We start from the raw sequence: 288,358 nt of genomic DNA, 5'->3' as shown, positions 1-288,358 counted from the left end.
TAGTTCTTAGCATCACTTCTATCCCCCTTCTTATATATTGGAACTATGATAGATTCCTCCCATTAGGGTGGGACGCCGAGGCAGACTGCTGCATTAAACACAGTCGTTAATAACGGGCCCCAGATCTCTGGCTCTTTTTTATAGACATCAATGGGAACCCCGTCTGGCCCCTGGGCCTTGCCTGCCTTGCTGGCAGAGATACTGTTCACAACCTCAATGATGGAGATATCTAAGGGAATGGCAGACCAGTCGTTTCGGACTACATCCAAATTTATGTTAGACTCAAAAATCATTGAAAAATGGGAGACCCAGCTTTCCACGCTGACGTTAGCGGTCAGCTCTGGCATTTCCTCGTTTTTAAGGAATGGACTGTTAACAGTAGCCCAGAATAGGGAAGAGTCTGAGGTTTCAGCAGCTTGTTCTAACTTATCCCATGCCTCTAATCTTAATTCGGCCTTCCTGTTATTAATTGAAGACCGATAACTGGCTCTTAGTTCCCTTACCAAATTTATGTCTCTAGGTTTAGCAGCAAGCGCCTCCTTGAGACCCTTAAGTGCATTGGTGCTAGCATGATCGAACCATCCTCTAGACCTGCATGATTTTCCCTTTAGATACACTGTAAATTTGGCATCTATGGTAGTGTTAATATTTGTAAACTTAGGGATGATTACATCCGATACTTCGTTGTTCTCTAAAATAGCAATAATATCGTTTAAACAGCTATTAATAATGGAGTTGGACAAGATATCTGCTTTACCCCCTTTCCACCTAATTCTAGTGCCATTGGGACGATGGGGTTCAATATTAACAATAATATTAGGTTTAGGGCCCCTTTTCGCCTTCCATAGTACAGCTTCCATAGTTAAACAATTATGATCACTGATAAGGTTTTCCACTATCAGAGGGGCTGTACACCACTGGTTAAGGCTGGATGAAATGCAAATAAAATCAATCACAGTGTTTGCATTCTGGCCCGTAAAAGTGGGGATAGTTTCACCAGAGTCCCCTGTCAAATTCTCCAATGGTTCCATATCATAGGTCACCAGGATTTTATTAAGTGATTCTCCATATATATTGTGGGGAAAATGACAAACACCTTCCCCGCAACAATTAACAAAACCACATGCCCTTTGAACCAGAGGTGGGCAGACAACAGTGTTAAAATCCCCTAACCAAATAAAATCAAACATAACATTGTTACCCATTACTATGTCCGCCAAAGCGGATTCTAAAGCAGAAGCCACCTCATGTCTGGTGTTATCAAACACATTATTATAAAAATTGATTAAAAGGATATTTCTACCCAGCTCCTCAGAAAGCCATAAAACCTGGGAGTGGACCCCGATGGTTACGTGTTCCTTTACAATAAGTGGCACCTCTACAGAAATCAGAGTCAGAAGCCCACCCTTTGCTCTGCCTGAAGTAGATGCCACAGCCGGCAAGTGGTAAGAAACAAAACCAGAATAATTAATGGGTACCAAACTCCAGGTTTCCTGAAAACAAATGATACTAAAATTATTAATAAAATCAGACCATCCTAGACAAGTATCCTTTTGTGAGAGACCAGCAACATTCCAACATGCAATAGTGCACCGGCCTCTATTGTCTAATGCGGTAGGCGTAATTTGGTCAGTCGTGTCCGCAACGCCATTGGCTGGCCTTACAATTCTGCTGTCCACTAAGACATCATTTAGTTTAACATTAGAGTCTATTATACAGATGGTGTCAGCTAGTTCGTGAGCCCCCTTGATCGGGCTACAATTTCCACTTCCCAAGGAAACAATAGCAGGTTCTGAAACCACCAAAGGTAACCCCAGTCAGTCATTACAGTCAAGGCCACTCAGGGGCTGGAATCTGTTAAACAAAGAGATACTAGGGCCATCGCACATGTTCAGGCCGCTAGACCTCGCTTGAAAACACTCAACGTCAGGTTGAATTTTGAAATCCCTGTAAAAAAACCCCAAAGGGCGCAGGGATATTCCTCCATCCGGGGCCGGAAGAGAAGCAGCTTTAATCAGCACTGTAGATGTAAGTTGGGGGTTTCGAAAGTTGATGACTACACAATCCCCTCCACAAGTCTTGGGTGATTTCCCCACCCAGTTCGTTCTTCTAGTGCTTAGAATATCCCCCGAAAGTGCAACTGGAAAACCGCACTGCCTATGGAGCCAATCCACGGTTCTGTTCTTTAAAGATGAATGTGATTCAACAAACCCGTGGTTGCTTCCAGAGGTATTAAAAGGGGGGACATTTGTTAAAACTGCTACAAATGGTGCACAGGACGGTGGTAGATCCGGCTGGGGTCTGCTAGAACTATTATGACTTAAATTGGGGTCCATATTTTCCCTCGATACTAGATTAAGAGTGGATTTAGCCTGAGCCGGCAGCTGCGGAAGGGAGTTAGGTATGACCGGTACAGCAGGGGTAACTACCCGAACGTTCTCAGAACTAACATTATTACGATCAATCATCATTGTGTCAGATATGTGGTGGTTGGAGGACACCGCAGCAGATGCTTTCTCTTTATCAACTACAGATACTGCCTTAATGGTACTTACTGAACTTATGAGGGTATCCACTAAACCACCCAGTCTAGCTACTTCATTAGTGATTGTAGCGAGTTTGGTCAGTAGGGGTTTAACAAGGAGGTCAAGCTTGGCCTCTAGAGCGTTCAGCAAAAAGTCTAGTTGCCCCTTATCCAAACTGATCGTGGGCCCTTCCTGTGACTTAGTTAGATCATGCTGGATATTAGACGTTAAGGGGTCAATTCTTTTCACAGGGCGTTTCCCCCCTCGTTTAGGCTGGTTGGTTTTACTATTAGTTCTACAAGAACGTAATGATCTTTGTGTCCTAGGGGCCTGCGCATTTGGGGTTGGGTCTAGAGACAGATCCACACCTGATGCTGATTCAACTGTGGGCGTGATAGTATCTGTGGTCTCACTTACAGAATCGTTAAGATCACCCAAAATGGGGCTGTTTAATAAATTCGTAAGGACACTGACATTTACGGGGGAGGATGGCTGAGAAGCTGACTCAGTGGGAGGACAATGGCTTACACTAGGTGGCCCCGATCGACCTAGGGACTTTCTCCTTTCCTGGTTAATTTTGTCCACCATTTTTACTAAATAATTATCCATAGTGGACGACGCAGCCGCTGGTTTAGCTTTGGGCATTATAAATATCGGCTGTTGCACAATCAATATGAATATACACAAACTGACACACTAATTGACTGCGTACATATGTTAACCAGCGAATAATCAAAGTTAGTAGCCCGCTCCTACCCGCTCCTGTCCCGGACTGTCACAGACTGTCCGCCCTTTGTTCGGGCTTCGTCCTGGGCGTCCCGCGCGCGTCCCGCGCCGCATTAGGCGGAGATATTAATAGGGGGCAGGAACCAATTGGCGGGAGGGCGGACCTCGGTGCAGCTGTGAACGCGCACGGACTCCTGGGTGAGTGAGTCCCGTGCAAAGACCTTCCGTGAGCACAGCGATGGTAATGGCAGCAGGCTTAGCCCCTCCTCGGTAACAGCAGCAGCAGAGAACACTCCTGTCCCCAATAGCGAAGCGGGACCCGCGCCAGCGGGTTCCGCGAGGTTTTTTAAAGGTCAATGACGGGAGGGCGGACCTCGGTGCAGCTGTGAACGCGCACGGACTCCTGGGTGAGTGAGTCCCGTGCAAAGACCTTCCGTGAGCACAGCGATGGTAATGGCAGCAGGCTTAGCCCCTCCTCGGTAACAGCAGCAGCAGAGAACACTCCTGTCCCCAATAGCGAAGCTTCCACACAAAATACAGTTCATCTGCATTTAAAAACTACTAACAGACAAATTATTGCTCTCCAGCGGATCATTAATCATCAGCGTTATTGGGACATTTGTTATTGTCTTATTATTGTTCTACTCAGCATCAGCCATGATAATGATAAAAACTGTTTAAATGAAGCGCACACGAAGTACGTGTCCTGCTGGGCCTGCGCATATTTTTAAAACAAAAATAAATAGAGTCTCACACATTCTCTTACCTACTACTCCATTAGTCAAACTTTGTGTCACAGCCTGATGTGATAAGCAGCTGCGGGGTACAGGAAAGGTGATTAGGAATAAACAAACTTTTTTTCTCCTGGCTGCATATAAAACGAATTATCCACGCTGCCGCAGCAGACTGCCCCAGGCCACAATTGGGTCCTCACGAGAGTGCGTAGTGGTGAAGCGCGTGACGCGTCACCGCTACGCGCTCATCGCGAGGGCCGGGCAAAAATGTAGTCCAGGGCCATCATTGGTAGCGCTGGCGCGCGCTGTCCAAGATTGACGGCCCTGGAGCAGGCTGGGATGATCAACGTCATGGTGCGGTGGCAATGGTTGCAATGCAGCAGCAGGCGCTGACGCACTGGCGCACTCAGCACTACAACCAGGTAGGTGAGGTGCGCGCAGTGCGCAGCGCGCTGCTTGCACAGTGCACTCTTTAAAACTGGGCCGCCCGGCCGCGCGCGCCGTTGCGGCCGCGGCGGACTTATAATTTATTTTATGACACACTGTGTCTCTAAATATAGTGCCGCCTGGGGCGGTCCGCCCCCACCGCCCCCCCGTAGCTACGCGCCTGTGGAATGTATCTGGGCTGAATGCTACTCGTAAGTGCCAACTTGTGTGGGAAGAGTTGAAAATGTACCGCCTTCAATTTGTTTTGTTAACGGCATCTCATATCGCATTTAAGGACCGGACATTGCTTAACCAATTAGAATATAATACTGTTGTTTGCTCATCTCAAACAGTGTCAATAAGAGCAGTAGCAATTTTAGCTAGTACATTTTTGCAGTATAAAATTGAGCGGGTTATGGCCGATGCGAGGGGAAGGTGGGCAATTGCTTAACTAGTGGTTTATGGGATTGAATATGTCTTAGTAGCGATATATGGGCCTTATATAGACAACCCTGCAGTTTTTAATACGCGTATGCTTAATTTACTTGAATTCCAGGGAACACTAATAGTCATGGGAGATTTCAATTGTATTATGGATCAGAGGTTAGGTACAACCTCTTGACGATTAGTTGCTGGGATGTCGAAAGTGCAGAATTCAATTTTAGAATTGGCAAGGCTCCATGATTTTCAAGATGCTTGGAGAGCTCTTTATCCAAATTCCACGGGCTTTACATTTTATTCTTGCCCACATAGGCAATACTTGAGGTTGGATATGGAGTGGGTTAGTAATGTGGTGTTGAACACAACAAAGTACAATACAATACTATTAACAGTCCAAGCGTCAATGGTTACTAAGATAGGCCGTCCTTTTTCTTCTCCACTCTATTTACTATCTGAAGATGAATATATCCTATATATGGGGAAACTCTTGGCTGAATTTATGAGTTTTAATCTTGGCACGGCCTCTTCTTATATGATCTGGGATGCTATGAAGGCCTACTTCAGAGTTATTACTCAGCAATTTATAGTATCTAAGAATAAAGCTAAAGAGGCTGTTGCCAAGGTGGCCCTGGTTACTTTAACTGGCTTGGAACTATCTCACGCTCAAGCAGTTAGAAAACAGAATTAGGATCAATGTTCAATTTATTAGAAATTAGCAAAAGCAAAGGAGAAGGCATTAGGGATCATTAAGGAAAAGGCGGCAGTCATCTTTAATAAATTCCGTTCTGAACAATATGAATACAGCGAAAAAGTCGGGAGAATATTGGCCTATAAAATAGCTGATAAAAAAGCTAAAAGTAGGATTGCTGAGATTAAGGGGGCGAATAATGTGATTCACACTAGACCTGGGGCGATTTTGGAAGAATTCGCTCTCTTTTATAAAGATCTATATGCTCCTTCAAATGTGGCCGACCAAGGGGAGATCTCTGGCTATCTAGATAAAGCTCAAATAGCATCATTAACAGCCTAGAAGGCTGCCCAATTAGAGCAGGAGATATCGTTAGAGGATATATGGTCTGCCTTGGCGTCTCTCCCGACGGGGCAGGCTACGGGGGATGATAAGATCCCAATCGAATTCTATAAAGTTTTTAAAAATATTCTAAATCCACTGTTTGTAAGAGTTATTAAGGAAATAGGAGAAACAGGTTTGGTGCCTTCTTCTTGGGATAACACAAACATGGTTTTTTTCTTAAAGAAAAACAAGTCATCTGCATCTTGTGGTTCTTACCGCCCGATCTCTCTTATTAATACTGATGCCAAATGGTTTGCGAACATTTTGGCTAGCCATCTCTCTCCCTTTATAGAAAAGTTGGGTTCGGAGCAGCAACATGGCTTTATTAGGGGAAGGGACACGAAAGTTGGTTTCGGTGCAACAACATGGCTTTATTAGGGGAAGGGATACGATTACTCATATTAATACAGCCATTATGGCATTTGATTAAGCAGAGCAAACTAACGTTAAAGTAGGAATTATACTTTTGGATGCAGAAAAGCATTCGATCGGGTAACATGGGTGTATTTATGGCTTACCCTTGCCGCTATGGGAATCCCTGATTGATATTTGACATGGGGAAGAGTGCTTTATCGCTCACCCCAGGCTAAATTGAGCTATGAGGTTTTACCGTCTAGGGTGTTTCGTATAAATAGGGGTACAAGGGGTGCCCTTTATCCCCCCTGTTATTTGCTTTGTATCTGGAACCTTTTATTCGAATACTTATGATGCATGAAGGTATCTGGCCACTATTCTCTGGACTTAATGAGTTAAAACGTAATGCTTATGTGGATGACATTGCAATCTTCTTGACAGACCCAGCCCGGTCTGTAGAATTAATTATTCAAGAGGCTAATAGCTTTGGTGCCTTCTCTGGATACAAATTGAATATTGATAAGACCCAGATTTTGTTGAATTATACACCAGAAACCCCCATAATGGGAAATCGTTCAGAAACAACATACCTTGGCGTTCAACTTACTCCTCAGATACAAAGCATCATTAAATTAAACTATGAAGCGCTATTGAATGATATGGCTAAGAAGCTTAAAAATGGCATAAACTTCCAATTAGTATTATCGGACTATGCAATATTGTCAAAATGACGATTCTTCCCAGATTTCTTTATTTATTTAGATCTTTGAAACTTCCGAATTTGTTTTTTAAGAAACTAGATGGTATAGTAGGTAGTTTTATTTGGGGGTACAGGCGGGCAAGACAGGCTATTACATTTTTAAAATATCCATTCAGCCAAGGTGGTTTAGCACTTCCTGACTTTAAATTATACTATTGGGCTTCATTTACAAGCCGATTTTGTAGCGTCTTTTCCAATAAGGACCAAGATTTCAGCCATAGGCTTTTACTAAATCAAGGCTCTAGTAGAGTTCTCTAGCGAATACAGGACCCCAATTACTTTAAGAGGGTAGGATTTAAGACCCTGAGGAGTATAGCTATGATCTGGCAAGACAGATCTATCACGTATTCTGTGCCGACTTATTTTACTAAGTTCCCGCTTTGGAATAATCTATTCCTTCCAGATCTATTTCGAGACAGAATAGCTAAACTTTGGGTCAATTTTGGGATAGATAAACTGGAAGATCTATATGATCTAGAGGGTTTTCGTACCTTTCAACACCTGAAAGACTCCTTTTCTATACCATGCCAGCATTACTTAAAGTATCTTCAACTCAGGGATTATTTTATGAGGTCACAAGGATTTAGGGAGGTGGAACCTCATCAATTACTGATCTTTTTACATGAACCTGGCGGGGCAAATTAATTGGTGCTGCGTATCAAATATTCAGTCAGGGAAGACTGGATCCTATGGATCTCCTAGCTGAGAAATGGAGCGCAACTCTTGCGGCGGAGATATCTGGTACAACCCTTGTGGCAGCACTATCTACAGCAAAAGAGGCAGTATGGTCTGTTAATTTAAGGCTTCAACAATTTAAAACTATAACTATGCTGTATTATACACCTGATAAGGTAGTCAGGTGGGGGCAAATGGCCACTCATCATTTTAAGCAATAGGACGGGGTGTCCTAAATGTGGGTAATATGGAGTAAACATTGTTCATATGTTTGCCGAGTGCCCTATGTTAGTGGCCTTTCGGCAAGCGGTTCTGAATGTATTAAGAAATAGACTTGGGTTGGAAGTGGTCTTTACTACAACCGAGATAATGCTGGGCTATAGAGACAATGCAGACAGAGCGAAGAGAGCTCTGTTAACTATAGCTATAGTCTCTGCAAGACTAGTTATGGCCCGGGCATGGATTTCTCAGAAGCTATGTAATGTAATGGAGTGGTGGGGTATCTTTACGGAAATGTTTTAGCGTGAAAAAACTCCGGGTCAGAGGTCTTAAGGCACTACGGAAGTTTAATGTTGTTTGGCATGATATGATTCAGGAATAATGGTGTTAAATATTTTTATGGTCTGTCTGTTCACTGCCTATTATTTAGTCAATTTTCTTTTATTTGGTTGCCGTAGTGCTGTTGTACGATTATTATCCCCCTAGAAAAATGAAATGTAAATGAAAAAGTATGTAACAGGTTATCACTATTGTATGGATATTTTGAGTTTGAATCCTTTGCAAAATAAAAACTATACCAAAAAAAAAGGAATTTTGGAGGGGAAGGTTTTGGTGTTTGCACAAAGGTGGCGGTGCTTTTGAGCATAGCTCTGACACCTGTTATGCACAACATTGCCTTGCTTGAGGGCTTGCCTGAAGAACCTATGGATTATGGCTTAGATGAGGATGAGGTCCTTCTCATCGCCCCCATACGGGCAAGACACTGAACGAACTGTAGAAGGTGAGATTCGTGCAAAGGGCCTTTAATGAATACACAATAACAAATGATGTGCTAACAATTAATAGGCCTGGGCTAAAATTCCGTTCCGCTCGCATAAATTGCGATAATTTGACATTTTCGCGTTCCGCGGAGAGCGCGAAAATGTCAAAATTTCCGCAATACGCATTTTACCGGAAATTTTTTGCTTGCTCGCGCTGGAAAATAATACATTCTCGCGTGCGTGCGATCGCCTTACCTGAATCCCCGCGTTCGCCGACAAGTTTTCCCGATCTGGTCGCGTTCTCCACGAGATGTTGGATTGTTGGTAGCCATTTGCGCTGTCTCGCGACAGTTCGCGCCTGCAGTAACGTCATTCGTCGCGCGATCACGTCTTTCTTCTTGCGATCATGCACCGCGAGACAAGTGAAAACAAGATGGCCGCGTCCGCGAACAACCTCATGGGTAAGTTGGCGAGCCGCGACCACGCAGAAAATACCGCGAACGGGTGCGAAAACAACTTCCGCATCTTCGCGATATTTCCGCATGTTTGCGGAGATTTTTAACATTTTCGCGATAATTTGCGAAAGTGAATTTCGCAAATTCCGCCCACCCCTAAACAATTCCTCTTTATTAAAAGGTCCACCAAATAACTGAAAGCAAAACAACATGGGAGGATCACAGCAGCTTCCCCATTCTTGAAGATACATTTTTTTTTATCGAGCAACAATAAACATGGCATGGGCAGCAGAAAGTTACAATCCTTTTTCACTGCTTTGGTCGGACTGATCCTACCTGTCGCCCAGTGCACGTCACCACTCCCACTCCTGCTGTGTACATCCTAGAACCTTCTGAAGTCCCAGTTTTGTTGTGTCACTTGATTTGTAGGTTTGCTGGCATTGGCAGAAACGTTATGCTGCCCCTTCCTCCGCACATTGCTCTTGATAATGCTTCTACAGCCAACGACGTGTCTTTGCACCACGTGTCATCGAGTCAGTACCTGTTTGAAAAGTTATTTTAAAATACCCCACCCTGAAAGATAGTCCACAAGAGGCCTTGTGCTTTTTCTTGTGAACATCTAGCATTGCACCCTCACATTTTCGGAAATGCAGGGACAATTCTGCTGCTCCTACTCCTTGGCTTGCCCTTCCATCTGGGATTCTACTACATGTCCTTGGCTGCAGTATAAGGCATTGTGAAGATACACTAACTGTGGCAGGAGGCATTGTCGTTGCCTCCAAAGTACTGACCTTGTTTATTGTTTCAGTATATTCCCCCTCTGCCTGTGTCTGCTTTGCCATGCTTGTTTGACTGCCCGAGTGAGCTGTGCTCTCCTAGGACTCACCTGTGGCGCTTTGAGGTATTGCCTTTCGTAGGTGACAGGGAAGTCTCCTAATAGATAATTATTGCAGTACTACTGGTGGAAGCAGAAATTGGAACATCTTTGTGTGATCTCAGACCAGCAACCCTTAATCACGATTGGGGTCCACGTAGTGTGCCCAAGGCCGCACTGGCTCTTCCAGCCATCAGGCGTTCCCCGGGAGGCTGTAAGGATAGAATCCTGTTTTGTTTGTTACTGGGGGCCGATTTTGTAGCAGTGTTGCAGTTTGAAAGCACCCCCTGCAGAATTCCTTGCATATCCAGTAGCTTTCATTCAACAATAAAAGATTCACGTTAACTAATGTGGAGAAGTGTGGCTCAATGATTAGAGCGGCAGACCCTGATGCAGAGGTCTAGCCTGGGACCAGGGTTCAATTCCCTGCCAGGGCGGGTCCTGGGCTCAAAAATTCCACAGACAAGATAATTCTCGCCTCGGTGCCTATTCCAATCATGGAGTCCCACTCTGCAACTCTGGGCAATAGCTGGCTTAATCCCCACAATGCTAAGGATGCCTGGCCTCCACCTTGGGGGTGCCCAGGAGTGGACGCCTCACAGGGAAAGCCAGGACGGGTTCCACAGCGGTATTCGTACAAGCGCCTTGAGACCCTTGCAGGTGAGAAGTGTGCTATACAAGTATCAATTTACAACTCTGGTGATTAATGTACCTGCCGGAAAGAGATCAGAGTTTTTCTAGTGGCAGTTTTGACTCCTCTAAGGTAGCGCAGAGGGTTAACATGCCTGCTGCAAAGGACGTCTACCACCAGAAAACAGAACTGTTTTTTTATGTGCATAGCTCAGTGGGTTACTGCTTTTGTCACAGATACCCTTTTGTTACTGTGCAGTTCATAAGTTACATTCATAATCTAGCACAGTGATCTATGAAGTGTCATCAAAGAACTGCATGCAAACTACATGGTACAGGTTAGAAAGTTATGTTTTTTTTCGGAGTCTTTCATTATCCTAATGTTACTGAAAAGGGTTTCATTGGGTTGAAATACATTCTTATTAGTAAAGTCAATCCCAACCACTGTGTTACATTCTGAATCCTGGGCTTGGGCTTCTCCAGACCAAGCACTCTTAAAAAATGCCTAACAGTATGGATGACATGAATCCTACACCTTGTAGTCCCCTTTGTCTTATGCAATATTTTCTATTCACTGATTTATGAATGTATGGTTCACTGTGTCTGAATTTGTGTGTGATGTAAAGTGCTCTGGCACCCTACACTGGTATGAGAGGCGCTATAAAACAAATGAAATACATGTGAGAGAGGGGTTATGGAGAGATGAGGGGCGGGGGCGTGGCTTGGCGCGCGAACAAGATGGCCGCAAGCTAGAGGAGCTCCGGCGCATCGGTGCCTGCACCCTGTAAAATATCCTGTCAGGGGCCCCCATAGCGGCCGAAAATGGTGGCGGAGACGGCTCGCTCACCCCCCACTGCAGCGGTCTGCTGAGCGGAGCGCGGCGTTGCTGGGCGGCGGCTCGGGATCGAGTGAGAAGGGAGACCGGCGGCTGGTGAGGGGCGCTGGAGCCCTGCTGCCGGCCGCACACGCTACTGTGCGCCGCGGCTTGCCACGTGACCCCTAGGCCGTGACCGTCGGAGCGCTGGATGAGGCGGCCTGGTGACAAGGCGGAGCTTGGACCTCGGGAGCACACTGAGGGCATATCGGAGGTCCGTGCTGGGAGCACACGCAGAGGAGCGGCGCCGTTCGGCAGGTCAGTGGCCGGAGGTGCGGACGCAGGAAGCGACTGATTCCCGCATGAGGGGCCTCTTTCCTGGCCGCTGCTTGGACGGGACGCGTCCGGAGCCTTAGCGGCGGTGGGCCCTGTGATCCGGGACCCGCCGGGGCCCGGCAGCTCGGAGAAGGAGGCGGAGGGGGCGCGCCCCCCTGCAGCGGCGATCGCGGGGCTGCCCCGGAGCAGAGACAGCGGACGGAGGAGGCGGCACGACCCCGGTGGGACCTGCAGATTGGGAGCCTCGGCCCTTGAGGAGGTGGAAGGTGAGGGGTCACGACGCCCGACGCTTGGCGCGCTGCGAGACACCCGCTGACGGTGGGCATTATCTGGCTCCCAACGTTGTGGCACCTGGCCTATGACGGCAACCGCTGAGCCGGGACGGGAGGCCGCCTGGAGTGCGGTGGGGCCCTGACACAGCGGCTGGTTCTGAAGAGGATGGGCCTGCTGCGACTAGACCGGGCCCATCTACTGGCGGACTGGACTGCGGGCGGATGCCCACTGCACAACAGTTGGTTATGGGCCGGCTGCGCAATGCCCAGAAAGACGGCCGGGCCCCGGTGACAGGACTGGGCCCTGCCGCGGCGCCTGGAGACCCCGAGGCGGCCCTGCCCACTGCTCTACTAGCCGCCAAGCTGGACTCGGTACTGGCGGCTGTGGAGCGGATCGGCTCCTCGCTTGAACAGACTAGGTCGTCGCTGGAAGCCCGCATCGACAAGGTCACGGTCGACTTCACGCTGCTCCACGCGGACCACCGCAAGTTGGCAGACAAGGTAGAGCAGCAGGAGCAAACCCTCCAGGAGGTGCGCCCAGTTGTGTCTACTCATACAGCCGCCCTCCAGGATCTCATTGACCGCGTCCATGCCTTGGAGGACCGCGCGGATGATGCAGAAGGGCGCTCTCGGCGCAACAACGTGCACGTGATGGGCCTGCCGGAGGGCGAGGAGGGGAGACAGCCGGAACAATATGTGGAAGTGTGGCTACGCAACCTGATCGGATCGGAGAAACTCTCCCCACACTTCGTGGTGGAACGTGCCCACAGGGTCCCTACACAGAGGCCCGCCCCGGGGTCCCAACCGCGGCCCTTCCTCTTCAAACTCCTCAATAATCGGGACAGGGACGTGGTGCTCCGCGAGACCCGGGGGATGGGCGACATCACTGTTGGCGGTGGACAGGTGCATTTCTTCCCGGACTACACTGCCCTGGTGCAGAGGCGCCGCAGCAACTTCCTGGCGGTAAAGCGTCGCCTGCGAGAACTAGGAATGTCATATGCTCTTCTGTTCCCCTCCCGCCTACGGGTGGCCACCACGGATGGTGTCCGCTTCTTCGACACGCCATCTGAGGTCTGGGATTGGCTGGAGGACACGGGGCGCAGTGATGGCCGGCGGCCGCGGAGTCAGGAGGCTGCCACACCGCGCGGCAGGAGATCTCGCCAAAGGCAGGGAAGGAGGCGGCGGCACGCTGAGGGACGGGGGCTGGGGGTGGCCCCCAGCCCGGAGAAGAGCAGACTGGAGCGCCAGGATGCGCTGGCGGCGGTGGCCACTCTCGGGTCGCCGGACGGCGGGAGTGGAGACGCTGCCCAAGAGCGGGGTGAAGTACTGTCCAGCGGCTCATCCTCCCCATCAACTGTGATCTCTGACGACCAGCTGTTGCCGCTGGTCACTCCGCAGACATCGGACCAAGTGATGTGAGATGAACGAAACTCGAAACTTTGAGAGATCTGGGGTCGCGGCTGGGAGTGCTCCTTGGGTATGGGTCCTGCAGCCCTCAGACGAACACTTTGTGGCTCCTGACCGCGCAGCGGGCGGAGACATGAGCTGCGGATGGGAGCACGCCTGCTGCTGGAATACTGGGGACTGCTGGGCCAGGTGAGCTGCGGTGATGGCTGGACTTCCGCCCCCCTGCGATAGGGCGGCTGCCCGAGCTAGGGTTCATCTGCCTTTGTGGGTGGCGTGGTGGGGGGGGGATCCCACACTTTCCGGGCCGGCGCTGCGCTCTGATTCTGGGGGTCCCTTCACGTCACACATACACAGGCATCCCTGCAGATGAGCACCCGCGCGGACTGAATCTCACTTGCCTGCCCCCTAGCCACAATTGGGCTTAGCTCTACTTAGCGAGCATTGTTACATGGTTTGGACGATTACCCGTAGAGGGGTTCGCCCTGTCAGTTCAGTTGGCCTGTTTGGCCCGGTTTTTCGCACGGCTTCATGGTGGTGCGTAGTTACGTTGAGGTGTTTATGTTGCAGCTTTCTACATAGTCAGGTGAAGGCCCGCCACCCCTCGCCCCGGTCGGGCGTCCCTGCTCCCCTGCCACAGTATTACCCTTAGTTCTTTCCGCATGGCTGTTACGAATGTGATTACATGGAATGTCAGGGGCATGCATACACCGGCGCGGCGATACTCAGTCTATGCATACATGCAGCGACACGCGGTGGCAATCGCTCTCCTGCAGGAGACGCACATGACGGCCGGGGAACTGGGTAGGCTGCGTGCGCGCTGGAGGGGACAAGTCTATGGCACCACGTGTTCGGCGCACGCTAGAGGCACGCTGATATGGATAAGGGCAGGTACCCTGTTTGTCTGTCTGCAGGCGCTGGTGGATCCTGGTGGGAGGTACACCTTAGTTCATGGGAAACTAGATGGCCAGCAGGTGCTACTGGGGTCTCTTTATGCGCCAAATGTGGAGCAGCCAGCCTATCTGGCCAGCCTGTCGTCGGTGCTGGAACCGTTTGTTGGCCTCCCCTGGCTTTTGGGGGGGGACTTTAATTCCGTGCTGGATGTGCACATGGACCGGTCCTTTCCGCCCCTGTGGGGCACGCAAGTGGGGTCGAACGCCAGGGCCCTCGCCGCATGGCTGTCTCACTGGACGCTCACCGACCTGTGGCGGAATGCCCATCCGGGCGACCGAGTGTACTCCTACTATTCCGCGGTCCATGGCCTCCATGTTCGGTTGGATAGGGTGGTGGGCACCCATTCGGTGCTTCCGTGGGTGACCCGGGCGGAATACATGGGTCGGACACACTCAGACCACAATCCACTTATTCTGGGGCTTCGCTGGAGGCCCGATAGGCCCCCGGTGCCGACGTGGCGTCTTCAGACAGCGGCGCTGGAGGACCCGGAATTTCGGGCCTCCCTGGGCACTGCAATCGAACAGTATTTTGAACTCAATGAGGGCTCCACGGATAGTGAGCTGATAGAGTGGGACGTGCATAAGGTGTACATCAGGGGCCATTGCATAGGTGCGACCTGGAATATTCGGAAGCAGTTGGCGGGGGCTCTCGCCTCCTTGGAATCTCGCCTCCTCTCATGGGAGGTGCGTGGGGAGGGGGGGGGCTCGGACGCGAGCCATCTATCTGACCTCCGGGCGCAACATGCCGATCTCCTTGAGCGGCTCCGTTGCCTTAACTATGCGGCGCACTCGGCCCGGGTACACGCCACGTCAGACAGGGCGGGGAGGCTCCTGGCCTGGCTTATCCGGCAGGATGTGACCCGTATCCCCGTGGGCGCGATCGCGGGGCCGGACGGAGTGCTGGTTCACACGCAGTGGGAAATCCACCGGGCGTTCACGGCACATTACACCTCTCTGTACCGGTCAACGGGCAGGAGGAATGCGTGTGATCTGGATGCGTTCCTGGAAGCGGTGGAATTACCGGTGGTTCCGGAGGAATACCATGAGAGCCTGGAATGCCCCCCCACGATGGAGGAGATAGGGGACGCTATTTCCTCTTTAGCCTCAGGAAAAGCGCCGGGACCGGACGGACTCCCGGCGGAATACTACAAAACTCACCGTGAGTCCCTTATTCCTAAGCTTCATAGTCTCTACTTGGCTGCCCTAGAGGAAGGCACATTACCAGCGTCGCTGAAGGAGGCCTATCTGATCTCCCTGCTTAAGCCGGGGCGAGACGCCACGCAGCTGGGGTCCTATCGCCCGCTCGCCCTAATCAACACGGACTATAAAATACTGGCGAAGGTGCTGGCGGAGAGATTGGCGCCGGTGGTGCTTACGCTCGTGCACGGCGACCAAAATGGTTTCGTGCCCAAGCGCAGCACTTCGCTTAATTTGCGGCGTTTTTTTCGGGTGATGGGGGAGAGCACCCGACCATGGCCCAGGGCGGGCTGTTTGGTCCTGGACCTCGAGAAAGCCTTTGATTGCTTGGAATGGGGATTCCTCGTGTCGGCACTGTCGAGGTTCGGATTGGGGCTGGGCTTCCTGCAACTTGCGGCTCTGCTGTACAAAGGACCCACGGTGCGGGTGCGCACGGGCCCATATGTCTCGGATCCCATCGTAATTGGCCGGGGCACTAGGCAGGGGTGTCCGTTGTCGCCCCTCCTGTTCGCGCTTGCAATGGAGCCGTTGGCGGCGACGCTCCGCGGAGAACTTGCGGATGGCATCCCGCTGGGGGACGCAACCCATCAGGTGTCCCTTTATGCGGATGACCTCCTAGTATATGTTAGGGACGTATCTTCCATCCCTGAGGTGCTGGATCGCATTCTACACACCTTTGAACGGCTTTCTGGCCTCCGAGTGAACGCGGCCAAATCCTGTCTGTACGCCTTTGGGGGCGACGTCCAGGACCCCGGCTACTGCCTCGGAGGAGTGCGGGTACAGTGGCAGCCGGACACCTTTCGCTATCTGGGTGTCCAGATCTATCGCCGCCCGGCGGACCTGGTGGAGGGGAATCTAGGACGCGCGGTGACCGCGCTCCGGACCCAGATGGCGTTTTGGAGCACGCTTACCCTTTCGGTGACTGGCCGAATCGCGCTCGTTAAAATGGTGGTACTGCCTCGTCTGCTGTACTATTTTGCCAACTTGCCGGTATACCTACCAGTGTCCTTCTTTGCGCCCCTCACGCGCTCCCTCCGCGACTTCATCTGGGGAACGGCACGCCACAGAGTTGCGCTGCCGAAATTGTGCCTTCCCGTGGGTGGGGGCGGGCTTGGGATGCCCTGCCTGGAGCATTACTATCTGGCCGCACAGCTGCAGTGGGTGGCTCGCTGGCTGGCTGACAGGTGCCGAGAGGATACGGCGACGGCGGAGAATCCGCCGCTGTCATTGACCGAGCTCCTCAAGATTTTTCACCCGACGACGGGAGCGCTGAAGCCTGAACCGTTGCTGTTAGTGGTGGCTTGTAAAAGCTACCGCAGAAGCCTCCGGCTGACGAGGGCCACGCTCCCATACGCCCCGGCCATCCCACTGGAGGGTTCCCCTTGTGGGCGCGACACGTTGGGAGCAGCGGAGTTGCGGGACTGGCATGCGGTTGATATTCACACCATGGAGGATCTATACCATGACGGGGGCCTCTTGCCGTTTGCGACCCTTGCAGAAGAGACGGGGCTGGCGCAGGGCCAGTTTCTCCGTCACCGGGCCCTGATTGAGACCCTGGTGGGTCACTGGGGGGACCTGCAGGTGGAACCGGAGCAACATTTAGTGCTGCAGTATCTCCATGTTATGGGCCGAGGAGGACACCTGATCAAGTGGTTCGCTGGGGCCTTGCGGATTCACGCGGCGCCGAGTCTGGGGACACTGCGCGAGAAGTGGGAGGGGGATCTTGCCCGCCCTATGGTAGACAGGGAATGGGAGGGAGCGCTGAGGGGGCCACAGAGGGTGCCCCGAAATATGAGATTCCGTCAAATACAGTTTTTTGTCCTACACAGGGCCTACCTCACACCGGGTGCCATCAATAAGTATTTTTGCAGAACAGACGCGTGCTGCCCCCGTTGTGCGGCGCTTGGCACCGACCTGATCCACATGCTGTGGGGCTGCCCCACACTGCAGATATACTGGCAGGCGATACATGGGGAACTCCGCAGGTGTACGGGCCGGGAGATTCCACCGGAGTGGCCCACATACCTGCTGCATCTCTTTCCCCGACCGCCACCGGCTAAGATGGCCTGTCGTTTCCTTGATCTGGGGATAATAGTGGCTAAGCGGCTCATCACCAAGCGCTGGAAGGCAGATACCGCACCGCATGTGCGAGCGTGGCGTAGCTCTTTTATGGTGTGGGCAAAAGCAGAAGAGGTGGCGCTTTGGCGGGAAGAGACACTGGGCCTTAGGACGACGCCCGTCGCTGCCCAGTGGGGGGAAATGAGGCAGCTCCTGTCACAACCGGAGGGGGTGGCCCCGGGGGAGGACACTGCTGCGCTGTAGGAGCCGCGTTAGGCGATGGGGCACTGTTCCTTGACTGGGACTCCGCGCTGGTGGGTGCGACTGGCTGGCTGGCGAAGATAGTGCAAGCCGCGGATAGGATATCAGTGCCTAACCCCCCCTTTTTGAGTGGTGGGGGCCAGGGAGGGTGGAGCCTGACGGGAGAGGGGTCAGCGAAGTGGGGGCCGGCTAGACTAGAAGACGCAAGCTGCTGTTGTACATTGTTTTAGTTGTTAGATTGTTGGAAGGGCGGCTGCCCAGCTACAGAATGGGGAGTTTAGCACTGTTTGTATAATTATTCGGGGATGCACTGAGAATAGCGATTTACTTATGACCCGACAGGTTATACCTTGGGACACAGCCGGTTACGGCACACCTAATGTAACGCACCATGTTTGTATCAGTTATACATTGATGCCTGACTACAAGATTTATGTAACAATGCTATTTGATGAAGTATGATGTATTGTGTGGTTTTACCTGCAACGAAAACTCTAATAAACATTTTTCGAAATAAATGGAGAGATGAGGGGCACCGTTGGAGGGTGATAGTAAGGAAATCATTGAAGAGCCCCAACAAAGATTATTGAATCCTGGTGCACTCTAAGGTCATCATTTACTGATTTCAAAACTAATAACATTGAATATATAAGGAAAATGTGTTGTAGAATTCGACATTTTCCCCAAATCTTCTTGGGGAGGGGGGAGGGGGGGGGACAACCCCAAACCCTCCTTGTAGTGGTCAGGATTGCGCGCTGCACTCACTATGCATCAGGCAGGGGCTGGTCTGACAAAATTTGCCAGGGCTCCTTTGGGTTCCCAGTCCGGCACTGAGCGTGCCTATGAAACCAGTTGCTGTGTATATTTTAAAAGCTTGGCCTGAAGTTGGACTGCTCCTTCTCTGTTACTATCCTTAACTGAGTTTGCCATTTCGAATAAGCCCCAACCCCTCCTCCAGTGCTTTTCCCCCACTTGCCCTTACCATCCCTCACAAAATTAGAATCACATAGAAAAAATAGAATACTGCAGTTGAATTTCAAGTTACCACTGTTAACAAAAAAGCCTCCGTTCCAACACATAGAGAAATCGTACAGTGCTGAATTTTTCACCCCGACACCCCCCTTCGCCTCCCCTCCCCTCCCAAAACCACCAACCCCCACCCCAAACAACCCCCTCTCCCCCACCCCACCCCACTTGCAGTTTCCAAGGGTACTTCAACTCCCAGAGTGCCTCTGGAAACAGACACAGTTACAGGCTCACCACTCTGCGAAACTCCAAAATGAGGAAGAGTCAAGATATGAGTACTGCCTTCCGTTGCCCCCAGCATTTCACTCACCCCATTCTCAGCAAGAGTTGCGTTTTCGGTGCACCCCTGTGTTGTGTCATCCGTATATATCGAGAAGGACGGCGCGCACTGAGTGTCTGAAACATTGCCACCATTGAGAGCCCGCGCTTCAGCCTCCACCTGATGTTTCTTTCTGTTAATTCTCGGCTTAAACATTGCCGGTACAGCCTGGGTCGCGGCTTTGAATGATCCAATACCGACAGCCGCTGGCACCTGATCTGATGCCCCCGATACGAGAGCTGCAGAAGATTGATCGTGCCTCCGGGTGTCTTCACTGCCGCGCGGTGTTTTACTTTGCAGAGCAGCAGTAGCAAGTCGAGTTTTGACCGGAGTCCCAGTCAGAGATGCAGCCACCTTTGGTCTCAATGAGCGAGCTGCAGCCTTGGACGCCATAGCCCGAGCTCCGTACTTTCCGTACCCGAGCACCTGAAGATAGCTGCCGTTGGAGACCAAGTAGCACAGCCGGTAAGGGGACACAGGTAGTAATAATATCCGCCAAAGCATCAGTATTTTATTCCGATTCGTTTCGTTCGCCTAAGCAGATCTAGGCTGGTCACAACATCCCTTTAACAGAGTCAAGGAGAGGAGCAACCTGCTCAACCGGCAATCAGCATGGCCACCATCTTGCTTCCAAATTGGTAATCTGTACTCTTAATATAAGAGGTTTGAATAACCCAAATAAGAGACAGGTCTTGGCCAAGGTAATCCAGGTGCTATCTTGGGATCTCCTCTGTCTGCAAGAGACACATATTTCCTGGTCAAAAAGGGGCTGGCTTAAGGCGCTGGGCATGGATCTGCTCGCATGCTCACGGCAGTCGGCCAATACTAGGGGTGTTGCTATTCTCTGTAAGAAGGGAGTAGTAACATCCAGGAAATGCAAGGAGGACAAGTGGGGACGGTGGGCCATTATAGAAGCCATTTTTAATAACAAAAAGGCGTTTACTATCTGTACTCTGTATGGTCCAAATTTGGATGACCCAGAACTTTTTGATAAGATCAATTTAGAATTGTCTCTTTGGCCTAAACCTCTTATAATTTGTGGGGATTTAAATATACATCTGGATGGGGATTTTGATGTCACCTCTAGCCAGGCTTATCACGGCAGGAAGTCACGAGTTTATAAAAGTTTCCATAGATTGGTTTTGGATCAAGGACTTTCTGATGTCTGGAGTAGGCTAAATGCCGGCCAGGCAGGCTATACGTTTTTCTCAGCTCCCCATAAAAAACTGGTTCGATTGGATTTTGTTTCTTACACTATGCTGGGTGAGGTGTCCATATTTACTCTGCCGAGGTTTATTTCTGACCACAACCCCTTAGTTCTAGAGATTGAGTTTGAAAGGCTTACCCCACATGTTTTTAACTGGACCTTTGATAGGAAATTGTTGCTAGATTTGGAGTATTGTAATCATATCAGGGAATGGCTGTCCGTTTTTTTAGAGACTAATAGGAAGTCTGCCCCAGAAGGGGTGGTCTGGGATGCGTTTAAGGCGGGACTCAGGGGGGAGACCCTTGAGCTTTGCGGCGCAAAAACGCAAAACTATGAAGAAGATCAGGGAAAAGCGCATCCTGGACCTCAGCACTGTGGAATGTGAGTTGGATAAAAAAATAAAAGAGGGAGTGGATCTGACTCTGGTATTGCGAAAGCTTGCGATTAAAAGATCCTCAGTCTATCAGCAGTTTGCGGATGAGGTTGCCGCTAAATTTCAGTTACATAAGATGGTATGAGTATGGTGAGCAGGCTGGCAGAGTTCTTGCTAATCGGTTGCGTCAAAAAGAGATACAAAGCAAAATTATTAAAATTAAAGATATTCAGGGAATAGTTCAGGAATCTCCTCAAGGGGTGCGGAAAGCCTTTAAGGCCTTCTATGAGGATTTGTATTCTAATGAGGAAACGGATAAGGCGGATAGCTATTTAGCAGGGATTGCGACCTCTTCTCTATCAGAAGCACAGAAATATATTTTATCAGAGACGATTACATGGGAAGAAGTGGAGGCGGCTCTCCTCTCACTTCCGCGTGGTAAGGCGATGGGGCCTGATAAGATCCACTTGGAGTTTTATATTACATCCAGGGTGGAACTAGGAGTAGAGTTATTGTCTCTATATCAGCAGGCCTTTGAAGGTATCCCCCCGGATTCGTGGTCTAAAACAACGATAGTGGTCTTCAAGATGAAGGGGAAGGATGGGATGCAGCTAGGGTCATACCGACCTACATTTTTAATTAATTGCGATAGCAAGATCTATTCAAAATTACTTGCTAGGAGAATTGCCAAAGTCATAATTCCAATAGTCTCAATACGTCAGCATGGTTTTATTGCTGGCAGAGGCACTACTGACCACATAAGACGTGTCATTTCTTTATTCGATTGGGCACCGGCGACAGACTCTCAGATGGGGTGGCCCTGTTGGATGCCGAGAAGGCATTCAACAGGGTCTCCTGGGATTATTTATGGTCGGTACTTATTTGGAAGGGATTCCCTCTTGATTTCTTGAAGGCTGTTCAGGCTCTATATAGGAAACCAGCTGCTACTATCCGGGTCTCGGGGTGGAATCGGAGGAGCTTAGGGTGTTCAGGGGTACCCGAAAGGGCTGCCCCTGCTCACCTTTCCTCTTTGCTCTCTATATTGAGCCGTTAATTTCTAAACTGGAATACGACTCATTGAATATTCCAGTAAAACCTCAGCTACATGATGTCAAAGTATTGGCATATGCTGACGATCTAGCAGTTCTTACAAGGGATGTGACCAGGGGCCTAGGAAGAATAGAGATTTTGACCAAGGAATTTGCTGGGTTCTTAGGCTATAAACTGAACTTATCTAAAACTCAGATCTTACATTCAGAGAGGGGTCGTCCGTCTGATGTCAAAATAGTTCCTGAGGCAGTTTATTTGGGTATAAATATCTCCGCGAGAGTACAAAGATATCCCTGCTTTAAATGCCGATCCTATTATCACAGCCTCCAATAAAACTTTGGAGAAATTAGACCATCTGCATCTGTCCCTTTTTGGAAGAAGCAATGTCATAAAAATGCTAATCTTCCCGAAATTTTTATATCTGTTTCGAGCTATTCCGCTACTGTTTCCTAATTCTTTATTTTTGAGATTAGAAAGGATGTGCTCTCGGTTTTTATGGAGTTATAAAAGGTCGAGAAGAGCCTTGAAGTAGCTCTACCTACCTAGAATTCGTGGGGGGTGGTCTATTCCTAATTTTCGTCTTTATTGCTGTATATCTTTGCTTCAGCACATGGGTGTTTTATTTTTTGGAGAAAGAGCTGCTCAGGACCCTGCGATTTCCCCTTCTATTTATGAATTATTTTTGGGTCTAGAAGTTCGGTACTTATTTGTTAGGATTATAGAACCGAATTACTACAGGAAAACCAGATTTTTGCGTACTCTGTTTGGAAAAAGATGTGTGTTGTTCAAGATAAGGGATCTCAATCGATATACTCCTATTGGTTTGATTGGGGCTTTTTCCACAATTTTTCAGGATTCTGTCGCTCGAAAGTGGCGTGCGGCCGGTATTAGGACTATTGGGGATCTCTGTGAACACAGCCAAATTATGTTGTATGCTTTATTGAGGGAGAAATTCGATCTTGACAGGGGTGACTTTTTTAAATATCTACAGCTGCGGAGCTTCTTAGATAAAGCTACTATAAGGGGCACCTGCTCATTTGAGGGAATATGTATTCTTGAGATAATAAGGGGCAGATGTAAGCTGGCGCAACTGTATTGTGAAGTTACTCGGGGCCAGTACGATGACCTTTTAATTCAGGAACAAAAATGGGAAAACAGGTTAGGGATCTCGAATATAGATCTACAGGAGTCCTTGGAAATGGCTAATTCCATACTACTGACTGGAAGCCTCAAGAGCCAGTGTTATATGGCGATTTTCGATCTGTATTATACTCCTGCTAAGATCGCAAGATGGAAGACTGGAAGGGGGGATATATGCACTCGGTGTGGGGTGGTAGCAGCGGATGCTGCACATATGTTTTTTCTATGTCCGTCCCTAGCCCCCTTCCTGTATGACTTACAGCATTGTTTGAATTTTTCTCTAGAAATACCAGTAGACCTCAATGTGGGTCTTGTTCTGTTTGGCACTGAATTTGATATAACAATTAGCAAACGGGCAGTATCACAGAAGGGTTTTTTATTTATATGTATAGCTGTGATGCGTCTTTGTATAACTTCGTTGTGGTTGAGCCCGGATCCACCTCTTTTCTCTGTATGGAGGGCTAGGATTCTCGCTCTGTATAATATGGAAATGGCTCTTTATAAATTGAAAGGCCATATGAGAAAGATATTTGGTGAGCAATTATGGGCCCCAATAACAGGATGGCTGTGATCAAAGGCTATAGTTAAATAACTGCACTTTAATGATTTTTTTTTTTGTTCGTTCACCCTTTCTCTGTTTGTTTTTGTTTTGTTTTTGTATTGCAGAATGATTTGTTTGTAATATGATAATAATGAAATCTGTAATTTGCTGAATAAAATTAAAATAAATAAATAATAATACTATTCTTAACTAATGTGCCGGAGAGAAAATAAATGTGATCAAACTCAAGAAAGCCATTTTACAATACTAAGATTTTGTAATTTCGGCAAGAGTCGTCACTTGAGCCCCCTGCCTCTACCTCTAGGAAAGATTAAGTGCAGCTTTGTAGGTGGTCAAACAATGCATACTAATTTCTGACATTCATTGTTTCAGTACCCACAAGTCCTATGGACGTGTTTCTGCACTTATACTCTTCTTGAGTAAACACAGCAGACAAGCAGTTTAACATTATTCCTTTGGACATTATGTGTATTCACATTTTGCATTATGATTTCTTCCCTGAAAAGAAAGTTAGTGATGGCTGAGGCCTTCTAAATTCGAACTCCAAAGAAGGAGGTTTTATATTCCCATTAATTTTATGTGAAATGGGCAGATACATTAGAAAACTTGAACAGTTTCTACAGCCAAACAATTGAAGGGCACAGTCTGTCTCAGCAGTACGCCTTCCCATTTATCTGGTTAACTCAACCAAATGGGTGCGAATAAGAATAGCAGGCATTCTGTTCTACTCACATGGGTGTTTCAGTTCCACTCTGGAGCATGACGGAAGTTGCAGAAACGTCTGTGATGTTCCATGGCACAACAGGGGCTAACATCCTTGTGGCATTTCTGCTTCCTCATGTTTCAGCCATTCCTTTTAGTCGAAAGCATTATTCGAATGCCCCTCTTCAAAACATTATGGACCTTGTGGTTCTTGCACATGCTTCCCTCAATAGTATTGAATGAAACATAACTAAATTCACAATTTCACCCATACCATCTACACTTGAATGCTTCAGGTCTATACAACTTGCAGGCTGTTCTTGTGATCTATGTGTGCACCACTGTCTCATTTCACGTTTTTCAAAAATTGGGGTTGTGGTTGGCAAAAGTATGCACCCTGGGCAAGCAGAAGACACAATCCTAGTCCGGGTAAGCTAGATAGACACTAAAAGATAACCTGTGCTCACCCTCTGGTAGCTTGGCACAGAGCAGTCAAGCTTATGTAAAGAGGCAATGAGTAAAGTATTTGTGCAGCAAACACATACAGTAACACAATGAATACACCACTAAACAACTCCACACAGGTTTTTAAAAATAGGTTAATATAGTATAAACAAAACAAGACCAAATGACAAAATCCAATGTATGGAAGTTGAGATATTGAATTTTAAAAGAATTTATGCTGTAATGCGCTTCAAAGCAAATCGCGCTAATAAGGTTACTTTAGGTCATGCTTGACCAGGGCAAAGTCAAAGTTCGGGCCGACCTGGTGGAAGCACAGGCCGGCTACAAGACCTGGCGAAAAAAGTACTTTTCCTGGATGCCAGATGCGTCAATCTTCTCCATGCAGTGAAGTTAATGTGTCAGTTCCGAAGTCAGGTGCCGGAGTCGAGTGGCATCAAGCTATGCGCTGAATTCTGCAACGTAGTTGAGGGGATGCATCAATCTCAACAAGCTGCAGAAGTAGCGATACGCTGTCCAATGAGTCAATCTCTGGAGGCAAAGCATTGGTTCTGATGCGATGCGCCAATTTTACTTCCACTACACGCAGACAGGAGACGCATTAAAATCCATGTTGCAACTATCTGGGACACTTCCAGTGAGTCAGGCACTAGAGCAGGGGCAGTGACTTTGATTTCCCTGAGTCTCAAGCAACAGGAGGCAAACCAGCAATCCCTTGGAGATCACTTGGAGTGAATGCAGAGTCCAGCTCTCCTTCAGCTGAATCTGAGAGGAGCAGGGCAACAGAAGAGAAAAGCAGGCCTTCTAAAGCTGTAGTCCAAAGATGAGTCTTTTAAGCAGCACACCAGTCCTTCTAAAAGAGGGTCAATTCAAGATCCAGAAGTGTATGATTTGATGGAGTCAGTACTTATATACAAAAGTGCCTTTGATGTGGGGTTGACTTCAAAGCAGCTTTCTGAAGTGCACAAGTATCCCTTTCGACCCAGTCCTATCTGCCAGGCTATCTGTGGGGGGTAAGAACTCCTTCATGTGGGGACAGGACTCTGTCTATTCAAGTGAAGGGTTAGCCCCTCCCTTCCATCCTGCCCAGGCAATGTCATCAGAATGCAGATGTAGGCAGATGGGGCCTCAGACACGCCTATCCTTACTGTATTGTGGCTGTCTAGAGGGAATGCACAAAGTGTAGCTGTCACCTAGGCCTGGGAGGAGCTCACGGAGTTCCACTCTGTGGAATTCAGTGGAGTAGCAGAAAAACTCAGCCAAATTCCGTGAAGCTCCGCACGCAGGCGGAGTTACCAGCTCCTAAAGTGGCACTTCCCAAGGCAACTGGGAATTATTTGAGAAGCTCAGCAATCAGCATGGTAATAAGCGAAGGCTGATTAGAGACAGCGCGGGGCTGGTGAGGTGGTGAAAATGCTTGACAACTAGAGATTTGTTGTCCGCTGCCATACATTGAGAGTCCATGACTCCAGGTTTTGGGTGCAAGCTGCAAATACTTCATCACACCTATAAAAGTCAGAGATGCACCGCCCCACAAGATAAGCTTTCAATCTGAATCTGGTAACACACCTGCCTGGTTTAATTCACACTGCAAATTTGGCAAGTGCAAATGGAAGAGCATGGCAAACACAAGTAGATACATTGATAACCTGTCACATTTTTCATTATATTAGCCTAACAGTCTGCAATCACCAATTTATCAGCCTCAAGCATTGAATGTAAAATCTTATTTGTTTTCACTCAAGTGCATTATTTTGATAATGCTTGTAAGGTAGCACAAATTCCCCGTACACCGAGGATTTCTTAACATTCACTTAAACAGTAAATGTTTTCTGCCACGCACCTCGATGAGTATGTTACTTTACTGGAAATCCGGACTACAGCTCACCTCATGCACATTAAAAAACGCACTATGGGGATGGACACGTAGGTAGCCTTCTACTCTCACAACAAGTAAACCCATACTTTCCCTCTATTCAAGGCGAAAGCGCTGCCTCACCCCTTTTTAAAATGTGCATAAGATCTGTAACAGTGCCTCATTTATTTAAGGCGAGAGATGATCAGTACTGTCTTGACTTCCGTGATGTCTAGTCCGTGCCATTGAGCTCAGACTTAAGGTCAACGATATGCAGAGTGGTAATCTTCTGCTTACATTCAGAGACAGCAGCCACCATTTCTCAGATGTGTGGGCAGGATGAGAGCAGAGGAACAAAGTCAAATGGCAGCATCTCAGTGCCCATGCATCTACTACATTGCCAACTAGCTAGAACTTAGGAATCGAGTGGGAGGTATAGGAGAATAACGTAACAGGTCTTGTCTAGAAGAGCAGAGTACACATGCATCTGAGTATGTCTCTCTCCCCATCCCTTTTATAATCAGGAGACGCAAGATATATTGCATTTTGTGGGATGGAAGCCGGTAAGCTCTAGTATGGGTGGAGGTTTCGCTGAACTTCACGCTCCAAGTGGAGCGCGGAGTGACAGAAACTCTGCGAACTCCGCCCATGGAGCAGAGTTTACCACCCAGGCCTACTGTCACTCAGCTCAGACCTGTTTCAGAAACAGGCTACAAAGCACACAGAGTTATAAGCACAGAGAAATGTCCACTTTCTAAAAGTGGCATTTATAAAATAGTAACGCCAAATCTAACTTTACCAGTAAGGAGGATTTGTAATTACCATTCCAAAAATATGAAACATGAAAAAGCTACTCTTCTCTGATCAGGTATTACAGCTTAAAAGTGTTAAGGAATTCCCAATTCTAACCTATGAGAGGATAAGGTTTCACTGTAGTGAAAAACTAGATGGGCTGTTTGTCACTACCAGGACATGCAAACCATCACAGTACATGCCCTACCATTGATAACACAGCCACCTGCCCTTAGGGCTACCTATGGCCTACCTTAGGGGTGATTTATGTGTAATAAAAGGGGAGTTTCAAGCTTGGCAAGTAGTTTTAAATGCTAAGTCAAAGTGGCAGTAAACTGCACACACAGGTCCTGCAGTGGCAGGCCTGAGACTGGTTTGAAAGGCTATTTCTGTGGGTGACACAATCAGTGCTGCAGGCCCACTGGTAGCATTTAATTTACAGCCGCTGGGTGTATGGTATACCACCTTAAAAGGGACTAACAAGTAAATCAAATATGCCATACAGGTGTTATACAATTATACTATGTTTAGAGGAAAGAGCACATGCACTTTCGCACTGGTCAGCAGTGGTAAAGTGTAAACATTCCTAAAGCTAACAAAAAGAAGGTCAGAAAATAAGGAGGTAGGCAAAACGTTTAGGGCGCCCCTTCAGAGAGGGCCATTTTCCAACAACGTTACTTTTGGAAAAGGGATGAGCCATGATGAGCCCCCACCTCTAGACAGCATAGTAACAGAGAAGAAGATCTCAGGGGCAGTAGTACAGATGTCCCGTGGGTGCAGTAGGCGTTTGCACCATATTTTGAACCTCTTGGGCACTGCCATATTACAGAAGGGCTGCAGTCCTTGGGCAGTCCTTTATGTACTCATGATCATGGGCGTGCATATTTTGTGACTGTGTGATATTAAAAGGGTGCTCTCTTACTTGGCCCTATGCACATGAGGGTAGACCGTGGACACTATTGGAGCGGAGCTAGCCGAGCTGTGAGATGGCGGCGTATTGAGCGAGCTCCTCTCGGATGCCCAAATAAACGATAATAATCCTGCACAGATGGCATCTAAACCCACCTGAACGAGGGGCTGTACGAATGCAAACCACTCGTGTCCCCTTTCAACGATTGGAATGATCTGTTGCGCCCGGAATCGCCGAGATAAAGAGAATCACAGCTGCGGCCCTGCATGGGAAACCGAAACCAGGACATCGGGCTAAACTACGGCGCAGAGCCAAGACGTAGGGCACGCACACTGGCGAGAATTCGCTATCGGGTCGGAGCTCGGAAACCCACTACTGTTCTGCGGACTGGAGCACCTCACCTAAGCAGCGGAACAGCAAACAGTCTCCCGATCGCGGATGAGGCAGCTGGCAGTGCCCTGATCATAGCTGGGCAATTTCGCTGCACCGATAACCCTCCATGTAGCGGCAACGGAACTGAGCGCACGCAGGGAGCAACCCATCAAACCTGCATACAGCGAGAGCCCAACGATCCAAACCCGAGGTGAGAGGACATTCTGATTTTGTATGGGCTATTAACATCCGGCAGCACAGAGGGCCATTCAGAGTACATGGCGTGGTAAATAGTGGAACGGAGGAGTGCACTAGCGAGGCTCAGCCACAGCATTGCTCGCACTATTTGGAGTCCCATAAGCTTTGCAAATTGTAGATCACAGCACCCAGTCGAGGTTTCAACTACTGAGACAGATACGCCACACAATTGCGAGAGCTCACTGGGATACAGCTATGGTGCAGGCCAAACTTGATGGGCTGTAACGACTGAAACAGGGCGGCGAACCGTGGTGCGCTGCCACAGTTTGTGTGTTGAGGACTCACAAGCTGCTGCTGCTGGGGGTGATAAGACTATCTGACAGGAAGTGAACTCAGGTGGATACAGCAGCCTACTGAAGAACACTCCACGTCAAGAGGGGTCAGAGGCTGAATATCGAGTGCCGGCGCTCCATTTGTAAGTACACAGCTGCAAGGGAGTATCCACAGAGCAACTTGGGATCAGACGGTGCTACAGATGGCCCAACTCCCACCAGTTGGCCACAACATGCTATAACGCCTAGCGCCGCAGGCACCAGACTACTGCTAACGTACGAAGGGGTGGCAGTGTGACCTATTCAAAGCCAAGTGGTTCCATCTGAATTCACCATCTGGGTTTGTTAGAGACCCAGGACACTGAAGGAAACCCAGGCCAGCGTAACAGATAATCCTAAGGCATCTAGATAGTAAGTGGCAGTCAACAATGAAGGCAAAATACTAAGTAATTACCGCCTGGACCCAGTGGCACAGGAATAACGCCGGTCATACATTGTGGAAGAATAACTAGACCCTGTCAACACTGTAACCATGGGCAAACCAGATAAAAACCAGCCCAAAATAAATTTTGATCACTCTAAAAAAACAATGGATCAACATGCAGAAGACCGACAGACGACCACACAAGAAGCGGCATCTAATGGTGGAGTCACAAATGAGGATGTCCAAACTATGTTCACCACAATACAAGCAGCGCTGTCATACATTGATGGTAAGATTGATTCACTTACTAACAGAGTGGATCGCATGTCTGAACGACTAGACCGCCACACAGAGAGGATAGATATGACAGAACGTCGTATTTCTGACGCGAAAGATGCGCACACTCAAATGGAAATGAAGCAGGGAAAGTTGGACAAGCAATTGGCGGCGTTAACTGCTAAAACTGAAGATTTGGAAGCGAGATCCAGAAGAAGAAATCTACGCCTGATGGGAATAGCAGAAACAAGAAATGCAGGTCCCATGGAAAAATATGTGAAACAACTGCTTATTTCCCTACTGGGTAGAGACACCTTCTCCGAAGTTTTCATAATTGAAAGAGCTCATAGAACCCTAGCTCCACGGCTGGCACCGGGTGCCAGACCAAGACCTATAATAGCCAAATTACTGAACTATAGAGACCGCGACGCGGCCCTGCGTAAAGCTCGGAAGCTATGAGGGCATGGAGATAGCAATTTATCCAGATTTCATGCAAGCAGTTCAGGAAGCGAGGAAGAAATTGGGACCGGTGAAGCAGAAACTTAGAGACTTACAAATTGAGTATGCGATGCTGTATCCAGCTAGATTACGAGTGACAGACGAAGGGGCAACCAAAATATATAACGAACCAAAAGACATCATGAAATATTTGCAGTCTGAAAAATCACACGGTCCACGCAGGAGATCACCAAGAGAGAAGCAAATGGACCAAGACGCATTGTCTGATGTGGAATGATGACTATCTTCTCAGAAGTACTCCGATGAACCAAGGAATCCTTGAAACAGAATAGACATCTAGAGTGCACACAGTGCTGTGCTCGAGAAGAAAGCAAACACCCTCAAACAACATCGTAGAGGGTTACAGGGCTTGACAGCTTCTGCCCACTTGTGTACACCACACCAGTTAACTTCTTTTCGTTGTTTTGTAGGGTGGGCGGGGGATATGGGGGATGTTACAGTTACTTGGGAATGTCTCCGTTGTGAAAGGAATGGCGGAGTGGGAGGGGGTGGGTTAGGGGAAAATCAATCAGCGGCAGAAAAACAGACAGCTATTTTCACGTTCTGAAAAGCACTCTCAGACATCAGCGTGCACATAGACGACACTATACAATATATGGTTAATAATCCAAAACAGGTTCGCACATTATCACTCCTGACCTGGAACATTAGGGGACTTCAAAACCCACAGAAAATGAGTAAAGTAATGGCCTACTTAGATAGACACAAGATAGATGTGGCCTGTATCCAAGAAACTCATCTGACAGATTATTGGGAGAGTAACATAGGAACCAGATGGGCAACTAATCTTATGGCATCTTCCTACTCCAATTATGCCAGAGGAGTAATGATATTGATAGAAAAGAACACTTCCTTTACACTATTAATGCTATCAAAGACGATCATGGGCATTATGTTATTGTGCAAGGCAACTTCGGAGGCACTGTTCTCACGATCATCACAGTATAGGGACCGAATTATGATGATCCCAATTTCTATGCGCAAATATGGGCTAAATTACGAGATTTACAACCCACAGCTATTATATGGGGAGGAGATTTCAATACATGTCTCGACCTGACCCTTGATAGATCGACTGGCAATGACAGATATGGTATGCAATCGTCCAAGATCTTATGGGAGGGTATGGAGGAATGGACAATGGTGGACATATGGAGATCGAGACACCCAGGGAGCAAAGAAGGAACATGCACGTCAATAACACACAATACATGGTCTAGAATAGATTATTGGCTGACTACTCAGGAAGTCAGCACATGGACAAATGAAGTGGAACATTTACCTAAAACACTGTCAGAGCACGCCCCAGTACGCCTCACCTTGGCTATCCCCATGCATACCCCGCGACAATTCACATGGCGACTACAACAATCTGCACTCTTAGATCAGGTATATCGTAGCGAGCTACACCAAGCAATTGTAGACTATTTTGATCAAAATGTGGGATTGGTGAGCAGCACACGGACGTTATGGGAGGCATTTAAGGTCATCATAAAGGGGCACTGCATTAGTAAACATGCAGGAATACTTAGAGATATCCAACAGCAACTAACAATGGCAGAAGTAGAAATCAAACGCCTCGAGTCAGAATATGCGGCTACACAAAATATCACATTGCTGGCAGACATTAGGCAAAAGATAGACACATTCCACAAACTCGCAGATGATGATATTAAATATATATCGCGCAGATACACAGCACGGAATTATGGAGAGGGAGGCCATCCAGGGGGAGCGCTATCCTATAAAATTAAACCAGCACATACAACAACGTATATAACACAGATCACAAACGCACAAAATAAACCAGTATATGATACCCCTTCTATATTAGATCGCTTCACAAACTATTACACGCAACTCTATACGACACAGTCAACAGTCTCTCCACCCAAAATCTGTAGTTACTTGGATGACATTGCATTAGCGTGGCTATCGGACGAACACAGTAAGTATTTTTGTCATCACATCACAAAAGATGAGATAACAGGCTATTAACTCTTTTCCCAATAATAAGGCCCCTGGCCTGGATGGTCTCCCAGGTAAATTTTACAAAACATTCCGAGACCTGCTGATACCTCACCTGGCTGAAATGTACAAAGAGGCCTATGAGGAGGGAATGGTTCCGCTGTCACTAAGGGAAGCCTTGTTGATAGCTCTCCCCAAACCGGATAAAGATTTAACAATCTGCGACTCATATCGGCACCTATCCTTAATAAACATTGATGTGAAAATTCTGGCAAAAATAATAGCAAACAGAATGCAGCCATCACTGGGTAATTTAGTACTACCGGACCAAGCAGGCTTTATACTGACTAGGTCCACTACACAAAACATACGTACAATCTTTGCACTGTATCATCATTTGGATCTGGATATGCCAGCAGCTGCTGCACTGCTAGATGCGGCGAAAGCGTTTGATTCGGTGGAATGGGTATTTATGCTAACTGTTCTGCGCAGGATGGGATTTCCTGAGCCATTGCTACGCTGGATAACACTGCTATACAAGGAACCCAAAGCTAGAGTTAGAAAAAAACGGGTCCACCTCCAACACTTTTGACATAAGCCAGGGAACGAGACAGGGATACCCGCTCTCACCAATTTTATTTGCACTGACTCTAGAAACCCTAGCCTGCAAAATCCGCCAAAAATACTCTAACTCAGCTTTACAATTAGGTTTGTGACCTATAGGCATCTCATTATATGCAGATGATATGGTGGTATATACACGCTGCCCTGACACCAACCTAAAACCCACTCATTAGAGAATACATATGCTTTGAGAATTATTCAGGTCTCCGAATAAATTGGAATAAGTCTGTAGTAATACCTCTTACAGGGAGTACTGCACAACCAAATCTGGAATACCCGTTGAAATGGCACACAGATCCGATTAAATATCTTGGAATATGGATTCACCATAACCCTGAAATATTGATTAGAGAGAACTATGGGAGGGCGCTGTCAAAACTTGAAGCACAGGTGGATAAATGGATTGAGATGCCACTCTCACTAGCTGATAGAATCGCATTGCAAAAGATGATAGTGCTGCCTAGATTCCTATATTTGTTCTGGAATAACCCGATATGGCTCACACAGACGATCTTCTCCAAATTGAGGTCAGCTTTACAACGCTTGACGTGGGCAGGGAAGAAGGCCAGGGTAAGTTGGAAAATCTTAACAAAACCATATCACCTAGGGGGCTTTGGAGCTCCAGACCTTCAACTATATTTTTACTGTGCGCAAACGCAACACGCACATTATTGGTTACACCCACATGCACACATCCCACATATAGCAGTGGAACATGACAGCATACATCCAACTCCACTGACAACCTATATCATGGACCCGAAAAGTTTCACACCGAGAAAAACGATCCAAACAGTATACTGCACTTCCCGGGCATTGCATGCATTAGCTTACCATGCACAAAAGCTCCCATTATATGCACCGGCAATGCCTCTAGCTCATCATCCCAAAATTTCAGTCACCCAGGAAAAGAAAATGCTTACATTACAAGACGAAATGGGATTGGTAGACATGAGCAAGTTGTTCCCACATAACCGATTCATCTCACGAGATGACCCGTCTCTATGTGCACATCAGGCGCCATTAAAGTTGTTTTCCAGAAGAGCCACCACAACTGACTGCATTGCAAATTTTATTAACAGCACCTACATGCCAAAGCCTAGTAACGAGACTGTATAATGAATCACAGGATGAACAGAAATGTGGATTTAACAAATCATTACAAAGGTGGGAATCAATAACAGGCACCACAATAGATGAACAAGACTGAGGCTACAGCTGTGCTCAACTACATCTACTCACCTCAAATTGCAATCTACGCATAATTCATTTTAAATTTCTACACCAAATATATTACACCCCGGTCAAATTACACAAATATGGCCTAAGAACAGACGACAGTTGCACACGATGTAATGCACTCAAGGCCGACTTCTTACACATGGCCTGGGCTTGTCCCCACCATACAAGTACTAGCAAGAAATTACCGATACGCTAACGATTATGCTAGCAGAACAAATCCCAAACACACCATTGGTTTGCCTACTGGGAATCCGCAAACTTAGATTAGCCAGGAGACGGAAATTTTTGTCAGTGGGACTATTACTTGCTAAGCGGCACATAGCCATGCATTGGGGAAGTAAAAGACCCCCCAGACTTAAATTCTGGCTTACTGACATGACCTATTGTAGAGAGGCACTGGAGGCCTATGCAGAGGAAATACCACAGGCTTCTAGGCCTCAGAATTTCTGGGACCCGTTGGTGCAATACCTACATACAATACCGGTAGGACCTTGAATCGACATAGAGTGTACTCAGGTGGTATAATGGTAAGAAGTACTTGATGAGACGGGGGGTGCCTGGACGGCGAAGTTGATTGTACAATAGAAAACACCAGATCGGGAGTATAAATAACAAAGAACTGCATTGTAATAACAAACTTAACAGATCCTTATGAAGTTCGTATGATGCGCAGCTGATGTCTGTATTAGAACACAAGCTTAGATGATAAGATTTGTAACTAAACTGTGGAATGATAATTTATGTGTGTAATGTATTGCTGCTGATAGGCGAGAAAAAAAAAGACCTTGGACACTATTAACAGTGGAGGTGTAACTAGATATCTGAAGCTTCATTACCTGTATGCCACTAAGTGTATGTCATCAAGGAAGTGGTGCATATTTAATGCACCCACCAAAGACTTCATTTGGTGAGGGGCTTGGGATGCCCAGGGACTCTCAAGTCATCTCCTTGCTGATGGGTGTACCTGCTTGCTCTGGGCTCTCAGCCCTAGTTCGAAAGTAGGCCTGTCCCCATTCACTAAACAGTAGATTAGCAGTTTAAAATCGCTGTACTAAAACCCTTTCAGGCTTTAAATTTTACACTGTCCCGAGTGGTTCAGTCTTGCCCTGGGTATACACTGGGACGGTGTCCCATGAAATACAGCTACCGAAGTACAGGAATGGAGAAAACTATTTCTGAAGGCTTGACGAACATAGCGGAAGAGAAGTATGTTTCAGGGAGGGGAAAGATAGAACTCCATCCCTTGGTGAGATCTTGAGCTGTTCCTCCCATTTCCACCATTTTGTTTATTTCAAGCCTAAATGTTTCCCTTCTTTTATTCCTTGTCTTCCATTCTCCTTCCATTTCTCGCCTTCCACTCCCAACTCTCCTCTCCCCACACGTTTCTCCCTCATCACCCTCATTTGCTCTGTTTCCCCTTCTTTTGGTATTTGCCATATTTTTCAAAATTTTTATTGTCTCATTTCTCTTTCTTTCTTTCTTTCTTTCTTTCTTTCTTTCTTTCTTTCTTTCTTTCTTTCTTTCTTTCTTTCTGTCTTTCTTTCTTTCTTTCTTTCTTTCTTGGAAGGTGCGGCGGGCAAGCAACCAATGTCTACAGTGACCCGTTCAGTAGTGATGCTGCTTTCATAATGACAAACAGTCCCTTAGGATCTGCTAGAGCAGAAAATAAGTGTATCGTATAAGAAACATGCAGAAGCAGAAAAAAATACCAGTTATACCAGACCATATTGGAAAGTTAGAAGAAAAACAGCAACAAAACCACACCATCAGCAGCTGAAGAAAACTTGACCATTAGCAAGAAGAGATCCAGCAACAGCTTCGGGTTCATTGTGGATAACAAAACTTCATTGTGCTCTAAAAATGGCTGGCATGGGGCGTGCCCACCATTTCCAACTTTTGGTGTGCATACCGTTTGCTAGTAGGAGTTTACACCACATGAAGTTTCCTATTTTGAATTTGGCACTTTTCATCACCCTAAAATGAAACTAGGGGTTCCTAGCGTCAAAGCTTTACAGTGATATAGTTAATTTCATGCCTCTTCTCCCAATTCCACACATCATCAGTAGGAAGGAGAAAAACAGAGATAGAATGCCATGTCATTCCTATGATAGAAGCTGTTAGATTGGCTGAATGTATTACAAGCAAAACCTCTGAGTTGCCCTATCCGAACTGTAGAATTTAAAAACATCAAAATCACAGAAAATGAGTAAATAAAGAGCACTATTGCTTTTGTTAAAATTAATTTAGCCTACGTCTGTCTGGTAGGATACTCTGGCCAGAGTCTTCCTTCTTGACCCAGTGAGGAGGCAGAGACAGCTACCAGGTCTCCCATTCATCTCTCATTGAGTCTCATGGGGATTGGAGCCTTGAGTTGCAGAACCCCCCTTCTGGCATCAATTTCAGACCATGACATGAACCTGGACCTCTGTTTCTTAAGATTGGCGTTCTGGCTTTGACAACAGTGAACTCTCAGCTGTTATTTTGCCATAAGAGTTATTTTTAAATGGCAGTGAAGAGACTGTGTGTGCTGCCACAATTAGAGAACCTATCTGGAAGATGCATTGACACCACCATATATCCTATACCTACATTAGTCTAGTCTAGCTTCAACATGCCCAAAATTAACAACATGTTATAGACCATCACAGGCCACAAATGATGTGGAAGATAAAGGCATAGAGAACCAGAAATTTTTAGAGGTGATACTAAGGGACAATTCATTTTATTATTTTATTTAGTAAAGGTCTTTGTATAGTGCAGACCTACAATAGAGCGCTTTACAAGTAAGAGACGTCAACAAATTGTAACCATGCTTCTTGATATTGAGCAGACACAGTAATAATAATCAGGCATCTGCACGTGCCTAGATAGGTAGATGTAATTTGAAAAGATGACAGTGACACTACCAGGCATAAAAGGTCTAACAGCAGCCACCAGTCAATGACACATTGCTGTTCACCATCGCCTGGTTGATCAATCTGTCTCCTCCTAAAAAGAGTAAAGGTGTCTTACATCTGATATGTAAATTATTTTACAGCAACAGTCAGAAAAGACTACTATCACTCCACTCCTGGGGGAATACAGAAAGTGTGTCCAGAAAGTAGTCAAGAATGTCCTTCATTAATATGATGAAGGAGCAAAAGCACCCTTTCAATTGTTCAAACATTTATTAGATTGGCTGCTACGTTTTACATGTTTATCCAGCAGTATCTTGCCCACTAGGAGAGTAATGTTACACATCCATAATGCTTTTTTGGTGCAATCATATGACAGATAATTCTCAGGATTTCATGTAGACCCTTGTCCTTCTCATTAACTATCACAGTTGATAAAAAAAAAGACTTGGCACATTGCACAACAGCTATATCAGCTTCCCCTGGCTTGCTCTAACGTTATAGCAATCCAAATCATTAGTATCACGTGTGGCCATCCAATGCTCCTTTAATAACAAAGTGTTGCTAAAGAAGTCATATTAACAGTGCTGGAATTAGGAAAACATTTACTATGGGAACCCATAAATTGGGGGTCAAGGTGTGGCAAAGGAAAAGACTGGAGCCATGAGGGCAGAGCTTGAGAAGCCGAGTCTGACAGTCAACATATACTTTTGTTTTTAAAAAATCTGCTGGAAAGAAATTGGTAAGAATGATAAATGTGACTGCAAATCTGTTCTAGCCAATTTAATTGGTCACAAAGATGCTCCATTTTAGATAATTTAACAGGGTTAAGACAACTGCTGCAGAGATTTGTCTGTGCCCAGCAATTCTGAAGGGGTTATAACAGTGGTAAGATAACTCTGGTGGTGAATGCAGTTCTGAGAGAACTCTGTATGTGTTCTGTCCCATTAACAGTTTTGACTCATATAGTAGAATAGAAGGTTAATGTATCTGCTGCAAAGCACATTGTGTAACATGCAGATCATAGATTTGTATTTTACACAGATAGTAAAGTGGGCTACTGCTTTTGACACAGAGCCTTTTGTTACTTCCAGATCATAAATAGCAATCCTTTTACTGCAGCATAGATATCTAGTCACCCACATCAAAGAGATGCATGCATATTCTAAGTCATGGGATTAGATCCTTATTGTTTTTTTCGCAATCTGTTGTTATTTTAAGAAAGCAAAAAAGTGTTCCTCTGGGAATAAATAAATGGTTGTTTGTACATATAACTTCAATCACTATGTTACTTTTTCACTTCAAAAACCTTTATTTCGGTTATTACGACCATAAAAGTATGCAATAAAAACAGTAAATGCAATACAAGAAAATAAACAAAAAAGGTAATCTAATAAAATGGCATCCCAATCTGTAATTAGGCACTGACATAGTTCCATATCCGGCGGCTCAATAAAGTGCATGTATAAAGTGCATGTGCAAGATAAATACTGGTCAAAGAACAATGAGTATGAAAAACACAAGTGTGCGAATGGTTTCAATGCGGGTCATACCGAGGAGTAAGTTGAAGCAGCAATCAGAGTGATAACTTTGAAATACAAACTGTATACACACATATAAAAAGTAAAACCGAATGCATTTTACGGTTAAAACAGTTAAAAATCTTTAAAATACAGGTTAAAACCCTAGAGAACTACAACGATGTGCTGCTGCAACTAAAGTAACGATTTTACAATAGTCATGCGCCTACGCCACATTGAAGTCAGAATTCTTGACACGGCAAAGACAATGGGCTTACGGGTGTCAGATTTCAAAACTCTAAATGCCTCAGCACAGTGAACAAACCCCAAATTCCTGCACAGTTGGACAAGCCAGCGCTTCCTTATTAATGTATAACCCGGACAAAAGAAAAAGACATGAAGCTCTGTCTCTTCCTCCCAATTGCAAGCTGGACATTCTCTAGAAGAAGAGTGTGTACATTTGCGGGTGAATACACGGAGCGGCAGACTGCCCATTCTAAACTGGACATACAGTTTTCTCGCCAAAAATGGCTGGATGTCATCTAAAAAAGATTCCATTCTGTAGTCCTCTTTTAGTAATAAAAATTGGGCCGTCAGTTGACCTACAGATGAACGTCCCTGTACAGCGGCAAGCTTGCTCGAACTGTAAGCTTTTACCACTTCAGAACGTGGGGTTACAGCACATGCTTCATCAGGGTTGCTCCACAAAGTTGGATTTCCCATCTTAGTGCATTCATCATTTATATGTGCAAACCAGGGGATTTTTACTACTCCCGGAAGGCTCAATATCCCTTTTAGTTCTGTTCTGTACGCTGCCAGTTCCGGAGTCACCCACATTCTACACCAAAAAGTTAGGGGTCTGAGGCCCAACTCCTCCTCAATCGGGCTAATTCCTAGATCCAACCGCAGGGGAACAAGGGGGGTACTAGCGGGGAGACCCAGGATCTGCCTCACAAGTTATTTTCCACCTTGCTCACAGGTCCACAGCAGCAATGCCCCAGAGTTCAGCCCCATACATTGCCGCGCCCCTGGCTTGGGCCTTGTAAATCTCAACTATGGGCCCAGCAGGTTTAGAGGTGGATTTCTCAATAATTTGGCAATCCCCCCAGAGATCTGGGCTAGCCTAAGCTTTGCTTTAGCAATTTGTGGGCCCTACTCCATATTTTCTGTCAGTGTGACCCCTAGATATTCAAACACTGACACCTTGTTCAAGATGGTCCCCTCCAGACTAGGGTTAGGGCGGCTTGTCTTGGGGGGATTGGAGACCATAAACTTTGTCTTCAGGGTATTGATCTCCAACCCCCTTTTGCCACAAAAAGTGGCAAAGCTGTCCAGGACCCTCTGAATGCCCATTGGAGACTTTGACAGTAGCAAAGTGTCATCCCCAAACATCATTGCGGGGACTTTGGTACCTGCCAATTTGGGGACATCGTTGTCCCTGACCTCTGCAAGGTGGGATACCAGAGAGTTGACAAAGAGACAAAACAGGGTAGGTGCGAGTACACACCCCTGCCTTACACCCCTGTCAACTGGAAGTAGGGGGGTCAGTTCACCTCCTTTTCCATACCTTACTTGGGAAAAAATTCCTTAATGCAATCTAATAAGTATATTCAGAAGGTATGGGGGAATCCCCATGTCTCCAAGTACCCCCCCATAGCTTGGCCCTGGACACTAATTGAAAGCTGACTTTTCTATCGTGACCTTGTGGAGCTCCGGACCGTTCATGGTTAAAATATGATTTCTACAAGTATGGCCGATATGTGATTCCAAGCTCTTATTGTCTTAAATAAAATTGTGTGTAAATTGACTTACACACTTCTATGATTTATTGTGTCTCTGTATGTTATGTAAAGCCAACACAAGGAGATGATGGACAGAGAACCAAAACTTTTCAGACACTTACCCCCAGTCACAGATTTGGGTTGAATCCATCATCGTTCTTTAGCTCACTTAGCCACCCCAGTTCAGACCCAGCCACATGCAAATCAGTCTTTACCCTGTTCCTCATGGGAACAGTCCAGCCCGAACTGCCAAGCCAGTCTTCCCTGGAGCAGAAACAAGCATCCTCGGACCGGTTTCGGGGTATCACTCCTCATCGGCCTGGCTAGCTTGAATTCAGTGGCAAAGTGAGCAAGGGACCCGTGTCTGAGCAAACCCTGCGAACTTGCTGTGCCACTGGATTCAAGCTGGCCTTATTGATGAGGGGTTTTAGCCTGAAACCGGTCAGAGGATGCTTGTTTCCTGTCCAGGGAGGAACCGTCTTGGCAGTTAGGGCTGGACGTTTCCCTTGAGGAGCAGGGTCAAGACTGATTTCCATATGGCTGGGTCCAAACTGGGTTGGCGTTGTGACCAAAAGAACGATGGATATAACTCAGATCTCCTGACTTGGGATGAATGTTTGATTCATTCAGCATTCTCTCCATCATTTGTTGCTGACTTACCTATGAAGCATATTAACCCCCACCCTGCCCCCAAGCCCCCTCCTCCAAAAACAAAAAGATAGCTTCCTGAGGCTGGTGCTGATGTCCTGGGGTGTTTTCATACCCCTTAATGGACATTGGCAATTCCAGTGACGGCCCGTGTATTGCGTTTTACCGGGGCGGGGACGTGGCGCAGAGGAGGGGCAGGGTGGGGGGTTGCAAAATGCGGCAAACGGCCGATTTCAGGTAAGTTACGAAAAAAATTAATAAAACGAATTTTGTTGCGCGCGCTGCATCGCATTTGGCGATGCAGCATGCGCAACGAAATTCGTTTTATTAATTTTTTTCATAACTTACCTGAACTCGGCCGTTTTGCCGCATTTTGCAACCCCCCACCCTGCCCCTCCTCTGCGCCACGTCACCGCCCCGGTAAAACGCCCTACACGGGCCGTCACTGGCCAATTCAAAGTCTCAGAAAACAAGCTGGAAATACTCTATTTACAGGGGTTTTCAGCTCATTTTTCTACAACCATGTGATATCAGCTCCTCAACGGGTGACCATGTGATCTGAGCCGATATCATGTGTCAAACTGTGACAATGTGTGAGATGGCAGGTCTGGATTACGTATATGTGCAAACTAAAGGAAGTGGGATATATTGGCGTTGCTGAGGGCTGCCATGACAATGCTGTCATCGTGAGCTCTAGCAAAAAAAACAGCTTTCATTGGTCGATATCCAAGAACACACATACCCAAGCTTCCAAATTAAAACAGATATGTGGTATCATATGTAACAACTTGTAGACGGTCTGCACGATGACCATTGCATTTAAATGTGGAGTGGTGATAGATAGTGTAGTATTATCTGAAGCAAAAGATATCCATTGGCAATGATGGTCACAATTTACATATTGGACTCTCATCTGTATATCCAAGCTGAGGTGCAGGTAGGCCTTGCCAGTAGTAACAGTTACCTTTGCAGCTGTGTGAACAAAACTGCCCTTTTAGAGAAAAAGTAGTGACTTGAATTATTCCATGCTGGAGCCTAAAATTCAATATACCCTTTGATTTCCAGGCTTTCAGTAAAATAATTTAGCAGGTAACACATTCAATTTAGAAGCAATACATACTTCCTAAAATACCTAAGGTTGGTTTCAATTGTCTAGTATAGAATGATCTCTCACGTTAACTCTGTGGACTAAATCTGGCTGCTGCTGCATGCAAATATACACCTTCTCATCTTCATCATCAGCATTAGCAATAGTAAACACCCTATTGCGTCACGAGATTCAAGTTCATTTTTATTAGCGATCAAGACTACTACAATCCGAATATATCCGCCGAATTCAATATTATTGCTTCAACTCAAAACTAGATGATTTATCCAAAGTGCATAAAACTCATAAAATGACTGAATGAGTCAAAATTAGTTTAAACATTTCATAAAAATTAATCACCGTTTATATTTCCAAGTCATAGTTCAACAGTGCAAAATAAATCGAATCTTGCACTCCCAAGTCCCAAAGAGGATGGACCACAAAAACTACAAAATATGTTAATCACCAGCATAATTGGGTGTCTACTAAAATCTTATTATTCTCAGGCAATATGATTACTTCGGTGGAGAAAGTTATCACTCTAAAAACAACTTCTGTAGAAAGGCCCTTTGCACGCAATTTCGATTCATCTGAGCAATTACGAATTTTATTTTATTTGAACAATGCCAGTAAGTACGATGTTCTTGATAGAGTGCCCTGTGATTCTGAAATTTGTAGGGGTGCATTATATTCACCGTTAGTCAGCACCCGCATATTAATCGATGTATGTTTAGTAGTGCCATAGAAATGTATTGCTGTAATCGTTTAACATAGAGGTGATTAGAAATGTAATAACGCTTTGTGAAGATCAACGTTGCAAGTTATCGTGAATGTATTCAGTAAAATGTATAATGATTAGTTTTCGTACAATGTAATGTATTAGGTTAAACGTGTGCCATGTTAAAGTTATACGTGTAGAGTGCTTATACACGCACATGAGAATAATGAACTAATGCTTAGAGTGCGATTTAATAGTGTGTTTGATTTTGTAGAGGCCTGATCACATATATGTTAGAAGAGAAGGCCTGTTCCTTTCCTTATGTTAGCTAATGTTGTAGGCCGAAAAGGATTCCCTTGATAAAGGCTTTGGGTTGCAGGGAAATGTAAAATCTTAAAGACGTGAAATGGTTTTCTTGTTCCCATTTTTCTATTGCAGGTGCAAGGACATTTAGCTCGTTAAAGAGACTAGGGTGCCGATTCCGATCCTGGAAAAAACGGGTACGAACCGTCGCTCGGAGTGTTTTCTCCGTCCGACTCGTACCCGGTAAAAAAACATTACAAACATGGAAGTACGATTCGCACGGAAACATCATTTCCGTACGAATCGTAAAAAACACATACAAATGTGATCCGGGAAAGCGCCGACGTGACGTCGGGACGCAGTCAGGCTCCGTTTCACGAACAATGAAGTACGATTCGAACCGACACCAGTCCGGACGGCAATATTTTTACGGCACCCAAAAAGTGCCAGAAAAGCAAAGTACGGCGCGATGCGAGCGGAATTGGGGGCCCAGTACGCGCCGAACCCCCCCCAGACCCCGTGTATGTACGAGTCGAACCCCCACCCGTGTATGTACGAGTCGTACCCCCACCGTGTATGTACACCCGTGTATGTACGAGTCGAACCCCCCACCCGTGTATGTACACCCGTGTATGTACGAGTCGAACCCCCACCCGTGTATGTACGAGTCGAACCCCACCCGTGTATGTACGAGTCGAACCCCCACCCGTGTATGTACACCCGTGTATGTACGAGTCGAACCCCCACCCGTGTATGTACGAGTCGAACCCCCACCCGTGTATGTACACCCGTGTATGTACGAGTCGAACCCCCACCCGTGTATGTACGAGTCGAACCCCCACCCGTGTATGTACACCCGTGTATGTATGAGTCGAACCCCCACCCGTGTATGTACGAGTCGTACCCCCACCAGTGTATGTACACCCGTGTATGTACAAGTCGAACCCCCACCCCTGTATGTACACCCGTGTATATACGAGTCGAACCCCCACCCATGTATGTACACCCGTGTATGTACGAGTCGAACCCCCACCTGTGTATGTACACCCACGTATGTACGAGTCGTACCCCCACCCGTGTATGTACACCCTTGTATGTACGAGTCAAACCCCCACCCGTGTATGTACGAGTCGAACCCCCACCCGTGTATGTACACCCGTGTATGTACGAGTCGAACCCCCACCCGTGTATGTACACCTGTGTATGTACGAATCGAACCCCCACCCGTGTATGTACGAGTCATACCCCCACCCGTGTATGTACACCTGTGTATGTACGAGTCGAACCCCTACCCATGTATGTACGAGTCGTACCCCCACCCGTGTATGTACACCCATGTATGTACGAGTCGAACCCCCACCCGTCTATGTACACCCATGTATGTACGAGTCGAACCCCCACCCGTCTATGTACACCCGTGTACATACGAGTCAAACCCCCACCGTGTATGTACGAGTCGAACCCCCACCCTTGTATGTACGAGTCGTACCCCCACCCGTGTATGTACGAGTCGAACCCCCACCCGTGTATGTACACCCGTGTATGTATGAGTCAAACCCCCACCCGTGTATGTACGAGTCGAACCCCCACCCGTGTATGTACGAGTCGTAGCCCCACCCGTGTATGTACACCCGTGTATGTACGAGTCGAACCCCCACTCGTGTATGTACACCCGTGTATGTACGAGTCGAACCCCCACCCGTGTATGTACGAGTCGAACCCCCACCCGTGTATGTACGAGTCGAACCCCCACCCGTGTATGTACACCTGAGTATGTACGAGTCGAACCCCCACCCATGTATGTACGAGTCGAACCCCCACCCGTGTATGTACACCCGTGTATGTACGAGTCGAACCCCCACCCGTGTATGTACGAGTCGAACCCCCACCCGTGTATGTACGAGTCGAACCCCCACCCGTGTATGTACACCCGTGTATGTACGAGTCGAACCCCCACCCGTGTATGTACGAGTTGAACCCCCACCTGTGTATGTACGAGTCGTACCCCCACCCATGTATGTACACCCGTGTATATACGAGTTGAACCCCCACCCGTGTATGTACGAGTGCGTAGCGCTGGGGGTATGCACCGTACATACACGGGTGGGGGTACGACTCGTACATACACGGGTGTACATACACGGGTGGGGTATACACGGGTGGGGGTTCGACTCGTACATACACGGGTGTACATACATGGGTGGGGGTTCGACTCGTACATACATGGGTGTACATACACGGGTGGGGTTTCGACTCGTACATACATGGGTGGGGTATACACGGGTGGGGGTTCGACTCGTACATACACGGGTGTACATACACGGGTGGGGGTTCGACTCGTACATACACGGGTGTACATACACGGGTGGGGGTACGACTCGTACATACACGAGTGGGGGTTCGACTCGTACATACACGGGTGTACATACACGGGTGGGGGTTTGACTCGTACATACACGGGTGTACATACACGGGTGGGGGTTCGACTCATACATACACGGGTGGGGGTTTGACTCGTACATACACGGGTGTACATACACGGGTGGGGGTTCGACTCGTACATACACGGGTGTACCTCCACAGGTGGGGGTTCGACTCGTACATACACGGGTGTACATACACAGGTGGGGGTTCGACTCGTACATACACGGATGTACATACACGGGTGGGGGTTCGACTCGTACATACACGGGTGGGGGTTCAACTCGTACATACACGGGTGTACATACATGGGTGGAGGTTCGACTCGTACATACACGGGTGTACATACACGGGTGGGGGTTCGACTCGTACATACGCGGATGTACATACACGGGTGGGGGTTCGACTCGTACATACACGGGTGGGGGTTCAACTCGTACATACACGGGTGTACATACATGGGTGGGGGTTCGACTCGTACATACACGGGTGTACATACACGGGTGGGGGTTCAACTTGTACATACACGGGTGTACATACACGGGTGGGGGTACGACTCATACATACACAGGTGGGGGTTCGACTTGTACATACACGGGTGTACATACACGGGTGGGGGTACGACTCGTACATACACGGGGTCTGGGGGGGTTCGGCGCGTATGCGGGCACATGTCTCCATGGTTGCTATTGCAGTTCGGTCCGTACGGTGTATTTTCCATACGGTTGTAAAATTGGAAGGACGGGACGGATCGTACTTCCGCGGTCGGACTTCATTTTTCCGATTCGTAGGGTAAATCATCCGAGGATGTGTCGGACACATTTTCCGACCCGAGGACGTGTCGGGGACTTTTCCCAATGCGATTCGTATGTATTTTTTCCCATACGAATCGTACTTGCCAGTTTGTACGGTACTTGTACGATTCGTACGGAAAAAAATCCGGATACGATTCGTACGGGGAAAATTTCTCCAGGATCGGAATCGGCACCTAGGTCTTTGTTTTAGGAGTTAGGATGCTGTGAGAAGCCAACAGGGGAGTGCATTGGAATGTGGAGATGATACTTTCAGCGGAGAAGGTGCCTGGGACCCATGGTCAAGCTAACCGTCGTTGGACGCAAGACAAATTTGTGGAAAACTACAGAAAGAAGACCTGGCTGAACAGGTGTGCCGAAGGGCGTGTTCTATGATTTTGGGGTTTTGTATTAGGGACAGAGCCCCGTGGGTTGAGCAGATGAGGTTTAGACGGGAAGCTAGAAGGAGCATCTTACATCGAGCTCTGACTAAGTGAATGTACTTCTTAGGGAGTCTTCACTTCTGACACCTTTTTCTTGGTTCTCTTGCCTGGGATGAGAATGCTAAGTAGGGATGTCACCTTAGAGACAGTGTAGGGATAGAAATGTTTTTCCTTTGACTAATGATTCCTAAAATAGATATTAGTTTAACTATCGTTTTCTTGATGATTTTGGAATCGGTAATTCTTTTTGTTTTGAGCCGAATGAGAATCTTGCATAGGCTTGCTTTTGTTTTAGTGCCCATTTACCTTTTACACCTTGTATTGAGGTGCTTGTATGTTCAGCTGTTTTTGGTTGTAATAAAATCTTACAAATTTTAGATTCGGAGTCAGTGGTCCTTTCCAAATGAAATCTAATTTTGGTAAATATATTTTGGTAATTGTGTTCGTCCCCTCTACGCTATTAGGCAGATACAAAGATCCTGGCGACCTGTGAGGATTCTTGGAGATAACCAGGTAGGCAAGAATCCGGCTTTATCAGTTGGTAGCAGAGTAGGATGGTTATCTCCGATAGCAAGAGGAGATCTAGATTAGGATAAGAGATCCTTGAGGCCCATAGAAGCCAAGTGATGGTGACTCATTGGATGGCGAGCAGCGGACAACAGCGGCTGATGGAGCAGCAGTTCGTGGAGGAGTGAGTATGAATAGGGTGAGATGTTTGTAGATTGCGGTGTTGATTTGTTGTGTGATGTCTTGCGGAGTTGGAGTTAGTGTTGAGTGATTGTGAGATCAGGCTGTGAGCGCGCGCAGCCCGGGTAAGTCTTAGGCTCGACGAGTAGCTTAAGCGATTGTGGTGTAGAAGACACCCGAGGTAGATCTTGTTGACCACCGAAAGGGGATCGTGAGACGTTATCGATCACCTGGACCGAGATAGGGGGAACGAATGTGTGAGTGCGTGAGGAACCAACGCTGGTCGTGGGTTGCTGTACGTGAAATTTGAGTATTTGTAACCTATCAGAGGAGATTGTCTGATCGGTCGTGGACAGACAGTTGCCAGCCGAGGTCAACAATTTTGAGAGACTGTGGACGGACAGTCAGAGAAGTAACTTGTTTGGGACAAACGGTTATTTCAGCGTATGAATGGGACGAATGCAAGGGTGAGACGTGAATTGTGAAGGAGGGGAACTGCTGCGAGCGGAGGAAGAGTGATGTCAGAAGGTGTCGCGCTGCGATAGGTCGGTTGGTGTGAGTCGTGCTGCTATTGGTGGGTTTGACATCAGGAAGTAAACGAAAACTTTGTGTGTGATCGAAAATTGTTCACCATGAAATGTTTTAAAGTTTTCCGAGAATTATGTAGAGGTGACAAACATGTGGTTACTCGTGGGGGAGAAGAGGCCCTCCCGAAGGTACTCCAGCGCATTATATGGCAAGAAATGTGGGGTTGCAAACTATAATTTGGCTTGAAAATTGGCATAAGATGACACAGAGTGAAGGAGAATTAGCTTTCCCATGATATGACTCATTTAGGTTGGAAATGTTGTACCAGTTGAAATCTGTGATGGTGGCTTTACGACCTTTGCCGAGACCAACACAGTTTGAGGCGTTGCATGCATGGATTAGAGCAGCACATGACAGGAAAAGAGATCGAAATCAGGAAAGGGTGAAAAAGTCGATGAAGGCATTCCAGGATGCAAGATGGGATGCAGAAGAGAAAAGATGGAGAGTGCAAACAATAGAGGGAGATAGGTTATATCCGTTATTGGTAAAGACTGGTGGCTCAAAGGTAAAGAGTGTGGATGATGATGATGACAGTGATACAGATGATAGCCTACTAGAGAGGTTATTGTCTGAAAGACCACCTCCATAGAATCCTGATCCCTATGAAGGAAGGTCAGCTCAGTTAGAAGGGACTAGTGGAGTACCGACTCAGTCAGAAGTGAGAGTAGAAGGGAAGATCTCGACAGGAGTTGAGGGTACTAGAAATCAGCCTGTAGCTAGCACAGAGGTTGGGAGAGGTGTGAGGTTACCAGATGCTCTAAAGGTACCGGTCACCATTGGACCTATTGTCTCTGTTTACGACCCAGATCAGGAGAAGGTTGGGAGTTCAGTAAAGGCAGCTGTAGGAGCAAGGAGTGTGGTTGAGGGAAATGGATCAGTGAGCGGAATGGAGCACACTCCAAAACCTATAGAATGGAGTACGCCATTACCAGCTACAGCAGACTCCTCTAGGGGTCAGGCAGAGGCGAGACCGGTGAGGCCGAGGTCTTTGGCCGAGTCAAGATCAGATTTGCGGATGTGGGCATCGCCAGTGAGAAATCAGAATCAGAGTGAGAGGACGGCAGAAAGTGCATGAGGCACTATGGTGAATCTTTCTATGTTCCTATGAGTATGTCTGAAGATAGCAGGTCTCAGGAACGGGAATGTGATTGTGATGAACGAGATGGAGCAGCATGTCGAGAAGTACTGAAGGGAGCTTTGAAAGGAAGAATGTTAGATGTTGTAAGGTTGAAAGCAGAAGTAGATGAGATAATAAGCGGAAACTTGCCTCTTGAGAGGACATACATGTATGAACAAGATGAGTTACTCTTTGTAGCGAAGGATGTGACTCAAAAGGCACGAACTGCACATGAGAAGTTGTCAGAATTGGCCAAAAAGTATGATGTGGATTTGTCCAAAACGAAATAATTGCAGGGAAGTCACAGATTGCAGTACAGTGATCAGGAACTGGAAGAGAAAAGGATCATGGGATTGAGAACCCACATCAAGGATTTGATCATAGCAATGCGTGCATGGATTATGCTTGATAACTGAGAAGAAAGATGGTCTAAGAAGAAAAGTTCTAGGAGATCGATAGGAGAGATGCCACCTCCAGGTGGGGGGTTGACGGAGGTAGGGAATTTCCCTTTACGAGAAGAACAGAATGGAGGATACGTGCATGTGCCCTGGAGTAGGGGTGATTTGGCCACATTTACGAACGACTTTCCCCGTCTAAGGGAGAAGCCTGTGGAGTTGTACAAGCAGGTCGATCGGTTTGTTAAAATCTCGAAGGTGTTGTGGGTCGATTTGAATACATTGTTTGACATTGTGGTTCCGAGTGATTTATGGTCGGCATGTAAAATTGCTGTCAAGTGGCCAATTTCAGAGCCTGACAGGGACCCAATCTCGAATGGTCCGTCGCCCATAGTGATGAAGAAGTTCGAACAGGTGATCACATGGTTGAAGTCGAAAATTTCACCTCAGGATATTGATTGGGTAAAGATAGATCGAACAGTGCAAGAGCCAAAAGAGACGGTGCATGAGTTTTATGAGAGACTTTTGCAGGCGTTTAAACAGTACAGTGGATTAGACGTGTTAGATACAAAAGACATGGGACAGTTTGTTTCTAAGTATGACTATTATAAGTCAGAGGACAGACTTCGGAAGTATTTCATACCGACTTTGGAATTGGATACGGCTTATGCTCACTGACATAATTTGACATGTTCATTGTCAGATACAGAGAAGAAGTTTATAGGTCAAATAGAAGATAGATATAGAAAACTAACCCAGACACGAAATACAGGTGAGAGTCCAGTGGATTGGACTGATGAGGAGAGATTGCACAGATCTAAGGGAAGTTATGGACCCATAGCTTTAGATCAGACGCAGAAGGGGAAGTTGTGTGTGAGACGTCCACAGACCTATTATGAAAAAGTTTCGGTAGGACAGAGTACGTGTGACCATACCTTTACTATGGAGAACTCTGCTAAGAACTTTTTGCAAGGTCCGGTGCAAGTGATTTCAACTGTGTATTATGTGTGCGGAAGGAATGCCTATGTGAGGTTGCCTGCGAATTGGTATGGTACATGTTACTTGGCTATTATTTTTCCGAAGATCTATCATGCGGAAGATTTAAACCTTTTGGAGACTGAACATCATTCTAAAGTACGGAGAGCTGCAAGTGCAGGAGCAGTGATTGGTGATATCTTTGGAGCGATGATACCGAGTTTGGGCGTGATTTTGAATGATGTGAAGATAAGAAAGTTGGCGACTGTGGTTGATGAATTGTCGATGAATACTGCATCTTTGCTGTTGGTGGATGGAGAGATGTTGTCGATAAGGATGATGGTTTTGCAAAATTGTCTTGCTTTAGACTTATTATTGGCAAAAGAGGGTGGAGTCTGTAAATTGTTGAAAGTTCAGGAATGCTGTACGTATATTCCAGACAATAGCAAGGATCTGGAGAAATATATAGATAACATCACTACGATTCATCAAGAGATTGCGGATCTGACTGAGGAAGGTGTGTGGGAAAAGATTGGTAAAGGATTTGGTCGTGTGGGAAGTTGGTTTGCGAGCTTGGGAAAAGGGTTCCTTAAATTCGTGTTGAAGCCTCTCATTATTGTTGTGGTTTGTGTGATCTGCTTGTGGGGTCTCATCAGAGCCTATAAGTGGTACAGAGGAAACAGAGTTGAAAGAGCGAGTGAGAGGCGAATGGCTAGACTGCAGGACAGTCAATATCAGAATCTTAAGAGAATGAAGAGGTTCCGACAGGGGAGAATAGCAACAAGCACTGTTTAGGCTGGTTCTTCCTCCAAGGGAATGAGTTTGTGATGGTGTGATGACATTTGTCATCAAAGGGGGGAACTGATAGAGCTCCCTGTGATTCTGAAATTTGTAGGGGTGCATTATATTCGCCGTTAGTCAGCACCCGCATACTAATCGATGTATGTTTAGTAGTGCCACAGAAATGTATTGCTGTAATCGTTTAACATAGAGGTGATTAGAAATGTAAAAATGCTTTGTGAAGATCAACGTTGCAAGTTATAGTGAATGTATTCAGTAAAATGTATAATGATTAGTTTTCGTACAATGTAATGTATTAGGTTAAACGTGTGCCATGTTAAAGTTATACGTGTAGATTGCTTATTCACGCACATGAGAAATATTAACTAATTCTTAGAGTGCGATTTATTAGTGTGTTCGATTTTATAGAGGCCTGATCGCATATATATGTTAGAAGAGAAGGCTGTTCCTTTCCTTATGTTAGCTAATGTTGTAGACCGAAAATGATTCCCTTGGTAAAGGCTTTGGGTTGCAGGGAAATGTAAAATCTTAAAGTTGTGAAATGGTATTCTTGTTCCCATGTTTCTATTGCAGGTGCAAGGACATTTAGCTCATTAGAGAGACTAGGTCTTTGTTTTAGGAGTTAGGATGCTGTGAAAAGCCAACAGGGGAGTGCATTGAAATGTGGAGATGATACTTTCAGCGGAGAAGGTGCCTGGGACCCAAGGTCAAGCTAACCGTCGTTGGACGCAAGACAAATTTGTGGAAAACTACAGAAAGAAGACCTGGCTGAAGAGGTGTGCCGAAGGGCGTGTTCTATGATTTTGGGGTTTTGTATTAGGGACAGTGCCCCGTGGGTTGAGCAGATGAGGTTTAGACGGGAAGCTAGAAGGAGCATCTTAGATCGAGCTCTGACTAAGTGAATGTACTTCTTAGGGAGTCTTCACTTCTGACACCTTTTTCTTGGTTCTCTTGCCTGGGATGAGAATGCTAAGTAGGGATGTCATCTCAGAGACAGTGTAGGGATAGAAATTTTTTCCTTTGACTAATGATTCCTAAAATAGATATTAGTTTAACTATCGTTTTCTTGATGATTTTGCAATCGGTAATTCTTTTTGTTTTGATCCGAATGAGAATCTTGCGTAGGCTTGCTTTTGTTTTAGTGCCCATTTACCTTTTACACCTTGTATTGAGGTGTTTGTATGTTCAGCTGTTTTTGGTTCTAATAAAATCTTATAAATTTTAGATTCGGAGTCAGTGGTCTTTTCCAAATGAAATCTAATTTTGGTAAATATATTTTGGTAATTGTGTTCGTCCCCTCTACGCTATTAGGCCGATAAAAAGATCCTGGCAACCTGTGAGGATTCTTCGAGATAACCAGGTAGGCAAGAATCCGGCTTTATCATTCTCAATTGCAAGACATCAGTGCAAACCGCAATAACATGAGATAAAGACTCAATGTCCAATGAACAAAGCCAAACATTAAGATTAATAAGCCTACTGTCCCATACTTCCACGTGGCTATCTAAATTAATTTGCTGAAATCTATTCGTAAAATGTGCCAACCACCTATAAGGATTTATGCTCTAAATTTCTCTCAAAATATCTCCAATATTTAATTGTCCAACTGACTTTCTATCATCATTCTGACTTTGTGTATAGATTTCAAAAAGAACTCTCCTTTGGAGTTTTAAATGATCATCTACATGTAATCTCCAAATATCTGAGCACTTATACAGCTTGAGGAAATTATCATATGCTTCTTTTAATGTAACATTAGTTTTGTTGCGCTCATTCAGAGGCAACACAGCAAGAGCATTAGAAATACTTATTCTAGGTTTGTTGGCATATATGATTTAGACTTTGTCCATGGATTTGGATTACACTAGTTTACCTAGTTCAAGTTTCTCCGTAGATTAGGGGGAAACGAGATTTAACCAAAATGGCTCAAGTATATCATTGCATGCAACTTTCTCAAACACATTTGGAGTTTGGTTGGCGAATGCAAAGCTGCAGTGAATTAATATAGACACAGTGTTCGCCTGATAAACCTTCAACATAGGTCAGATTGAAGACTAGCTGTTAAAGTTGTCAGCCATAGGGTGATATTTCCTCAAAGTTTTGCCTTACTCATCCATTTTTGCTGATCTCGTTTTTGTTGGCCTGTACACTTTATCACTGCCAACCAGTGCTAAAGTGTTTGCTCTCGCTCCATAAAGCATGGTAACATTGGCTTAAACCAATTGCCACATTCAGTTTACTTGCAGGTCCCCAGTACAGTGGTTCTACATCTACCCAGGGCCTGAAAATGTAATGCACCTAGTGGGCGTGCAGCACTTTTTGGACCGACCACTTAAGTAGCCTTTTAAATATGTCCCAGGCCTGCCATTACAGCCTGTGTGTGCAGTTTAAACTGGCATTTCGACCTGGCAATATAAACCTTTTGTCAGGCCTAACTTTTCCTTTTTAATGCATATAAATCACCCCTAGTGTAGGCCATAAATAGCTTATCAGGCAGGGTGCAGTGTATTTAAAAAGGCGTGACACGTACTTTTAAGTTTTACATGTCCTGGTAGTGAAAAACTCATATATCTGTTTTTCACTACTGCAGTGTCTACCCCTCCCACAGGAAAATATTGGATTATCTTGTTACATTTAATAAGTGATAACTTTCTATTGGGAGCAGATGGGAATATCGAGTTTGATGTCTAAAAAACTATGATTTAAAACCCTTTTTATTTGTAAATTCAGAAATTAAGTCGCAATTCTAAAAATTACACTTTTAGAAGGTTGCAATCACACAACTTCATACGTGCCCGTACTGATACCAATTCACCATCTCACATCATGATCACACTAATGACTTGATATGACCATATATTTTGTTTTTTCATTTTTTTCATTTGTTATTTCATATATATTTTTCAAAATTACCAAAATATATTGTTCATCCATTACAACATCAATTTAATAGAAAACATAACACAACATAGAGACAGAACATTATTACATTAAATGAAATTCTTTAAACAAAAAATCAAACAAAACATTAGACCATGCATTAATATGAAATACATAGTATGGAGATCTTATTAGCTCTAGTTCTGTAATTTCTAGGGATCAATACTCATTTAGTCAAACAAAACACAGCAATTTGAGCTGGTGTTTCGACACCCTGTTTATATATTCCTTTCAAAAGGGCAAAACCAAACAGTGTACCAATTGGGCTCAATATGTACCATCTCAGTTACAACATATATTCATTCACATTATGAGCCTCCATGGTGAGTGCTTGCGAAACACACTTGTTTGGAAAACAACAGTCTGCGTGTTTTGAACCCTATTTCGTATCTTACAGGGTTCTCCTCAGGACTCAGAACACACAATGAGCTGAAAAAATAATAAAAATGCTTGTATTAACAAATGTTCATATACATATTCACAACATGCCTCCCAAACACCATCCATACAGTATTCACCTCTTATATCCAGGATTAGTCTCTACTGCTTAGTTATCTTTATAGCCTTGGGAATGGCACCCGCTTCACCATTTTACTAAAACACTTAAAAAGACAAAGAAAGACAAACTAAGGTACACTCCCTATTTCTATTGTTGAAATCAACTTCGCGACTGAATTCGTAAACACTCACTTGTAATGGGGAAGTCCTTCCCAACACTGGAAAACGATCAATCCTTCGTGGTAATGTACATAAATTCACTAAAATTCAAGAAAAGAAAAAGAGAGACTTCATATCACAGAAGGATACACACGTTCACTACGATTTACTAGTTGGCCGGAATGCTAAGCTATCTCCATCAAAAGAGCATTTGGCATGCGGCGTGATTGACACAGAAACTCCATAGTCACATACCTTTAACTTCAAGGGATCCTGAACGTGGCTGTTAATGTCCGTGCTGGCAATTTACTGTGGCGTGTTCAATGCCAGTATTTAGCCTGTTGTACTCTGTGTTTACTTCCGGGTCTATGCTCACCGCATCAATCATTCTCTACATGGTTCAGATTGACCCAATGGCTCACAAATGGGGCAGAAAGTCCTTTTTTGCGAATTCTGGATTTATGTTGGGTCATTTGTTGCCGTACTTCCTGATTTGTTTTCCCAATATACAGCTTGGGGCATCAACACAGTATTCCATAAACTAAAATTTGTGTTTTGCAGTTGGAAACAGACAAATGTTTCAGATTGATGTTTTTATGTGAAAAAAAAAGATCTTTCAATGGTTTGGTTGCAGCAGGTACATGTCCCACACCTGTGGTGTCCCATGACCGGTAGTAAATTAAGCTGTTTATGTAGTTTATTTTTAACAGATGTCTTAGGAAGTGATGCCTGAACACCTTGGTTTCCAATACTTCTCTCTTTTTGAGCGCAAACAGTGGTTTACTGAAAGACTTGTCTAAACTTTCCAGGAAATGGCAATTGTGGTTGATAACCTACTTCAATTGATTGGTCTTTAAGCAAAATGTGGTGACACATCAAGACGATCTACTTTGTTTTTCTCTCTTATATAGCAATTCTTCTTGTGGTGTCTACCACGCCTTCGTCATAGAATGTTTCAAAAGGTTTTGGGGATAACCTCATGCTTTTAATTTGTCCACCAGGTTTAATGCATGAAAAGTGTAGTCCATTTTGTGTGAGCAATTTCTTATTATCCTTAAAAATTGCCTTAATGGTCAATCATCTAGAAGACTATGAGGATATATTATGTAATGCTTTATTCCTGTCTGTCAGTTTTGTATGACGTGTAGTTATTAAAAGTCCATCTGAAGCACAGACTTCAACATCCAAAAACGTAATTTTCCAGGAAAAATCATCTAATTTTGTGATGTAAGCTGAATTTGATATCTGCCAACCTGTCATTTAGCCAACCATGAAATTGCTGAAGTGTGTCCACTTGACCTGTCCTAATATAGAATATATAATCGATATATCTGACCCAATGTGAAATGTGATGATGAAAGGGATTCTTGTTGTAGATAAACTTTTCTTCAAATCTCGCCATGTATAGTACTGCCAGCTCCGGCACGAATGGACAACCTATAGCAGTCCACTTCACTTGAAAATAAAAATCTTCTCCAAAAGACTTTTTTTATTTTTAGTGCAAAGCTGGCCAAACTCATAATAAACTGTGTCAGAACTTGTTCTGGTTTTGGTCTCGTTTCCAAGTACATTTCAATGGCTGCTAATCCATCTTCTTGTGGTATTTGAGTGTATAGTGAAACTACGTCCAAAGTGACCAGTATTTGATTTTCGGCCAAGAACTCACTTGTTTCAATTTTAGTTATAAAATTCATTGTGTCTCTTAGATATGAGGGGACTTCTCCCAAGAATGGTTTTAGAAAAAAATCCACGTATTTTGATATTGGTTCTAAAACCGATTCGCATCCAGATACTATCAGACTGCCTGGTGGTTCAACTTCACTTTTATGCAACTGTGGCAACATATATATCAGTGGGACCCTTGGATATTTCTATGTCAGATAATCCAATTCTTTTGGACCTATAATACCATAATAAAACTATAATCTTGCCCTTGCTTAAAAATTGACGATATTTCACCTTGGATTTCTTGAGTTGGATCATTTTGAAATTTCCTATAACATTCTGGATCATTTATTTACCTCAATACTTCTTTTTGATACTTGACAGTGCCCTAAACAACTATGGCGCCACCTTTATCAGCTGGTTTAAAGGTCATTTTTAAGGGTTATCCAACGCCTCTCTTTGTATTTTGGAGATGTTATGCTTCACAAAATGTTTCTTCTTTTCCATGTCACAAATTGCTGATAACACTGTATGCTCGACTTTCACAATCTCTTTAGGGATTGTGTTTAACGGAGCACAAAAAGTTGATTTCTTCCTCAACCCTGAGGCTTCAGTAGTAGGCGGTAAAGCATTGTCCAAGAAAAATGCCTTTAAGCAAATTTTATGACAAAATTCTATCACCTCTGATTTCATTTTCACAAAATCTGTAGTTTTCATTGGTACAAAAGGAAGTCCTTTTTCTAAAATGCTCACTGCCTTGGATAGTGGACGATTGGATAAATAAAAAATAGGGGACACTACTAAGTTTTGTAGTATTGCCGTATTGTTGTCAGTTCCCACGGGTGATTTGTGTATCTGTTTCTTCGTCGTGGTTGTTGCTGGCCTCTGCCTAAAAAAGGAACAGATTATTGCTGTTGGTTCCTTCCTTGCTGATTTAGTATTTGATCTACCTTCTCCAGTATCTGAATCATCGGCTGACGAGGTTGATGTATCCGAAAAAGAAATTAATTTGTGTTGTGATCTAGCCTGATATTCCGGAAGAAATCTTTTAGAATCTGGAAGGGAGTAAAGTTCTGTTTTGTAGATAAGGATAGGTAGTCTCCAAGGAGAAATTCTTTTTGTCCTTTTCAAATTATGCACCTTTCATGTTTATTGTGAAGTCCTTAAACACTGATATTTCCTTGTCTATCTTAGTTAACAAAGATTTTGCATCTGTGATCAATTAGTTATCTTTGATCTCTTGTTCTAAAGTAGAAATCTCTACTAACTGCTGTTGAGATAGCCATTGGGCCATTTCAATTGTCAGGACCATTACGTTTCTGCTACACTTCGTCTCTATGGAACTATAACCATTTTTGAATAATGGATCCTCGGTGAAGATCACCGGACTATTCAGTTTCTGTAGTCCAAAGGGTATAGTCCCGGCTTTTAAGTGTTCTAATAGGAATGGTCCATGCAAATCAGTCCTGATATGCTTCTTTTTCAGTCTAATTAGTTTATCGGATTACATCTGCTGTTTTGCAGTAGCATTTAAAGACACTGATGAAAAGAGGGATGGTGCATTCAGCAATCTTTGGCTGAGCTCTTCTGTGTACGCAAAGGCATCTTGCTCTGTCATATTTTATAAGTACACCACTATATCCGTAGAAACGCCCTGTCCTACCCACAACAAAGTCAACCACAAAACATAATTACCCGAAATTTTAAAGGGAACAAACCTCGCGAGTAACAACCCGCTATAAATTTGTCAACTAGAAAGGGTTAGGCCTAACCCTTTCTAGTTGATGAACTTTTAGAAAATTGCCATTTTCATGTCCCTGATTTTTGGTGCCTACAGCCTGTACCCTGGGTCACATGACTAGGTGTAACTGGCAGTTGGTCTTTGTGTTTTGCTCCCAGACTGTGAGACAAAGGGGGACAATTAACCTGGTTGTTTGAAACGCAGGATGCCACCTGAGATGGGATGCAACTCTTTATGCCATACATGGTGCTTATTATTTGATTTTCCAACTTCAAATACAGTAAGGAATCAAGAACTTATTGGCGCTTTTGGATATGCGCCACCCTTGGCATAATCAGATGTTAGACGTGACGACCCCTGAACTAATATATCTTTTGGCTTATAGCTATCTTCCAACTACATGTGTATTCGGTAACGCCAATATAAATCAAGGTGCACCTGGAACTTCTTTGGCGTGTATAGAGGCATAGTTCTTTGGCCCTGATGAATCCTTTTTTAAGCTTATTTGGAAATATATATTAAAGAAAAGTTCTGCATCAACATTCAAGACTTAAGATCATCTGTTTATAGTATTTCTGTATGTTTGTTACCTCTTGATTTTTGTGTACTAATTGTTTATAATGTATGGTTTAATGAGCAGCGGACCATTGAGGAGGGCAACGATTTTCTTTACAAGTCTTTCTGTATACTGTAGTGTCTATTTCAGGCAGTGCGGCTTTAAATCTCCTGGCTACATCATCCAATCTTTGTTTGGGTGCTAGGTGGTGGCAGGATGGACCATCTCTGACTTGAAGGGGGATGGAGATGTCACCTACCACACTTGCACATCACAAAGCTTCTTCCTGAGCACACTCACAAAGGGTTTGTCACTAGTTTCTTATGCAACCCAACAAGCTGGGGCCAGTGCAGGGAGGCAGAAAATTCCAAACACCTCTGGGGTGGAGACCTCTAGAACCTTTGCCTACTTCAAAGCTGGCACCAAGTCTGAATATTAGGCCCTCAGACCTAACTGGACCTGTGGAAGTCTTAGAAGGTCTGCTCTGCTGCTCTGCAAGAAGGTCTGCTACCCTGCTGCCTGAGTGAAAAGGACTGGACTTGCATCTTGATCCCAGGACCACTGGAGTGACTCCAAGGGTTGGTTGGCTGGCCTCCTGATCAGGGCCTCAGGGACCGAAAAGGCTGCAGCCAGCCCCTAGATTTAGTCTGTTGTGAGTCTTGCCCCCCAAATGGTGCCACTCCAGTCCTAGACCCCAGGGAGTGGACCTGAAGGTGCTCTGCCAGCCCAACTCTGGTCCTGTGAGAACAACCGATGGAGCGCAATGCATCTCCTCGCAGCCCCATCGGAACCACTGTGCACAACGCATCCCTGACGCAGGACTTTTATCGCAGTCACACAGCTTCCTTGGAACTGCCGCTGTGTGATGCATCCATGCAGGACTTCACATCGCAAGCTCCTTGTCAATGGCATCCTTAATGAAGACACAGGACTTCACATGGCAGTCCTGCAACTTCCTCGGAACCGCTGCTGCATGACGCATCCTTGATGCAAGATCTTGCAATGCTCCGCAACCAGGATTTAAGGTACTTTGTTCAGTGAGCCTAACTTGGCCCCTGTATCCTGCACATGCACCATTGTGGTCGCCCTGAATTTGTGACTTAGTCCTGGTCTGGTGCGACCAGATAACTACAGTTGCCACTTTGTGCTTTTAGACAATATTTCCACTTAAATCTTTAATAATGCATATCTCTGGTTCTACTGATTGAATTTTTGTTGAATTGGTCTCAAATAATTGACTACATTTTTCCGTTTTTCTAAATTTATGTGGGATTTTCTTGTTTTGTGTTTTCACTTTATTACTGCTTGAAGTGCTGCATAAATACTTTATACATTGGCTTTACGTTGTCTGAATGATTTTGTGCCAAGTTACCAGAGGGTTAAGCACAGGTTAATTTGGGGTGCTTGTGTTTCACCCTGACAAGAATTGTGGTTACTGCTTGAGTAGGGTTTCACCCCCTCAACCAGTAACCCAATTTCCTACCTCAGCCATAGCAATTATTAAAGCAAGGGAATCAAATCCTCATGATACGTTCAGTCAAGTCACTATAATGAGCTATCCAATATAATTCACTATCTAGAATGATGCCAGACAGTTGCACCAGGGTACTATTTCTAGCTATGCCCCTCTTGCAAACCAAGAATGTCAATAGTGAATGTTCTTGAAATTTAAGACATTTGCCTTTGTGCCACTCATAATCATAACATTAGCTTTGCTGTACTTTACTCGAGAATCCCATAATCTTTGCAATCCGATGTATATCTGGTTAATGAAGTCTGAATCAAAAGCATAAGTAGACTACTGATAAATGGTTTGTGACATCTGACATATTCATTTATAAGGTGCACTAACTCCATCAGCATTTTCTGGGGTGCAAAAGGCTGGGGAATTGCAAGGAAAAGCAGAGTAGAAACCATTAACCAAATAAAAAGCCTTTCTGTGCTTTCCTGTGAGGGCTAGATTGTTGTCTAAAATGTGGATCTTCAACAGAGCGCATTCCATAGGAACGACAACCAAGACAAAGTTTCTATCTTTTGAATTCACTGTAGTTTGTTAATCAAGCAACAAGGGAGACCCAGATGCAGGCTTTTGAAATATTCTAATCATGATAACATCAGGGCAAACATTATAATGGCGTGTTTGTTTTCTGGCAGAACATGAATGACTTTTCTACGGATGCACAGAATCAGGAAAAATGAAGATATACCAGCATTAGTATGTGAAAATCTTGGTTGATAGGGTCTCCTAACATCTTAGTGTTAGGGGATGCAGTAGGTGGATAAACCAGGTCAGGAGGCCAGAACACATTGTCACAGTAAACTAGTTGTTGCCCAAAAGCAGAAGCTCTATCTTGCTGGCATTGGGTTTTAAAAAATGATGCTTCACCCATAATTGCATAGCAGACAAGCAGTCCTCCGTTCTACCCATAGATGTTGGAGACAGAGGATAGTGCTTCACGTGCGAAGGAGATGGTAAGCTGTAAGAGGAGACAAATTTAGATGTGGTAAAACCAAAGAGGAAGTCAAACGCACTGTGAGACACCACAACAGGTGTCCGTGTTATGGGATATAAAAGTGCTAAAGACCTCAGTTGAGCCTCAAAAGGTAAAAATGATTCAAACCGGGCAAGAACTGTACTCTGAATCCCAGTATCCGCCATATAAAAAGCTGAGAAATCTATGAAGATCAAGGCTGTGGTATCTTCTTCATCTAGGATCTGAAAATGTTCTTTCATTGCCAGAAGAAACGTAGATTCAGTACGTCTACTTAGATGAAAGCCCAATACCCTTGGTCTAGGATTTTGAGCGCTTCAAAAACCTTTGAAAGCCGGCTGCCACCTCCTTCTCTGGGACTTTTTGGAGGGCTGGAAGGAGAGTGTTTGGATGATAGGTAACCAGATCACGCGGTTAAGGTTTGTTTTTTCAACAGGGGAGTCACTACTCCTTCTTTCCACTTCTTTGGCATAATGCCCATGGATAAACTGGAGTTAAACAGTTTAGCACCAGGGCTACATAAGTTACGCAAAACCTCCTAGGTCTAGCAATATCACATATGGAGATTAAATAAGCAGGGAGCTAACATGCATCCCAGTGTAAGGCCATTTCAACAAGGTTTTTCTTAAAGCGATCCAACTGAAGTTGCACCTAGGTATCGAAATGCAAGGTGCAATTTAAGTGTGGTGTTGTTAGGATCACCGTTCATTGTTGCACTGACACATAACCCTCACCTAGCGTACTGTATGAAGGTGTTTGTTGGATTTTCATTGCCACCAGTTCACCAATATTTTTACATTACATTATGCGATTCCACCCAGACATATAGAAATGTTTACCCCAATATCCCCTTTGCTTGACACAGCTGTTATGCTTTGCAGATATACAATGATAAGCAATTTTTTGTACTTTTTTGCATAGTTCAAAGTAATTCCACATCAGTGATTGCAAATATACATAGATGTTGCAGCATGGGTTGTGCTTGTGTAAACAAGAATTGTCCATGGCCTAAGGGTTACTGTGTAAGATATCTTCACAAATAGTGGGGATCACATCTTTCCCCAGGCAGGTCTCAGGCTAAAGGGTAGCTGTGATCAAGGAGAAAACCATGTATAAGCTCCATCTTTAAATAAAAATCCAACATCAATCAAGCGACATGATTTGGGTAACAATAGGTTTGGTTTAGTAATGAAGGATCGAAGTTAAGATCTCATTGTGCACCAATAGTGGAGAATATGAGAGGAGTTCAACGTCGTTAGCTGAGATTTAATTGGGTCTACGGTGGGTAGGAAAGGGATGAACAGTCAAGAGTTTGGAGTGGTTTGCAGACTTCAGGGTCTTCATGGATGTGTTTGTGAGAAGGGTAAGGGGTTGGTTTTGGACATCTCAAATTACGCTAGTGTTGTATAGAAGAAGGAAAATTGAATGGAAACATGAGGCATGACTGGTGGATGAAGGAAAATTCCACTGAGAGGGAGGAATGCTGGATCAGAGGCAGGATATAGTGAGATGAGAGGTGTTTAGGTGGAGAAAGGGTAAGAGGTAGCAGTGGCGTCACTAAGGTTGGTGTCACCCGGTGCGGGTAACTCATGGTGTCACCCCCTCACGATTTACCGCATGGAGCTCCTCCGCCCCGAGTCCGCCAGTGGACACAGTTGGCAAATAACGGGGCCATACAGAATCCTTAGTAACGTTTGTAAATGTAGGTCCTATATTTACAAAATGTGCCTGTTAACAACAGTGTGATAATGATTCATTAATCAGGTTGTACAGTGGGCTACCTGCTAGTCAACAGTTTATTGGAATCTATAATATCATAGGTATGGTACTTTTTACTGGTGTGGTGTTCCCACTATCCAGCAACACGATATATCAGTGGTCGAAGTGGGGGAAAAAACGTAGGGGAACTGTGGGCGGAGAATCAGAGGGCAGGAATAACCCAAGGATTGTATCAGTGGGCAGAGCCAGAGGTGTGGCCAGAATGCGCAAACATCCCAATTTTTTGTATTTGTTTGGATTCACTGCCCAGTTTTATTAAGCAATGGATACACATGATTATTTAAGGTTATAATGAGTTATTGACAGTAAAATGTATTCACAAAGTGGGATATGCTTCTAATCATAGAATGTCCCCAAATACGATAAAATGTGGAAGCATAAGCCATTTGTCTCCATGGAGTTTGTCATCAGCACTTCTCCCTTTTCCAAAACAGCAGATCAAACATGAATGACTAAAAATCCTAGTTTGCAAATGTTTTCTAAATAATAATGGCTCTGCCATATTTGCCTCATAATGCAAGATCTGCAGCATGATCTGACCATTTAAACTAATAAATTGTTTGTAGCTCAAACGTATCAAAAGTTAATAAAAAATGTGACTTGTGTTGCTCCGGAGTAGATGACAGTTAATAGCTCACTGTTCTATGTTAGGATTTTAACTTATAAACTGCAAGTAACAAAAGGATCTCTCTGACAAAAGCAGTAGCCCACTGGCCTATTTACATTATGTGCACTTTGTGATCTGCATGGTACATGTTCTTTGCAGCAGGTACATTAACCCTCTGAGCTACCTTTCTATGAGTCAAATATTCCATTAGACAAAATTCCGATCTCTCTCTAGTAAGAACATTAATCACCAGAGTCATCATGGCATTTTTATTGTTACCGAAAATTGCTGGCGGTCAGGAAGGAGGCAGCAAGCGCTTTTAAAACCATAATATACTTGCAAAAATTATGCCTCCACCTAAAGTCAGCACCTGGTGCGGTCACACCCTTCTCAAGGGTCCTGTGATCTCAGTGACAGGGTCACTGTTGTTCTAGGGTGTACTGCTTCATGGGCCTGCCCTCAAGACTGGAGGTGAACTTCAGTATGAATAGTGGTGGACAAGCCTTGAAAGTTAACCTACACACTTGTCATGCTAGGGTTCACCTGCTGGTGCTACGACACCGGGGCTTCTAATGTCTTGCAAAGCCTTCTTCTCTCCTCTGTTGCCTCCCTGCACTGGGTAATTTGTCATGGTTACTGTTCACAGATTTGTTTCAATTTTGTTCTATTTAACTCACTTTTTTGTTAATGATGTGTTGTTTCATGTTAGTGATTCAATTTTAGCGCATGCATCTCTGTTCCGGCCTCACCCAGCTGGCGCCGTGGCCGTTCCCGAAGGCCCCGACTTGTCCCCGCGTGTTGTTTTATTTTCATGAAGGCCACCTCATTTCCCTGGCATTAAACGCCACTAGATCTGATGGGTCCCACAAATCCCCACGTTCTTTATCGATTTTTGTGGAACACATTCGAGCATTACACAATATCCCATCATGCAGAAATAGAGAAGGCTGTAGTTCAAGGTGCAGGCCTTAGAGCACAACTAAGGGCAGATCCATAATTGATGCAGGGAGGTTACCCCGATGTGCATAAAACTCAGTTTGCTGGTGAAAAGTTGCTGAACTTTAATCATTGATTCAAGATCCGACTTTGTTAATAATCCTGAAGCCGACTATAGGAGCAGAGGCGTAGCTAGAGCTTGTGGCGCCCGGGGCTATCCCTCAGATTGCCGCCCCTGGGGGGAGGGGGGGGGGGTTGCTGGGGAAAAAGGACGACAAGCACTTGAAAGAGGACCGAGAGACACGTAGTATCGCCGCTAATAATTACCTCGATCATGCAAGTTACATGCACATACATGACACGGTCTAAGGCTACACAGTTGAATACACCAGTGACTGGCAGTACAAAAGAGAACACACAGACTGCATGATCTATCAGTCGAGCCAACAGTTCTCCGGCATCAATCTCTTGGCTTCTAACAAGTTCCTCTGAGGTGACACTAGATGCTGGAATAAGAGAGGTATAACATCAAGAAGAATATAATGTGCACAATACTGCTGCTATCATAAAGAAAAGACAGGAGAGAGCACTTGAGAAACATGCACCTGAAGAAAAACGGTAAAATTAACAAACATAAATGTGGAGTCTGAATGGGAACTTTCTCTGATTCTACCGCCCAGAAAACGTTGCTATAAGCATAATATTCTGCATACATTTACACTCCGCATTCAGCATTAAACCCTTTAAGGAAACATTGGTTCTGGCACAACAACTGCTCAGACCCATCCTTCTTCTGTCAGAGGGATGAACGCGTAATGCTGTGGTTTATAGCCTTGAACTTGAGAAGTTAACCTCTTCGTGCCCTGCATTCATTATGAGGTGAAAAGTCTTCTTCTCCCGGCCTGTGGGGAAGACGGCAGCCCTGCAGGCCCATACCGGCTGAGGGAGGGTATTTGAAGAAATGTGATTTGCCATAGTATATGACTTAATTTAATTGGGTACAAAAGCATATAGATGAGCAACATTGCTTTCAGCTTTTGTTTAACTTAAAATAACACAACGTTTCCTGTGAATTCCTTGGTCAGAAAGCTAACCTAGGGGAATGCTCCATATAAAGTGATCTTTACATCCTAATTAGTTTTTTAAAACTATTGCTACAGGCCCAATGTGCACTGAAATGCCTCTTTTGTCACTTAAAATAGACTGCATAACATGCATGGAGTTTTTTTTACCCGGGCCCCACAAAGGAAACATACATACCCTATTTCATTGCCAAGCTGTTTGCTCATGTGCATTTGTAGTAGACTTAAAATTAATAGTCAATATTTTTAAGGGTCAAATGTTTAGGGCTGGAGATGACAGATAATGGGTTTAAGCATGTTGAGGTCTGTGCTGAAGAGTTTAAGAGTGATGGGTTTAGGGGTGAAGTGTTTCGACATAAAGTATTTTCTATCCATGAAACTCATGGTCTGTCCGTCTACTTCAAGTTGGTTGGACCGTCATGTTTCCACTGATGGTGGCCCATCAGCTCTGCTGGCAGAAACCTTAGACAGACAGCCCGACAGAGTACAGAGTCCAACCATCAATCTGAGTACCTCCCACTGTACAGCCTGTTTATAAAGGACAATCGAACATACGTACCTTTTGTTTGGGACCATGCGGGGATAATTCCTTCGTATTCCCTATATGAAGGAATTATCCCCGCATGGACGAAATAGCCTGCACATCATAGAACAAGGGAACTTACAAACAAAGAGGACGTCTCATCCAGTTTCGGTCCTCGTACAGGTTTCCCTCGAGTTCGTCGCCACAGATTTAAACCAAAGGGACAACATGCGAGCAAAATAACTGTACCAACTAAATGATTTTGAAAAAGTGGCAACAGCAGTCGGGACAACTGAACCACACGAAAAGAAATAGTGCCCAACATTCTACTACAGGCCGTAGCAAGAAAAAAGAAAAGAAGAAAGAAAAAACCAAGTAAGAACAATTAAGATTACGTAACAGCGATAAAGGAAGGGGGACGATCTAATTCCGAAAAAAGAAGTAGTGCCCATTTATCTATAGCGGGTCGCACTAAAAAGGAAAAAGAAGGAAAAACATACCAAGGAGTTAATAATTGAACACTGAGAGAGAGAAAACCCCCATCACTGGTCTTGATAAAGATAGCGGCATAAAGACAGCCCATCGAAACGCGTCGACGCATAGGACAAACATAATCCAGAGAAATGGATATCCACTTGATGAGATAAATAGGTTTATGTTCTATAAGTGGTTAATTCGCAGAGTTGTTTAATTGGATGTGTATCATATGACAAAGTGTAGTGTCTTTTTATGTTGTGTTTTCTCTGTTATGCAGGTTCATAACGGGGCAGTGTTATTTTATTTGATCTTTTGACTTTTTTATAATTGTGCAAGAAATGAAATTTTGTTTCATGTTTTTTCTGTATATTTTTAATTTGGTATAAAAATTTTGTTTGATAAGATCCACTGTGTAGATTAGCGCGCGATAGGGACTAGCACAAATTCTGTTTTTAATACGATGTAACACATGTTTTCATATAAAATAAATGTCAATTGCTTTTTAATTTGAATGTGTGATTGTGATAATATTGGGACACCTAAGACTGTGTCAATGTATATGTATTCAAGGGATTGCTAGTAGACACTTGAATAGGCAATAGGCCACTCACCTGCTGAGTTGGTGGCAGACGGGGGGGGACTACCTCGGTCGGCGGATAGCCTTAAACCAGGCTCCGCTCTTGTCCTTGGAATAAAATTAAATTATAGCAGCGACCTGAGACGAGACGAGACCTCCTCCACGTCCCTCGCGATGCCAAGTCACGCACACTTGGGGCCCAATGCGCATGCGGGATTCCTGTATTCCAAACAACATCACTGCACCCCTCTAGTGACGACGTCACTGCCGAGGCGCGCAAATGCACCGGAGGAGGAGACAGTGCGCGCTGCGCTCTGGCACCTCCTCCTGCTGAATAGTTAGGTTGCGTCGTTGCGTTGCTCTGCAGTCTGCATCACACCGGCCCTATGGTGTCACCCCGCGTGAGGGTGTCACCCGGTGCGGTCCGCACCCCCCGCACCCCCATAGTGACGCCGCTGAGAGGTAGGGAATTTGGTAAAACAGATGAAAATCACTGAAGGAGAATCCCTCGGGACTAATGGGGAAGATAGGGTTGAAGGAACATGTAAGGGCTACAGGGTAGCATGATGTGCTTTAAAATAGGTGGATGAGCCATTCAGAGGTGAAGGCAGAGACATTTTAAGGCATAGGCAATGGGGGAAATTGACGAGGGCCCGACTTTCCAAGGGCCCCCTGGGAAACTGAACTTTTAATCAATATCGTTTTTATCATGGTGATTCAATTAGATGAAAATTGGTAATAGAATGAATTCAAAGTTCTGAATACTGGCCCCCAAAATATTGCTTGCCTAGGGGCACCGAAATAGTTACGATCACATTGGGTGAAGAGGGGGTGAGAGTGGAAAGGTGAGAGAGTGCGACTAGGCAAGGAGAAGTGGCGGAAGTAAGTAGGGTAAGATCTTGCTGGAGATGATGTTTGGTAGAACATGGGGAGAGGTGGAGGGACAGGACAAAAGAAAGGAATTTACTGGATGAGGTGGTAGTGTAAGAGGAGAGTGAAGAAGGCAATGAGTGTGAGTTGGGGAACGGGGTGGGGAAAAGGGAAAGATAGTTCTGATTCGAGGGGTTAGGTATAGTTAAACAGGAGGGCTAGAAATTATAAGGCAGGACAGAGGAGGAATTGAAAGGGAAGGCACTAGGAGGGATGTTTGATATATGAGCAGCGTTTATGTGGCGAGTGTGAGGGAGAGAGATGTTGGAGACTTGGAGTATGAAACTGGCGATTTCTGATGCATTTGAGGGCTATCAATTCCTTGCAACAGAGAAAAGGATATGTCTGTGTGGCTCTAAGCGAACAGATAAATAGTGAACAATGGGTTGATGTTCAAACTGAACTGATGTGAGGAGTAAAGTAATTCCGAACAGCATGGCTGTAGCCAGATGAGGGCAAAGCAGTCTGTGAATGCAGGCAATCAACTCTTCTCTCCCTAAAACCTGCTCAGTACCCAACCACTTATTGCCCAGGACACAAAGAAAAGTCCTCTCTCACACATTTCCATGGAGGCACGTGTTTACATCGCCATCGTGGTGAAGCTTTACTAAACCACTCACCCTACAGAGTAAGTTGTTTCAAATTATCAATAAAAGAAAGCTTTTTTGACTATATAAAAATGCCATAAAAAGCACAAACTACAGTTACATCAATAGGCATTAAAATATAACTTACACATTTGAGAATTCTGAAATCAGGAGCACCGGCTACAATAATTTAAAACACCAACGAGTTATGGTACCTAACAGTATACTTTTTAAAAAAATACCTTGTCGCACAACAACAGTTTAAACAGACAGCATCTCCAAATGCGATAGGACAGGACAGTGCCTGATAAACCCACGAGCTTTATGCAACGGGATTAAAAATCTCATAGGAGTTGAGACCTTCGCACATGGACAACAACAGATGACTCAGAATTTTATGGTCCCTTGGGTGAAGAAAGGATACAAAGAATTGAGCCCAACCTGAAGGGACAAAGGAGACTTCTTTTCCAGGGGTGTATAGTTGCTGATAACTATAACTTCAAGCCGAATGAGTTCTGCATAATTTTATGCACAAACTGAACTTTTTAGAAGCTCTGAAGCCTGTGTGAGCTGATGCAATGTTTACACAAATTGCTGCCAACCCTTTTTGTTATCTAGCTTAATGATGTTCTCGGGATTAGAGAACAGAGACAATCTGTCGAGTTTGGTGAAAGAAGAATGAATAAATTCAGCCAAGGTAATCTAAGTGCATCAGGGGAGCTGAAACAATCAGTAACAATGGCCCTATTAGGAGAGAATTAGGTTGGACCAAATTGTTATCTACATTAATAAAGGAGCCTAAAGAATACGATCCTCAACATATGGCAGACGAACATCCTCATGATAAAAATGAGTAGTATTAGGAGGCAAACTCAATAACCTGCGGCAGAATCGGTTTCAGGTTGTTTATTTTTAGGAACCAGAGCAATAATGCTGCCAGTGAATTCAGGGCAAGTGAACTTGAAGTTATCTGCCTCGGCTGATGCTCCTCTGACTCTGAGCCCACTCTCTTTTCTGGCACTAGACCAACTCTTCAGTAACAAAAGTAAGGACAGACAACACACTGCTTTTATAGGCAGCAGCCTTCTATAATATTGTACTGTCGTTATTGGTGTTACTTCATCTCCAAGAATGTCCAACATGTATTACTACCCTCATTGGCATCTTTCTTACACACTGAAGTAGAAAGTTGCTGATTGAGGTGAGCATGACACACTTTAATAGACCCTCTTCATCCTCAGTAATTATCAGTCACTTATCCTGGTAGGGTCTGAGTCAGTGTTGTGTCAGGGCCCCCATCACAGGGCACTGCCTCATTCTGTTAGAACCCTGAGAAGGAACTGGGAGGTTCATATCGCAGCAGATCAGAGTTCCTGGTCTGCGTAATAAAACCCATGGGGAAGGAGACTTCTTGACATTATTCCATCCAATTTAATTATTCGGTTTGTGAGGAAAGCAAAGAAGATTGCTGCCGCCTGATCATTACCACACCAACAGACCACAGAAGGTTCCCAAAGTTTAGTGCATGCACCCAGCCTTTTATGGTTGATGCGGGCTCTGCACTATGCTGCATAAGTGAGGTGGCTGCAGGCCGCTTTCTCAAGAAGGGAGAAGTAGTATGCAAAGAAACTGAACTTGGATATGGAGCAGTCAGATTAGTTCCCCTGCCATCGCATATTCACACATCCTTGCCATTTTCCAAGAGAATTAGGGCCATATGTGCTAAACATACCTTTAACGTGTATACATATCAAGTAACCGGGGTGAATGCTATGCAAAGGATGCCCACCCTGTTATCTTTAGGCAGACCAAGGAGAGCTGTGGCATGTCAGGCTACAAGAGTTTCATGAATTACTGGCCATTCTTTTTCTGGATAGGGGTCGCGGAGACTTGTGAGAATTTAACCACTCTAGAGGAAAGGGCAAGGTAAATGAGAAAAGGGCGACTAGATAATTGTCCACTTTCCCAAGATTGATGAACTTGTGGCTTACTTCTACCTGCAGATCATTCCAGGTCAATGACACTTACAGATGAAATGGGTAGAGGAGTCCTACTCTGTGAACATAAATTGCTCTGTTTGCAGTATTAGGACATGCCATTATTGTTTTTTCTTACTTTTACATTTTTAGAAGATATTTGTCAATTGAATGGTAAGAAAAACTCCAGAAGTGTTAATTCGGTTACAGGGAGCTGCTATTTGTGCTCTTGTTGCTTCACTGTACAGTTCATAACGTTCCTCATAAAAACAGGATCTGGATATTTTTCTAGCTTTGTATATAGAAAAGCGTTTCTACAGTGAAATCCGGTTCTATTTTGCTCTGAAAGTGGAATGGATTTCTAGTGGCTATTACACCAGCAGGGTGGATTTTACTTTCTCTTTCTTCCGTCGTTCTGGAGGTTGCCTCAGATTTCTACACAACTTTGGCAGACTGTTTTCTCCGCCTGTTTTCCTAAGCATCTTTCCAGAAACTGAAGAAAATCATTTAATCTGTGGTTGTGAGATGAATCCACAATTTTACATGGATGAAGCAAAGGACATGAGTCATTTTACTTGCTTATTTATCTGCATTGGACTCTACTTAGGCCTGGATGTTTCCAGGTCTAGTCTAGTGCACATGCTGTATCGCTTCTTCACATCACCGCCTGTCATAGGTATCAAGACAGAGCTAGGGGAGACTTCAGACTGCCATGGCCAATATTGTTCCAATGTTTCAATAGGCCACCGCCACAGACTTGGGTCGGCACTGAAGATGGAAGGTGGAAAGGCACCCTGACATTCCACCAATTCAGAACTACTTCTGTGTACCCACACAGTGGTAACATTATTTCTACAGACACGCACAAATGCCATAGGTGACAAGGCACCCTCGCCGTAAAGCGACAGGATCAAGGGAAGAAGACCATGGTATTTAGAGCTGTCATGGTGAGGGTTATGGCCCTTGCGCTGCAGATGGAACACAGTTAAAGAAAGGTTGGCAAGAGTTCTTGCCTTTTGGCTTTGCCAATGCTTTTTGCCAATGCTGTTCAGCATCGGCCAGAAAACAAAATGCTATTACCAATGCTGAACAATATCGGCTAAACAAAATGAGTGACTGAGTCACCCCACAGGTCTATGTATGCCTCCTGATTCTACAGCAGCTGCAGAGTGATAGCGTATGCATGTGTATTTGTCTGGACACATTCCCTAGTTTTATCACAATGTGGCAGCTATTTTCTTTTAAACAAATTACCAATCCAAGATATCAGACAATCATCTTGAACCAATAAATAAATACATGTTAAACAGTTTTTAAAGAGCATTTAGGAAAAGGAGAAGTCTGTAAGAAAATCTCAGCAGTGGGATACACCTAACAAGAGAAATAATAAATAAATAAATTATAAATAAAGGGAGAATACGTGTAGGGGTGCAATGGAGGAGTGAGGTGGCTGGATGTAGCAAGTCAATGAATCAATAAAACTTTATTTGGTTGACTATTTATATGCAGCGGCGGGCGTACAAAAACTTAAAACATGCTATTAAATATCAGTTAAAGTCATTAAATCTCACATCACCAGTATAAATTTATAATACAAAAGTGTTTCAACAGTAAAAATACAATTAAACATCAGAGCAAAACAAATCATGAGACCTTACAATGCCAATTGAAATTCATGATTGGTATCTTTTTCTCAGTCCCAGAGCCTGAATTATAAAATTTAAAGCAGCGAAACAGGTCACGGGGGACTCTAAGCGCTGCAAAATGTCATGCCTTCAAGATGCGAGGTAAAAGACTTCTCTTTAAGGATTGTTCGTAAAAATTGGGATCTATAGGCTACGCAGAATGGGCAGAATAATATAAAGTGCTAAGTAGTTTGGCAGGAAATCCCGTTACAATGACAAGGTGGCAAGGAGGTGAATCATGAACCAGTGGTTGGGAATGCCCCTAAATATTGAATCATATTCATACGAAACTGTGAAAGATAAAATCTATATTCGGCAGTTCTAATCCACAAAAGAATGGGCTCCATGTCCGAGCACGTGGAAAAGGCTATGTACTGTTGGACTGTCTGCATGGCATTGGCTGTCTCCATTCTTAGCTTTTCCTTGCGTTCTAAGAACTTCGACTTAATCTGTGCCTTGGTAAGACTGGTAATGTTTCCTGTGTTTGCCCATAGATGTGCCAACCCTAATTCTTGCAGGTATAATTTCACATAATTTAACCTTGGTAATGGCCTGAGCAATGCTTTGTTTTAAACAGTCTTCTACAATATCATGCATGAATTTAAAATCCGGAGACAACCATATTTTGGCCCATAGCATGATAGGAGCTAGCCTCACCAAATCTTCCAGGAAACCTAATCCAATTTCATTTTGTGTGATCAGGCTTGTAGTGGATCTAGGGTGTCCTAAAAGTTTAGACAGAAATGTATTCTCTACTGCCTGCAAAGATGAAGACGAAACCGGGATATACCCCCATACTCCAGTTCCATACGTGGCTTCTGACAGACACTTACTTGTATATAACATCATTATTTCTTTTGGGGGTTTGTGACCCATTTTTTTGCAGATCTATCAAGTGCCTCACAAGCTGCTTCAGTAAGTTGAGACCTCTGATTTACCAGCCTACCCCAGGTCTGGTTAGCTGAAAATAAAATCCCTAGAGAGCTAAATGTTGAAATTTTGATTATTGGTGTTCCTCCAACAAAGAACATCCGAGAGCTGGTGTTTCTGTGGCCACTAATCAGAATATAAGATTTTTTATGATTGTATTTGAGCTTCAAATCAGCCATGAAGGTATTGAACCCATCCAGTAAAATTTGCAATCCATTAGCGATGCGCCCTAAGAGGATCACGTCATCCGCATAAAGGTGTACGGGTATCGACCGGACGCCAACTTTGGGAGTATCTCTAGTTAGGTACCTTAAAAATGCATCAAAGGCATTAATATAAAACAGAACTAAAAAGGGGGCCAAACTACAACCTTGTCGACACCCGAGTAACTGGAATCGGAGACATCTAATCCCCCTCCTGTGTAAAGTGAACCCTCATGATAGTGTCTTGATATAACTTTCTCAAAACCATTATAAGTGGGGGATCAGCCCCTGCACGACCCATAATCTCCCACAGTTTATCTCTTTCCACTAAATAAAATGCCGATCAGAGATCAATGAAAGCCTTGTGCATGGCACCTCTCCTGGCCTTGACATACATATTTGATATAAGGGACAGATCAAGTGCTTGTTAAGAGGTGCCCAAGCCTGGTGAAAACCCATATTGGACCTCTGTGAAGAAGGCACTCTCATGTGCACAGGCTTCCAGTTTCCCCAAAATCACTCTCCCAAAAGTCTTTGCAGTAGAATTGAGGAGAGAGATGGGATGATAGTTTGTTGGGTCGTTTTTATCACACTTCTTATAAATGTGAATTATCAATTATTCCTTCCAGGAGTCGACCAGTCCACTAATGAGCAGAGCTCTAAAGACATTTGTTAACAAAGGGGCCCAGAGATCAAGATTATACTTAAAAAGATAAACAGAAACTCCATCTGGACCTGACACTTTTCCTGAAGCTGCACTGGCAATAGCTTTTCGACTTCCCCAGTTGTGATTGAGTTACGAAGAGTTACTAAATCTTCACAATTAATTATAGTATCTTGTGAAACCACAAGAGACACCTCCCCTGGCTCAGCAGTAAATATTTTCAAAAAATGGGAAGACAATCTTACTCTAAAATAAGACAGTCAGTTTCTGAGGGATTTTTACCAGTAAAAAAGGAATGATTTACTATCTCCCAAAAAGTAAGGGTGGGCGTAGTTCGCGAAGTAGCACTTCGCGAAGCTACGCAAAGTGAAGTTCGCACTACGCGAGCTACGCGTAGCACTTCGCGAACTGCGAAGTAACATGTTCGCACTGTGCAAGATGTTGTTTTCAATGATTGCACAGTGCGGACAAGCAACCGGCACTGTGCAATCATTGAAAATGGCATCTTGCACAGTGCGAGCTGTAGTTTTCTGCTGTTCGAGTAGATGTTTCCTCGAGCTTCAGCTTTCTCAACGCGAACTGGTAGTTTCTCATCGCGAGCGGTCGCGAGCATACGCGACCCCTCGCAATGAGAAACCTGACCTTCTCGCGTTGGGAATCTCGCCGGGAGGTTTATTTTCCATGCTCGCGATCGCGAACAAGGAAAAAGTCTCGCCAGGATGTCATTTTGCTTGCTCGCGGTCGCCAACTTGACGTTGAGGACCGCGAGCAAGCAAAAAATGACCGCAGCACTACGCAACACTACGCTACGCGTGTTCGCACTGTGCTACGTGCAGTTAGCGTAGCGCGAAGTAGCGCGAACTTCGCAAACTACGCGAGCGTAGCGTAGTGCTTCGCCCAGGCCTACCAAAAAGCCTTGTTATCTTTAGCAGGGACAGCGCGTTCTAGATCTTCCCATGCCTGGGTTCTTATCTCTTTTTTTCATTTTTTGAGCATAACAGTATAATTCCTTCTTGCTTCTCTGACTTACACAGAATCACGGGGCACTTTGTTAGTTATTTCTTTCAGGAGTTTGAGGGCCTTAGTGCAGTCTTTATTAAACCAAGAGTTCACTGGGCAGATCTTCAATGGTTTGTTTTCCCACGGTTAACAACCTTGCAATGAAAGTACAGATTTTCTCAAAATTATCCCAAATTACCCCAATGTCAACATTTTCGGTTATAAGAAAAACAAGGGTACCCCAATACGTGAACCTGGGGTGAAATATGCGGTAAAAAAACAATGGTTCGGGTGTGGCCAAAAGGTCCAATAATAAAGTGATCCTAATGAGAGCACTTATGATTAGAGAGTTGAAGATTAATTACTTTAAAGGAGCAAAAAAAATAATAATGTACATAGGGACATAAGTCAGTTCATGTGAAACATTTATTTCCACAACAATAGAATTCAGGTGCTCACACAATAAGTGAAAGAGGCGTGATGTGCAGAGTCATGGTGAAGTTTAAAATAACGGCATCGCATTGACAACAATAGTGTAAAACTCCTCAAGCAACTTTATAGAATAGGAAGAGTAAACGCGGACAGCCCAAGCAGCATGACGCGCTGAGCTCCTCTCCCAAGACTTTCCAAATATGAACTGGGATTGACTTTAACTAAACATATTGGCAGCAAATCGTTAAGCGCAACTTATACAGCTGACCCTGCCCTTCAAGTTTACTCACACGTGATATTCTCACGCTCGTACCTTCAGCGAAGTAATCTAGGTGAACTCGTCTACACTCAGCTGTTTTCTGAAGCCCTCAATTGCTCTTCCTTGCGCTACGAATAATTGCATCAATTCAGCTTGCTCACCCGTTATATGTCCTGATGATGATCTCGAACAGTTGAGATCGAAACGCCGTTGACCCTTTACAACAAAACTCTTCCTATCCTATAAAGTTGCTTGAGGAGTTTTACACTATTGTTGTCAATGCGATGCCGTTATTTTAAACTTCACCATCACTCTGCACGTCACGCCTCTTTCACTTATTGTGTGATCACCTGAATTCTATTGTTGTGGAAATAAATGTTTCACGTGAACTGACTTATGTCCCTATGTACATTATTAATTTTTTTGCTCCTTTAAAGTAATTAATCTTCAACTCTCTAATCATAAGTTCTCTTCTTAGGATCACTTTATTATTGGACATTTTGGCCACACCCGAACCATTGTTTTTTTAACGCAACATTTTCGGTTAGGCAATACATAAACTCATCAAGCCTAGTCAAAACCAGTTTGGAGTGAATTATGGAGGGGTCTATCTTTTTCCATTTTCTACGTACCCCTTGGTTTTAGGAAAAAGTTAAGGGTGCGATCTGTCAAGCAGGCGTGGGGAGTGTGGATGGAAAGGAAAGAATTAGACAAATTGGTCGCTTATCCCTAAAAGGGGAGGGCAAAATCTCACATTTGCTTAAAAAAGTAGTCATGGTGGCTGAGACTAGAATATGATCAATAGCACTCCCCGTCCCAAATAAGTTGGAGTGTGTGCTTTGGAATCCCCACAGGTCTCAAACGCAAAATACAGATTGTTCATCAGTATTATCTTTGTCCATGCTTCTCCGTAGGGGGAAGGATGAAAGTGAGCCACCTCAACATCCTGTCCGTCTACTATCCCACACACCTGACTCCCGCCAAAGGTACATTTATTGATATTGAAATCACCTGACCATAGTATGGGAAGACCGTTGCCCTCGCTACTTATTAGGCGTCAGATAACAGGTCCTCAACAATATTCACGGGTTGTGAGGAATACAAATTGTAGTAAAGATTTACTAGGAGGATATTGAACTCTGTGCTAATGGAAAGCTTCAAAATCTGATAGTAAGGGCTTGAAGTTAGCTGTGTAACAGATAGATTAATGAAACTAGTGGAGACAAGGCCAGTCAGGCCTCCCTTACCACTACCCGCAGTAGTTGGGACTGCTGGAGAACAAAAATATCTCAACCCATCCATTAACACATTGTTGAAAACCCAAGCATCTTGACAACAAATTACAGCAAAGGGATCTATAAAAGACAACTATTCGGGATTGCATATCTTTGAGCGAAGACCCACCACGTTAAAGGAGATGAAAAGCATGCCAGCCTTGGTGAGATATGCACCTTTAGTGACATCAAATGAGACTGAGCCCTATTTAATTTTGGTAACTAATCCTGTTTACAGACAATATCCTTCCCTTTTTAGATTTTGTATGTTTCATATGTTGGTAGCCTTTCCCATTCAAAACAGTTGGCCATACAATTTACCTTTGTGTGTGTATGACCATCTATCCACACAAAATACATGTTACTTGACCCTGTTCTGCTCTTCATTTGAGGCCCCAAGGCACCGGTTCTTAATACTTATTTTATGGAAGTCGAACATTAGACTTCACCTGGAAGGACTACATTACTTACAATGCATGGAAAGCAAAGATTTTTGTTGGTCAGTTCCAAGTTTTTGGAGGGCGTGCGTAACACTTAGAAAGAGATATGTACAGGTTTTATGTAGTTAATAATCTATGTGTATATAATAGTTTTTAAGCTAGTGCTTTGAGATGAAGTAACCTAGTGCTTTTAAAAATACTTTGTGTATGATTTTTATTTTGTAAGTAGGAGGGTGACAGTGCAGTGCAAATATTAGCCTTATTTTTAACTATGTACTCGAGGATAGCTATAACCCCTTCTTTTTCTTCTCAATTGAAATCTAAAGGCGCAATGAAATTTTGATTTGTGATACGCTTGATGTGTTTATGGATTTTTAAAATCCAAATAAAGATTTGGAACTGAACTGAATTATCAACCGAACCACGGCAGGATCTATCTGAATTAGTCGAGGGACGCGCCAAGGCTGTCCCCTATTTTATTTTATTGTTTTATTTATTGAGCCCTTGGCCTGTGCTATTTGGCAAGATGGTGCTATTCAAACCACAGTCTCAGCGTCAGCTAAACCTAAACTCTTCGCTGATGAGATGGCTCTCACTTTGACAGCAGACAAGCTTAATATATTTTGCGCCTTCTCCAAAATAGGTGAATATACGGCAATAGGGTGTTAAAAATCAACCACTCAAAGTCAGAGGCGTTACTTTTTAACTTCACTTCAGAAATATTACCGGCCTCTTCGCAGGCTCATTACTCACCAACTTTAGTAGTAAGATATTTGGAGATCTTTGTAACCGTTAAACTAGAAGACTTGTTTGCAATAAATGTTACTACAACGTTAAACAAAAGGCATCATCTTCTAAAACAGCGGCAAAACATTTCTAAATCAATTATGGGGTGAGTGACACTTATTAAAATGAGTATCCTCCCACTATTTTAATTTTTAGTCTAAAATATTGAGATTAAGATTTCTCAGTTCTTTTTTAATGTTATTAATATGGAAATTAGACCCTTCATTTGGCAGGGGAAAATCCGGGACTTGAAATCCAAGCTCTGCAGCTAGATGTGGATGAAGGTGACCTAGCCCTTCCTAATTTTAAAGGTATTCTATCAAGAATCACTGCTTCATTGTTTAGTTAGCAACTCCACTAGGGGCTCACAGGAAGCCAATTTATATTTGAATCGTATGTTAAAGGACTGGCTTCATACAGCCTTTACATGCACCCATTTCATTAAATGATGGCAAGACATCTTTATCTGAAATTAGTTTAAAACTGCAAGTTAATCTTCGCCCAGAAGCTTCTGCCACTCTATTTAAAATGACAGAGATAGTTGATGAACTAACTATCGGACAGCTTCAATTTATCTGTATCACCACCTTAGTAGCAAGGTCATTGATTTTAGCCAATTGGAACTCGGAGACCAGCCCTACAGTTTCCCAAAGGCTCTTGAAAATGCAAAGAGTACACACTCGAGAAGTTCTGTATGCGAAAAGGGTGGGCTCCATAGTTAAGCTAAATTGAATATGGAAGAATTGGGAATTGATCTACTAACAAAATAGGCTGGCGGAAGAGTATGGATAATAAAAAGTGCTAGATAAAGCTGAATATGAATTATGTGATCATAATCCTTCGGTCTACTATTCCAAACCAGAGTTCTACGTATTCATTATAATTTTGAGAAGCACTTTAGAACATATCAAATATTGTTTATGCGCTTCTTTTAATAATTTGCTGCTAGGTCTATTGTATACTGGAGTTTGTATAAGGAGGGGGTAATAAAAAGCTTAGTAGTATGGGGAGGGCAGTGTAAAGCAATGAATGAACCACATGGAGAGCAGAGGGAGTGGTGATCGAAAGGGGAAGCACTACACATTGCGGAGGAGGAGGGAGCAAGAAAACACACGCACTCCCATTGAGTGATGAAAAAAAAGAAAGAAGTTGTTAAATGTAAGCAAAGGAAGAGTTCAAGCCAACTATTCAAAAGGATAATAAAGAAGCTATGCTACTGGGGGGACAAACACAAAAATAAGAAGGAAAGCCGTTGAATATGAACCAATCAAATAAGATTGACAACAAAGCCAACCAATGATTTGCAAAAGACTGACCCAAAACCCACTGTATGGATTGGTACTACACACAGCAGAATCCAAGAGCAGATAGCTAAATCTGTCTGTGTGTGTAGGTAAGACCTAGAAAGGGGGATTGTGGGTGCTTCTTTCAAGTTGAAAGGTGTTTCAGGTGAAATCCATGTGAATTCATCTCCATTATTTGACTTTTTTAAATTCACATGTGAATGAAAGAATTTGTTAGCGCCATTGCAGTCTGCCACTAAATGTATTCAGCTTGAAGAAATGCTCCAGTGAGCAGGAAAAAAGCAGAGAGTACTTTAAAAGATCACAGTGCAGTTATCTGTTTAACATCTTTGTAATTTAGAGGCATATTTACAAGCTCCTATCACCACAGGAGCGTCACTTTTAGTGATGTTCCGGAGGCGATATGGGCTTTTCCTTATTTACAAGGCAGAGTTAAGCCCTTTTACGTGGCTTAACGCTGCCTCGTTAATAAGGCCCCTTTTCATGCTATAATTAGCATGAAAGGGGGTGGGCAATGGGTGTTGTGGTGGGCGTTCCACTGCAACACCCATTGATTTCGACGCTGCCCCATATTTACAAGGGCAACGTAAATATGGGTCAGCACCAAAATAGACACCATGAAAACCTGGTCTTAACATGGCGCAACGAGGAAAAAAAATTAATTTCTCCTCATTTTTGCTGTTTCTATGTGTGCTGCGTTGTGCAGCACACATAGAAACAGAAAAAGGCATTTGATTGTTTATGTGCAGGAAGGTGACCCTTCCTGCACATAAACAATCAATCTAAAAAAAAAGATGTTTTTCAACTTCCATGTGTGCTGCATTAAGCAGCACACATAGACGTTTCTAAATGCCATTTCAGCTTCTTTATGTGCAGGAACGGGAACCTTCCTGCACATAAACAAACTTTCCCTACAACGAAGGAACCCTTGCAACATGGTGCAAGTGTGTCTGAGTTGGCACTAGGCAGCTAAAATTAGCACCAGCTCAGTGGGAAATGCAGGGCTGCACCGTATTCTTATAAATACGGTGCAGCCCTGCGTTTTGAAAGTGGCGGAGCACGGATTTAGGCCAAGGTGGCTAACGTCATGCTCCGCCACTCCCTAGTAAATATGCCCCTTAATTCCTTAGGTTTTTCTGTATCACCCAGTCTCTACTACATATTCCAACGTCCCCTCTTTCGAAAAGACCTACAACATAACGTCAAACCATCCCAGTCCAGGAAAAATGCTTGATGAAAGGCTCACTCGAGGCCCAAGAAAAATCTGCCTGAGATGATACATGGTTCACCTTTAAACTATGTAGTTGCCCCATGAGGTTTTCACCAGTCTTGTTACCAAGAAGAAACTCACAATTCAGTGCATGAAGCATAACCTCAATATCCCACTGCATTTAGCTCTGGAGCCAGCCCCTCATATAAAGCAGCCTGTCTCACTCTTCATGGAAAGTAAGACGAAAGACATATTAATGGATTCAGAAAGGGCGTAACTTCCTGTCTGAGAGCATACTGATTGGCTGGTTGCCATCTTTAGAACATACATAGCCTCCATTGGTCACTCAATCATTGTTCATGTGCAATGATCTCTTTCAATTCATGGCCACTTCGAAAGGCACAGATGACATTTGTGGCTAGTCCTGTCCATTTCAGTTAGGGCCTGGGACGGAAAAACTGTCAAATTCCCTATTCTACGCATTCCAGATAAACTCAGCACCACAGGACTGATTCATGTCATGCTGTTTCATTCATGCTGTTTCATCCGTGCATGCATGCGCAAGCGTTTCATGATCAATTACCGTTCACCTCTTCATTTAAGACAACCCTATACCCATCACATTCAATAACATGTACACATCCCTCCAAGAAAACAGTAAGCTTCACTCTATTCAACGTCATTACTTCAACAACTTTTAGACATTGTTGATCACAGAAATCTTGGATTTACTCCACAATATTGATCAGACTACATTATATTCCCCACATTCTAATATCCCTCTGGTTTACCACTTCACCAATTAGGCTATCATGTAATGTCATTCTTTATGAACAGCACTATATTCTCACAGACAGTTGATCACAATCTCCCACTACCCCACTGCTATCGATTCAGGTTCCACTGCAGCATGGAAAAGACAACCATTCATGGTCTGGGCAATGCACAGGCCTTGATCATAAAATACTCCAATGGTCCTCTCATTCCAAATGACGCTGACATGGGAATCTGTGTCCAACGATATTCTGATGATGCACAACGTACCCGAAAGGATAGCTGCTCTCCCTGGATCTCATGTCCCATCGTCCACCAACACCTTTTGTGAATATAATTAATAAATCGCAGTTTTTAATTTAGGAAAAAATAATTGCATGGTCCTATTGTTTTCTTAGGAGTCCACCTACTCACAGCGGCTGTGGTTGTTGAATTCTAAGACTACCTAGACTTACATCAACCTCATGCCTCCAGTGGCTTGGCAAGGTCAGTTGGTACCCGGTGAGGAAAATTTCTTGTCACCTCCGGCTTGACAAAATGGCATAAATATGTGTTTAGAACACGTATATTTGCCATTTTGTCACCCCCCCCCCTCAGTGATGACACCTGGGGTGGCCTGCACCCACCGCACCCCCCTTCCTACGCGACTGCATGCCTCTTGCGTCTCCCCTCCTACAATTCCTGTTCCTTAACTCACTCTTGAAGGTTATTTTACATCACGGCTTTCTTCCGTAGCCACTATTTGTTGTATTTTTCCTTCTCCTCCTTTCTCCCTTTTGTGATTTTCTCTCTTTGGCTCTGGGTCAAAGTCTGCTCATGAAAAAATAAGCAGCAGACCCCAAAACCGGGTGTCGCCACCCACCGCCAGCAACAAAGGGCACAACACCATTTCTGTGTATAACACTTGCCTGCTGCATGAAGCTAGACTTTCCCTCTATAATTGAATACCACAAACAAATAACAAACAAAATAAAGGATTAAACACTAAAGCTAGTGTTTATAGCTGAAAACTGTGAGATTGATATAAGGTCGAGTTGGGAGCATGCCCTGCAGTAGGTATGTGCGGAACTGAGTACAAAAACTGTTTTTTTGCCTACAGTCAAGTAGAGGTTTTCGAGGGAACTGTTGCCAACTTGGAGAAGAATGTATGACGTTACAACGCGGGGATTACATCGCAAAGCCATTACATTGCGGTTTTTACAACGCAAGTCGTTACAACGACTTGCGTTCGAGGGCGCTGGACTTAGGAGTAGTATAATTTACTATTCCAACTCCACTCTACATACAGTAGGGAAGGTGTTGGATAGTAAATTATACTATTCCTTGTCCTAGAGCGCCATCTAGCGCAAGTCGTTGTAACGACTTGCGTTGTAAAAACCGCGATGTAATGGTATCGCGATGTAATCCCCGCGTTGTAAACGATGTTTCCCCTTGGAGAAGTCTAAAGACTGAGGACACGAGAATAAACAACCCGATTTGCATGTATTTACCTCCGTGCCTTATACATCAGGACAAGCTCCTTCTTCTTTTGAGCCTCACTGATGCCAACTGCGGCACTTGCACCATAGGGTGTGAAAAGGTGCTCAGTCCTGATTGGAAAACGTGATTAATCAGTTTCACACGCACGTTTGCAGCTTCGCGCTCGGGTCCATTTCCGTACAATGTGCAACAGGAGCCCCAAAAGAAATCTGCTTCGAACACATGCGCTCCAGTTTTGATTCTCTTTAATAACAAAAAATGAAACAACACGGAAATGAAATATAACATTTTTTTAAAAGACAGATATATTAAACAAACTCTATTATCCCATCTCCAAAGCAATATTTAAATAGAAAGCTCCTCCCACCCCAAACATTTCTAAAACACAATTACAGCTCGCCCCCCCCCGCCATCATTTAAAAAAATGAGCTGTCAAAGTCAGCTTCTGTATGAAAGCAATGACCCAACTCTAAAATAGTAACATCTGAGGGAAAATGTGAGCATTCCTAACCACGCTTCACCCCCACCCAACACCAACAACATCAGTCGCCTTGACCTATGGCCAAATCAAACCCTACAGGGGAAATGGGGAACTCTCCCTGCCCAGTGACCTAGAAGAGCAGCACCAACGTATGAAGACACAGAAAAACGCAGGGACCTTCACGTTAATATTGTAGGTAACAATGACTCAAAGGCAACTATCTACAAAGACCTGAGAAGTGAGGAAGTATGGCCAGAGCACTGTTATGTTGATCTGTTCCATTACAATTTGGTTGGCTGTTGATAACATTTTAATGGCTCCATGTCAGCGTTTGCATTATAGTGGAAACGTAGCTTCGCATACATAACACCGAAATTGTATGAGCGCTTGAGGGTTATTCAAGCGAATGGTTAGGTTGGAACAGGTCTTTGATTCGCGAGCTGCATTGCTTCGTCAAACCCTTACTGATCAGAGGGAAAGAGAGAGACCTAGCAAGGTATCATTTAAGAGATTCTGTGATCTCAGAGTACAACTGGTCATGTTGAAGAACATAGGTGTGCCTGATACAAGCTCTCAGCCCCTGTTTATCACCAGACGTCACGTTCTCTTTGTAGCTCTTCTAAAGACTGATGGCCTTTCTGCCCTCTCAAAACTATGAATTATAACTTCCAGGCGAGAATGGATTTATTTGAACACACTCTCAATTGCAATTTTCTCTTTCCTGTGTGTTGTGAAAAGCATTTTGGACAATCAGCAAGCATCTCTTCTATATACAGGACAGACATTTACATCAGCTAATAATAGCACCGGAACTTAAATAAACATAATGATTTGTACAATATAAATTACATTCAGGGCATTTTCGTCGTAAGTCCTACGCGTAGTCATGTTTTCTCTGCCTACCCCCCATTGGACACAAACATAGTTTCACGAGCCCTGCTAGTCACCTCATACCTTAATAAAAGCCTTTTTACGGCTGTTGGTGGCACAGTCGCTCTTCGGGGCAGTAGTGAATCATGATTTTTGATTGTTTGTTTCAGAAAGGATCTGTTGGTGCTTTGGTGTGTAGATGAAGGTTGAATAAGGGAGGTTTAGGAGATCTAATGCAATATGATCAAATACTTTATGTACCCAATCAGTGATCTGCAAACCAACTGCTGGTGACTGGTGCAAGAGACCAACTATGTTAGTGCAAGTCACATTTCTCTTTTAAGCCTCTAAAATGCTGATTAGATGAATCCTTCATTAAGGAAATTTGTCTCTCTGATCACTGTATCCTATTGTATACATGAGCTATTCAGAAGCTACCTTTTCACTCCGTGAATTGCAAGGAATTGGAAGTCTGTTCCATTGGTCATTCCGTATTTTCCCCACTGATCCTCTTAATGCTTGTCGAAGTAACGAGGGACCCCTGCTAACCTGGCTTTTGTCTATTTAGCAAACGGATTGCATATTTAAGTGGATGCTATGTTCTTTTGGATGGGCTCTTTCTGTTCTTCAATGGTGACTACTGTCTTTCCATTCTACTCTATTGTCCCTTTATACTTTTTCATCACCCACTGTTAATCTTACCTTTGCAGTGGATTCCCTGGCACTATGTTTTCAGTAGCTAATCAGCTCCCTAAATATTTGGGTAAGATTACAAAATTTCAGAATGGTAAGAAAAGCAATGTTTAGATTATAGGGAATGATATCCTGGTCCCTATCAGTGAGTCATTGTGTTACCAAACCAGATTATCAAGTGGGTGCCATTTCATTTGTGGTGTTGTTATTCCTCTCCCCACAACTGTTTTGTTTCAGAGAGAGAAAGACAGGGTACTGTGTGCTTCCAGATTTTCAAGCTTCTAGAGAACCAATGTGATCTAGCCATCTAGATCTGCTTACCAGCCTCGTTTTGAATTTTTCTTGCATGTCTTACTTTGTCATGATTAAATGTGTCTCATGATTTTGCTATAGATGAGACACATGGTAAAACATGATTGCAACAACAACAGCCCAGTATCTCCTCACGTGAAATCCTCCAGGTTTACTTGTTAACCTTTATTCTAGACTAATGCCTAATGTTTGTCCAAATAATGTGTAGACTATACAATAATTTCTCTCCGGTGATCTGTTTTTACTAAACCTTTTGATGTTTAGCAATTCAGTTTTTTGCAAGTGTTTGGGATTCCTTATTCTCCATTAGTAACTCCGAATCTTTGTTTCATGCGGGATCAAATGTGGTTATGCCAATAAGTATCTCGTCTGCTCTCTTAAAAGACAACACATATTTGCAATGTTTTAATACATTTTGCTTTGGTTTCGTTTCTTAGAACTTTATACTAGTGACTTATGTTTCACCATTCTTATGCAAAGGGTATTATTTAATCATAAATAGCTAAGAATCTTTGAACTGGCATGCTATTGGAAGCCAAGCAGTTCTATTGTTTAGATCAACATATTGGTAACACTATACGCAGGTGACAATGTTGATACATTTTCAGACTATTAGAAGATTGGTGCCCATCTTGTGTTCATAAGATCAGGAGCCAAGACATTTTTTTTTAGGGTACATGATTGCTATTTAAATTCATTACACTTAACTTTATTCTGAAAATCTGCCATGGATCAGACCGTAGTGGACCAAAAGTGGACATGCACACTAGAATACATCATCTATGCAGTATTTCAATGAAAAGTATTTCCTTGTTTGTTTGTTTTTAGAGTTCAGCTAGAAGAGAAAACATTCTTACGACGCTGTGGGTCACAAATGCATCTAACATTTGACATATGACCTGAGATTAGCACTTTTCTATGACCTATTTCTTTTGTTATGTTTGCACATTTGGTGGACTCTGACAGTAATGTGTTTTTCCTAATGGTGTTCACCCAGTACATTTCTTTCCCTCTGTTTCTGAATTGCTGGATTCCATTTCTTGACCCTTAAGTGAGGCACAAGCTTATTACCATATTCATTTTCCCAACATAGAAGAACATCTAGTTTGATCAAAAAGTCATAATAAAAGGCATAATTGAATTCATATTTCTAAAGACTATGAGACTTCTTTAATAGCTCAGGGCCGGTTGTGTGTTATTGAGAGATTTTTCTGTGATTGAGAAGATATTTCTCATATCTTTTAGAACCTCACCAATGATCAAGAAATGTCACCTACAAGGCGAGAGAGACATTTCACCTATGAGTTTTAAGAGGTACCTTTTCAGAATCCAGGGAGATTTATTTGGAAAGTCAAGAGATGGTATCTTTAAATCTATAACTATCTTCCCTCCCAATCATGGGGCATTCTCCAGAATTGAGAGAAGTTGCAAAGGACACACATAAAAGGTGAGAAAGATTCCTCCATGACCACAGAGATACTGCATCCAATTTAAACTTTGTCCATCAGTCAAGAGATATCTCCCACCTCGTAGAATTGCTGCCTGAACAGTAGCTTTGCAGGTTCATGAGACATTCCATACAGTCAAAAGAGAGGCAGCACCACATGCTGAAAGGCATCTTACACTAAAGAGATATCTCCCCGAGTGCAAGCAAAACAATTGAGTACAGTTATCTTCCAGAGATCAGTGACTTGTCACAGCATTATGGTCTTCATCATTATTTACAGTTATCCCAACTGTATTTTCTCATGGCACATGTCTTTATAGTTCAGCAGCATAGACCATATTCCTTTCATTGTGGCATCTCCTTTGCCACCTCCCTCTCAGTTACAGCACTCACATTCCACTTTGTCAAAACAACAGTTAAAATAATTCTTTACAAGTTGTAGTAACAATTCAGAACACCTACAAATTTACAGACAAACAAAAATAAAATACAGCAATTCACTATTAATGAATTCTTTCATTTTGGTCCTTTAGTTTACATTCTTGACTTATTTTCTTAACATTTTCTCTATGTCCGTTTATGGAACCTGAATGGCATCCATGTTTGTATGGCCATCTTGCTGTGTCCATTACGAGGCATTGAGTAGGGATCGGCTATACAGGCTCTGGTAGTATGAGCCAGTTTCACTGAGTGATGTGGATGACTCATAGTTGTGTTTGCTTTCAACTGGTGAGGAGTTGTAGCTGTTGTAGGCCATGGCCTGCTCATAAGATTTAAGGTCAATCTTATGACCCTGCTCTGAGGACATCAGGTTGGTGATGGAAAATGGGTGATTAAAGTTGTACTGAGGGTCCATTTTGAGCTCATGAGGAAGGTCCAGATTAGTAATTGAAGCAGGGAAGTAATGACTGGTCATTGATTGGGAAATAGGGACTGGAGAGGTCTGAGAGACTGGAGATGATCTCTGGGCACCAGGGCAGTCCATTTGGACCATGGTCCTCTGCTCTTCGGAACCATGTGAGGCATCAGAGTGACCAGATTCAGGACCTTCTGAGCCAGCGTTGGGACTCTGACCTTGGATGTGGCTCTCTGAGTGCTTAGCAGAAGATTCTTGCGAAGAAGATGTCTTAGATGACTGCTTCTTGGATTTGTCTTCAATTTTAAAGCGCTTTTGTCTCCGTAGGTAGCACCCATTCTCAAACATGTTGCCAGAGTTTGGATGAAGAGCCCAGTAGGATCCTTTGCCGGGTTTGTCTGGGGACCTTGCCACCTTCACAAAGCAATCATTGAAGGACAGTGAGTGGCGGATGGAGTTTTGCCAGCGTTGCTGATTTTCACGATAGTAAGGGAAAAGTTCCATGATCCACTGGTAGATCTCATTTAGAGTTAACATCTTGCTGGGGGCCTGCTGGATCGCCATGGTGATGAGAGAGATGTAGGAATATGGAGGCTTGGCGTGAGTAAGGGTGCGTCGGTAGGGCTTGTTGATTTCTTTGGGCCTACTCATGCTGGAAGACGAGTAACACAGGGGTGGCATGGGCTGGCTCATACTCTGGTAAGGGGACAAAGAGCTGATGGAAGGGCCCTGTCCTCCCAGCGAGGTCAACGTTGGACTTACTTGACCTGTCACTGAGGAGAGTCCCATTGGGTTTGCAGGGCCCCCCAGTGCTGACAAAGGGGAGCTGTTCAAGCTGCTGGCAGGGTAGGCCATGTTCATGGAGCCAGAAGAGCCTACTGAATTTAGCGTCATGTAAGAGTTAATGGTGTTCATGGATCCAAGGCCTGACGCCATGGTGCTCACTGTGGGATACATCTGCAAGAAAAGAAACAAAGGTGGGGAGGTTAGAAACCACTCAGAATTTCACATTTTAATTTACTTTACTTAATTCCCCTCTTAAACATGACTATTTCCCCTAGCTTTGCGCAACTTGGAGTCAAATACTGAGGAAATGCACAGACACTACAAATGTCATTAAAAAACTGTCCAAGGGTCACATATTTAGTTTGTGGAGCTTGTGTTTTAACTGGAACACTTCAAACAAGTTACAAACTTGAATGCTGAAATTTCAATGGCATTAAATTAATTGGCATTTAAAGACATAAAAGAAGAGTTGACCAGCAAAAAGCAGAGAAGTAGGTAAGGGAGCCATACTATATTTAGGCCTGGCTTTATGAATGCTGCTGTCTTGCCACGCTGAATATGTCATTAATGAGGATAACTTAAAGGTGCTCTCGTGCTTCCTGGCTTCCAATATTCATGTGTGGATCATATATTAAGAGACGGTTATTTTTACCTCATATGCTTGACTTGCACTCCACTGCTGTGATCAAAGGCTACCCCTCTGGCCACTCTTGGAGCCTTCTTAACTCCAACTTAATGTTTTATACTCTGCTGTGTCAACTGTGTTGCTGACAGCTGTAACTTAGGGACATTCTCTTCCACCCTTGTGCAAATGCGTAAAGGAGGGCCTTTGTGTTAATCGTGGGGCTTCAAACTGTGTCTCCTTTTCCCTCCGTCAACCACACTCCCTCAAATTGACTGTATGAGTACACATTGTTTTATCTGTATTTGGACTTGAACAGTGCACTCTGATGATATATTGTCCACTTTATTTTGTGGTTCTACATGTTCACACTGTCTCGTCTCATTAAAACCAATTAATTGCAAGTATACGTTCTAGTTTATGTCTCTAAATTGTCCATTTCGGACTATATGTTTGTACCCGTGTCACTAGTCAATGTCAGTATACCTGTCCACGCTATTCTGTGAAAATGTCCATTGTATTCTTTGTCACCATCACAGTTCGGCTTCATTCTGTCTCATTAAACTACCCATTTTATTTTATATTTATTCAACTGTTCCCTATCTTGTACCTCCGAGCCCATGAACTGTTTTTGCGTTTTATTGCCCTCCTCAAACTACTGGTTTGGCATGTCACCCTGTACCCGGTTTTAGGTTTTTCACAGTCCAAATGACGAGGTCATTTAAATTCTGTAATCATTAAAACCAGAACCCCCTCTCCCCCAAATTGCCGAAACCATTTCGCCCCTTTTGCCTACAAAAATGTAAATATCGACTCACTCCTAACTTCTGACTCAACCAATCAGGGCACATCTACGTCATCGGCTTGTCTCTGGATTGTGCATGTTGAAATCTGGGAGCATCTGCCATTTCAAATTTCGCATCTGCTGACTGGGAAAAGGGCAAGAGGGCTGAGGCTGCAGGGCACGCGCGGCTACGGGACCCTTAAACGAAGCAAGACACCCCACGCTTGCTAATCTTGGAATACCCTGGGTGCCACAGCAGTCTTGAATGACTGAATAGTAGGACATCAGATTAGGGTGACCAACTGGCATTGGTGCAAATTCAGGACGGTGAGTGTAAAAATTCAGGACAAAGAGTCAAATTTCAGGACACAAATTCAGGACAGGAGGTCAAAATTCAGGACAAAAGTTCAGGACAATAGATAAGTTTTACAGACACATCAGAGGAGGTCGCGCAATAGTATACAAGTAAGCCCACATATTCAACCATTTGCAAACCTATCCATCATGTATCCTTCCATCTATCATTTCACTCATCCATCCCTTCATCCATCCTTTCACTCATCTATCCATCATCCATCCACCCTTTCATCCTATCCATCTGTACACTCCATCCACTCTTCTACCCATCCATCCATTCACTCATCCATCCAGCCATTTACCCTTTTACCCATCCAGCCATCCTTTCACTTACTCATCCATCCACCCAGTCACCCAGCCACTCATCCTTCCACCCACCCATCCACCCTTTCACTTAGCCATCCTTCCTTCCATCCATCCACCCACCCACCCATCTACTCATCCACTCATCCACTCATGAATCCATCCATTGACCCTATCACTCATCCATCCTTTCTCTCATCCATCTATCCTTTCACTCCTTCACTCATATATTCATCCTTTTGTCCATCTACCCTCCCTTTCACTCACTCATCCATCCTTACATCCACCCTTTCACTCATCCGTCCATCCATTCACCCTTGCACTTATCAATTCATCAATCCATCCATCCTTTCACTCATCCATCCACCCACTCACTCACCATCCAACTTTTCACTCATCCATCCTTTCACTCATCCATCCTTTCACTCATCCATCCACTCTTTTACCCATCCAGCTACCCTTCCACCCATACATCGAGCTATTTACCTTTTCTCTCATCCATCCTTCCACTTACTCATCAATCCATACACCCATCCTCTCTCATTCTCCATCTATTCAATCTTTCATACACCCATTCACCCTTTCACTAATTAATCCAGCCATCCACCCATCCCTTCACTTACTCACTCGCCCACCTTTTCATATTAATTTTGAGCTGAGCCTTTTTGAGAAGAGGCCCATCAAGAACTTCACCCTCGCTGCAGGAGCCATTCCAGGACTGGGGCAGAAGCCACCCAGGGTGGAGACAGGATCCACCACAGGGGGGACAGGAGCCATTACAGGCGGGGGGGGGGGACAGGAGCCATCACTGGGGTGGGGGGGCAGCAGCCATAAAGAGGGGGAACAGGATCCACCAGGGTGGGCACAGGGGTGGGCATGCAGTATTCAAGTATCATCTTGGCCCCTCCAGGGTGGGGTAGAGCTCCTCACCCCCTCCTGGACAAAGACAACGAGACGACAGGCTCTCTTTCCAAAATGTTTGCTATCGCCCACTGTGATGTACAGTACTTAAAGGAGATACTCCAAGAGAACTGATTGTCCTCCATACTTTGTTATTCAGTGTGGGTGCGATTGTGCCATTTCTTTATTTTATTACATTATAGACTGCATGTTTGCAGAACTGAGGTTTGCTTACAATTTAGTGACAGTAATTAATCTCTGTGAAGAGAACCACCTTCTGCCTTGGTGTAATCAGGGCCGGTTCTAGGATGTTTGGGGGCCTGGGCAGGAAGGGAATGTGTGAGGCCCCTCTAAATTGCAGAGACATGACGCATTCAGGGCTGTTTGTATCTGAATAGATGCCCCTGCGCCTGAAGCTGCAGCCCCTCCCTCTCAGTCACCTTCAAGCACCTCTTAACAGCTCATCAAGGTGTGAGGGTTGCCATCCCGCTGTGCCTCTCCAATGCTGCTGGGTATCTGAGCTTTGGTACAGCATCGGAGTCCAGCAGGGAGATGGGTGGAAGCTGTGCCGGCTTTAGGGTGGTGCGACCGGTGCCCGGTTAAAATTACGGACAAATGGCGTCCGTTAAAGAATCCTTCACGGACAATGGACAGACGGCTGAAATTACGGACTGTCCGTGAAATTTACGGACGGTTGGTCACCCTACATCAGATTTCCCTGAACTCAGGGACAAAAAATGGCAGCCTTTAAAAAATGTACACTCGCCAGGGCTAGCCATACTGGCTTTGCCAGCGTTTTTCTCAAATGTATGTGATACAGACAGTATGTCATTTGCCCACAAGCACTGCACTCAATTAATTTAATTTATTTTATAATGGAAGGTGAGTGTTTGGTTGCAAGAAGCTTTCAAATCACGAAAAGAAGACACGTTGGGTTTGAAAGGACGTGTCATCCATCACCTTACAAATCGCTAATAGGACAACATCAGAAGTATGGTTCTCCAGTTCTGTAGGGCACGACTTTTGCATTGTGTTCTGCTCTGGAGGTGGTCACAGGCATGTTGCGTATGGTTCGGCAGGCCTATTAGGACTTTAATCGAGTTTTATGTTTAGATGTACATCTCACCAGAAGATTAGGAACAGATCACAGACAGCCCAGGGACAGATTTCCAAAAAGCATGCAGTATAAACCACTAGTCCCAAGAAGAGAGACTTGTGAAAGATAGAGGGAACTATAGGGCTTTTAAATCCATAATGTGGAAAATCCTTTACAGTATCTTACACGGCATAAGTGGACAGTGAGAATTAGAAGTCCATCTATGGGACAAAGGTCAGGAGGTGGAGGACAGTTAGAAAACTGGAAAAGGAGATTTGGGATAAAATGAAAAAAATATATGTACCCACAGAAATTGTGATAAAAATGAGTAAATTCTTTCCTGCTGAAGTGGGCGAGGTGGGGAGCAAAATGAGAATTAATAAAAAAAAATACTCTGGATCAGAAACAAGTGCCAGGTAAGCAATAATACTAAATATGCACGGGCAGCTGGAAACAATGCAGGAACATGAATGTCAAGAGTAGACAGGAGGGGCAAAATGGGAGGATCTGGTGACCCTTATTTGCTGTTCCATTCTTTGTTTCTAGATGTAGATATGTAAGGTGTCTGAGAGAGCTATATTTGGGTTAAAGTACTTATCTAAAATCAGTGCTTTAAATGGGCTGGTACTCACTGGTACTGATACCGACACTTCTTAGATTTATCACTCTGAGTACCGGCACTTCTCTACTGCCCTCGAGAGCACCGGTACTCATGAAACGGTAGGCTTAGTGGCTGTGAGTGCTGGTAATCAGAAGTGGAACGTGTCCCTGGCAGCCAAGGCACCGCTTCTGTCGCCCCGATCTGAGCCCCAGCTGAGCTATTCAGCAGGGCTCATTTGAATAATGTCCGGTGCTCACCATCACGCTGTGCTTGACGGTAAACAACCTTTACAACGCAACTTTTACAACGCACTACCATTACAACAAAACTTTTACAACGCAAGTGGATTTACAACGCATGCTTTTACAACGCAAGTCTTTACATCGACTTGAGCTAGATGGCGTGCTAACATTACAAATAGTGTAGTTTACTATCCCAAAACCTTCCCTACTGTTAAGTGGACTGGAGTTGGAATAGTAAATTACACTTTTCTAATGTTAGCATGCCATCTAGCGCAAGTCGATGTAAAGACTTGCGTTGTAATGGCATAGCGTGGTAACATCGCAGTCGTTGTAACGACCGCGATGTAACAGCACGCGTTGTACTAACTCGCGTTGTTACGTCATACATCCGTGCTTGACAGAGCAGGGTCCATTCAGGCCCTGTGCTGTCAATCACATTCACACTATCCTGTGCGTTCCTGCAAGCACAGGAATCATGTGAGTTCCCTGGCAGTGGCAATCAGGCTACGGCCAGTCCAGGCCCTGGTGGCAATTAAAAAAGCATTGGTAGGTGAAGAGAAAAGATGGCTTTTATCATACCCAAGTCTTTTGTGTGTCTGCTAAGTTTGTGTGTATGCCTGTTTTTGTAAGAAAAAAGTGAAAGAAAGATAGAGAGAATCAAAACACTCTCAGGAGGTATTTTAAAGAAAATGTGTGGCTCTTTGTTTGGACATGTCTGCTCGGCGACAAAGATTCATAAATAACATAAAAGGGAGGGTTGGCGGGTGGGTGAGTGGTTGAGTGAGTGGATGGATGAGTGAGCAAGGGTGGATGTATAGATGGATGGATGGATGAATAGATGGATGGATGAGTGAAAGCATGCATGGGTGAAAGAGGGTGGATGATTGGATAAAAGGGCGGATGATGGGTGGATAAGTGAAAGATTGGATGGATGAATGAAAGGTAGGAGGATGAATGAAAGGGTGGATGATGGATGAGTGAAGGGAGGGATTCAGTGAAAGGGTGGATAGACGGAATAGTGAAAAACTGAATGATTGATGAAAGACTGAATAGACGATAGAATGTAAAGGTTAAATGGTGGACAACAGCAGGTAAATGGTAGGATGAAAGGATAGATTGATGGAAGAGACAAGAGATATCTTCTGGGGAGGGTCATGATGAGTTACTTCATGTGCTTGGTACCATAAGAGCTTTGGTGCGATGTGGGGTTATTTTCAGTTTCTTCCTATTTGCGTGCTCAAAAATATATAGTATTGTGCCAAACAGCAATTAACAGTATGACTTTAAGACGGTGCAACTTTTGCAAAAAACAGGAAATGTTAACATATTATTGCATTTCACTTTCATTTTGTGTAATGATGAGTTAACCTGCTTTGATTATATAAACACATTTCTCATGTGTTTTGGTATGTGCTGCAACTAATATAGAAGTTGTTAAGTATCATCATGTCTTGCCCTTAGCCCCGCTCCCTCATTACACCTTTAGCTCATTTTAATGACTACCTGCACTTATTTTTTCCCATTTAAAGCACTGGCTAAAAATATGCAGAAGTTGTCAGAATCCATGGGAAAAAGTGAAGAAGACCATCGAAAAGATACTGAAGCATGGAATAAAGTAAGAACAAAAATACAAAATCTGACAAAGTTACTGAGAAATTCAGTATTCAAGATGGCAATTGTCGGACGTCTTGCAAACACAGATCCATCTTATGGGAAAAATACATGGCGGTGGCTTCATGTGCCAAGATCTTAGTGCTGAGTGATTGAGCGGGGGAGGTTCTCAGTACATGGGAAGAGGTATGAGTGCCTGAGGGTGAATGCAGCTGTTTGCACACACATCCGCCTGCAGCGTCAACACAGCCGCTACCTCTCCTCCCCTCCATCCTGCTCAACAAGTGCCAGTGCGTGAGAACAGGATCTGCTTGACATCACCACCCGTTGGTGTGGCAACCTGGGAGATGTCACTCATCAAGGAATCTGCATCTAACTTTGCCAGTGTAAGCACTGTTTTTGTAATTATAATGCAGAACTGTATGGCATTGTGACTTGCACATGTTCTAAAAATAAGCAAAACTTCTTATTGGTCCTGGGTGTAGCATTAGTCCATATGTTGACCCACGTGCTAAAAAAACATGTTTCTAGTCTTAAAGCTTAAGACGACAAAGATGTCCCACTGATTGCACAGATATTTAATCACCCCAGAGATATTGACCCTACTCCTTTGGTGCCACAGGACCTACAGGGTAGGCACAGTAGAGCCGCCCTATACAAGTAACCCCTGAAAGTCGACACACAGGATAGAAAAGTTAAGATTACTTGTCACAGGTGAGAAAGCGTGCTAGTGAATGGAGTTCACAGAGTGATGAAGGGACATATAGGCTACCACACCTAGGACTCCTGAGCCATGTGTTCCTAAAAACATTCTTAAGTGACAATTAGAGTATATGGGTGTGAAGACAGTGTAGTTGTTCACAGGATCATCCATCATGCTGATAGCCGAGATCCAAATGCAAATTGCCCTATAGGGATTCCAGTTGTGAATGTCAAGGAGGGCTGGGAAGGAGTCAGTCACATGCCATGTAAATCTGTAGTGGTTTCTATCTTCTAATGTGTATAATACTTTCCACTTTCCTCACCGTGAGGTGCTGCTGCTCATCTGATTTGTCCGTGTAACCTGTTATTGTGGGACTGAAGAAAAGAAAATCCCTGGAAGATCCTTATTTCCACAAAGGAGTAGGGTCAAGGCCAGAAGGGAACCCTTTGGTTCCGTTTGCTGTGAGTGCATGCTGTAGCCCACAGGCTTTGTGACATGTGTCACTTCTTGCCAAGGCCTGCGCAGCAGTGCCACGTTGGACTCTGTGACAGTGGAACACATGGAGGAGCCTCAGAGAGGTGGAGGGCACCATCCCTGCCAGAAAACAGCATTAACCCTGTCCGGGAATCTGCATGTCCCTGTCCTGGAACTGATTGTACAACAGTGCTGACCTTTATCACCGAGCACCAGGTCGGATCCTAGGACACGCATCCTACAATTTCACTAAACCAAGTAACTAGGAAACAAACCGGTCCCACTTATTCACAGGCAACGAAAAAGGCAATAGTTTGAATTTTGTTTTCTGCATTCACACAGACTCACAACCTCCTCTCAGACTTTGACATGGATCTATCATACAGTCATATAGGCAGAAAGGTACATACTCACTCACAGACACTTCTATGCACACACAGAACTGACACACACATGCGCACGCACAGACAAGCAGACGCTGATTTCAACAATAGACGCCTGTTATGTGATGTTCTTATGGCTGCTTCTGTGCAGTTTACTGCCCACTCTAAGAACAGAGACCCTCCCCAGAGAGGCGAGAGAGGGTGCTGCCTGCCTAGGTATAGATCTGAGCGCAATGCGTCTCTAATAGATTATAAGTCAACCCCTAAGAACGGGAGCTGTGTCAACCAAAGACAATTATATAATAAATAGAATGAGAAAAGGATACTAAAGGGAGGTGTAAATTCAATTTATTCAAAATAGAACAATTTCAAAAACATAAGTAGTTTTTTTATATATAATAATTTTGATATATATATATATATATATATATATATATATATATATATATATATATATATATACTAAAATGCAAAACAACATAAATAAAAGCATAACATAAATATATAGTATTCAAAGAGTCTGTATAGGACCAATTGGAAGTAAAGTTCCCCCAACACAATGAATAACGGTAAAGACAATTAAAAAATAATCCTACCAGTTGCATTCTGACACAATCTTTGCAATCATTCATACCTACATCACATTCACACTATTGTCTCACTACCGCAATCGCACAATAAACAAAATTTAATGAGTATGCATACAGGAACCAGAGCAACAGAACACAATGGTATGTATATTATGGCAATCAATAGATTAAATTGAGTAAAGAACAACTTGGATAAGACAATGAAGTCAAGGGCAAATTCCAATCAATGTTGCTCAAAAATGCTTCAATGGCAATAGTCGTTTGAAAAACATATAAATTGTACAATGGAACCATAAACATTCAATTATTCTTGTTTCTATACCACCGTGTGGTTCCTGTTGCACACAGTGCCGGCGTGAGTTTCGGTGTTGGGCTAAGGTCTAGCGTCACCTTCTTCAGGGCCCAAATTAAGATGCAATCCAAAGAACAAGCCGTGAAGTTCGGGGAAAGAGCAAGATATATGTATCTCAAATATGGGAAATGGTCCACAAATTCATTAAGGAATGGTTTTCAAGCATAAGCAGAGCTTCTGAATGAGGCCCGATGGTCAGAAGCAGCTGACAAGTTCAAATAAGATCAAAGCTCATATACCGTGTGCGCCTCTACACGGCAGGTGAAGGAATAGGCTCAAGGATGAAACCGGAAAATTATGGGTTCCGGAAGGACCCGCCGTCTGTGGCAGGCGAGGGTCAAAAGGTCGAAGTCGGAATCCAGGCCTAATGCGATGCAGCTCCGCGTCCTCCAGAACAAAGCTGGGTCAGGGCCCCCTTCAAGAATGTAGCAGGACCTCGAGATTAAGTGTAGGAATCGCCGGATGAAAAGAAACTGGAGTCGGTGGATGATACAACGTCTCAGGGCTCGGCGTCGCACTAGCACAGGCGGCGGATATAGCAAATTCGAAAACGAGTCACTGCCCACTCTAAGACTGCTTCGATGCAAGAGGGTGACAGAGTAGAAGATAGGAGGGAAAAGAGAGAAGGTATGAGAAAGGAGATTTGTGACTTGAGAATGATCATCCTGAATGTAATTGTATCATCTAAAATGGCGCGGTAGAGACCAGAGAATCTGACACTAGTCACCTGATCGGCAATGGAAAAGCTTGAGATGAAGGTGAGGGAGTAGATGAGAATAGGAAGGATGAAGCAAGGGAAGGGAGGCCATATAAAAATACAGAGGGCAAGCAGTCTTATGAACTGGGGTGCCACAGAGTGTTAGGGAATAGCGTGGACTGTCAGAGACATGCCAGAACAAGCAAGACGAGTAATAAACCCATGTATAGACTGACATAGACATGGAGACACTCATACAGTTCTATCTGGACACAGATGGAAACAGACAGTGAACATGGTACTAAGAACCCTTCCATGGGACAGTCTCCTTGCCAAACCTAGGGTAATATCCTCCCTCTGGATATTTGAATGCCACCAAAGCACACCTAATAGCAAACACGAAATATGGTCCACTTAATTGCCAGCACTTGAAGTAAAACATCATCACAGACATGCAGTGCTACCATGGAGAAACTGTAAAAAGTTTTAAAGTATATTTGCCCGACTCTAGAAGGTACCCTCCCCTCCACTAATAGGTGTGTGGAAACAAGAGATAGACTTCTGCATGGGCCTGGAACGACCAATATTCATAGAGCAGGGGTGCCCTCAAAAGCATATTAAGATATAGCAGCGCTGGGCAGACTACTGAGGCATTCTGCTGCCACCCCTACTGCTAAGGACAAACGACATGCCCCGGTAGAGATACAGATACCCAACACTAGTTCATCATACATATACCAGACGACAACCAGATGTGGATGAAACCCATAGGGAGATATGTTGTGGGAATAGCACACTTAGTTTTTATGTTTGTTACTGTTTTGTTTAAATGTACACACCAGAAGGAAAATTGTGGCATACCAGTGTGTTCTAATTACTGCATCTATACGGTCGGCCCTGCGGCCAAATGTGGCTAGAAATGCAAACAAAATTTGTTTTGAAAAAAAATAATTATATATTCCATATGTTCGATCCATATGTTGTCATGTCTTGTTTTGCAACCAGAACACAAACTCCAATTCCGCAACGGTAACATTTGCAATTTTCAAATTTGCGTGCAAAACAGACATTTGTTGTTTATAATGTTTACTTTTTTATATTCCTAATTCCAATTTTAAAAAAATGTGCATTGGAATTTGACTTCAAGATGGAAAAAGCAAATGTTAAGCGGATTCATATGAACTCTTCTACTGTGGTTCACTGCCAGTGTTTTTTAACTTTTTGTTGATGACACCGGGTGTCATGCAATAATCCTTGGAAGGCGTTGAAGACAAGGATGTTTTTATCATCTGCTAGTGCCACTGATATGGATCACATAGGTATCACAGAAAATGTCTGCCTCAAAGTGCTCCCTGTACAAACTGTACTTTGTTTCTTCTAGTCACCAATCACAACAGCAGGTATCGTAATAGCAAGTGAGAACGCGGGACTCCAGTACCCGAGGCGGCATGCTTGTGTACCCCTCTTGCATTTCCACATGCCAAAACCCCTCTTCCTTCTTGCACATTAATGAGCTATAATTGCCATGAATGGACCAAGTGCTATTAAGTAACACCTAAAAAGGCTTCCAGGTACAGCCATGCACCCCCTCAAAGCAGTAGCAATCTCCAACCAAGCCGAGCCTGTTCTTGAGTTCGACCCAAAAGCAAAATGTCACCCCTACAGAGATAGATGATCAGTTTTAGCGCTTCAGAGATAACCTGCTCTAGAGGGCAATCATTAAATGTTAAGGGCCTGAACTAGAGGTGGACGGTAACAAAAACTCCTCCATGATATCGTCAGTAACTTCCTGATTCCCAAGAAAGCAAATGATCTGCTGTTCAAACTCTGCCCATTCCTCTACAGAAAGGTCATCATTTCCAGTTAGCTGGAATTGGGAATAATTGCTTGGACCCGGAGACACCGCGTTCTTTCTCTTGCAGCTTTTTCCATTCCAGAGAAAAACAAGCATTGAAAATGTAATAGGTCTCGCCTTTGATTAAATAAAGCCATTTGCTATGCTAATGGTATTGTATAGCAAAGCAAATGGCTTTAACCTAATGAAAGGCGAGACCTATTGCATTTTTAATAATAAGGCAAGACTGTCACAGTGTGGATGCAAAACATAGGATCAGGATAGTATCAGTTCACTATGCACCTGAATCGGAGGTATGCAGCATTGGGGGTGTTTTTGGAGGAGAAGTTGGAATTTGGGGCTGGGCAGAGTTGGTGCAGACTAGAACTTCCCCCCACACCCCTCACCCCTTCCCCCCATTGCCTTTTGTCACAAGCAGATGCTGCCTATGTGTGGAACAAGATGGTTGATCTCAAAGGAAGACCCCAATTATTTTTTTCGCAGTCACGTGGCATGGTTATATTCTCCACCAACAGAGGCAGATGGCTTCTCATTTACATGTGAATATGCCTAGATTGGGGGTGGCGGGTGGAGGGGAGGAGGGGCAGGCAGCACTTCCTCGAAGAGGTCTTGGATCCAAAACACACCGCTAATGAGCTTTCTGCAGCATCACTGCAGTCAAGCACAACCCCTCCGCGTGTCCAAACTCTGTTCCTTCCGACACTCCCTTCCCCACTGCCACACCTCAGAATATAGTGCATGCATCATTTGGGATAATAAAATGATGGAAACAGCACGGCCTACAGATCAAGACGTTTCCTGACAGGAGGTTCCCCTAAAGGTCAACTGGGCTGGGCAGAGCCAGTCACATGTAGTGGCTGCTTAGATAAACAACAAAAACTAACATGCACGCGAAAGCAGCGCGAGGCGTCTGACTGACTGAAAGCAGGACTGTCTGCCTTTCACGCTCATTTATCAACGATAAAATTTTCCGCTCCCTCAATGTCCCGGTTAAAACTGATTTTTGAAGCTTTGAAGCAGCCGTCCGTAGGCACTAGTGGCATTTAAAACGAACACATAGCGCATAACACGGCCTGTCCATACTGTGGATGCAGGAGGGAACTCACGGAAAGGATCGCCGGAACTGGGACTGACTTTGCCCTAGCCCTTCCGGCCTCCAAGATCTACTGCCCTATCAGTAAATCTTCACAGTCCTCTTTGCTTCTGGGGTAGGCCGCAGCAGGAGAAGAAAGCCAAGGAGACAGGCCTGCAAAAAGAACAACCCTTGTCAGGAAACAGATGGAGAGAGTTAAGAAATATATAACTTAACCGAGCGTGGTGTCCGTGAAGCGCCGCCGCGCTCAGTTTCAATGTAAACAAAAACAAGGGGAGGAGGAGGCAGCCCGAAGAGAGCGAACGAAGAGTGAGCATCGGTGAAAGATAAAGCGCGGCGTCCATGAAGTGGGCGCCGCGCTGAGCCAGGAAAACGCTTGTTTCATTAAAACAAGAAGGAAAGGTGTGGTACAGGGAACAGGCAGCCTCAGAAAGCATGCCGGAAACAAACAAGCCGCGCCAGAGAAATGAAAGGCGCGTCAGCCGTTGTTGAAGGTAAACGCGGTAATAGCAAAAAAAGTGCTTAGCGGCTACTAAAGAGACACTGTCTCCCGCCGCAAGTAAAAGATCCAATGCCGGTGGGTGGGGCCAAAAGTGGACAGGGTGGTAACCAGGAGGGGCTAAAAATCCTCCTGGACAATCATAACACCCCGTTTTGCATAATTGATGACGCAAAATGACGCGCACCAATGGAAAACACGGGCGGAGCAGAAAGCAAGCTTCTGAAATCGTATTGATTCCAAGAAGCCCTCGCATGGCGTGTGCACTAACGCCAGGCGAGACCTAAAAACGCAGCCATTTTACACCTGCCCTGAGATTGTGGACAGTGTCAGCGGGAGGGCTGTGTGGAAATGGAGGGGCTGAGGAGCTGTCTGCCTGTGGTAGAAATGTCTGCTGCCACCTGTACTGCTGCAAAGCTGTGCTGCTGCCCTTAACCCAGGTATAGTGAGCCATAGGCCGCTACTCAACATTGTAACAAGCATGCACCCTGAGGGCAGCACTTGGACTGAAGGGATAAATAAAGGTGCTTGGATCGCTCGAGGGCAGAGTATGTAAGACACCACATGTGCCTGGTCCCTGATTATGCGCGTGCATGGCGCCGCTGAATGTAGCAGGACCTCATCTGGTGTAGAGGCTATTACACTGGCAACGAGTCGGCTGGAACCCGCTGTATGCCTGGGGAGGCCGGCGCTTCCTCAGTGAGTGTGGTCCAGCAGCAAGCAGCGGCCGAGGTCGCGTTTCTATCGAGTGGGGATGCTTGTGCAGTACGTCTCGTGCAGTGAGGCGGGCCAGAGTTGACTGGCCGACGGAGCAGTTTCCTGTTGCTCTGAAAGGAGGATGGTGTGTGGGCATGTTGGTGTGGCACCTCAACATGATATACAGTGGACTTCAGCACTAACCTGGGGAGGCCAATCCAATCCCAAGCTATCCGCCAGCTGGGGCCCAACTCCCCCACTCCTGTTGAGCTGGTCCAAGGTACACTCAGGCTCCCAGTATGTCCACACAGCCTCCAGCAGCAGCAGCCCCTGCGGCGTAGTATCAGTGTTCTCGCCCTTCTGCTAATTTGATGCTGCCCTTTAGTCAATTGGTGACCCAGCAACGTCGGCGCCATGAGGGTGACAGTGGATTGGAAGGCTACAACATTACTTTCATGCCATGAGATAGACTGATGGTGCAGTAAAGAGGTCTATAATGCTTCTCTTGGGAGGGGATGAACTCTATGACCTATTTGTTTACTTATCTAACACGGGGCTGGATCATGATTTTGATGCAACAGTTGCTGCACTGTGTAGACATTTTGACCGTTAATTATATCCAGACTAGGAACGATTCAAACTTCGCCAGGCGAAGCAGGAAGGGGGGGGGGGGGAATTAGTGGATGTATTCTTTGTGTGGTGGCCCAAACTGGCGAGCACATGCTCGGGCATTGGCAAATTCGACAGAATACATGTTCAACTCATCCAAGGTTGTAAATCGTCAAACCTGCGCAAGATCATTCTGTGAAATCCAGGGATTTCGCTTGATGACATCCTCATTCTTGCCCGCTCCAATAAACTTGCGCACAGCAGAGTGGGAGACATGGAGTCTGCCCACAGCATCGGACACCAGGCCCGCCGCCCTCACCGGGAATGATGCTAAAGGAGGAGCGGGCGGAAGTAACAGAGAGGGGGACGATGAAACAAAGCTAGCATTCACTCCTAAACTCTGTGACAGGAACTGTGGAAATTGTGGATCTGCTCACTATCTGCCGAGAGACTGCCCGGCACAGGCAAGTTGTGTTTAAAGTCTGGCCGCCCTAAATCACTTTGTGAGAGTCGGTCTCAGTGCCGCTCTTTTTCTTTTAATAAAGGTTCTAATGGATTTGATGAGCCATCCGGTGAGCTACTCAACATTGTAACAGGCATGCACCCTGAGGGCTGGGCTTGGGCCGAAGGGATAAATAAAGGTGCCTGGATCGCTAGAGGGCAGAATACGTAAGACACCACATGTGCTTGTTTCCTGATTATGCGTTTGCATGGCGCCGCTGAATGTAGCAGGGCCTCACCTGGTTTGGAGGCTATTACACCAGGGATGGTTCTAGGATGTTTGGAGCCCCGGCAGGAATGTGCAAGGCCCCTCTTATTTGCATACAGTGGGACACATTTGGGGCTTCTAGCATCTCAATAGATGTGACTGCTCCTGAAGCTGCTCCGTGCATGCCCCCCTTGGCTGCAGCCTCTCCCTCTCAGCCACTTACACATCATAAGGGACTGAAGGTGTAAGAGTTGCTTCTCACTTGAGAGAGTTAATACTTGGGGGACTGCAATAGTCATCCTGGGGTGCCTCTATGTGGGCAGTCGGGGGAGGAGGTCTAATGGTCTAATTGCAGGGCAAACCTGCAGACTGTGTCTCCTTGCAACTGGGACAATAGGAGTGGCCTTGCCTTGCTTCACTACGCCCTAGCAGTGAGACCCAGGGAAGGGGTCCCCATCCCATGTGTCCAATTGCAAGGAGACGCCTTTCTTTCAATTAGAAAGACAGGAGACACAAGAGGACCGGTGTGCCTGTTCCACCGTGGCCTAGCTGTGTTGCCCTGGTGCGGGCCATGGGGAGCGGCCCACACTGCACATGCCTAGCGTCTGTCCTACCTCAACCCCTGCACCTGGAGAAGGAAAGTCAGGTCCGGTGTCTCCGGGCAGGAATTCTTGGGTCAGGAGTTTACGAACTCCCTACTTCCAGGCCCAGAGAGAATGGAAAACTTGTAGTTGCTTAGGGTGGTATGTTCTCCCTCCAGCCAACTTGTAATGAGCACCTATTTAGTAGTAAATGTTGCAAATATCAAAAAATAAACGTAATCAAGAAATTGGCACGATTTCTCCACACATAACATGGTGAAAATGCAACACAAATGACAGTAAACATTGGCTATAAAATGTAATATCAATGTCAGTTGTGCATCTGGACACAAATGAGATATACAGGGGAAGGGGAGGTGGTTGGCTTGACAGGAGTTGGGTTTGTCCTAAAAACTACAAATCATGCCATAGAGTAAATGATTAATGCCAGTGAAAATACTAGTGGCATTCCTTTGATGGTAGATTTATTTTGCAAATTTAACCAGAGAACCATTATCGTCATTTTGAAGAACATGTGTGTGCAAAAAGAGAATGTTCCTCTCCTCCCAACTCTTGTTCCAAATGAAACGGTGTAAGCCACGTTCAGGGGCCTCTTGGCACAGACAGGTAAGGGAAATACAGTCTATTGAAGAAGTACACTTGCATTGTAGCAGGGGCAGGAGGGGTCATACATAGTACACTGTGGGGTCTGAGGCCAGGATCACACCTTATTACTGAAGCCAGGAAGTGACATGAGGGGCGAGGGGGACAGTGATAGAGAGAATAATATACAAGTTTGAAGCATGGCGAGACAAATGTTATCACAACCCATGAGGGTCGCGTGCCAAAGATGCGATTGAACCAAGCTGTCCAGGTGCACAGGCCTGCAAGTTAGCAATTGATCCACCCATACAGCAAGACTTCAACTTCAGTTTCATAGGGTTTGTAGTCAGAGTGGACACAGCACACTGTTTATTAGATGACTTGTTGTGTATCTGTTATTACTGTTGCTTTTGAACTTTACAGGTTCTCTCTTTACTTACATAGTTATCATTTCAGATTTCCCATTTAAATATTTTATAACCCTTTCAATTTTAATAGAAATCAAAATGCTTTGAACGGCATCACATGTTCTTTTAAGCATTCCCATAGCAATGCACAGACATCACGGGAACACCAAGGTTCAGCTTCACACTATTTCATGTTTGACTATTTTTTTCAAATTGAGTCATCTTATAATTCAGATCAATGCCCATTATGGCTCCCAGAAAGAATCCAGTGGTCTCGGTTCAAGGTCTCATCCGACCTATTTCAGTTTCCCTTCGCTGCTGGTATGGCCTTGAAACTTTTTCTTCACCTCAGCAGCAATCTTGAGGAAGTATTTTGCAAACTTAGAAATAAAACCAAATATTTAATGAGTACCACCTTGCAAGAAAAGTCCCCTTAGCATTGTTCGATCCATCTTTTGATGAACCTTAATATTTTTGCCTCTTGTTAAGATTCTTTCCAGCCTAATAAGAGTTCTATGTCCTTTTTCTGTCCCTGCTTGTGCCCATCTGCTGCCTGTGGAGTACTGAGCAGGGAGCCTGAATTCAGAGGACAAGTATCAGACACTGTCTGGGTGGTATGATTGAATCTGAGAGTGCCCAGTGCACTATCCTCCCATCCAATCACCAGGGGCCTCATTTATGAAAAGTGACGCATCACTGCGTCCTCCCTGCGACTCCAATGATGCGTCATATTTACGGTATGACGCATCATGTCGCAAAGAGTCACAGATACGTCAGTATTTCTGACGTATCTGTAGGCGCAAAAGTGACACATTGCTGGAGTGTGTCACAAAAGTGACGCAACTCCAGCAATGTGTCCTTTCACATGGGGCAAGCCCCATGTGAATGGGCCTGCGTCAGTCTTACGCCTGCTGTCAGGCAGGCACAAGATATTGACGCATTTGCACCCTAGAAGTGGCGCAGTGAAATCTCGTAGATTTCACTGCGTTACTTCTACGATGCTTACTTATGTGGGAACGCCCACCCTGCATACATTATACCTGACGCAGGTATAGTGTGGCGCAGGGGTTTACAAAGTGACGCGTCTACCTCGATGCATCACTTTGTAAATATGGTGCAACAAGGTCCAGTTTTTATGCCGCTGATGCGTCACAAAAAGTGACGCACCGGCAGTGCAAAAGTGACACAAGGACTCATAAATGAGCCCCCAGGTCTTTGGAACCTAGCGACGTCTACCGAAAGAGGGAGGCAGCAACATTGTGTTAGTAGCTGTGCTGTGCCAAACCTGGGCGCACAAGTGCCACATGTAGAATCTCATTCCGCTTGTTTCTTACCTGAGAGTCTCTTCTGCTAGGTCACTTGCTTTGCCCCTAAGTCAGGAACTTTTGGTAAAATATATTATTACACCTACAAGCCAGGACTGTATGGCTTTGTCAATGGTTGCAAGTTGCATAAGAGAAATAAGCAACAACTATGACTTCCTTGTATATAATAATGACAATGCTTCTGTTCTTGTGGGCGAGTGTGTGGTGTAAGGATAGAGCTGCCGACAGGTTCGAGCCTCATGTCGGCTCAATGTTCTGTGATTCAAAACATGAACATGTTCTTGTGTAATGTAACTGCCCCTATTCAGGTTCAAACCTTCTCCATGAAAGATTCCATGGGTCAATGGAGGGAACTCTTCTGGGAGAGGTTCGGTTTAGGTGCTCAAATGATTCAAGAAGATGTTAGTAGGGCTTCTGGTTGATTGAGTTTGTTCGCTCTATTTCCCTACCCTACCCTTCCTTTCCTTTTCTCCTCCCGCACTTGAATTAGCATATAACTCGGTTTATATTATTAACTTTATATACACGTTTTACCATATTATGTTCGTTTAAGGAAAAAAGGCGATGTGTTGTGGTGTGTAGTATTATAGAAGAGGGCGATCTCTGGCAGAATTACGTGACATCAGATGTGCTTTGGTGGCTGGTTGCCGTGAGATACTAAAGCCGTTCTCTTCTGATAGCTGACTGGGAAGATATCTTCTGTATGTGGTCTGAGGTACTATATAATATATTCGTGAAAAGACAGACCACTCTGTGTGATTCCTATACAATAATTTTACATCATCCAAAAACCAGCACCAAAGTCAAAACCCTAAAGGTCCATCTCCAGCATTAAACCCACTGTCAACATCAGTCCTGCTTCTTGCTGTCTCTGCCCTATTGCATCCTCCCTTTAACAGCACCACCGCTTGAAAATGTTCTCAATTGTCACAGTTTTCATTTTAGGCATATGGGACATTCTTGATTCATAACTCCTCCAACCAGGCTGCAGAAGTACCGCACAACAATTCAGGCCTTTCCCTACTTTACCTGGGAGTGTCAAAATATGAATCTAGAGCCACCAATGGACCACGAACACAACAGCCAGGCTGTTCAGAAGAAGCCTTGAGACCCCACCGCCTTCAGAAACTGGCCACTTGCTCTTGAATGGCAGCTCACCTTGTAGTGCCCCTCCCCCCAACCCACAAATGCATTCCAGGAAGACAGAAGTCAATGAAAACACCACACACTGCCCCACTGCATTCCCTGAGCTCGTGCAACCAAAAGTTGCCTCAGATTAGATCCGTCATTCGCAAGGCACCTCCGTTTTTTCACTGCCCTGGGTCCCATTCCGTGGAAGACACCTACTGTGAGCATCACCGATAGCGGCCTTCAGTGAAACTCAAAATTCAGCTTTTCTGATGTTCTTGCTCCATTCATTCATCTTTCCAAATTCGCAAAGTCATATTATAATCATGCATTGGGAGAAGGTCTTTGAGTGAGACATGGGAACTGGTATGTACGAGGTAGGGCCCAGTAGTATTTTGTCTTTTGTCCGTGTCGCTCGCTGGTACATTGGTTCCCGTGCTCAGTGCCCTGTCAGCGACCCCTGGGCACTTGCAGTTAAGGCTCCGAGCGTAGCTGCGCCAACTTTGGCCCTCGTCCCAGTGTCTCAGCCGCACGCAGGTGCGCAGCGCGTCACTCATCTCGCCCCAGAGCAAAACGAATGCTGGGCACAGAAAACACACCTCAAGACACGGATGTGCATATCCGTTACCACAAGACCACGTTTTTTTCAAGTTAGTCTCATGCAGAGGGAAGGGGAGGGCGCCCGAGAGAAAAACGCAACGGCATGGGTTTTAAAGCTAAAAAAAAGTCTGTTTTGAATATTCTGTATAAACGTTTGCCTAAGAAACGCGCTTCTGCAGCAAGATACAGCGTAGAGAGACAAAGAGCAACGAGCAACAGAGCCCACGTAGAAATGCGAATAAGTGACATACTTAAAGGAACATAAAGCAAATTGACTGAAAAATATGGGCATTTAAGCACAGGCACACAGATAGCATGTACCTGCAGCACACAACCTCAAACATCACACACATTTAGTAACCTACTATGAAATAACCGAAGCACTATCACCGGGTGGGAGACCATACCACTCTGCACAATTATTTTAGGGATGGTGTTCCCACAATTTCTGCGCGTGAGAACTCTGGGCCGAGTTTTTCTGGCCGGACAATCCAGCCATTAAAATTGATTATTGCTTCGGCTTCCTGGCCCAGCCTGGGAGCCTGGCTCAGCTCGACGCCTTCCTCCTTGACAGTCCACTTCCTCCGATGTGTCTTGGCATCCTCTCCACTAGCAGTGCCAGTACAGAGGAGACTGTACATGGAATGGGTAATCCCCATAAAAGTGGGAAATCAGTGTGGAATGTTACCAGGAAAAACTGGGCCCTCACTTTGATTGCCCATTCCATGTGGACTAATTCATCATTGCGTAGTATGGTGAGGTGTGAACGTGTAGTACCTGAGCATATATGGGTGTGGCACTTCCACCCTGCTTTACAGCGCAACTTCTATTCGGGGTCTTTGAAGGCAAACAGAGCATAGACCCAACAAAAGAGACATACTTAACAGCCACACGCATAACCTAGACCCAACAAAAGAGACACACTTAACAGCCACACACATGACATTGACCCAACAAAAGATACATACTTAACCGCCACACACATGACATAGACCCAACAAAAGAGACATACTTAACAGCCACACGCATAACAAGGACTCAACAAAAGAGACATACTTAACAGCCACACACATAACAAATACCCAACAAAAGAGACATACTTAACAGCCACACACATGAAATAGACCCAACAAAAGAGACACACTTAACAGCAACACACATAACATAGACCCAACAAAAGAGACATACTTAACAGCCACACACATGACATAGACCCAACAAAAGAGACACACTTAACAGCCACACCCATAACATAGACCCGACAAAAGAGACATACTTAACAGCCACACCCATAACAATGACCCAACAAAAGAGACATACTTAACAGCCACACCCATAACATAGACCCAACAAAAGAGACATACTTAACAGCCACACGCATGACATAGACCCAACAAAAGAGACATACTTAACGGCCACACCCATAACATAGACCCAACAAAAGAGACATACTTAACGGCCACACCCATAACATAGACCCAACAAAAGAGACATACTTAACAGCCACACCCATAACATAGACCCAACAAAAGAGACATACTTAACAGCCACACCCATAACATAGACCCAACAAAAGAGACATACTTAACAGCCACACGCATGACATAGACCCAACAAAAGAGCCATACTTAACAGCCACACCCATAACATAGACCCAACAAAAGAGACATACTTAACAGCCACACGCATGACATAGACCCAACAAAAGAGACATACTTAACGGCCACACCCATAACATAGACCCGACAAAAGAGACATACTTAACACCCACACCCATAACATAGACCTGACAAAAGAGACATACTTAACAGCCACACCCATAACATTGACCCTACAAAGGAGACGTACTTAACATCCACACCCATAACATTGACCCACCAAAAGAGACATAGCCACATATATAACATACCCATGCAATGGACAAGGTTAAACAGATATGTAAAATGGCACATGAACATATACCAATATAGACTGTGGTAAGTCATGTATTAACCATGATAGACTGTGGTACGTCATGTATCAACCACTGTAGTACGTCATGTATCAGCCATGAAAGATTGTGGTACATCAGGTATCAGCCATGAAAGATTGTGGTACGTTATGTATCAACCATGATAGACTGTGGTACGTCATGTATCAACCATGATAGACTGTGGTACGTCATGTATCAACCACTGTGGTACGTCATGTATCAACCATGAAAGACTGCGGTACGTCATGTATCAGCCATGATAGACTGTGGTACGTCATGTATCAACCATGATAGACTGTGGTACATCATGTATCAACCACTGTGGTACGTCATGTATCAGCCATGAAAGATTGTGGTACGTCATGTATCAACCATGAAAGACTGTGGTACGTCATGTATCAGCCATGGTAGACTGTGGTACGTCATGTATCAACCATGAAAGACTGTGGTACGTCATGTATCAGCCATGATAGACTGTGGTACGCCATATATCAACCATGAAAGACTGTGATACGTCATGTATTTACCATGACTGACTGTGGTACGTCATGTATCAACCATGAAAGACTGTGGTACGTCATGTATCCACCATGAAAGACTGTGGTACGTCATGTATCCACCATGACAGACTGTGGTACGTCATGTATCAGCCATGAAAGACTGTGGTACGTCATGTATGTTCCATGAAAGACTGTGGTACGTCATGTATCAGCCATGAAAGACTGTGGTACGTCATGTATCAGCCATGAAAGACTGTGGTACATCATGTATGAGCCATGAAAGACTGTGGTACGTCATGTATCAGCCATGATAGACTGTGGTACGTCATGTATCAGCCATGAAAGACTGTGGTACATCATGTATGAGCCATGAAAGACTGTGGTACGTCATGTATCAGCCATGATAGACTGTGGTACGTCATGTATCAGCCATGACAGATTGTGGTACGTCATGTATCCACCATGACAGACTGTGGTACGTCATGTATCAGCCATGAAAGACTGTGGTACGTCATGTATGTTCCATGAAAGACTGTGGTACGTCATGTATCAGCCATGAAAGACTGTGGTACATCATGTATGAGCCATGAAAGACTGTGGTACGTCATGTATCAGCCATGATAGACTGTGGTACGTCATATATAATTTTGTAGTGTGGAAGAGTACTAATATTTAAGGCGCATTTATAAAGAAGAGATATATTTAAAACATGGAGAAAGCAAACGGACATGAATATAACAAACATCTAACAGTAAGAGACACTGATCTCACGAACGACTGCAGTATCAGATGCAGGCATGGCATGGCCGCAGTGTGCTGGCATTGATGTTACGGCATCGGTTGCTGCTGAAGCAGATGATGGACATTAAGGGCCTCTGCCTCGCACACAGGCACTTGTGGGGGGAGCAACCACTCACCAAGCTGCTGCTTCCCAAACAACCGGTCAACATGTGACTCTCCATCCACATATCAGTGTCAGAGGGAGAACACCGCATGCACCAGGCTTCCCGACTGGAAATATCTCCTATTGCCTCCCCAAATGGAATATGACCAAGAGAAATCCCTAAAACGCATTCAACTCTTCTAATCCAGATGGTGAGGGGCATCTCCTGTTAATCACCTCTAAGGCCCACTTCCAACACCCACAACTACGCCTGTGGCTGATTGCTTCTCCTGTTCCTTCACTGACTCTTCTCTTACATGGCACTGTGAGGCATCTCGCAGGTAGTGAAAGCACTATACAAAAACTATAAATAGAATCATATTGGCATATATTTCACAAAAATAAACAGAAAACAACATAGGCATACACACAGGCACGCATTACATAGTGAGGGAGAGAGCAAGACAAGCAAAGGCACTCACCCAACCATCTAAAATCAACACATGCCGAACATTGAAAAGCACTTAGAATAGGAATGTCGCAAAACTACACCCGACGCAGACACTTTGAAATCATTGACACACAGTAGATATTGACATACAGCAAACTTAGGCAGTGACATAACGAAGCAAACATGGAGGCAGGTCAAACAGGACAGCAGCAAACATAGACAGAGACTCAGCACATGGCTGCACTTAAAATGACCTGCACAGAACACTAAACACATACACCAATCATAAACACATGCCATAAATTGAAATACACCAATGATCAGTGTATCACTTGTACAGGCTCACTGCAACCACATACACATGTTTTCAGTACTCAGCTAAGCAAGACGCACATATCCATACAGTAGACACACATACCCACATAAAGGTCTAAACAAGACACTGTCAACGGACTAAAGCACACGAGGAAAATAATATGCAAATCTGAGCAACCGTCTTAAATAAGAGACACATTTATTTATTCAACGCATTCATAAAAATTCAGAAGCGGAAACATATTGGGTCCATAATTATCTAGTAAAAGTAAAGTTGTGAAAACAAAACATTGATCCTAAAGAAAACAAATTATACCAATGAAAGAAATAGAAAAGGGCAGCTTCAAACATGATCGCAATTTAGACTCCTCCTCATGGTTAGAGTTGAATGTATTCACAAATGTTATACTTTGTTCACTATGGAGGGCGCTGGGGAGGTGGGGGGGGGGGGGGGGGGTTGACTCTATTACTGGCAGAGGTGCCTTAAATATTAGCCAGATCTCGACCTACTTTAGAACAAAACTCCATCCTATTCGTCGCATTCAGGTTCGGGCAAACACGAATATTCCAATGGTGGACAGTGGTATGATTTGACCTAATCCTAGGTGTGTCTAAGTGAAAGCGTACGCCCTTCTACACAGTCCAGATCGTGCTGCCTCCAGTTAACCAGTCGCAACACCCGCAAGCAGATGCACTGCGATTTTACTCACCGATGCCACGTCGCTTTCACTGAACTTAGAATGCAGTCAAATTGTAATTATTGCCTGTAATATAAACCATCAAATTGACTGAGGTAATTTTAGTATTTAAGTGAGAAGGATTTTGATGCGCAAACATCACTACTCATACAAGGTAAATTGCAGAGATAAGGAGCAATAGGATGGAGTAAATTGCTGCCCGCATAATTATGTAAAGGAGCCCTGAAAGACTTACAAGCATCTAACTGAATAGTCTTGTGCGTTTGGCTTGGAAGTTACTTCCTTGAATAACTGAGTGCCATGTGCATAGGACTGTATTGTAACTGGCAACCGGCTTTAGCTGGTCAAAAGGAGAAGAGGGCATATGTTGACACTACAAAGTACAGGACAGGATAAAGACACCTACGGAAACATGGAATGCTTTCCATTATATGATAAAAAATGTTTTAATGTAATGTAATGTATGCATGTATTATTGCTCCTTTGTTGTATTGTCTTTTATGATATTAAATCGAAATAAAGACATATGAAACCTGACTCTTTCACATCATTTTAGAATATATATAAAGGACACACTGTTTAGAATCTTAAATGCAGAATGTTCCTTAGTTAGAAAGTGCATTTGCATAGCTTGGACCATTGACATAGTTCTTGTGTGAGATCCTTACAGAAAGGGAGTTGAGACGTGTGCTTTCCATGTGGTCATGGAATCATATATTTTCTTCTGCACTTCTTCTGCTCTGCACTTCTGCACTCCTTCTTCTGTCTACAACTACTTGTCATTTACCCACCTCTGCTGGAACCCATGTAAGGTCTTCACTACTGCAATACAGCACAAGTCTGATTCGGTTCACCAGGGAAATGCAGCCCCCCTCATGTCTTCTGGGGTTCAGCAGAGCTCTGTAATGGACCCTCTCCTATTTATTTAGCTTTTATTTTTAGAAATGATGTTACTGCCTCCCTGGGGGGCTCAGGCATAGACTGCCCTAAGCTACTAGGTGAGAAGGTACCAATACTGCTATATGTGGATGATGCAGTGTTGCTATCTTTACCTGAACATGTGAGTGCAGTCCATGATCAATGCATTTACTGGATTTTTTATAGGGTAAAACGATTATTTATAAATGCTATAGATCGAAGGTCATGGTATTGAAGACAGGTCTGCACTTAAGGAGGTCATTACAAGATAGATGAGGAATCATTAGGAAAGGTTGATCAGTTCGACCATCTGGGCTTGTGCACAGTTTTTATCCTTCACTCAGCTGACAGCCCCACTTGGAGAAATGCACAGTTAAGTTTAGAAGTGCTGTCATGCGGCCCTCAAATCAGCCAAAAAGATATGCAGCAGCGGCTAACCATCGCCTTGAAGGTTTATAAGCAGAAAGCTACTGCTGCACTCTCTACGGTGACAAGATATGGGGTCAGAACAAAGCCAGGGACCTGCCAGGAGTGGAAAATAATTTCTTGCGTACCTTGTTAAAACTGGGCCCTGGGACCCTCTACTCCCCCTGCATGCAGAACTAGGTATACAACCGGTATCAGATATAGCTGCTTTAGACCCTGCCTATATTGGATCCGTCCAATCAGAAACCATCTGGCAGGTGTGTATGTCCAATCCGCTATGGGAGCGCTGGCTCCATAACGTAGAAAGGGATATAGCTGGGGGCACACGTAAGTAAAGCATTGAATAAAGACTTTATGGGCTATCTGGGGAAGAGGTGTGGCGCTGCGGCCAGGGCAACTGACTCCGGAATCTGGGGATCACGGTTCGATCCCCGGCAGCTGATTAGCCCAGCACCATGTGACTCTGGGCAATAGCTTGCTTAATCTTCCTGACGGCCCCCAGCGCCTGGAGACCCTTATGGGTGATTGTTCGCGCTTTACAAATGTGGATTATTATATTATTATTATATCTCCGCTGGGACCCTCGTCAGATAAATGGTGAGAGCACTGCACTTGTTAAGGAATCCCACTGGAACTTGAAATTCATGGGCGCTGGTACCACAAAGTCTATTTTGAGCGTTATACTGGTGGTCAAATCACATATTTAGATCTGTTACACCCGGAACAGAAACACTCATTACACATAACATTTAGGATATCAAAACTACCACCTAGAGTGCATTCTTCCATATGGGTGGCATACCTGACCCACTATTGAACATGCACTTTAGGGGGCAAAGATACCATATACTTTTTTTTTGTCTTTTCTGCACCACAGCTGCCGGCCCAAGGCGGATCTAGCTTCACTCTCTTGTCAATAAGTTTGGAATAATGTCTTACCATGATGCCTTCTCACTCTACTACAAGAAAGATGATATTTATATCATTTGCACTGGTGCCTCCTATTTATGGCCTGCCTGTCTTATTTCGAATAAAGAACAAACAGAGGGTTGAGAAGCAGCACTAGTCTGGGAGGCTGATTTTATTTTTACGTACACATTCGATTCATGAAGTGTCTCATGAACCTTTGATGTGTTTTTTGTTGTTTTTACTGTGATTTTAACATACATGCACTTGGTTGTTATCTCCGAATTTTTACTTGCATGCTGCCAGCAGTTGTATGTTCTATGTCTGGCTATAAATCTGTGTCTGTACGTTAAAGTGATAAGCTGAAACATTTATATTAAACTTTGGAACCTCTGCATATTCTAGGATCGCCACTGGTAGTAGTTATATATTCTGGTGTATTCTAAAGTTGAGCATCATCCTTCGATAACAGTGAAGCCCTAGGTGTGCAGAATGTAGGTAAATCCCAGATCAATGCACAGACAAACACCAGCCGAGTCGTGCAAGGCCAGAGATACAGTATGGCGTCTTCGCTCTTAGGCCTGGGCGAAACTGATCAGGGCAAGAAGCTCCTCCTTGAAGTGTGTCCTGGAGCAGAGCTCGCGCATTTGAGCTCTAAGATGGGGTCTAAGGCCTTCTGATTTGAATCCTTGATCTGGGCTCTGTATTTAGAGGATTCGTTGTATCAATGCTGAATGGGGATCTAGTGGGTAAGGTTTGAAGGGCCGCCTTTGAAGGTATGTAAAGCCCTTTTCCAGTGGGCCTCATGGATAATGCAGAGGCAGAGTGTTTTGAATCCCATTCTGGACCTCACTCAGAGCCGATGGAGGGCTTTCATTGAGGGTTTGATGGGATCACAGTTCCTTAAATTCGATCACCTTCTGGTAGCCTAATTTTGAAGCATTTGCAAGCTGTGTATCGTTTTTTAAGGGGGCCAGGATACAATACATTGCAATCCTAAAAATGTCCTATAAGAAGGCCTCTTGTCAGATTTATTCAATGAAAAGTTTGCAAAAGAGGAGACATGTTCTGAAGCAAGCAAGTTTCATATTGAAACTAGGTAAATAAAGTAACTAAATGTAAATCTGACAAACCCTGACATGTATTCATCCTCTAGCACAGTGTTCCTCATAGTACGGCCCGCGGGCCGCTGGCGGCCCACCAGGCCTTCATTGGCGGCCCGCGGACCTTGATCGAGATCGAGTACAGTGCACTTCTCTGGAGTAAGCAGGGAAGATGGCCGCAGGAGCAAACGTTGTGAATACGCGTTTAATACGTAATCACAACGTTTCCTCCTGCGGCCATCATCTCTGCTTTCCTCCGATTGGCCTGCCTGCCTCTGACGTCACAGGAAGCTCAGGCCCTTTAAAAGTCAGCGGTAACTAGCGCTAGTTACAGCTGACTTTTAAAGGACCTTTTGGTGAGCTTCCTGTGCCCCTGGTGTCACGACGTCCTTCCAGCCCCGGAGAACCTTCGCAGCAGCGCCTGCACAGGTATGTTTTTTTAATCGTTATGTACATTTGGCTCCTGCGCACAGCCTCCCCAAGCCCCTATAAATTAAACTGTGAGCGCATGCCCCGGTGACGGCCTCTAAGCCTCCGAGTCTTCCCTCTCTTTCGGTCTCGCTCCTCAGTGAAAACCAAGACTCCAGGAAACGGGTAGTGCCTTCTCTTTCCTCCTTTCCTTATTTGCTGCCCTGTGAAATGGATCCAAAAAAGAAAACGTGTCTATGGACGTCTGCCATTTAACGGCTCACATATAGCCTGCAAAGGGAAGGGCTCTACATGCATAGGGCGCAGGAGGGAAGATTGCATATCTATAGCCTGTAGGCTGGAAGTCTGCACACGTGCACTCTACAGGGAGAACTGCACACACACGAACACTGTGTGGTCCTTCAGGGAGGGAGACAGAGAGGGAGGGAGGGAGACAGAGAGAGAGGGAGAGAGAGAGGGAGGGATACGGAGAGAGAGGGAGGGAGACAGACAGACAAGAGGGAGGGAGGGAGACAGAGAGGGAGAGAGACAGAGAGGGAGGGAGACAGAGAGGGAGACTAGAGGGAGGGAGAGGGAGGGAGGGAGGGAGGTACTGAGACAGAGAGGGGGGGAGACAGAGTGAGGGAGACAGAGGGAGACAGAGACTGAGGGAGGGAGAGAGAAAGGGAGACAGAGGGAGAGAGAGAGAGAGAAATAGATAGAGAGAGAGGGGGAGACAGAGAGGGAGAGTGATAGAGGGAGAGTGATAGAGGGAGGGAGGGAGCCAGAGATAGATAGATAGATAGATAGATAGATAGATAGATAGATAGATAGATAGATAGAGATGTGTGAATCTGGTGGCTCAGTGGATGAAGGCGTCTGCTGCAGGGGCCTGTGTTCAACCTCATGGTCACAGTTTTTTTTTGTTGCTCTAGCCCCGCCCCCTCCCCCACTGACCCCGCCCCCACCGGTGCGGCCCTCTGCCACAAACCACACTGTAAATTTGGCCCCCGAGAGAAAGTTTGTGAGTACCCCTGCGTCTAGCACAACTCTTGCGCTAACCCCTGCAGGATCCATGATTGCTTGTAAAATGCCTAGATACCCACATCAATCGAGTTGTTCATGGTCTGGCACAATCCCTGAAAACATGTTTTAGGCTCTCTCTCAATGATGCCTCCCGTCCTAGAATTCCTAGAAGCCTGCCTCTTTTGGGGGACTGTGAACCCTTCACACAAGAACATGTCAAAACAATATAATGATTCCTACTATGCTTCCTGGTAGGAACTCGAGCTAAGCTTGGACCTAACATTGTTTGCTCACTATTTGAGAAGGCGCTTAGGCATAGTGGTATGAAGCACAGTATGAATTCTGCAATACAACACTGCACAAAATGGCTTCCGATAGCAGGATGAACTTGTCCTACCTAAGAAGTCCCTGCACAGCTCCAATGAAATCACAAGAAGATATACCTGGACCAAAAGGGGGCTACAACCCAAATGAGGATGTTATCAAACAGACTGTTTAATATTGCCATTTAAATGCCATCACCCCCTTCTTTGGTGCGGTGCTGTGGAGAAGTCATTTAGGAACATAGCTGCCTTACAGTACCTTCCTCAAAGGGAGGATCCCTTTGGGCAGTATTTTATTACTTTTATGTTTGAAAGTGGAACTAAAATGAATTATTTTAATAAAGGGCAAACAATTTGGTGGGTAGCAGAAGACACTGCTGTCCCAAGAGTGTCACCTGCTCCATGTAGTCTACACATTCTCACACTTGAAAAAGATTAATCAGAAAGATCATGCCATGCACAATCTTGACAGAAAGCAAACAGAATTGACAGCATAGCATCTGCCTCAAAGCTTTCCTGTGTAAGAGAGAGAAGTATAATGGTATGGAGCAGAGCTCGGAATAGAGGAAACTGTACTATGTGAAGCCATGTTAGAAATGAAAACAAGCATTGCCAAAGCCAATAGGTCAGGCGCTGGCTGCCAGTCTTTGTCTTTGTCAATACTTGGGTTTTTTTTTATCATAGATTTCGAAAAATCTTTATTGTTGGGCTCCCACCAAGATAAAAAGAAATGACTAACAGCAAAAATAAAATAATAAATTCAAGAAGCACACATTGCCATATTTGTCTGCGGTGCTGAAGGGAACTACTGTATGTGCACACATTCTCCATGTGAAAGAGCAAGGGGTGTCACTGTCATTGGAGTTTTGAAATGGCTGAAGTGGCCTTACTCATTGCCCCCATGCTGTGTGATGTTGTGGGTGGAAGAAAAATATGAATGACAGATCAGTGGATGAAGAGGGCAGACTAGAGAGCCCCTGTGAATAAATATATATCTAAAATACCATTTTATTAAAATCAAAGGAGCTTTCCTAACCAGTGACCTACATCATAAAGTTGTCTAAAACAGTACCATTAGCACAGAGACCTGAATAATTTCTAAAATTCATTAATGCTGCTATTAATTTCTGACAATTTCCAAGCGCCATTGTGGAAAAAGGAGATTCAACACCAGGATCTATATAAATGCTGCTAAATGCCTCTTAAGAGTTACAAACCATGTGACACAGGTAGGGGAATTTTCAAAACTGTCTGTGTAGAGAGGGCATTGCTCATGAAATCCTACAGACAAGACATAGAAAGGTAACAACATGAACTTTGAACCCCAGCAATCAGTGGAAGAGAGATAAGACAAGTGTCTAAAGATATCCTTCAAATCAGAAAGGTTATAAAAGCTATGCAAGAGGCTCAGACAGGTCTCAATTACGGGGGGGGGGGGGGGGTTAAGAAAGACTGTCAGTGTCTCAAGATAAACACAACAAACAGAGGGGGCCTTCACCCCGGTGTGTATTGTACAAGACTCAAAAGAGATTGTCTGAGCAGGATGTTGCAATAAAAGAAACAACATTAGATGGCTGGTTGTTTCCAGAGAGACCATTGTAGAACACCAATAGCATGTTTCCCTGATTTATTTAATTTGACACTAAACACCTTACAGGAATTCAGCAGGTTCGAGTGGCCACTGTTATGCAGTCAGAAGACAGCTTCAAAATATGCCTCATTGTTAAGAATTTAGCACAATAAAAAATAACATCATCATAAAAGTGATGGATTTCAACTCGAAGGTAATAATAAAGTCTCACCAGGGATGAGATGGACAACTGAAACCATTTAATAAAGCGAAGGACCCCCACGTAGTTAATAGAAATGGTCATCCGCCTTGTATAGACAGGCGTGTTTTGGTTTAAATTGAGCCCCCATAACACTTGTTTGCCACTGTGAATGTAAAAAAAGTTTGGGAGGAGACAGTGGTCCAGACGTCTACTGCTGATTCATATATATTACAGTTATCTGAACTAACTATAACGGGGGAATTTCATTGGTTTTTTATGAGTGAAATGTCCACCTAACTATAACATGTGTGAAACCTATGGTTTTTTAAGTGAGTTTGCAAGGTTTTTTAAATGCTAATTCCTAACTATAACGTGTGTGAAACCTATGGTTTTTTCAGTGAATTTGTACGGTTTTTTAAATGCTAAGTTATGTATTTATTATTATATTTTTTATATATTTATTTTACAATAAACTATGTATTAAAAATTTAGGAAAGGCTTGATGCATGCCAAATAGGGAATCGCAATTTGAAATTTCCTAAAAGCATTCGCAAGTTAGGTAATCGGACATTTTGCGATTACCTTCATTGCGAATGGGTTTTGTGTTGATACATCCCAATTGCCTAAATACCAGTCGCAAAGGGGCCGATTCTGCGAATCGGCCCATTTGCAACCAGTAATTAGGTTGATGCATGTGCCCCATAGATAACTCCAACTATACCAGCTGAATTTCAATGGTTTCGTTTGTGTAAATTCTGAACCTGACCATAACGAGGATTACAGAGGAGTTTGTTTGATATATAAATATATATATGCATGACAAAGGAGGCAAAGCAGGAGATAACTTAACGCCTACCCAATGAGCAGCCTTAGAGATTTTAAAGAATGATACCTCCATAGTGAATAAAAATTCAGATAAGGGAGGAAATATCGTGATCATGGACTCTATTATGTATGAAGAGATCATGAGGCAATTGTCCCAAGAGGACTGTTATGAGGTAATCACAATTGAGACCTATAAGGTTTCACTGTGCAAACATCATGAGAATCTATTGAAGTGGAGGGACAAAGGAATTTTAGATCGGGATGAATATAGTTTTTTAAAAAGCTGACTACCCACGAGTCCCTTCATTTTATGCACTACCATCTTTTGCTAAACCTGTGTTTTTCTTCATGGGAGATTTATGGAGACAGGCCCCTCTACATTCTGCAGTCCCACCCTAGACCAGGACATTTGGCCACGGTGGAAACATGAAGCCAGGTGTGCCCATGGTGGAGGGGGTTTTTCAAAATTTTCCCAGGATGCTTTGTGTGTCCACTTTTCATTACCATGAAAGTTGCTGTATCACCAGCCGCGGTTCGTGCAGGTAACAGCGGTAGGTCGGTGGAGCCGCGTTGGGGGGAATTCAAGGGACAATGCAGGGGGGAAATTAAATAAATAATTAATTTTCCCTCTGCATCGTCCTTCGAAATACCCCCCAACGCGGCCCCCACCGTTGTTGCCTGTGGTTCACTCCTCTTTTGGCTCTGGCCTCCTTCCTTCTGCCTGCCGGAGGGTCCCAGCACAGGATGGGTGTCTTTGCATTTGTCCCCTCGGGCAGGAACATTGCAGAGGCACAGTATGTGTGCGCAGAAGAAACTTCTACCATCGTCTTTACGGTCTTGTGACACCTTTCACATGCTGTCAGCTCATCATGATAAGGCACAGATATCCCAACCCTGAGCACTAAGAGGTCATAGGAAAGGCAAGTCAATACAACAGAACTAGTTAAAATAACGTAACTAATGAAGGTGTATAATAGACTGAGAAAGGTGTGTGTGTCCTTTGTTTAGCAAGTCGTGCAATTATGTTTCTACTCAGTTCTGCATCTGCATGTGTCTCTATGGATTTCTACTCTGCGAAGAAAGACGCACAGTTTGTGTGTGGTGGTGGTTAAGCTATATACTGTGTGATTGAGATCATATTAGGAAGTGTGGTGGAAAAAATCAATCTGCAAAGGTTGCATAAAAAAAGTACAACTGCACAAAATTCGTATGTCTCACAAATATGGCTTGGCGTTCATTGGTTCAGGTTGGGTTTTGAACGTTTGGGTCAAAGTTCCAGATTTCAAAAAAAACATGTCACTATTTGAGCTCAGTTTTTTAGAAACTGGTAAAAAATATCCGAATGTTAAGAAAAATCGTAGAGCTTGCCTTTTCATTCTGATGAAATGTACACAACTTGAGGAAAAAACTTGGATGCGCCACAATAAAAATTGTGGATTGAACAAACAGCGATCTTCGAAGGACTTGTTGATTAAGCACTTAAGGAATATGTTATCTTATGAACTAATTCAATGGATACAACTGGATGTACACAAAGTGGATAACTAAATTGCACTAAATAAATATAACTCTTGAAGGCAAATATTTTCATAGTCACCTATTTACACAATGTAGCGGAACAGCAAAGCTCGTGTGGCACGGAAGCAATCAAACAATGTTCCAAGTCTTCTACAGTGGAAACAATAGGAATTTTCCTCACAACCACAGGTGGCGTAGTAGTTTGTTGTCACACTATGACATCAGGTGATCATAGAAAAGGGATCCTCTCCTAACAATCATAAATGATCACTTATGATGTTACTACTCGGGCATGTTGCTATGTTAAAAATTGCCATAACACAACATAACATAAAAATGTGAATATTTAATGGAAATCACAAAGAGAAGTCAATTACTAATGTCTGCAGGTATTGATCAGGGAGTTAGGGATTCTCTTCCAAGATTTACGTATAACCTAAAAGTCATGGGTTCAAATCCGCATACCGACTTCAGCTTTCATCTTTTGAATTTGAATAAAATGAGTACCTGTATGAGATAGGTTTTTCTATATGACAGACCTATCATGCCATGTTTATTTGTAAAGTGCATGTTCACTCCAAAACGTGCCTTGATGCTGAAAAACAGGTAATGATTGATGCCCAACTCAATGGATCTTCTTTTATTGACCTAGGAAGGATGAACTGATGAGTGGAACCCCCAGGATTGAAACTTGTGACCTCGAGGTCAAACACAGGCCGCTTCAGTGGTTGCATTAGTGCATTGAACCTCCAGAGCCAAAAAAAACAACATATATAAGTTCTCTCATACATGCACCCACAATCACTGTATACACCAAAGCTAATTTTCACAGTGAAAAGCTTTTGGCAGCGTAGATGGACGAAGTCAGGCAAATTCATCTCAACTAAGTCTCCTAACTGTGTCTAACTTTGTTGAGTCAAAATGTACCTGTCACTACTAGAACAAGGGCCTTTTCCAACAGCTGGATTTGGCACCCATGACAGGCGGGACATCATTCTACCAAAAAGCAGCAGTGAAAGTGGCAAAGGGTGAGGGATGCAATGTGAGAGATGGAGCTCTGAGGATGATGCAAGGGTGCATGGGGGGCTGGATCAAAGGGACCTTGATGAGAAGGAGTCTAATTGAGCTATCTACAAAGTGTATCGATTGTAGTATATACTATACATTACAGTCAGTGACATGCAATCTTCATTATTATAGTTACAAGAATTGCTGTCATATAGTAGATTTATGTTTTTTAGGTTGTCATTCACCATGATAATTCCATCATGCAATCCGTAAATCCTCCTCCACCGTTCTTGGAAACGCCAGGGGAGCCACCTATTCAATAGGAAAAGTGGTATGATGCCTTTGAAATGTATCTTGGGGCAATTGGTGCATCGAGGTATAGAGCAGAAAGAAAGAACTGTCTTTTATTACATTCCTTGGGGTTGGAAGGTCATTCTGTGTTCAAACGCCTGCCTGGGGTTGCATGGAGTGAAGAAGTAGAGATAAATGAGTATTTGAAAGCTGTTAAGAGACTGAAAATTAAGATTTGATGCACAGCCAAGCTTAGTTGTACTACATCATAAGCTCTTTTTCAGGAAAAAACATACAAGGAAAAATGTTGATACTTATCCTTCAGTGTTGAGGAGTTTAATTTCTGATCGTCAGTTCAAAAACTTTACAAATCAACTACTTCATGACCAGTTAATATGTCATTATAATACTAAAGCAATTCAGCAAACACTTTTATCAATTGGGAATCCATCTCTGGAGGAAACTATAAGCACTGCTGAAAGCATTGGAACTTTCCTAAATTCCGTTCTGCTAAAAAACTTGAAGAAAAACAATCTGATACAGTCAATATGATTCGTTCTAGGGAGAGCAAAAATAACAAAGACAGCAAGGATTGTAAGGAATTGAACAGAACAGGAAAGGCTTTATTTAATCAATCCAACTTGTGTTTCAGATGTGGCAACTCTAGACATGTCTAAGGAAGTAGAGTGTGTCCATAAACTTTTGTTACATGTAGGTCTAGTAAAAATGTGGGTCATTTTGCAAAAGTGTGTCAAAGTCAAATAAAAAAGGGCGAAAAAAAGGTTTACTGTTATACGGGATGATGTGGATGATGATGACAATTGTTTTGTCACAATTCAAGATGGCCTGAAATATATGTTTATGTTTGTTTGTGAAAATGAGGTGTCCATTGGTCATCCTGCACGATGTGTGGACCCAGGTGCAAGGAAAGCAATGATCAGGCATGAGTTGTTTGACGAAGTGTGGCCAGTAAGATGGTTGAAACAACCTGATCGGGCCCATGTGTCATATGAGGGTAGAAGAATTGAATTGTCTGGATTCTTGTTTTCAGACGTAGGAAGACCTTTGGGAAATTTACGTTGCAGTTAAGGTTTCTGCACATTAGGGTGGTTGCATAAGGGACTATTTCACAATATGTGTGTTTGTGGTGGTACAGTGTGTAGTTGATTATCTAGCAAGGAAGTTCCTGAAGTTTTCAGTAATAGTCTAGGTTCTATTAAGGATTTCCATCATAAAAACAAGGTGAAGATAGGAGTGGTCCCCATCAAATACACATTTCTCAATGTTCCATTCCATCGCAAAATGCGATGCAGCGCGCACAACGAAATTCGTTTTATTCATTTAAATGTGTACTTACCTCGTTCATCCATATTCCAGTGTTTACATTCCCCCACCCTGCCCCTCCCCCGCCCCGCCTCACCGCCCCACGGAACTCCCTCCACGGACCGCTACTGGTGACATGCCTATTAGTAAATGGGAGCATAGACAGCACGGGTCAGGTACACAAATTAAGAAGCATTCTATTAGCACCATGAACAAGACTGTTGAGTTGCCTGATGATGTCCATTGCTACAGAGAATTGTGAAGCAACAAGATTAATCTATTTGCACAGGAGGAGTGTTCCATGAAATTTGAAAAATATTACAATAACAGCAGCAGGAAATAACAATAGACAATCTACAAAGTAAATCATCTCTTAGCCTTGACTAGGGATGTGCTAATGCCCAAATTAACACCCAACTCAATATATTTTATTGAGAAAAGGAACTGGATGAGAGGAGCAGCCAGAAGTCAAACTCTGAGTTCAATTGAAGTTACTGGCCGAATCGGCATTATAGATCAATGGGAACATTGCAAATCAGCAGTGTTTCTCTCCCGCACTTCGATTGTTGAAAGCTGGGAAATGTCTGGGTAAACGTATGGCACAAAATGGGGAATTACACTTTTATTCAGTGAGTAGAGGAAAAAAGTAGTATATGTGGACTGCCAAAACAGCATTTATTATTAATGTCTCTTCTTGGTAAAAAACTAAAACCTCGCCATTCGCCAAAGTAAGCTTCAGATGTAGGAATCAATTTAAGATTAAACTGGTCACTAGGAAGATAATAGTTTAGACACAATGGCTTGATTCAAAACCTTTCCAATACCTAGAAACTTTGCACTTAATTCGTTACTAAACATTACGGTGCAATCAGTGACAGTTAAAGTCTGCATTCTACAGAAACCCGGAAGAGGCCCATTTGTTCTGGGAAATTGGGATTGTCATGAATAATTCAGACTTGGGAGATCGGTATAAGGACAGACAAGTGTGAGCCTCAGCTTTACCTTTCTATTAGGTAGAAATTAAGACCTAGAACAAAAATCATTATACACAGCAGTAAATTGAATATATTATCAAATTAAGCATGGGGTCACATGGCGATGGACCTTGTGCTCGGACCCATACTGGTCATGTGCTCACAAACTCATACCGCTAAAGAGGGGAGAGGATGTAACCTTATGGCTAGAGCGGTCGACCTCGAAGCTGGGGAACTCGGTTCGAATCTTGACAACCACGCTCAACATTCTGTGATTCTGGGCAAATTACTTAATCTCCCCATGCCTAACAAAAATTGATGCGTCCATCTGTAAGGAAACTGGTGCGCTTGTAAAGCGCTCTGATATCTTCAGGTCTAATTTGTGCTACATAAAACTCTATTAATTTTGTTTTTTTTAAAAGACCTTAGTGTTTAGGCAGTAGGCACCAAGCTGACCATGGGCTTGCGAACTCATAAGGGGCTCCCAGACTCACACTGTGATGGGCTGTTCTGTTCAGGGACCAAACAATGCTGAGGACCACTGTGTTCAGGCACCAAACTCACTCTGTATCCTTAGGTTTCATTTCTTAGGACGAGCCTAGCCAGCACATGCACTGTCTTTTTGAGACATTCTATATTCACTCCGTGGACTTACAGCCCACCCATTGCCTTTGTATTTGTCCCTTCAATTGTCGTTCAAAAATGCTTGCCTGCTAATGGTTAATCCTTCCTCTTTGTCCCTCCTTTCAGGGTTTGGTTTCCTCCCACAGAGTGCCCCCCAGTTACTGTTAACATTACGCTTCTGTGTTTGTGTGTTCATATGGGGACTATTTCTTTCTTTGATTCCTGCTTGTGCCACTGTTTGCCCATCTTCAGCAGTTAAGCTTTGGTGCCCTTCACTTAATCTCTCCGTCCAGTTCAAAGACCGAGAGGAAATATCAGACGCTTCAGTTGCTGTTTTTGGAATGGCCTCTTTAATTTTCTCTGACTTTAAAGTGCAAGGATTTCCCGCAAACCACTCCTTCTTCACTGCTTTTCCTTTAACAAACCTCGGTCACCGGACCTTCAGCAGCCCAACCTTGCAGCACAGTTAAGGCCAAGGCTTGGGAAACTCCTGTTGCATTTTCTCTGACGCTTGTTTATATAATGTGAACTCGATCGACTCTAAGTTGTTGAATCGCTACAAATGAGCTCTAATTACATAACACAATGTCACATTAATTTTTGGGGGCATTTTAATAGAGAGCGAACTCGGGTGACCCGGAATCATTAAAGCACTTTACAAAAGTGCTAGTAACATTACACAAAGTCAGGTAATTTACTTTCCTTTTCAGAGTGCTGAGATTAAGTGATGCCGACATTGCCCCCATTTATTCATTTAGTTCCCCTATACCTGACAAATGGAAGCAGCATTTATCCCTTTCACCTCCTCCCTTGTCGCTGCATGCCCACCCCGCTGCCTCTTCCTTTTGTCCTCCTCCACTCAGAGCTCTAATTTCAAAGCACATTCACAGCAGCTCCCCAGGGACTGTGAAGACATTTATTATTATATAATGTGAACTTGAGCGACCCGAAGGTGTTTGAGTGTTTACATGAGCGCTAGTTACATTACACAAGGTCAGATTCATTTTTAGGGGCAATTTTATAGAGCGCAAACTTGACTGAGACAGTGGTATTGAAGTGCTTTACAAAAGCGACAGTTACATTACACAAGGTTAATTTTTTTGTTTTTAGGTGCGCACAGATTAAGTGCTGCCGACACTGTCTCTGTTCACTCATTATTTCCCAGAAAACAACCATTTCAACGCAGTCATTACAACGCACTACCTTTACAACGCAGTCATTATAATGCAGCTGCCTTTACATTGCATGCCTTTTACAATGCATGCCATTACAACGCATGTCACTACAACGCATGCCATTACAACGAATACCATTACAACAAATTCCATTATAATGCATCATAAGGTAAGTAATGGGGATTTTTTTGTTTTAGGGTGGGTATGGGTTTTGGGGTACATGGGGATAGTATTTTTACCCCTACACTATCCAACACTTAACCTACTGTTGCACTCACTGGAGTGGGAATTGTAATATTTACCCCTACACTATCCTACACTTACCCTACTCTTGCCCTAAAAGTATTATGCGTTGCAATGGTATGCATTGTAATAGAATGCGTTGTAAATGTAGTTTCTAAAAATGCGTTGTGATGGCATGCTTGTAAAATCATGCATTGTAATGGATGCTGTGATGTAGAAAACGCGTTGTAAAGGCGTGCGTTGTAATTGTTTGCGTTGTAAGGTTATGTATTCTTATTTCCCCTCTACTTGACAAATTAGAGCATTTTGTTTTTGTTTTCAGTCCAGTGCTCCTATACCCAGGGGGCTGGGACCGAGGGAGGGACCAGGGGCTTGCTGATGAAGGGATCGTGCGAGCAATGTTGAAATGGAAAACTCCGGAGAAGGGTGCCTGATGAAAAGAGGCCTACAGAGGAGGGATGTAACGTATCCGCCATTGGAAAGTACTTCACTGCTTTTTTTAATAGGCTGTTCAATACTCTAGTGATGCAGTTGCACACTGAATGTTATAGTGCTTTTGACTTGTATCGAGGCACTTGTCTTTCGGTCTGTGCATTAAAAAGCCTAGGAATGTGTCCATAAATGTTTCCTGAGGCAAGCATGTATTCCTGAATCTCACTGCATAACCCAGTGTTTAGTAATTTATAGCTCTTCAATCCCTGGTGGCACAGCACCCAGGACAGTGTGCTGCATGGCTAAACACTTACAAGGTTCCAAAGACGAGACCTATTGGCTGTGCCAATGCTGGTTTTTATTATGCTACCATCCATCAAAGGCTGTTGAAGTTTGCCAATTGTCTTATTAGCAGAGGCATCACTAAAGCATCGTCAGCGAAATTCTACTGATGATATCCTGCTCCAGAATGTTCGGAGAGCGGGAAATCATTGTGGCACCCGTGGCCCAGAGATTTCTCACAGTCACCTGTTACATGTGTAGGGGTGGCTTTCAGGGGAGAGTGCAGGGTGTAAAGGGTAGACAAGAGTGCTGGTGCGGTGTGACTGGAGGGTGGGGAATCACAGGGCTCAGCTGCGTGTTCGAGAAGACTTACGACGGTGGGCTGGCGTGAGACTGGTGTTTGAAACATTGGAGTTTAGCTACGGTGTGAGGAAGGCCCTCGGAGCAGGGGCTTGGGTACCAACGCCATACAGCATAAGTCTGCAGGTACTGAGTTGTCCCTTGCTGTAGCAGGAATGTTTCCCGCTGCAGTAGATGATCTGTGATGCTTTACGAACAGCCGTATCTTGAGTGCCTGCAGCCCACAGGAATGAGTACCATCCATTCCACCTGGAACCAGTCAAGAACTGAATTCCATGTGTCCTGTAGCACTACAGTGATGCAAGGTTTGCCATCAGGGGCTGCAACTGTGACATTTGTGTTCTCTCCTGCACTTCTAGTGCCTGGCTATCAAGGTTTATAGCTATGTATAAACTGTGGATTCACAGCCAAAGGCTGTCTGGTGCCATTTCTTGTGAACTCACTAGTGTAAAGGAACATGCAATGTCATTGTTGGTTATTTAAACAACAATGCAAAAGAGTATTTGATTTCACTTCTGGACTCCCTATGATTTTGGTGAAATTACAACAGTGGCTGCACAGCATGCACAGTGGCTCTACTTTGTGTCTCTACTTTGTGTCTCCTCTCTGTACCCAGGGCCGACTTTACTGCTGGTGGTGCTGGGTGCTACAGTCTTTTTTATCACCCCCACGCACCTCCTTCCGCATGAATTCCCTCACTACCACTCTCCAACAGTGCCCCTCACCTCTCCATTGCCCCTCTGACATACATTTCATTTGTTTTTCAAAGCGCTACTCATAGTTCACTCACACTCAGTTTTGTGCTCTGCATGGGAAAAGTTATTTGCAGCAGGCACATTAACCGCTGCACTACTTTAAGATGAGCCACTAAACAGAATTCCGATCTGTCACCAGCAGTAACAATAATCACCAAAGTTATCTTGACATTTTTATTGTTGCCTGAAAACTGCTGGAAGCTCAATGAAGCTCACTTGCTTTCAAACATCAAACACCCCCCCCCCCCTCCATGTCAGCACCAGGTGCGCCTGCACCGGTCGTACCGCCCTAAGGCCTGCCCTGCCTGTATCATTTGATGGCGAGTTACTAGGCAGCAATTATAAAATACTGAAATACCTCTTTAGCCCAACTGAGCGAGGCAAAACAATTGCAGCCGAGACGCTTCAGCAACTGAGTAAATAGCCACATGATAAACCAATGAACAGAAGGCACCTAAATCACCCAATAATATAATAATTTCACATCAAGTGTGGATAAATTACACACACCCATAAGCACAAGTCTTAGAATACTGTATCTAACAACAAACTGATCCACACTACACCAACTGAGGTCTTTGTTGCACAGCCTGGCCATATTCACTCAAAAAGGTACTACAAGAAAAAATACATTAGAAAGGAAAATAAGCAGTGTGTCTTTTCAAAAGCAAACCCACACACAGAGACATTCACACTGTGTACCAATGATACCAAAATGAGGTCAGTCCAGCCCTGCTAAATGGAAGAAAACTAAACTGTCACACAAGCCAAACCCTCTCTATCTGCATGGACGTGAGCTATTGCTTAAAAGCCCACCGACAATTGCCTCTCTATACTTGGCTTCTGGCTCTGAGTTGAGAAAAAAGTGGATAATTTGGAAGTGAAATGTGCTGCCATTTTATGTTGACCACATAGTCATATTGTCCAGCTCTTGCTGTAAGCACTCAAAGAAGGCTTGAAATATCATACATTGTTTGGAGAGCTTGCCCATCATAATCCTTTTATCCAGTGCTAGGTCTGGCTTGAGCGGTTCACTCCCCCACCTTACCTGTTTACACAAAATGGACCATATGAGTGGTTGATTGAAGAGTGTGAAAAACTCTTGAAGGGTAGCAGAATTGGAGTTGGATTATGTAGGTTGAACGTGTGTGACAGTATTTTGCATACACCTTATTGAACTGCATTGATTGCAGTGGTGGTAGTGTAACTATTCACTAAGATTTGAACACATTGACAAGTGAAAACAGCATCTGCACCATTACACCATTACATTTTACACCAGTCAGCCAGTGCAAATATTGGTGCAAAATTACACCCGCGCCAGTGCAACCTGAGCTTGGTATCTTTATCTTTGCCATGCATTCTCCCCTTAGTGTTATGTCACCTGCTGCTCAGCCAGAGTGACTGTGATGTAATTAGCTCTGGCATGTGCATGGTTTGAGAGTGTGTCAGTTGTGTGCATGGGCTGAGCAGCCAGGATGCGGCTCCCAGAGGGGCTTCCTTCATACCTACTTTACCTGTAACCTGTGAACCCTATTTTAAGAATAAACCTGATTCTGTTATCACCTTTTCTACTGGCTACCCTGCATCTTTATTTACCACAATGGCGATGAGGATGGCACCTTCTGCTAATGTTACTTGTTGTAGTTTGTTGTGGGGGTTATGTTATTTACCCATATATTATTTACTTTTACTTAATTTGAGACATGTTTATTACATCCCAATCAATTCTTACAGTTTTTGTGATGGGGCAGGGATCTTGCAACCCATATCGTACTTATTCTTAGAGTTTGGTGATAGGGTAAGGATCTTACAACCCATACCGAACTTCCGTTCATGTTTCATGGTGGTGGGCATTTGCATTACACTCAAATTATTCTTACATTTACCTTTTATAGGGTATATTGGTTATAACCCCAAACTTGAGTTGTTTCATGGTGGTAGGGCAGGGATCTTGTAACCTCAAACCATACATACATATATGTTTCAAGGTGGTGGGGCAGGGATCTTGCAACCCAAATCATACTTATAGTTATGTTTTATGGTGGTGGGCATTTGCATTACGCTCAAACCATTCTTACATTTACTTATTATGGGGTATATTGGTCATGACCCCAAACTTTAGTTACGTTTCATGGTGGTGGGGCAGGGATCTTACAACCCAAACCATACATACATATACATATGTTTCATGGTGGTGGGCATTTGCATTATCCACAAGCCATTCTTACATTTACCTGTTATGGGGTATATGTGTTGCACCCGCAGGGGCATATACTTTGCACTTTAATATTGTGTAAGTGTATAGCACCCATAGTGGCAAACATATTGTACCTTTGTGTATAGGGCATATGTGTTGCACCCGCAGGGGCATATATTTTGCACTATAATATTGGACAGGTGTTTGGGCACACGTATTGAACCCTTGTACTTTCCTGCAGAGTCTATGACTCTAGAGGTGTCACTTTTGTTGCGCCTCCATATTTTATTGTCTGTGGAGGGAGGAGAGTGTGGGTGTTTCTCACAGTGACGTATTTATGTGTTAGTCTTAACCCTGTACCTCCATGTACTTCTGTAGGCCTTATATTTTTATGGATTGTATGATTTCGTTTGTGTTCCCTTGCTTTGTTCTCATTTTAAGGAGGTTGAGTATTTCTTTCTGACCTGGATTTATATCTTGTATTTTTTTCCATAAAAAAGGGAGGTGTGTGGTATCTTCATCTTTGCCATGCATTCTGTCCTTAGTGTTATGTCCTCTGCTGCTCAGCCAGAGTGACTGTGATGTAATAAGAATGCTGGTATGTGCATGGTTTGAGAGTGTGTCAGTTGAGTGCGTTGGCTGAGCAGAAAGGATGCCCGGCCCAGTGGACATCCCTTCCTACCTACTTTACCAGTAACCTGTGACTCCTACCTTAAGAATAAACCTGATCTGTTCTCACCTGAGTAATCTAAAAATCTTGGTGCACAACTGCACTGGGACACACACAATCTATACACTTTGGCATCTGACTTGAAAGTAAGGTAGTGTGACCTTTTACAAAAAAATAATGTATTGACACCACACCAAAGCTGTTTGGCTGGTTCAGTGGGTTAATACACAAAATACAGATAACAGTGTAGAACCAACACACCTTTATAGGGTGTCAAAGAATATCCACCGTCAGAGTGTTGCTCTTCACACATTTGCTCTCCGGAGCACGCAGTGCATTGCACCGGAGAACCAAGGCTGAGGAGGATTTTTTCCTTCAGCATACGTGGCACTCGGGCACACCACAGCAGTTTATGGTCATGGAAACATCAAACACTGATTCAGAGCCGTGGTGGCTGCCCACTTGACGATTACCTGGTCTGTTAGTGTTTCTGCCCTGGTTGGCATCCGAGGGGCCAAAACCTGGAGAATATATATCATTTCCATGCCACATATTATCCAAAAGGTGAATCAGAACATGGATCCTTCCATCGTCGATGTTTTCCTACCAGGAAATAGGATGGACCTAATTTTAATTTTAACTTGAATTTCCCCATTTTAAAATGGTGTTCTCTGTACAATATGCAACCTAAACATTACCAAAACATGTGTAGTATTCTTCATTGTTGGCGGTAAAATCCTGACTTCCAGTATTTAAAGATTCCCAGCTCATAGAACCTTGCAGTACAAATGTCCAGGTTCATTTTTCAGCTGATTTTTCAGGCTCATACGATTTCTCAGGATTCAGTTCTCCAACCTGTCTTCTCACTAGAAATTCCAGGCCCAATACTGCCCTTCCCCATAGTAGAGCAGTTTAAGTGGGAAAAAGTTGGATCAGCTCGACCTCAGCCACGTGTGTTCTGACATCACAAGCGTAACCACGCTTGCTTTAACCACGCATATTCGTCATTAGGCCAGTGTGCGGTCTAGCTGCTGGCTGCAGCAGAGACCGAAGGAGGAAGACCTCGCCAGGAAGAGAGCCGCAGTGAGGTAAGTGGAGCTGGGCTGGGTAGTTTTCTGGGCTGGGGGGTCTGGGTTAGGTTTCTGGCCTGGGGGGTCAGGGTAGTTTTCTGGGATGTGGGGGTCAGGTAGTTTTCTGGGCTGGAGTTTGGGGGTTGTCCCCTGGGCCGGGCGTTTGGGGGTAATTTTCAAGGCTGGGGGTAGTTTCCAGGGCTGGGGGTCAGGGTATTTTACAGGTCTGGGGGGTGGTCGGGGTAGTTTTCAGGGCTGGGAGAGGGTCAGGGTATTTTTTTTTTAGGGGTTAGGATATTAGGCCTAAGGGCAGTGAAAGGGGTTGGAGTAGTTTAAGGGACAGCTCGGGGTTGGGAGGGGTACGGGGTAGTGTTTGTTAAGGGACAGGGTGTAAGCCTCAGAGGGAGGGAAATGGGTAGTCGGGTAGTTTTTACGGCTTGGGGACGGCAAGGTCGTTTTTAGGGCTAGGGGGACCGGGTATTATTTTTTTAATTAGTGTTTGGGTTTTAGGCCTAAGGGCAGTGGAAGGGTTTGGGGTAGTTCTAGGGACAGACCAGGGGGTAGGAGGGAGGGGGTCGGGTAGTGTTTGTTTAGGGTTAGGTACAGTGCGGGGGTTGGGAGGGGTTCAGGTATTTGGACCTCGGGGTAGGTAGGGAGTTTGTAGCTTAATGAGGGTGGAGGATGGTTGTGATCTTAGCCACATATACCATGAAATTACGTGGTAAAGGCCTGAGTGGTAAAGGAATGCGACGTTAAGACGCATTTGTGGTTTAGGCTGCATGGTAGAGGCACATATGGTTTAGCCATGTATGTTGCTATCATGCAACCCAGTTTAAGTGCTTAGTATCTCTTCCTAACAAGTTTGACCCTCTTCCATCCTGACAGATCTTTTTTACTTGCCACCTAGAGTTTCTTTTTGGCCATTTGGCTTTTTCCTCGAGTCTAAGGACCATTATTAGAGATGCTGGCTGCGTCCATGTTGACATAAATAGTGTTTGGTGTCACTAATGCTAGGCTGAGGATATGTTTCTACAAAGCGAGATAAAGATTTAAAGCATTACACCAGCCCTTGACACTGAAGTGAGGAAATGAGCTCAGCAGCCTTGGGTGATAGATATACTTGCAGTTAAGCAAAATGCACACTTGTAGTAACAAGAAGCATTTAGAAGGTTAAAAATGTAAAACACAGCAATGCATGCATTTCTTTCGTTCAATTTCAAATACCACAAACATACTGTTACTCCACTCATAGAACAGAGAGCTTGGGCGTTTCAAGAAACAATGAGAGATTAAAGTACTTTCATGCAAACATTATTTTCCTTAAAAGGAAGTAGAGGATTAAATGAAGGCAACAGTCCTGTAGAGGCAGCAACAATGTTAAATTTCTGGCATCCCCCCCATTTTAGGTGCAGTTATGTTTCTGGATCTAGGCAGCACATAGCAGTGCTGTGCAAGCACAGACCACACCGTCTTTTTTTCTAACAAAGTTAGTGTACAGCAGGTTACTCAACATAGACCGGTTAACTCATTACACAAAATGAAAGCCAAAAAGGGATATATGTTAATATGTCCTTGTTTTAAAATATTTGCAGCTTCTTAACGTCATACTGTTATTTGTTGTTGTTTGGCACAATACAATAGATACTCTAGCGCGCACACTCACAGAAACAAATAGCAGACTACACAAAAGTATTGCACACAGTGCCTGTAAAATATCTCCTGAGAGTGTCCTGATTCTCTTCCTTCTTCTCTCACTTTTCTTTCACAGAAAAACAGCCACACACAAGCAGGCAAGCACACAGACATAAATAAACACTCACACAAAGTTTCAGGTGGGATTAAAGCCATTTTAAACTCTTTATCTCCCATGGCTTTCTAAATTGGCTCAGTGTGCTGCCTCCATACCTGTGTTTGCACAAATTCACATGATAGTGGGCCAGATGTACGACCATTTTTTACAGTCTCAGTGGTTCTCATCACTCAAATCCTCGGGGTGAAGTGTGCTATCGTTGTGGTAGACGTCCGATTTCCGACGACGATATGCAGCCAGGAATTTGACGATAGTACACTTCACCCCGAAGATTTTCGTGATGGGAACCACTGAGACCGTTCATGTTTGAAAAACGGAAGATATTTAAGACGTGACTACGAAGTTGCCGCCTTAACCAATATTATCACGCCAAGGGGCCAAGTGTATTTTAAACGAACACGAGAACTAGAATTCCTTTGATCTCACAGCCAGACAACATATCAACATTGTTTTTTAACTGCCAGATACGTGAAGGGAACTAACGTACTTGACCTATTTGATGAAAGTCTCTGATGTTGTTTAACACGGACTCAATCAGCCATGAGCGATGTTGCTGTAAACACGTATTTTAACTAAATGAGATAACACAAGCCCTAATTTGAGGACCGCAAAGTGGATATTATGCAGACACAGAACTCTGTCCACTTCATTTATCTGTAGTGAGGCACACGTGACTCTGTGCTATTTTCCATAAAGAGACAACTATTTTGAAAAGTCCTGATGAAGGTGGTGCAAAATTTGTTAGCACACCGAAACGCGTCGACGCTCCTGTGATGTTAAATTCGAGGAACTATTGAATCAGAAATCTTTTACAGTGATATGACTCTGATATTATAGATTCAATCGAATTAATGTATTGTTGATGATTTTTAACCCCTTCGCTGCTGCGGACATTCCGCTGCAGCGCTGGGGGGGGCAGGGGGGCAGCGCGGTGGGCCTGTGCTCATGACGGAGCCGCTCCGTCATGAGCCACAGTTGAGCTGTGCTCATGACGGAACGGTTCCGTCATGACTCCGCCCATTTGCGTTGTCGCCCCGCACAGGCGGGGAAACAGCGCCGCGCAGGCGGAGCGGCCGCCAACAGGATTGTCATGACGGAACCGTTCCGTCATGAGCACACGCCAACCGTGGCTCATGACGGAACGGTTCCGTCATGAGCGGGGAAGGGGTTAATATGTCACTTGTCTTAGTCTCTTTTTGTTGATTGTTTTATTATCTGAATTATTTTTATGAAATTTGTATATTGTTTGGCCTGTTGCCATTTTAAAGAATTGTATCAGTCATCAGTGGTCGTATACATTGAATAAATGTATGTGATTTTTTTTATTAGATTGTGATTTTGTGTTTATAATTATATGCTGGGTTCTCTCTAATACACACCTATATGAGTGATTCGTATTACGTATGGTTGAATGGTTATTGGACAGTAGTTGCTTACAAGGGAGTACTTTCTTGCAATATTGTTACTCTGCAAGGAACACCATTGAGAGTGAGACATGACTTATTTCGGAAGCGTCAAGTGTGCCCAAATCACTCTCACATACGGAGCGACTTGAGGTGAAACCATGGGACTTCTGAACGGACCAATGTATCCAAGAGGCGGTTGAATCCAGGATAAATGCGTGCCTGGAAGGCCAGTTATTTTGGGAATTAGTGCTTGTTTTGTTGGCAAAGTGATGTATCTCCTTACTGTGGAGAACCACCTCTAATAGTCACAGCAGAGGTTAGAAATTGAATTGAAATAGCATTGAGATATATTCACTTTGAGAATCAATCTGGAGAAGCCAAATACTGCTCAAGGTTAGTACCCTGAAACGGTGAAAATGTTGGCTCATAAATAAGGATAGCAATACCCAAAAAAGAAACAAATTAATAGCCATGAGATAAAACAGATATGTACCAAAACAAAAGTCTTTGATTATCAGCACCTGCATCTCATACTGCAGGAAAGGAAACAAGAATACACTTCCAAGAACAGTGAGAAGTTTCAGTTCGGGGGTGATTAGATATAGGCCTCGCAAAGGGTATGGAAAGCTCTTGTATTGCCAATATGGTACAAAACTATACAAAAAGTGTGGAATGTGAACCCACAGAAAACTTTTTCTTAAAGCAATAAGCACCTGACCTGTAGTGAGATAGCTAACTTTGTTCACCACTTATTCCTAAATTTGTTCACAATCTCAGGTTTTCAATTGATTGCAGGGGTGGGTTGGCCTTTCATCCATTATTGGTCGATAAAGGGCATACTGTGAACTTGTATAAAAGTAATAATGTCTATTACAGCAATGATAGACAGTTCTGATTGTGTTGGCTATACAAATCGGCAATGTTATCGCTATTACGAAGACCTGTAGCTTCTGTTCCTCCCAAACACTGCGTGTGCACCACAAAAAACTGAAATGACGACGGTATCTCAGCTTGGGTGGTCAAACGACTAGTTGTTTCATGGTCAACATTATAGGTGGCTTTCAGCAAATACTTTTTTTCTTTAAAAAAAATCTGTATTATTTGCTTACATCCTAATTTTTCTCTAAGCCTCCCTATTTTCTCCCACTTTTCACCGTACCATGCCATGAGCCCCCTTTAGGAATAAACAGATTCCGCGGATAGTGAATAACAGTGACACTAGGTGGACTGGAAACTTCATACTGAAAGAACAATTTCACATTGGGGAGGGCAGTAGCAGAAAGACACAGTTAAAACTACCCTGTAACTTATGGAAAGTTCACAGTGAAACCACACCACACACCACTTGGGAGCACAGGATTTCATTTTGTCAGAAGGATTGTGAAAACCATAGATGTGAGAAATTGCATTCTTTTTTTTTAACATTTTGTGAAATTCCATGAACAGTTTGGAGAAGTACACCTTTTGAGCATAATCTTGGAGTTTTTGAAACATGCGTAAACATCGAATAAGAAAGTCTCACGTGATACCACGAGGAGACTTGTCTGCAAAATCTTTTTTTCTGCAAACCAATCTTGCGTTGGTAACTCTCAAGCAGAGGTTGATTTGCATAAACATCGCATTGAATATGATGAGTGCAATGGGGGTGGGGTCAGCAAATCTGTGGGTGAGGCAGCAAGAAGATTAGGAACTGTTTGTGGAAGATTAAAAAGGACTGGGAATGTTGCTCCCATGTGATCCTACTCACTTCAACCACTTCTCAAGACTTATTTAGGCAAAGCGAGTGCTAGCTTACAAGAATGATGTGTAGTTGCACAGCAACAAATTTCATGAAGCTTGGACCGTTTTGAATAATGTGAAATTCCGGAGTTTCACTGGTTTAATTAACACTTCTCACTGGTCTAGTAAAAACCCTGGCTCCTGTGGCGATTTAAGAAATGTGCTACCATCCACCTAGTTTACTGTGCATTGATGCTGTTTTTAGTTTGGCCGGTTGTAAAAGGGATTTCAATGTGGATGTATTTAGGAGCTTGCCATGACAGGCTGTTAGATCATTTCACATCTGAAGAGAGTAGAAACCACTAATATTGACTCTGGGAACCCGCTACTGATTCACAAATAAGTTTGGGTACACACTGCAACATGTTTAATAGCTTGCAGGAGAGAGACTAATTCTATGTTTAGACTGTTGCTGCTGTGTGCCCAAACGTCTCAAAAGAGGGCCAAGTCTAAAAACAAATGCCTTCCCAGCTTCCTGACTTACACAGAAAGTACAGACATAAGCGGCAAGACAGGTCCAACCAAAGAGAAGTCAGACAGAGACTTTTGCCCTGACTCCAGTTTGGTTGGGTGATTAGCTGCAATTTATTGCACCTAATAAAACCCGACTCCCAGGGACTCTGAATTTATTGGGGGTGATAATTAGCGCCTTTCCCGAGTTTTTGGGGAGTAACATTCGGGTTTTGGTGATTACCGACCCAAAATTCGTATGCCATAAAAAATACTGTATTACCTACTTTCAGGTGAATTATGGCCTGCCGAAATTAAACGAAGAGTGAGGTACCGAGGACATTAGGCAATTACTGGGTGCTGTAAATATCACGTAGCTGAGAGTACCAACCTCTGTGCAAGCAGGAGTATATTCAGGGATTGGAAAACTATGGCCAACTTGGAATCATGGCCATTAAATACACCCAGGACCTCTAGCTGAAGGAGCCTAGTCATTTCCTAAATGCCCTTGGACTACACATCGGCATGGTCGCCCCCTAGTCCATTTCTCTGGGCTTTTCTAATCCTCTCATTCTTTTTCTGTGCACTACTTCTAGTGGCGCGTATCGCATTAATTAATATTTGACATTGTTTTTGATTTTTTAAAATAAATTTTGGATTCTCACTGCTGAATCTCACCCATTAGTCTGATGCTCTGACATAGCCCTCTTCAGCTCAGTATTGCTTTCCTCCTCTTTAGTGTCGCCTGCTTCTCATTTCTGGAGCAGGCATATTTAAAGATTACAGTCGAACCTCATGGCGTTTCTTTTTAGAATTGTGAATTGTAATATGGAGACATCATGGTTGAAAATGTACAATAAAACATGTCAGAAAGTAATTTGATCACTCTTTCTTTGCATGGAATCTCTTAGTACTGGTAACAGTGGCATGCAGGAAAAGGGAAGGTGGACACAATGAACCTTTGTTGTTGTGAAAGTTACAGTGCTGATCGGGATTTTATGGCAAGAAATGAGGCTAAGGTTGTGCATTAGTTCAAAAAAGGAGGAAGTTCATCTCCTCATAGATTTGTTGCAAAGGGGTCATAGGATGACACTTCTGATTTTGAAAGATACCTCTCTAATCGTTCCAGTGTGAGTGCATCTTCAGTGAAATTTATAAATCCCTGGGGGGAGGGGGTGGGAGTTATAGAAATATACCAGTTTCACTTTCGTTTTGTTATTGATTGGCTCCATGGTGCTTGACAGATATGTTATGCCCTGTGTCATCTTGGTTGAAAGCAGTGGCAGCAGGGTCGATAATGTATCCTGATGACATTTTGAGGCCTGGCCAAGAGATGTTTGAGATAGCTTTACCTGTCTTACTGGCCTCATGAAATTTACACCATTTCGTAAATAAAAAAGACATACAAATATATATATAGATACACAGAGGGGCTTAAGATCAGCCTTCTTCATCTGTGCAACTCATTCAGGCTTTGCTTCCTCTAACTGGAGCATACAGCATGGGCAAGGGAGTCAGCCCCCCTCAGCTACTGTCGCTCTTGCAATGTTAGTGACTGCATTTTGCATGATCACATGTGCCCACCGATCTTAAAAGAAGCGCACTTCAATCTCGGGACTGGTCTGTAATTACTTGTTTTTCTTAATCCTTTTTAGGTCTCTCCAACCAGACAGCAACATCTATCTGGTTGCAAAAAGACCTATTGTAGCAGAACATTGGGCTTAGAGTTGGCCCCTTGCTTGCCATTGGTTTGCGTTATTGTCACTCGCATTCGCTTACTTTTATTCATTAGATTCTGTGGGCTCCCCTTCCCCCTTTGTGTTTTTGTGTTTTCCCTACCCTAGAGCCTAGCCTCATTACTCGTATCATTCTACTGCTTACTTTTCAGGCATTACCTTTTTCTTTTTGGTTATGCACTCCATCAGTGTGCATGTGTTTTCCAGCTATCATCGTCATGTACTTGTCTTCCCCCCTACCCCATATTGCTTTATCTCCTCCATGCACTTCTCCTCCCACTCTTCCGTGTTATGCTCAGACTCATGTGCTTTTCCAGCCGCCATGTAGCTTTCTTGCTTGTGTGCTTCCCCCTTGAATGATGTATCCTCTTCCCTTCGTCTTCCTCTCCATTTACTGCCCCCTCCACCCTACATACCTTCTTTTGGGAGTACCAGGCGGCAAATTACCGCCAGTCTGTTCGCCTTAAAAGTGTTTTTCCTATTTCTCTGATTGGTAAATACAAAAATTGCACACTTGTCATGTTCTAGGTGTGCATGCATAATAAAGCATTGTTTCTTTCATTTCCTGATTTTTTTCCAATATTCTTTCCAGTTTTCCTTAATCACATGCTACTCACTCTTTATTTTTCATATTTATGGAAAATGGAACAACGTTTGTAAACATTCTGACATTATTAGACACTGAGACTGATGCAGGAAACAATCGAATTCTCCTGCTTCCTAAGACACCAGTGGCGCTAGTATCTGGGAGGGGAGGGTGGGCTCGCGTGAGCACACACATGAAAGTAATATAAAAAAACACTTACCTGAGGATGGTCACGACGTCCTCCGCTCTGGGCCTCTTCTTACAGGAACTGAATGCTGCAACTACCTTGACCAATCCTGGCACTGCTCTCATGCGTCACTCGTCTCTCCACAGCGCTCTGGAGGCCTGCACTTCTGCTAACCCAGCAGTCTTAGGACAGCTGGGTTAGAGGTATTTAAAATGCACGTGTGGCTGGCCATCCCAAGACGGATTGCCAAAAAGACATGCGCACTTCAAACAGAGCAGAGACGTCCAACCTCCTCCCAGCTGATGTCACTCAGCAGTGGCCCCGCCCCCGTCCTGACGCTCTGTTCAAGACTGGAGACGACAAATAAAATAGCAATAGTAATAAATTACCATTTTACTTTTCATCTTTGTGGTTTTGGGGGTATTTTTAGTGGGGCGATGCTCCTCTGTTCCAACACAAGAGCCGCCCCTGCAAAACACTGTTAAAATCCGCGTTACCATTGTATTCTTCAGCATTGCATTAAACCCTCGCACGGGCATGCGTAGAGCGCCCTGTTAGTAAATGTCAAAACAACAGGGCCTAATTAAACACATCACTATATTTAACGAGGGCCTGTTACATTTTCACTGCAAATATATATTGAGAGCCAAGCTAAGTTAAAGGCCCCTCTCTTTTCAAAATTGTTCAGTGCGAACAGCACCTTTCTTTTCATGAACTGCCCTCTTTGTGGGGCACTTTGTACAGACCTCTTCCCATCTAGCGTTCGATCTGTTTCAGCACCACAGAGATATGCAGCGTAATATATATATTTTCTGAGTTTTATTCAGCGCAAACTTGACCCGAAGGTATCAGGTATCAGAGCGCTTTACATGAGCACCAGCTGCGTTACATAAGGACACATTCATTTTTGTTAGGCACGGGGAGATTACGCAATTTGTCCTGAATCACAGGCTGTTGAGCATCGTTGCTGAGACTCAAACCTGGTTACCCACATTTGAGGTTGACCGCCCTAGCCCTGCGGCCACATCCTCTCCCCAATATATTAATGCAATCTGAATGCAATACAATATGTTCATTAATTACCATTCCTCGCAGATAAGACTGACAAAGTGACAAAACAATGATTGTCTTTCACACCCAGGATCTCCCCACCTACGTCAGTGGCACAGATTACAAGGAGAAAGGGGACAAACTCTGTCAAATTCGTGTATAACTTAGGGGCATATGTATCAAGATCCGTTTTTGCAATTCTCAAATAGCGATTTTTTCGGGAATCGCTATTTGAGAATTGCAAAACGGGATGCAATAAAAAATTTGCAAATGTTTTGCGATTCCTCGGCATTCCTTAATTGCGGTTAGCAAATTGCTAATCGCAATTAAGGAAAACCTTCCCATTCATTCCTATGGGCTAGGAGGCCCATAGGAATGAATGGGAAGACATTCTCATTTTGCGATTCGCAATTTGAGAATCTCAAAATGAATATGCAATTTCAAGGGTGCTAGGGTATCAAAAGGACACCCTGTTGCACCCCTGAAATATGTATGTATGAACATATGGCACACATACATGCCCTAAGGGCATGTCTGTGCGTCACATGGCACTTTGAAAAATGCCAAAAAGTGCATTTTTATATGAAATCGCAAATTAACACCAACTTGAAGTTGGTGGTAATTTGCGATTTCTTACGGCCAAATTGCAATTTTCTAGGCTTCATACATTGCATTTAAGGAATCGCAATTTGCGATTTCTTAAATGCAATCACAAAATAGAGAATCGCAAATGTTGTGAATCTCTAATTTGCGATGTCCTTTTGGGATGATACATCCCAAAAGGCCTTTTCCCGTTCGCAAACGGTCCGATTCTGAGAATCGGCCCGTTTGCGAACGGAAAAAGGGTTTGATACATATGCCCCGTGGTTCCCTGGTATTTTCTCCCCCTCTCCCCCTTTGTATTTTACATTTTTGCAGCTAGACTTAAGGGATTTGGTAACATTACAGAGTCAGGACCTGTTCTTATCTACTTGGGAATTCTTGTTTCATTCTGGGGAGCTGGAATTGGGGTCCCCTCTTCCTTTACCAATGCTTGCTCTTTTATTTCTGTGTTCATACTCTAGATGCCTATATATATTTTCTCACTCTTAACTTTTGGGCCTTTTTCACTCTTTCCTTTTTCCCCTTCTTTCCCTGGCCCTTTTTTTCCTTTTAGCCTTTTAGCCTTCTTCCTTTTGTTTTTTCCTATATTTCAAGTGCTTTCTCCAAGTAATCTCCCATAGATACACCCCTCCACATTTTTTATGTACTTTTTCTCATTCCCTTTTTTGTTCTCACTTGCTCTCTCCCCTTTCCCTTAATTCCAATTATACCCCAATTGTGGTGGCACATGTTATGTAGTATATGTATATGTACCTTTGATGTACAATCTGTGTGGTGTTTTTGTGTGCATATATATATATAGGTTTTATTTTATAGGTCCGTCCGTGTATTTGCCTTTGTCTATATGCATGTGCATGCACCAAAGCAAAAGGCTATAGCATTCATTTTTTAATGCATGCAAACACATACATGTATAATTATCTTTTGTTGCTTTACCACATTAAGCTAAGACCTATTGGCTTTTCCAATAATTTTTGATTATGACTATGCTGTTTTTGACAAGCATTTTTTTTCTTTTTGTTGATGCTGCTCATCATCAGCAAGAATCATTAGCAAAGCCAAAAGCCCGGCTAAAAAAGTAGGCCTATTGACTTTGCCATCGCTTTTTTAATTTACCGATCATCTCAGATCAGTAAATTTAAAAAATGGCACCTGTATCACCTGCATGCATCATGATGCATGCACACACCTTCAAAGTGATGCATCCTCCAGAGCCAATCTCATTGCCCCTCCCCCACACCACTTCCTTCATGCTGTACAGCTTTGCTGTTGCTGCAGAGAATGAAAAAAAGCCATTGCCAGAGCCAAAAGATTTTAAAGGCCAATGCTTGTCCTTGGGCAAATAAAATTCAAAACCAGTAGTACCCTTTCTTTGTGCAAATAATAATCATATTTTACATTGATGCTCCTTCAAACTGAAAATTGTTTCCATACCTTTTCTAATATGCTAGCCTGGAAGCAAACATACAGTATCAAACTTACATGCTAATGGCTAATTTATTTTTACATTTTTATTTTTTTTATTGCTTCCATATTTAGGTGGCAGCATTTTTTCTCTTTTTCCATCTTTTTATTTTAGTGAAATACGTTTGCAATAAAAAATAACCATTGGACTAGCTTCCCACGGCCAGACCGATTGGCTTTGCCAGTGCTTGTAATAATAGGTCACAATTACTATGAAATTGTTGGAATGCCTAGTTTTTATAGTAAACAGAAGAAACTGCAATGCTGTTTTTGAAATATAAAACATTCTCCCTAAAGTACATAGGAATTGCTGCCAATATATTTTTTCGAAGTCCTCATCTACAAAATGAACCAAAAAATTAGGACAAATGTTAGTTATCTATATACATTTAGTGTATATTTGGAATAGGACTGCTACTGGAAGAAATAGGTATCTTGCAGGTTCAATTTAAAAAAAAATGAATTGCTTTATTCTTCCAAGTTAAACGATAAAGTACATTTTACCAGAATATACATTTAAATAAATAGTTTAGTTCCCTATCTGAGCATTTTATGAAGTGCAACACTAGTAGATCAATGGAAAGTTGGAGCTAGAGCAAAGCCGGCAATTTTGGGAGATAAACTACACATTCTAACAAATTAAGATAACGCTTTACTCATATGACAAAGTAACAGTGACTGTCTACACTAGTCTAGTGTCTTAATAGCACTTGAAAAAAATAGGAGAATTCTTATTTACATTAGAGGTTTGTCACTTTCTTTATCTACAGGAAACTAGAACATGGATGATCTTGGATCTTATCTTTATGTAAGCTTACGGTTATTATGTACAGTAAAGGACATACCTACACCACAAGACACAAGTTTTCTTCTCCATGAACAGTCTCAGTTTAGATGGCACAGAAAATAAGACATTTGGTTTGCATTTCACAGATTATTAATACTTTCACTTTCTATCTTATGCATGATTGTGTCACAACCTCTGACTTCAGTATAGACAAATATCTGTAAGTCTTCCATGCAAAGAGGTGTAGCTCTCTAACCTCCAAATCTTGGCACTTAGAAAAATTGCACACATGAAATTCCGTATTATGCACCCCTCCACTCCTTCTATCAGTCCTAATAGACTGGGATGATTCCCTCTTTGTTATATTTTCTAGATTCTCTGCTTTTCCCCCACAGGAATTTTCCTTTTTTAAATCTGCCATGATACCACAGGCACTGACTTTTTTCTACTTCACTGGGGTACTATCATTTTATCTGTTACCTTAAAACTACGCATGAGAATGCCACACTAACAATTCTTTTAAATGAATATCCCCCTGAGACATCATCACCTAAGGTTTCTGCAGTAGTCCACTCAGCTCATGTTTGCTGTAGTTAAAGTCACTTACAGTTTGGGGCTGCATATGTTCTTGCCATGAGAACATTTTTCAAGGCTAGTACATTGGCCACCAAAAGATTTTGGGCACTATAAGAAATTTGAAGATTTCAAAACTAGTCAGGTCCTCTGATAGCAATTGGTGCATTAGAAAGTCAAATACAATTCAGGGTTAGATTGTTTTTTGACCAATTTTACTTGTTTTTAGGGTTAATGGCTTGCATTCAAGACACATTTGTGTATTTGGCCTCTGCTGGCACAAACAACATCAATAGTGTCAGTGTTTGATATATCTGCTTTTGTGTTTGAGACAAACTGGACACCAATATTATCCTAACAGAAAAAAGCAACTCGCATATGATGAAGGGACAGAGTAACAAAGCCCACCTGAACACATACCTATGCACGGGCTGGTCATGGGTGCTCTTGTTTTGATGGATTTAATATGCTAGTCATATATTATAAAGTCTATTATTATCAATGCTCATGGATCATTTCTGCCCAGTAAACATTTGAATTTATCCAAAGTAATATCAGACTTAAAAATCTGAAAATGACCCTCAAAAGAAAATGCTTAAAAATATCAGCACTGTGTGCAGGGACAGTTAGGTCCTCCATTTATTTAAAAACTCACTGCTTAGACGTGTGACAACAAGCCTAAAACAGATTGGAATCAAGTCGAGAATCACTCAGCCAAAGATACAAAAGAATCTGTCTGAATTTGATGGAATGAGAACCATTCAGTTAACACCAAACCCTGTTACTTTGAGGGCTTAAAAATAGCAACATAAGAGTATGGTTGTACAGGTATAGCCTTTCAATCCTCCAATTAGGAGGAGAAGGAAAGGCATTCAGGTTGTAAATCCTTACAAAAGTTACCCAACATGATATTAAAAAAAAAGCTTGGGAAAGGCTTGCATCCACTCCTCTAGCCCCCAAGCTTTCTGGGCACAGCACTCAATACAGTGGCGGCTGCTGCTGACACGAAGTGGGGAGGCAGCGCGGGTTCAGCGAGGGGTAAAACAAGAAAAAAGTACACTTATCTTCCTGATGTCACCTCTATGATCCTCTTCTCTCACGCCTCGCCTCAGTGCTCTTTTGGTTCAGGAACTGCAAACTACAGTTCCCATGAGCACAAGCTTCCAGACTCCCCTATGGCCAATCCCAGCACTTCTCGCGAAGTGCAGGGATTGGCCTGAGCAGTCTTGTTTACCGCTCCAAAGGGGACTAGAAGCCTGCGCCTGCTGTTCTCTCCACCCAGCAATGCAGCTCGGGTTGGGGAGAGGTCAGTTCACAGGTTGGTTTAGCCGTCCCGAGACGGCCAGCCAAACCCACATGCACAATGACACCAGTGCCCACCACTCCTGCTGCTGATAGCCCCGCCCCCAGGACTGAGCTGGTGGCTGCTGTGTTTTAACCGGCTCCTACAGATAAAACAAAATGATAATAAAGCAGTTTTATTAATTCCTTTCTTATCATTTTATTTTACGTTTTCACCTGCTCCTTCCAGCAGTGGGGTGATGCTCCTCAGCTTTAACGCAGGAGCCGCCCCTGATTCGATAGTGACCAGATGGCTCTAAGTCTAGGTTCAGATCTAGGTGCCCAAATCTCAAGGACTCCGCCTCAGTCATGTCTAGTGTGGGAAGAGAACAAGGGTTGCCATTTTGGCCACACCCTTCTCCAACTTCCCTTGTACCCAGAGCCAACTTAGTGAGGCAAAAGGCTGTACTTACTGGGCTCAGGGTGCACATTTTGGCCTTTTGGTATACCATATGCCCAGGCCTCCTTCTCCCTAATTCCAAAGGGCATTCTCAAAGGATGTGCCCAGCCTTTGGCCCTGCGCTATGTCCATTCCTTGGCCCTCAAACCGGATTAGTAACAGAGGTGCGCTGTGCCAAGCAAACTCCAGCCACAGGATGTCACCTTTGACTACGCCCAAGGCCATCTCATGCCACTCCCAAAAGCACAATGGGCAAGATTCGGTGGTCTCGGGGGCCACACTATTGGCTCCCTCCTACAGCCTTCAAGGAAGGGCCCGGAATTCAGCATAAGGTATGACATTGCGCAACACCCTATAACTGACCCCCTGCACACAGGCCAAAGCATATAGCTATTATTAGAAAGCTCTGTGCACACAACATTATCTTCAGCCATGCTTTGGTACCATACTACCTACCTCAGAACTCAAGGGCATTTCTTCAGTGAGGCACTGAGATAAATCTCTCTTCACCCTAGGTTGACTAGACCTGTTTCCCCTTTCCAAGACCTCCATGGTTGTCTGGAACAGTAATTGTAAAATAATTTTGTTATATGTGCATGTTTGTTTGAGAATTGAGAAAAAAAGTTCACATGAGAAAGCTTGTCCAAGAACAGATTATTGTAACTGTTAAGGAATCCCACGTCTTAACTTTGATATTGTTTGAGAATAAGGACTTTTTCTCTTTCTAGAGTGTGCCCCAGACCGTTCTATCTTGTGCAAGGGACGTGGTCGCTTTTCTACCCTATTGCTTTAACATATTCCCCAGAAAGATGGTCTTGAATTGAATCAGGAACTGGCACTAGCAACCATCTTACGCATCAGACAAACAAGTTATGGGATCTCACATCTAAATTTCAAATATTTTTCTTGTGCGTAATGTATCCGCGTCCCTCCCCTGAGGCTCGAAGGCACTCACATTGCCTCCCCATATGCAGTCCAATGTTTTTACCCGAGACAGACCGTTCATCACTCTTGAAATCACCAGGAGAACAAAAAGTCTCAGTTATTCACAATGGAGTGTACTTTCACATTCCACTTAGTGTGCCAATAGTTGATATATTGTTCAACCATTGTTTTGCAGTTATGGACCTTGCCATAAGCCATACTTAGCAGCCACAGAGTGCAGGGAGAGTGCATTCAAAGCATTGCCATGACCTATGTCCAACATCTAGTGTGAGCATGGTATTGTGTGTAGGGTGTGACCAAAGGTGTCTTCTTGCATCTAAGGCCTGCTGTGAATGATTAAAGGTGTTCACTGTTGTATCTGAGGCTGGAGGTTTGGTTGCAGGACATGGATGAAGACCACATCTTATGGCATGAGCTCCCAGGGTGTCAATAAAAGCTCTACTGTGCTAGCAACGACAAAAAGTGAACTATGTGTAGAGTGGGACTGAAAGCCCTGCCATGGTAGCTCTATAGTACAGATGGGTGTAACTCGTGTAATTCCATGTAGCATAATCATGTGGAATTACATAATCATTTTGCAAGATTACACTTGGCTTACGCGAGAACAGTAATTCTGCATTTAGTGCTATTTCTTGGCACAAAATGGACTCAAGGATGCATTTTGCATTCAGAAATTGTGTTAAATGGAACAGAACATGAATAGGGAGTGCTAGCAGCCGCTCACGCTCGCTAAATGTGCTCATGAGGGAGGATTTCCCCCCACGTACTAACAGCATTTAGCGCTATTTCCTTACCGCAAAATACACCCTCTCGTCCAAGATGCAAGCAAGGATTCATTTTGTGCTAAGAAACAGTGCTAAATGCAGCAGAACACAAGTGTGGGCGAATGATCGCGCTCACTAAATGTGCTGTCGCTGTAAGATTTTTCCCTCCAAATTACTCTTATTCACACGAGGATAAGTAATCACGTAATTTTCAGTAATTCAGAATCAAAGAGTAATGCAGAATTACCAAAATGATTACGATTACTCTTACGCAATCACAATTCTGCAGAGGCCTACTCTATAGTTAGGAAGTGTGGGCACAGGGCAATGCCAACGTTCACGCCCTTAACCTCGACCCAATGGGCATTACTGAACCCCATGCCAAGTGTTGAGAATACAAATAGAAGTGCACCGCATTCAATCAGTAGACATAGAAAAGTCTCGCGAGATTCCAAAAGTATTCCAGTTCTTCTTCTTATTTTGCTTGTTAAATACAAAAATCCAAACGATAGCAAATGCCCAGTGTTTTCTGCCGGCCAAAGAACCTGTTCAGGGCATGATAAAGGCCACATTACACACTTTAGACCCAAACCAATAGGCTACTGGGGGGGCAGGAGAATGGGCACAAGACATGGCAGCAGGTCATGCACTACACCCTGAGCCCAGCTGACCTAGAAATGGGTGTTTCAGGAATTGAACTTTAATGGATGTCTTCTGTTTTTTACCAGCGTATGATCAAACTTCATTTTTGCTTGGTGATAAGATCGTGATCTTACCCTACGGGTTACTGTTCATCAATTATATATATACACTGGTCAGTGAATGAAGGCACATCTGTGTTCATTACCAAAAGAAGTGCCCTTCATTCTATATGTGCATAGATGACACTTAGATCTGCTTCAGAATTGATGGGAGGTTCCTGAAAGCCTCCACGCAAAGCTAGTCATGTCTATTCGCTGGCCAAATACTTTAAATATACAAGCAACAAAACTAAAGTCTAGACCTGTGGTGAAGAGCACCTTTGGGATGCTGAGGATGGGTTCTATGGGGCCATGCCCTCGCCCAGCTTCAAGGGATGACAGTATACGTAGGTGAACAACCTTTACAATGCAACTGTTACAACGCACTACACTTACAACTAAATTTTTACAACGCAACATCCACTACAACGCATTCCATTACATAGCATGACACTACAACGCATGTTTAAAAACTACCTTTACAACGCATTCCATTACATCGCATACTACCTTTACAACGCATACCATTACAACGCAATCCAAGACTTACCCTACTGATGTACCCCCTGGAGTTAGAATAGTAATTTTTACCCCTATACTATGCGTTGTAATGGTATGCGTTGTAAAGGTAGTATGCGATGTAATGGAATGCGTTGTAAAGGTAGTTTTTAAACATGCGTTGTAGTGTCATGCTATGTAATGGAATGCGTTGCAGTGGATGTTGCGTTGTAAAAAATGCGTTGTAAGTGCATGCATTGTAAAAGTGTGCGTTGTAACGACATACATCCGTATACGTATCTTCGTAGGCAATGGTCTGCTCGGCTTCTAAAGAGGTCTTACAATTTGTATTTTTATGTCGTGTTTTTTCATTGCCCCTACAACCGAGAGCGGCAATGTTTTGGCCCTGATTTCTAAATGACCCTATAACTGCATTTTTTTTTTTTTTATATTGTAGCTTGCCATGCTTTTTGATTTATTGTTTGCCTTAGATTCAAAATGACACGTCCCAATGAACAACCAGGAATAGCCACTGCCAACATATTGCCAGGGATAGCCACTGCCACCATTTTGCAACCACTCTGTTGTATCTTCATTGGCTCACAGTAAATTAATGTATTAAGGCCTTCGAAACGAAGCAGGCAGATGGGAATCCCCGGTGTGATATCGCTCTGCCTGATCATAACCGGCATGGTGCTCCCACACATTATTTTCCTGACAGCCAAGCCTCTGTCCCAGTCCCCTATGAGAATTTTTTTTCGGCAAATGGGCTGGGAACATATTATGCCCCCCACCCCCCTCACATAATGCAAAACGTTTGCTCTACCTACTTCACTGTGAACATCAACAAGACAAAAATAAATGTCGTCATTATAACTGATTTGTTTATCCTTCTCTTGTTCTTCATATGGTCTAGCCTGAGTGACCTTTTGATATGACGACTTATTAGCGTTTATATAATTTAGATAGGTAGAGCAAACTTTTTGCATTATTGATTTTTCCCCTATTGCTCTACCGTTATCATTTCAGGGGTACCCCTCTTATTTAGTGGTTATTCCCCACCCCCTCCTGCCAGGGCATCTTTTCTGCTTTCCTTTCCCTCCCCTTTCTTCCCTCCATCCTCACCCAGCACCCTCTCCCCAGCTCATATTTGTCACCTGCTCGAGCAGGTGGTAAATGTGTGCAATCCACAGTATCCCACCAAATAAAAGTATGTCCACACAGTAATTCCCCATTCTGGGGGTATGAACCTGTTTTTGTATACTGCTTGGTGGGGTGCTACCGCACATTAATGTGACTTTTGTGAGTGTGTTTGCATGCAACCAAAACCTTGTAGCCCGGGATGAGGGCCAACGTTAAATTCGATGTGCTGCGCCCTCCTTTCCACCGGTCCCTCGTTTCTGACTCATAGACACGTCTTTAGAGAGGCTCCTAGGCACACTCTGCGCTCGTCTTCACAGGGTTTCAATGCTGTCCATATATTTAAGAGTTCTTGTAAAAGAACATAGGGGCATATTATCAAGGACGGCGTTAGAATTCCCATAGAAGCCCATGTTCACACCAGAACATGGGCTTCTATTGGAATTCTCTGCGGCATATTATCAAGCCCATCATCGCCGCTTTAGCGGCAGTTTTCTGCCGCTAAACAGGCGATCATTTTTAACGCCGTCTTTGATAATATGCCCCATGAGCTTTTTCATTCCAAGCTGCAACTCCATATAGCGTCTCCGTCGCTTAGTAGAATGAAGAAAATGACACACTATTTCACAAGGAATGTAGCTCTTCCTTAAAGAACTGATGCAGGTTTGTGTTTCCCCTACCCGCCACATCAGTGCCAAGACGCTTCTATTGGCAAACGACACCCTCTAAAGATGTTCTAATATTAACACGTTATTACTTGGTTTGATCAGCACTCTAATGTATTCACAGCACCCATGGCATATATGCACCGTACTAGTGCTAACTCTGTAAAAGCATACGTGCACGACCCCAAGTTACTGATTATTGGGGTGGCAACCCAGTGGTTGCTGGGGTTACGAAGACCAAAGCTGTCTAGTCTTGATTCCACCTTATGTATCTTTCTTCCGCCACCCTAAACTTCCCGTTTCTTCTCACCCTCGCAGATTATTTTTCATCCATGTTTTTTAGGTTTCGCCTGCACAGCACGCTGTGCTTGGGGAATCTATTGTTGTTAATATGAACTTAAAAGGCACTTACATCCTTCCTCCTCTCTTTCCTGTCTTTTCATTGGTTCATGTGCGTGCCACTTACCTTTCCTCCATTTCTATTGGCTGTAGCATATTTTCTGCATTCGCCAATGCGTGTTCCTAGTCTGCTTCTCCTAACAGTTTCCTGCCACCGAAATAATGTTAAAATCCACTGTGGTGGAACTATATTTTCATAAAGTTTTGCCTTTTACCATCGCAGCATATTTATTTAACAATTTGCATAGAATCTCGAGTCTGCAGCTCTGGCCACTTCGCCACTCCCGTGTTATCTGTCAGGGAGCTCTTTCCTTCACCCGGATGATGATTGATGAAAACAGCTCTTTATTCATAACATAGGCAAAATCGATGCATTGCCCATGCTCGTTCCATTTGTCACTGTTTTCCTATCTTTTTCTTCTTCCCCTTTCTCCCATTTCCGCCTTTCTGTCTTTTGTTCTAGGTCACGTTTGGTGATGGAAAAAAGTACTAGTTCCTAAAAATTAGTGCTGGTGCCCATCACTGTCAGCAACTGGATCCAATAACCCCCTGCAGCACTCTGATATCTGATCAATTGTATACTTAAAATGGGCGACATATCTTCTGGAACTAATTTCCATGGTCACTATCTACAAGATACTAATGAATTAGATGGTGCTTTCAGTCCTGCAGCTGTTTCATCAGTGTCTGTACCATGCACTACATTTTATAATGGGGACATATGGTGATGGAGAAGCATAGGATATGGTACCACATCTTATATCTTATATCAGATTATTTTGTCAGTACACTACCAGAATTGCCACTAAAGCCATTATCTCTTAGCCAATATATTTCACACAAAGGCCCAGATTTACTTATCGTTTACACAAGTTTGTGTTACTTTGTAACGTAAGCGCTTCGCAAAGTGTTATGCTGAAATGTACTTTGCAATACAAATCAGTAGTTGCCTTTAAATAGTTTACTAAAGTAACGCATAGTTGCACTATGCTCTGCTTTGCGTGTGTTCCCATACATCCACTCATGGGTTTTGATGCAAATCCCTATCTACAAACATTCATACACAGAGATTTCACACCTTCACGGGCAGGTGTAATAAAGAGAAATGTTTTAATTTTTTCTCATTTCTCCTACTTTGCATGCATGCTGTATTGTACAGCACACAAACCAGGAAAAGTTTTAAAGGATAATTTTTGTACTGGAAGTGTCTACTTTTACTACAAAAACTATTCCTTACTGAAAACACACAGAAAACACCATTGCACTATAGTGCAAATGTGTGTGTGTTGTCACATGGTAGCCTATATTGCCAGCGGTTGCTCCTCCGGCAAGGCAGAGGGGTGTCGCCCCACTGCTCTCTCAGCAGTAAAAACATGAAAAATAAAATGATAACAGCACAGACTATTATTATTTTATTTTTCCGTGCTGAATGAAGTCATGGGCAGGGTCATCCTGATGGAGAGCAGCAGGGGCAGGAGTGGTGGGCAATGCTGTAAATGCACATGTCGGTATGGTCGGCAGTTTTAGGATTGCCAAATGACATGCGCACTTAGATCTCTCCACCCGAGCTTTGCTACGCAGTCGGATGGAGACCAAGCACAGGCTCCCAGGCACTAACTGAGCATCAAACCAGCCCGCTCAGGGCAACCACAGTGCTGCTCTCATGCTGGGAAATAGTATTGCCAGCATGAGATCAGCGTCTGGATTGGCACAGGGGACTGGGAGCCATGCATTGACCACTGGGAGTCTAGAGGAGAGATGCAGAAGAGCACCAAAGCGGCGGCCGGCAGCTGAGTGCTTTTTTATTTAACTTATTTTCATTTTTCTCCACCCGTGTTGCCTCCCGCTTCCCACTGAATTGACCCACCACTTTTGATTCACAGCAGCCACCGCTGTATATTGCGCAAGCATAGAAAGAGAGGAAAACAGTGCAATTTCTTAGAAGGTATGCCGCTGTTCTGCTCTCTCCCTTTCATGCAGCGCAGCAACTTGAGTTGCAGTGCTGCGTTGCATAAATTTTTCATAAATATGGGGCAAAGTGTTGCTAAATGGAGTGCTGTTGAGAAGAAACGCCCCTGCGCACCTCCTGGAATAAACTTACTCCCCGTTCCACTTGCTTGTAATGTGGTGCTTGTGTTACAAGGAAGTCTCAAAGGGCTTTACTCATTCTGTGCCTCGGTGGGAATGTGTTGCTAAATTAGGACCTTGGTTCGCAGTCGAATCCTACTCACAGTTTCTATCAGTGTGTGCTTTTGTATGTGAAATGTATTGCCCTGACAGTTCAATGAAAAGGGTCCATTTCTAGCTGAAAGGGTGTTCCCCATCCTTCAAGGATCCTACATTGTGTCAAGGGGTGTCAGTCCTTTCAGTGTCTGACAAACCAATTTACCCCTCTTGGGACTATGTCTCACTCTGGGATTTTGAAAGCCTAAACCCAACAGTGCAAGGATTAATGTTACTCATGTCCGTTGCAGGCCTCTGCTCCTGGTTTACTACGCAGCCTCCAATTCTGTAAAGAAGAGTCCACAACCTTTGCTGCTGAGCATTTGGTCTAAGTCACAGAACAATTACCACATTGTGATCCGAACACAGGGCCTTATTACAATGACAGTCGACGCTCGATGGCAGCGGGAGTGGGACCGCCAGACAAGTAGTCGGAGGTCCCACCCGCCAGATTATGATACAACTGCCGTGTAGGTGGTCAGAAACATCCCTTTTTCTATTGCGGCTTGTGCTGGTGTCCAGAAAAAGGGCTGCAGCACAAGCTGAAATAGAAAAAGGGATTTTTTAAAACATCCATGCACCAAGTGGCGCCTGGCACAAGGTGCATGGATGTTTGGGGGGCACCACATGTGCCCCCCTGGTCACATAGTGGAGTCCCATAGGGGATGGGGGCCCTTTTAGGAGCCCCCAAACTCCCTTTCAATAGCCTTTCCATGGCAGTGGGACAGCAATAGAAAGGCTGTGGGAAATTAACATCGTAATCCATGCAGAAGTGCCTGCACAGGAACCGCCGTAGGGATAACAGTACGACCACTGCCCGATGGGTTCCTGGTGCCTGTCAGAGGCATTGGTCTGTCCCTCCGACCGCTGCAGTCCGACCGACCACATTGTGATGTGGCAGTCAGACCGATATCCTGGATGTCGGTGTGACTGCCACGGACGGCCTGTTGGTGGCAGTCCCACTGACATCCTAATGAGGGACAAAGTTCTTGAGAAACACTTCGATCCAGTCCTGCAGCACCCAAGCTATTCCAGCACTGAGGTGGCCACAAAGCTGACAGCCGAAATGTAGAGCGGGGGGGTGATTGCCGCCCCTGAGTCAGCAGGTAGGAGAGGGAGGAGACCGCCGCCCCCAAAACTCATGCTGCCTGGGGCGGACCGCCCCCCGCACCCCTCCCTAGCCACGCCACTGGATTTGAGGAAGCATGTTACATTGCCTATTTTATGAGATTTCAAGTTTAAACAAAGTCACCCTGCCTTTTTGTTTCTGCGATCAATACCCACTTTATTGTTTTGCTTTACCGTATCAAGCTATTTATGATCTGTGATACAGCTTACGAAATACTTGACCATTCAGAAAGATCTGGCTGTGTTGGGCGAATCTTTGCATTGTGTTTGACAGAGTTCTTCCTCCAAGAAGTAATGTGAAAATAGGGAGCCAATGGGTGTGTCTGCGAGTATAGGTTGAAAAGTAATAGGCATTATTAGCAGATCTAAATGGTAACTAATGAAATATTAACCCCTTGGCTGCGGCAGGAATTCTGCTGCAGCGCTGGGGGGGGTTTGGGGGCAGCGCGGTGGCGCTGTGCTCATGACGGAGCCACTCCGTCATGAGTAACGGTTGAGCTGTGCTCATGACGGAGTGGTTCCGTCACGACTCCGCCCACTGCGCTAATCGCCCGCACAGGCGGGGAATTAGCGCCGCGTGGGCGGAGCGGCGGCCAACGCCCACAGCATGACGGAACCACTCCTTCATGAGCACATGGCACCCGTGGCTCATGACGGAGTGGTTCCGTCATGAGCGGGAAGGGGTTAAATTAGTTCAGCATCAGCTACCAGTATTTCTGCATAAAAACAAATTGTGCAATTGCCAATAAGAAATATCAATGATTGATACAAAACACTGGAGACACAACTGGCACAAACGTTTGCAACAGAAGAAGCAGTGCATTTCTGAAACAATATGACTCCTGTAAAAAGGCGCCTATTGAAAATCCATGCAAGAAAAAAGAAAACTAGCTGTAGGTAATATGCCTGAACATCATGCTGATCACCTGCCCTGCATCGGTAAACAACCAATCACAATGCATGTACCAGCAATTAAAATGGCATCAGAGTTGATCCTTGCCGTATGCAAGGGTGATGCCATAAGATGTCAAAATACGTCCCACACATGGGTGAAAATTACTAGGGGTGGGCGGAATTTCCGAAATCCACTTTCGCAAATTATCGCGAAAATGTTAAAAATTATCGCAAACACGCGGAAATATCGCGAAGATGCGGAAGTTTTTTTCCCGCATGTTCGCGAGATTTTCTGCATGGATACGGCTCGCCAACTTACCCATGTGATTGCTCGCGGGCGCGGCCATCTTGTTTTCAGTTGTCTCGCGGAGCCTTGATCGCGAGAAGAAAGACGTGATCGCGCGACGCATGACGTCACTGTGGGCGCGAACTGTCGCGAGACAGCGCAAATGGTTAAAAACAATACAACATCTTATGGAGAACGCGACCGGATCAAGAAAACTTGTCGGCGAACGCAGGGATTCAGGTAAGGCGATCGCGCGCGCGCGAGAATGTATTATTTTACAGCGCGAGCAAGAACCAAATTATCGCTAAGCTGCGGAATGCGGAAATTTTGACATTTTCGCGCTTTCCGTGGAATGCGAAAATGTCAAATTATCGCAATTTCCGCGAACGGAACGAAATTTTCGCCCAGGCCTAAAAATTACTCAAGTATTCTAAAATGCACCAATTGCATCAGGCTCTTGCTCAAGTAATGTGTATACAATAAGGAGCTATAGAGGGAAGAGAATCAACCAGGTCGCCCTCCACTCAACAATCAATCAAAAATCATAAAGACCTGGTCTATATCTTGCTCAAGTAATCCAGGATGTTTCTAATGATATAATGCTACAAGGCTCAGCCTCTATAGCGTGATCACTGATAGTGACATTAGTTGATCTGCTAATTGCTCCGGGAGATGCTAACTGCCAGCGGCCATTCAAGGAACCAAGGTTGTTGCTCAGTACCGGCTAATGCCATCACAGGCTCTGGCCACAGGTAGTTGAGCAATTCTATAATGACACCAATATCCAAATTAACTGTGTATGTAAATCACTCATTGCCATGCCAGTTTTTACAATGCTCTCAGTATGTAAAACACCATTGCCATTCTAGTATCCACATATCCCACTGTATGTGAAGCACCATTTCCCCTCCAGTAATTGTTCTTGCCACGACCAGTAAAGCAACACTGCCATGAAACTAATCTTCAATGCCTCCCAGCATGTAATGCACTATTGCCATTGTAGTTTCTGAATATCACTCAGTATGGGAGTGCCATTGCCATTCTAGTGTTCAAATGTGCCTTGTTTGTAAGCTCCATTGCCAATGTAGTTTCCAAATGTCCCTCAGTACGTAGGCACCTTTGCCATTCCAGTATTCATGTGGTGCCACAGTTTCTGAAGCACTGTAGCCAGAGCTTTAAGTGGGCCGGGTCCTGCCGGTGCTCAGCACCAGCAGTTCTAAAAGGCATGTGCTGAGATGGGTCCCTATTGGGCTCTCCATTTTTGCCCTCAGGGTGGAAAAAAAAATCTTATCTCTGCAACAGTACCACCTTCACTGCCTTTGAGGTAACTTCAAAGAGACTCGTTAAAGTTCTTTCGCAGTCCCATCATTTCAGAACTAAAGGATTTTCAATATTATATACAACGAAGTCATAGCTGTTGCTTATGCAACTAACAACCATTGACAAAGCCAATAGGTGTGGCTTGTTATAGTTGTAATGTTGCTTGTTATATTGTATATCTGGATGCAATGACAGAAGCAGCAATGTACCAGTGGGGCTGCACACTATGCTAAGCACAGATTTTTAGCTTACTTTTTTAAGCCACGCCCTTAATTATATTAGCCGTGCCCCATGAGAGACCGAGCCCCCTCCAGTTTTTTTATCCCAGTTAAAGCCCTGACTATAGCCATTGCATTAAAACTACATTGTGCAGAATATACCATGCACCATTGCCATTCCAGCATACACAGGCACATCAGTACGTCAAGCACGTCACGCACTCACGGTAATCCGGTGTGGTGGGTTTGATAGGGCACATTCTGAGGTGGTCCTTGTACTGCAGGGCCTGCGACGGAGCTGGTGGGCAGTTTTAGGAACAACTGTGGCAGCAGAGTGCAGCCTTGCATTAGCACTATATATATTTGTGTCCTAGTACTGGGACTCCAGAACTCCAGCCCAACCAAGGGGCATATTATCAAGGACGGAGTTAAAACTATTGCGCTTTTTAGCGGCAGAAAACTGTCGCTAAAGCGGCGATAATGGGCTTGATAATATGCCCTGGAGAATTCCAATAGAAGCCCATGTTGACACCAGAACATGGACTTCTATTGGAATTCTCATGGGCATAGTATCAAGCCCATTATCGCCGCTTTAGCGGAAGTTTTCTGCCGCTAAACCGGCGATAATTTTTAACGCCGTTCTTGATAATATGCCCCCAAGATCTCTTCATGGATTTAAGCCCCTACAGATCAAATATGTACCGTACATCCGATAGGATGGCTTACGTTTTCAGCCTTCAGAGTTCCGTGAAATACATGTTTTGGGAAAATACAAATGTAATTCCCATCTAAATGCACCACTTATTTACATTAGGAGAGCAAAGGGGGCGTCAGAGGCTACGCAAATGAACAAGGGAGCGACAGATCCAGCGAGGGAGTGAGTGGAGGCTCGCTTTGAGCTGTGGCTGAATGACTCATTGAATAAATGGATGAAAGTGGAAGTCTGTGGCCGAATGCCTGGGTAGGTGGACCAGTGTTTGAATTTCTGAGGGAATGGATGAAAAAGCGACTCCCTCGCCTGGGTGAGTGATTGAATGGGAGCATATTTTTATCTCCACAAATGAATCAGAGGAGAACCATTGACTGCAAATTTGAACATGCTTTTGCAACCTTCACAGGCGTAGTTAAAAAATCGTCTGGACACCTGTAAAAACGGAATTTTGACACAACTAAACCTACTAATTTCCTCGTTTAATGCGAAATATCATTCTTCAGAGATGCATCATGCACTGTACGATTTGTTATTCTCCGCAACGCCACCATTGTGCATAAAAGCTCTGCAAAATGCAAACTTGCTGTTAAAAAGGTATGCCTACATTTTCCAGCATGGAATGAGATTACAAATGTGCAAGTATCACGAATCGTGCCTCAGATGTTGCTTTTGGCTTGGTTGACTTGGAATAGTGTGAAAATTATTCAAACGTACAGGTAAAGAAAAATGGTCAAGCTCCTGAACTTTCACGCAGAAAAAACACTGAATTTTGCAAAACATCAGAGGTTAAAAAACGTGTTTGCGCTCGCAGCACCCTATGTTCGCCTACCCTTGCATGTGTCTGCCGTGTGTAAACGCTATCAATGTAGGAGCCCATTGTTCAGCACCATGGACATGGCACGCGGACTCACACTTGATGGCTCGAGCGCGTTGCGTGTAGCTTCCACATTGGTTCCCGCTATGTTGGCTTCCTGTGTCTTCCCCAGGGTGCATTTTGCAATGCGATACCCAGCTCGGTATCGTATGTCAGTGGCGTAACGATAATTGAGGGGACTCCCCTGCAAGGTACGTGGAGGGTCCCCCTCAGGGCTCTATCAAGAGCTCTCTGGCTGAAGTGCAGTGCTGAGGGGGCCCCCTTTAGCTCCCCCCCCCCCTCACTGCGGGGGATGCGGGGGCCTGTGTTACGCCCCTGCTGTATGAGTAAACGAGGTAAAAGAAGGCCACCCGACAGACTGCTAGGGGTCAAAGCTGGGGTGGCTCTCATATTGTGAGGTAGTAGGAGTACATTTCCCATGACGCAGCAACTGCTGAGGAAGTCGAGGAAAGAAACCGGAAACGCAAAAGAGGCAGTGAGGAAGAGCAGGAGCTGCTCAGAGGCAGTGCTTCATTTGTGCCGGTGGTCGCTGGTGGTGGCCTCTCAGTTTTGCTCATCAGAATTTTACTTAGGGAGAGAAAGACAGCAAATTGATAATAGAAGAGAACAATAGGAAAACAAAGACCGGGGAGAAATCAGGAAGAAAGGAAACCTGCAAGAGTGGGATGATGAGACAGGAAATGTGTGGATTTGTGTAAGAAAGAGACACGAGGTGGAGTCGAAACTTGGTATTCGGTAACCGCTAAAAATATTGGCAAAACTGCGGCCGGTACCCAAGGAAAACTGTGGGTCCCTGCACTTTTTCTTGTAAACACCTTAGCAATGGGGAACAACCAGGAACTGTTGAGCTGCGACGGAAAGACGGACATGCTGAGATGGCAAACGGGATGAACACGGAAGTACTGAAGACAGACCATGGCGTAGCAAAGGTGCTGGCTGACCAATAATACAATACGAATAGTTCAGCTGGCCCCGGTGCCGCTGCACCTGCTGCACCAGTGATAGCCACGTCCCTGAACACAGAGAGAAGCCAAGGAATCTCTATGGAAAATATGGGTAACCAGACAAATAGGACGTGTGAGGAAATTAGTTGAAAATTGAAATAGACGTGAGAAAAATAAGGAGCTGAAAAACAGACCCAAAAGAGATGCGTTTACAGATCGGGCGCTAACAGTGCCAGTCTGGGATGTGGACTGCCGGGACCTGCCCGGCTCCTCTGCCCCCATCTCACATCTATAGCAGACTTTCCAAGCCGGGCGGGGCTCTCCCCGCACCTCTCACAGGCCTTTTTGTGCAGGGACAGAAATAGTTCCGAGAAGTTTGTTTGGAAACGGAAAAAGTCCGTCTGCCCCTTTTCCTCCTCGGTTTCCTCCCCCGAGCTGGCGTCATCAGCGGAAAAAAGGTGAATTAGCTCCGTCAATGGTGGGCTGGAGGCGTCTGGGCCAATGGGACCAGACTGAAGCAGGGAGGCTGATCGGTGGGCAATGTGACTGCTTGGCAATATGAGCTGTGGCCCGGAGGTCCCAGGGTACAATACCAGAACCATAGTGCCGTGGGTTAAAGAACATACGCCAGAGTTTGAGGGCTTCTGTTTGTAGAACTGGTAAGTATCTAACAATAATAACGAATTTTAATATAACGTTTACGACCGGTGACTTAGTGTTTAGTACAATACTTTAAATGGGAAATTAGAAGGTCCGGTACTCCCTAAGTAGACTGGGTGGGCAGTTAGGGGCGTGGCTGGGGGCGTGGCTGTGAGCCAGACATTTTACAATTGCCACATTTTTTGAACTTTGAACCATTCAACCAAACATCATATAACACAACAAAGAGTTAAAGATGTAGCACTGCCGAGAAGGTGTAGTCTCGATAGTTGTAAACTGTCACCATGAGCCCCACATTCTAATCCTTTTGCTTCTGGAATTGGGCGTGGGCGAGAGTAAGTGCCAGCTTGTCTCTTCCAGCTCTGCCACTACATGTGGGCACGTGACAGCAGGCATAGGCACATACGCATACATTCAAGTCCGCATTTGAGGCGACTCTACATTTTTTTTGTTATGTGTTTTGTGCCTCAGCTCACTACCTCCTTACTCAGCCAGGTCACCGAACACTCAGCTCCCAACACGTGCATTAGGGAGACATGGCAAGCATCAGCTTCTATGTCATACGTGCAAGGCCTAATTTATGGCTGTCTGATATTGTGCGAATTTAGCCCATGGGCATCAGACCACTTTAAATGACAATCAGAACTTTTGCATTAAAGCTTACTTTTTTTAGGCACCATTGCTTTAGTGAGTTGCCCAGAATCACAGGATTATGAGCCGACGTCAGGTTTCGAACCTGGTTCGCCAGTTCCACTGTCGGCATGAGGGCTTTTTGTTTGTGTTGTATTGGTGGGATGAGCAGCAGAGTGTTGGTGTCTCTAAGATTTCTTGTCTAGCCAGCTTTAGTGAGTTTAGACGCAAGGTAAGCGGTTTTTTCGGTGCGAAGGACTTTGTGAGTGAGGCAGGCCGTTTTGAAGAAGCAATGGGCTTCAATCGGGGGTCATTCAAGTTTTTCAGGGAGAGGGAGATGTGATCATGTTGTTTTGCTTCTGTGACCATCCTTGCTGCTTAATTTAGTGTGGCTCCTAGGCAGCTAGGTGTGATTTTGTTGAGCCAATGAGAGTGGCATTTCCATAGTCCAATTTAGACAGTGCCATCGCTTGAGTGGCAGATTTTAGATCATTCGTGGGGAGGAAGGGTTTGATTTTATGTAGGAGTTTTAGGTTTTGGAATGCACTCCGAGCTGAATGTTGTTTGTGTTGTATCATGCTCGGGCTAGTATCAAGGGAGGGCCCCAAAGAGGTGACGGTATCTAAAAGTGTTAGTTTACAGTTCTGAGGATCAATGGCGTTAATCCACTCTTGGGACTGGGGGGTCAGGCCATTCTTGGATAGGAGTAGGTGTTCGTTTTATCTTGGTTCAGTTCAGGTAGTTGTGTGAGAGCCAGTTTTGGATTTTTAGGAGTTTGGAATTAAGTTGTCGTACGTCTTCTAGTGAGGATATTCCCAGTTCTGGGTGTCGTCAGCATAAAGGTGAACGAGGATGTTCGCTTGTTTGAGTATGGTGGGGAGGGGTTCATGTATATATTGAAAAGTGTAGGTGATAAGACTGAGCTTTGGGGCACACCACTGGTTATGGTGGTTGTGTCTGAGGTTGAGTTGTTGATTTTTATTAATTGAGAGCGGTTATTGAGATAGAAGATGAACCATATTAGGACTGGGCTGTCAAATTCAATCAATTTTTGGAGGGATTCTAGAAGAATATCGTGATCAACCATATCGAAGGCTACTGATAGGTCTCGGAGGATGAGAAGGTAGTATCTATTAGTGTTGAGTGCCTTGTGTAAGTCATCAGCTATGTTCAGTAGGGCTGTTTCTGTGCTGCATCCTTCCTAAAGCCTGATTGTAGCGAGTTGGGAAGATTGATGGAGTCAATGTGTTGGGTGAGCTGGGCGAGAAAACATTTCTCCAGTATTTTAGCTAGATGGAAGGCTGGAGATGGGTCTGAATTTGTTGAGGTTGTCTGGGTTTGCATCTGGCTTCTTTAGCAAGGGAGGGACTTGTCCTAATTTGAGGCAGTTGGCCATCACCCAATTTCTCATGGAGCTGTTTATTATTTTGGTCTAGACGGAAGCTAGAGCGTGGGTTAAGCTTTTCGCCATGCAGGTCGGAAGGGAATCAGCAAGGCGTGAGCGGGATTGGAATTCGTAATCATATTAGATATGTCGTCCTCCATGAGCAAGTTGAACGTCCACCATTTCTTCTGAGTTGAGGGGGATCCTGGGATACTCTTACAATCAGTGAGCTCAAGGTGAATGGCCACCTTTTGTTAGTTTGACTATGGTGTGGGAGCGTTGGTTTCCACCATTCTGAAGTGACAGTTTCTGGTGGATGGCAGAGTGAGTTGGTCTAAGGAGTGTACAATCTTCATGATTTTGTCATTGAAAAATGTTGCGAAATTGTCGCAGTGTCCTTTGGAGATATGGGGGTTTGTTTTTGCTGGTATCAAAGTTTGTTTGATGATGTTGAACAGTTCTTTGGGGCGTTTCCTTTTGCTTTATCTAGCATTTTGCAGAAAAAAACTGCTTTTTCTTTTATGGTTTGGTTTTTCTTATTTTCTGCGCTCCATTCTAAGCTGTTGAAGGTGGCATGGGGAACCTTTTGGTCTTCACAGTATTTCTGTCACTTTCAGTTGTCTTCTTTCTGCATTGAGGTCTTTGGTGAACTAGGATCTCGAGGGGGTTTCTCTGATTGTTTTGAGTTTACGGGAAGCTAGTTGATCTTGGATGGACAACATAGTTGAGGTGTAGTGGGAAGTAAGTTAATCTATTTAGAGGTTGTCGGGGGGGGGAGCAGGGACATCATTTTATTTTTCAGATCCTCTAGGGGGGAGCAGACTTATGCTGGCAGACCATTTTACAGTTTTCTGGGTGCAAGAAGGGGGTACTTCCATTTGGTTGAGATGAAATAGAATGAAGTGGTGGTCTGACCAGTCAACTCGGAGGATGTTGTCAATGGATATTGTTTCGTTTTGCACTATGATGGCATCCAGGGTTGCACCTCAGGAGTGTGTTTGCCCTTTGCACTGCTGAATAAGGTTACTGCTGAGAAGGAGATTGCTTAGGGACTGTGTGAGTCATCAATCCAGTGTAGGTTGAAGTCACCTAGGAATATATTATTGCAGTTGGAGAGTGAGCCGTGCATGATCAGTTGAGATAGTTGCTCTACGAAGGGGGATCATCACCTGGAGGGTGAAAGAGCAGGTAGCATTTTGTTGATTTGTTGTTCTTTGTCATTACGTTTTATTTAAATTATGACAACAATTGGGATACAAATAAAACAAAGATACGTTCATCATATTTCAATAATAATAATCCGCATAACAATAATAATAATAATAATACTGTTTAAGATATCACAAACATTAACATTTTGCCTTATTGTTTGTGATGTTTTAAACAGTTACTGATGTTTTTTGTTACTTTATGTCTTCACTTTCTACGACATTGACTGCAGCGCTTACAAAGAAGTCCCTCACCGCTGTACATATTTCACAGATTATTTGAGATGTGGCAGAACAAGAAACACACAGTGGGAGACGCTGTGTCTTCTTTGCGTTTGAGAGGCTCTTTGAAATGTCATAAAACAAGACCTACACATTTCAGGCACTTAATTGTTTGACTGAGAAAAATTCTAAAACTCATAATATAGAGAAGAAATTCACATAGATTTACTATGCGAAAATACAATTTACCCTTCAAAAGTTAAACACTATTACATGAATTATTTAATAATGGCTATCATTCTGCAAAAAGAGTGGAATAAATCTTTCCCCACTTGAGAACATTCCTTGTCAAACCTATTCCACATGCACATACATATTTTCATTTTTTTTACTTTATACATTTTATTGAGCCAATGTTTAAAGGGTGGGTGCCGACACTGATTTCCACTAATGTGTAATTAGCGATCTTGCCACAAACATAGCTCCAAGAACACATTTTGTTGCTGTTTGAGACTTCCTACAATTTGAATAGTGCATCTCAGGAAAGGTATTATAGGGTAGGTTGAAAGTAAGATTACATTTGGATCCCTATAAAAGTCAAAGGTAGTCCTCCTGTGCTTTTTCAAATTTGGACATAATCGGGTCATTTGTTGTCACTCGCTAATACTTTTATTCTGACATCTAGCACACAGGACGAGATATTAACATTTGCCTAATGTAGCTTCCTGAAGTATGATACACCATTTAGTTAGCAAATATGTTAGTTCCAAAAACAAATTCAAAATTAAATTAACACAACTCCTTTCACATCTGTTTTGAAATGGCCATCCCAATATATATTTCCCATTTTGCGAATAAATCTTCTACATAAGTGTTTTTAACTACTTCACTTAACTTTTTTATACTAGCGCCCAATACCAACTATTGATGATCCTTCAGAGGACAGACTATTAACTATCCCTGCAGTTGTCAATATTTTATATAAGAGAGATAAATAATCTTTAATTTGTTTAGAAGAGAGCCAAAACCAGTTTTTAATCTCATTACAAAATGAATATACCTTAATTCAAGATGTCCACTCCCTCCAACACGAAAATCAACAGCATTTCCCAGTTAGCAGTGTGTCTATTGTTAGAAATGCCCATTTGCCTCTTTTAGAGTACTTTTAACATAGAAAAAGTTGTATTTGAATTATTTAAAATGTATCCTCCTTAATAAATAAGGAAGTCATACACTTTTAAAAATGTGTAGGAAAGAGGGGTATCTTCAGAAGATCCAGCAAATCCATTGCCAATTCCAATTATTGCAACATGTGCTGTAAAAGAGAATTATCATAGCCTTTGGGTAAACTAAAGCTAGAAATGATATTGCCATGTGCAGCATGTACAACTATAAGAGAGGCATGGTAAGGCCTCCTTTTCTCTCTCTTTAGTAAAGATAATATAGATACATTTGTTCACAGTCTTTTAGTGTTCCATATAAAGTTTTAGTGCCTACCTTACAATAGACTGATAATTTCTATATTGTAGTTTTATAATATTTTATAATAATTTCTATATTGTAGTTTTCAGGAAATACTCAAGAACAAAAATATTAATTATTTTAGTTGACGCCAATCAGCCAACAATAGACAGAGGGAGAGCCTGCCATCTTGCGAAAAAAGTGCTTTCGCATTCTACAGCAGAGGTGTATAATTCAAATTGTACTGGTCCTAATACCTTTCTGAACCAGTTCCTACATATCTCTGGGCCTTTCAGGGAGAGAGAGAGAAGTCTGTAAGAGCAATAAACAATAAGGGTTCTGTTTTTTGATGCCTGACTTTATAGCCTCGAACAGCTGTAAAATTGTGTTTTTATACAAAAAAGAATGTGATATTTGCTCTATATGCTCTGAGAAACATAATCATGTCATCACAATGAAGATTTAATTTGGTCACAGATGACAAAGGTGATTCCACTTCCCCTGACGCCTTCATGGAAGCCACAAACATTTCAATAAATAAGGTAAAAATACCTGGTAACATGGGGCGCCTGACTGATGCCTCTAATAACTCTAATGCCATCTGCTGTATTCAAATTAATCAAAATTGTAGCTGAGACACCACTATACAGATTAGACAAGACCACTGTGAGCTGGGCTGGAAATCTGAACTTCTCAAAAATGAGAAGTAAGCACGGGTCACGGTCTTTTTCCCATTGCTTAATTTGTAAACAAATAAATGCCAGGGCCCTCGTCAGGACAAGGGCGCTTCACCATGCACTACCCATTGCCCCTACCAGTGCATCCAATTACACTACCAACCAACTACTAACCAACTACTAACCACAAGCCTACAAGTTTGACAACTCAGCCAATTCCAGGCCCCCAAAGCTATAGGAAGGGTTTGGGAGGCAGGCATTAGTCATTTTAAATGTATATTGAGTTATTAAACAACTGTTATTGCGCTCATCTCTAAATTAAATAAACTGCACCCCCCTCCCCCATTGGCAGACTGTAATAAGTGTCGGTAGTAACAATTAAGGGCCGGCACCCAGCACTGGAAAAACACCGGCTCAAATTAAGCACTGCTTTTTCCTCCTCCAATTTTGTGACTGCTGCCTCATTCTGAGAATTAAAGGGAGACGGCGTTAATGAGATAATTGTTTTTTGTAGGGAGAATTGGGGCTTGGGCAAAATTGTATGTACTCCAGCATAATTCCAGTAATTTCTGGAATTTTGCGTTACATTTGTTAGGCACATTTTCTGTAATGACATCATTATGCCACTTTACATTATTAGACGCCATGCATGCTAAAACTTTACAGACAATGACGCCCTTTGCAATAAAAATGTACAGTGAATGCACAGGAGCAACAGAACAGGAGTGCCTGTTGTGTGCAGTGCCTCTGTTTAAATAGCATCCTCGCACCATAAATTGACTCGAGAATGCATTTCACACTAAATATTGTGTGAAATGATGTACTTGAATTTCAAGTAATTACACATAATTTCTTATAATTTTGCTAAAATTGTGCAAAATTACACAAAACCTATTTACATATGCTCCACACATAGCCAGGTGAGGTATCATCCCAGAACTGACCCGTTTTGACCACTCTGATGCAGCTCTACAGCTTGTGGCATTAGCTACTTACTTAGAATAGCAAACGGCTTATCAATTGTGTTATGAGGGCTTATTGGTCAGTGTGATCTTGGACTTGTTTTGTACCAAGTTAAAAAAAAATCCTAACTGTGCCCATGAGGTAGGTATCAGCTCTCTAGTCAACAAGCGACTTAACAATTTACAAAGATTGGTTTATAGGTCATCCACTCATTTATTTAAAACAACATGTGGGTGGAATACCACCCTCACCTCTAGCCATTTTGAAATGTCTCAACCTGTCGGAGCACCAAGTGTCATAGTACAAGTTGGTCCCCCTATGTTAATAGCCAGAACTATTGCACATGTAACAGTCAGAAGAATACAAAGGGAGGGCAAGAGTTGACAGAATACCTGTAACTCCCCCAGGCTGGCATAACATATCTAATGAATCCATGTGTCTGCTAAAATAAAGTATCACCTTAAACACCAAGCTGCAGGCAAAACACAGACAGGGGTGGACCCAACAGGGGTGCACACAGTTTCAAAATCTGGAGGATGAACTTGTACTATGACACTTGGTGTTCCGACAGGTTGAGACATTTTAAAATGGCAACTGTTTTCGACACCGATCACAATTTGCTCAGTCCTACTTTTGTGTTTAGCCTCCAATATGTATGACGCTCTGTACCCTATCTGTGTGAACAAGACCGCTGGATGGTCGAAATGCGTTTCCCTGGGTTTATGAAGTAATTAATCCTGTTTGCTTTGCATCACTGTGTCTTTTCGTGAGAGCGCGTCTAGTGTGATTTGGAGAAAGAAAATATATATATATACAATATATACCACTCCTTGGTGTCACCCTAATGTTTGCTAAGGGGGTAGACTTATCATTTGGAATCAAGGGTTTCAGAAACCAGGCTCCTCTCATAATAAGAGTAATCACCAGTCGTAAAGTGCTCAAACAGAATATTCTACAGGCAGTTAAGTAAAAGGTTGAAAGTCTGAGTCACGTTTAATGATTTTCAGTATTTTGGCCTCTACATCTCTACGCTGTCACTCAGACCACTAAGGTATCTTGGTGGACTTTAGATTGCACAATCTCGTCTTCCAAAACATACATAATATTGCATCTCTTCGTGTCTGGATGCTGCTTTACTGCCACCTGGGGTGCTCATCATCACAGCTTCTGCATTGCAGGCAAAGCAGGGACTCTCTTTCAGTCACTCTTTAACCAGACCTTGTTAAGAGGCCATTTGTATCTCTGAGAGCACACAGCACACTTCCGTCGTTAATGGCTTTGATTGAACTAACTGAAAATAATATGCTAAGCTGGCACACAGAATGAGGTTTCAAAGTCACACACAGATTCGCACACATGTGAGAATATAAGCATCACAGAACAACACATACAATTTGCAGAAATTCAAAGATTATTGGGTACTCAGAAAAACACAGGAAAAATTCTGCATATCAAAATGAAGTGTAGAGTTCCACGTATTCTCCTGCTCCACTACACAGCTAAATTGGTATGTTTTGGGGTAGCCAGCTTCATTACAGGGGCTATTAGGTGCAGAAATAGGGCTCAATCTCATTAGTAATTCTCCCCAGGTCCTAGGAGTATTGTTGTACATGGAATGCTGATGTAGAAATGGTTTTATGGATTCGTAACTGATTAGAATTATTTAAATTGACATACTTTTATTGCGTTTAGTGCCAATGTATTTTATTAAATCCTCTGTGAATTTTTTGTATTTACCCGTACCATGAATTATTGTTATGTGCTTTGATGGTTTAAAATTTTAACTGAATAAAGCACATTTTTGACTTTGACTTTGACTTTGAAGTTTGCTGGAAATATACATTTGCACATGTTACAGTTTTCTCTCCATATGGGGAGAATTTCTTTTCCTCTAGACGTAAAACTATGGGGTGCTTGATGATTTTCAACACCTAATTTCTCATATTTATCGCAACACTTTAGTACCACTCAAATTACTATCATATTTCACTTTGCTAATTCACCACTAATCCTTTATGGGTTCCCGAGTAGCGTGCTATTCGCCGAAAAATCGTTTCACCACCATATCTGGGTAGGAAGCGTTATATAAATACAACCCTTTTTCCCTCTCCTATCCCTCTACTATCCTTCTCATTCCAAATAACTTACTACCATATCCACCACTCAAATGACTTTCATATTTCACTATACTAATTCACCCCTAATTCTTTATGGGTTCTGGAGTAGCGTGCTACTCACCAAAAAAGAGCTTTAGCACCTCGTCAGAGGTAGTAAGCGCTAAATAAATGCAATTACAATACAATACAATACTGTGTGTGAAAAGTAATAGTGAAGATCTGTAAAGACTCACAAAGTTATAGCTTTGTGAGTGTTCGCAAATTATCCAAATTAGCGTTCCCTGAAATTCCCATGCTCCCACCCTCACTTTATACTCACAACAGCTGAAAATATGCTGTGCAACCTGATCTCTTCAGTCACATGTAAGAATAGGGGTGAGAAAAAATACTCATATCCTGATTATGTGAATCAGACTTTGGACAGGGTGATCTTAAATGTAACTGCACGACCAGCAGGTCCGCGGAAGGTGCGTATTTGTAAGGCAGGTAGTGTGACCACATCCCTCCAGATTATTGCAAACACTGTCTCCAATCCTGAACTTTTCAGCTACAAATCATTGTTCTTCTGTGTGTTAGTTGAATTAGTTTATTAGAAGCAAAGCTAGATTATAATACTTAGAATGCAAAACGTAATCATACAAAAGTCCAGGACTGTAAACTGTGTTTGTATTGACCTGGTAAGAGATGGTCACCATAGAGGAAAGAGACACTTCAGTTTCCAACACTATCCTAACATTGCTACTGATGATTGGTCTCCTGTGACAAGAGACTGACAGAGAGCAGTACAAAAAAGGTGTCATCTGTTTGCCTTGTAGTCTTGAGAGTCTCCAAAACCATCAAGTGCATGTTGATACAAGTGTGCAGGAGGGCACACTCCTTCAGATATGCAAAGTGTATAGAACTGTAACACCCTCCTTCCAATCCTGCCTTGGATGCTGTCAAGGTCGAACGGGGACAGAAAATAGTCTGTAGCACCAAAGTAAAAGTGGCCCCCATTTGCAAATCAGATACCTTAAAAAATGGCCCACATTTGCATATCGAGGCAGTCGCCAACTTGTAAAGCACGCTGTATAGGTGATTTGCAAGGTATGGGAGACAGCATGCATCTGTGCCTGCTGCAGGTGATGTTTGTGGCAATATCAGAGAAATCAACAGTAAAAAACAATGCACCAGAACAAAACAGGCCTACAAACAGTCAAAAAAATGTAACCACACGCTGGCCAGCTCTTCTATCACTGCCAGATTGCCCTGTAGGACACTCCCACCCTGGATGCTGATGTTCACATTTTGAAGGGGGAAAGAAAGGCCTTGGATTCTTCCTACCCCCTCACTCTGACTACACCCTTCCCAAGCATGTGTCGGGATAGGAAAAGTGACATGAAAGCCAAGGAGCAGGCAAGACAAACTATATTCATGCCAATCCTCTTTTTCATACCATTCATTACCCTCAAACATAAGATCCACTGATAACTATCTTACCTTCAGAAGACTACTAAAGAGTTGGCGCTTTCCTACATGACCACCGTACTCAAAACATAAATGTACAGCATATGCTTGAATATGTAAATATGTATAATTTGACTGTATGCATGTATTTAGATAGGTGCATTTCTTATCTATATACTCCTTAAGGTTTAACAATATTTAGATACTCTTAAAGGTCTTCCTAACAAATATATATATTACTTATGATTAAAATATATATACACATTATTTTATGCTTAACATGTTTGAAGTTCACTGCATAGTTTATAAATAAATGACTTGATTATATGCTTAGGTGTCACTGTTTTTATTTTATTTTATCACAATGTGTGATAAGTTGTGTCAAATATTTGATTATATGCTTATGGGTCTCTGTTTTATGTTATTTTATCAACCACAATGTGTAAATATGATCGTGTCAATTTAATCTATAAGTGCTTCACTATTGAAATATTAGGGAAAATATAAAATAAAAATAAATAAATTTAAATAAATAAGTGAAAAGCCAAAAACTAATTAAATAAATTAGCTTTGTGTACAGCAACACTTGATAGTCTGAGTTTCTGAATATATATATTTATATATATGACTTTATATAATACACCTTTCTATCTCTTTATTATTTTCCATATACATGTATACCTTTTTATGTAGCTATGTATCTATATATGTGTTAGTTTACTCCCACTGTAGAAAAAAAACCTACAACTCTCTCCAACTCACTACTCTATATCTTATCTTATACTTCTTTCAGTATATCCTCTACCTCCACATTCTGACTTCCCAGACCTATGACCTCCCAAATAACACCTTCTAGATTCTTCTATTCTCCATCCCTCCTTTATCCCTATTAATTCCAACCAACCGACTCACATTTCCACAGCTCCAATTAACAACTTATATTTATCTGTACTAATTCACCACTGTGGGTTCTGGGATAGCCTACTACTCAAGGAAAAGTGCTCCAACACGTCCTCAGGGGTAGTAAGTGCTATACAATTACAATAAGTGGCAAGTCCGATGAACCTGTCCATACCATTTCTTCGCTTCCTTCTCATTCTTAATTGGAACTTAATGGCACCCTCACATCCTGACATTGCCATGAGTGGCCGAAGAGCACGGCGAGGCACAAGTGAAGTTAAAGGTGCATAAAAATAAAAGGAAAGTTGGGGCCGGAAAAAAAGAGAAGGTGTATATGCACACGTGTGTGTTTTAAAGAACGAAGTTTAAAAAAACGAAGAAATGGGGAGAGGAGTTGGCCTAACGGCTAGGGCGGTCGACCTCGAATCTGGGGAACTGGGTTGGAGTCTCGGCAACAGCGCTGAACATCCTGTGATTCTGGGCAAATCACTTAATCTCCCCGTGCCTAACAAAAATGAATGTGTCCTCATGTAACGCAACTGGTGCTATGTAAAGCGCTCTGATACCGGGTCAAGTTCGCGCTATCAGCCGTGGTCGGTAGTAGGAGTAACTGCAGGGCGGTGACGTGGGGACGGGGAGGGGCAGGGTGGGGGGTAGTAAACTATGGATTACGGAGGTTTACAGGTAAATTAACATATACATTAATAAAATGAATTTCGTTGCGTGTACTGCATCGCATTTGGGGAATTCGAAACTCCATAAAAAGAAAAGAAGTTAAGGGTTTAGCTAGAGGAAGTGTCTGTATTTGTTTCTAAGTTAAGCATAAAAAGGGGCCCTGTTCGTAGATGGGTTGTGATCATGGAATATTCGTGTTCGTGTGAGAGTATATATTTATTCATAGCGAGGTACAAATACATAGTTATGTTTTTGTACATATGTGGACTAAGGGTGCTGTGCACACCATCCCTGTCTGACAGGTGGGATCCTTGGCCATATGGTGACCATTCTTGGCATATTTGTTGTCACCAGCGTGATGTCGGGCATTCTTGGCATTTATTGTCACCTCTGGCATAAGACAGTCCCCTTTGCGTAACGTGTTTTCTGGCATGCAGTGACTGTTTCCAACTGGCACTAGCTGATGAGACGATAGTAGAAATAGAAAATGTATTTAGGAACAAAAGGATTTTTCTGCAAAATGAAAGCTGGCACTAGGTAAAATTTGTCCATTTTATAGAAACGTAGAGGAAAAAGGGTCAGCTGGTGTTCGGTGAAAAAGCCCTTATTGTTAAAAATGTAACACTGGTATTTGCGAGTAAAGGGACGATAAATGGACTGTATTGTCTGAAAATGACATGTTGATGTCTGATGTTGACCCCTGCAATTATTAAAATTAAAAGATGGTATTTGCGAGGAAAATATGTGCTTTCAGTAAACTGCAGACTGGTGTTTCTAGAGGGGAGTCAATATGGTGAATCAAAACGGAAAAGTGTGATTTGATGACAAAATTAGTGTATTTTTGGAAAACAGTGATCTAATGTTAGAGGAAACTGGCACGTTATGAAAATATCTTTAAATCTGATAATGAGGCATATTATTAATTGTGTTAAGGGGTACTTTCCATGATGTTAGAGGCGGAATAATTCATTTTATGGAAGTTAACGCATGTCTCAAATTAAGAAATATATTAATCTGTAACCCAGGGGGTATGCTGTTATCTAAACCTGTGAGAGCTTTTGTAAAGGAACAGCAGTTTTGCGTGTCTGAGTCTGAAAGGTTTATCTAATCTCAGGGGCTGTTCTTTTGTCAAAGGCCAAAGATGGTGAGATCTGGTTCTTTTTAGGTCTAGTGTTAAACAAGACTTTTTGATTTTACAAAACGTATATGTATACAATACTTACTCATGGATGGTTTCTGACAGCCCTCCTCACCCATCGGTCTGTTATTGTGCCATTCCTATTTTTATTCCCCCCCACTACAGCATATAGAATGAGAATGTAAGTCGGCTACTTCAGCCATAGGCTAACTTCACTGTGAGTGAGAGCATTCTGCCCTTTAACAAGAAACGCGTCCACATACAAACTAGTTCATTTAAGTGTCAGGGAGTACTATGGCCATGTGTGCTTGGATGACATAAAAAGTCCCTAGCAACTAATCAGAGCCCAACCCTTAAGCCTTAAGTCCAATACAAACCCTTACCTAGGAAATCATCCAGCTCATAAGTTATTGGAATATTTCAATCAAGCTTTTTTCAGAACTGCCTGTAAAAAGTATGAATATTTAGCTGATTTTTTTAGCAATAGTGCTGCAAAATGCAACACCACTCAATTTTCAAAACATTTTCTTGGGAGATATCTTCCACACAAAGTTTCCTTAGAGTAGTCAGGCTCACTTGCTTAACCCCTTCCCTGCTCATGACGGAACCACTCCGTTATGAGCCACGGGCGCCGTGTGCTCATGACGGAGTGGTTCCGTCATGCTGCGGCCGTTGGCGGCTGCTCCGCCCACGCGGCGCTGATTCCCCGCCTGTGCGGGCGATTAGCGCGAGTGGGCGGAGTCGTGACGGAACCACTCCATCATGAGCACAGCACGTCCGTGGCTCATGACGGAGTGGTTCCGTCACGAGCATGGCGGCGCCGAGCTGCCCCAAACCTCCCCCAGTGCCGCGGCAAAATTCGTGCCGCGGCGAAGGGGTTAATACAGGTCAGGTGGGATATCACATGCCAGCAGTTTGAGAGGTCATCATCAGCCGCTGCTGAATGAGGCCATAGGTACCGTCAGAAGGACGAGCGGCCTACTGCGATTGCAAAATGAGTGGACTGTACAATAGCACGCGCAGGTGAAATTCTTCACACACTTTTATTGAATTTTCTGTGTATTGATAAAATGTTGCATATCATGTTATATAGAGCTCCAGTTATACGTTGCTGCTGGGAACTACGGACGGTCTAGCATCTATCACTTGCACTCTCATGTCCTCACCACATGCAAATCAAACTCATCAAGCAAATAAACAAAAGATACTGCTAAAACCTTGGTTATGCCCCTCAAGTAATTCCTCATAATCTTGCATAATTTTGCTTAAATATGCTACAGCAAATTACATGAGTTACGCCCACCCCCATGTCAACAGTTTAAGACTTTTGGGTAAATTAGCATAAGTAGAGGCATTGAAACATGTTCTCACAGGAGGATGCCTCTAAATGTCAAGCAGGACTGGAACAGGGCTAGGTGCGTGTGAGGTTAGCCCACCTCTGTGCCCACGAAGAGGTCGGCTGGTAGGTAGAGGTGTTTTATTGCTGAAGCCGGCGAGAAGAGCCCCTCTTTCGTGTACCACATCTCCTGGTGATACATTAATTTGCATCCGATTGGCGGGGCTTGATTACATCCAATCAGCCTATAGTATGATGGGATGGCCTGCTCTTGGGCACTGCTAGTTGGCAGAAGGGATTGATGCAAAATGAAGACCTGCATGGTGATCTTCTAACTGATTTTACAAAAATTACCTCTTCTATGGTGGGGGTGTAGCTGGGGGTTGAAAAACATAAATGAATGACTTAACTTTCATATATTTAGTGGGTTTACTTTTTTGCTATAAGTTATTGTCACAAACAATTATATCTGCACACTGGAGTTTTACTTTGTAGAGCATTTGGAGGGAGGGTGGGAGTACAACCCAGAAATGGGAACCATTAGGAAAAAAATATAAGCACTCGAGTTTGAAGATGGAAAATACCTAGGGCTCGAATCACAAAAGAAAGTGTAAATATGCATGTGAAGATTTGCTCCGCCTATTGAATGTGTTTTTTTTACACATTTTTGTAATTCACAAACATTCCCAGTCGCACACCTAGAAATCTGCCCAAGTTGCAGGGTTTCAGGCATGTTGCTGGAGATGTTATGTGACATTTGTATGACTTCTCGTTTCTTCAATGTGTAATTCTACATAGTCTAAAATGGTGCATTTTGAAAGGCAGCCCAATGAGCAAATGCAATTTTCTCTCTTGTTTTCTCCATAGAAAAAATTCCCTTTCAGAAATCCTTTCCCTAGAGCCAATCACGTTTCGGGGTGAGCCTTTCTCCTTCCAAATCTGGAAGAGAGGTTTCTCAAACTTTTGCTGGCATAAGTTCCCAACATTATCCAAGGTGAAAAGGTTCAAGTAGGAGTTTGTAAATCCTCACATGCTCTCAAGCCAGTGGGTGACATGGCAAGCCATGCCTTGTTCCTTCCAATCCTGACCCCTTGTGTAGGGTTTACTATTGTGTAATTCTATGCACCGTTGACAGGAAATTACACAGTAGTAGCACCATTAAAACCTGATAGACATTCCTTTATGTATATCTGTCTGAATGGAACCATTTAGGGCCATAAACCGGTTTATGGCTGTAAACAGCTTTCTGGAAACTGACTAGGGGCGTGGAACTCTGCACATAAAAAGATTGGTTAGGCCTATCTTTCATCTGCAGCCTTGTCCAGACTGAATGTGGAGTCTCCACACTCATGAACTTGCTGTTCAAATGCAGTTTTGTGATTAATGAAAAAGTGCAAACTTACACAAACGCGTAGGTTTACGTTTGTAAATCAGGCCCCTAATGACTGGTGCAGTTTCTCTCAGATCATTCGGTTGTAAACTAGACCTGGTATCAATATTGATTTATTGAAAATATGTTTAAAGTACATATAATTAACTTAGATTCTCCAGGCAGGTGCTCCACAACAGGTCAGCAATTATTTGCATGGACTTGCTCCATAGTTTTAACAAAGATATCCAAGTAAGAGATGGAGCAGGCCAAGCAGCTATCACTGATTTACCCTTCCATGAGCCACACTGCATCCGCTGTGTGTACTTGCCGATGCATCGACACTTGCAGAGCGCGGCCACAGCATGTGCGTTATGATGAATAAACAGGCAGGCCTTGGAGCATTGGGCATGGAGGCCCTTAAACTGCGAGCAAAGATAAGCATGACTCATGAATGCAGCACCCTCTGGCAGTGGGCCTGTAAATATTAGGAATGCACTTGTTTCATGAACCTCTTCCCCTGCAGACTGAGGCAGGCTCCATCCCTCTGAAATCGTGTCAACTGCATCAGGCTGACCTGTGGCACGCAGGGCAGGACCAGTCTGTCCCTGCTGAAGGAGAGAGGTCTACTCCCTCTGAAAGAGGCCTTTTAACCTCTTCTATGCCCATGACGAGATAGTCTCGTCATGGAGAGCGGTTGCGCTGTGCCCATGACGAGACTATCTCGTCATGGACCCCGCCCGCTAATACAATGCCCGACACAGGAGGGGGAAAGGGCGGGGCACTGAAGGGGTTAAAGTGTTGCAGCCATTAAATGTTGATTCTACTTGCCATTCCTTGCTGATGTTTTTCAAACTAACTGTGCCTCAGTTCTGAGATGAAAGACGTTCATCCTAAAGCTATGAGGATGGAGTGGAATTGATCCTGGGACTTTTATCATAGTAGCTTTACATCATTTTAGGCTCTACGGGCTCGATTCACGAAGAACCTCGGCGCTCGTGGCAGAGGCTCCGCAGTCATGGCTGGATTTCCACCCTCGGTTCGGGATCTCCGCACTCGTGGTGGGATCTCTGCAAAGAGAACCTGTAGTGCAGAGATCCCGACCCGAGGGTGGAGATGCAGCCATGACTGCTGAGCCTCTGCCACGTGTATCACGTGTTCTGAGGCTTGTTTTCAAAGTTAGTATCTAAAAGGACACGCCCAGCTATAATGTAACAAGCATTGTGAACGACCATGTTCCCCCCATCGGGATAAATGAGCCGACAACAGATATCTATTGTGCCCTAGTTTAATGGTGCTCATTTGACTAAACTCAAGAGGATAAAAAACTGAGTGGATCACCAGATTTCCAACCTGTTACCATGGGATGGCTGGCTCAGAATCGCATCACTGCCTGAAACCAAGCTGTTTGAAACATGACTTTGCCAGTTAAAAAAGAAAGATGATACATGATCAAAGACACGTTTTGTTCTTCTGCTTGGGGTCATCAATGGGGTGCAGTTGACAGACTTTGGAAGCGGTGCAAGTGGGGATGCATGTGGTTACCAGGGCAACCGATGGTAGACTTGCAGTTGCTGCTTGTCCTTGGATTGTGGAGCAACATTCATAAACCAGGGCTGCCCATGGTTAGTAAATGGGGATCAGGGATTGATCCACCCAAAGGAGTCTTTCATTGCTTAGAATCCCTAGCAATCAATATTGTGTTTTTTTTAATGTAATATCCATGATACATTTCTCCCAGGCCTCCTGAATCCCTCTTCGGTCACAGATCTACAGAGCCCCAGGAGGCTCCAGGTCACATTCTGTAGGAACAGACTAGAAAGTCTGTACACACAACAATCGTACGACATGATCAAATTTGACATCTAGGGTGTAGGATCAGCTCTACAAAATAACTTCATAGTTAGTTAGTTAGCTAGTTAGTTATGTGTATTTGTAACGTGTACTATCCCCCGCGAGGGTATCCTGGTGCTGAGCAGGGGTGGCCCTAGCCCTGCCTAGGATAGGTTGGTTAATTGAAAAGCAAAGCCTTCAGTTTCTTGCGACATTCAAGTAGAGAGCAGTGGGCTCTAACTTGGAGTGGGAGGCCGTTCCACCTCATCTAGTTCCGTGTATGTGTGAGATTGTGTGAGTAGGAGTCCTGCGGAGGGTGGGTGTCAGGGTGGTTGGTAGAAGGCGATGCCACTTTTCACATAACTGGAGCCTAAAAAAATATAACATAATTGTAACATTAAGAGGCTAGGTGAGGCGATATTTTTGAGAAAAAGGCAGCAGCAGTATTAGCCCAGCTCTGAGTTCGTGAATTCCTTCTCTTTTTGGTGGCTTTATTTCAAAAGTGTGCGATTGTATGTATTGTACAATTACGCATCATCAAAAGCCATTACTGTGTACAATGAAATATACGATATTTTTCTTTTTTTCCTGTTCCCCTTCAACAACAAACATTTTCTGGGTACTTTGTTACCTTACCCATCCTGCAAAGGTATTTACTCCTCCCACTGACAAATGTAAATCTCAGGACATGTCCACAATGGGAAGGGGTTAGAAAGAAGATTGTGAGTACCAACAACCGTGATTATTTTTTTAGATGGTGCAAACTTTCAAATGTGAATCACACCTGGGATCTTCCATTCCCCATCACAAGTAAGGAAATTACTCCTGCATACTATTACGCTTCCATTGGATATCAGAACGTGTGTAAAAGGGTGTCTGGCGGCAGGTCCACCATGGACATAAGTTTCTTGCAGCAGCAAGCTCAGCCATTGTGGTATGTAGATGACACTTATATGCTTAAAAGGCGTCGCGAATGAAGCACTATATATTTAGATGAGGCTGCATTTCTACCGGTTGTGCTGTACTGAGCAGGCCTGAGGAACACAAACCTAATCTTGGTTTGGTTGAGTATATTCAAGCTGACCCAGTAATGTACGGGTAGGTACTCAGCCCACAAACGTGGCAATGTCCCTTCCACAGTATTACAAGTGCATTAAAGCCTATGGTATTTGCAATACTGAGTAAGGGACGTCTGCCACATTCTGTGATGGAGTTCTGTCAAGCAAACTCTAAATGGGGCCTATGGCTTAATGCCCTACAGTCTGCACATGAGCATAATGAGATGAGCCTAGGCAGGTCAAAGGTCCTTCTATACCCCGTCACTTACATGACAGGGGTAAGAGTGCATCGAAATGGGATAACCACCATCTGCATACAAATTACAAGCAACATTGGGGCATGCCTGATGCCGTGTAGAGAATGGACGATACACTCTGATATACTGGGAAAATACATGTAGCTACCTCCTAGACTGGCTGAATGAGTGAGCAAGCGGTATAGAAACAAGGTACTATGATCAGTTATTTGCATATAGGTCAAAACATTTGGAAAACAGAATATGAAAATGTGCACAGAAACAGGCATTAGCATTCAGTGAGAGATTAATATTCGACTGGGCTGAGGCCAGGCATAATCAGGGGTGTCGTTTAGTCAGTAAAATTGAGGGGGACTTCAGATTTCTCAACAATCACGCTGGCACAGCTTGTTAAAATTCATTATATCAGAAGCAGGGCCTGAAGGAGGCTTAAGGTATGGTGAGTATCCAGGGCCGGACTGGGAACCGAAACCGGCCCTGGCAAATAGCTCGCCGGCCCCTCTGGGGAGGTGGGGAGGGACGAGTTCTGTGCTAGGGCCGGTTTCGGACGATTTTGTTAAAAGGGGCTGAAATTGTGGGCCCCCGGTAACAAAAACGGCCCCCAGGGTCCCAAAACCAACCCCCAACCTGCCGGGTCACCAGGGAAACCCCCGTTGCCCGCCACGGCCAGTCCGGCCCTGTGCGTATCGCTAGGAGTCTGTGTGTGTGTAAAAATTCTTGATGAAATCTGACAGACAAATCGCGATACCCTACCGAAAGCACTTGTACCCAACTATTTACCACAGAATACATTTTTTTAGAGGGGTATAACACCCCATGTGACAACCCAGAAGCTACATCCCTGAGCATAATTGTTTAAGTCATAGGGCAATGGCTGAAACTGTTTTTTTGAAAAAATCCAGTACTTGAAATGGGAGGACCCAAAGCCAACGCTGTATCTGTCAGCAATAGATCGGTTTGATAACTGCGCGGTGAAACCTTAGGCCTAAAAATGGCGAAGTCCTTCAACAACATGTGGAGCGGGAGGGAGCCCCGAGGTTCCTGCTGCCTGCCGTACTCAGCTCCGAGAGGCTCCCTTCCAGGCACACGGTTGCTTGGTCCCTGCCATCTGCAACGCAGGGCTGCCGGGACCTGGTTAAAAGTCTGGGTGCACTCCAGAGATCCTGGGGCTGAAGAAGGCTCCCTGGCGCGCGCCCAGTACACCGCCTGCCTGGGAGAGTGCACCGTTAATGACAGCGCTCTCCAACAACATCCTTGTGAACAGGATCTGCCGCCCTCCCCGAGGGGACAGGCTGCGCTGCCTCACTGCGGGCGAAACCACCGCCGCTTTCATGGGGCCCGGGAGCTGGCCTCACACAGAACACACTTAAAGCAAGCCAGCTGCGTTCATGCTTAATTCGCAGAATATTGAAGGACGCCGAATTCCACGATTATTACCTTTCGAAAGAGGCGGTACAACGGAATAAGAGGCAATCTAATTAAAAATGTTTGATTAAAATAACTTTTTCATTTCCAAAAAGATCATTTTAGAGCTTACAATAAATCACATATGCTAAAATATTCACCAGTCCTCCGCATAATAATAAGAGCTTGTTTTTATATACTATCTTATGTCAGTGGTCAAAATACTAAAACATAGCCGAGACGAAGGCTTACGTGTGAAAATGAAACAGGAAACCTGTTGATCACTGGAGATGCACGCATACGTGTGTGTACTTTTTGCACAAGTACTCACGAAAAGTGGCCCCAGCATTTGTGCAGGCTCGAGGATTCAGCAAGGGGTTAAGTGCACACTGAATTCACACCCTTATTGTGTAGTGCAGTGTGGTGGATTTGGTGTTTGTTTTTTAGCCCCTGCATGCGAATTTATGACAAGAATCTCAGTCCCAGATTCACTAAGATTTTGCATGGGAGTTGTGTGCCTTTTTTGGCGCAGCCCCGATGCTAAATCCATTTGAGATTCACAAATCCCGTGTTGTCTGGCTTTGTAAAAACACAATCAGGTATGAGTTACATGGGTGGTGCATGGGTGCTCCCATGCATCCACCCATGTACTTTGACACAAACCCATATTAAACAAGCATTGGCATAGCCAATAGGTCTCGCCTTTGGGACCTTATAAGTGTTTAGCCATGCAACCGTTGCATAACTAAATACTTATAAGGTCCCAAAAGCGAGACCTATTGGCTTGCAAAGCGGCCGTGCGGCCGCGAAAGTGAAAGTGATCGCAATCACGATCAAACATCAAGTGAAAGTACTCGCGGTAAAGCGCAGCGCGCGCGCCCGCGCACATGCACTGTAGCTCTAGGCTGGCCTGGTAGCACTTTTTGGAGCCCTCTCAATAAGTCTCGCCAGACCAGCGCATGCGCTGGGTCAGGCGAGACCTAAAAAGACATACACAAGGAGGACAATTACCTCTATTTCCCGTCCTTATTTCCTCTTTGCATGTGTGCTACACATACAAAGAGGAGATAGCCTCAGTGGATAGTTTTTGTGCAGGAAGGTGTCCCATCCTGCACAAACTGACCTATCCATAACACAGCACCCTTGCACAATGGCAAAGGGGTCCCTGCATTGGTGCTAGCCAGTGCTAGGAGAGAGCAGAACCGGGCCATGTCTTTGAAACTATGGCGCTGTTCTGGCAGACGTGCGGAAGCCGGACGTTTTGCTCTGAAGGCTCAGACTTTATCAATATTTAATCATATCTACCATTGAGAGCCGGAACCAATATATCAATTCTGACTCAAAACCAGCTTGGCGACACAGTGCCACGTTGTTCAAGATTTGCGATATCCCGCATCTCTACGCATTTGATACTTTTCAATCATTGGTCTCCATATCAGAGACACACAGTATTCTGCTACCATCCTGTTTGGAGATTTCGCTGTTATTTCTCCTCACTAGAATTAGTGAGATTATCAAATTACCTTTGATTTTATACCTTTAAGCTTATTCTGTTCTGATACCTGAATTATCGCTGATGCTTTGACGCATGATTCAGGTCTCCAAAATACTTAAGAACCTACATTGTCCCTTCTCCGTGGCCATATTTTCCTGACGAAGGCACTTTGGTGTGCCGAAACGCGCGTAGAATACACGCGTAGAATATTCCAGTCAATCTAATTTTTGCCACATTGTTTTTAATTGAAATTCTTTCTAAAACATTACCTGCTATTTATGTATAATTTGTTAATAAATTTAATGTCTCTGTATAATTGAAAGTACGATTGGAAGTGTGTATGTAGGACATGCAAGTTCTTGTATGAATGTTATAATGTCTGATTTTTCTATGCTAAATAAAATTTATTTTGTATTTTCGTCATAACTATTGTTGTCTTTGGTTGAATTTGACAGTATATACATTATCATTTATTATTGTGTTGATTGGTTGCCTTAATTCTTTACAATTGCTGTTCTTCTCTCTTGCTTTCATGCAATGAAGCTCAGCAGCTTCACTTGCTGCATTGCTTCAAATGTTAGTGACACAGAGTGTATCAGTGCTTAGTATATCAGAAAGGCTTAATATGGGGATTGTGTATCACCTGTATGTGTTTATGTGTGTGCAATAAGATGATCTGTGCACCCAGCTTAGAAAATGTGTCGTGCGGTTGCCCTTTCCTGTGTTAAATTAAGTGAGGTCGTGTTCCGATTTCCTAGCAGACCGTTTTATTATTACTCTTACGGTTACTTACTGGTATGACAGCTCAGTCAGGTAATGCACATTATACATAGAGTTAAGTGAAAACGGCACGTCACAAACTCAGATCCCAGCAGGGTAACTCAGCCTTTCATGCATCCAAGTTTGAGAAAACAAATAACGTTAAAGTTGTGCATTCTCGCCTCGGCTTTTTGTGCCGAGCAACAATTCAGTTCGTTATTGCTTTAAAGGCACCTATACTAATTCGTATTTTATTCGTTTTAATAAAACCGTATCTTACATTAGCGTCAAAGCTGGACAATAAAAATACATTATTAACTATCTTTCGCATGATATGTGGTTTTCTTCGCACAGACAGCTGGCTGGCCGTCTTCGTGAGCAGGCCGTGCTTGTTCTCGCGACATTCATGGTCTCGGTATTTTCACATTGCCTTTCTTGTCTTCCGGGGTGTGCATGTGCAGTTTAGAAAATGTGTTTGCGTGCATAACTAAAGAGTCAGGTGGTTGTCTGCCTCACTGGTTGCTTTCCTCCGTTCAGGACATGTGCCTGAAACCAGCCCCGCCCCCACCGCGTGACGTCCCCTCCCTCATCAAGGAGCCGAACTCGATATATCGAATGTTTGACCGATTTCGTAATAATTCTGCACAGGACACTGGACCTATCAGCGCGTGTGTGCAGCTGCAGGGTAACAGGCTTATTTATTTGTAGAGCGCCACATTTACCCCAAAGGGCCCTGATGCTAATGACAAATAAACAGGGCCATCGCGATTATGTCTCAGGGGAGGACCAAATTATGCAGCAGTGTTATTAAATTATGTGGCAAGAAAAGGCAACTTGTGCAATACAATGCAGCACATTTTAATAAAGTGTTACTTGATAATGTTGCCATTTTTACAATTAACACTATCTGGGCACATTTTTCACCTCAGAACCAGTTTAACATCCAAATAGAGCAAAAAGCAACTGAAAAGTGGCTTGGACATTACTGTCCTCTAATTGCCTGGACCTGTCGCATTTCTTCTTGCAGCGCTTAGAGACCTTTCGGTATTAAGCGCTCGACAAATCCAAATTAACATAACGTTCAAACTTTGCTTAGAGCCTTCAATTGTGAAAAAACAAGGGTTGCAGCAATTTTAGTAACTTTTGATCCGTTTAAGTGAGAAACATTTTTTGGGTTAAAATCTGCAATATATGCAGTAAATGACTGATTGTATGACGAAAACAGCAAATCCATAATTATACAGAAAACAGACGTGCCAGCTCACATGGTGCCACTGTATGACAGAAGAAATCAGCTCTCTTCACACAGTCACACAGTGAGAAGCTGGCATGACATTGTGGCATGGAAACAAGCTAAAAATCACTGTAACCAGTCAGTGGTTAATATGCAAAATAAGAAGTGCCTGAGGCTCTCTTCGGGAGGCAGCGCTAACAGGAGAAATGTGCTGGGGCAAACTGCCTCCTGACTAGAGCCCCGGCACTTATTATTCAGGAGAGGACTTGGCCTAATTGCTAGAGCTGCCGATTTCGGAGCTGGGGAACAGGGTTCGAGTCTCTGCGTGGCTCAACATCCTCTGATTCTGTGGAAAATCACATGCCTTCCAAATGAGTATGTCCTTATCTTGTGCTATAAGCACTGGTGCTGAGGATTAACCTCTTCAGCGCGGCGCGGATTTCCGCGCCACGCTGAAGATTCCGTGCGCGGGCGGGGCCATGACGGAACGGTTCCGTCATGCGCACAGCGCAACCGACGTGCATGACGGAATCGTTCCGTCATGCGCGTCGAAGGGGTTAAGGTGCCGGTGCTGAGCACCGGAAAGCACCTGCTCAAATTAAGCACTGTAACCAGTGGATTTCTAGGTCACCTTCAGAGGCTTTGAGTTGCTGACGTCCATTAAGCAGTGTGAAAACACCCCAGTTCATTTTCACCAGTCTCAGCAATCTTTTTTTTTCGTTGGAGGAGGGGATATGGGGCATGCGAGGCAAAAGTGCCTCTTAGGTACTTCTCAGCACAAGGCCCCTCCTCCTCCAAGGACCCACACCCCTTCCTCTCCCCATGCAGTGACATTTTTGTTTTAGTTGGCAGGTCTGAAAAAACGCAGCGGCTGCAGAATCACATAGTTCCAGTGGCTCTGCAGATAACTCACCCAATTCATTGGTACTTGTTTTATGACCTCGGAAGGATAAAAGCCTGGATTGGCCCACAGGGTTTTGAATCTGTTGCTATGAGTGGCCTGTAAAGCACGTTTGCTCTGAAGTGGCTATGGGATAACATGTTTAGCAAGGCAGATGTTGGGAATTGAAAAAAATCCCTAATAAATATTTTGAAATTGACGTTGAACGTGCTCCATTGAATAGCGCTGTTTAACCTAATTTCCAGAAAAAAAATTCTTCCTTTACACCTGTAGCTTTGTGAAAAACGTTTTCTAATTATTGTTTAAAGTTCAATTTACTGTGTATTTAGGAAGCAATAGAACAACTTTTAAAACAAGCATTGACGAAGCCAATAAGTCTGGCCTTGGCAAGCTCTCGATTTGTTTTATTTGTCTTTTGCAAACATATAGTAAGCCATAGAAAAGGTCTACTTTTTATGGTGGTGTGCACATCTGAACAGGCACACTACTTCATTGGCATTGAAGATATCCCTAGACGAAGAGGGCCGACCCACTGCCTCATCGTATATGGTTTTATGGATGGAAGTTAAATGTGAAGGACACCTGTACAGACCAATGGAAAAAAGAGGGCTGAACTTAAGCCCCCATATGTATGAATGGAGATCAGCTCAAAACACACTTATATTTCGTTTACTCCAACAAGGTCTGACATCCACACCAAATAAGCTGCACTCTACATAATGTAGTGACATAGCTCCTATACTATTGAAAATCATGAAAGAAAAAATGACTAAGATCCAAGATGTTTCATCTCCCAAGACTTAATCGTGGATAATGAATCCTTTATTCTTTTCAATTATAAAGACTTTATCAGTTTATATGAGCTGCTTGTTTGATTTTAATCCCCACTTGGATTGCCAAATAGATAGGTTTTTGGTTATATTTTTCTTAATGTATTAAAAAGAGCGCAAAATGCAAACAAAAGAATGGCAAATTATTACTGACAATCACAATAGGTACCTCTGCAATGGACTTCAGGGTAACACAAAAGCCGATCCGTGTATTCCATGCCCCCTGCTTGAGTCTTGCCAGGGCAATGCCCAAGCAGTGTAAGTTCCCTTTCAGAAGTCACTGTCTGTATGAGCTCCCTCCCTGCAGACCCTGTGAGCACGCGCTGCTCGTGTCAGTATCTTAGTTTACAATGCCAGGACACTGGAATTGTGTTCGGCTTAGGGTCCTGTTGAAAGGTATTTCAGATAGGACACAGGGCTGTCGCAGTGTGATTCAATGGTGTCCCAAACTGAACTTACTCCAATCACTTTCCTCGCAATGTGACCTGAGCTCCATCAGTTCAGTGACACTGTGAGCTCCAGGGGCATAACACAGGCCCCCGCATCCCCCGCAGTGCGGGGGGCCCCCAAGCCCCAGAGGGCATCCGCAGCACTGCACTTCGGCCTGGGGAGCTCATGAAAGAGACCAGAGGGCCCCCTCGACGTACCTTGTAGTGGGTCCCCCTCAATCATCGTTACGCCACTGGTGAGCTCCTTCATCGGGCTACTCCAATGTGGTCTTCCTTCCATCAGAGAGCTACAGTGAACTTTCTCCCAGCAGTGCCCTGCAGTGTAAACACTCTCTCTATGGCACCCTACAATGTGAATGTTAGGCCCCCAACCGTCCAGGGCCCTCAAGAGTGGGCCCTATTCAGTCAAAGGCCAATGAATATCCCTAAAAGTACAGGAGACTCAAGGACCCCAATCACATCCTGCAGGGAGGGCATGTCATTTTGTGTTACGCCACTAGGTTCAGGGCAACTCCTTGGTGGAGGTGCCATGCACATGTAAGCTGACACTAGCAGTGCCCTGTTTGAATGAGAGTGGATTCCAGCTGTACCCTGTCTGTAGTCATTGCCTACTTTCCCTGCATTCTAAGTGATAGGGGGCCAATGACCCTCAGAGCTGCCTATATTGGTGATCTGTCGCAGTGGCGTAACAAAACTTGAGGAGGTCCCCCTGCAAGGTACATTGAGCCCCCCCCCCAACCGCCAGACACAATCAGGAGATATCAGGCCAAGGTACTGTGCTGAGGGGGGCCCTGGAGCTTGGACCCCCCGCACCTGGGGGACTGCGGGGGCCTATGTTACACCATTGCTGTAATGGCCACAAAATCCAGCACTGTGAGCCCCAGTAGTTTGAGCCTTCTCCCTCATGCCACAAGACCCAGTGTGAGTCTATACAACACTTTAAAATAAAAAGCTAGCAGTGTGAACCTTCACACCAACGTCCCTTGATCCCAGTAGTTTAAGCCTTTACACCAGTCCACAGGGCCCTAAGGCTGTGAAGCTTCACACCAGTGCCATAGGACCCCAGAAACGTGAGTCTCATCACAGTACCACAGGATATAAACAGCGGAAGCCTCCAGAAATGTGCCACCAAACCAAGCAGCGTGAATTTTCACAACAGGGCCACAGAACTCCAAACGCTGAGCCATCGCACTAGTGACACAGGAGGACCCCGAATGAGTCTTTACAACAGTTCCAATAAACCTAGAGAAGGAGCCTTCAAACCAGTCCCAGAAGCCCCCTCTAGTTTATGCTTTTGCAACATTCCACTGGGCCCCAGGAGCGTGCACCTTCACTTCAGTGTCGCAGGATCTCAGCAATGACAGCCTTCACTAAGGTGCCACAGAATCCAGCAGTGTCAACTTTCACAACAGGGCTGCTGAACCCCAATAATTGAGCCTTTACACCAGTGCCACAGGACCCCAACAGTGTGAGTCTTCACCACAGTGCCACAGGACCCCAACAGTGTGAGTCTTCACCACAGTGCCACAGGATACCACAGTGTGAGTCTTCATCACAGTGCCACAGGAACCCAACAGTGTGAGCCTTCACCACAACTCCACAGGATCCCAACAGTGTGAGTCTTCACCACAGTGCCACATGATACCTACAGTGTGAGTCTTCACCACAGTGCCACAGGCTCCTAACAGTGCGAGCCTTCATCACAGTGTCACAGGATACCCACAGTGTGAGTCTTCACCACAGTGCCACAGAACCCCAACAGTGTGAGTCTTGACCACAGTGCCACAGGACCCCAACAGTGTGAGTCGTCACCACAGTGCAACAGGATCCCTATAGTGTGAGTCTTCACCACAACTCCACAGGACCCCAACAGTGTGAGTCTTCACCACAGTGTCACAGGATACCTACAGTGTGAGTCTTGACCACAGTGCCACAGGATACCTACAGTGTGAGTCTTGACCACAGTGCCACAGAACCCCAACAGTGGGAGTCTTGCCCACAGTGCCACAGGACCCCAACAGTGTGAGTCTTCACCACAGTGCAACAGGATCCCTATAGTGTGAGTCTTCACCACAGTGCCACAGGACCCTAACAGTGTGAGTCTTCACCACAGTGCCACAGGACCCCAACAGTGTGAGTCTTCACCACAGTGCCACAGGATACCTACAGTGTGAGCCTTCACCACAGTGCCACAGGACCCTAACAGTGTGAGTCTTCACCACAGTACACAGGATACCTACAGTGTGAGCCTTCACGACAGTGCCACAGGACCCCAACAGTGTGAGTCTTTACCGCAGTGCCACATGATCCCAACAGTGTGAGTCTTCACCACAGTGCCACAGGACCCCAACAGTGTGAGTCTTTACCACAGTGCCACAGGATCCTAACAGTGTGAGTCTTCACCACAGTGCCACAGGGTCCCTATAGTGTGAGTCTTCACCACAGTGCCACAGGATATCTACAGTGTGAGTCTTCGCCACAGTGCCACAAGACCCCAACAGTGTGCGTTTTCACCACAGTGATACAGGACCGCAACAGTGTGAGTCTTCACCACAGTGCCACAAGACCCCGATAGTGTGAATCTTCACCACATTGCCACAGGATCCTAGCAGTGTGAGTCTTCACCACAGTGCCACGGGATCCTAACAGTGTGAGTCTTCACTACAGTGCCACAGGACCCCAACAGTGTGAGTCTTCACCACAGTGCAACAGGCTCCTAACAGTGTGAGTCTTCACCACAGTGCCGCAGGACCACAACAGTGTGAGCCTTCACCACAGTGCCGCAGGATCCCTATAGTGTGAGTCTTCACCACAGTGCCACAGGACCCCAACAGTGGGAGTCTTCACCACAGTGCCACAGGACCCCAACAGTGTGAGTCTTTAGCACAGTGCCACAGGATCCCAACAGTATGAGCCTTCACCATAGTGCCACAGGATCCTACTAATGTGAGTCTTCACCACAGTGCCACAGGATCCCAACAGTGTTAGCCTTCACCACAGTGCCACAGGATCCCAACAGTGGGAGTCTTCACCACAGTGATACACACCCCAACAGTGTGAGACTTCACCACAGTGCCACAGGACCCCTATAGTGTGAGCCTTCACCACAGAGCTACAGGACCACAACAGTGTGAGTCTTCACTACAGTGCCACAGGACCCCAACAGTGTGAGTCTTCACCACAGTGCAACAGGCTCCTAACAGTGTGAGTCTTCACCACAGTGCAACAGGCTCCTAACAGTGTGATTCTTCACCACAGTGCCACAGGACCACAGCAGTGTGAGTCTTCACCACAGTGCCGCAGGACAACAACAGTGTGAGTCTACGCCACAGTGCCACAGGATCCCAACAGTGGGAGTCTTCACCACAGTGATACACACCCCAACAGTGTGAAACTTTACCACAGTGCCACATGATCCCTATAGTGTGAGTCTTCACCACAGTGCCATTGGATCCCAACAGTGTGAGCCTTCACCACAGAGCTGCAGGACCACAACAGTGTGAGTCTTCACTACAGTGCCACAGGACCGCAACAGTGTGAGTCTTCACCACAGTGCAACAGGCTCCTAACAGTGTGAGTCTTCACCACAGTGCCACAGGACCACAGCAGTGTGAGTCTTCACCACAGTGCCACAGGACCACAACAGTGTGAGTCTATGCCACAGTGCCACAGGATTCCTACAGTGTGAGTCTTCACCACAGTGCCACAGGACAACAACAATGTGAGTCTTCACCACAGTGCCACAGGATCCTAACAGTGTGAGCCTTCACCACAGTGTCACAGGATCCCTATAGTGTGAGTCTTCACCACAGTGCCACAGGATCCTAACAGGTTGAGTCCTTACCACAATGTCGCAGGACCCCAACAGTGTGATTTCTTTGCAGCAGTACCACAGCCCCCTTTTAGTACTAGTCTTCACAAAAGCGCCACAAAACACAGCAGTATGAACTTTCCCACTAGTGACACAGACGCCCAGTAGTTGAGCCTTCGCATCAGTGCCACAAAACCCAGCAGTGTGACTTCTTCACAAGAGTGGCACAAAACCCAGCAGTGTGATTCCTTCACAACAGTGGCACAAAACCCAGCAGTGTGATCCTTCATATCAGTGCCACAGGGCCCCAATAGTGTGAGTCCTTACCACAGTGCCACAGCAATGCGGCTGACTGGCACATATTAAGTGCGGGTCACAGAATAGGTGTGTTCTCATTGTGAGCGAGGGCACACAGTTAGTCAGGGGGCATAACATGCTTTACAAGCTTAAGTTAGTGTTGCATGAAATGTGGGGTCGGATGTTTTAGTGATAAAGATCATTGAAATCAACAAACCTGCCTTTTTTAGGGCAAGGACCATTTAAAGGGAGATTTGTTCTAGGAGTTTTTTGTTAGAAGGGTAGAGATTACTCAACGGGGTGTGAGTTTAGAGGTACACGGGCTAGGGTGGAGCAGAGAGTATTCAGGGCGACAGAGAGCAGGTGAGAGGAACAGAGAATGCATGTACACAGTGGATGGAGGGTCACAGAGGGGGCCGGTGAATCTGACACAGAGTGAACCTGTGTGTGGGAAAGCAGAGAGCGGCAGAATAGAGGCACAAAGTGAGTATGTCAGGGTTACAAGCACAGAGTGGGAGGTGTCACAGCACAGATAGATCAGGGGAAAAACAATAACAATAGGAATATCTTTCAACCTCAGGTAGCTGAAAAGGGACTTTTGGGTCAGTTGGTGCCAGAACCCCGCTGCATGGTAATGGGCAGGATAGATTGTTCAGGGGGGTGGGGCAGGAGAGGGCATAAGAGTGAGGGAGAGAGCGAGGGCTCAAGGAAAAAAAAGGTTAACCAGACTGTAAGCAAGATTATCAGGGGCTTATTTACAAGCCCCCATCCCCACCACATCGTCACGATAGGGGCCTTGCCTTATTTACAAGGTTTAACGCTGTTGGCCACTTAACATGGCTCAACGCTGCCTTGTAAATAAGGCACCCTTTTATGCTGTATTTTGCGTGAAAGGGGAGGGCAATGGGTGTTGTGGTCGGCGTTCCACCACAGCACCCATTGATTTTGATTCTGCCTCCTATTTACAAGGGCATAGTAGATTGGAGGCAGCGCCAAAATTAAGACCTGGGAAACCATTGTCTTAAGCAGGCGAAACGAGGTGAAATCCTTCATTACTCCTCGTTTTCTCTGTTTCCATGTGTGCTGCCATGTTCAGTACACATAGAAACAGCAACTTGCCTATCATTGTTTATGTGAAGGAAGGTTCCCCTTCCTGCAAATAAACAATCATTTTAAAAAAATGCTGTTTTACAACTTCTATGTGCGCTGCATTAAGCAGCACACATAGAAGTTACAAAACGGCATTCAAAGATTGTTTATGTGCAGGAAGGGGGACCTTCCTCTACATATACAATCTTCCCCCCCTGCGCAGACACCCTTGCACTATGGTGCAAGGGTGCCTGAGGTGGCGCTAGGCAGCTGAACTCAGTGCCAGCGCTAGGAGAAGCGCAGGAATGCGCTGCATTCTTGTGAATACGGCACCTCCCTGCGTTTTCAGAATGGAGAAGTGCGGCGTTATCAATGTTTGCCTAACTCCACGCTTCTCCATTCTGCTGTAAATATGCTCCTCAGTTTTAAGGTGAAATATTCAAATACTTTAGTTTAGTATACATCCTTGCAACAACATTATTGAAACTCAACCCTTCTTTGTGTAATATTGACAGGACCATACCGTGCTTTGAAACTGCACCTCTCTTTTTAGTTGCAGTAATACCCAACGATAAAAAAACGACATCGATAATCTCTCCACAACCTCTGGATGCATTACCCAGCCCCCTCTGGAGTTTCTTTCTGTAAATACATTTATATTCTTGGCTTTCCCACCGCTCTTGACATCATGGTGTGAACTTGGCACTTTACTGTAGCTTACATGTGACCCGAGTTCCCTTGATTGCCAGTATCAAGATTGTAGAGAGAAAATGACTGAGCAGCAACATATAATACTGTTTATGAACAAAGTGGGTGAGTGCCATCCTCCTCCCGTCCAGTTCCAATGTTGGGAATTATTGTGGGGTCCAGAGCTGTTACCCATTAGCTGAGGGGTGCAGAAACTCTGACACTGTTCGACGCCTGTTGGCATCGGGCTGGGGCAGGCACGGCTCTGAGACTCCATTCTGACGTCTCAGAGTAGTGCCTGGGCCATGCCCAGTGCCACAGTGTCCTGGTCTGGCCTACTCCCCTCCACTATGGATCTAAAAACTCTCTTCTTTTCCAACCAACCCCCTTCAAAGTTCACAGGCTCCAGCTATGGGCACTTGCTCTGAGAGCACAGGCCTTGATATTACATCTCTTTAGAGTGCTCCGAAACTCCACAGGAGCATGTTTTCCTCAAATGACCCCCTAGCTGTTCATTGAGTGTGCTAATTAAGGCTGTTGGTAATTTCTATTACTCAGGTGAAATATTGTGTAGACCCCATTCGTGGGCTACCAGCCCTTCTAATGGTTTCTATTTCTTTTCTACTTACACCAACCGCATAACTTTGCACCGAGGGCATCTAGTCAGAGCAGAAATTGTTTCTATCGAACAGGCTGTCATAGCCGCATGTGCCGCACTCACAACGTTCACTGTGCAACCTACAGACATCCTATTGACATAAGTACCGTGTGAGCATTCTTGTACTTGAGTGTGTATAGTTAATTGCATAGAGAAAGGTTAGTAAGGTAAAAAGCCAAACATTTAAATTGTGCATTAAGAACACAAAATAGCAACTGTTGTCAGTGTCACTGTCTGTACCAAGGACATTTCATGAGCACAATTCAGTGTATATGAGCAAGTGCAAAAATGATATCTGTAAGTATGATTTATTCTGAAATTCATGTTTTTTTTGTAGATCTATTCTGTTTTTCGATTACAGTTTCAAATAGTTCGTTGCCCTCTCCATGCAGGACATCATTTTGTAAATTCTCCTTATTATCACTCTTACACCCGACACACGCTACATTCACTTTCTCCAGGTGTGGTCCAAAAATCCGTATTCTCATGTAATGCCAGAACAGGAACAGTGAGTGCCCAGTTTCATGGGCCCTGCGTGTTTCAATCCATAACGTGAATCGGGGTGGGAGGAAAACAGGCTCTGTGCTTTCTACCAATAACTATGCAAATGTGACTATGCTAGACACAGTTTTAACACTACTGCTCCCCGAAACCCACTACTAATTGCAAAAATCTTCGCCACTACTCAAAGTCTACACATCAAACAAAACAAAAGAGGTCATGCAGAGCTCAGCTTCCATCATTAGCTGCTGACAATGAATGTCCTGTGATGAAGCATGCCACCTACTCTAGGCAAGGAGTCCACATCTTTTTAACTAAAAGGCCGCATATTAAGAGAACACTCTCTTCAAATCGATACCAGAGAACATAAATAAAGAAAAAGGGAAATATCTGCGACCATGGCACCTTTTGGACATGTCTCTATATTTTTCAACCACTAACTGGATTACTCTAAGCTAAACTTAAGCCACATGGTGGGCGTCTTTGCTGTGCTCATCTTTCTCAGAAGACACAATGATCCAATTTATCATGAGAGATAGTCGCAGTGGTAGTTAATAAGGATAACCTATAAATGAGAATACGAATTTTTGGACAAAGCCGTGAAATTGGGTGTAGGTTGTGAAGCACGTGACTGCTTTTTATTAAATCTTACACTATTAACATAATTAATTATCAATTAAATAATTACCATTAGTTAACAGTTAATTAATCATGAATTAAAATGTAATTAAATAATTTAATTTAATTTTAATTTATGGTTAATTAATTGTTACTTAATGGTAATTATTTAATTCATCATTAATTATGTTAATAGTGTAAGATTTAGTAAAAAATGTTATGAGTGGGTTATGGGATTTATGTGTGTACAGGGTTGGAAGTGATTTAATTATAAATAGTTGTTTGTTACTTAATATGAATTATTTAATTGATAATTAATTAAGTTAATTGTGTTAGTAATATTTTTTTATTTTCATCTGGATTGTGGGGTTTACAGGGGTATAGGGTGGGAAGTAAATCAATTTAAGTTATACATATTTATAATATTTTACTTAATGATTATTTATTTTATAATGAATTATGCTTGTGTAATTAATTTAATATTACATTTTAGGAGTATGGTGTATTTTTTATTGGGGTATAGTTTGGAAAGTTACATACATTTAATTGAATAATTAATAATTTTTAATTATATATAATATTTATTGCTAATACATATTTTGGTTAATTTAGTAAAATATTTGTGTTTTTATTTTAGTGTTAGGTTTTGGTTGTAAGTTTTTTTAGGGGTATATGGTGGGAGGAAATTAAAACTAAACTTATCTTATGAATTACATGTATTAATACTACATAGTTTTGGAAGACTTTTTTATATGTAAAATAATATTCCATTTACTTTTTAATATTGCTTGTAATATTTTATGAAATGTTTTAATTTCCACTGTTCGGTAAAATTTAATATATATAAATTTTAAATATTTATTTTTTGCAATTTTATTTTGTTTTTTAAATTATTTTTTGTATTGTAGACATTTTGTTTGTTTGAAATGTGGTACTGTCTGTGGTGGGAATAAAGTATATATTTTTTAATTTTAAAATCCAACACTTTTTCTACTGTTGCACTGTTGCACTGACTGGAATGGGAATAGTAAAATGTACCCATCCGCAATCCACACTTTCCCTACTGTTGCACTGACTGGAGTTGGAATATTAATGTTTACCCCTCCGCAGTCCAACACTTTCCTTACTGTTTCATTGACTGGAGTGGGAATAGCAAGTTTTGCCCTTCCACAATTCAACACTTTCCCTACTGTTGCACTGAGTGGAGTGTGAATGTTAATTATTTTTTTTATAAATTATAACTTTTATTGCTGTGTTAATTGTAGTTGTAATAGTAAATTGTAGTATTTTGCAATGTTATATTTTATGTAATTTTATATTTATTGTAGTTAGAGTAGTAAATGTTATTTTTGTGTGATGTAAAAAATTGTGTTACTCTTGTGTTGTGTTAGGTTTGAGACATATTTTTATATTTATTGAGTATAAAAATGTTTTTTAATGTGGTTGGAAATTTATATGCATTCATTTTAATATTTAATAACATATTTTATGTTTATTAAATGTACGTAATTATGTGTTTGGTTTATTATATTAATAAAATGTATAATTTAAAATATTATTTGTTGGGAAATTATTTTTTATTAAATTGTTAAATTGTAAAAAATGTGTGTTGTTTAATTTTATTTTAAATTAAATTGGTTTCCTTTTTTAATATTTTATGTTTTCGGTCTATTTAAATATGTATACTTATATTTTTGACATTATATTATTTTCAAGTTTCTCAATTGTATTGTTATTTAAAATATTTGTTTATTTATTTTTGTAAATGTATGTATGTGTATATATATATAAAGTTTATTTGTTATATTTGGTAAAATATAAATTTAAGTGCATGTTATTTTTTTATAAATTAATGTTAGTGTTTAATGTATGTTAATTTTAATATTTTAATTAATATATATTTAAAAATCGATATTTAATACAACTATAGCATTGTAAACTATATTTTTTTTCTCTATATTTTTGTACTGACCCTTTTAAGAATAGGCGGTAGATATTTTTGTATTCTATCTTTTTGCCTTGATGTTTTTTTTTCCTCTATATTTTTGTGGCCAGTGTTCTGTCAGTGAACCACCTGCTGTTTGCACTTGCTCAAATGCACCATATAGTACCTTTGAGAAAGTTCCTTGTGCATGCCTTGGTTACATTTGCCTCGCAGCTCACTGGACAGATAGTCAAGAAGGAACGCTACCAGAGGTCATCTTTACGCAGGAAGAAACTGTGACTATGGGCTTCTTATGACAAAAAGAGTGCTGCGAAAGTCCCAATTTACAGACATGCCTTCCCTCTCATAATCCACTTACAACCGATATTTTGTGTAGGCCTGTCAGGGCCTCCTGGCTCCAGAAATTACATTTTCCCAAGCAAAGCCCTGGCAGTGACAGTGATACATGACTCACACTTTGTGAGTTTCGTCAAGCAGTGCCTTATCACTGCTATGCAACACCAGAAGTATAAACTTCCCCGATAGTGCAAGTCACTGCTAAAAACTCCAACAATAAGGACTTTCTCAGCACTGCTTCGTCACATCTGCAGGCCTGTACAGTGCAAGCTTCCCCCAGCTGTGCCCTATCTTTGCTAAAAACTCTAGCAGTGCAAGCATTCTTCAGCAGTGCCCCCCTACTGCTTGGTGGCTCCAGGAGTGCAAACTTTCTCCAGCAGCTGGGCTCCTACTGTGAAAGGACCCCAGCAGTGCGATGGTCCTGTGTACAGGGTCCTGTCACTGCTGTAGGATTCCAGCATTCCAACGTACGTGCACCAGGGTCCCATCCCTCCATCGTACCTGAAGCATTGCCCTGTCACTTTCTCGCCCCAGCAGTGACTTGCCACCAATTTAGGGATCCAGCGGTAAAAGATCCTTCAGCAGTCCCCTGTCTCTTCTACTGAGCCCGAACACTGGAGGCAACCCCAGCAGAGTCATGACACAGACACACAAAGACACACACACACCACCAAAAGTGCAATAGTGGTAATGTAGGACTTGAGCAGCGGGTACTTTCTCTGGCAGTGGTGCAAGCATCTTCCAGAAGTGCGATATTGGTACTGTAAAGCTTGAACAGTATGAGCTGCCTTCAACCCTACTCTTCCATTGCTACAGACCACCAACACAGCAAGCTGTTTTCAGTGGTGCAACAATGGTACAGTAGGACTTGAGCAGTGTGAGATTTCTTGAACAGCGCCCTTTCATGGCTACAGGCTTCTAGGAGTGCAAGCTTCTTCCAATCTTCCAACAGTGCTGTGTTGGCATTGAGAAACTGAACCAGTGTGATCTGTCACTTGCAGTGCCCTGCCACTCCTATGGGGCTCTAGTTGTGCACTTTCCCTCCAGCAGTAACATGCTGGTACAGTAGGACTTTAGCAATGTGAACTGCCTCAAGCAATGTCCTGCCACTGCTATAGGCCTCCAGAGATTAAAGCTTTCCCCAGCATTAGGTCAAGTTGCTGCACAAGGCAATCACTCTCTGTTTCTTTTGGGGCTGGTTTGTCCAAAGAAGGCCTCGTTTTCCTTTAGCCCCATTTTCCATTTCCATGAAAGGCAATGTAAGAAAAAGTGGCAGGTTTCCTCTGAGGAGGTTCACAGAAAAAACTCCAAGACAGGAGCAGAGAAAGTGAGAAGACGACTGGAGTAAAGTAAGATTCAGTACATATGACACATGAGTGCAGCCATCTTGCCCTGGGAATGGACAACTTCCTTCTTCTTGAATGACATAATTTCCTGGTTTCATGGATGATCCAGTCTGGAGTAGAAGACAGCAAGTAAAGGAGGTGCTATCCAAAACACATTCACCAGGTAATGCGTGTCTCCAGAGGTAAGATCCCTCACTTGTTGCAATGTCAGAGACCCAAGGGCCCACAAGATCAGATCCAGGATGGGCCCAATACTAGCGTGGTATGCCGTCCACATCCAAACCGTGAGCAGCTGGGGCCCAAGCAGGTAAAATATCATGGCTATGGAGGCAAAAGGTACTGAAGCACACAAAAAAGGCCACAGGTTACTGTACAGTTGAAAGAATAAAGTGCTTCAAAGTCCAGGTATGTGTTGTTTATTTTTATTCTTCTCAGTATTTTTCATTACTTTTATGGAGCAGGGGTGACATCACAGACAAAGCAGCAGCCGACACGTGTTTCGTCACATAGACTTTTTTAAGGCTGAATCAAGGAAATCAAAATTTCAGGCTTAAATTGGCGCATAGTTGGAAGATATTTTGTCATAATCTGAAGCGTGAACAAGTGTGGTCCAGGCCAAAATAGTGCCAATAGGTCAAACTGTAAGTCGTTCAAAACGAAAACCAACCATGGTATTTCACACTACACTGTCAATTGAAGACTCTGCTCGTATCTGTAGTGTGAACCTGTTGTTGTTGGGCTCAGTATTACAAAGTCTCAAAAGATCAGCTCCCCACGAAGAGCATTCAACCTCCCCGCGTTCATGTCGGAGTTGATCCAGTCGCAGAATACATAGCATCTTCAGCGCAGTCAAGGATCTGAACAGGAAGTCAGAGGGGAAAGATACATACAGCCTGGATAAGGCTACAGCTTCCCATATTCTCAGCTGTAAGTCATCCTGAGTAACCTGTGGACTGTCTTGTGGGCTTCGCTACCTTTTGCATGCACGTTTGTCGCCCTTGAGCCTCTTTAGGGGTGACCACCTCACCCTAGGTGACAGGGTGTGCATACCAGGAGAGCACCACCTCCAACAACTCTTTTTGAATGTTATACATTATGTCCCTGACTGTCTCATGGCTTTTTGGATGTGCGAACATTGCGGCATAGCCATCACCTGTCCTGTTTGTAAATATCATGGCTGCTCTTCCCCATTGAGACACTGCCCGTGCCAGCTCATGTGCCAGGAGATCCAACTACCAGCCAACATTGTACCCTCTGGCAAACGGGCAGTCCCTGCCTGCCACTTGGGAAACAGGCGCCAACCGTGGAAGCAGACCCAGGAAATGTTGGTACAGTTGGACTTAGCAATATGAGCTTCCTTCACCAGTTCCCTTTCTGTTCTATAAACCTCCAGCAGTGCAAACGTTCTGCTGCAGTGCCATGCTGGGACTGTAAGACCCAAGCAGTGCAAACGTCCGGCTGCAGTGCCATCCTGGTACTGTAAGACCCAAGCAGTGCAAACGTCCTGCTGCAGTGCCATGCTGGGACTGTAAGACCCAAGCAGGGCAAACGTCCTGCTGCAGTGCCATGCTGGGACTGTAAGACCCAAGCACTGCAAACGTCCGGCTGCAGTGCCATCCTGGTACTGTAAGACCCAAGCAGTGCAAACGTCCTGCTGCAGTGCCATGCTGGGACTGTAAGACCCAAGCAGGGCAAACGTCCTGCTGCAGTGCCATCCTGGTACTGTAAGACCCAAGCAGTGCAAACGTCCGGCTGCAGTGCCATCCTGGTACTGTAAGACCCAAGCAGTGCAAACCTCCTGCTGCAGTGCCATGCTGGGACTGTAAGACCCAAGCAGGGCAAACGTCCTGCTGCAGTGCCATGCTGGGACTGTAAGACCCAAGCAGTGCAAACATCCGGCTGCAGTGCCATCCTGGTACTGTAAGACCCAAGCAGTGCAAACGTCCTGCTGCAGTGCCATGCTGGGACTGTAAGACCCAAGCAGTGCAAACGCCCTGCTGCAGTGCCATGCCGGTACTGTAAGACCCAAGCAGTGCAAACGTCCTGCTGCAGTGCCATGCTGGGACTGTAAGACCCAAGCAGTGCAACCGTCCTGCTGCAGTGCCATGCCGGTACTGTAAGACTCGAGCATTGTAAGCTTCCTCCACAGTGTCATCCAGTGCCATCCTGGTATTGTAAGATCCAAGCAGGACAAACATCCGACTGCTGTGCCATGCTGGGACTGTAAGGCTCGGGGAGTACACCCTTCCGACAGCTCTGCCATGTTGGTACTGCAAGGTTCGGGCGACTTTAGTAGAATCTGTATTGTTGGCTTCCCGCTACCTGTGGCATTTGTTATCCCCTGGTGTGTGGCGTGGTCCCCGGCAGTTTGTTCCACCATTGCCTGAGACGGACTACAATCCCCAGCAGTACTTGCGGCGGACTCGGAAGCCGCCGGACCCTTTCGCGCGCCTGGAGGCGCTTAAATTTGATCACCGTCGCTGACAGAGCGGGCGACTTTAGTAGAATCTGTATTGTTGGCTTCCCGCTACCTGTGGCATTTGTTATCCCCTGGTGTGTGGCGTGGTCCCCGGCAGTTTGTTCCACCATTGCCTGAGACGGACTACAATCCCCAGCAGTACTTGCGGCGGACCCGGAAGCCGCCGGACCCTTTCGCGCGCCTGGAGGCGCTTAAATTTGATCACCGTCGCTGACAGAGCGGGCGACTTTAGTAGAATCTGTATTGTTGGCTTCCCGCTACCTGTGGCATTTGTTATCCCCTGGTGTGTGGCGTGGTCCCCGGCAGTTTGTTCCACCATTGCCTGAGACGGACTACAATCCCCAGCAGTACTTGCGGCGGACCCGGAAGCCGCCGGACCCTTTCGCGCGCCTGGAGGCGCTTAAATTTGATCACCGTCGCTGACAGAGCGGGCGACTTTAGTAGAATCTGTATTGTTGGCTTCCCGCTACCTGTGGCATTTGTTATCCCCTGGTGTGTGGCGTGGACCCCGGCAGTTTGTTCCACCATTGCCTGAGACGGACTACAATCCCCAGCAGTACTTGCGGCGGACCCGGAAGCCGCCGGACCCTTTCGCGCGCCTGGAGGCGCTTAAATTTGATCACCGTCGCTGACAGAGCGGGCGACTTTAGTAGAATCTGTATTGTTGGCTTCCCGCTACCTGTGGCATTTGTTATCCCCTGGTGTGTGGCGTGGTCCCCGGCAGTTTGTTCCACCATTGCCTGAGACGGACTACAATCCCCAGCAGTACTTGCGGCGGACCCGGAAGCCGCCGGACCCTTTCGCGCGCCTGGAGGCGCTTAAATTTGATCACCGTCGCTGACAGAGCGGGCGACTTTAGTAGAATCTGTATTGTTGGCTTCCCGCTACCTGTGGCATTTGTTATCCCCTGGTGTGTGGCGTGGTCCCCGGCAGTTTGTTCCACCATTGCCTGAGACGGACTACAATCCCCAGCAGTACTTGCGGCGGACCCGGAAGCCGCCGGACCCTTTCGCGCACCTGGAGGCGCTTAAATTTGATCACCGTCGCTGACAGAGCGGGCGACTTTAGTAGAATCTGTATTGTTGGCTTCCCGCTACCTGTGGCATTTGTTATCCCCTGGTGTGTGGCGTGGTCCCCGGCAGTTTGTTCCACCATTGCCTGAGACGGACTACAATCCCCAGCAGTACTTGCGGCGGACCCGGAAGCCGCCGGACCCTTTCGCGCGCCTGGAGGCGCTTAAATTTGATCACCGTCGCTGACAGAGCGGGCGACTTTAGTAGAATCTGTATTGTTGGCTTCCCGCTACCTGTGGCATTTGTTATCCCCTGGTGTGTGGCGTGGTCCCCGGCAGTTTGTTCCACCATTGCCTGAGACGGACTACAATCCCCAGCAGTACTTGCGGCGGACCCGGAAGCCGCCGGACCCTTTCGCGCGCCTGGAGGCGCTTAAATTTGATCACCGCCACCGCATCGCGGGTCCGCGCGCGGGTCGGCGCCGGGCTAAGCCTGGGCAAAGGGCGGGCCGTCTGAGGCCGTCCGAGGACGACAGAGGACGGGACGGACCTTTTCTCCCCTGAAAGTGACTGAGTGAGTTTTACTGATCTCTGCCTTGTTGGGCTCCATTGCTAATTGATCTAACTACAGCTGATATCAAGCCGCTGTGAACTATTAGTATATTTGTCATAGCTGTGTGGTGAAATGCCAAAATCGAAAAAGGCAGCAAGTGTGAACATTATGGACAACTACATGGTGCAGATCGTTAGTAAAATTAATAACGACAGGAGGGCTTCATTGGGGTTAAATTGCTCTCAAAATCCTCCTGAAAATTCTCCTTTGCCAGCACCCTTGTCTGATTCGCTGTTGGCTTCCCCTTTATTGGTTAACACTAGCACCCCAATTGAAATTGATGTGTTAGAGAGTGATATTCTTGAATTAAGTGTCCATCCAACAGTTACCTCACAACCTATTCTTGATGTAGATTTGCACACGGCCACAGAATTAGTTGATTCCGATTCTTCCATCCCTCCCCCCAGAACCAGGCAAGTTAGAGCCTGTAGGAAAATTCAGGCTAAAAGTAATGGTTCCCGCCCAGGGAAAAAAAAGGCTACCTCTGCACCTAAAATTGCGAGGAAAGCTGAGGCACCAGAGTTTCACTTTGCTAAATATTCTGAGAATTAATTGTCCAAGAAAATAGCAAACATGATTGATACTAAAAATGAGAGTGTTATTACTCCTCTGGTAGCCAGAATTGATAAATTAATGACAGAGGTAGACAGATTAAATTCCTTGCTAAACAGACCCGTAGAAGAAGCACCTAGAGTTGAGCCTTCGGCATCAAGTCGCCGTACTCTGACAGCACTACCTGACAGAGGGGAGGGAAGGGTTACACAAAAAGAGATAGTGAATCCCCCACTTTTGCAATCTACAACTGACGAGAATTCCCATAAGGCATTCAATCCAGGCCCTCCTATTGACCGACTTGCTCAACGCCCAGCGAATGATCAGTTCCAATGTATTGTTGAGGCTCTTCCTACCACATTGGTTCTTGTCAATGTACCCATTTTACCACCTGATAAAATAGAAACTACATCTTCCCTCATTAGTAAATCTTTACACTGGTTAACAAAAAATATGAGAATGTCTCCCTGGGGAGAGAGACAACTAGCTGGCGAAATCATCATGGCAAGAAGGGTCTCATGGTTAGGCCATGATCGTAAAAAGTATGCTGGGGATTGTGTGGTTATCAATTTTTCTAACCCAGCTGTCCTCCCTAATATCCTGCATAATATATTTCCCCCACAACAGAGATATGGCAGTATCATTCCCTTAACACTTAACTTTTTCTACTGTAGAAAGAAATGGGAGGTAAATCAAGCTACGGCGAGGAAAGGGCGGACCCCATTGCCTAGTATAGGGGGGGGAGGCGACCTCAATAGGATGTGGAACATCAACATAGAAAACAGATTTGGGGTTCTGTCAGATCTGAACGATTGTGATTGACTTGATGGGAAGGTTAGATTTGAGGATGTTGCATCAACTTTGCACGATACTTTATCTATCCCTATAGGGTCAGCCAGTTGCAAAGACAGTATAGAAATAAGCAACCCCAGCTTTACCCAGTCCATTGTAAAGGAACCTTATAGATCAACATTACCCATCCATCTAGGATTTGGAGATATTGAACACCAGGCTCCAACAAATGAATCATTAGGTAATCCAAGCAGTAGGGTTGATTATGTGAATAGGATTGGAGATGAGACCCAAAGCTCACTAACGTTAAATGAGTTTACTAGTCCTATTAAACCCAAGTCACGTCTGTCCGTCTTATCCTGGAATCTTGCAGGAATTGGCAATAAAATGCACTGTCCTGAGTGGCACACCTTTGTCGACCAGTTCGACATAATATTATTCCAAGAGTCATGGTCAACGGACCCGGTTTATCGTTTGGGTTTCCTTAACTTCTACGTACCTGCTACTAAAAAAACCAAAGGTCGTCCCTCAGGAGGCTTGATAATTTGGATTCGCCAATCCCTACGCTGTAAGATTGACCAATATAGTCTTCAATCTAGCGACATCCTGTCATTAAATATCACCTGGCCTAATGACCAGGGATTGGCTATAGCAAACATTTATGCTAGAGGGACGGTTGGAGGCTCCTCATCAGATGTAATATCTGCCTTAGACCATCACCTTTCTGTATTACCATCGGAGAAGCCTATTGTAGTGGGTGGCGATTTTAACACGACGTTCGAACCTCTTGGCTCGGAGGATCAGTTTCTAGCAGAAGAAGAGGATAGTAGGTGGGGGGTTCCCCAGCTGGATCTACCCCCGGTTAAGAGGTGGACAGCCGCGGCCATTCAATTGAAAGCACTCTGTTTAGAGAGAGGGCTTAGGGCTGCTAATGGACGTACTCGATCAGATCGCCAGGGCGCAAATACGTTTGACAATGGCAGATCCACTAGTCGCATTGATTATTTTCTAGTGGATATAAGGATTTGGGCTAGATTGAACGATATGACCATAATCGCACGAGAAGATAGTGATCATAACGCCCTGTGCTTAGAACTACAAACTTTCAACGAGCCCATAGAACCTGAAATCAATGGTGGGAAAATCAGCCTGGATGTCGTTGTATCAAACAACATGAGGCATGTTAAATGGGACAGATTCATAGAGAAGCCTGAGGAATTAGAAGGTCTTAAAAAAGTGGTAACTAATGAAGTGGCTAAATTGAATACACAAGCGACTGGAAATAAATTTTTATCATCAATGGACGAGGTCCACACCACCTTTTTCCTAAATCTCCAAAAAAAAATTAAAAAGCCCCTAGTGGGTGAGAAATCTAATAAGGGCAAACAACTTATGGCGGGATGGTTCAACAAATCTTGTAGAACAGCTCGCCAGAGTTTAAGTTTGGCCCTTAGATCGAAAAATATGGAAAATGTGAGATCTGCTAGAAAGCTATATAAACACACACAGCTAGTGGCAAAGAAGGAATGGGACGAGGATCACTGGCAGGATTTGAAAACTGCTTGTCTGTCCAAGGATCAAAAGAAGTTTTGGGCGATAGTGAAGTGGGATAGAGGCGGGGTTGCACCATCTCCCCAAAATAATGTGGCAATAAACCAATGGGTTGATTTTTTCAAACCACAATATGCTTCAGTCTCGCCAGAAGGTGAGCACCCACCCCCTCCGGCCATTTATTTTCATACGCAGGTGTTCACGATCAAAGATGTAAATCTAGCATTAGACTGTATAACCAGGGGCCGTGCCCCCGGGATGGACGGGATACCTGCGGATGTATTTTTAACTGATAGATCATCCTGGTGTCAGTACTTTCAATACCTAGCAAATTCTATAGCTATGGGGGCGCCCGTACCCCCCTCATGGAAAGGGGCTGAAATAATCCCAGTTTTTAAAAAAGGGGACAAATCGTTACCCAGTAACTATAGACCTATCAGTCTCATAGATTCTGCCCAGAAACTGATAGGTCGATTAGTACAAAATAAACTACATACCTGGATTGAAGAAAACAACATTTTGTCCCCTTTTCAGGCTGGGTTTAGACCATGTACTAGTTCGGTTGACCAGGTATTTTTCTCTCTAGCACTGTATTGGAGGAATGTAAAGCTAACTAATGGGACCCTTTATGCGGTTTTTATAGACTTAAAATCCGCATTTGATTTAGTGCCTCGCACCAAACTATGGAGGGTTCTCGACGAAGCAGGGATAGCTCCAGAACTGCTAACATTACTCGTCCGCTTGCACGAGAACAATTATGCACGAATTAGGTGGGGAACGCAGGGGGAGGTTACTGACACATTCCCTGTAGAGCGTGGTGTTCGGCAGGGATGTGTCTTGGCACCCACGTTGTTCTCCCTGTTTATCAATGGCATTGTAGAATATCTGAGCCGTTCCCCCACAGACGCTCCAGTATTGGCTGGGACTCGCGTGCCTGTCCTCATGTTCGCGGACGACACACTGATAGTCTCACGGACACCTAGTGGCCTGCAGAAGGCGCTAAATGCATTCGGTGATTTTTGTCGAGAACGTGGTCTTGAAATAAACACCTCCAAAACAAAGTTTATGTGCTTAAACAAGAGGAAAAATTTTAGAGGTGTTATTAAATTCAACGGCACCCCGCTGGAACAAGTAGAGGCATTTACATACCTAGGGATATCCCTCCAGAACAATATGAAGTGGACAAACCATATTGATATGGCTGCCCTAAAATTTCACCAGTTAGCGGGAGCAATTGTTTCGAAATCTAAATTATCCTTGACTAAACCTATCACTCCAGCCTTAGAGATTTACAATATGAAGGCTATTAGTGCTGTATTATATGGATCGGAATTATGGGGCTTTGGCAACCTGAAACAACTAAGTTTAGCTGAAAATAAGTTCTTACGTTGCTTAACGGGAGTTCCCCGAAGTACCCCAATGATTCCATTAGCATATGATCTTGGTAGGAAAAGAGTTGAGGATTTGGCACGATTGCGCCCACTCCTTTATTGGCGACGCATCATGGTCACACCGGAACTTGCGCACTATGCTACCGCCCTAAAAGACATTATTAGGGCTGACCATTTTCACTCTATAGCATGGCTTAAAGAAATCAGAGACTTGTTAATAAAACTAGACCTGGGGCATCTATGGAATGATCCAAATGGGTCAAAATTTCCTCCAAAGCCTGCACTCAAAAAAATGTACTGGGACATGACTTTAACATCTGCTTTTAACACTGGCCAGAATGCCAATCTAACAGGACGATACCTCGACATTAAATGTATTCCATCTTGCGAGGCATTTTGGGATTACATAGAGAGGCCTTTTGATAGAAAACTGTATTTTCAGTTTAGAATTGGGTCTCTCCCTGTTAAAGCATTCACCCAAAATTGGTTACCCAATCATGATAATTGTTGTCCTCACTGTCGAGATTTGATCGAAGATGCTGGCCATCTACTGTTTGTCTGTCCATTGTATGTTATTCCACGTCGTAGGTGGATAAAACCAGTATGTTTAAATTTGGGAATACGTAGATACAAGGATGCCCTAAGGATACTCGAATCTGATTGCACTCCATGCTTGGTTATTGCTGTAGCAAAATTCTTGGGGTGGGCCTGGGTAATACGTTCGCGTACCCTAAAAATGCTAGAAGCTGGATAATGAGTATCTGACACTAAGGTTATTGTTCTACTTTTATTACAAAAGTTTGTTTTAAATTGATGGTATTAATTCATCGGAACTATTCGCCAGCATTATGGTTTAATGTAATTTTAAAAATTGTACATTGTTTTTAAACATAGTATTTATACTTATTGTTAGGATGTAAACATGCTTTTATGACATGCTGTCGAATAAAGCTTTGAAATTTGATTTGCAAGGTTCGAGCAGCATCAACTTTTTCCAGCAGTGCCATGTTGGCACTCTAAGACTCGAGCCCTGCTAACTTTCTCCAGCAGTGCCATGTTGGTACTGCTGGGTTCGAGCAGAGTTAACGTTTTCCAGCAGTGCCATGTTGGTACTGTAAGACTCGAGCCGTGTAAACTTTCTCAAGCTGTGCCGTGTTTGCACCATAAGACTCGAGCCGTGTAAACTTTCTCAAGCTGTGCCATGTTTGCACCATAAGACTCGAGCCGTGTAAACTTTCTCAGGCTGTGCCATGTTTGCACCATAAGACTCGAGCCGTGTAAACTTTCTCAAGCTGTGCCATGTTGGTACTGCTGGGTTCGAGCAGCGTTAACGTTTTCCAGCAGTGCCATGTTGGTACTGTAAGACTCGAGCCGTGTAAACTTTCTCAAGCTGTGCCATGTTTGCACCATAAGACTCGAGCCGTGTAAACTTTCTCCAGCAGTTCCATGTTGGTACAGCTGGGTTCGAGCAGGGTCAACTTTTTCCAGTAGTGCCATGTTGGCACTGTAAGACTCGAGCCCTGCTAACTTTCTCCAGCAGTGCCATGTTGGTACTGCTGGGTTCGAGCAGCGTTAACGTTTTCCAGCAGTGCCATGTGAGAAGTCCGCTCACCTCAATGTAGGCAGTCCGGAGTGGACGACCCTGCAGGCCAGGAGACGCAGCATGAGGACAGGTAGAGTCACAGATGGGCGGGTGGTTTACTGTGTTCGGGCGTCGCCCGTTCTGTCTCCGCCGGAATCACCGAGGCGTTCCATGCGCCTGTTTCTGTTTAGATTTAATTCAACAATCCACTCCAGCTCGTCCGCATAGAGCCACGTGCGCTTGTGCCTGTGTCTGCGCCATTTCCCTTACGTACGTCTGACTTTTATTGTTACTGGCGTCCGGTTATAATTCAATACACTCTTGTTTAAGCCTTCGTGCCAATCAGAAGCGGTTAGGGCATTGAGTGGGCCGGGTCCTAAAGCAGGTGCTGAGACGGGTCCCTCTCGGGCTGTCCATTTTTGCCTTCAGGGTTAAAAAAACACAAAAACATAACTCTGCAGTAGTACCACCCTTCACTGCTTATATGTAACTTCAAATATACTTTTTGGTTTGTTTTATATAGCGCAAAGCCGGCTGAAGGTATTGGAACGCTTTACCTGGGCACCAGTTACATTACACAAGGACATATTTATTTTTGGAATCACAGAATGTTGAGCCCAGGTCAGGCTCGAACCTGATTTCTTAGCTCGAATGTCTAGCCTTACACCTCAGACCCGCCCACAGAACCGAAGCATTTTCATTATTATATACAAGGAAGTCATAGTTGTTGCTTATTTCTCTAATCTCTTACACAACTAACAACCATTGACGAAGCCAATAGTCATTGCTTGTTGTAGGTGTAATGTTACTTGTTGTGTTATATATTTGAATGCATGGACAGGAGCAGCAAAATACCAGTGAGGCAGCACACTATGCTAAGCACAGATTTTTAAGGTAAATGTTTTAAGCCACGCCCTTAATTGCATAGGGTACGCCCCTGTGAGAGACCCCCCCCCCCCCCCGTTCTTTCATCCCACTTAAAGTCCTGAGTGTAAACGTTATTTATACAGGAGTTATTCGTTCACTTTGCACATGCGTGCAAATAGCTCGTGTATGTGCTGCGACACGTGCACGTTGGGCAGGGGCGCCTCTAAAACAAAGCGAGAAAGAGTTCCGCGGTATTTGCATTTATTTTTAAAGTGTGGTTTCCATGGCGCCACTCTGTTATCCTCCCATCGTTCAAAGCGCTCAGGGATAGAGGTGTGTGTGCTGCATGAGCACAGTACACATAGTCAGCCACGGCATTTTATTTACTCGCTTTGCAACTTTGCATAGCGCTGTATTCCGCATGTCCGGCAGCGCCGCCGCTCACTTAGTTTCGACTAGGCCGCCTGCCCCTGGTTACCGAGTGTAGTTGATGCTGTACACTGTCACGCATCAATCACGCTGAAAGCGTGAGTCTGGCCATACTTGAGCCCATAACTGCCAACCTCCAACGTTTTAAAACTCTGGCACCTAGTAACTGACGAAATATGAACATTTCTCTGTCCGCGCGCAAGGTGCTTGGTGGCGTGCTGTAAGCAGCGGGTCATTTGGCAAATGTATCAGTCCCCTGTGCTAATCACCGTTTCAAACGTATTCGCTGCGGCGGGGATTGAACCGGAAGTGGGGCCTTAAAGTAGAGAACTTTCAGTGCCCTAGGAATCAAACTTTCCAGTACTTATTTTGTACCGGTGGTTGCATGTGGTGGCACTGACTTCGTTTTGGGAATTAGATCTTAATTTTTTCTTCGGGCTCTCAACAAGAGTAATATAGGTAAATGCAGAAAAGGATGGAAGAAGAGAAATATATAAAACAGTGCCAGAGGGTGAACAGAGGGCTGAATAAGAACACGCACAAAAAAGATAAAGACAAGTGTAAGGTGATGGAAGAGAGGCATGATGTGGAATCTAGACCAGGCTGCCTTGGTGGTCGGCAACCCTGGCATTTGGCAATGAAGAGCTCCTAAGACAGACTTTGGCAAACTGCGTTTCTTTCACAAGTTAAGCACTGGAACCATCCTGCACATTGTAGCCTCAAGGAGTGTGGCTGTCTCTTCCGGAGAGCTCCAAAGACGCTTCTTTTCTGCTGATTACCTTTCTGTTTGTGTTGTTTTCTCTTTCTGTGGCCCAGGTCGGTTCGTGGCGGCACTATGCCATGGAGCAATAGTTTTACCCGTTTACGGTCCACTTACAAACATTTCCCATCAAAAATGATTTTTTCGGGTGACATTTCTAAAATAATCAAGTTTGATTGTTTTCACCTACCCCTATTGCAGTTAGCGGCGCTTATTGTCTTCTAGGCGCCAAGACATAGGAGTTCAGGTTACATGTCAGGCTAAGATGTGTGAAGACACCACTCGTGAGCTCCGAGGCAGCTCCGTGCCCCTGTGCCTGCCTGCGTAGGGCTGCACTGCAGAGTAGTCTGAATGTTTAGCGACAAACTTGTGACAGGGCCAGTCCCTTGTGGGGACTCTGCCCCAGCCCTGCCAGGGTGTCTAGTAGCATCACCTATCATACGGCCTTCCCCTTTCGCCGTAGGCTGCTCGCACCTGGACCGCTTGGACCGTTGCTCAATAAACATGTATTTCATAGATGCAGAAATTTCGAAAAATAATAATTTCAGGCTGTCGTAGAATGCTAATTCGTGTTGCGCAGCAGCCTTTTTCTTAGCCGTGTATAGCTAAAAAGGGTAGTGTGTCATAAGGAAATGTCTTTTATTTAGAGCGCTAAAATGGCGGCAGCAAGAGCTACCGAAAAACGAAAGCATTACTGTACATGAACTCTGCATGTTTTAAATTACGAAACTACATACATTTTCTTATTTGAGTTTATCATTTCAAAATTATTCGGTAAATGAAATGAAATTACTTATTGAACTTACAGAACGGAGTCCATTTAAATTGTGAGAGGCCCTTATGGTCACACAGTGTTCCTGTTTTCCCTCAAAGTCCTGCATTGTGCCTGCCCCCTGAACATTATACTCTGCTACCTGTAAAACAGAACCAGCTTGAAGGAGTCTCTCCTGGAAGGAGAATGAATCTGGAAGGTTGTATTTAAGAACTCTTGTTGGTTGGACCGGGGGATATTTTACGTTTTTGCTGACATGTTAGCAAAGGAGAAATGTTTACTTGGCAGTTACCATAGTACCATGGTATTTAAAATCGGCAAAGAATAAGATGGCTGCAAAATACGTAGAGCTGATGTAAATTACAAGCTTAGTTAAGAGCTGTCTTACTTAGGGAAGATCTTTGTTCTCTGAACTCCCTCAACCTGAGGTGGCACAGGGTCTGGTTGTAGGCTCAAAAGATGGGCTTGTGGCCACGCTGGCAGAGTTTGATGCCATGGGAGGACAGCGGCGCTTACAGCACGTGGGAGTCTGACATGGAGTGCAGAGTGGGTTTCTGGCCTTCCGCAGGCGATATGGCCAAGGCTGCAGGCCAAGAAGATTGGCTAGTGGTGTAGTCTGTTTGAGTTTGTCTAGGAGGGCAGCCGATATTCACTTTGGATGGGGTGCAAGCTGTGAATGTATGACCTGGGATGCCAGCTGTGGGGTTATAGAGTGGCAGGAAGATCAAAAGATATGGCTCGTGGTGCAAGTCAAACAAGGTGGCAATGGCTGCATGCCAAGGAGGGTGGTTAGGGGTAGATTGCAAGAGCCTGGCTAGGGGAGAGGCAATATGCTCTTTGGCAAGAGTGTGTACTTTTAAAGGGCCGGACTGGGAAGCCAAACCGGCCCAGGCAAACTGCTCGGCCGGCCCCCCTGGGGGGGGGAGGGGGCTGAGGGGCTGTGGCCCAGCTGTTTGCAAGGGCCGGTCTCAGACGATTTTGTTACCGGGGATGATATTGCAGGCCCCCTGAAACAAAAACGGCCGCCAGGTGCCCAAAACCGGCCTCCACCATAGCGGCCCACCAGGGGAATGCCCGGTGCCAGCTACGGTCACTCCGGCCCCTTAGTGATGAGGACCCTGGTAAGTAGTGTAGGGAGCACAAGTTGCTTCTGTGTGGCTGGGGTTGCAGGTCCTAGGAGTCTTACTAGTGGGGTGCAGACTGGGAACCCACATACATTGCAAGTTATGGCATTTGACATGGGACGCAGACCGTGGGAGTGAGGCTGCGAGGGCAGACGGGGAAGGACGGCTTCTGGTGCAGGCCAGAGGGGATAGTCTATCAGCTCAGGCTATGCTGCTCTGTCTTCGGGTGCAGGCTGTCGGGGTCTCCCTAGGGCGCTGATTAGCCTAGGAGTCTTGGCACAGGGATATGCAGGGTTTAAGAGGCTGTCTGTGGGTGCAAGCTGAGGGGTTCTGGCTAGAATTGCAGGTTCTGTGTGTCTTGATGTGGGGGTCTTACTGCGATGCAGGCTGCGGGGTCTGACTGTGGTGCGGAGCATGCAGTGAGAGTCTGGCTAGCTGGATATGCAGGTTTATGAAGTCTGCCTGTAGGAGCAGACTTTGACTGTCTGCTATAGATGGAGGCTCCGGTGATCTCTCAAAGTTGTAAACTTTAGAGAGAAAAACCAGCAGCAAAACCTCTCTTGTATTGAAGACAGATATTGGGTAGAAGCAGGGCTTGAAGCTGGCTGTTCTCTCCGGGTCATAGACCCGGCAGTACTCAAAATGGACAATGAAACGTGTCCCTATGGGGCCCTATGTTCATGTCTTTTACTATGCTGCTAAAAACACTGCTAGATTTCTGAACAATTGAATATAATACATTTTTATGGAAATCCATGTCAGCACTTTAGTCCGGCTTATATTTCAGATGTTTACCATAATCTTGCCTTCCGAAGCGTGTTAGATATTTCCAGGATGTTGGGTTTCTACATTTTTTTCGTGTAGCACATTTCATCTCCCTTGTGCAGTGCATACTTTAAACTGGGGCACCTCCAGGTGTGTGTAATGGCCCACGGTTGTGAGATCTGGAGTTGAGGTTGAAGGCAGAGGGAGTTTCTCTCAGTGCCTATTAGGGGTCCAGCAGGTCCTCGGAATACTTGATCATCCAATCCTTGGCCTCTCTGCAGAGTGCAGAGCAATGATCATGTATGTCAGTTGCAGTTGTGATACCATGCAAATGTGCGTGAGGGAGAGACTCAGTTGTCAATATTTTGACAAAGTGAAAGTAAAAGACAAGGCAGTTCTTACAGGTCAGTGCTTGTGCTACGTGGTTGGGGGTGGTGACACAAAAATATTTTCAATATTATTTAGAACAAAATTGTTGTTAATCATTTATCTTGAAAGCCAACAACCACTGGCAAAGCCAATACCCTAGGCATGTGTTAGTGGTGTTAAACCTGAGAGAGGAACCAAAATGCCGGTCTGGTGGCCCACTACGGAAATCACAGAAATGTATTTGATGTTTTTAAGCCACATCCTTAAATACATAAGCCACGCCACTTTTAGAGACCCCCCCACACACACCTTTTTCATCCCACTTGAAGCCCTGGCTGGAAGGGACTTTTCCTGCTCCAGGTGTATCTGACATGAGAGCAGTGTTGGTCTCCTGCCCCTCCCTCCTTGGTCCCCTCCTTTCTCCCATGTTTGTTTGGAGCAGAAGTGCTGGGTTAATGATTAACCTTATAGTGCAGTGTCTCACCTAAGCCCTTGTGCTTCCTCCCCATCTGGCATCTGAAGGCTTTGTGTAGGTCTCCTCTCGCCAACCCCTCCCCCTATTCCTCCTCCAGGACCTTGAGTAGGTAAATCCTCGGCCTCACCTGGCCTCTGAGGCTGTGTGCAAACTACACATCAGCCTTCCTCGACCCTCTCTGAGGCCCCGCGTGTGGGTCAGCCCTGCCCCCTCTGTGGACCTGTGTTGAGACATTGCTACTCACCCACGCTCAGGGCCTGCCCGTGTTAGTCAGCGCTGCTCACCCACTCAAGGGGGCTCGTTTATGAGGTAGACCTCATTACGTCTCTCTGAGGGCCTGTTTATTGATCAGCCCTCCCCACCCATTCGGAGGGCCTGTGTGCGGGTCTGTGCTCTTCACCACTCTGAGGGCCTGTGTGTGAGTCAATTCTCACCCACTCTCATGGCCTCTGTGTGGCTCAGCCCTCCTCACCCCCTCAGAGGGCCTGTATGTGAGGCAGTGCTCTTCATTCACTCTGAGGGCCGGTTTGTGAGTCAATTCTCACCCACTCTCAGGGAATCTGTGTGGCTCAGTTCTCCTCACCCCCTCAGAGGGCCTGTGTACGAGGTAGTACTTTTCACTCACTTTGAGGGCCTGTGTGTGAGTCAGTGCTCTTCACTCGCTCCAAGGGCCTGTGTGTGAGTAAATGCTCACCCACTCTCATGGCCTCTGTGTGGTTCTGCCATCGTCACCCCCTCAGACGGCCTGTGTGTGAGTGAGTGCTCTTCACTCTCTCTGAGGGCCTGTGTGTGAGTCAGTGCTTTTAGCTCACTCTGAGGGCCTGTGTGTGAGTCTGTGCTCTTCACTCTCTCTGAGGGCCTGTGTGTGAGTCAGTGCTCTTCACTCTCTCTGAGGGCCTTTGTGTGAGTCAGTGCTCTTCATTCACTCTGAGGACCTGTGTGTGAGTCAATTCTCTTCACTCACTCTGAGGACCTGTGTGTGAGTCAGTGCTCTTCACTCACTCCAAGGGCCTGTGTGTGAGTAAATGCTCACCCACCCTCATGGCCTCTGTGTGGTTCAGCCCTCGTCACCCCCTCAGAGGGCCTGTGTGTGAGTCAGTGCTCTTCACTCTCTCTGATGGACCTTTGTGAGAGTCAGTGCTCTTCACTCACTCTGAGGGCCTGTGTGTGAGTCAGTGCTCTTCACTCTCTCTGAGGGCCTGTGTGTGAGTCAGTGCTCTTCACTCACTCCGAGGGCCTGTGTGTGAGTCAATTCTCACCCACTCTCACGGCATCTGTGTGGCTCCGTTCTCCTCCCCCCCCCCCTCAGAGGGCCTGTGTACAAATCAGCTCTCCTTTCTAAAAACCCTTTAGAGCAACCAAGTTTCGTCCTTTTTGCCTCAACACTTCTCAGCTTATCTATTTGACTCCTCTGCCCTGGTCTCTCCCCTGGGCCCTGATATCTGATCTCTGCTCATTATCATCCATTCCCTCTCTTTCCCACTATTCACATTGTTTCAAGTTTCAGTTCTCATTGGATAGTTCTCTGTTACTCTTGCTCACCCATTGTCTTTCCTGTTGTTTCCCTTCTCTTTAAACCCGTCCTAGATCCCCCAAATGACTACCTATTTTACTCCTCTCCTCCTCTTGCCTCTTCTCTTCAACCTAACCACCTTCTTCCTCGCCTCTAGGCCTCTCTTCTCTTATCTCTTATGTTTGTCTCTATCCAGCTACGGTGGCTTCCCTCGCCTCCTCTCTGTATATCTCCTCTGCTTTCAGCCCAGAACGTCTCCCATCGTCATCGCTGCATCTCTCCCCTTCTAGCCGGTGCCTGTCCCCTCTGTCTCTCTGGATGTCAGAGCTCACCGAGAGGCTGCTTTACTGATCTCCCCTCGTTCTTTCCCTTCTTTTCCCCCTTTCCCGTATTTCATGGGAGATCCTTGCTCTTAGGGGCTGAACGGATCTATCCCCTGTGCCTAAAAAACAATCTGACCTTGTGTAAAAAAACACAGCGCTCCAGTGACCTTGGGCCGATCTCGCCCTGTATAAAGCTGCACAAATAAAACATAAATAAATCCGTGGACCAGCAAATGACAGAACACAAGGGGTTGATGTGACTGTTCTGCGAATGTCTGCCCACTGCTGCTCTCACCCATGCCTCCCTTTCTCTGTCACCCAGTTACCCCATTCTCGCTTCTCGTTCTGGTCCAGTCTCTTGTTTCCCGCTAGATTTCTGCCACTCTAGTTTCTTCTCACTTGTTCTCTCAGACAGCCCCTTTTTCTACCTTTCTAGCATTCTCTTTCTCTCACACTGCCCCTTCTCAAATACAACGTGTTAATGCTTTTCGACAGGACATATCATTTTTTTTAAATAAATGCTGTCAAAGCTTCTCATGCTTCTCCTTCCAGGCCTCTTGCCAGCCCACTCTCTCTCGTCCTGTCTCTTTTTAACTACTGCTGTCTACTTCTGCCTGCCTTGCGTTCTCCTGAAGCACCCACGTGAGTTGTATATCAGCATATACAGTGGAGGTACATACATGTGGAGTTAAGGATGCTACATCCAGGTATACTCCTACATATTTACCTCCACGGAGCTGCGGTAGTAATACTTTGATCATGATATGTTGGCAGGTCGATATTAAAATCTTGATGTTCCGGAAGCAACCCCCACAGGCCTTTGAAGCCCCTACAATAGACCACAGTATCATATTCACTCACCGTGTTGCCCCTCACAGACTTTCATCAAACGCAGAGAAAGCCCCTTCTAAAAGTGAACCCCCTGCTGCCTTTCTCAGCCTGCGGCAGTCTCGCACTGAGAGCCGAGACGTTTCCCTAAACTCGTCTCTGGCTTCGACGCCATGTCAGCCTTGCACTCCCTACTACGTTCCGACCCGTGGATGGGCACCGGGAGCAGCTGGCACTGCTTCATACGGTGAAAAGATGGAACTGGCGGGCAGAGTGAGGAACTCACATTGGCACCAGCAGAAGTGGCGAACAAGCAGTTTGTACAACAGGGTGGCGTGTGGGGAGCTCGCGCCAATGGGTATGGTAAGCATGTTGGCACTGGGGCAGTGTGAGGGACTCCCGTTGATGGCAGTGTACGAGGTTTGAGCGGATTGGTAGTCTGGAGGGCGGAGCACGGACACATTGCGCAGGTAAATTCCACTGCCCAGTAATCTAACTGTACTGTGGCAAACTGCAGGCCCCATTGGTTTCAATCTTCAACTGTCACTAGCACTACATTAACTTTTCAAAAGTTTCTAAGCGCCAATAAGCATACCAGCTCACAGTATTTATTATCCAAACGAACTACCATTAATTATGCACTTTCTGTCTACTTCCCTATGGAAGAACTGTTAACTCACTCGCCCTTGCCAAAACGGCACCTCCTGTAATACACCCATCTCTGTAAAGTGTGCGTAAACAGTGGCCGCCATACTGGTTCCACGACCAGCCCCGTGTCGATGTATCCTGGCCACTTCCACGTAGCAGCAGGCGCGCTTGGCACGAGCGGCCTGCCGCCACTTCGTCAGCACTGCCTCCTGGAAGCTTATAAAGAAAAATGCGCGCAAGTAGAGTATATATACGGGTCCACACGATATTTAAACTGAGCGGTTTCTATTCTGGTATCCAAATTGTATCTTGTATCATGGGAAAAAAGTAGAAAAAATAATTTTGTTTTATACGCGGGCACGTTTTTTTTAGTTTTTGTCCGTGTCTTACCTCATTTTGCTCCCCATAGTACGAATTCCAGTCCGGTATATCATGCGATTCCATTTTCACTGAGCCCAGCATTCCAGAATCCCTAATGTTTTAAATATTTGGTACGCAACAATCAAATGCCTCCAGGCCTTCTGTTCACGAGTGAAAATCCAAAAAACGTTGCTTTCCAAAAGCAATTTTTGGGTGATGAAGTAGTTTTTTTTAAACTTTCGTTACTTGGTGACAGGAGAAATTTTTATCTTCGTTATTTCTTCTACCTGGCGCAATATCTCCTTCGTACCCCTTCCAAAAACGCAGTTTTTTTCTGTGCAGCAGTCTCCGGAGAGTAGAGAGTTGAAAAATAAATAAACAACCACAGCGCAATGAGAGAAAGGAAAATGCTGGGTCCTGTTTTTTCGCCGAACCTTCAAGAATATTTTTGCGTTGCAGTGCGGATAACTCCAAAAGCTGGGCCTTGCGCTAATAAACAGTCGTTTCTTTGGGAGAATTCGGACTTGCTAGCTCGGGGCGTTCCATGTGAATGACAGCCTTCTTTATTCGGGCCACCAGCAAGCGGCGGCGAGGGAGTCGTGTCTTCCACACCCGGTCCCAGCTGAGTTCACTCTCTCCCAGGAGCGGCGCTGCAACGCACGCAGGTCTTTATAGAAGCCCAGGTTGGCTGGGACCCACCTCCTGCTGCCTATAACCTGAGCGCCGCGAGCTGAGCTCTATGCCATGTGAAAGCCTGTCATGCCCTCTGGTGTTCCAGTCCCAGGCGGGCGTTTCCAGGACTGAAGGTACAGTCCACCTCCAGGCTACGACTGAAGGGAGAGGGAGGAACACAGCTCTCCTGTGCCCGGACGTCAGACTAAACCTGTCTGCTGAATACAGTGCCCTGTCTCAGGATTTTGTGTGGGTTTCCCTTAAAGACCCTGTTTTGGGAAACGTCACTGCGCCCGATGAAGAGAATTCGCAGTGTTTTAAAGTCAGAATGGTAAAGTCTCTGAAGTTACGGATGTCTCAAACATCTCGACTTCAGGGCTGGCAAACGCCCTCTGACTTCTACTAGCAGCCGCTGGATAGCAGCGTCATTTTGCTTGAATGCATATGAAATTGGCATCCTTACTTTGTGTTGGCCCTTAATAAGCTAAACTTGCATGTGTGCAAAGGCTTGGCCTGTCTCTGCATCTCGAGGTCCTGAATCTGTTCAGTAATCCGACAGGGGCACCGCAATCGTCCCCTCATAGCTGGCATAGGACCACTGGGTATGCCCTGGGTAAGTCACTGAAAGCACTGGCGGTAGCTACGGAGTTATATGAATCATTAGCATTACCAGACCATTTTCCTAGTCAATGGAGAGGGTGGTTTATTGAAAATGAGGGTGTGGCCTACAGGCCCCTCTTCTGTAAAGTTATGCCGTTGAGAGCATGTCCAGAATCTTGTGCTGGCATCCTGTGTGTGAATGTCAAGTGTGTGTATAGCACTTGAGTAGAAGTAGGAGTGTGTGCGTGCATGTGTGTATATGTCCTCGCTCCTGAATAGTGAAGATGGGATTCATTTTTAGGCCCCTAACTTGACATGGCACAAGATGGAGGATGTGGACAGCTTCTCCAGACAGGGCATTCCTGTGGCTGGAGTTCCAGACGCTGAAGTGAGGAAGATGGTGAGAAGCCTAACTTTAGAAATTACAAGAGTTCCTTTGTTAACAAGGGGCTTCTGATTAGCTCCCCTTGAGCGTTGCCATTTGCTTGATGGTAGGAGCGATGGGTGGGACTCCAGTTTCTGTTGTGAGAAATGAGGAAGTTTCTAGGTCAGGCCTGTCCTATTGTCTGACCCTGATGACTGCTACGAAGAGGCTGATGACAGCCAGGTTCAGAATCCTTCACCCTTCTCTGTGCCTCTGTTGAGGGTGCTCCAGTCGAGAGACAGCCCCAGTGCTACCTGCCACGACAAGGGACATTTTACCCAAGGGCTGTACCTGCAGAGCAACCCGAAAGGAAAGCTTTAAAGAGAAACACTCCAACCCTGTTCCGAAGCTTGTGTCACTGGGTCTACATCCCCAATCTTGAAGTTGAGTATAAACGTGGGAACCAACCCAAGTTATTCAAGACCATTGATGGTAGTGCTTCTTAGAGTACTTGAAGTACTGCTGGTGTCTGTCTGACAGCCAGATTCCCAGAGGTAGGTGGAGATCACCTAGAGTCTGCATTTTCTACTGGAAGAGTTGAGGGCCTCCTCAAGTGCCTAGAAGCCTGCCTGCAGAGAGAGGGAAGGAGTCTGCCTAATTTTTTATCTGTAACCACCGTGGTGGATTATCGACATATGTAACTCTCAAGTTTAACTGGGCATCTGAGGAGATAGACGTGGGCCTGAAGTGGGTCCAAGTGATTAAAATCACTGAAAACCAGTCACCGGGAACGGAACCGTGGAGACTGATAATACTCAATGTCTACATCCACCCTAACAGACAGTCACAAAAAGAAAAACACGTGACCTAGTTATCACTCATTAAGTTCATGCAGAGGACTTATTTACAACACCCACTGGTTATTTCCGGGGACTTTAACAACGTTCTTATTGATCAAAACAAGGCGAAGGTAAAGATAAAAGCAAACAGCGGAGGAAAAAAGTTAGCATCCAGCTTAAATGACTATGGACTGACAATACTAAATGGAAATTCTAAGAGGGATAGGCCGCCAGCCGCCACATATTTACGTGGCAGGGTACACTCAATAATTGACTAAACTATAATGAGCAATGAGTTAATCTCCAGCATTGAAGCGTTTGGAATAGAACATCGAGCCGAAAGTGACCATCTCCCCCAAATAATAAGTCTGAGTATTGCCCGAAGCATGGCGCCAACAATGACCTCTCTACTGCAACATGCATCAAGGTTTAACCTGAAAAAATTAAAATGGCGCGGTGAGGGTTTGGGCAAAATCGTGGACTCAGTTAAAGCACAGATGGCTAACATTGGAACCCAAAAGGGGGAGGATCGAGTACCCAATTGGGAACAGATGATCCAGGTTTTACAGCAAGAGTTCCCAGCAAGCTCAGGGAACCACAGAAACTTTAACAAAAAGGAGCCGTGGTTTAACATGGATCTCACAGCTAAAAAACGAAAGGTGGCCAAGGAGGTACGGGCCCTGGCAAATCAAAAAACATTGGGATCTGCGGTAAACAAATCTAAATTGAGGAGTGCCAGGAGTATTTATAGGAAGGAATTGACTGCCGCAAAGAACATATACCTGGTTCTCAGGTACATTGAAGCTAGAAAGGTCTAGCTGCCGGCACCTGGAAAGGAGATGGCGCTCGGACAAATCAGAGGAAAATAGAACACTATACAAGAGGGCTTTGTCCAAATACCACCTGAACTTAAAGGTTGCCAGACAGCACTATATTATTGATCAAATTGATAATGCGAGCAACTCCCAGAAAACCCTATTTAAGGTTGTACGGGACTTTGTCTCGCCAAAAGCCTGCAGACAGCGGCCCCCAGAAACACAAGAGCTATGTGACTCCCTGGCCTCCTTCTTTCGGGAAAAAATTCTGAACATCTATGCCAATTTCCCCACCACTACTAACTCTCTGATGGCTTCCTCTCAATCGCCCCGGAAACAAAATAACACAAACGCATGTTCCCTCAACTGCTTTTCATTGGTTACAGTTGAACAGGTGATTAAAGCTCTCTTGAGAGCGAAATCGGGGTCACCATGGGATACCTGTCCTCCCAAAATCATGGCAGATCTGGCCTTAAGCTGTGCCCCCGCAATCCGAGATTTATTTAATAATTCCATCACCTCGGCCACAATTCCGACTGCTTGGAAAGAGGCGGTCGTCTGTCCCATACTGAAGAAATCATCGGCTGACCCCTTGATCTTAGCTAACTATCGCCCCATTTCCCTGCTACCTCTCCTAGGGAAAATCTTGGAAAGTTGCATTAACAGCCAACTAAGCCTGTACTTAGAGGAAAACCATCTTTTAGATCCATCACAGTCCGGTTTTTGTCCCGGTTTCAGTACAGAGACGGCTGTGCTGGCCGTTACCGACTCTCTGAGGCTAACTGTTGATAAAGGAGGATCAGTCATTCTGATTCTCCTTGATCTCTCCGCAGCCTTCGATACGATCTCCCATTCAAAGCTGTTGGAGAGACTCCAGGATTGTGGCATTAAAGGTCAAGCCTGGAAATGGCTAGAACAGTACCTATTGGGTCGCACGCAAACTGTTATGCTGGGACCGTTCGTCTAAAAAAAAATGCTGCTGGACAGGGGAGTCCCTCAGGGCTCTTGCTTGAGCCCTACTCTCTTCAATTTATATATGGCTCCTCTGGCAAAAGTAGTCGAGCATCTGGGTTTCGAAATTGTGTCATATGCTGATGACACCCAGCTAATGTTCACAATTGGTACGGACCCAGAACTCGACAAACCCCGCTTCGCCTCCGGTATGCTGGCCATCTTTGACTGGATGTTGAGAAACTGCCTCCAGCTTAACCCTGGTAAAACGGAGGTTATGCTTTTAGGTAAAGCGAATAACAGCTGGTCGGATGAGTGGTGGCCCAATCAACTTGGTCCCCCCCCCACTCCCCAGAAGTTGGTAAAGAACCTTGGGATCTATTTGGACCAGACCCTATCTATGAAAGATCAGGTAGCGGCAACAACCAGCTCTTGCTATTATGGGCTAAGGTTGCTTAGGAAAATCTTCCCATTTCTCCCTATTTCTCAGCGCAGAACCTTAGTCCAGGCAATGGTTATCAGTCGCTTAGATTATGGAAATGCGATGCTGGCAGAAGTGAGCCAAATCCACCTGGCTAAACTTCAGGTTATCCAAAATACGGCAGCACGGCTTGTTTTGAATCGCCCTCCAGGCTCAGCCTCAACACCTTTGCTGAGAGAATTGCATTGGCTGAATGTCAGAAATCGATCTATCTTTAAGATCTGCAGTCTGACTTATAATGCTCTAAGGGGAAGTGGGCCTCACTATCTTCGAAAGAAATTGGTCAAATACTCCTCTCAGAGAAATCTTAGATCCAATTTTCTGGACCTCCTTCAAGTTCCCAGAATCCGCCTCACACGCACGGGAGGTAGATCCTTCTCATTCTTAGCCCCTAACTATTGGAACAAACTTCCGTTAGCAGTCCGCAATACTCAGTCACTGACTACTTTCAGGAAGAAATTAAAAACGTTCCTGTTCTAATCGGTTCCCGGTCACTGTGGTTACTTTTTTTCTCCCGCATTCTCCCAGTTAAGCGCCTAGATGCCCCAGGGTGAGTTGTGCGCTCTATAAAAAACCCCTACCAATACCAATACCAATATAAAGAAACCATCTGGAACAAGTTGTTAATTTCGGGCAAAAACTCTAACAGCCGGGATTTTTGGGGCATCATAAATGATCTCAATCAAGGGGTTAAACTTCAACAGGAAGCTGGGGTTGGTGCAGATACCTGGATCAGACACGTGCACATTTTATACAGTAACATGGAGGCAGGTCACAACAATAGTTCAGGGACAGTGAAGGACCACATGGAGGAACCAAAAGGAGAGGAAAAAAATAATAACCGGGAATGCATACAGGAAAAACCAGAGAATGGGTCAATAGAACTATAGGATTTAACCACCAAAAACGAACTGAAGAAGATAATATTAAGACTAAAGACGGAGGGGGCAGCAGGACCAAACGGGCTGCCAAATTCAATTTTCAAGCATGACCCGGACCTGTGGTCGGATACCCTAACACCCCTGTTTAACCAAATATTCAAACAAGCAGAGCTACCAGCCTCCTGGAAAGGTAGCATCGTCCACCCCATATTCAAGCACGGAGACCATCGAAACCCCTCAAATTATAGATTGATATCTTTAATAGATGTAGAGGCTAAACTATATGCCTCTTGCATCTTACTCGAACTACAAGCCTGGATTTCAGAAACAAAGATTATGCCAACATTTCAAACTGGATTTAGACAAGGAATGGGAACAATAACTAACCTAACTTGTCTGGCTATCCTAATAGACCAAGCTATAGAAAAGGGCACTCGCCTGTATGCTTGCTTTATAGATATCAAGTCCGCCTTTGATAGAGTAAACAGAGAGCGCCTATGGAGTAAATTAGAGAGTTGGGGGCTGCCACACCAGCTTTTAACAGCCATCAAAGTCTCATATCATAACACTTGGACAAAGGTGAATTTTCGAAATGGAGGCAGTACTACAGGGAGTATCCCAACGCACCAAGGCCTAAAACAAGGCTGTGTTTTAGCCCCCACACTCTTTAATCTTTTTCTTTCTGACCTCACAAACGCGATCGAGTCAGTAGATAGTCACCCTCCACACTTGGCAAATAATCTAATATACTATTTACAATATGCTAATGACATCGTCCTGTTGAGTAAAACCCCAATCGGTTTACAAAGAGCCATTAACAAACTAACATCCTACTTAGAAAGGGAAAGTTTGGAACTAAACAAAGACAAAACCAAAGTGGTCCGTTTAGTTGACCCGAAAAAATTAAAGTACAAATGGACGGCACAAGGGACAACAGTGAAAGAACAAGAGAATTACAAGTACTTGGGAATAACAATAACAAAAGGAGCAAATTACAGGGACCATAAAACAGCATTAAAAGCAAAGGCACAATCCTTTATTTTTGCCCACCGCTCTCTAAAAGGAAAAATGGGCTGTCCTAACTATAACCACCAATTAAAAGTAATGGCAGCACAGATAATGCCCACTCTATCTTATGGCTTGGTTACATGGCGTGGGAAGGAGGCCGATCTATTAAACAACTTACAGATCAAAATTTACAAAGCGGTCTTCAACCTGCCTAAATCTGCCTCAGCCTCACAAGTCAGGCTTGAATTTGGCCTGCAAAATCAGAAATACCGGAGCATGAGTAGCTTCGTAAAACTTTTCCATAAACTTCGAACTGCACACTCAGAAACTTTGGACTGGCTAAGTTGGGAGGAAATAAAAAAAAGTGGGGAAACTGAAAAACCGAACATCTGGGGACAATACCTGAAACTATGTGTAGAAAAGTTGGAGCTGGAATCAGTCTGGAAATCAGGGACAGACAAGGCCACGCTAAGCAAACTAGCCAATGCGGTGGCAAAAAGGAAATCCTTTATGGAGGATAAAGAGTCATTGGCAAAACGTCGACATGGCTGGACCATCATGAATTCTTTTACAACCCTAAAACCATTGCCATATTTAGCATCCCATTTCAACGGTCATCTTAAAAAGGCATTTATAGCCTATAGGATGGGGATGCATGTCTCAAAAGATCTATTACCATCTTGGAAACTGTCTTATCAGACGAAACGATGTCGCCTTTGCGGGTATAATACAGAAACTTTGGTCCATCTTTTCTGTATATGCCCGGCCCTGACAAACCAGAGACGATTCCTACTGAAACCCATTTTTAATGAACTAAACATTCGCTCTTGCAGACACGCAGTCACATGCTGGCTCAGAGGCTCCTCCATAATCTTGGCATGCCGCGGAGTCAAATTTTTGGAAGAAGTAAGAAAAAAGCCTAGAATTAATAGAAAAGAAGGGCCAAACAGACAGTGGGCCACCTGGGACGTCTTAATCTCTGGACACTAAATGTAATGTCCACAAAAGAAATGGTAGCTGAGAGTAAATATTTTAATTTTCTAACTTTGTATTGTTATTTTATTATGTGAACTTTGTAATAATTTTAATTAATTATGCAAATAAAATTTCTACTCTACTCTAACCACAGGGAGTGCCAGGCATTTAGGGGTCACCTAGGGAGGGTTTTGTGCAAGGCGACTCTGTGAGTATAGGGTCACAAGGAAGAAGTGCCACCAGGGTCACTGGCTTGTGACATAAGTTAACTGTGTAGTATTTAGTACTGCTGTGCAATTCAAAAGTATTTTCTTTTCCTAAAGACAAGCTATTGTGTCTGTTGGATGACTGTTGACGTCTGAGCTCGTGCAGCCCCATACTGCTTCCCTGAGAAGCCTCTGACTGCTTGCCCTCACTACTCTGACTGTCAAGTGCAGAGGGGGTTGTATTTGCTGAGCCATAGTAGGACGGGCTCTAGAACATCAGCGGCACATTACCTCAACCATAACTGTTGGGGACAAGTAGCTCCTTTCTGCCCTATTGCCCCTTAATGGGTCTGACACTCAGACAGCGGAAGTGCATTAACAACATTCCTGTGGCTGAAGAGTGACGATCCATACACTGAAGTGAACTGGGATGGAGACAGGGATACTCTTAGAAATGTATTGAGGTCCTTGTTATCAAAGGGCTGCTCATTAGTTTATCCTGAGCACCTCCATTGGGTAGATGTTAGGGGCGAGGGATGGGACTGCAGTTTCTGTTGTTCAATGTTAGGAAGTTTCTAGGCAGGCTTGCCCTTTTGCATGTCCCTGATTACTGCTTCAGAGTGGCTGATGACAGCATGGTGCAGGAATCTCTTGGTTCATTGTGTCCTTGTTTTGGGTACTCCTGTTTGGAGTCAGTATCACTGTTATTTGCCATGAAAGCTATCATCTAGTACAAAGTTTGTGTCTGAAAAACAGCCGAGAGATGACTTTGGAAAGAGAACCAGTCACAATGGCTGTGTGATTTTGGATAGTGGATTCACATCGCTGGTCTGAAAAATGAAAATAAAATGGGACCTTAACCATCCAACTTTTTTCCTTTTTCAAGTTTCATGACCAAGGAAGGAAGTGCTCTGCACAGTACTCAAGGGGCCTTTGTGTGACAAGGGCTGGCGTGCTTGACAGCCAGTTTCCCAAATGTGAAGGGACATTACCTGGTCTGAACCCTTTGCTGAGGGAGCTGAGGGTTTACCTAAGCACCTAAAAGTTCAACTTCTTGCTGAGAGCATTAAGGAGTGTGCCTGGCTATGCAGGAGGAGAGGCTGCTAAGAAGGAGAAAGCCCCGCATGTTCCCAGCATGCAAAAAACCCGGATGTAGCAGACTGAAGAGGAACCAAAGTCACCGGTGTCCTCTGGTATGAGATATCCAGCCGAAGCTGTTCCCATTACGGACTGCACCAAGGCTTTCCAAGAGCAAACCTTGGAGTGACCCATGTAGTGATGAATTCCCTTTTCTTCTGTGTGGTTCCTGTTGTGAGCTGTCTGAAGACAAGCATCAACATGTTTTTTTTTTTTTTTTAGTCCTCATTTATGCAAAAGTTGAGATATGAGTAGACAAGATCCCAATTTTTTAGCCTGTTTCTGAGTGGGATGTCTTTCTCATACTTTCAAAGAAGGGATTGCCTTCACACCTTACAATGAGATTATGTCTTTGAATCTCCAAATTTCCCAGGACGGTCTCTCATAGAACCACCAAGGTGACCATCCCTGACTTTGCTTTTATTGCATTGTAAGTAATCATCGGACTTCCTTCCCTATCCTACCATTATGCCTCGTCTTGGTGTATGTTCTTGTCCCATGTTTCCCAGAATTTAGTCCTATTGCTTTTCCCTCTAGATTTATTCAGCTGTCTGAATTTCCCCACAGAAGATCGTCATTTAATTATACTTGGGGGGTTGGCAAGTATTGACTTTATACATATCTCTCTCCTAGCTAGTAAGATTAACATAAACAATAGTTGTTTTAGATTGTTATTTAAGACAGGAGGAGAATCATTACCTTCAGTTGTACCAAAAATAACGGTGGTTAAGCTTACCTCGATATTTTGTCCTAATGCTTTGTTAATGATCCTACCCACTTCTTTCCAGAAAATACCGAGGTGAGGGCATTGATGGAACATGTGGATGTCGTCTACCTTGGCTTCACCACACTTTGGGTAATTTTTCACCACTTGCCTGTCCATTTTTGTTAATTTTTCTGGTGTCCAGCATGCCCTGTTTAGGGTGAAAAGATGATTTTTCCTAAGAGGTGCAGATACTACTATGTGCCATAATAAAGAACAGGATACTTGCCATAGATGTTGCAGGTCTCATGTAGGGAAATTCTTCTTCCATCGGTCCATTGGTAAAGTAAATTCTTCTTCTCCTGCTTGTATCATGCGCCAATACCATTTCAATAGTTCTTTCCTTGCTGGTTCACTTTGTAGTTCTTTTTCTAACTCTGTTTTGTCTTCCTGGAGCTTCTTCAAACCCTTTGCTCAGCTTGCCAGGTGATAATATTTAAACCTGGCCAACTTTCCATCAGTACTTGCTGATAAGGAGTCCCAGCTTTTCAAAGAGCCTTTTTGAAACAATTGGCCCCACTTTTTGATACCAGCCTTCTTTAAGGCGCCTGTCAGAGTGTCTTTCAAGCATTCAGGAGTTCCTTTTTTTTTTCATTTTTCAAAACCTTTATTGAAGATAAAACAAAGTTACAGCCTTACTTGAGATACAAGCACGTACATACAGTGGAGGTATATAGTATAAACCGTTTCAAAAAAGATTTAACTATTATTGTGTAAATCATTTGCCCAATCACTAAGTGGTCTCCAAATCTTTAATCCCTTAATTTTTCCTCTTTTCCCCTTTTGAGCATAGAGGGCCGTCTCCAAATGAAATACATGTAACAAGCGTGTTTTCCATTGCCCAAATGTTGGGGGTTGTGGATCAAGCCACGAGGAGGCAATACATAGTCTAAGTATAGACATCGAAATAAAAAGAAACTCCTTGCAGTTGTCCTCTGGTATTGATACCCCAAGTAACATAAGTTGGGGAGATAACGATATCCTTCTATTAAGAACATATTGCAGAAACGAGGTAACCTCCAGCCTAAGTTTCTCGAGCTCCGGGCATGTAGAAAAAATATGCACCAAGTCTGCACCCAGAATTTTACATCTAAAACAGTGAATACCCTCCGACCCGCCCCATTTAATGATTTTAGCAGGAGAGATATAGAGATCAAAGAATGTTTTAAAACATTGTGCGTGGAGGTTAGCAGTAGACAATACAGTATTAGCTAATACAATAGCGCTTTCCAGACACGAGTCGGTAACCTCAAGCCTTTCCTGCCATTTATTAGAATGCTTTTCGATATCATCAGGTACCCCTTCCATGAGTATCCCATAGAGCCTCGAAATTGTGGGGGGGTCGCTGCCGGTAATGATCTCTAACAGCGGGATAGCAGTAAATCCAATAGTGCCTCCAATTTTCTTAGTAATGAAATCCCTTATTTGTAGAAACTTAAAAAAGTCGCTGTTAGTAAGATTAAACCTATTTTTAATTATATCAAATGAGGCTAGCTGATCCCCATCCAACAGGTCTGCTATATTACGAACTCCGGCCCTTATCCACCGGTCAAAATATCCATCCAGCAGTGTATCGGGGACCTGACTGTTGTCAAGGAATGGAGTGTATCTACTAAACCTGCCCATACCTAGTTTGTTTCTAACCCTGGTCCAAATTTGATATGCAGTGATCTGACTATTAAATCGAGTTCGTTTGTAGTAGCTGGGCTCATACATTTTTAAAAAACAGCCACGTACTCCTGGGCCCATTAGCATCTCATATATAGTAGGCTGGGCATTCACTATCGTGGTCCTATTATCGAGGGATCGAAACAGGGGCCAATAATATTTGAGTGATGCCACCAAATAGTATAGTCTAAAATTTGGTAACCCAAGTCCGCCTCTTTCAGCTGGTAGAGCTAGAAAACAATTTGCACGGCGGGTTTTTTTATAAGACCAAATGAATCTCGCTATCTCTCGCTCAATCAGCTGAAACCACGAATTATGTATTTCCAGGGGTATTGTGCGAAAAATGTATAGTAATTTCGGTAAAACTACCATTTTAACCAAGTTACATCTCCCGATAATAGATAGCTTCAGATTATCCCATCGACCCATATCCTTCTTAATTTTATGTATTATAGGAGTTATATTTGCCTCTACTATCTCCTCAGTTTTAGCCCTAACACGAATACCAAGATATACCGCCTCCTCCATCATCTATAGAAATCATAGATTTATTAACTAGAATCTGGGTTTTGTCCCTGTTAAGCCTATAGCCTGAAATTCGACCGAACTTCTCGGCCAACATTTCGACTTCAGGCAATGCAGTGGATAATTCCGACGTGACAACAGCGACATCGTCAGCGTATGCCAAAATTTTAATATCCATATGATTTAGCCTAAAAGGGGAGATGTTCTCTGAGGTCTCTAAGGCCCTGAGAAATGGGTCCATATACAGCGCATATAGCAAGGGGGAAGATGGGCATCCTTGTCTTGTCCCTCGCTCTATGGGGAAAGTTTCAGAAAGGACTCCCATGATCTGTACCTGCGCTGACGATTTGTAATAAAGAGCCTGCATTGCCCTAATGAAGCCTTCTCCTAAATTATTAGCTTTAAGGCATTTCCATAAGTAGCTCCAGGAGACACGGTCAAATGCCTTTTCGGCGTCTAGAAATGCCACTGCTACTGGGAGTTTTAAGACATCAGAGGCATCAAGCACTGTAATAAGTCTTCTTATGTGATCCTCTGTCCCCCTTCCGTGTATAAATCCGTGCTGCCACCGGGAAACCAATTGCGGCATAACTCTATTGAGGCGGGAAGAGAAAATCTTAGAATATAACTTAGCATCGCTGTTTAGGAGTGTTATGGGTCTATAGGATCCCATATTTAGCGTGTCCTTATCTTTTTTTAAGAATATGACAATATTGGCCGAACCCCAGGAGGCCGGTGGTATGTCTCCCCTCTTTATGGAATTAAAAAGACCAAGAAGCTCTGCTCCCAACTCCTTAAATTTTTTAAAATAAAATTCTAAGGGTATAGCGTCAGTACCGGTAGCTTTAGATGATGGTAGATCATATAATGCCTTCTGGAGTTCTTTATCTGAGAATCCCACATCGAGAAGACACGCCTCCTCGTCTGCCAGTTTTACTTTAGGTAAAAGCAGAGGATCCCAACCTTCACTTGGGATCGCTTCTGGGGTCGCTTCTGCCGCATACAGGGCTCTATAGAAATCTTTAAAAGAGTTTCTGATCTCGACCTCATCAGAGATTAGAGCACCATTCATATTTTTTATTTGGCTTATATGACTGGCAGAAATTTGTTGTCTGGTCCTGATTGCAAGTAGTCGCCCGACAGATTCGCTATATTCATAGCATTCACGCTGCTTAACTAAATATAGACCTGCCAGCTTGCTTAAGTAGAGATCGTTTAAAGTTGATTTGATCACTAAAATTGAGTCCAAAACTTCAGAAAGTTCGGTTTTATCTCTTATTTTTACTATTAATTCAGACTCAAGTTGAGAAAGTTTCTGGTAATAGCCCTTCACCTGATCAGTGTATCTTTTCCTTCTGCCCGCTCCGAAGCTAATGGTCTCCCCTCGTATCCAGGCCTTAAATGTGTCCCAGACCATTCCTGGAGAAGCCGTGCCCTTGTTGGTGCTAAAAAATTCGCCTATCCTACTTCTCATATAGTTTCTATAGTCTTGATCTAAAAGAATAGCCCTTTCGAATGACCATTTTTTATGTTTATTTACCATACAGTCAGTAGGAAACTCAAAAATCAATGGGTTGTGATCGGATAATACCCTGGGGAGTAATTCAATTTTTGCAGCCTTAACAAGTGATGGTGAAACCAAGAAGTAATCCAGTCTGGCACATTTTTGATGAGGGGCTGAATAATAAGTGAAGCCTGGATCCTTGCCCCTTAATTTAGGCCAAACATCTATGAGCCCCATATCTGTTATTAAGTACTTTAATGCCCTACGCACTTGTGGTTTACGGTCGCTGGTTCCAGTGCTGCCAGCGATTTCAGCCCCATTGATATTTAAATCACCACATAATATGTAAGGTTCTGGCCAGGACGGGAGCTCGCTAGATAGGAATCTCAGTACTGAGGGATCATCTAATACCGAGGAGTAGACCGAGACCAATGTAAAGTGGCCAGATCCTCCCTTGATGACCATAAGAGTCCATCTACCCAATTTATCCACACTTTTACGATCACAGATCAGACTAGTGTTTCTAGATAGCATGGCAACTCCTTTTGTCCTGCAGTCCTGGGTGGTATGTGCTAGTCTCATAAACCCCATAGTATCTAGCAAATTACATTCTTTAGTTGATATATGGGTCTCTTGTAGACATAATAAATCTACACCAAAAAGTTTGAAGTCTTCTTGTGCCCTTCTTCTTTTATTCTTATCGTTGAGCCCACATATGTTGATGGTGGCTATACGGAGATAGGAGCTAGTCATAGCTAATTATTATTACTTCCATCGATTTTATCAGAGCATTCAGGTCTAGTTCTAATTCTTTGGCCAGGGCCTAACTTGACATAAAGATAGACACTAATCCTACTAAGTTTGACATTCAAATAACAGTTTAATAGAAAAACCTTGCCCACACCTGGCTGTACTGTGCTTGCAAAACATGCTAACCTTACATCATTTAGACTAAACAACAAGTTGTGTTTTTTCCCCCCCTTTCCCCCCCCACCTCTCACTCCCCCCCCGGACCGCTCTAAGCGAACCCCCTCCCCATCCCCCACCCCCCCGTCCCCTTAAACACGGCAAAAGGACCGGTGGGTCCCTAGTGATGTGGAGCGGGAGGGCTCCCCTGTAGAAATCCCCCCCCCCAAAAAAAAAAGAAGAGAGAGAACAGAATGCACCAGCACATACATAATAGTAACATGGCATAGCTGAGCTGGCCCAAAAAGAAAAGATTAGTGACATTCAAGTCATATACTTATTAGCCCAGAGAATACACATCCCAGGAATTCCCAGGACTTCACAACGGCTAATTATAATGTATTTAGGAATTCTTTGGCCAAGATTTCTGATAAGAAAAACAGTTGCTTTCCTTGGTGCAATATTTTTAGTTTTTCCGGATTGAGCAAAAATACTTGCACACCTTTCGCCTGAAACAGAGGCATTAGTGAGCGAAGCTGCCACCTTCGCTCAACTGTAGCCTGACAAAAATCTGGCCTAACAAAAAATTCTTGACCCTTTCCCCTTCTCTTCCGATTAGGTCTGGCTACATTAGAAACTGCTTCACGGGCCAAAAAGTTATTGAAGGAAATCAGTATGGCACGGGGTGGCACATTGTCTTGATTTGACTGCTGTCGCACTTTAAAGGGGAAACGATGGGCCCCTTGTATTTCAGAGTTCCAGTCCCAGCTCTTTAGATCCGGAAAAGCTTCAGTAAATAGTTCTACCACAAACTGACGCACATCTGATGTTTCAAGGCCTTCCGGTATACCAAGAATGCGAAGGTTGTTCCTTCTCATTCGATTTTCTAGGTCAGTGAGCTTCCAGGTGACATCCTCCCTCTGACTTTTCAGACTCTCGGTGGCCCCTCTCTGTGCACTCAGCTCATCCTCGAGTTTTGAGACCCGTTCCTCCACCTCGCATGTCCTAGCTGCGATATCAGCACACGTTTTGGCGACTCTTTTAATTGAGTTCTGTAGTTTGCGGCAGGCGCTCTGGGCCCTTGAGCTCTCTGCCCTGGTCTCTGATCTGTGCGCCATGATAAGCTGGTAGATAGAGTGAAGAGTGACTTCCTTAGGAGCCTCCTGTTCCGCACCAGGCCCCAAGGTAGCAACCCCTTGTTCAGTAGTTAAATCAGCAACACTGCTAGTGAATGAATAATCCCAAGCTAATGGCTCTTGTATATTATTAGCCAAAGGGTCCCCCAGATACCCTTGTACCTTAGCTTTCCGGATTGTGTCTGGCTCATTGGTTGTCATCTCCTCCGGCTGATTTTCATCCTCGAAAGAAGAAATACTTTCGCTGTCCTCATCAAGTAGTTTTTTACTCTGACTGTCGTCTTCAGATGATGTTGACGGATCAGACATTGAGTAGAATTTATCACCCATTTCAGACTCCTTTACAGATTCAGACCCAGTAGTTGCAGAAAGGATGGTACCAGCTTGACTAATTATGCCGCAAATATTGCTGTGGCTGTGTTTCTCAGGTGTAGACCCAGAGTTAGGCAGCAAAACTACAGGACCCAGAATGCCTCTGCCACTCTCAGCACCACTCTGCCCTGGATCACAGCTTGCAGGCCCCTCAGACAGAGATGGAATCGATCCGGAATTGACAACCGGCACCGGAGACGCATTCACCGCTGCCGGAACAGAGGCGGAGAACTCATGTACGTTTGTAGGTTTACTTTCGTCTTTCGTGCGCTGCGGCTTGAAGAGTGGATGCCCATCTTGCTTTGCTCGGACTGACTTAGGTGTCGGCTCCTTCTGGTTACTAATTACCGGAGCTTTCTTAGTAACTTTTACCGGGCTGTTGGTGCCGCCCGCTTTCTGACGAGACTTGGTGACCTTGGGGAGAGCTTTTGGCGCCATGCCGGACAGGGCTGACCACACCACCGGATACTTCAGTTTTAAGGCACGGAGCGGTCTGAAGGCGCTGCACGGGGGTCGCGGATCTGTATTCTGAGGTAAGACCAGCCGCCAAATCATCATAGTCCGTTGTACTGGTGAATTGCACTCCCTCCCTGTTACTGTCGGCTAAAAGGCATTAGCGGGGATCGTTAACAGGGGAGCCCGGAGGTCCTGCTCACACGGCTGTCTGACCAGCCGCCATCTTGCCGGAACATTCAGGAGTTCCTGGTGAATTCCAGATGTGTGCTAGGCTGCTGTAGTATGGACATTTCAAGATTCTCCTTATTTCATACCACTGTTTGCAGGCTGCACTTAAAACCTTCAGTTTGACTTTCTTGAAATATTTTGGGTGACCAAATTTGTATAAACAACAGTCGACATCAGTGATTGCTTGTAGGTAGGGTGTATAGAAGGAGTGGGTTTTAAGAAGAATCCTGATGTTCTTAAACTGGAAGGCTCTGTAACAAAGAAGAAGGTCAGGGCTGACAACACCACCTTGATCTTTCCTCCTGCGTAGTTTTTTCCATGCAACCCTTACTCCTTTCTAGGCCCATATAAATTCATTGATTTCACCTTGAATCTTATTAAAATGGGGAGAGGAGTTGGCCTAACGGCTAGGGCGCTCGACCTCGGACCTGGGGACCTGGGTTCGAGTCTCTGTAATAACGCTGAACATCCTGTGATTCTGGGCAAATCACTTAATCTCCCCGTGCCTCACAAAAAATGAATGTGTGTCCTCATGTAGCGTAACGGGTGCTATGTAAAGCGCTCTGATACCTGATTGGATTCGGGTCAAGTTCGCGCTATATAAAACTCTGCAAAAAAAAAAAAAATCCACTGAGTCCCAAAATCCAGTGGGATAGCATTAAAGATGAAGGAGAACTTAGGCAGAATAGACATTTTTATGATATTTGATCTCCCAATGAATGAAATGGGCAGATTGCCCCAAGATCTCAACAACTTTCTTGTTTCCTTCGCTCTTATATCAAAATTTACTTGAGCAATCTCATCAATATTGTTCAGTATTTCAATCATCCCTAAGTATTTTATTCAGTTTTTTTGTTTTTACTGTAGATGATTGGGAATTCCACACCATTGTTTCTGTTTTTTGGCAATTAACCTGGTATTCAGAGATTTCACCTAATTTATTTAATACATTTGTGATGGTGGGAAGAGAAGTATTTAGATCACTTGTGAACACCAGCAAGTCGTCGGGGATTTGGGGGAGAATATGGCGGCCAGCTAGGTGATCCGGTCGCGAGCTCCGTTCAACGAGGCACAAAATTTAAGCAAAAAACGACCTCTGTACTGAGCAAGATTTCTTTCATGCTCTAAAAAAGGAAAAGAACTCACCTGGCCAAAAAGGAGCAACTTCCACTTCGATACAGCCTATGCTAGACACGCTGGATTAGCAGCAGCAGCAGTGCTCTCGCCAGTGTAATCCCAGAACAGGAGCCTGCGGGGAGCTGCGGCCAAGTCTCCCGGGAGCGCGCAAGCACGGAGGAGGTGTGTGGGCGAGAGCTGAGGCGGGATTGCTCTGCAGCCGAAGAGCTGTGGCCAGGTTGGACTATCGAGGCCCCACAAGCGATCGGGTTGTCTGCTCCACGTCAAAATCTGGGACCGGCATTTACAACGGAGAGGGCGAAGAAGAAGCAAGAACACTTGGAGGGCTGGCGAGCACAAAACCGGTAAGGGGAGGGGGTGGTAAAAAAGGAGACTTAGTGGTTTTTAGCACTCCAGTTAGACCCCCACAAGAACATCCTGCCCAGTCTAATACAGAAGCCCTAAGTACCAATAAAGTTCAAAAAAGTCCCCCGCGAAAGATCCCCCTAAAAATCCTAATTACCGCCTATGCTATTCTTTAAGGAGCAGACACCTCATTGCTGAGGTTACAGAAAGGGCAGGTCAAAGCTCCTCAGGGGAAGATCGAGTAAGCTCCCCCACTAACACTGTAACAAAAAACTGCAGAAAGCTGGGAGATAAGCAGAAGGCTCAAAAATCAAGGGGTAGAAACATCACTGTACTATCAACCGAAGCCGCTAAAGCGGATCAAGCCAGAGAAGGGCCAAAAATTAAGGTGACGCCCTCCCTCTGATCCTTTTTTAAAATACAAGAAAAACTCCCATCTAAAATCCTTGCCCTTGAAGAAAAGAACCGGGCCAGCAAGGTTAAAGAAATGCAAGCTGCGGCGCCATTCCCCAGGGATGAAGGAGTAGTGACACAAAATCGGTCTCAGGCCTTGGCACTGGAAGACATCGAGGAGGCAGGAGTGAATTCTCAAGTAGCCTCTCAGGAAGGCCCAGAGGCAGGTAGCATTGTATGCCAGAATACACCTCAAAGTGGGCAAGGGAGAAATCCAGAGCAATCTCCACAAGCTGGGATTGATAATCTGCTGAGGACGTTAATTGGAGAGATGCAGGCTCATTTTGCTAAGTCGGAAAAAAAACAAGATAAGAGACAGGCAACCTGTGAAGCGCTTGAATCTAAAGTAAACTCCTTATTGGATCGAGTACTTGTTATGGAAAATATAGTGGAACAAACTGGGAAGGAAGTAAGAGCCTGCCAGGGGGAAATTGGCACGTTAAAATTAAATGAGAAGGAGCTCAGGGAAAAGATTGAAATATTGGAAAATAATGCAAGAAGAAACAATCTGCAAATATTAAATGTCCCCGAGGGGTTGGAAGGACAGAGTATAAAAAAGTTTGTGTTAAACCTACTGAAACACCATATACCTGGGATGGACGAGAAAAAACTGGATGAAGATATCCAGAGAGTGCACAGAGACCCTTTCAGGTTAGGTAAATTGAGAAAAAAAGCTAGGAAAACTCTAGTGAACTTTAAAACTTATACCTTAAAAGAAAGGATCCTGAGTGACGCAGTAAAAGTAGGCACTTTCACAAAAGGAGAATACAACTTTAAAATCTGTTCTGACCTGTTAAGAGCCACACAAGATAGACAGTGGGAACTGGGAAATCACATGCAAGAGCTTAGATCACTGGGAGCAACAGTTCAAATGAAATTCCCAGCCTCACTAAGGATCATGTAGAAGAACCAGACTTACAACATCAGAGAACCAAGAGAAGTGGTCAATCTAATTGAACAGATTAAATTACAACAATAGGAGGTTAGCCTTAGTGTAAAACTACAGCCTCGTGATGACGGCGGCGGCGGCGCTCGAAGAGGACAAACCGGCTTTGTCCAATGACAGCAGGTAAGGTTCTCCATGGGAGGGTGGGGAAAGAATTTTGTTAAGTAAGTGCACTTTCTTTTTATTTAGGTGGGGAGCATTAGGGAGAAAAACACAAAAAATATGGTCCAATGTGCAGAACATGAGTTTAGACAAGTTCCTGATAAATTAAGAGAACAACGTGAAAGAATTAATAAAAGTTAATGGCCAAAAGTTGGGGTAAAAAAAAAAGAGACGCCAGAAATGTTTTGAATACTTAAAAATAATAAAATGCGATGTTATAATCTTGCAAGAAACCCATCTTTTGAAATCAGAATGGAAGGACATCATGAAACACCAAAATTAGGTTGATAGCTACGTTTGTACAAATCAAACTTGTTGTGTCAAGTGGGTAGTAACAATTTAAAAAAAAAAATCGTCAAAAGCATTGATATTAGAAGAACATACTGACTCAAAGGGAAGATGGACAGTCGCTAAAATAAAAATAGAGGGAAACCCATATACTATAGTGGAGTATTACAGCCCAAACACTGACGATCCGGAGCCACTCCAAGCCTTATACGCCCAACTAATAGAAGTTTCTGCCCCAATCATTTTTAAAGGAGATTTTAATTTGTTACTAGATCCCAAGAACTATAGACACCCACCAGGAAAAGCATTAAATCTTCCAAAAATGAGAGAATGGCTGGGTAGATTTACGAAGGATTTGGGATTGGTGGACGTATGGAAAACTAAAGGCAATCGAAGCAATAAATTCATCTATAAAAACCAAAAGTATGGCCACGCATCAAAAATAGATTTTTTTCTGATAGAAAAAACAATAAGTACCAACGTTAATAAGGTAGAACATATACCCGCTCACTTATCCGACCATTCTTTAGTCTACTTAAAGACAAGTCAAAGCCCTTTCCAGGGGGTGAATAGATGGACCCTGGACCGTACACTCCTCTTAAATGAACAGGTTATAGACAGCCTAAGAATCACAAACGTGGAATATTTTAAAAACAACATTAATAATGAAACTTCCATCCAGGTAGTCTGGGATGCGTATAAGGCAGTAATAAGGGAAGCTCTCATTGGCCTGGCGGCCACAAGAAAAGAGGAGACTAGACGTAATATACATCAACTAGAGTCAGAGATCTTAGACCAACAGAGTATCCTAGAAGCCGCAAACTCCAGTCTAGAACAAGAAAAGGCAAAAGAAGAAATCTATAGAAAGAAGTGTGACATGTCCAATTTATTGGAGGAGAGGGTAAGGAAAAAGTGGGAAGCCAGTTATTTGGCAAATTACGAAAATGGGTAAGGTAGCGGGAAACTCCTCGCATGGAAAATTAAAACAGACTCCAATAGGAACAAAATCACCGCAATACAAGGAGATACCATGGGGGAACAGGTGGTGGAGGATCAGGGGATCGAGAATGCCTTTACAGACTTCTTTCAAGTTTTATATGATGAAGGCCTGGTGGTGCCTAGTAACCGGGATGATTCCTACCTAAGAGAAACTGAAGTTCCAAGATTAGGAGAGGAATTGTGTGAGATGCTACATGCAGAAATCACTATGGAGGAAGTGATGGAAGCACTGAAAAGGCTGAAGAGAGGGAAGGAAGCAGGTCCGGACGCACTGCCAAACGAGCTATATAAGGTCCTAAAAGAAATACTAGCTCCCAGATTAGTGAAATTATTTAATATGGTTTTCTTCAAAATCTCACCCCTCCCAAAAACCTGGAACAACGCCACCATCAGTTTAATTCTAAAATGAGGAAAAGACCCCTTGAAATGTGAGTCATACAGACCTATTTTCCTCTGAAATAACGACTACAAAATCTATACACAGATTTTAGCAACAAGATTAGGGAATATCACCAAAACCTTAATCCACGAAGACCAGAAAGGCTTCATTAAGACAAGACAAATGCATGATCTTACCCATCAATTAATCGGAGCCATTGACATTGCCACTCATAACCCACTGTGGTTTAGGTGACAAGTTTTTAAATGCCATAACAAATATATATACAGCCCCGGTGGCAAAAATTCTTATAAATGGAAACCTTATGAAAGAAATCTGAATTAAAAGAGGCACATGGCAAGGCTGCCCCCTCTCCCCTCACTTATTTAACTTGTACATAGCACCTCTTGCTAGCCAGATAAGAAGATCGCAAGGTGTTTTCCTTTTTAACTTTAATGGTTGGATTAAAGCATCAACATGTTGTCTGGCATCATGCTTTGTGATCAAGAGACTGGTTTGCCACTGCTGATGGTTGGAGGTGAAGATTTCTCACCTTTGCCGAAGCTCAGAAGCCGAAATTGCAGAAGACGTACCTGTCACTGAAGGATGCAATTTCAGTGACCGAGTGCCCATCTGCACCTGGCTTACAAGTCTGTAATTGCCGTGACTGTGCACCCATCTGCACACAGCCTAGAAGGCTGCATCTGCTGTGACTGAGCGCCTCTCTGTATCTGGCCTGTAAATCCATCAATGCTGAAGATGAGTTCCTTTCCAGCAGGTCTCCTGTGCTGATCCCGTCCAGAAGCTTGCGGTTTGTAAGAGGTCTCTGTCTCAACAACTGTTTCAATAACCTGTTGCTGCAGGAGAGGTACCGCGGAATACTGGCTTCAACAGAACATCAGCTTCTCCAAGCAGGTAAAAGTAGGGTGTACCTGTGATCAACATAAAGGACTGAGCCCGCAGAAAAATCTGCCAAACAAATTTAAGACTATAGTCCAATTGAACTCAGGTCAGTGAAGACCATTGAACATATTCATGACTCTTACCAGTGGGGTAATCCATTGTGAACAGTATCTGAGCCTAATTAATTCTGATACCCTTTCTTCATTGGACACTGTAGATATTAGCAAAATCTTATGGAGGGAGGAGAGTACCGGAGGCTGTGTAGAGTCTCACTGAGGAGCGTAGCTCAGATTATAACCCTGTACTTGAAACCTCTATTGAATTGTGTAGTATTTCCTTTTGCCATAAAAATGAAAACACTTTATTTTCTTGCTAAAATATAAGCACCAGACTGGACATTATGTTAAAGTATCTGTTGGTTGACTATTGAGTTCTGAGCTTTGACTACCAACTTTACCTCCCAGAGATGTCTTTGTTTGTTTGCCCTCGAAACTCTAAGAGTCAATGCCAAAAGAGTGCACATGGCTCAGTTTGTAGAAACATAGTAGACCCAGTGGCCCAAGTCAGCCCTGCGGCCCCCTGGATGGTTTTTTCAAAAAAGGGAGATAGAGAGCTGGGTTATGAGGTCCTACACACAAGCTCCCGAATGAGGCTAGAATTTAGAGAAGGTGTGCAGTTCCTGTGTGAACGTGGGGGGAAGACAGGACTTTCTTCATGATGCCCTCACACACCCCGAGAGGTGTCATGCTTCATCATAGGGCGGTTGCCCCTCGTCAGGCCGGCGCTGCAATGCCTGACGGGCTCCCGAAACCGGGGCTCTTTGTCGAGGATCTTTTGAAGAAGCAGCCGTAAGGTGCCTGCGGGTGTGTGGGCTAGGTAGTGCACAAACCTTTCACATATAGATTGCCCCCTAGGACATCATCTTCAATACAGGGGCACACACTTGTATTTTAATTAGGCTAGGGCTACCTTTTTATTAAAGTTTGATTTAAGAGGACTGCTTCATACCTATTTTATAATTTTTTCACCTCACTGTGCACTACCCAGCCCACACACCCACACGCACCTTACGGCTGCTTCTTCAAAAGATCCCCGACAAAGAGCCCTGGTTTCGGGAGCCCATCAGGCATTGCAGCGCCGGCCTGACGAGGGGCAACCGCCCTATGATGAAGCATGACACCTCTCGGGGTGTGTGAGGGCATCATGAAGAAAGACCTGTCTTCCCCCCACGTTCACACAGGGACTGCACACCTTCTCTAAATTCTAGCCCCCTGGATGGTGCCTGATACTCATATATCTTATGATGGTGTGCACTACCAGAATAGCACACCACACAAGAAATCATGGCCCACATAGAGCAGTCTATGCAGGAGAAAGGTTTCACCCAGGCTTTTTATATGTGACTAACTTTCAAGTCTGAAGAAAAGTTAGATAAGATGAGATCAGTCATTCAAATGATTGTCTGTATTTCACATTTTAATCTCCACCTCTTACATGCAGGGCCCAAGACATTCTTAACTTTGTTGTCTAAGAATAAGCTGTCTGGAGGGCTATCTGGTACACACAGTAGAACATCACCAGAGTAGAAACTAGGAATTGTGGGAAGAAAAAGGGTGGAAAACTCCATATCAGTTTAAGGCAGCCAGGCCACTTCCTTTCTCAATTTCAGAAAAGAACTACAGGTTCAAATATTCAAGAAACATATCATCACTGAGTAATCCCTTGACCAACAAATTTACTAGAAGAGCATCCATGAACTTTCATAACCTTCTCTAAGTGCAACAGACATTCCTCACCAAATTTACTGTCGCCTGCACGGCACCACCCCGCTTCAATTAACCCTAATATCTCTTTCATAATAACATATTTTGATGATATCCCCATTTTTTCACAAACCCTTGGAGGAACATAAACGGCATTTGAAATAATTTTGGAGCAGATTGCATGATTATGCTTCTGTGCAAAGCTGTATAATCATATTTTGAGACCACCACCATTCCATTTGAGATTTTATCTTGCCTGATTAGACTTCAGTCAGTGCTTAATTTGAGCCAGTGGTTTCCGTTGCTTGGCACCAGCACTTAATTGGCAGCACTGGTATTTATGAAAGTCTGCCAAATGGTGGGGCTGTTTGCCTAACTTAGATATCAGCATAACACAAGCTGGATTCAATATACTTTAAAAATGAATCATCCTCACCGCCCAAGCTTTTCTTACAGCTTTGAGGGCCCGGAGTGGTCTTAATTGTCACACTTGTAAGTGTGTGGTTGTTAGAAATGTAAGTCTCTAGTTGGCAAGGGCTTGCACCTTTGTCCAAATAGGGACCTTCTTCCTAGTCAGGAGAAGGGAGTTACACTCTTAAAATAACCCCTGCTCACCCCCTTGGCAGCTTGGCATGAGCAGTCAGGCTTATCTTAGAGGCAGTGTGTAAAGCATTTGCACATAACCAACAGTAATCCAATGTAAGCACTACAAAAGGACAACACACCAGTTTAAAAGAATATCCAATATTTTTATATACTTAAGACAAGACCAAAGCAATAAAACTCCTCAATACAGAAATTAAGAATCTCCAGTTAGCAAAATAACCTTGAAAAACAGTTCCTTGATGTCAATAGCTCTGTCCGGGGCTATCACGGTGTCGTGAGCAAACAAATCCATGCAGTTCTGGCTGACCACGGTGTTGTTGGCCAGCTACGGTGTCAAGAAGACCCGCAAACAGTACCTTTCAGAAATGCAGGGCGTCGATGACCTCTCGCTGAGCTTCTGAAAACACGGCGTCTGCAGACTTTGGTTCTGGAGGTCGGTGCAGAAGTCGTTTGGGCCCTCGAAGTCTCACGCGTTGCAGGTCGATCTCCTTTCTGATGGAGTCAGGAGTACTGGCGTCGGCAGGCGTCGGGTGCTGCGGTGCGAAATGCAACTGTGTGGCATGCGGTGCCCTCAGGTCGCGGTGCGAGCAGCAGCTCGTGGCGGCGTCAGATGGCGGCGTCGGTGAGACCAGGGTCGCGGTATTAGATGAAGGCAGTGCTCGTCACGGTGCTGGCAGGTCACGGTGCAAGCAGCGGTGTCGTCGTTGCTGAAGCACTGTCGTCAGCTGATAAGCTGGAGTTGATGGCACCGGCATCGGTAGGTCAAGGCTGTGGTGCGGTATGAGGGAGGTGCGTTGTGTAACTTTACGAGCGGTGCCCTCGAACCATGGTGTAAGCAGCGGCGTCGTTTCTGGCGTGGAGCGGCGTCCTCGGGGATATCAAGGTGTCGTCGTGAAGCGAGGCGGTGTGGAGTGCGGTGCCCACAGGTCGGGGTGCGAGCAGCGGCTCGTGGCAGCATCAGCAGGCGTCATCGGTGAGACCAGGGTCGCGGTGTGGCGGTGCCCTCTGCGGTGCCATCAGGACACAGAGTCGGCAGCGACATCGTAGACATCGTCGAGTTACTTTTCTTCTGTTGCAGCACAAAACACACAGTCCCCAGTGCAGAGGGCAGAAGAGCTTGAAGTCTTTGCTGTTCCTGAGACTTCTTGCACAGGGGGCAAGCTCTACCTCAAGCCCTTGGAGAAACTCACAAAAGTAGATTGCAGAAAGTTCAGTCCAGTCCTTTCACTGCCCAAGACAGAAGCAGCCGCTGCTGGCCCACACAGCAAAGCACACAGCAAAGTGATAGTTCCTCCTCACAGCTTCTCCAGCACACAGGCTCTGCAATGGCAGGCCAGAGTTACACTTTATGGGCTGTTTGTGTGGGTGGCACAATCCAGTGCTGCAGCCCACCAACAGCATTTGATTTATGGGCCCTGGCACGCGCAGTGCACTTTACTAGGGACTGACACATAAATCAAATAGGCCAATCATGGAAACACCAATGCATAACACATTTTACTACAGGAGCACTTGCACTTTACCACTGGTCAGCAGTGAGAAAGTGCCCAGAATCATTACACCATCAAAACCGGGAGGTCAGAAAGCAAAAACTCAGGGGAAACACGCCAAAAGATGCCAAGTCTAAAAGTGATGGATAGCAATAGTGCTGGTATTCTCATTGGCAGTGCTGGTAGGGGCAATGGGTGGTGTATGTAGCAGTGGCTTCCAGGCACAGTCCCTGGCACTTATATTTTTACAAATTAAGCCCTGGCGACAGCATGAACCTTCAAAAGGTCTCAGCTGTGCCTGAGTGGCCGGTTCAATGCACTGTAAAATAGGTACAAAGGTTTTTAGGCTTTGCCAATTTCTATGAGCACTTCATTGAAGCTTTTTCCACTGTTGTTACACTCGTTGTGTAATTAACTAAAAAGTTTATCTTTTATCTGAGGACTAGAACAGCAAAAAGCCTTCAACCATTTGAAAAATGTTTTCACAACAGCTCCAAATCTGAAGCATGCTGACCACAACCCGCCCTTCATCTTCAAATCTGGAACATTTTGATTGACCAATTGAGCAGTCAATTTTAAATCAACTAGTCATCATCCCCAGACTGATACCCTGAGAGAATTAATCACTCTTCAAAACAATATGCCACTATGCTATAAACCAACAAAACACTGGGTTACCTGGTTACCTTTAGCAGAACTAGCATCTAACAACTTGTTTCATTCATCTCTTGGTCATATGCCCCTTCTACTGTTTATTTGACTTTCACCCACAAGGATTTCCAGATATTTCTCTACAAACCTCTGCCCCTGAGGGCATTTTCTGGGCCGTAAAAGGGCACCCTTGGCACCCAGAATGCAGAGGTCATTGGACTGGAGAAGAGGACAGAAGAAGGACTGTCCTTCTGCACCAAAGACCCGGCAAAGTGAAAGTACACTTATGTGGTCTGCACTCGCTGAACCTGGTTCCTAGCAAAGGAGAAGGGACAGTGGCTGCTATGTTCTACTCGTAGGAAAGTCGACTCCTTAGCCCAGTTGAAGTAAGAGACTCCAAGGGTCAGTTGTTTGCAGCACAGGGCCACAACAACTGAACAAGTCTGCTAGAGTGAGTTGGTATCCCAGATTCCTGAATCTCCGCTCCTCACTGTGGTGCACACCACAATCCAATGCTCAATAGTTTCAGCTGAGTTAGTTGGGCCCGTGAGAGTCATAGGAGTGAAGCTAGGTCAGTCAGAAAGCAAACTAATGTACTGTACCGGGCGACTGGCAGCCCAGTGGCAACCGGAATTCTGCCAAGCTCGAGAGGACTTCAAGGGTCGGCAACCTCCGTGGCCAGGATCAGTTCACCAAACTTGTGGATGGAGGAGTAGACCCAGAAAGACCTCCATTGACTGCACAGCATCTTCAGCATCCTTAAGCATCTTCATCATCCTGTATCCCTTGCATTGTAAGCACTCCATAGAAGTCAATGGCAAGGAGCCACTGATGCTGGATCTGAACTGACAACTGCTTGTCTGGAGAAGGTAACTGTTTCTGTGGACCTTGCTGGTCCCCCTTTCTGGATCCCTGCTGGAGTTGGCCACCTAAAGTAACTCTAAATAACCGCATTGATACATGCCAAAGCTTTACTTGAAAAAGTTTGTAAGTGTCAAATTTGTTTAATTTGCCAATGCTTGTTCGCAGTTAAGTAAAAAAGTGTTGATTTACTAGACCTTGTAAATTCTGTAGCTTTGGAACACTGTGGTGGATCTCTTTCATTTTGGTGTTAAATATATATATAAAAATGTAGCCTATGTTTGTAAATTGGTGTCAGATTTCTTTTGTGTCCCATGTATTTCTTTTTCAATTGTTTTGGTTTTGTTTAAATGGTTTACACTTGCTCCTTTGTGGAAGCCTAATTTCTCAGAGCCACAGCTACCCAGGATTGAGTGATAGGCTTAAGAAATAAAACCTCCTGGTCCTAAAGGGGTTGGTAAGTGTAATACAGGCTGAGGGAGGAAGGAGGGAGCACTATCACACCATATAATACACCCACCCCATTGCCTCACATCTAGACAGTGCTTTTACTTTTTAAAAGGAAAAGTACTTTAGAGCACACACATTTTGAAAACAGTGTACATTATGGCAATGGGAACATCAATCAAAAACCCGCCCATTAAGGGGTCTTTAAGATAATCAGGTTACATATCACCTATCCTAAGAATGTAACACAGAATGGGTCTAACCTCCTACATCTAGTCTACTGACATCGTCTGCAAGGAACCTAGATACCAATTGCACACATACAGACCTTACCATGTAAAACCACAATATCCCTAACTAGGCCTATGGCAATAACATAACTCTTTACAATCAACATCGTTAGGCTAACAGACTTAGGCAGTGTATTCACAACTAATAAGATAGGCCTATTGCTTTTGAAAATGTGTTCACAATTGTTAAAACTTACCACAGGGCCTTTAACACTATTCACACAGCCTATGGGCTTTGCCGAAAGTGATCTAAAACAACCATCAGATAGGTACAAACATTACATTTTACCAACTATGAAAAAATGAATGTTCACATGAAAAACTGGACTTTCATCTGAAAGCTAAGCAAACTCCCAATCAGACTACATATTTAACTGCACAAGCCATGGGTCCTCTGAGGCTGCCGCTTTATATGCCTTGGTTGCGTTAGTACTCACAAGACCTTCTAACCATTTCCATGCTCAGCCACCACAAGGCCTTATTAAAGTAACACATCAGCAGACTGCTATGAAAAGGAACCCTACTGATCCTGGGCACTTGTGTTCTCTTCAATATTGTGGGCTCCTGCAACCAGCACAACATGTAGACACGTATTGAACCCATACTTGTTTGACCTCAGTTCTCTGTCCTTCCAGTAAAGATTTGGCCTCCTTATTTGGGGGCACCCCCCTGTAGTAACCATTTCCAGCACCATCCTTCACTGTAAAATGGCATTTTCCTTCATTGTAGATGCTGCTTCTCCCGCAGAGTAAGGGCGAAAGTCTCTGGCACAAGTCCATAGTCCCCAAGCAGCTAGACTATTGACTTCAAAAGTCCAGCTATCCTTTTTCTCTAACCACCAAAGCCTGGTCCACTTCGAAGAACAGAAGAAATATTCCTACAGTCTACATTCCTGTCTGGCAGGCTTCTCCATCCTCCATTTTGTGTACCAAAAACAGGGCTTCAAAGGGGATTTGTGAGCTCCCAGTAAAGCTCAACATACAACAGAATTCCAAATATCAGAAAACTAAAAGCTGGAAGTTTGCACATGTAAACAATAGCCCATTTTCTTAGCAACTATCCAGTAAACAGGAATTATCTAGTGTGAGGCTTCATCCTAAATTACTGCCTTTAATCCGATCAAAAAGAATATCAATATACTAGTTATAAATCTTTCTGAAAGGATGAAGGTATAATAAACCAGTTGTGTCACAACACAGTCTGTTATAGAGGGCACAGTGTGTTATAAAGAATTATCTTCTATAAACAATAGAGGTTATGCGAAATGCCTTGTGTGGCACCCACTGCTACACAGGGTACTGGTGTAATGCACAAAATGTTAAATGGAATAATTTGTCATAGTGGAAAAGTGTTTGCATGCATAACACAGAATGTGTTTGTTGGAACTGGCCCTTGTTGCAGGGTCATCCCCAACCTTTTTACCTCCTTCCTCCTCGTCTATTTTGACTTCATTTTTGCTGGTTGTAGGACTCTGGGCACTTTACCACTGCTGATCAGTGTAAAGTGCATGTGCTCTATGACTAAAAAATAATGGTATTTCGTTTCTCCATGATTGGAAATTTTGATTTACTAGTAATACACTACTACAGTGCACCATGTGCACCCAGGGCTTGTAAATCAAATGCTACTAGTGGTCCTGCAGCACTGAGTGTGCCACCACCTACATGAGTAGCCCTGCAAACATGTCTCAGGCCTGCCACTGCAGAGCCTGTGTGCCATTTCGACCGGGCAAGTACATCTACTTGCCAAGCTCAAACATTCCCTTTTGTTACATATAAGGCACCCCTTAGGTAGGCCCTACGTAGCCTTATGGGCAGGAGGGTGCAGTGTATTTAGAAGGTAGGACATGTACTTGTGAGTTTTACATGTCCTGCTAGTGAAAAACTGCTAAAATGTGTTTTTCACTACAGCAAGGGCAATCTCTCCCATAGGTTAACATTGGTGCTGCCTGGTAACATCTTACAAGACTATCTTCCAATTGGGAGCTGTCATGGTTGTGCCCGATCTAGCGCTGCAGCGAACGGGGAGGTGAGGGCGGAGTCGCCGCCCACATAAAGCGTGACGTGTCGGAAGCACAGGTGCTTCACGTTCTAGTTGTTATCCCTAGGCCTTTGATCGTCCGGGTCACTCCTGCCATTTCCGGGTCACAAATTCTGGCGTTGGTGCGCCGCGTCTGCTGGAGCTACCACGTCTTTGGGAGTTGCAGAGAACTTTCACCTGCCTGCAGACTCCAATTCCTGTTAGCAGCACGGGGGGTCTTCCTTGGCCCGTCTCCGCTCCTCTCAGCCTCTACGACAGAATCCTCATTGTTTTGGCGGTAAGGTGCTAGCGCTAGTTTAGGTGGCTCCCCAGGGGATGTCCTTTCTTTCTTGGTGTGCGCATCGAGGCATCTGCATTTTCCATATGTATTTGACACCATACATGGTGCGCTCGCACATTGTTGGCATTATTGAAGTTTGAGTGGCACAAATTTACTTATGGACAGCTAAATCGACTCCTGAGGCAAAAAGCATATAGCTGCATACTACAGAGCATGGAGCTTGCAGGGGAAGTCGCTTGCTTCTACCCCCATTGCATGGCACTATATGGACCTGCAGGCTCTACTGAATAGGTGGCTGCATATTTTAGTTTTCATTTTCTTCTAGACGGTTGTGCTGCTAACAACCTACAACTACATACTTTCTTTATTTGCCACCTTGCATTCAAGTTCCTCACATGTTTGGGGTAAAGTGCTCACCTAGACTACCACATGATTGCACAACTTTGAATCAGTGTCATTAAGTATTAACTATTATTTTTATCTGTGTTTAGGAAGTATTGCATCTGGTTGTGCCTTTTTATTTATCTGTGGACACAAGCAGAAGAGGGGAGATTTCCAGGTAGGATATTTTGTAGAACAACAGTTATGTACGCTTTGAGCCTAGTCTAGCCGACTATTGATTCAGCCTTCCGTTCACAGGAATTCCTCTGGGTCCCAGTGGTGCTTCTGTGGTGCGGGACGTGTGCTGGACCTGTCTTTACCTTCTCCTTCCCTTGCCTCTCCTCTTCCCCCTATTCACTGGTACTGCTTTGACCTTGTTGGGCGAACTGGTGGTAGAGGGAAGTTGGGATCTTTTCATCTATCTCCTGCCTCTCGTCCCTGCGGAGACCTCAGGTGAGCCTGACAGGAGCAGATAGAAAATAATTAAGTTTGGTGTCTCTGGACTCACAATTTAAGAACACACATTTTAGTGAAGTTCGTTTTAAATTGCAGGCCTGAAAATACCACTTTTAGAAATATGGCATTTTCTTATTTAACTATTCTGCACCTTTGCCTGTCCCTAGAATACATGTCTGGGTTGGATGGCAGTTGAGCTTTGTGAATTCACTCTAGACAGTCACACAAAGGGAGCTGAGGTGCGCCCTGCATATCCTGATGGCTTATCACCAGGCTGATGAGCCTTCCTGACCTAGAGTGGTTGGATGAGATGACATTTGCACCTGAATAGGGCTGTTCCTGCACCACACAAAACAGTCTCCGCCCTTTTAGTGTGTCTGGAACCAGGACAAGGAAGGGCACAGTCTTATGCTCTACAAAGAACTTTCTTTAACATCTCCATACTTCAAAGGCTAAAATGGGTATAAGTACAGAACCTCTGACACCATATACTCGGAACACTTCTGGACTGAGGACATTCTGCCAGGAAGAAGAGCTGTTGTGTTGCCAGGAAGGAATGACACTTTGCTGTTTGCTTTGCTGAGTTGGCCTACTGTCTGCTGCTTCTGTCCTGGGAGTGAGAGGACTGGACTTTACTCTCTACATCCTGCTTTCTAAAGTTTCTGCAAGGGCTTGAGTTGAAATTGCCTCCTGTTGGAAGTCTCAAGACCATAAAACTTCAACTGCAGCACCTGGGATCCTCTGCCGGCAGCTCTGCTTGCAAAGTGGTGCCAAATGCAGTTCCTGGGCATTTGGAAGTGAGTTTCTGATACTAAAAAGAAGAAACCAATGCATTGACGCTGAGCGACTTCAGAAACGGTGCCTGTCTGCAACTCTGACACTGTGCCGCTGCCTGCCCAGAAGCCTTGGTCCCTACTTAACGAAATGACCGTGAGTTACAATGTAAGATCCAACACCGCCTCATCGCCTCCAAAGAACTGCCACTGCAGGAGTCCTGAACACCGTGTCACCAACATCAGTGACACACCACTCCGACTCCGATGCCATAGCTGGGGCCCAGTGGTTTAACATCAATACCGTGGAATCAGAGCCTTGTGACTGGACTTGCAATGCCTCATCAACACCACACAGCAGTAAGGAACCAAGGGTCATCTCAGGAACCACTGCATCACCTCCCCGGCGCCCTGCAACGTCCCCAGGCGTCAGCACCTCCATGACTCTGCACCGTCGTCAGGCACCAAAGCCTCACTTGCTTCAGTGACGCCTCACCCCCTACGTGCAATGCAACAAATCTCTTTATGGGAATGGACCACTATCCCTACAGTAATCCCTTTATGGGAGAGGAACACTATACCTACAGAAAAAAACTCAAATGGTATGCCCCCACTAGGAGTCTCAGGTCTAGCTGGAAACATTTGTAACATCTTCGCCGCATCCTTATTGCTAGATAGGAGGGAAGATCATTCTTGTACTTAGTTCCACAATACTGGAAACAGTTTCTAACACAACGTTGTGCCTGCACTGACTATAGACAGTTTAAAAAAGCTCCTAAAACATGGTTGTTTTTGCCTCGCTATTTAGTTAATAATTTAGAAGAACCTAATCTGTAGTTTTAAAACTGTGGATATGTAGCAGTGCCCAGAGACCCTGTTAGGGTGATTTGTTGTGCTTAATAAGTAACAATAACTTAACAGTCCTTGAGTGCCGACGTGCCAACAAGCTGGATAACAGTAAGGAAGCAACGCCGCACTTGCCTCCCCGATGCCTTACCTCCTTTGCACCTTAAATTGTCTTTGGTTTCGGATGCCTACAAGGCACTATACTGGTGTTTGCGTGACTCCGGATCCTGGCCCTCACTCCATTGAGGTTGGGCTGACTTTGTGAAGTTGGCTACATCAAGTGCAACCAGATAGCCCCATTTGAGCTATTATTTTCTGAGAGCTTTACTTTTTTTAATCTTTGAAAATTCATATCTTGACTTGTGTATGTTGAATGTTTGTCTTTTGGTCTTATTTTACTCATATAAATATTTGCTATTTTTCTAAACTGGTGCTGAGTAATTTTGTGGTGTTTTCACTGTGTCACTGTGTGTGTGTGTGTCTGTGTGCAAATACTTTACATCGCCTCTGGGTATAAGCCTGACTGCTCTTGCAAAGCTACCATGGGGGCAAACACAGGTTATTCTTAGAGTGTAACTTAATTACCCTAACTAGAGTGAGAGTTGCTACTTGGACAGGTTGCAAACCACTGCCAACTAGAGACCTCCTTTCTAACAGTGTTATACATCACCCTCTCTTGTAGGGGCTTCTAGTGTAATGACCGGTTAGTTACCGCTAATATTCATTACTCCGAGTCATAGACCTCCCCGTCACAGTCATTACCACATGAGGAGCAATAGCTCCTCCCTCAGAACTTCCAAGCAAAACTTCCTTAGCCCATCCCTACCCTCTAGGCCACTCCCACATCCAGAGGCTCATAACCCTTGACCCACGTCAGCACAGCCTGTACCCCCAAGGAAAATAAACCAAACAGAGAGGGAGGGATGGGAACCAGGACTGTGACGGGGAGGTCTATGACTCAGAGAAAAGAACATTACCTGTAAGTAACCGGTCATTACCTCCTCGTCAGACCTCCCTGTCAAAGTCATTACCACATGAGCAGATAGCAAAGCAAGAATCAGCTTTACCATAGAGCAGGAAACAGACTTTATTATCACAAGCAGAAAGTCACACCACCTGAACAGAATGCAACACTGTGTCCCCAAATCCAGGCAACCCCGTCCCTCCCACCACCAAACGATAATGGAACATAAAAGTGTGAGGAGCACTCCAAGTAGCTGCCTTGCAGATCTCAGCCATAGACGCCCCCTGTACACAAACTCAAGAAGCAGCCACATGCCATGTCAATCTCCCCTGCACCAACCCAGGCACCAGAACACCACAAGCCTCATACGCCGCCCTCACAGCCCACCTCAGCCACCAACTGAGAGTCGCGCCAGAAGGCTTCAGACCTTGACCAGCCAGGCCAAACATCACAAAAAGTGAATCCACCTTACGAAACGGCTTAGTGCACACTAAGTACACCTCAAGAGCTCGCCTAACTTCCAAACAGTGCAGCTGCACCTCATCCTCCGAAAGAGGATCAGGACAGAACAAAGGTAAAACCAGATCCTCCTAGCAGTGAAACGAGGAAGGGACCTTGGGAACAAAGGTCCGATCAGGCTGGAGAACGACCCGATCCGGAAAAACCCCGCAAAAAGGGCTCAGAACAAAGCAAGGAACCCAACTCCCCAACCCTCCGGTCCGAGGTAATAGCGACAAGAAAAACCACCTTGATCGTCAGAAAAAGAAGAGAGACCTCTCGCAGAGGCTCAAAGGGAGCAGACTGTAAAGCCCTTAGCACCAACGGAAGATCCCAACTAGGTGCAAAGGACTTATTATTTGAGGAAACAACTCCTCAACAACCAGGACACCAACGGAAACACAGGCTCACAGGCCGAACCCCTTAAGGCCTTCACTGCCACCCACTGAGCCCAAAAGGAGGACACAGCCAGACCCAGGTCGAAGCCATTCTTCAGGAAATCCAAGACATGCACAGGATCCACCTCAAAAGCAGACCAGCCCCTATCTGCACACCAACCATGAAACGACACCCGATGCCGAGCATAGGATTTAAGAGTCGAAGGGCGCCGGGACTGCTGGATAAACTGAGCCACTGCAGGAGAACACCGAAAAGCCACAAGGTTCATCCTTTCAACAGCCAACCTGCCAGATGCAGGTGGACAAGATGATCTGGGGACAGAAGAGGAAAAAACAGGGTACAAGGAACCACTGGCAACTGCCAGCAAGGACCCAACCCCCAACCTCAACAACAGAGGGACCAAGGCCTCTGGGACCAAGAAGGTGCCACCAGGATAACCAAGAGCCAATCCAGCTTGATTTTCAGCAGGACCCTCGGAAGCAAGGCAATCGGAGGAAAGGCATACATCAGTCCCCCCTCCCACTGAAAAGACAGCGCATCCACTCTCCAAACCAAGACCGACCGAACCAGAGAGCAAAACCTCTCCCTCAAGGCGTTCTCTGGGGCAGCAAACAGGTCCACCAGACGGACCCCGAACCTCTCCATCAGCCCCCAAACACCTCCTGCGTCAGGTACATGTCTGACAGGGAGGGAACCAACTTGCTCAAGCGATCCACCTCAGAGTTCAAATCCCCCAGCAGAATGCAGCGCTCTCAGAGACAACAAGTTCAACTCTGCCCACTGGCAAATCTGTTGCGCTAACAAGTTGAGGGAAGCCACTTTCGCACTCCCTTGGTGGTTGACATAACACACTACCACCGTGTTGTCTGTCCTTACCAGCACATTCTGCTGTAGGGCCCAAGGAATAAAATGAGTCAAGGACAACTGCACCACCTACAAACTCCCTCCAATTCGAAGACATCTCTGCCTCCCGGACTGACCAGATTCCCTGAACAGACTCCTGGGCCAACATCGCCCCCAACCCAGCTTGCTGGCATCCTTCGTCAGCACCAACCTCTCCTGGGACACATAGGGAGGGCCCTGCAAGAGGTTCCAATTCTCCAGCCACCAGGACAATTTCTTGGCAATTTCCACAACAGTTTGTAATTCTGAGACCCCGGATTCCAATGCCCCAGAACATGATTCACCAGGGGGTAAAAGTGCAACCGGGCCCAAGGAACAATCATTACGGTAGCAGACATCAACCCCTGAACCCATAACCATTGCCGAGCAGTGGTAGAAGGGGCAACCAATACCTTCCTTAGCTCACGCACCAGAGTCAGTCTGAGAGGGTCTGACAGGAAAATCTTCCCCATTTTGGTGCTGAAGACCCCACCCAATAAACAGCAGTTCCTGAGTGGGGCACAGATTAGACTTTCCCAAGTTCATAATCCCCCCGAACTGCTGCAGGAGCCGGCAGACCTCCTGGGTAGGTGACTGAGCCTTAAGGAAAGAAGAGCAAGAGATCAACCAGTCATCCAAGTAAGGAAACACCTGTATCCCCTGAGCATGCAACAACCCCACCAAGGGTGCCAACACCTTAGTAAACACCCTAGGTGAGGCAGATGGCCCAAATGGCAATACCTAGAACTGGTAATGATCGGCACCCACACAGAACTTCAGAAACCTCTGGGAAGCTACGTGTACCGGCACATGAAAGTAGGCATCCCTGAAATACAGAGAAGAGAGAAAATCCCCCACGGACAGGAAAGGCAGAATCATCTGTAGAGACACTATTTTGAAGGACCGATGAGGGATGCACAAAATCACCGCCTTCTGATCCAGAACAGGGCGGAAGTCCCCATTTGATTTTTGGATCTGAAACTGGATTGAGTATACCTCCCCACTCTGCTGACACACAGGCACCCTCACCACAGCCCCTTTGGAAACCAGGTCCTGAACCCCCTTCAAAAGAGGCCGACACTTGACCTGAGATCCAGGAATAGGGTTAGCCCAGAACACAGCCCCCGGTGGTTCCCCAAATTTGATCTGATAACCCAGCTTGACAATCCGCAGGACCTATTGATCCTAGACAAACTCTTACCAGACCGGAAAAAAGCCCTGAGGTGATACGAAACCGGTGACCTTTCCGAACCCCTCACATAGTCATGATTTGGAAGGCCCGAAGAAGTGGAGGCACCTTGCTGACCCCTGGACTTGTGGAAGGAAGGGACACCAAGGCAACGTCCCCTGCCACGAAAGGGCTGGGCAGCCATCTTCGATTGAAATGTCTGCCCAAAAGCCCATTTATAACCAGCAAACTTCCCTCTCTGTGAAGAGCAGACCAGAGCCAACAACATTTTGTCCTCCGCCGTTTTTTCAATCAAAGTCTCCAATGGTTCCCCAAACAGATTGACGCCCATGAAAGGAATCTTCATGAGAGCAGCCTTCTGCGCCACCTCCGCTTTCCAAAGTTTGAGCCATAACTGTCTCTTAGTCACCACCAAGGCCCCAGCCACCGCAGCACTAAGGGAATCTAAGGACAGATCAGCCAAGAAACGCAATTGCTGCTCCGACATTGTCAAAGACTCAGAGGGATCCTCATCCTGTAACAGCTGCTCTGAAATACCCTGACAATCCTTCAGAAGAGACTGCACCAGATAGCTAGTGTAAGCCGCAGAATGACCCACAAAGTTGGAAGCTGCAAAGGACCTCTTTAAAGCCCCTTCAGCCCTCTTCTCCCCAGGATCAGAGGGAACCGCATCCTCAGAAACCAGCAGGCTCTGAGATGCAAGTAGGGCCAGCATGGACTCCGCCTTCACCACAGGCGGAAACTCTTCCGAGAACCCCTTCAAAGGATATATCTGAGCCAGAAACCGGGGAAAAGTATGCTTGTCAATATCCTTCCATTCCCCTTCCAGCACATTCCTCACTGATTTATGAATGGGAAGGCACTCAAGCTCCCTTTGTTGATAATTGGCAAAAATGTCCTCTGACTCATCACCTTCCCAGGGATCTGGGAACCCCAAATTGTCCCGCACATGTCGCAGAATACTGTGGAGGTCAGCCCCTTGGAAAAAATGACCCTTGACCTCCTCATCCGACTCCTCATGAGGATCAGGGACGGCCGGGACATCCAACTTCTGCCTCTTAGGCCCCTTGGATTCCTTAGCTAGAAAGGCTGCAGCCACCACAGCTTCAATCAAATTCTGCTATATATATCCAAACGGTATTGTATTCAATGTTTTCAAGAAAACAATACACCGCGGCCACAAACAGTCCTTCAGCGTGATTTATTCCATATGCCAAGTCACTCTACGCATTTCGGAGCATCCTGCTCCTTGCTCACGAGTAAAAGTGAATGCAAAACACAGTAAATTTAAATCATCATGTGACACCTCCGCGAGAAAACAGTGAAAACAGACTCGTTCCTATATCACGGTCAAAGTGGATATATAGTTAAAACAATGTTAACAATCTGTCACAGTGATACAAAATGCATTAGTCCATATTCAAACCCAAAATAAATAAATTGAATCATTTGACATGGATTTTTTTGCGAATGCGAGGTGCCTGTGAGAAGAAAGACTCCTCTATAATACCATGTACTAGCCCTTAATCTGGAACTACTCAAATTCGGCTACATACACAGCTGCATTCGCAAAATGCGTTTGCACGCAAATGAGACAAATGAAACTAATTAAATGAAATAAAATATACAATTAAGCCCTTGGGGGCTTGCAACACTCTTTCTGGGGCTAGTAACCAAAACACCAAACCCGTGTATCGTATTGCCCTTGTGGGCTTCGCACATACTGGTGTTGACACCCTAGACCCTCATGGATCCTGACTGCAATCCCTGAAAAAGAACTGTAAATATGCAACATGCCCAAGTGGGCAAACATTTCTAAATTGTCTCAAAGTAATAAGCCGTCGTACCCAGGACTACACTTGCTGGTATACAACAGATCTCTCCAAATACATGGCACTTTCTCAAGTCCAGCCACAGTGGGTAAAAAACATCAATCCAACCGCAGCGGGTGAAACGCCTTTCTTTACTGCTCTAAAACCTGGACAATGCAAATTAATTTCATTCCAAATTGGAAAACCCTTCGATTGAAACTTTGACAGATATATTCACTCAGTTTGCCTTCCACTTGCTGTTTAACAAATCCGAGATCTGAAAAAAATACAAAATAACAGAAAGGTGAGATATAATGTACAGTGCAATATTGGTTTACATTTACTAACAATTCATATAAAAAGATTGTGAGAGTTATAAACATTAGTTAAAACAAGTGATTTTATACCGCTCAGCAATAAATCTTGAAATTGAACAGGACAGAACACAAATCATCCCAAATGCACAGAAAGCGCCTCATCCCTATTGTGTCCTCCCGGATACAACGTGTGATACTTAATAATCATCCTTGATTCAAGGCGTCTCAACTCTTGCACTCTATCTCCACCTCTTTCTCTCTCGCTATGCATATATATATGTATATATATATATATATGTACTGAGTTCGGGCCAATCCCTGGATGACTGTGTCAGAGGTGCTTCATCCAATCGCAGAGAGGCATTTCCTTTTTAAATGAGTGAGCTGAAAAACCATTTAAGAATCTGGCGGCATCTGAGGAAGTTTGGAGAAACGAAACGCGTCATGCCGATGGTTACAATAAAAGGCAGCTTACCTGGAAACCCGTGTGTGCTCCGCTTTCTTTACCAAGAAGGAGTGTGGTTTTGATAATTTGGGTGCGGCCACATGCACCGTAAGGAGAACCAACCCTCCAGTGTTTCAGCGGCTAGTGTGGCAACTTGTGGACATTCTAAAAACTTTTTAGATACGCTGAAACCACCGCATACCTGAAACCGTGCCTGGTTGTGATCGGATGGAGCGCGACTTCGCTGTGAGATCACTGCTCACTGAAGTGGTGTTAAAAGGCAGACTTCGGATTCACAGCGGTGGGGTGAGGGACCAGGAGAGCTGTTTACCGCCCACCTAACAAGATCAAGGCACGTACTGGGGAAAGAGCAGACACCGCCCACTGGGGCTAGTACTTACGCCATTGGTGTCTGCTCAACACGAACTTGGAGTACTGAGTTCGGGCCAATCCCTGGATGACTGTGTCAGAGGTGCTTCATCCAATCGCAGAGAGGCATTTCCTTTTTAAATGAGTGAGCTGAAAAAACATTTAAGAATCTGGCAGCATCTGAGGAAGTTGGGAGAAACGAAACGCGTCATGCCGATGGTTACAATAAAAGGCAGCTTACCTGGAAACCCGTGTGTGCTCCGCTTTCTTTACCAAGAGGGAGTGTGGTTTTGATAATTTGGGTGCGGCCACATGCACCGTAAGGAGTACCAACCCCCCAGTGTTTCAGCGGTTAGTGTGGCAACTTGTGGACATTCTAAAAACTTTTTAGATATGCTGAAACCACCGCATACCTGAAACAGTGCCTGGTTGTGATCGGATGGAGCGCGACTTCGCTGTGAGATCACTGCTCACTGAAGTGGTGTTAAAAGGCAGACTTCGGATTCACAGCGGTGGGGTGAGGGACCAGGAGAGCTGTTTACCTCCCACCTAACAAGATCAAGGCACGTACTGGGGAAAGAGCAGACACCGCCCACTGGGGCTAGTACTTACGCCATTGGTGTCTGCTCAACACGAACTTGGAGTACTGAGTTCGGGCCAATCCCTGGATGACTGTGTCAGAGGTGCTTCATCCAATCGCAGAGAGGCATTTCCTTTTTAGATGAGTGAGCTGAAAAACCATTTAAGAATCTGGCGGCATCTGAGGAAGTTTGGAGAAACGAAACGCGTCATGCCGATGGTTACAATAAAAGGCAGCTTACCTGGAAACCCGTGTGTGCTCAGCTTTCTTTACCAATAGGGAGTGTGGTTTTAATAATTTGGGTGCGGCCACATGCACCGTAAGGAGTACCAACCCCCCAGTGTTTCAGCGGCTAGTGTGGCAACTTGTGGACATTCTAAAAACTTTTTAGATACGCTGAAACCACCGCGTACTTGAAACCGTGCCTGGTTGTGATCGGATGGAGCGCGACTTCGCTGTGAGATCACTGCTCACTGAAGTGGTGTTAAAAGGCAGACTTCGAATTCACAGCAGTGGGGTGAGGGACCAGGAGAGCTGTTTACCGCCCACCTAACAAGATCAAGGCACGTACTGGGGAAAGAGCAGACACCGCCCACTGGGGCTAGTACTTACGCCATTGGTGTCTGCTCAACACGAACTTGGAGTACTGAGTTCGGGCCAATCCCTGGACGACTGTGTCAGAGGTGCTTCATCCAATCGCAGAGAGGCATTTCCTTTTTAAATGAGTGAGCTGAAAAACCATTTAAGAATCTGGCGGCATCTGAGGAAGTTTGGAGAAACGAAACGCGTCATGCCGATGGTTACAATAAAAGGCAGCTTACCTGGAAACCCGTGTGTGCTCCGCTTTCTTTACCAAGAGGGAGTGTGGTTTTGATAATTTGGGTGCGGCCACATGCACCGTAAGGAGTACCAACCCCCCAGTGTTTCAGCGGCTAGTGTGGCAACTTGTGGACATTCTAAAAACTTTTTAGATACGCTGAAACCACCGCATACCTGAAACCGTGCCTGGTTGTGATCGGATGGAGCGCGACTTCGCTGTGAGATCACTGCTCACTGAAGTGGTGTTAAAAGGCAGACTTCGAATTCACAGCGGTGGGGTGAGGGACCAAGAGAGCTGTTTACCGCCCACCTAACAAGATCAAGGCACGTACTGGGGAAAGAGCAGACACCGCCCACTGGGGCTAGTACTTACGCCATTGGTGTCTGCTCAACACGAACTTGGAGTACTGAGTTCGGGCCAATCCCTGGATGACTGTGTCAGAGGTGCTTCATCCAATCGCAGAGAGGCATTTCCTTTTTAAATGAGTGAGCTGAAAAACCATTTAAGAATCTGGCGGCATCTGAGGAAGTTTGGAGAAACGAAACGCGTCATGCCGATGGTTACAATAAAAGGCAGCTTACCTGGAAACCCGTGTGTGCTCTGCTTTCTTTACCAAGAGGGAGTGTGGTTTTGATAATTTGGGTGCGGCCACATGCACCGTAAGGAGTACCAACCCCCCAGTGTTTCAGCGGCTAGTGTGGCAACTTGTGGACATTCTAAAAACTTTTTAGATACGCTGAAACCACCGCATACCTGAAAGCGTGCCTGGTTGTGATCGGATGGAGCGCGACTTCGCTGTGAGATCACTGCTCACTGAAGTGGTGTTGAAAGGCACACTTCGGATTCACAGCGGTGGGGTGAGGGACCAGGAGAGCTGTTTACCGCCCACCTAACAAGATCAAGGCACGTACTGGGGAAAGAGCAGCCACCGCCCACTGGGGCTAGTACTTACGCCATTGGTGTCTGCTCAACACGAACTTGGAGTACTGAGTTCGGGCCAATCCCTGGATCACTCTGTCAGAGGTGCTTCATCCAATCGCAGAGAGGCATTTCCTTTTTAAATGAGTGAGCTGAAAAACCATTTAAGAATCTGGCGGTATCTGAGGAAGTTTGGAGAAACGAAACGTGTCATGCCGATGGTTACAATAAAAGGCAGCTTACCTGGAAACCCGTGTGTGCTCCGCTTTCTTTACCAAGAGGGAGTTTGGTTTTGATAATTTGGGTGCGGCCACATGCACCGTAAGGAGTACCAACCCCCCAGTGTTTCAGTGGTTAGTGTGGCATCTTGTGGACATTCTAAAAACTTTTTATATACGCTGAAACCACCGCATACCTGAAACCGTGCCTGGTTGTGATCGGATGGAGCGCGACTTCGCTGTGAGATCACTGCTCACTGAAGTGGTGTTAAAAGGCAGACTTCGAATTCACAGCGGTGGGGTGAGGGACCAGGAGAGCTGTTTACCGCCCACCTAACAAGATCAAGGCACGTACTGGGGAAAGAGCAGACACCGCCCACTGGGGCTAGTACTTACGCCATTGGTGTCTGCTCAACACGAACTTGGAGTACTGAGTTCGGGCCAATCCCTGGATGACTGTGTCAGAGGTGCTTCATCCAATCGCAGAGAGGCATTTCCTTTTTAAATGAGTGAGCTGAAAAACCATTTAAGAATCTGGCGGCATCTGAGGAAGTTTGGAGAAACGAAACGCGTCATGCCGATGGTTACAATAAAAGGCAGCTTACCTGGAAACCCGTGTGTGCTCCGCTTTCTTTACCAAGAGGGAGTGTGGTTTTGATAATTTGGGTGCGGCCACATGCACCGTAAGGAGTACCAACCCCCCAGTGTTTCAGCGGCTAGTGTGGCAACTTGTGGACATTCTAAAAACTTTTTAGATACGCTGAAACCACCGCATACCTGAAACCGTGCCTGGTTGTGATCGGATGGAGCGCGACTTCGCTGTGAGATCACTGCTCACTGAAGTGGTGTTAAAAGGCAGACTTCGAATTCACAGCGGTGGGGTGAGGGACCAGGAGAGCTGTTTACCGCCCACCTAACAAGATCAAGGCACGTACTGGGGAAAGAGCAGACACCGCCCACTGGGGCTAGTACTTACGCCATTGGTGTCTGCTCAACACGAACTTGGAGTACTGAGTTCGGGCCAATCCCTGGATGACTGTGTCAGAGGTGCTTCATCCAATCGCAGAGAGGCATTTCCTTTTTAAATGAGTGAGCTGAAAAACCATTTAAGAATCTGGCGGCATCTGAGGAAGTTTGGAGAAACGAAACGCGTCATGCCGATGGTTACAATAAAAGGCAGCTTACCTGGAAACCCGTGTGTGCTCCGCTTTCTTTACCAAGAGGGAGTGTGGTTTTGATAATTTGGGTGCGGCCACATGCACCGTAAGGAGTACCAACCCCCCAGTGTTTCAGCGGCTAGTGTGGCAACTTGTGGACATTGTAAAAACTTTTTAGATACGCTGAAACCACCGCATACCTGAAGCCGTGCCTGGTTGTGATCGGATGGAGCGCGACTTCGCTGTGCGATCACTGCTCACTGAAGTGGTGTTAAAAGGCAGACTTCGGATTCACAGCGGTGGGGTGAGGGACCAGGAGAGCTGTTTACCGCCCACCTAACAAGATCAAGGCACGTACTGGGGAAAGAGCAGCCACCGCCCACTGGGGCTAGTACTTACGCCATTGGTGTCTGATCAACACGAACTTGGAGTACTGAGTTCGGGCCAATCCTTGGATGACTGTGTCAGAGGTGCTTCATCCAATCGCAGAGAGGCATTTCCTTTTTAAATGAGTGAGCTGAAAAACCATTTAAGAATCTGGCGGCATCTGAGGAAGTTTGGAGAAACGAAACGCGTCATGCCGATGGTTACAATAAAAAGCAGCTTACCTGGAAACCCGTGTGTGCTCCGCTTTCTTTACCAAGAGGGAGTGTGGTTTTGATAATTTGGGTGCGGCCACATGCACCGTAAGGAGTACCAACCCCCCAGCGTTTCAGCGGCTAGTGTGGCAACTTGTGGACATTCTAAAAACTTTTTAGATACGCTGAAACCACCGCATACCTGAAACCGTGCCTGGTTGTGATCGGATGGAGCGCGACTTCGCTGTGAGATCACTGCTCACTGAAGTGGTGTTAAAAGGCAGACTTCGAATTCACAGCGGTGGGGTGAGGGACCATGAGAGCTGTTTACCGCCCACCTAACAAGATCAAGGCACGTACTGGGGAAAGAGCAGACACCGCCCACTGGGGCTAGTACTTACGCCATTGGTGTCTGCTCAACACGAACTTGGAGTACTGAGTTCGGGCCAATCCCTGGATGACTGTGTTAGAGGTGCTTCATCCAATCGCAGAGAGGCATTTCCTTTTTAAATGAGTGAGCTGAAAAACCATTTAAGAATCTGGCGGCATCTGAGGAAGTTTGGAGAAACGAAACGCGTCATGCCGATGGTTACAATAAAAGGCAGCTTACCTGGAAACCCGTGTGTGCTCCGCTTTCTTTACCAAGAGGGAGTGTGGTTTTCATAATTTGGGTGCGGCCACATGCACCGTAAGGAGTACCAACCCCCCAGTGTTTCAGCGGCTAGTGTGGCATCTTGTGGACATTCTAAAAACTTTTTAGATACGCTGAAACCACCGCATACCTGAAACCGTGCCTGGTTGTGATCGGATGGAGCGCGACTTCGCTGTGCGATCACTGCTCACTGAAGTGGTGTTAAAAGGCAGACTTCGGATTCACAGCGGTGGGGTGAGGGACCAGGAGAGCTGTTTACCGCCCACCTAACAAGATCAAGGCACGTACTGGGGAAAGAGCAGCCACCGCCCACTGGGGCTAGTACTTACGCCATTGGTGTCTGCTCAACACGAACTTGGAGTACTGAGTTCGGGCCAATCCCTGGATGACTGTGTCAGAGGTGCTTCATCCAATCGCAGAGAGGCATTTCCTTTTTAAATGAGTGAGCTGAAAAACCATTTAAGAATCTGGCGGCATCTGAGGAAGTTTGGAGAAACAAAACGCGTCATGCCGATGGTTACAATAAAAGGCAGCTTACCTGGAAACCCGTGTGTGCTCCGCTTTCTTTACCAAGAGGGAGTGTGGTTTTGATAATTTGGGTGCGGCCACATGCACCGTAAGGAGTACCAACCCCCCAGCGTTTCAGCGGCTAGTGTGGCAACTTGTGGACATTCTAAAAACTTTTTAGATACGCTGAAACCACCGCATACCTGAAACCGTGCCTGGTTGTGATCGGATGGAGCGCGACTTCGCTGTGAGATCACTGCTCACTGAAGTGGTGTTAAAAGGCAGACTTCAAATTCACAGCGGTGGGGTGAGGGACCAGGAGAGCTGTTTACCGCCCACCTAACAAGATCAAGGCACGTACTGGGGAAAGAGCAGACACCGCCCACTGGGGCTAGTACTTACGCCATTGGTGTCTGCTCAACACGAACTTGGAGTACTGAGTTCGGGCCAATCCCTGGATGACTGTGTCAGAGGTGCTTCATCCAATCGCAGAGAGGCATTTCCTTTTTAAATGAGTGAGCTGAAAAACCATTTAAGAATCTGGCAGCATCTGAGGAAGTTTGGAGAAACGAAACGCGTCATGCCGATGGTTACAATAAAAGGCAGCTTACCTGGAAACCCGTGTGTGCTCCGCTTTCTTTACCAAGAGGGAGTGTGGTTTTGATAATTTGGGTGCGGCCACATGCACCGTAAGGAGTACCAACCCCCCAGTGTTTCAGCGGCTAGTGTGGCAACTTGTGGACATTCTAAAAACTTTTTAGATACGCTGAAACCACCGCATACCTGAAACCGTGCCTGGTTGTGATCGGATGGAGCGCGACTTCGCTGTGAGATCACTGCTCACTGAAGTGGTGTTAAAAGGCAGACTTCGAATTCACAGCGGTGGGGTGAGGGACCAAGAGAGCTGTTTACCGCCCACCTAACAAGATCAAGGCACGTACTGGGGAAAGAGCAGACACCGCCCACTGGGGCTAGTACTTACGCCATTGGTGTCTGCTCAACACGAACTTGGAGTACTGAGTTCGGGCCAATCCCTGGATGACTGTGTCAGAGGTGCTTCATCCAATCGCAGAGAGGCATTTCCTTTTTAAATGAGTGAGCTGAAAAACCATTTAAGAATCTGGCGGCATCTGAGGAAGTTTGGAGAAACGAAACGCGTCATGCCGATGGTTACAATAAAAGGCAGCTTACCTGGAAACCCGTGTGTGCTCTGCTTTCTTTACCAAGAGGGAGTGTGGTTTTGATAATTTGGGTGCGGCCACATGCACCGTAAGGAGTACCAACCCCCCAGTGTTTCAGCGGCTAGTGTGGCAACTTGTGGACATTCTAAAAACTTTTTAGATACGCTGAAACCACCGCATACCTGAAAGCGTGCCTGGTTGTGATCGGATGGAGCGCGACTTCGCTGTGAGATCACTGCTCACTGAAGTGGTGTTGAAAGGCACACTTCGGATTCACAGCGGTGGGGTGAGGGACCAGGAGAGCTGTTTACCGCCCACCTAACAAGATCAAGGCACGTACTGGGGAAAGAGCAGCCACCGCCCACTGGGGCTAGTACTTACGCCATTGGTGTCTGCTCAACACGAACTTGGAGTACTGAGTTCGGGCCAATCCCTGGATCACTCTGTCAGAGGTGCTTCATCCAATCGCAGAGAGGCATTTCCTTTTTAAATGAGTGAGCTGAAAAACCATTTAAGAATCTGGCGGTATCTGAGGAAGTTTGGAGAAACGAAACGCGTCTTGCCGATGGTTACAATAAAAGGCAGCTTACCTGGAAACCCGTGTGTGCTCCGCTTTCTTTACCAAGAGGGAGTGTGGTTTTGATAATTTGGGTGCGGCCACATGCACCGTAAGGAGTACCAACCCCCCAGTGTTTCAGTGGTTAGTGTGGCATCTTGTGGACATTCTAAAAACTTTTTAGATACGCTGAAACCACCGCATACCTGAAACCGTGCCTGGTTGTGATCGGATGGAGCGCGACTTCGCTGTGAGATCACTGCTCACTGAAGTGGTGTTAAAAGGCAGACTTCGAATTCACAGCGGTGGGGTGAGGGACCAGGAGAGCTGTTTACCGCCAACCTAACAAGATCAACGCACGTACTGGGGAAAGAGCAGACACCGCCCACTGGGGCTAGTACTTACGCCATTGGTGTCTGCTCAACATGAACTTGGAGTACTGAGTTCGGGCCAATCCCTGGATGACTGTGTCAGAGGTGCTTCATCCAATCGCAGAGAGGCATTTCCTTTTTAAATGAGTGAGCTGAAAAACCATTTAAGAATCTGGCGGCATCTGAGGAAGTTTGGAGAAACGAAACGCGTCATGCCGATGGTTACAATAAAAGGCAGCTTACCTGGAAACCCGTGTGTGCTCCGCTTTCTTTACCAAGAGGGAGTGTGGTTTTGATAATTTGGGTGCGGCCACATGCACCGTAAGGAGTACCAACCCCCCAGTGTTTCAGCGGCTAGTGTGGCAACTTGTGGACATTCTAAAAACTTTTTAGATACGCTGAAACCACCGCATACCTGAAACCGTGCCTGGTTGTGATCGGATGGAGCGCGACTTCGCTGTGAGATCACTGCTCACTGAAGTGGTGTTAAAAGGCAGACTTCGAATTCACAGCGGTGGGGTGAGGGACCAGGAGAGCTGTTTACCGCCCACCTAACAAGATCAAGGCACGTACTGGGGAAAGAGCAGACACCGCCCACTGGGGCTAGTACTTACGCCATTGGTGTCTGCTCAACACGAACTTGGAGTACTGAGTTCGGGCCAATCCCTGGATGACTGTGTCAGAGGTGCTTCATCCAATCGCAGAGAGGCATTTCCTTTTTAAATGAGTGAGCTGAAAAACCATTTAAGAATCTGGCGGCATCTGAGGAAGTTTGGAGAAACGAAACGCGTCATGCCGATGGTTACAATAAAAGGCAGCTTACCTGGAAACCCGTGTGTGCTCCGCTTTCTTTACCAAGAGGGAGTGTGGTTTTGATAATTTGGGTGCGGCCACATGCACCGTAAGGAGTACCAACCCCCCAGTGTTTCAGCGGCTAGTGTGGCAACTTGTGGACATTGTAAAAACTTTTTAGATACGCTGAAACCACCGCATACCTGAAACCGTGCCTGGTTGTGATCGGATGGAGCGCGACTTCGCTGTGAGATCACTGCTCACTGAAGTGGTGTTAAAAGGCAGACTTCGGATTCACAGCGGTGGGGTGAGGGACCAGGAGAGCTGTTTACCGCCCACCTAACTAGATCAAGGCACGTACTGGGGAAAGAGCAGCCACCGCCCACTGGGGCTAGTACTTACGCCATTGGTGTCTGCTCAACACGAACTTGGAGTACTGAGTTCGGGCCAATCCCTGGATGACTGTGTCAGAGGTGCTTCATCCAATCGCAGAGAGGCATTTCCTTTTTAAATGAGTGAGCTGAAAAACCATTTAAGAATCTGGCGGCGTCTGAGGAAGTTTGGAGAAACGAAACGTGTCATGCCGATGGTTACAATAAAAGGCAGCTTACCTGGAAACCCGTGTGTGCTCCGCTTTCTTTACCAAGAGGGAGTGTGGTTTTGATAATTTGGGTGCGGCCACATGCACTGTAAGGAGTACCAACCCCCCAGTGTTTCAGCGGCTCGTGTGGCAACTTGTGGACATTCTAAAAACTTTTTAGATACGCTGAAACCACCGCATACCTGAAACCGTGCCTGGTTGTGATCGGATGGAGCGCGACTTCGCTGTGAGATCACTGCTCACTGAAGTAGTGTTAAAAGGCAGACTTCGAATTCACAGCGGTGGGGTGAGGGACCAGGAGAGCTGTTTACCGCCCACCTAACAAGATCAAGGCACGTACTGGGGAAAGAGCAGACACCGCCCACTGGGGCTAGTACTTACGCCATTGGTGTCTGCTCAACACGAACTTAGAGTACTGAGTTCGGGCCAATCCCTGGATGACTGTGTCAGAGGTGCTTCATCCAATCGCAGAGAGGCATTTCCTTTTTAAATGAGTGAGCTGAAAAACCATGTAAGAATCTGGCGGCATCTGAGGAAGTTTGGAGAAACGAAACGCGTCATGCCGATGGTTACAATAAAAGGCAGCTTACCTGGAAACCCGTGTGTGCTCCGCTTTCTTTACAAAGAGGGAGTGTGGTTTTGATAATTTGGGTGCGGCCACATGCACCGTAAGGAGTACCAACCCCCCAGTGTTTCAGCGGCTAGTGTGGCAACTTGTGGACATTCTAAAAACTTTTTAGATACGCTGAAACCACCGCATACCTGAAACCGTGCCTGGTTGTGATCGGATGGAGCGCGACTTCGCTGTGCGATCACTGCTCACTGAAGTGGTGTTAAAAGGCAGACTTCGGATTCACAGCGGTGGGGTGAGGGACCAGGAGAGCTGTTTACCGCCCACCTAACAAGATCAAGGCACGTACTGGGGAAAGAGCAGCCACCGCCCACTGGGGCTAGTACTTACGCCATTGGTGTCTGATCAACACGAACTTGGAGTACTGAGTTCGGGCCAATCCTTGGATGACTGTGTCAGAGGTGCTTCATCCAATCGCAGAGAGGCATTTCCTTTTTAAATGAGTGAGCTGAAAAACCATTTAAGAATCTGGCGGCATCTGAGGAAGTTTGGAGAAACGAAACGCGTCATGCCGATGGTTACAATAAAAAGCAGCTTACCTGGAAACCCGTGTGTGCTCCGCTTTCTTTACCAAGAGGGAGTGTGGTTTTGATAATTTGGGTGCGGCCACATGCACCGTAAGGAGTACCAACCCCCCAGCGTTTCAGCGGCTAGTGTGGCAACTTGTGGACATTCTAAAAACTTTTTAGATACGCTGAAACCACCGCATACCTGAAACCGTGCCTGGTTGTGATCGGATGGAGCGCGACTTCGCTGTGAGATCACTGCTCACTGAAGTGGTGTTAAAAGGCAGACTTCGAATTCACAGCGGTGGGGTGAGGGACCATGAGAGCTGTTTACCGCCCACCTAACAAGATCAAGGCACGTACTGGGGAAAGAGCAGACACCGCCCACTGGGGCTAGTACTTACGCCATTGGTGTCTGCTCAACACGAACTTGGAGTACTGAGTTCGGGCCAATCCCTGGATGACTGTGTCAGAGGTGCTTCATCCAATCGCAGAGAGGCATTTCCTTTTTAAATGAGTGAGCTGAAAAACCATTTAAGAATCTGGCGGCATCTGAGGAAGTTTGGAGAAACGAAACGCGTCATGCCGATGGTTACAATAAAAGGCAGCTTACCTGGAAACCCGTGTGTGCTCCGCTTTCTTTACCAAGAGGGAGTGTGGTTTTGATAATTTGGGTGCGGCCACATGCACCGTAAGGAGTACCAACCCCCCAGTGTTTCAGCGGCTAGTGTGGCAACTTGTGGACATTCTAAAAACTTTTTAGATACGCTGAAACCACCGCATACCTGAAACCGTGCCTGGTTGTGATCGGATGGAGCGCGACTTCGCTGTGCGATCACTGCTCACTGAAGTGGTGTTAAAAGGCAGACTTCGGATTCACAGCGGTGGGGTGAGGGACCAGGAGAGCTGTTTACCGCCCACCTAACAAGATCAAGGCACGTACTGGGGAAAGAGCAGCCACCGCCCACTGGGGCTAGTACTTACGCCATTGGTGTCTGCTCAACACGAACTTGGAGTACTGAGTTCGGGCCAATCCCTGGATGACTGTGTCAGAGGTGCTTCATCCAATCGCAGAGAGGCATTTCCTTTTTAAATGAGTGAGCTGAAAAACCATTTAAGAATCTGGCGGCATCTGAGGAAGTTTGGAGAAACAAAACGCGTCATGCCGATGGTTACAATAAAAGGCAGCTTACCTGGAAACCCGTGTGTGCTCCGCTTTCTTTACCAAGAGGGAGTGTGGTTTTGATAATTTGGGTGCGGCCACATGCACCGTAAGGAGTACCAACCCCCCAGCGTTTCAGCGGCTAGTGTGGCAACTTGTGGACATTCTAAAAACTTTTTAGATACGCTGAAACCACCGCATACCTGAAACCGTGCCTGGTTGTGATCGGATGGAGCGCGACTTCGCTGTGAGATCACTGCTCACTGAAGTGGTGTTAAAAGGCAGACTTCAAATTCACAGCGGTGGGGTGAGGGACCAGGAGAGCTGTTTACCGCCCACCTAACAAGATCAAGGCACGTACTGGGGAAAGAGCAGACACCGCCCACTGGGGCTAGTACTTACGCCATTGGTGTCTGCTCAACACGAACTTGGAGTACTGAGTTCGGGCCAATCCCTGGATGACTGTGTCAGAGGTGCTTCATCCAATCGCAGAGAGGCATTTCCTTTTTAAATGAGTGAGCTGAAAAACCATTTAAGAATCTGGCAGCATCTGAGGAAGTTTGGAGAAACGAAACGCGTCATGCCGATGGTTACAATAAAAGGCAGCTTACCTGGAAACCCGTGTGTGCTCCGCTTTCTTTACCAAGAGGGAGTGTGGTTTTGATAATTTGGGTGCGGCCACATGCACCGTAAGGAGTACCAACCCCCCAGTGTTTCAGCGGCTAGTGTGGCAACTTGTGGACATTCTAAAAACTTTTTAGATACGCTGAAACCACCGCATACCTGAAACCGTGCCTGGTTGTGATCGGATGGAGCGCGACTTCGCTGTGAGATCACTGCTCACTGAAGTGGTGTTAAAAGGCAGACTTCGAATTCACAGTGGTGGGGTGAGGGACCAGGAGAGCTGTTTACCGCCCACCTAACAAGATCAAGGCACGTCCTGGGGAAAGAGCAGACACCGCCCACTGGGGCTAGTACTTACGCCATTGGTGTCTGCTCAACACGAACTTGGAGTACTGAGTTCGGGCCAATCCCTGGATGACTGTGTCAGAGGTGCTTCATCCAATCGCAGAGAGGCATTTCCTTTTTAAATGAGTGAGCTGAAAAACCATTTAAGAATCTGGCGGCATCTGAGGAAGTTTGGAGAAACGAAACGCGTCATGCCGATGGTTACAATAAAAGGCAGCTTACCTGGAAACCCGTGTGTGCTCCGCTTTCTTTACCAAGAGGGAGTGTGGTTTTGATAATTTGGGTGCGGCCACATGCACCGTAAGGAGTACCAACCCCCCAGTGTTTCAGCGGCTAGTGTGGCAACTTGTGGACATTGTAAAAACTTTTTAGATACGCTGAAACCACCGCATACCTGAAACCGTGCCTGGTTGTGATCGGATGGAGCGCGACTTCGCTGTGAGATCACTGCTCACTGAAGTGGTGTTAAAAGGCAGACTTCGGATTCACAGCGGTGGGGTGAGGGACCAGGAGAGCTGTTTACCGCCCACCTAACTAGATCAAGGCACGTACTGGGGAAAGAGCAGCCACCGCCCACTGGGGCTAGTACTTACGCCATTGGTGTCTGCTCAACACGAACTTGGAGTACTGAGTTCGGGCCAATCCCTGGATGACTGTGTCAGAGGTGCTTCATCCAATCGCAGAGAGGCATTTCCTTTTTAAATGAGTGAGCTGAAAAACCATTTAAGAATCTGGCGGCGTCTGAGGAAGTTTGGAGAAACGAAACGTGTCATGCCGATGGTTACAATAAAAGGCAGCTTACCTGGAAACCCGTGTGTGCTCCGCTTTCTTTACCAAGAGGGAGTGTGGTTTTGATAATTTGGGTGCGGCCACATGCACTGTAAGGAGTACCAACCCCCCAGTGTTTCAGCGGCTCGTGTGGCAACTTGTGGACATTCTAAAAACTTTTTAGATACGCTGAAACCACCGCATACCTGAAACCGTGCCTGGTTGTGATCGGATGGAGCGCGACTTCGCTGTGAGATCACTGCTCACTGAAGTAGTGTTAAAAGGCAGACTTCGAATTCACAGCGGTGGGGTGAGGGACCAGGAGAGCTGTTTACCGCCCACCTAACAAGATCAAGGCACGTACTGGGGAAAGAGCAGACACCGCCCACTGGGGCTAGTACTTACGCCATTGGTGTCTGCTCAACACGAACTTAGAGTACTGAGTTCGGGCCAATCCCTGGATGACTGTGTCAGAGGTGCTTCATCCAATCGCAGAGAGGCATTTCCTTTTTAAATGAGTGAGCTGAAAAACCATGTAAGAATCTGGCGGCATCTGAGGAAGTTTGGAGAAACGAAACGCGTCATGCCGATGGTTACAATAAAAGGCAGCTTACCTGGAAACCCGTGTGTGCTCCGCTTTCTTTACAAAGAGGGAGTGTGGTTTTGATAATTTGGGTGCGGCCACATGCACCGTAAGGAGTACCAACCCCCCAGTGTTTCAGCGGCTAGTGTGGCAACTTGTGGACATTCTAAAAACTTTTTAGATACGCTGAAACCACCGCATACCTGAAACCGTGCCTGGTTGTGATCGGATGGAGCGCGACTTCGCTGTGCGATCACTGCTCACTGAAGTGGTGTTAAAAGGCAGACTTCGGATTCACAGCGGTGGGGTGAGGGACCAGGAGAGCTGTTTACCGCCCACCTAACAAGATCAAGGCACGTACTGGGGAAAGAGCAGCCACCGCCCACTGGGGCTAGTACTTACGCCATTGGTGTCTGATCAACACGAACTTGGAGTACTGAGTTTGGGCCAATCCTTGGATGACTGTGTCAGAGGTGCTTCATCCAATCGCAGAGAGGCATTTCCTTTTTAAATGAGTGAGCTGAAAAACCATTTAAGAATCTGGCGGCATCTGAGGAAGTTTGGAGAAACGAAACGCGTCATGCCGATGGTTACAATAAAAAGCAGCTTACCTGGAAACCCGTGTGTGCTCCGCTTTCTTTACCAAGAGGGAGTGTGGTTTTGATAATTTGGGTGTGGCCACATGCACCGTAAGGAGTACCAACCCCCCAGTGTTTCAGCGGCTAGTGTGGCAACTTGTGGACATTCTAAAAACTTTTTACATACGCTGAAACCACCGCATACCTGAAACCGTGCCTGGTTGTGATCGGATGGAGCGCGACTTCGCTGTGCGATCACTGCTCACTGAAGTGGTGTTAAAAGGCAGACTTTGGATTCACTGCGGTGGGGTGAGGGACCAGGAGAGCTGTTTACCGCCCACCTAACAAGATCAAGGCACGTACTGGGGAAAGAGCAGCCACCGCCCACTGGGGCTAGTACTTACGCCATTGGTGTCTGCTCAACACGAACTTGGAGTACTGAGTTCGGGCCAATCCCTGGATGACTGTGTCAGAGGTGCTTCATCCAATCGCAGAGAGGCATTTCCTTTTTAAATGAGTGAGCTGAAAAACCATTTAAGAATCTGGCGGCATCTGAGGAAGTTTGGAGAAACGAAACGCGTCATGCCAATGGTTACAATAAAAGGCAGCTTACCTGGAAACCCGTGTGTGCTCCGCTTTCTTTACCAAGAGGGAGTGTGGTTTTGATAATTTGGGTGCGGCCACATGCACCGTAAGGAGTACCAACCCCCCAGCGTTTCAGCGGCTAGTGTGGCAACTTGTGGACATTCTAAAAACTTTTTAGATACGCTGAAACCACCGCATACCTGAAACCGTGCCTGGTTGTGATCGGATGGAGCGCGACTTCGCTGTGAGATCACTGCTCACTGAAGTGGTGTTAAAAGGCAGACTTCGAATTCACAGCGGTGGGGTGAGGGACCAGGAGAGCTGTTTACCGCCCACCTAACAAGATCAAGGCACGTACTGGGGAAAGAGCAGACACCGCCCACTGGGGCTAGTACTTACGCCATTGGTGTCTGCTCAACACGAACTTGGAGTACTGAGTTCGGGCCAATCCCTGGATGACTGTGTCAGAGGTGCTTCATCCAATCGCAGAGAGGCATTTCCTTTTTAAATGAGTGAGCTGAAAAACCATTTAAGAATCTGGCGGCATCTGAGGAAGTTTGGAGAAACGAAACGCGTCATGCCGATGGTTACAATAAAAGGCAGCTTACCTGGAAACCCGTGTGTGCTCCGCTTTCTTTACCAAGAGGGAGTGTGGTTTTGATAATTTGGGTGTGGCCACATGCACCGTAAGGAGTACCAACCCCCCAGTGTTTCAGCGGCTAGTGTGGCAACTTGTGGACATTCTAAAAACTTTTTAGATACGCTGAAACCACCGCATACCTGAAACCGTGCCTGGTTGTGATCGGATGGAGCGCGACTTTGCTGTGCGATCACTGCTCACTGAAGTGGTGTTAAAAGGCAGACTTCGGATTCACTGCGGTGGGGTGAGGGACCAGGAGAGCTGTTTACCGCCCACCTAACAAGATCAAGGCACGTACTGGGGAAAGAGCAGCCACCGCCCACTGGGGCTAGTACTTACGCCATTGGTGTCTGCTCAACACGAACTTGGAGTACTGAGTTCGGGCCAATCCCTGGATGACTGTGTCAGAGGTGCTTCATCCAATCGCAGAGAGGCATTTCCTTTTTAAATGAGTGAGCTGAAAAACCATTTAAGAATCTGGCGGCATCTGAGGAAGTTTGGAGAAACGAAACGCGTCATGCCGATGGTTACAATAAAAGGCAGCTTACCTGGAAACCCGTGTGTGCTCCGCTTTCTTTACCAAGAGGGAGTGTGGTTTTGATAATTTGGGTGCGGCCACATGCACCGTAAGGAGTACCAACCCCCCAGCGTTTCAGCGGCTAGTGTGGCAACTTGTGAACATTCTAAAAACTTTTTAGATACGCTGTAACCACCGCATACCTGAAACCGTGCCTGGTTGTGATCGGATGGAGCGCGACTTCGCTGTGAGATCACTGCTCACTGAAGTGGTGTTAAAAGGCAGACTTCGAATTCACAGCGGTGGGGTGAGGGACCAGGAGAGCTGTTTACCGCCCACCTAACAAGATCAAGGCACGTACTGGGGAAAGAGCAGACACCGCCCACTGGGGCTAGTACTTACGCCATTGGTGTCTGCTCAACACGAACTTGGAGTACTGAGTTCGGGCCAATCCCTGGATGACTGTGTCAGAGGTGCTTCATCCAATCGCAGAGAGGCATTTCCTTTTTAAATGAGTGAGCTGAAAAACCATTTAAGAATCTGGCGGCATCTGAGGAAGTTTGGAGAAACGAAACGTGTCATGCCGATGGTTACAATAAAAGGCAGCTTACCTGGAAACCCATGTGTGCTCCGCTTTCTTTACCAAGAGGGAGTGTGGTTTTGATAATTTGGGTGCCGCCACATGCACCGTAAGGAGTACCAACCCCCCAGTGTTTCAGCGGCTAGTGTGGCAACTTGTGGACATTCTAAAAACTTTTAGATACGCTGAAACCACCGCATACCTGAAACCGTGCCTGGTTGTGATCGGATGGAGCGCGACTTCGCTGTGAGATCACTGCTCACTGAAGTGGTGTTAAAAGGCAGACTTCGAATTCACAGCGGTGGGGTGAGGGACCAGGAGAGCTGTTTACCGCCCACCTAACAAGATCAAGGCACGTACTGGGGAAAGAGCAGCCACCGCCCACTGGGGCTAGTACTTACGCCATTGGTGTCTGCTCAACACGAACTTGGAGTACTGAGTTCGGGCCAATCCCTGGATGACTGTGTCAGAGGTGCTTCATCCAATCGCAGAGAGGCATTTCCTTTTTAAATGAGTGAGCTGAAAAACCATTTAAGAATCTGGCGGCATCTGAGGAAGTTTGGAGAAACGAAACGCGTCATGCCGATGGTTACAATAAAAGGCAGCTTACCTGGAAACCCGTGTGTGCTCCGCTTTCTTTACCAAGAGGGAGTGTGGTTTTGATAATTTGGGTGCGGCCACATGCACCGTAAGGAGTACCAACCCCCCAGTGTTTCAGCGGCTAGTGTGGCAACTTGTGGACATTCTAAAAACTTTTTAGATACGCTGAAACCACCGCATACCTGAAACCGTGCCTGGTTGTGATCGGATAGAGCGCGACTTCGCTGTGAGATCACTGCTCACTGAAGTGGTGTTAAAAGGCAGACTTCGGATTCACAGCGGTGGGGTGAGGGACCAGGAGAGCTGTTTACCGCCCACCGAACAAGATCAAGGCACGTACTGGGGAAAGAGCAGCCACCGCCCACTGGGGCTAGTACTTACGCCATTGGTGTCTGCTCAACACGAACTTGGAGTACTGAGTTCGGGCCAATCCCTGGATGACTGTGTCAGAGGTGCTTCATCCAATCGCAGAGAGGCATTTCCTTTTTAAATGAGTGAGCTGAAAAACCATTTAAGAATCTGGCGGCATCTGAGGAAGTTTGGAGAAACGAAACGTGTCATGCCGATGGTTACAATAAAAGGCAGCTTACCTGGAAACCCGTGTGTGCTCCGCTTTCTTTACCAAGAGGGAGTGTGGTTTTGATAATTTGGGTGCGGCCACATGCACTGTAAGGAGTACCAACCCCCCAGTGTTTCAGCGGCTAGTGTGGCAACTTGTGGACATTCTAAAAACTTTTTAGATACGCTGAAACCACCGCATACCTGAAACCGTGCCTGGTTGTGATCGGATGGAGCGCGACTTCGCTGTGAGATCACTGCTCACTGAAGTGGTGTTAAAAGGCAGACTTCGGATTCACAGCGGTGGGGTGAGGGACCAAGAGCGCTGTTTACCGCCCACCTAACAAGATCAAGGCACGTACTGGGGAAAGAGCAGACACCGCCCACTGGGGCTAGCACTTACGCCATTTGTGTCTGCTCAACACGAACTTGGAGTACTGAGTTCGGGCCAATCCCTGGATGACTGTGTCAGAGGTGCTTCATCCAATCGCAGAGAGGCATTTCCTTTTTAAATGAGTGAGCTGAAAAACCATTTAAGAATCTGGCGGCATCTGAGGAAGTTTGGAGAAACGAAACGCGTCATGCCGATGGTTACAATAAAAGGCAGCTTACCTGGAAACCCGTGTGTGCTCCGCTTTCTTTACCAAGAGGGAGTGTGGTTTTGATAATTTGGGTGTGGCCACATGCACCGTAAGGAGTACCAACCCCCCAGTGTTTCAGCGGCTAGTGTGGCAACTTGTGGACATTCTAAAAACTTTTTAGATACGCTGAAACCACCGCATACCTGAAACCGTGCCTGGTTGTGATCGGATGGAGCGCGACTTCGCTGTGCGATCACTGCTCACTGAAGTGGTGTTAAAAGGCAGACTTCGGATTCACTGCGGTGGGGTGAGGGACCAGGAGAGCTGTTTACCGCCCACCTAACAAGATCAAGGCACGTACTGGGGAAAGAGCAGCCACCGCCCACTGGGGCTAGTACTTACGCCATTGGTGTCTGCTCAACACGAACTTGGAGTACTGAGTTCGGGCCAATCCCTGGATGACTGTGTCAGAGGTGCTTCATCCAATCGCAGAGAGGCATTTCCTTTTTAAATGAGTGAGCTGAAAAACCATTTAAGAATCTGGCGGCATCTGAGGAAGTTTGGAGAAACGAAACGCGTCATGCCGATGGTTACAATAAAAGGCAGCTTACCTGGAAACCCGTGTGTGCTCCGCTTTCTTTACCAAGAGGGAGTGTGGTTTTGATAATTTGGGTGCGGCCACATGCACCGTAAGGAGTACCAACCCCCCAGCGTTTCAGCGGCTAGTGTGGCAACTTGTGAACATTCTAAAAACTTTTTAGATACGCTGTAACCACCGCATACCTGAAACCGTGCCTGGTTGTGATCGGATGGAGCGCGACTTCGCTGTGAGATCACTGCTCACTGAAGTGGTGTTAAAAGGCAGACTTCGAATTCACAGCGGTGGGGTGAGGGACCAGGAGAGCTGTTTACCGCCCACCTAACAAGATCAAGGCACGTACTGGGGAAAGAGCAGACACCGCCCACTGGGGCTAGTACTTACGCCATTGGTGTCTGCTCAACACGAACTTGGAGTACTGAGTTCGGGCCAATCCCTGGATGACTGTGTCAGAGGTGCTTCATCCAATCGCAGAGAGGCATTTCCTTTTTAAATGAGTGAGCTGAAAAACCATTTAAGAATCTGGCGGCATCTGAGGAAGTTTGGAGAAACGAAACGTGTCATGCCGATGGTTACAATAAAAGGCAGCTTACCTGGAAACCCATGTGTGCTCCGCTTTCTTTACCAAGAGGGAGTGTGGTTTTGATAATTTGGGTGCGGCCACATGCACCGTAAGGAGTACCAACCCCCCAGTGTTTCAGCGGCTAGTGTGGCAACTTGTGGACATTCTAAAAACTTTTAGATACGCTGAAACCACCGCATACCTGAAACCGTGCCTGGTTGTGATCGGATGGAGCGCGACTTCGCTGTGAGATCACTGCTCACTGAAGTGGTGTTAAAAGGCAGACTTCGAATTCACAGCGGTGGGGTGAGGGACCAGGAGAGCTGTTTACCGCCCACCTAACAAGATCAAGGCACGTACTGGGGAAAGAGCAGCCACCGCCCACTGGGGCTAGTACTTACGCCATTGGTGTCTGCTCAACACGAACTTGGAGTACTGAGTTCGGGCCAATCCCTGGATGACTGTGTCAGAGGTGCTTCATCCAATCGCAGAGAGGCATTTCCTTTTTAAATGAGTGAGCTGAAAAACCATTTAAGAATCTGGCGGCATCTGAGGAAGTTTGGAGAAACGAAACGCGTCATGCCGATGGTTACAATAAAAGGCAGCTTACCTGGAAACCCGTGTGTGCTCCGCTTTCTTTACCAAGAGGGAGTGTGGTTTTGATAATTTGGGTGCGGCCACATGCACCGTAAGGAGTACCAACCCCCCAGTGTTTCAGCGGCTAGTGTGGCAACTTGTGGACATTCTAAAAACTTTTTAGATACGCTGAAACCACCGCATACCTGAAACCGTGCCTGGTTGTGATCGGATAGAGCGCGACTTCGCTGTGAGATCACTGCTCACTGAAGTGGTGTTAAAAGGCAGACTTCGGATTCACAGCGGTGGGGTGAGGGACCAGGAGAGCTGTTTACCGCCCACCGAACAAGATCAAGGCACGTACTGGGGAAAGAGCAGCCACCGCCCACTGGGGCTAGTACTTACGCCATTGGTGTCTGCTCAACACGAACTTGGAGTACTGAGTTCGGGCCAATCCCTGGATGACTGTGTCAGAGGTGCTTCATCCAATCGCAGAGAGGCATTTCCTTTTTAAATGAGTGAGCTGAAAAACCATTTAAGAATCTGGCGGCATCTGAGGAAGTTTGGAGAAACGAAACGTGTCATGCCGATGGTTACAATAAAAGGCAGCTTACCTGGAAACCCGTGTGTGCTCCGCTTTCTTTACCAAGAGGGAGTGTGGTTTTGATAATTTGGGTGCGGCCACATGCACTGTAAGGAGTACCAACCCCCCAGTGTTTCAGCGGCTAGTGTGGCAACTTGTGGACATTCTAAAAACTTTTTAGATACGCTGAAACCACCGCATACCTGAAACCGTGCCTGGTTGTGATCGGATGGAGCGCGACTTCGTTGTGAGATCACTGCTCACTGAAGTGGTGTTAAAAGGCAGACTTCGAATTCACAGCGGTGGGGTGAGGGACCAGGAGAGCTGTTTACCGGCCACCTAACAAGATCAAGGCACGTACTGGGGAAAGAGCAGACACCGCCCACTGGGGCTAGTACTTATGCCATTGGTGTCTGCTCAACACGAACTTGGAGTACTGAGTTCGGGCCAATCCCTGGATGACTGTGTCAGAGGTGCTTCATCCAATCGCAGAGAGGCATTTCCTTTTTAAATGAGTGAGCTGAAAAACCATTTAAGAATCTGGCGGCGTCTGAGGAAGTTTGGAGAAACGAAACGTGTCATGCCGATGGTTACAATAAAAGGCAGCTTACCTGGAAACCCGTGTGTGCTCCGCTTTCTTTACCAAGAGGGAGTGTGGTTTTGATAATTTGGGTGCGGCCACATGCACTGTAAGGAGTACCAACCCCCCAGTGTTTCAGCGGCTCGTGTGGCAACTTGTGGACATTCTAAAAACTTTTTAGATACGCTGAAACCACCGCATACCTGAAACCGTGCCTGGTTGTGATCGGATGGAGCGCGACTTCGCTGTGAGATCACTGCTCACTGAAGTAGTGTTAAAAGGCAGACTTCGAATTCACAGCGGTGGGGTGAGGGACCAGGAGAGCTGTTTACCGCCCACCTAACAAGATCAAGGCACGTACTGGGGAAAGAGCAGACACCGCCCACTGGGGCTAGTACTTACGCCATTGGTGTCTGCTCAACACGAACTTAGAGTACTGAGTTCGGGCCAATCCCTGGATGACTGTGTCAGAGGTGCTTCATCCAATCGCAGAGAGGCATTTCCTTTTTAAATGAGTGAGCTGAAAAACCATGTAAGAATCTGGCGGCATCTGAGGAAGTTTGGAGAAACGAAACGCGTCATGCCGATGGTTACAATAAAAGGCAGCTTACCTGGAAACCCGTGTGTGCTCCGCTTTCTTTACAAAGAGGGAGTGTGGTTTTGATAATTTGGGTGCGGCCACATGCACCGTAAGGAGTACCAACCCCCCAGTGTTTCAGCGGCTAGTGTGGCAACTTGTGGACATTCTAAAAACTTTTTAGATACGCTGAAACCACCGCATACCTGAAACCGTGCCTGGTTGTGATCGGATGGAGCGCGACTTCGCTGTGCGATCACTGCTCACTGAAGTGGTGTTAAAAGGCAGACTTCGGATTCACAGCGGTGGGGTGAGGGACCAGGAGAGCTGTTTACCGCCCACCTAACAAGATCAAGGCACGTACTGGGGAAAGAGCAGCCACCGCCCACTGGGGCTAGTACTTACGCCATTGGTGTCTGATCAACACGAACTTGGAGTACTGAGTTTGGGCCAATCCTTGGATGACTGTGTCAGAGGTGCTTCATCCAATCGCAGAGAGGCATTTCCTTTTTAAATGAGTGAGCTGAAAAACCATTTAAGAATCTGGCGGCATCTGAGGAAGTTTGGAGAAACGAAACGCGTCATGCCGATGGTTACAATAAAAAGCAGCTTACCTGGAAACCCGTGTGTGCTCCGCTTTCTTTACCAAGAGGGAGTGTGGTTTTGATAATTTGGGTGTGGCCACATGCACCGTAAGGAGTACCAACCCCCCAGTGTTTCAGCGGCTAGTGTGGCAACTTGTGGACATTCTAAAAACTTTTTACATACGCTGAAACCACCGCATACCTGAAACCGTGCCTGGTTGTGATCGGATGGAGCGCGACTTCGCTGTGCGATCACTGCTCACTGAAGTGGTGTTAAAAGGCAGACTTTGGATTCACTGCGGTGGGGTGAGGGACCAGGAGAGCTGTTTACCGCCCACCTAACAAGATCAAGGCACGTACTGGGGAAAGAGCAGCCACCGCCCACTGGGGCTAGTACTTACGCCATTGGTGTCTGCTCAACACGAACTTGGAGTACTGAGTTCGGGCCAATCCCTGGATGACTGTGTCAGAGGTGCTTCATCCAATCGCAGAGAGGCATTTCCTTTTTAAATGAGTGAGCTGAAAAACCATTTAAGAATCTGGCGGCATCTGAGGAAGTTTGGAGAAACGAAACGCGTCATGCCAATGGTTACAATAAAAGGCAGCTTACCTGGAAACCCGTGTGTGCTCCGCTTTCTTTACCAAGAGGGAGTGTGGTTTTGATAATTTGGGTGCGGCCACATGCACCGTATGGAGTACCAACCCCCCAGCGTTTCAGCGGCTAGTGTGGCAACTTGTGGACATTCTAAAAACTTTTTAGATACGCTGAAACCACCGCATACCTGAAACCGTGCCTGGTTGTGATCGGATGGAGCGCGACTTCGCTGTGAGATCACTGCTCACTGAAGTGGTGTTAAAAGGCAGACTTCGAATTCACAGCGGTGGGGTGAGGGACCAGGAGAGCTGTTTACCGCCCACCTAACAAGATCAAGGCACGTACTGGGGAAAGAGCAGACACCGCCCACTGGGGCTAGTACTTACGCCATTGGTGTCTGCTCAACACGAACTTGGAGTACTGAGTTCGGGCCAATCCCTGGATGACTGTGTCAGAGGTGCTTCATCCAATCGCAGAGAGGCATTTCCTTTTTAAATGAGTGAGCTGAAAAACCATTTAAGAATCTGGCGGCATCTGAGGAAGTTTGGAGAAACGAAACGCGTCATGCCGATGGTTACAATAAAAGGCAGCTTACCTGGAAACCCGTGTGTGCTCCGCTTTCTTTACCAAGAGGGAGTGTGGTTTTGATAATTTGGGTGTGGCCACATGCACCGTAAGGAGTACCAACCCCCCAGTGTTTCAGCGGCTAGTGTGGCAACTTGTGGACATTCTAAAAACTTTTTAGATACGCTGAAACCACCGCATACCTGAAACCGTGCCTGGTTGTGATCGGATGGAGCGCGACTTCGCTGTGCGATCACTGCTCACTGAAGTGGTGTTAAAAGGCAGACTTCGGATTCACTGCGGTGGGGTGAGGGACCAGGAGAGCTGTTTACCGCCCACCTAACAAGATCAAGGCACGTACTGGGGAAAGAGCAGCCACCGCCCACTGGGGCTAGTACTTACGCCATTGGTGTCTGCTCAACACGAACTTGGAGTACTGAGTTCGGGCCAATCCCTGGATGACTGTGTCAGAGGTGCTTCATCCAATCGCAGAGAGGCATTTCCTTTTTAAATGAGTGAGCTGAAAAACCATTTAAGAATCTGGCGGCATCTGAGGAAGTTTGGAGAAACGAAACGCGTCATGCCGATGGTTACAATAAAAGGCAGCTTACCTGGAAACCCGTGTGTGCTCCGCTTTCTTTACCAAGAGGGAGTGTGGTTTTGATAATTTGGGTGCGGCCACATGCACCGTAAGGAGTACCAACCCCCCAGCGTTTCAGCGGCTAGTGTGGCAACTTGTGAACATTCTAAAAACTTTTTAGATACGCTGTAACCACCGCATACCTGAAACCGTGCCTGGTTGTGATCGGATGGAGCGCGACTTCGCTGTGAGATCACTGCTCACTGAAGTGGTGTTAAAAGGCAGACTTCGAATTCACAGCGGTGGGGTGAGGGACCAGGAGAGCTGTTTACCGCCCACCTAACAAGATCAAGGCACGTACTGGGGAAAGAGCAGACACCGCCCACTGGGGCTAGTACTTACGCCATTGGTGTCTGCTCAACACGAACTTGGAGTACTGAGTTCGGGCCAATCCCTGGATGACTGTGTCAGAGGTGCTTCATCCAATCGCAGAGAGGCATTTCCTTTTTAAATGAGTGAGCTGAAAAACCATTTAAGAATCTGGCGGCATCTGAGGAAGTTTGGAGAAACGAAACGTGTCATGCCGATGGTTACAATAAAAGGCAGCTTACCTGGAAACCCATGTGTGCTCCGCTTTCTTTACCAAGAGGGAGTGTGGTTTTGATAATTTGGGTGCGGCCACATGCACCGTAAGGAGTACCAACCCCCCAGTGTTTCAGCGGCTAGTGTGGCAACTTGTGGACATTCTAAAAACTTTTAGATACGCTGAAACCACCGCATACCTGAAACCGTGCCTGGTTGTGATCGGATGGAGCGCGACTTCGCTGTGAGATCACTGCTCACTGAAGTGGTGTTAAAAGGCAGACTTCGAATTCACAGCGGTGGGGTGAGGGACCAGGAGAGCTGTTTACCGCCCACCTAACAAGATCAAGGCACGTACTGGGGAAAGAGCAGCCACCGCCCACTGGGGCTAGTACTTACGCCATTGGTGTCTGCTCAACACGAACTTGGAGTACTGAGTTCGGGCCAATCCCTGGATGACTGTGTCAGAGGTGCTTCATCCAATCGCAGAGAGGCATTTCCTTTTTAAATGAGTGAGCTGAAAAACCATTTAAGAATCTGGCGGCATCTGAGGAAGTTTGGAGAAACGAAACGCGTCATGCCGATGGTTACAATAAAAGGCAGCTTACCTGGAAACCCGTGTGTGCTCCGCTTTCTTTACCAAGAGGGAGTGTGGTTTTGATAATTTGGGTGCGGCCACATGCACCGTAAGGAGTACCAACCCCCCAGTGTTTCAGCGGCTAGTGTGGCAACTTGTGGACATTCTAAAAACTTTTTAGATACGCTGAAACCACCGCATACCTGAAACCGTGCCTGGTTGTGATCGGATAGAGCGCGACTTCGCTGTGAGATCACTGCTCACTGAAGTGGTGTTAAAAGGCAGACTTCGGATTCACAGCGGTGGGGTGAGGGACCAGGAGAGCTGTTTACCGCCCACCGAACAAGATCAAGGCACGTACTGGGGAAAGAGCAGCCACCGCCCACTGGGGCTAGTACTTACGCCATTGGTGTCTGCTCAACACGAACTTGGAGTACTGAGTTCGGGCCAATCCCTGGATGACTGTGTCAGAGGTGCTTCATCCAATCGCAGAGAGGCATTTCCTTTTTAAATGAGTGAGCTGAAAAACCATTTAAGAATCTGGCGGCATCTGAGGAAGTTTGGAGAAACGAAACGTGTCATGCCGATGGTTACAATAAAAGGCAGCTTACCTGGAAACCCGTGTGTGCTCCGCTTTCTTTACCAAGAGGGAGTGTGGTTTTGATAATTTGGGTGCGGCCACATGCACTGTAAGGAGTACCAACCCCCCAGTGTTTCAGCGGCTAGTGTGGCAACTTGTGGACATTCTAAAAACTTTTTAGATACGCTGAAACCACCGCATACCTGAAACCGTGCCTGGTTGTGATCGGATGGAGCGCGACTTCGCTGTGAGATCACTGCTCACTGAAGTGGTGTTAAAAGGCAGACTTCGGATTCACAGCGGTGGGGTGAGGGACCAAGAGCGCTGTTTACCGCCCACCTAACAAGATCAAGGCACGTACTGGGGAAAGAGCAGACACCGCCCACTGGGGCTAGCACTTACGCCATTTGTGTCTGCTCAACACGAACTTGGAGTACTGAGTTCGGGCCAATCCCTGGATGACTGTGTCAGAGGTGCTTCATCCAATCGCAGAGAGGCATTTCCTTTTTAAATGAGTGAGCTGAAAAACCATTTAAGAATCTGGCGGCATCTGAGGAAGTTTGGAGAAACGAAACGCGTCATGCCGATGGTTACAATAAAAGGCAGCTTACCTGGAAACCCGTGTGTGCTCCGCTTTCTTTACCAAGAGGGAGTGTGGTTTTGATAATTTGGGTGCGGCCACATGCACCGTAAGGAGTACCAACCCCCCAGTGTTTCAGCGGCTAGTGTGGCAACTTGTGGACATTCTAAAAACTTTTTAGATACGCTGAAACCACCGCATACCTGAAACCGTGCCTGGTTGTGATCGGATGGAGCGCGACTTCGTTGTGAGATCACTGCTCACTGAAGTGGTGTTAAAAGGCAGACTTCGAATTCACAGCGGTGGGGTGAGGGACCAGGAGAGCTGTTTACCGGCCACCTAACAAGATCAAGGCACGTACTGGGGAAAGAGCAGACACCGCCCACTGGGGCTAGTACTTATGCCATTGGTGTCTGCTCAACACGAACTTGGAGTACTGAGTTCGGGCCAATCCCTGGATGACTGTGTCAGAGGTGCTTCATCCAATCGCAGAGAGGCATTTCCTTTTTAAATGAGTGAGCTGAAAAACCATTTAAGAATCTGGCGGCATCTGAGGAAGTTTGGAGAAACGAAACGCGTCATGCCGATGGTTACAATAAAAGGCAGCTTACCTGGAAACCCGTGTGTGCTCCGCTTTCTTTACCAAGAGGGAGTGTGGTTTTGATAATTTGGGTGCGGCCACATGCACCGTAAGGAGTACCAACCCCCCAGTGTTTCAGCGGCTAGTGTGGCAACTTGTGGACATTCTAAAAACTTTTTAGATACGCTGAAACCACCGCATACCTGAAACCGTGCCTGGTTGTGATCGGATGGAGCGCGACTTCGCTGTGCGATCACTGCTCACTGAAGTGGTGTTAAAAGGCAGACTTCGGATTCACTGCGGTGGGGTGAGGGACCAGGAGAGCTGTTTACCGCCCACCTAACAAGATCAAGGCACGTACTGGGGAAAGAGCAGCCACCGCCCACTGGGGCTAGTACTTACGCCATTGGTGTCTGCTCAACACGGACTTGGAGTACTGAGTTCGGGCCAATCCCTGGATGACTGTGTCAGAGGTGCTTCATCCAATCGCAGAGAGGCATTTCCTTTTTAAATGAGTGAGCTGAAAAACCATTTAAGAATCTGGCGGCATCTGAGGAAGTTTGGAGAAACGAAACGCGTCATGCCGATGGTTACAATAAAAGGCAGCTTACCTGGAAACCCGTGTGTGCTCCGCTTTCTTTACCAAGAGGGAGTGTGGTTTTGATAATTTGGGTGCGGCCACATGCACCGTAAGGAGTACCAACCCCCCAGTGTTTCAGCGGCTAGTGTGGCAACTTGTGGACATTCTAAAAACTTTTTAGATACGCTGAAACCACCGCATACCTGAAACCGTGCCTGGTTGTGATCGGATGGAGCGCGACTTCGCTGTGAGATCACTGCTCACTGAAGTGGTGTTAAAAGGCAGACTTCGGATTCACAGCGGTGGGGTGAGGGACCAGGAGAGCTGTTTACCGCCCACCGAACAAGATCAAGGCACGTACTGGGGAAAGAGCAGCCACCGCCCACTGGGGCTAGTACTTACGCCATTGGTGTCTGCTCAACACGAACTTGGAGTACTGAGTTCGGGCTAATCCCTGGATGACTGTGTCAGAGGTGCTTCATCCAATCGCAGAGAGGCATTTCCTTTTTAAATGAGTGAGCTGAAAAACCATTTAAGAATCTGGCGGCATCTGAGGAAGTTTGGAGAAACGAAACGTGTCATGCCGATGGTTACAATAAAAGGCAGCTTACCTGGAAACCCGTGTGTGCTCCGCTTTCTTTACCAAGAGGGAGTGTGGTTTTGATAATTTGGGTGCGGCCACATGCACCGTAAGGAGTACCAACCCCCCAGTGTTTCAGCGGCTAGTGTGGCAACTTGTGGACATTCTAAAAACTTTTTAGATACGCTGAAACCACCGCATACCTGAAACCGTGCCTGGTTGTGATCGGATGGAGCGCGACTTCGTTGTGAGATCACTGCTCACTGAAGTGGTGTTAAAAGGCAGACTTCGAATTCACAGCGGTGGGGTGAGGGACCAGGAGAGCTGTTTACCGCCCACCTAACAAGATCAAGGCACGTACTGGGGAAAGAGCAGACACCGCCCACTGGGGCTAGTACTTACGCCATTGGTGTCTGCTCAACACGAACTTGGAGTACTGAGTTCGGGCCAATCCCTGGATGACTGTGTCAGAGGTGCTTCATCCAATCGCAGAGAGGCATTTCCTTTTTAAATGAGTGAGCTGAAAAACCATTTAAGAATCTGGCGGCATCTGAGGAAGTTTGGAGAAACGAAACGCGTCATGCCGATGGTTACAATAAAAGGCAGCTTACCTGGAAACCCGTGTGTGCTCCGCTTTCTTTACCAAGAGGGAGTGTGGTTTTGATAATTTGGGTGCGGCCACATGCACCGTAAGGAGTACCAACCCCCCAGTGTTTCAGCGGCTAGTGTGGCAACTTGTGGACATTCTAAAAACTTTTTAGATACGCTGAAACCACCGCATACCTAAAACCGTGCCTGGTTGTGATCGGATGGAGCGCGACTTCGCTGTGCGATCACTGCTCACTGAAGTGGTGTTAAAAGGCAGACTTCGGATTCACAGCGGTGGGGTGAGGGACCAGGAGAGCTGTTTACCGCCCACCTAACAAGATCAAGGCACGTACTGGGGAAAGAGCAGCCACCGCCCACTGGGGCTAGTACTTACGCCATTGGTGTCTGCTCAACACGAACTTGGAGTACTGAGTTCGGGCCAATCCCTGGATGACTGTGTCAGAGGTGCTTCATCCAATCGCAGAGAGGCATTTCCTTTTTAAATGAGTGAGCTGAAAAACCATTTAAGAATCTGGCGGCATCTGAGGAAGTTTGGAGAAACGAAACGCGTCATGCCGATGGTTACAATAAAAGGCAGCTTACCTGGAAACCCGTGTGTGCTCCGCTTTCTTTACCAAGAGGGAGTGTGGTTTTGATAATTTGGGTGCGGCCACATGCACCGTAAGGAGTACCAACCCCCCAGCGTTTCAGCGGCTAGTGTGGCAACTTGTGGACATTCTAAAAACTTTTTAGATACACTGAAACCACCGCATACCTGAAACCGTGCCTGGTTGTGATCGGATGGAGCGCGACTTCGCTGTGAGATCACTGCTCACTGAAGTGGTGTTAAAAGGCAGACTTCGAATTCACAGCAGTGGGGTGAGGGACCAGGAAAG

General features: G+C 45.1%; 1 protein-coding gene across 1 annotated transcript; it reads right to left on the bottom strand.

Annotated features, from left to right (window-relative positions):
- Positions 1-83,661: 83,661 nt before the first annotated feature.
- On the bottom strand, positions 83,662-219,714 carry FOXA3 (forkhead box A3). The gene is made up of 2 exons (XM_085625598.1): positions 219,001-219,714; positions 83,662-89,049 (listed from the first exon to the last, which is right to left on the bottom strand). Exons 1-2 carry the CDS (start codon positions 219,070-219,072, stop codon positions 87,865-87,867), a joined length of 1,257 nt encoding a protein of 418 aa, XP_085481724.1. The 5' UTR covers positions 219,073-219,714; the 3' UTR covers positions 83,662-87,864.
- Between the last annotated feature and the right edge of the window lie 68,644 nt (positions 219,715-288,358).

The sequence above is a fragment of the Triturus cristatus genome, chromosome 9 (assembly GCF_964204655.1).
Source record: "Triturus cristatus chromosome 9, aTriCri1.1, whole genome shotgun sequence".
Classification (NCBI taxonomy): Eukaryota; Metazoa; Chordata; class Amphibia; order Caudata; family Salamandridae; genus Triturus; species Triturus cristatus.
Note: the sequence above shows the minus strand (reverse complement) of the source record. Positions and strands in the feature narration are given on the sequence as shown.

Excerpts from the sequence above, each read along its gene's own strand:
- FOXA3 (XM_085625598.1), bottom strand. The coding sequence starts at position 219,072 with ATGCTGGGCTCAGTGAAAATGGAATCGCATGATATACCGGACTGGAAT. Across the intron at positions 89,050-219,000 it reads ACTATGGGGAGCAAAATGAG|ATGTATCCCACAGTGAGCAC; the intron begins GTAAGACACGGA and ends CTTTTCTTGCAG.